The following is a 252920-nucleotide window of genomic DNA, read 5'->3' on the forward strand; positions in this document are numbered from 1 at the left end:
TGTTGGTTTCGTCTCTTTCCATTATTTCATGTACATGTAGCCCGGAACTAATTGGTAGGGGTAGTAAATCCTGTGTACACTAGTGAAGCGAAGAAGAGATTCTAACCAATAAATACGGTTCTATTTTTGGACTATAAATGGCGAAAGATGATTGGATGTTTACATGAATATCCCTTATACGTCATACCAAGTGTAATAATAGAATGGATGAAGGGTTTCCCTGAACGCGTCGTTCGTTGGCAGGTACCATCGGTTTACTCGAGATTTTGTCAATCAAAACAGCTCTGACTACAAGCGAGAAATTATAAAAATACGGTGTTAATAACAAATCAATGGAGATTTCATTACATAAATTGATTCAATACATCTAAGAAAATACATAACCAGTCGTAATAGCTAATGTTTTGTTTTATTTCTGCAACAGCAGCGGAAATCGGAACGAAATGCGTACGAATTATTGAGGATGGCAGGCTTTCAATTCAGAGATGGCGCTTATTTCAGGGGCGATTACTCGCTAAAAAGTCGCCTTTTCGTGATATGATCTTTGTATGCAGAATACTTGGAGGTTGTTATGATGTCCATCTGCGTGACATCATCAGTCTTCGTCCAGGCAATTGGCTAACAAATTGGTAAAAGTAAAATATCGAAGTCTGTGACGAAAAGGCATATTTTAACAGAAGACATTTCGGATCTATTTCGGGTTCGTTTAATATAGTTTCAAATTTGCTAATATTATCTGTTTTCTAGCACTGTGATCGAAGGTATGTAATCGTTTACAATTGTGTCAAAACCTTTGGTTACCAATTTATATATTTCATTTTTTGATTGGGGACGAAATGGCGTCATGTTTTCATAGCTATGTCGCTTATCTCGATCCAAATGCCCAAGAGCGGATAATGTCACTGTAACGGAGAATGAACCGTCTTCTCTTCACCTCCAGTCCGAATTTAAACAACCCAACACGCAAATAGGGCAACGGAGGCAGTATTCGACCACTTAACGTTTCAGTCTCAATAGCTCAACCATTTGTTGAATATCCAGACAAATGACATGATCTATCAAGAGTGTGTATGAATATCGGTCTGTCGTAACGTTTTGAGCTTCGTTTCATGTTGCTGTTAGACGCTGTCCTTATTGAACGAACCGGAAGCGCGTGCTGCAGTTTTCGACCACACGACCCAGTATTCGACCACAAAATGCTTTTTAAAAATTACATTAAAATAACAACTGATGTTGTTTTAAATCATCATACATCACTTTATTAATTGACCTATCGATAATAACCAATGTGTATCGAGAGGATGTTCATTTTCATTCGGTCTGACGGGACTGTCCCGGCAGGCACTTGAGGCGGTTTGTGAATCAAAATTAGTGTGTTCAGAACACTGAAATAAAACCTCGTGTTCCCTATAAGTTTTCATTGATATGTCAATTTTACATTTTCTTTAAGGATTAACTTGAATATATTTTTATGTTAGGTCTTTATAGCTATATAGCTCAATCGGTAGAGTGTATTCGACCTCACACGGGTGTCTTACTCACATCCCTGTATGACTTACACAGAAACTAAAGTTTCGAAATACATGCGTTATTTCAGATGCAGATGAAAAGATAATATGTTAATCTAATAACTTATCAACAGCTGCCCAGTACAAATCTTAACATGTATATGTTCTAGACAGTTGGAAACATTTACATTTTTTACTCCACTTTTTAAAATTTATGTTTGTTAAATTCTTAATGTTACAAATGACATTATCAATCATATGATAGATGCAATTGGAAAATAGAAAGCAGTGGCTGTAATTATATACAAATGTAACATGTACATGATGTACCAGTAATTTTCATTGTACAATGGATAGACCTTCTCAGGAAGGCACTCCACCACTGCTTTCCAGGGCGGTTGTTAGTGAAGGGATTAGGCCTGGGATGAGTAGTGAGAATTGTTTGAACTATGTCCAGTATTTGCTGTTTAGTCATTCCATAACCTATTCGTGACATGTTTTTGCTCCACAAAACTAACTCGCTTTCCTTTGTGGAAGACAATATAGGGTCAGGGCCCTGTGCTGAAACTAGTAGAGTCCTTCACGCTATTTTATCTTTAAGCGTTGTTCTTGGAATACAAAATGTGTCTGCTGCCTTATTTATGGACAGAGATTTAATTCTGACAGCATTCACTGCTTGCTCTAGCGGACTTTGTGTCCATATTCGGTATGGTGGCCTTTTGGTAGTTTTATTGACCTTGAGAAAAATAAGAACTTTGCTATAGGGTTATCATTGTGATACCTATTTTTATAATTTAAAAAAAAAATGATTTGAATATTTAAAATGATTTGAATATTTTTTTGGATGTTTTTTTTTCGTATTATTTTTGTCGAAAAAAACTTAAATAAGTTATATGCATTTCAATTTGTGGACTGCAAAATATTCCTCAGGGAGAAAACAAATACCAATTTCATGCCATATAGTGATACGTAGCCAACCAGGTCCCTGGTTAGTCCTAATACCCTCAACAATATAAATCCACCAACCCCAACCCCTCCTAGCATCCAATACAGACCGATTCATGGACCCACACAATCACTTTATCAGGTTCATAAAACATTGTGTCAAAATATATAGGAAAGTATATTAAATATGAGCTATCCTTTGTCATCAACAATATTTGTAGCATATGATACACCACGAGGCTGGTACTGTTGTAAATTGAAAATTTTGCTAATTATTATTTGTATATGTTAGTAATGTGTAGGTCTAAAATACTGTCTGATTGGCCCTTTAGTTACTATGCTGCAAGCTATGTCAGCAGCATGGCCAATGACCCTTCAGTTGCTATGCTGCAAGCTATGCCAGCAGCATGGCCAATGACCCTTTAGTTACTATGCTGCAAGTTATGCCAGTAGCATGGCCAATGACCCTTTAGTGACCATGCTGCAAGCTATGCCAGCAGCATGGCTTATGATCATATAGTGACCATGGTGCCAGTATACTGCAAACCAAGCCAGCAGCATAGCCAATGGGCCTATAGTGACAATGTTGCAATCCAAGCCAGCCATTATATATGACAATGCTGCCTCTATGCTGCAACCATAGCAGCATCCCAGCAGCATACACCATCATGCTGCTAACATTAGGCTTCAACATAAGGAAAAGATCAAGACAGTCATGTTTTAAAATGAAAAAATAGTTTATTTATACACTCACATAATTATATCCATATCTGTTACATATAATAACATGCTCATTCATGCCATATGCACACATGAAAGAATATCAACATACATAACCGTAATACACATCATTCATCACCAGCATTGCGTAATTAAAATTACATTGAATTTTTTATTATGAAATGTCCCATCAATCTTAACATATATCATTCACATTGCTTCTGTTCTTTTGAGCCATTCTTTCGCCTGAATGTTTTTTTATGAAATGTCCCATCAATCCATATATCATTCACATTGTTTCTGTTCTTTTGAGTCCGTCTTTCGCCGTAGCATTTGTTAGTTTTGAGGCCATCACCTGCCTGATTTGTCCATACGTCGCTGTGGTCGACTGGACACAGAAGCCTGAAACATATGGATTTGTAAGATATACAACTGGTATTGATACATATAGCGACATGAATTTAAAGAGCTTTTTCTTCAGAACTTGCCAAATTTATGTTGACATGATTTCATGAAAACTGTTAGCAGAAATTATTGAAGTTTCACTCAAATTTTAAAAGGTGCTGTTATCTTTTCTGAAAGACTGGCGGACTTTTGATATTGGAAAAAGCTTACATTAAAAAAAAAAAAAAAAATGTTAGAAACAGAATATTTTTAACTACCTTTGATTGCACTGGTAATCCTCTGGTCCAGAGCCCTTTTTCCGGGGGTGTCGGCCAGACTGCTCCCCACAAATTCCTCCCAAGACCAAAACTTATTCATTAATAACTTGGCCATCCGGCAGCCGTGCTGAGGAGTGCCACAGATCACTGTCTTCGCCTTCTTACATTCCTCAATATCTTGGAAGAAGACGAATACACCAGACCCTGGCATAAGCTCCACCATCTTCGAAAATATAAATCAAGAAATTTGAAGCAACTTCTTTGCAAATATATTCTGACAGGTGCATACATCAACCAAATTTTAACCAGATATATACTGTCAATAATAAGTATGGTGTCAATAATAAGTATGGTGAAAATTTAAAAAAAATATAACAGGTTTATATTAGATATTTTGTTCATTTTTTTTTTAATCTATAGAAGAATTACAATATATCACCACAACCGCTCCCACCTGAGTAAATAGGGACGCATCAGTTAGACAATACTACAATAAAAAAAATCCAGTCACAGTTATGTTAATTTTGAAATATACTGCTGCTGAAATATTTAAAAAGTACACGCTGTAACATTCCAATTATATCAGCAATATGTGAGAAAAAATGTGTTTTTATCTGCAATGACTGGGTCTAAAATGCCAGGTTTTGGTAATGCTACATCTGGAAGGTATGAAACAAAATATCTCGACAAGTAAACAGCTTAGTCATATCTGTCTGACATGTATATACATGTATATTTTTGTTGTACAATCATCTCCTGATTTTCTGGTTTTTATAATAGGTAACATTGCTTTCTGATACATGTACTTTTCTAACCAGTGATTATCTTATGTAAAGGCTTTGATATTAATAGACAGATTATCTTCTGATAACAAGAAGTCTTTACATCAGATATAGTGAAAGAAAATGAACGTATCATCTTTTAATATAATTTTACAAGTATTTGAACTGAACAAAGTAGAAAAGATACCAACCATTTCTGCATTCATTTTGAATCCTCGTCTTTAGCTGACTTATGTCTCTGTATGCATCTGATAATCTGTTCAAGACAAATAAATATAAACTTTATTTTTTTACAACAATTGTAAAATAAAAACAAGTTGAATCAACTTATTAATTTATAGTAATCACTCTTGTTGGCCCAGATGGAAGTTTGCGAAGGGTCTTACTGTGGTAGGAAACCGATGTGCTGATATATATGAAACCAATGTTGATGGGCAGATTACCCCAATACCTTTAGATGTCCAATTTAAGTATCAAATTCTGGTTGCCTAGGTATTACCACTGCAATACCGCCCACCCTTCAACAAATAACAATAAATATCAATCCTATATGGAACATCTTGCACAAACTCTTCAGTTTCTATGCATTGTGTTGTCAATGCTAATGAGTCTAGGTCCTGAAGTGAGGAAGTTATGGTCTCGACATTTAAATTAAATGGGCATTGTCAACACCATACCCCATCTGAAGATGAATAGCTTTGCAAATGCCACATACAATCTCTTTATATTCCTACAAGAACATCTACGGTACTCGCTGCATTTCGACAAATAAACTTCTTTGCATTTGTCAGCAAAGCTTTTGTTTGTTTGTTTGTTTGATTTTGTTTAACGTCCTATTAACAGCTAATGTCATTTATGGACGGCTTCCCCTGTGTTCAAGATGCATGCGTGTAGTGTATGTGTGTGTATTTTGGGAGGCTGCGATATGTTCGTGTTTGTCTCCTTGTGATAGCGCGGAACTGATGCCGTTTTTATAGTGCTACCTTACTGAAACATACTGCCGAAGACACCCAGCAGGACACCCCCACCCGGTCACATTATACTGACATCGGGTGAACCAGTATGTTAGATTATCCTTTAGTATATTCCCTGATAAAAATGGGAACTTACATTGTCACGTCGTCCTCATTTTCTTCATTATCGATTGCAGCTGGTGTTTCGTCTCTACAAGGAAAAGATATTTAATCATTAAATGATCCAGGAGATATTCCATGCCAATAGCTTGAACATAACATTTCAATCAATGAAATATGAAATACTTATTTGTACCAAGTTTCAATAAAATCGATCAAGAGAATTAGGAGAATTCCTTTGAAAAACCTAAGTGTATATCAAAATCAGAAAAAATATTTAAATTTCACTAACAATATAAATATAATTAAAGAGATGTAATTTCCATGAACATAGTTGGATAAAAATAAATAATTTACCCAGTTTTAACCAGAAATGCTAGAATCAAATACTACCCATAGCTGTAAAGGCCTTTGGTTGGTTTATAAAATTTGTGTTTTTCATATCTCTCAGGGCCCCCGTTTGCCCCTGAGGAGGGGGTGACATTTAGTATAGTTTATAAATGAAATAGGCCATATCCTCCAATGTTTTGAACTGAATTTGCTCATATTTGACAGAAATACTTGTTAGGGGAGGGATGTCTGCTGGTATAATACTCCCCCCTCACCCCCTATTGGGCTGAGTTAGGGGCCAAAAAGGGGAGCACATAAGACTCAATACAGAAACATATTTATTTGATTGAAGTTGTGTCTCTGTTAAAAACATCATATATGTTTCCATAAACGGTTGTGTAAGGAATTTCCTCTTCTGACAGAAGAAACGCTATCAAATTGAGACAGAGTTAATAGTTGTTCATCTGTCTTTGCTGTTTTGTGGGCAAGATCATAATCATCCCGTCTCAGCTTCACCCCAAACCTGGCCTCACCAAGGAAGACCAAATCTGTAGAAATCTTATATATACAAAAATGGAACAATATTAACTTGTATACTAATCATCAAATTACAATGTTTCTTTTGATGTACACATACTGTAAAAATGAAAATTCTATTTGAAACGTTAAATATATTTAATCGCAATTTTATAATCTTTTGCAAATTTCAAAAACATTATTTTACCATCATCATTAATCTTATTCCCTGCATCTGGCTGTGCTGAAATCACGAAACAAAATTATCAATTATGTACAATATAGAGTTCTGTTTCAAAAAAGTATAAGTAAAGTGATTGTACAGGAACTTCGTCATTCCTCTTGATAGGATCATCCCTTATTTTATTAAGCTTTGTTCTGTTTTCTGCAACATATATATTTTGCTCCTTTCAAGAAAAAAAATTAGGAATGTAAATGATAAAAAAATGTTTAGGTGCGCTGAATGTCCCGACATGTACGTGCTTTATCTACACATGTGGACTGGATTACCACAAGTCTTATTGTTTACATTTGTTTGTTCATTGTTAAGCATGCAATCCCAGTCTGATGCATCATAATGATGGTTCACAAACGATGTATATTCGGCCCTGTACTCTGTACATCTATATATTGATATAATACATGAGTAAATTCTCTGTTTTAAGATCTTTTTGGGGAAATAAAAATAAAACAATGATTTCACGAGGCCTTCAAAACGCATACATAACGATACGGTTGACGCGAACGTTCATTCCCCCACCTCGCACCAATTGTTTTTGTTATCGTTACTGTAAACAGACAGAACGAACACATGTAGTCTGTTACATAATTGTGTCTAGATATGAATAAAATATACTGATCGTGTGATCGTTACTGTATTTTACCACGGAATTATCTAAGTCCGTGATTTTACTTAACATTCAAATCACAGATGACGGCATTGTACACTTTGCCACTGTATCGTGCTTTAATAAAATCACCACATCAGTATTCGCCAGCATCCTTCCGTGGCAATGCAACATGTGTCGATCACAACAGTCCAGAAAATGCCTCATTTGATAAAGAGTTGTGCATAACAAAAAGCATGATCATGATATAGGCACTCTTCTGAGTTTGTCTACAACCTTCATACAAAGGAATGTCCATCTCTTTCTTGCCAGCATCTTTGAAGCCAGTTGTTGCATATTTGTGCTTTCATTCACATCTGAAAAACCTTAATTACACTTGAGCTTGTCGAGTCATCACTTGATTCAAAGTCTACGTCTGATTCATAGGAACTCAGCTGTGAATTACAGTCTGTGGTTGTATCGGTGATTATTGAATTATTGGCTTGAGTTATCGTCACTTAGAATTTTATCATGATTGTTGCTGGTTTTAAATGACCTTAGCTGTTAATAGGACGTTAAACAAAATCAAACAAACAAAAAATTTACTTTTGGTCACGAGTGCTTGGCTTGGAACGAACCTTAAAAATTTCATGATAACTGATCTTGCCGCCAGGATTAGCTGGGAAGCAGAAACGTTACACATGTTTGACCATGATTGGTCTTATATTGGGGCAAACACACACAAAATAGAGTTATTAAAATGAAATAAGTACAATAATTGTCTACACAACATGTATATATATAATTTTGCATAGAAAGCAAAGTTTTCACATTTGAATACCAAATGAAATATATTCAAATCAAATCGAGGATAATATATAGTGTCAATACTCAAGTCCTTGCAGTTGAGTGCATTGGTACCCATGTATTATTAGTTTTATATATAATGAACTTGGCGAGAAACCCTGCTCCTTTCCGGCGTTTGTTTAATTCGGTTATTAACGTCAGAGTAATTCATATTACCAGGGACGTATATCAACAATTTAGCAGCGCGTGTAAATGGAATTTTAAAGATAAATAATGCATGTTTAACTTGCATCTAATCTTACTCACTTAACTTTGCAATGATCCTAGCAGAGACTGGTTGCCGTTGAAAGTTAGCAGTTACAGTATATCCAGCAGCATAGCCGTCAAATTATTTCCTTGTAGAAACGATGTTTTTGTATAATATTATATTGAAAAGATCTTTAAGGATCACTCCTAAGATTTTCAGTGACAATATAGCTGTAAATGTTAGCTGTTGCTTTAATGGTAGAGCAATAAACGATTGTTCTCGGAAAGGTATCCTCACAAAGGGCATCAATCATCCAAACCATAGACATCTCTACAGTATTTGGTACTTTTCTGACTACCAACTAAATGTTCGGCTTGTTTGGAGAAATTCTAATTTCAACCAAGTCATCGTTCATTTGTAGCACTTTGGTCACTCGCCTAGACATTTTCTTGGTGCAAGTAGCACTCGGAGCCAACATTGATGCATCCGGAAACAAATATCTAATTTTTACAGGCTTCAATTATGATAGCCGTTGTGTCTTCCTTCTCTTCCTCTTTTAACCCACGAAATTTTAAGCATTTCTTTCTTGAATACTGTTCCGCATCGTCAACATTGCATTCTTTGTTCATTGGTGTCAGGCAGGCAGCTGGACTGTGCAGGAGTTAATTATGTGCTTTATTTTCAAGATATACATGAACAAGATTGGTTAATGTTTGTTGTGATCTACTGTTATATCCAAAATATTTGTTAGTTCCTGTTAAATTCATTGAATCATGGGTGTTTCAATATGAAGACTCTTCCCATAGAGCTGGAAGAGGTGACCTGCAAAACAATAAAATCAATCAAAATATAATTTGTGCATTTATCTGTTTACTTTATTATTGGGTTTTATTTAAGTATCAGAACAAACTTTTGTAAAAGAAATTAATGAGCATTAATCTCAAAAAAGGTGCAATCTTAATTACTCACAAATTAACAACTGCAAATATGTTGTGTATTGGTCTTTGTAAATATCTCAGAGAAAGAGTTACCCACACTAAAGCTATATTTCCATATGTGACGATAAACACTTACTCCTCAAAGCTCTTCTTTTTGCTGGGGCCATGGCGACTTTCCCCTGAGCCTGTCCATAAATTGACAAATTGGTACATTCTTCTTTGGTGACCAAAAGCTCAAGAATATTGAGTGCCAACTTGTCAATTTTTGAAGAGGCCAACTCAACTTTGGAGCTTCCTTCGGTCAACCTGGACTCCAAACTTGGCATCCCCCAATGCAATAAGCCATATAATATTTAGCATGCATGTATATAGATTGTAGCTTGATTTTGTACATCAGACATTAAGTATGATCTTCTGACAGGATCTTGCTCTCTCACCACTTTCAATTATCTCTTGCACTGTTTGAATGCTATATATGCCATTATAAATTCTGTATGTTGTTGCATTAAATTCCTCACCTGTTCTCTGCATAATTTAATTGCCCTTCCATTGTAAAGTGCTAAACATCATTTTGTTGGGTATTGCCGATATGATTTTTAGCTCACCTGGCACGAAGTGCCAAGTGAGCTTATGCCGTGGCGCGGCGTCCGTCGACAATATTTTACTTTAAAAGACTTATTCTTAATAACCGAAAGGCCTAGGGTGTGGATATTTGGTCAGAAGCAAACTTGGATGAAGGGCTACAAAGTTTGTTCAAATGAATGACCTTCACCCATATTCAAGGTCACAGGGGTCAAATATGTCAAAAACTTTAAACATCTTCTGAATAACCAAAATGCCCAGGGTGATGATATTTAGTCAGTAGCATACTAGGATAAAGGGCTACCTAGTTTGTTTAAATGTATGACCTTGAATCATATTCAAGGTCACAAGGAGCAAATATGTTCAAAATATTTCAACATCTTGTTCTGAATAACCAAAATATTTCAACAACATGTTCTGAATAACCAAAAGGCTCAGGATGTTGATATGTAGTCAGTAGCATATGCTGGGATCAAGGACTACTTTGTTTGTTAAAGTGAATGACTGGGACTTGAATAAAGTGAAAGACTTGGACTTGAATAAGGTCACAGGGGTCAAATTTGTTTAAAATCTTTAAACAACCTTTTCTGAATAACCATGGGTCCCAGGATGTTTATACTTTGCAAGTTGCATCCTGAGATGAAAGGCTATACAATGTGTTCAACATAATGACTTTGTTCGACTTTCTATCACAGGGGTGAAATGTTTAAAAAAAACAATAACGGGGTCTTTTGAATGAATTTTAATCATAAATACTGATATTTTGCCTGTAGCTTTATTTTAGATCACTTTAAATCACTCTGTTTATCTTCGCTACTCACATGTTTGTTAAAAAAAAAAAATTAAAAAAAAAAAAATCACCATGGCCCTAAATGACCACAGCCGTCGATGGGCCGTTAAACATAAACAAACAAACAAACAAACATCACTTTTAAGGTTACAAGTGTGAGTTTTATACCAGGTGAGCGATGCAGGCCCATTGGGCCTATTGTTTCATAAAAATATGCTAAATGATATATGTATATATATATTTACATGTTTAATTAATACCCACAATCAGTATTTTCGATAGCTTCTAATTCTTCAGTTTCTTGCATTGGTGTATCCAATTGAATGTCTGCAAAAAGAATATATATGTTACAAAACAAAGGCTTTATTTTCTCTGTTTGAAATATATAGCCCTCTTTATTAATCCATCTAAATCTTCTATCAAGTTTTAAGTATTACTTTCTGTCCTACAAATTACAGTTGTTTATAATGCGATAATCACAAGAACTTTGAAGTATATCACAACAATAAGTGCTCAATCTGGGAATGTGATATACATTTGTTGATTTATGCGTACCATCTTCCATAGGCTCAACTCTGGTTTCTGCCTCTTCAGAACCAGTCTGGGAGGGTGTCTGCTGTGGTGAACAGACTGGCAAGCATCTTCCGGTTGGTGTGGCCAGCAGTTGTTTTGGGGTCTTTAGTAAAGGAGTTCTGTCCAATGTTGGTTTCAGCTTCTATTTGTTATTAAAAACAAAAAGGAAACATGTAACCCATACATATATAATACTAATAATTACACACCAGCACTTAATCCCCCCACCCTCCAGTATTTACACACTTGATTCCTTTTTTTTATTTAGTTTAAATTATCTTTATATCAGATCTTTATGGAGAGTGAGACACTCCAAATTTCAAGCAGATTGTCAAAAGCACATATAATGGCAGATTAAGATGGAAAGTAGCACAGTTTGAAAAGTCTTGATACTGACCTCAGATTTAGAATGGAAGAACATATCATCCCATTGATGAGTATAATCCCAAAAATAAATTTGCATAATTCAAAGTTAATTGTATTCATGAATATAATCCGGTAATTATTTCGTTTATAAATGAAAAATGTAAAGTTTTGAAATGCGTACTAGATGTACTTAGTGGGTTTTTTCTAGCAATGTGTTTTTCTTTCTTAATCTTGGTTTAAATATTTTAGTCTAATGTGTTTTCTTTCTTCAAAATTAGTTGTTACCTTGTACATTGCCTTCACACACTGCTTACAAGAAGTGATTTCTGCCAACTGCCTTTCTATTTCTGCCTGTTTTTCAAACAGCTGATGCACCATGGCAAGTATGGTATTGGTGTTGTTGACAATGGCAATCAACTACACGCATGCATCTTGCACACAGGGGAGGCCGTCCTTAAATGACCTTAGCTGTTAATAGGACGTTAAACAAAATCAAACAAACAAACAAAAAGCAATCAACTGTTAGAAGAATTAAGTGATTACAATGTAAAATCCAAGCCTGAAGAAAATTGTTACCCTAGGTTAACTAATACCTCCTCTCCACATAGTTACTATTTTTAAATCTGATCCGGATGAGTGTAATTTCATCAAAATCCTCAAAATGATAACAAGAACTGTTGCCATATTGGCAGCCTTAACCTATACACCTGTTTTCCAGAATATTTAAAAGAAAAGGACACAACTCCATAAATGGGAAGGTAACTCTAACTTTGTTGCAGTACTGTCCTGTTTCAGGACTGCTATTTCAGTTGTTTACCTTTTCTGAAACTGATGAAGTATCCACATGCCCATCTCCATCCACCAAGACTGAGGTTACCGTTTGATTAACTTTTTCTCTGGCTTTTTGTGCATCCCTCTTTGTCTTTGCAACGTCTTTCTTTACTTTCAAAGCCTGGAATATCAACTTATTAAATCGATAATACTGCCAAAAGTCGAGCATTAATTGCAGACGGAAGGTTAAAATATCAGCTATTGCATGTCCACATATCCAAAAATTCTAAATAGGGATTGTTACCAATCGATGTCCCCTAAATTACTGCAAAAGATGAAAATCAAATTGGCCTAACTGATATCAACTTATGGATATTACAGCAAAATCCTAAACTTGAAAATCATTTGTTCAACATGAACTAATATATATATACCTTTAATACTGATCACCCCAACAAAGATTAAGAAAGGATAGTTGTAATGTTGGTACACAAAACCTGTCTGCCAATCGCAAAGGAGCAAGACTGATGGTCATATAGCAAATTGTCATTTTTATTAATTTTAACAAAAAAGGAAGAAAATTAATACATGCATCAAATAAAAAAAAGTAAAACGAAGCTTGGATGATGCTGCAACAAAAATTGAAACATCAATCACTACATATATATATATATATATATATATATATATACCCATATATATACCTCTATATCTTGGTTTGTTGTCTGTGTTTTTGTCTTTTTTTTGTTGTTGGTCTGTTTAACAACTGAAGGTCATCATCAGAAGTTATTTCTCCATGTTCAGAACCTTTAAATGAGAAATTCAATAGTCTTTGAATTACCCAATATGAAGAGTGTATGGACGGACATGATTTTAGCTCACCTGGTCCGAAGGACCAAGGTGAGCTTATGGCATACCGCAGCGTCTGGCGTCCGGCGTCCGGCAACTTTACACTACTAGTCATGAACACTAGTATGGAGCATCCTTGGGTAAAAAAGAACCAATTTTGTATAAATGGTGGGTCTGGCCCCCCAGGGGCCTGAGGGGCGGGGCCAAATAGGGGAAATATAGCAAATTATTCTTTAAAATCCTTCTTCTTCTGTAGGAATGAAAGGATTTTGTCCATATTTGGTGTGGAGCATCATTGGGTAGTGGGGAACCAATTTTGTATAAACGGTGGGTGTGGCCCCCCTGGGACCGAAGGGGTGGGGCCCAATGGGGGAAATAGATGTAAATCTTCAAAATACTTGTTCTTCGGTAGGAATGGCAGGATTTGTCCATATTTGGTCTGAAGCATTCTTGGGTGAAGGGGAACCAATTTTGTATAAACGGTGTGTCTGACCCCGCTGTAGGCAGAGAGGTGGGGCCCAATATGGAAAATAGAGGTAAAACCTTTAAAATCCTTATTCTACCATAGGGATTAAGGTATTTTATCCTTATTTAGTGTGGAGCATCCTTGGGTGACGGTGACTCAATTTTGTATAATTGGTGGGTATGACCCCTGATGGGCATAGGGGTGGGGCTCTGTTTGATGTTTGTTCTCTATATCTCGAGTACTGAATTTCCGTTTTCAGTTCCGTGGATTCGAAGGCATTATTTAACTATTTGAAAGACATCGGTCTATTTTATAGACTCTGATGTCTTTTAACCCACCTTATCCTTTTTGACGTTATATATATATCGCATATTCCATATCATCTATTCGTTATCTCTTTTATTATTTTAACCCCCTTTTATTATTTTTAATTATCTACACATACAATGCGAATACTTTTAAAATGAACCATTTTATCTGATTTTATCTTCGCTATTCACATGTTTGTTAAAAAAGTAAAGTGAATAAATAAATCACCATGGCCCTAAATGACCACAGCCGTCGATGGGCCGTTAAACATAAACAAACAAACAAACAAACTGAATGGATCTTTATGAAATTTCATATGTACTAACAGCACCTACCATGGAGTGCTATATCTTTACTTCATATCAATTACTTTAATTACATTCAGGTGAGCGATACAGGCCCTCTTGGCCTCTTGTTTAACTATTTATTTACAACATGATGTTGCTTTTTTAGCTCACCTGTCCTGAAGAACTGGAAGTTATAGAACCTTAATATTCGGCTGGTTATTTCCTGGGAAAGAGCCCAACAAAGTTTGCGAATGAAAGTGATCTTGACCTACTTTCAAGGTCACAGAGGTCAACAACATTTTAATGGATTTGTTCTTAAGAACTAAAAGGAATGGATTCATAAGATTTGGCTGGTAGCTTTTGGAATAGAGCTTACCAATTTGAGAAGGAAAATGACATTGACCTACTTACAAGGTCATAGGGAAAAATATGTCAAGCAACTTCTGAGGAATCAAAAAGCATAGAATCTTTTAATAATATTTTGCTGGTAGTTTCAACAGTTGGAGCCAACAAAGTTTGTGAGGGAAATATTTTTAGTGCAATATAATATTTAATGAGAATATTTTGCTATGACTGCTTAAATATTTAGGTGAGCAATACAGGCCCTCTTGGGCCTCTTGTTTCTTAATGTAGTTAATTATCTGTCACATGTTCTATATGCACAAATTGAACTTTTCTATCACACACACAAGCATCTGCCTGAAAACTTTGGTTGCGCTGAACAAATCAAAATACACACCTTCTTTTTGATCCTGGTAATTCTGATTGGTGCAGCAGTGCCTGTGGTAAGCCCATCATCACTCTTACTGGCAATGGCATCAATGTCCTCTACTAGATATGGCCCCGATTGATTGCAATTATTTGTTCAAATAAATTACCTTCATCTATTTTCAAGGTCACAGGGGTCAAATATGTTAAAAACTTTAAACAATTTCTTCTCAATAACCAAAAATCCCAAGGTGATGATATTTAGCCAGTAGCATGCTGGAATGAAGGGCTACCAAGTTTGTTCAAATAAATGACCTTCACCCATTTTCAAGGTCACAGGGGTTAATTGTCTTAAAAAATCTTAAAACAACTTCTTCTGAATAATTTAGAGGCTTAGGATAATGATATTTAGGCAGTAAAATGCTAGGATAAAAGGCTACTAAGTTTTGTTGAAATGAATGACCTTTAACTATATTCAAGGTCACGGGTCAAATATGTTTAAAACCTTTAAACAACTTCTCCTCAATAACCAAGGGGCCTAGGATGATGCTATTTGACCAGTAGCATGCTGTAATAAGAGGGCTACAGGGTTTGTTATAATCAAGGTCACAGGGGTTAATTGTCTTAAAAAATCTTAAAACAACTTCTTCTGAATAACCAAGAAGCCTAGGATAATGATATTTGGCAAGTAACATGCTGGGGTGAAGGGCTACCAATTTTGTTCAGATAAATTACCTTTACTTATACTCAAGGTCACAGGGGTCAAATATGTTTAAAACCTTTTCAATAACCAATAGGCCTAGGATGATGCTATTTGACCAGTAGCATGCTGTAATAAGAGGGCTACAGGGTTTGTTATAATCAAGGTCACAGGGGTCAAACATGCTGGGATGAAGGGCTACCAAGTCTGTGCAAATAAATTACCTTTACTTATATCCAAGGTCACAGGGGTCAAATATGTTTAAAACCTTCAAACAACTTCTCAATAACCAAGAGGCCTAGGATGATGCTATTTGACCAGTAGCATGCTGTAATAGAGGGCTACAGAGTTTGTTCAAATGAATGACCTTGACTTAATGTCAAGGTCACAGGGGTCAAATATGTTTAAAACCTTTAAACAACTTCTTCTGAATAACCAAGATATTTGGCCAGTAACATGCTGGGATGAAGGGCTACCAAGTCTGTGCAAATAAATAACCTTCGCCCATTTTCAAGGTCACATGAGTCAAATATGTTTAAAACCTTTACACAACTTCTCCTGAATACCAAAGAGGTCTAGAACAATGATATTTGACCAGTATCATGCTGGGATGAAGGGCTACCAAGTTTATTCAAATAAATGACCATCTATTTTCAAGGTCACAGGGGTCAAATATGATTAAAAACTTTAAACAATTTCTTCTCAATAACCAAAAGGCCTGGGATGATGATATTTGGCCATTAACATGCTGGGATGAATGGCTACCAAGTTTGTTCAATTTAATGACCTTTGCTCATATTCAAGGTCACAGGGATCAAATATGTTTAAATCTTTAAATGACTTGTTCTGAATATTCAAAAGGTCCAGGGTAATGATATTTATGCCAGAAATGTGCCGGAACGGAAGGCTATAAACTTTCAAGGTCGCAGGCGTCATATGTTTAAATCATTTAATAGATTCAAATGGATCAAACAGACATTGACCAAATTTGATCTGGAGCATCTGGTCCCTCTTGGGGCAAAGGGGCGGGGCCCAATAGGAGAAAAAGAGGATTTTTTTCTCCTACGATACAAGTGAAGGGATTCAAACAAAATGCGGTCTGAAGTATGCTTAGGGACAAAAGAATAAATTTTGTATAAACTGAGGTGTGTGGGCCCCCCTCTTCTGGGCAGATGGATTGGGGCTCATTAGAGGAAATAAAGGAAACATTAAAGATCGTTTTCCTTCTGAACCGATGGAGGGATTTTAACCAAACTTGTTCCAGAGCATCTTTGGGCAAAGGGAATTTAATATTTTAAATTCTGCCTTAGCCGTTTCTCTTTTCTTTCCCTATTGTGCCGACGCTTCAAAATCAAAGCTTCTTTTTGAGGCTGAGTCAATAAAAAGCATTGTTTTGTCTGTTCGTTTCGTGTTCCAGTCATTAATCTTCTCTGTGCACTTTTCATTGCAGTATCACACACCTTTCTTTTGATATAGTGTTACTATTGTCTTCAACCCATTTCACTGGCTTATCTCTCTTTGCAGTTATAAGGCTCCCAACATTCAGAGGATTGGAGGATGGTGCAATCATAATCTGTCTGGAACTATAACATAATTGATTTTAGAGCATTGTATCTGATATAAAGATCTAGACTTAAGTATTGATTTGTATACTTGTGAATGTTGCATGTATTTATTCTGTATGGATTGTATCAATGACGGTTGCATGACCGGTTTATAAATAAATAAACTACCTATTTGGTGATTTATAATTACCTGTCAAGCATTCCAAAAGTACTTTCGATCACATCGTTGGTCCCATCCCCAATGGTGTTCCCGGCCTCAATGGCTTGTGATGATGGTACTGCATAAACACCACCAGCAAGGTGCTCCTCTGCATGACTTTGGAGTTTCTCTTGTCCAGGGTGCAATATTTCTGCAAATTTTAAAGTTAATTAATTTCAGACAACTTTTGATAACAGTTTATGTATATACATTGTTCCAGTCTACCCAGTTGTAAAAATGGGTACCAGCTTGATGGGAAGTAATCCTTTGAAAGACACGTGTTTTTTACTTTTACTTTAACACTGATATGTGTATATATATAATAATGTTTTCTAATACACTTTTACTCACCTTTGAGCAGAGACTTCAGGAGATCGCTACTGGAGAATCTTACTCTGATATGTTCCATGTATGCATCATACATTGATGGACATTTTGCTCCTTCTCACATGAACTATGTTTCAGCAATCAAACTAGGAGGGTCTCAGCTCCAATTTTCTAGTTTGTTGATAGCACTTTGGTAGAAAAAAAATCATGTCTAATGGAGATTTCGCTGATTTTGCTTGTTGTAGCAAAGGAGAACACACTCCAAAATATAAAATGGCGAATGCTGCCTCTTCAGTCTGTACTGTCTCATTTATGTAGCCAGAATGAACAGACTGCTCAAGTCGATTGAGCCCAGGGTTTTCCTTTGCGTCACGGACATCTTCAAGAAACAGCAACACAGATTCTCTCGCTGCTAAAGTTGGAATCGCATTCTGCATGAAGATGAGATACCTATTTCCGACAATTGGTTTAAACAGATGCGATCCAGTATCTGTTTCATTACACAGAGAATAGGCTTTGAAGTCGTTTCCTAGCCCATATTCTTTCCTTGCATTTTCACAAAGTAATTTGTTGCACTCATAAATATGTTTTTTTGCCCCAAACATGGCACGACCAGCTGGTTGGTGATCAGCATAGAGATATGCAGCNCCGCATTTTCATTCTGCTATATAATATGCATTTTATTTTTATACGCTTTTCAGAATGTTTCAACATGGTATTTTTGTTCAATGTTCGTTTTTTGTTTGTTTATTTGAATTCAATATTAAAATCATGATTATTAGTCAAAGTTGGCTAATCAGCCAATATCGGCTAACTAAGGCCATGGGCCACACTACATCTGTGGAGAGAATGTTAACATGACCGGAGACAGATTCAGAGTTTGGGCTTTTAAGAATATGCACAAATGTTGCCATAACAACTCTTTTCTCAGGATAAGATCGAATGTCATCAGCGGTACATGAGGAGGACGTACCACTAGGAAAAATATGCGTTGTCTTTCTCCTTGTGACGGCAACAAAACCGCCCCCGATACCGTTGTTCTGTGAAACACATTGCATCGGGTTGACCAGAGTGGTACAGGGGTTGAGCACAAAACACAGACTGGCTGTCTGCATGACGAGTTTTGTTTTAGCCTACTTCAACTGCATCACTTTTATCAACAGAGGTTGAGTTGAGGTTGTGGTTCAACGGATGGCTACATTGTAGATGCAGATGATGCGGGAGGGCTATCTGATTTACACGCCTGTGCTCAGGTGGGTTTCGATGAAAGCGGAACAACAGGAGAAAACTTGATGGGATGGATGGTGAGGAACCGGGTGAAGATATAGAAGCCTTTTCTGCAAGGGAAGGCGCTTGAGACGAAGATGAGCGAACTGAGGTTTGAGGCATCGAAGTTAGATAACTCGCATTTTGAAGCAGATATTTCATATCACACAGTTCTTTACCCATTTTCTGGCCATAGCAACGGATAGCAGATTCCGTTTTAAACCAAGTTTCCGCAGAAATATTAACTAGGAATTCTTCATTTTCGCGTATGCGAGAACTTGCAAGGCGTTTGACTGGGGAGATTTGAGACCTGAATTTCTCCAGAGACAAGGTTTTTGAGGACAACAAATGTACCTGATCGGCAAAGGTTTTTGGTGGAGAGCCATGGGAAATCTCACTTGCAAATTGTCTGTCTATGATGTCACAGGAGAGTTGCAATTCTTGCTTAATATCAGCAATGTCTGTTTTGAGTTTGGAGCTATCCTCTTTAATCATTCTTACAGTCTTTTGTTTCATGAATGCTTTTCAAAATATTCCCAATTTCGAGCTCGGGATAGGAAGAGTGAGCGACATTACTTCGTTCAAGCTGACAAAAATTCTTCCCTTTCTATGAAAGCATATCATTGAGACCAACATCCGTATCCCCAGCTAAAAACTGTTTGGTAACAGTCACGAGCATATTTACTCTCCGCGGAATTTCTTGAGGTTGATTTCCTTGAAAAAAGTCTTCCAATAGTACAACTGTCAAGCATGCTTGCCCGATCGTATAATACTGAACGATACTATGTAACTTTGAATCGTAATTGATAGTTATTGACAAAAGTTTAGCCACGTATAAATCCTTGGGAAGAGAATTTAACCCAGAAAAGTCAATTCCGACAGTGCTTGAAGGTTCAGGGACAGGCGAGAGCTCGGTGAATGTCACATACATTGATCCAACAGAGTCACTAGAGAACGAGATCTGCCGAGAGTCCATGAAAGCAAGCGAAACAGGAGAGTGCAGTTGGTATATACGTACTATAAGTCCACCCGTATAGAGCCTCAATACCTCTGGTCAAAACTTGATAGAGCGTGACGCCTGAGCGGCCAGCCCAGGTGAGCCATTCACGGTTCGTGCACATATGTATATATGATATATAGCGTATAGTGATGAAATAAACAAATGTCAATAAGTTCAGAAATTCAGCGTCAAACACGTTTCAGAGAGAATATCATGAGTGTAGGTAATGAGACCTACCTCTATACCAATCGTCATTGTCAGTATAATGTGAACGGGTGGGGCGTCCTGCTGTGTGACTTCGGCAGTATGTTTCAGTGAGGTAGCACTATAAAGTCGGCTTCAGTTCTGCACTTTTACAAGGAGACAAACACGAACATAATGCAGCCTCCCAAAATACACACGCATACACTACACGCATGCATGTTGCACACAGGGGAGGCCGTCCTTAAATGACCTTAGCTGTTAATAGGATGTTAAACCAAACCAAACCAAACCAAACCATTATTATGCCACATGATATCAAGAACAGCTTTAATAGACCTGATCAGACTTCTCGTTTCCAAAATACTGTAACTACATCAAATGAAAAAGTTTTTCTCAAGATGTTCAGATGTTCCTTTAGAAATAGCGAAATTTTGCAACAAATGTTTGAATGTAGTTTCTGATGCTGATGCCGTTTGTAGCAATTACAATGAAAGGCCAAAGTCAGTATCGCAGCTCATTAAATTGTCCATTGCAGGTCAAATTCAGTCATTTTGTGATGATCAGGAATTTAGTGAACTTATTAAACACAGGTTTAAAAGAGAGAAGAAAGTCACAGAAAACCCTGAAGATGCGTATGATGATGCAATATACAAATAACTTTTCACAGATGGTGGGATCTTCAGTGAAGTTTTTTTTTCTTTCCTTGAAAGTAAATACTGATTGTGTTTCTATATTCAAATCTTCAAGCTTCCACCTGTGGCCCGTTTACTTTCAGATTAATGAATAACCTCCTGAGAAGAGGCCTTTGGCCAAGGACAGAATATTGGCAGGACTGTGGTGCCATAAGAGAAAGCCTGGAATGGATGCATTGTTTCGAGGGATTACATCATAACTTAAAACTCTGGAAGGAGATGGTTCCATGTTTTCATTGCCTAATGGTACTTTCATGAAGTCCAAAGTAACAGTTATTTCGGGACATTTTGACACGCCTGCAAAAGATGACTTTCTAAAAAAGATGTTACCGTTGCGTTTCATATGGATATAATGAGAACACTGGTGCTGTTTATAATGAGTTATTTATTCCTCAACAGATTGGTACATATTCACAGGCAGGGCAGGTAGCATAGAAAGCATATAGTAGCATATTGTATATTGTAGACACTCTGAAGTAAACATAAAAGTATAAAGTATTCACTAAACACTGAGTGGAGAGAACAGTGTAAATTACATGCACGTATAATAATCAAGGGACACAACTCACTATTAGGATGAACATCGATAAGTACTGTAGGAGATATCCAATAGGCAAGAGGAGATTTCGATGTAACGTCCTAGGCCGACCCTCACCATACGCAGAAATATCAGGGTTTGGCTGCTCCGTTACAATATATGGTTCCTCTTCCCACTTATTGGATAGCTCATGTTTTCCCGTTATAAGCCACAATTTTCACTAGAACACGATCTCCTCACGAACACGACTATCGTAATGTCTTTTCTGTCTATCATTGGCCTTAGCTGAATGCAATGCAGCAAGTTCATAGGCGTTAATCAAGCGTTGCCTCGTGTCGTCAATGTACTTTATCATGGAACCTCCTTCAGCGTCTGTTTTCAAACCAAAGGCAAGATCTAGTGGCAATCTGGGGTTCCGTACAAACATCAAAAAGTATGGACTCTGGCCTGTACATTATTGTCGAGTTCAGTTGTACGCGTGTACCATACTAGAGACGTGCAATTTCCAGTCCTTCTGTTCTGGTGAAAGAGTTCCGAGCATTCCAAGGAGAGTAAGATTAAGGCACTCACATAAGCCATCCCATGGGATGGTATGGAGATGTGCGTGACTTCTCTTTTCCGGTAATTTTACAGAGCTTCTTCATCAGATGACTTGTAAAGTTTGGTCCCCTGTCCGAATGAATCCTGCGAGGTAATATATAATGGACGACAAATTGGATTAAACATACCTCAGCAGTGGTCCGAGCTGTCATGTTCCTAGTAGGTACAGCAACTGCATATCGGGTAAAATGGTTTGTGATTACCAGTATATTTATAGATTTATAACTTCACCTTTCGAAGTCTCCAATAACAGAAAGTCCATATACAAACTAATTCCATAAGCTGGAAAGTGTTGATGGAAACAAGAGGAGCACAGGTCTTGGCTGGTGTACACAACGTTAGCACGACTTCACCCATTCATTGATGTCCTTGGTCATGCCAATCCAGTAAAAACGATCTCTAACTAAGGGCGTCCTTGATGTCCTAAATCGTTGTGTAACATAGTCAGAACTGTAGGAACCTTGGATCTAGGTAGTAGAATCTGAGTCGTCTTGGTATCTCCATCAGATGTTACAACTCTGCACAGAATTCCATCCACAAGTTTTAATCTGTCAAAGTTCTTTATCATGGCTAAGTCACCAGGTCCTGGTGGCAAGTCATACTTCTTCGGTTTAGCACCAGACTCCACAAGAGGTACCCAGAATCCTAGCAGCGAATCCTTCCGCTGTTCCTCTTGGAGTTTCGGTAAGGACTGGGACACAGAAGATGTAGACTCATCACAAAGAACTTGTGCGGACATGGCGATGGTTTTTATATATGGCGATGCCGGGATTCCTTGACTCATTGCCTTAATGACATCCTCGGAAATGGTGACCATTTCCTCGTCATTCTGCAGACTGGTGGTATGACGAGACATTCCGTCAGCTTCGGCATTGTTGATACCGGGTCGGTACTGGATGCTAAAATCAAAACTGGACAGCGCTGCTACCCAACGCTGAGATGTCGCATCAACCTTGGCTGATGATAGTACATACGCCAGGGGGCTGCTATCTGTTTTAGCAGTAAACGAACATTCCACAAGGTAATTGGCAAATTTATCTGTCACCGCCCACTTCAAAGCAAGGAACTCATGTCGGTACACTGGATACCGTCGTTCTGCTTTGGACAACCCGCGACTGGCATACGCTATAACTCTCTTCACTCTGACCTGTTGTTGGTAGAGAATGGCTCCTAAGCCAAGTCCAGAGGCATCTGTGTGTAAAATGAAAGGCTGTTTAAATCAGGATTGCTGACAATGGGTGGTCCTGACAAACAAGTCTCCAACATCTGGAACGCCTCCTCTTGTTCATGCTCCCATTTCTAAGGCCGTTCGGTATTATCCTTCGTCCTGGCATTCTTTCTCTTCTTTACTGGTTGTGTCATCAAGATAGAAAGCTTGTGATCAGCTTGGCAGGCAGGCGTCTAACTGACCTAACAATGGTATTCCCGCCAAGACTGACCAACAAGGGATTATAAAAATAGCGACCAATAAAAACCAAGACAAGAACATGGACTTTGGACTTAAATCACTGGGCGTAAACTGTTCAACTGAAAATAGCAACACATTACACAAAATACATAGAACACCACACCCTGTAACATGTAACGTCAACAAATGGACAAACACATACACACAACACCCTTAGCACATACAAATGGACATTTGTACACAATTATAACATTTAATATATATGACAATACAATTGACCCTGTTACAAAGATACACCACAATGGCAAATATAGATGTTCTTTTTGTGACGATGAGGGTAAAAGTTCAAAAGCTGGAAAAGATCTAACCCACACCTATCCAAACAACTACCAAACAACTACTGGATTTGGACAAGCACGGAGTCCTACTAGGTTCAAGGAAAATGCTTTGGAAGCAGCAGCTGTTGGAATCCAGTTTACGGGTATCAAAGGTAAGTGTCCTTTTTTGGACCTGCACAATTTCAATATAATTGATAGTATAGCTGTTGATTATATGCATACAATTTGCTTGGGAGTTGCAAAGTGTTTGCTTTCAATTTGGGTAAGTGCAGACAACGAAGCGAAACCATGGTTTATTGATGACAGAATGGAGGAAATTGACAGAAGACTCCTGAGCATATGTCACCCAAACTCTGTCACCAGAACACCACAAAGTATCAAAGACCATCTACAACATTATAAAGCTTCTGGGCTGAAAAGGTGGCTTTTACATTATGACCAGTTTGTTTGAAGGTAATTCTGCCTTTGAATTTCTACAATCACTTTTTGTACCTAAGCAGAGGGATTTATCTTCTCCTGGCTTCATCCATTTCCTGTGATGATCTTGATGAGAGTGAAAGATGTCTTAAAAACATTTTGTATGATGACAAAGGATTTGTATGAGGAAAGGTACCTGACAATAAATATTCACCTCCTCTTACCCACGGTTGAGTTTGTGCGTCAGCTGGGTCCACTGTGGACGTCATCCTGCTTTTCAGTTGAAGATTATAATGGACAATTGGGAGAGTTTTTTCAGGGAACACTGTTTGTGCAACAGTAAATTATGACAGCTGTAATGTTTTACCAAAAGCTACCTTACTATGCACGGAAGTTTCAGGAAAATGAATGTGCATGTGTTTCATTCTAAGTCATACAAGCGTGTCACAAAGCGAAATACATACACCGTGAAATACACTGGTGATCATAGTGGTTACGGATGTGTTGAGTACTATTTCAAAGTTGAAAACGGCACTGAAATGTCAGTATTTGCTGTGCTACAACTTCTCACAGTCATTGATAACCTCAGAAATTATCATATCCAGATGCATATAGCAAAGGTGCAAAGTCAACACGACTTGATAGCTGTGAATGTACAGGAAATATCTTTGAAATGTGTGTTAATAGTTGTAGAAGGGGATGTATATATCAGTTTATACACAACAAAACAAAGAATTAAAGTTCAAAAATTTATTGAGTCTAAATTTAAAGTAACTTGTTCAGGTTATATTAGTTATCTTTTGGCATTCTTAGGGGCTGCTCTCTGTTACTTAAACTAACTACAACATAGTTGGTTACAAACATATCTATTTACAGCAAAAGGAAATTAAAAACAACACACTTAACTTAAAAGAAGAGTGGGGCGATCCCCGGCTTGAGCGATCTCAAGCTGGTGACTAGAATAAGTTGTGGGGTGATCCCCAGGGCTTGAGCGATCCCAAGCTGTGGAGCGAGTAGCTAACAGGCGGCCCTGCAAACAGGCATCGAGCGACCCCGGTGCCTGAGTGTTCAGAGTATAAGTAAGAAACATGGTTTACAGGGCGATCCCCAACAGGCACTTACACAGTTATACTCTGACTAGCTAAGCACGCCCTAAGTCACCTACCCTAAAACTATGTTAGATTATCAAAAAGCAAACCAGGATTAAGAAATGTACGTGACTTAAAGGGGGTGCTCCCCGGCAGGCACACAAACTGGTTATGATTGCAAAAATAAAAATACAACAACAAGCATATAATGAATTGGGGGTATAATTCCCGAATTACATGTCCATTCCCTTACACTAATAAGAGCAGCCCATTTACAATAGAGAATCTGGTAAGTGAAGAAATACAAAGTAAGCTTGAAACTGTGGAACAAAGTGCTGCGAGCCGGCTGCCCCAACCTGATATGTTTCTTTACAGGGAGGTAGGTTTATCCAATGCTCAGACCAGCCGACCAGGTGTTGTCTCACCCTAAATGGCCTTATCTCTTTCCTGAACAAGTTACATCACAAAAAATAAAAAAAATAAAAATAAAATAAAAATAAAACCACAAAAAACAACAACAACAAAATAAACAACAACACAACACCAGCAACAACAAAATAAATATACATGATACAATAAAAATCAGAGATATAAACATACAGTATTAAAGAAATATTATGATGTACCTATATAAAAAATACATAAATAAATAAAACCTGAACAAGCAAGGTGGTGAAGGGGTGGATGGTGGGGACAAAAACAGACAGTGCTGATACTGAGACTGCTTAAAATGGCTGAAGACAATATCAATAGGGCTATCCCTATAGGCTGAATGACCATTGGTCAACCAGGTCACGTGACAAACTGTACACCTTACCAAATATGGTAGCGTAGATGATAGTAAATATTGTGTACAAACAATTATTTAGGTAAACCCAAATAAACATTTTATACACAACAAAACAAAGAATTAAAGTTCAAAAATTTATTGAGTCTAAATTTAAAGTAACTTGTTCAGGTTATATTAGTTATCTTTTGGCATTCTTAGGGGCTGCTCTCTGTTACTTAAACTAACTACAACATAGTTGGTTACAAACATATCTATTTACAGCAACAGGAAATTAAAAACAACACACTTAACTTAAAAGAAGAGTGGGGCGATCCCCGGCTTGAGCGATCTCAAGCTGGTGACTAGAATAAGTTGTGGGGTGATCCCCAGGGCTTGAGCGATCCCAAGCTGTGGAGCGAGTAGCTAACAGGCGGCCCTGCAAACAGGCATCGAGCGACCCCGGTGCCTGAGTGTTCAGAGTATAAGTAAGAAACATGGTTTACAGGGCGATCCCCAACAGGCACTTACACAGTTATACTCTGACTAGCTAAGCACGCCCTAAGTCACCTACCCTAAAACTATGTTAGATTATCAAAAAGCAAACCAGGATTAAGAAATGTACGTGACTTAAAGGGGGTGCTCCCCGGCAGGCACACAAACTGGTTATGATTGCAAAAATAAAAATACAACAACAAGCATATAATGAATTGGGGGTATAATTCCCGAATTACATGTCCATTCCCTTACACTAATAAGAGCAGCCCATTTACAATAGAGAATCTGGTAAGTGAAGAAATACAAAGTAAGCTTGAAACTGTGGAACAAAGTGCTGCGAGCCGGCTGCCCCAACCTGATATGTTTCTTTACAGGGAGGTAGGTTTATCCAATGCTCAGACCAGCCGACCAGGTGTTGTCTCACCCTAAATGGCCTTATCTATTTCCTGAACAAGTTACATCACAAAAAATAAAAAAATAAAAATAAAATAAAAATAAAACCACAAAAAACAACAACAACACAACACCAGCAACAATAAAATAAATATACATGATACAATAAAAATCAGAGATATAAACATACAGTATTAAAGAAATATTATGATGTACCTATATAAAAAATACATAAATAAATAAAACCTGAACAAGCAAGGTGGTGAAGGGGTGGATGGTGGGGACAAAAACAGACAGTGCTGATACTGAGACTGCTTAAAATGGCTGAAGACAATATCAATAGGGCTATCCCTATAGGCTGAATGACCATTGGTCAACCAGGTCACGTGACAAACTGTACACCTTACCAAATATGGTAGCGTAGATGATAGTAAATATTGTGTACAAACAATTATTTAGGTAAACCCAAATAAACATTGAAATGCCAAATGTGTTTGAAAGTGACTAAATAGTTAGGGCCCCACACCTTAGCCGGTGCCCTATAGTAATCAGGTTGTCCGTCTTTCTGTCCTTTTTGTTTTCTTTTGCACAATATTGATGGGAGTAAATGGGGTATGTTTTTAGGTCACCTGAGCTTTAGCTCAAGTGACCTATTGCTATCCGTTTTCGTCCGTCGTCGTCCGTCGTCCGTCGTCCGTCGTCCGTTAACATTTTACATTTCAAACTTAAAGTCAAGTTCTGCTGGGCCGATTGAACTGAAAGTTGGTAGGAATGATCGCCTCATGGTCCTGACAAAGTGTTGTTATTTTTCGGGTCGATCAGAAATCCAATATGGCCGCCACGGCCACCATTTTGAAAACCTATTTCAAACTTAAAGTCAAGTTCTGCTGGACCGATTGAACTGAAAGTTGGTAGGAATGATCGCCTCATGGTCCTGACAAAGTGTTGTTATTTTTTGGGTCGATCAGAAATCCAATATGGCCACCACGGCCGCCATTTTGAAAACCTATTTCAAACTTAAAGTCAAGTTCTGCTGGACCGATTGAACTTAAAGTTTGTAGGAATGATCGACTCATGGTCCTGACAAAGTGTTGTTATTTTTCAGGTCAATCATAAATCCAATATGGCCGCCACGGCCACCATTTTGAAAACATATTTCAAACTTAAAGTCAAGTTCTGCTAGGCCGATTGAACTGAAACTTTGTAGGAATGATTGACTCATGGTCCTGACAAAGTGTTGTTATTTTTCAGGTCGATCAGAAATCCAATATGGCCACCACAGCTGCCATTTTGGAAAACTATTTCAAACTTAAAGTAAAGATCTACTTGGCCGATTGAACTGAAACTTTGTAGGAATGATCGAATCATGGTCCTGACAAAGTGTTGTTATTTTTCGGGTCAATCAGAAATACAATTTGGCTGCCATGGCCGCTATTTTGCTACTAAGTTCTAATAGGCCGATCTCACTTAAAATTGGTCTAGGAATGATCAGCTCATGGTCCTGACAAAGTTAAGTTAACATTATACTATTTTTTACTCAAATTGGTACATATTTCAACAACAAAAATAAATACTGTAGACTCAGGTGACCGTTTAGGCCCATGGGCCTCTTGTTAAATTTTTACATGATAATTTCCCATGCATCCTTGTTCTGCTTGGTAATTTTTCAGGCAGATCGGATTCAAAATGGCTGCTAATCAGTCATCTTGGATTTTCACATTAAAAAATTCAATTTTTTTTGCTCTTAACTGGTAAACATTTTGTTATGACATTATGAAGCAAAGTTAGTCACAATACAACAAGAAGTCAGCTGATCGAAGGTCAAGGTCATCGGATCAAAGACCAAGATCAGATTTTGTTTCTTTTAACTGCTTAACATTTTGTTTTGACATTATACAGCACAGTTGGTCACAATCAAACAAGGTATATCTGTAATAACTGACCAAAGCTGAAGGTCATTGGGTCAAAGTTCAAGGTCAGATTTACATCTCTTAACTGGTTAACGTTTTATTATGACATTATAAATCGAGGTTTGTCAGAATCGAACAAGGTTTCAATTGATCAATGATTAAGGTTATTAGGGCCGCGTATCTCTGATACGGGTGCCCTATAGTAATCGATCTGTCTGTCTGTCCATCTGTCCACAAATTTTGTTCCTGGCTAATAACTTTGGTATTTATTGACCAATTTACATGGAACTTGGTCAAGATGTTAAGTTCACAAAAATACGCAATGAGAAAAAAGTCCAGGTCAACGGTCAAGGTCATTAGGTTCCGAAGTCAAGGTCAAATTTTGCATCTTTTCATTGATGAACATTTTGTTATGACATGATGGAGCAAAGTTGATCAGAATTGAACAAGGAGTCAACTGACCAAAGGTCAAGGTCAAATTTTGTAGCTTTTCACTAATGAGCATTTTATGACATTATGAAGCAAAGTTGGTCGGAATTGAACAAAAAGATACACTGATGTAAAATGTCGATGTCAAAGGTCAAGGTCATCAGGTTCAAAGGTCAAGGTCAAATTTTGCATCTTTTCATTGATGAACATTTTGTTATGACATGATGAAGTAATGTTGATCAGAATTAAATATTGAGTCAACTGACCAAAAGTCAAGGTCATCGGGTCAGAGGTCTATGTCAAATTTTGTTTCTTTTCCCTGATGAACATTTTGACGCGATGTTGTTCGGAATTTAACAAAGAGTCAACTAACTTAAGGTCAAGGTCATGTGGTTAAAGGTCAAGGTCAAATTAAGTATCTTTTCACTGGTGAACATTTCGTTATGACACTTTGAAGTATTCTTGGTTGGAATTAAACAATGAGTCATTTGACCAAAGGTCACTGGTTCAAAAGTCAAGGTCAAATTTTGTATCTTTTTACTGATGAACATTTATTTTTTTATTATGAAGCAAAAGTTGGTCAGAATTGAAGAAAAAGTCATCCGACCAAATATCAGGATCACTGGGTTAAAGGTCAAGTTCATTTGGGTCAAAAGGTCAAAGACAAAGTGGATCTCTGACTTTGACCCTTGCTCTTAGAGGAGGTATTGAAGGTGAAATAAAACAAATCAAAGCTAACAAATGAGTATTGCACCGGTATTTATATTTCTGTTAGCCCAGCAAATATGGAGGTGGAAGGAAACAAGACTTGCATCATAGTACATGTAAAATATATATTTTGCTTCCTTGCGATTCTTTTTGAAGTCCAAATATCACACGACAAGCTCATCTATATGGGCAGATTGCTTCTTGATGATTATGGGGGATATATTCCCACAAGACGGGGCCCTTACCGACCTGTCAGTGTTCGAGTTTGTGAATAAAACATGTATCTTGTATTGATGGATCCTTTTGAAAATCTACAGTTAATTTGTAAGGTCATTATTGCCAGTGTGTAGTAATTATTGCCATTGTACAGTTAGTTAAAATTTTACATTTACAAGTCAATTATGCCAGTGTTTAGTAAGATAGTTTAATACTGACAACACACTGGATACAGTATATATCTCTTGCCCAGTTTGTTGTCAGTGAATTGCCAGATGATTAAGAATCTGTAGTAAATTTATTTTCTAAGTCCATCATTGCCAGTATATAGTCAGATATACTTGAAAACTGACAAAACACTGCATACAATCATGAATGTGTATTTAATGCCCTTCTCAAACCAATTTATTTTCAGTGTATTGTCAATAAGATGGCAATCTGACAATGCACTGGAAACATTGGCAGTGTGTCGTCATAAATAAACTACTTATTGCCCTTCCAAATCCAGTTTGTTGTCCGTATATAGTCAGATAGGGCAGTTCTTACCAGTATGAATCCAGAAGCTGACAGTACACTGGAAACACATTTTTCTCCTTACCATTGTGTTGTCAGTGTGATGTCAGTTATTGCCACTGTGTTGTCGGATACATCGTTTTGTTTTGAAAGAAAATTTCCATATTAAATGAGCATTTGTAATTCTGGCTGGAATATTGTCTTTTGTTTCATCATGTCAATTACTGCTAAGTCAGAGCATGTACATACATTATTTTTTTACACCTATACACCTGTGCGGGACCTCATTGGAAATACCAAAGTCCTAAAATGGTAGTTATCCCCGCCTTAACGTTCAGCATTAAGGGGAATGGCAACTACTGGTTCACCCGTTGTCAGTATAATGTGACAGGTCGGAATGCTGTGCTTGGTGGCTTCGGCACGGTATTTCAGTGAGATGATAGCACTATAAAGTTGGCATCAGATCCGCGCTATCACACCAACATACCCTGCATACCCTGTCCCTGCATACACACATACACTACACACATGGAGGCACGTCCTTAAATGACCTTTGCTGTTATGTTTATTCATGTAGGATATGTTAAACAAAATTAAATCAAACCAAACCAAATCATTGGAAATAGGCCTTCCATGGCTTTTCCTAGGTAATGGCCAAATATGAACCGGAACTGATAACATGTTTGCCTTTATACTCTACATACCAGCTGTTTTGTTTGTGTTATTATAGTTCACTCTACTTCTAACTAGTTGGTATCAGATCCGCGCTGTTGCAAGGATGCAAATACACAAATACACAAAAATGTGCATCCTACTGCACATACATTACACCCACGGAAACGCATCCATTATAAATCCTAGATGTTAACAGGAGGTTACACCCTATAAACCCTGACCAAGTCTTTCTTCGCGGCATTGTTTCCTTAATCACCAGACTTCATATGGCCTTTTCATTTCCGGTCTACCGGGACATGTAGTTAAACTCAAACAAAAATTAACTGAACGTCAAGCTTTTTATTGAATACAAACAATAAAAATAGTAGAACAAGTATCACAGCTATGGCAATATGAAAGACAATGTCATGTTAGAAACAGAAATTTAACAACGTACATTTTTTTCCGAAAAATAATATATATTTCATTTTAAAGCATTATCATATTTGAAAAATGGAAAAAATACTGTAACACATCATTTTTTCCAAGTGCACATCTCTTCATTTTTTTCACATTAATTCATTCAACTGTGTCGGTTAACAGTAAATATATATGAAGAAGAGCTAACATTTTCAATGACTATATGTCACGTAAGAGTTTTGTAGTACTAAAATCTCAAATTGTGAAAGGTTTGGTGCTAAATATTGTGGCCAACCACATTATTCCGTCTTTGCGTATTGCAGAGTTATCTTCTCTTGAGAGCAGGTATTGATTGTTACGTCATTTGTTTGTGAGAGTAACGTCATCAATTTTTGAGAACACGACGTAATTTTCTCACACGAACCAATGACGAAACAATCAATACCTGCTCTCAAGAGAAGATAACTCTGCAATACGCAAAGACGGAATACACGTCACAAAAATTGACACAATACCTCTAACCGCATATTCTACATTATTGACAAAGTAACTGGCATCATATGGATTACAGTTCGTTTTTAAAATCAAAATATAAAAATTATCTGAAATTTTATTTTACTGTCAAGATTTTCGTTACTGTTCTTTTTATTTGTAGACAAATGCTTATGAAGCAGTCATGTTTATTGACATTTTGAACTTGCCTGAAGATTTTCATTTATTGTTTAAAAAGAAAAAATACCAATATCAAATGTCAGAACATATTTATGTTACAATATTGAAGTGCAGAAAGGCCTACATATATTATCTACATAATTGTTCAGTTGCTTGTTTTACAACCCTGAAATAATTATACATTATTTTTCACTGCATGGTCGATAAATTAAATTCCAATTTTAAATGACATACAATTTAATACAATCAACAACACGCTTTATAATATCAGATTATATATCTACATGTACTGGTGTTCTGTATGGATTATGTTTTCTTCGGCTGCACAATACAGCTTCCGTCTTAAAGAAATGGGTAAGTTCATAAAAAATAACTGCAATACATTACATTGCACAACTAATTATGCGGCCAACCGTCATATATAAAACAAGATGACAGAACACCATATCTTGTTTAGTTCAGGTTGAACAGAAATACTATTATGTTAAGTCTATCAGTTCAAACTGCATAAAAATAATTCCGATTCAAATTTCATGTTTTCATTTCCAAATCCTAAACAAATTAGATTCTCAATGCTTTTGACGTAGCGTAAACTTTTTAATAAAATGTCTAAATGATTAAATATGATATAATTTGAATGAGCCAAGTCATCATTTCCACCTGCATACGCAGGCCTGTTTTCGAACTAACCTTCTCATATTTATTTCCCCTGGCAGGAAATATATTATACCATTATCAGTCAAGCGTATACATGATATCATATTATAACATGTCTGGTCAACCGTCATATACATATACAAGATGACCTAATAGTATTATGTTTAGCTCAGGTTGAAAGGTCAATCGCATGTACGACTTTGATAAGCTCATGGTTTAATAAAGTTTATTTCTAGTCTATTCATATTTTGAAATTCACGAATTTGTTTCTCAATTTTGCAGAGAAGCATTTATCAGGTATTTTAAGAAAACATTTTGAATCCAATGTCATTTAATGACACAAATCTTACCTTTCATAAATAATAGGAGGTTCAATAGAACAATACAAAATGTCTTCAACCTGACACACAATTAAAGAAATAAAAGAATACATCTATATATGTCAAGTGTAAATCTACAACTTCGTAAATAAGTAAAAAAAGGTTCATCAAGACCGCTTAAGTTAACAGTAATTAAAAGTAACATAAACATTTTATACTGTAGGTCTCGTTAAACTTTACTGTAACTGTTAAATAATTTATTATAAAATTTCGTTTTTTTATGTCAACTGAAATAACAAATAAATTTGTCATTTTCCAAATTCCAACTGCTACAGTTTTAACGAAAATAAATAGGATATCCGACAAAAATGCTATCAAAAATAAAAATGTTTAAATCATATGAACAAATCCTGATACACGCAAATTTATGAAATATGAGATATATCGGTGCCTTATATTGTTTTGGAAGTACATTTGATGAACATCTCAAAAATCTTAATTATAAGGTCTGTAAAGATTATTTTTCTAAAATGATATAGTTGACCGCCTCCATCATTTGTACAGAGAGTATAATGGTCTTATTACACATATTGGTTGTCATGCTGATGTGGAGGGAACTGCATGTTGAATTCAATTTAAATTTAGTCTAAAAAGAAGAAAATATAAAAAAAACACTGCAAAATAGTATTGTCATTGGTTGTTTAAGTGGAGGTCTAATACATGGGTGTGCTACGGCCGCTGATCTGTGTGCTGAGGCCTGGCATTTGTCGTTCTGGCAAACTTTTCTCGCGGATACTCATGAACGACTGTTCGCGCCACAAGATGTCCTCTGCAGGTGTCATCGTCCCGATGTACCTTATCTCGTCCTCCTTGGATATTTCTGTTAAAATTAACGTAGTTATGTCATATTACTATATGGAATAAAACAAATTTCAAAAAGATATTTGATACATTAATAAACAAATTTTCAAGCTTGTGATTAAGTGTATGAAATGGCATTCAATAGCACAATAAAACATTCAATAGCACTTTATACACGGGAGAAGAGATGACAATCATTATGAAATCCGCACTGATATTGGACAAAATGGGTCATTTGCATGTGTTCAAACTGAGGCTGTAGCTCTTATTCCCAAACAGCTAAAAGAAACGGATCATTTTGATAAAACTTCATAGCCGTTTATTCCAATGAACAATTGTGGTAGTTATAAATCCAGCAAGCCGTATGAGAAGTATCAATACTCTACGCCATATAGATCTGAAGATTTGTAAAAACAAGCAAATTCGTAGAATCCATATCTTCTGCTCTAAGGACATGTTTTAGATGAAGTGTTATTGTTGAGAGTTACTTGAAACATGATTTGCCTTTATGCAAAATTAAGTGCAGACTACTGAATTAAGTGCAGACTACTGAGTTAAGTGCAGACTACTGAATTAAGTGCAGACTACTGAATTAAGTGCAAACATTCAGTCGTTGACTAAATTACAATCAATGAATTAACTTACTGTGTGTCTTTGTCTTAGGAACAATCTTGAGCTTCCAGAAGAGGAAGATGCCTATCAGTGCAAGTACTGACAGTATTCCGATAACAAGGCCAATGATGAGTGCTACCCTTGAACTGTCCGAGTCAGATGTCTCCTGAAATACAAATATTTTTTTTTTAGTTTTATCTCATTCCATCTCAAGTTTCTTAAATTAGTATTGGAAGTATAGGATGATGTTCCTTTGAAACTGCCTATTGAGCTAATATACAATCAACCCTTCTCCAGCACTTTTGAAGCAGTTTCAATAAAATTTCGCAGAAAGTCCCATTGCCAAAGACGAATCAAATTTGTGATTTAAACGAATAACATCCCAATTGGCTAGGCGGTAGAAATTGTGAAATGTCCAAAAAGGTAAGTTCCAGATATACTAGAATCAAGTACTCCTGATGGATGGTAAGATCCTGCATTTCTTAATCAGTATTATATTATGCTCGGGTTGCCGATCTCTTGTTCTTGGCTGAAATCATTATCAATTGACTGCAATGCATTAGTATGAAAATGACGACACTGTCTAACCCCTAGGGCCTGGCCTTAGTGCCTTGACCAAAAAGGATAAAATTGGTTAAACTTGTCAACAATCTTCTCCAGGCCCACATATGCTAAAATTTACAAAATTATTACTTCTTATGGCAAAGGATTGAAAGACCCTTAACTCATTCACCCCTGAAGACACATTTGAACTCCTCCAATTCAAAGGTTGGAATAGGTCATAATGAAATTTCAGGGGTGAATGAGTTAATACAATATCTCAATGAACAAATACTGGTAAGAAAAAAGTGTAACAGATGAGTACACGTGTTAGGGATCAAGGTGCCATTGATGTGTAAATTATGAACCCTTAGTGTAATGCATTTAGCTGAAGTATGTTGTAAAACGTTTGACTGACCTCGCTCTCGCAGCTGACCCCGTAGTACTGTTGACTGTTGACAGTCATTGTGGACGATAAGGAAAACGTGGCACCGTTGTAGGTGAATGTTGATCCTGAGGAAATGTCACTACATATACCGGTCGTAACCTCCGTCACTGTGGTCGTGTTACCAGAGATGGTGACAGTGATTATTACACTTCCTGGAGGAAAAAACATTCATAGGATCAGCCATTTCGTCGTTAATTTAACATGCATATGGCTGGGCCTATTATATTGATCAGATATGCCAATTATAGACAAAAAGTATCATGTGTTGATACAGAAACATCAATCTTGTACATTTCTCGGATTCGACTTAGATTTACATGGCGGGTGTCATCAATTAATCAAATGAGATTTACCCTTCAGGAACACATGGTCTTATTCTCGGATTTTGAGATCGAAATATTGTTTGGTTGAAATTTCGGTATTCTCTTATTTTTGTACAATGAAAAGAACAAAATTTAGAAATATCTATTTTAATGACTTTTAATCATATTTATGAATGTATTATTTTCGTATTATTTACGTTCTTCTTGAGGCTTGGTATGACTGTCGTATCTGCGCTGGTAAGATTATTTTCAATTTAAATGCACTGCATTTTAATCATACACATAATTATATCCTAGGGACGTACTGTTTGGAGGTAAAGTCCAAACCTATAGCTCTCCAATTGTACTATTTGGGGACTATTAATCACAAAATTAACAAACCTTCGGCGACAGAAAGGTCGGAAAATGCAATAAGAGGGAATTTGGCCATCATTTCGTTCATGAATGCTCCAGCGGCAAAATCCAAATTTCCATATACGCTGAAGTCAACGTCATATCTAACAGCTAAGACCTGGGAGACTTCTGGCACCATCGACTGGAGAGCGGAATGCATTACAATCACTTCCTTCGCCATGGTTAGATTGTAGCCTGTTGTTGATGTGACCGTGACTGTCAAAACCTGGATACCGATAGTGTCGAATTGAAGGTCGTTGAAACTCACTTCACTAGTACTAGGGTCGAAGTTTACGGACGTTGTCCCGCTGAAAGCTCCGCCATAGCCACTACTAGCGGAAGTGGTTACCGTGGCCATCCAAACACCACCCTGTGAAAAAGTCAATGTTTGAAAATGAAGCATATTTATATTTAACAAGGTTGAACAAGAATGCTGTTTAATTTTCTCACATGAACAACAACCAAATTGGAATTTTCTATGCTCTACGTTTTTATTAATATTTAAACATGAGGTCCATCGGACCTGTATCGCTCACCTGGTTTTATATATGAGTCATTACAACTTAATGCATTACTACATCTTTATATGAAATTTCTTCAAAACCATACAAGATCTATGTTCTAACCATACTGGGACCACAATATCTGACTTTCAACTAATCAGGGGCCTCCACTAAGTTGCCATGTTAACAGATTTTGAAATAGGTAATAGGTAATATTACAGGGTGTTATTAGACAATACTTTAATTTTCATTCAACTATAAGCTTTTATAAACATAGAAACCAATTTTTCACAATTTATGAAAACTACACCATAGAATGTGATAATCTAGCTGTACCATTTCTTAGGACTGCAGGGGTCAACTCAACCTCATTCAATTAAGAAATGTTTGTTCTGCCTCAATAATGATTTTGACCAAGTTTTGTGCAATCCTCTCAGGCAATTAGCAGGTATTAGCGTCTTGAAGCAAAATATTAGATAATTTTCCTCTTTTGGGCCCGGTCTTCCTAGCCCCAGGGGTCGAACCAGCCTCATTTATTTAGGAAATGATTGCCCTCCCATAATTAAGTTTCAGAGCAAATTTGGTTGAAATCTTCTCCGGCGTTTAAGAGGAGATACGTTTTAAAGCAAATTTAGCTAAGTTTCCATTCCCTGCCCCCCTGGCCTCAGGGATCCAACCAACCTCATTTAATTGAGAAATAATTGCTCTTCCCTTGTGATGCTTCAGACTAAAATTGGTTGAAATCCTCTATGGTGTTTAGGAGGAGATGCGTTTTAAAGCAAATTTAGCTAAGTTCCCCTTCAGGGCCCCGCCCCCCTGGCCTCAGGGGTCGAACCAACCTCATTTATTTGTTACGTTTTAAAGAAAAGGTGGACGACGAAGGACGAAGGACACTGCGCCACGGCATAAGCTCACTGTGGTCCTTCGGACCAGGTGAGCTAAAATTGCAATCGGTTGAACCTTTATCTTCATGGAAAGAGTACAGATGCTGAATCTCACTTTTGGTTTGTTATAAAAGGTGGGAAAGTGGAGCAACTTGTATAATCGTTTGTCTATGTGGGGAAAAAAGCACAATAGAAAAACAATGTATCTGCTGCTTCTATTCCAGAATAGAATAGAAGATCAATACAGTTTATTGCACCTTAAAACATGTGTAATAGATAGTTATATATTTTCTTTTATCACTTCTCTGATCTTTCATTTTGACAATACATGGCTGTTGTGAGGGCGTTAAACCTCATATAACCCAACAAACCTTTCTTATTACCATTAAGGTCATTTGGAGATATCTATTCTGGAGACAGTATGTTAATGTAACTGATACAATCTGATACCCTGAGATGACTTGCATACCCAATTAACAAGCCAAAGGCCTCAAACACATATGTTATGCGAAGTGGAAAGTGATCTAGGTATTTCCAAAACGTTTGCTCACAAGTTGATTAGAAGCCTATATATAAACAGTAAAGGAAAAGTACAACAAACTAAAAACAGACCTTGTGATTTGTCCTTCACGATGCAGGGATTATTGTCCAAATGACAGTAAGAATGCATTTTACGGCACATAATGACTGGTACCTGTACATTTTTGTTTAAATTTTTGCGTTGAATATCCTCTGCAAAGGCTATTTCCACTAATCATTACATTCAGAGCTTATTTTCGTTAATGATTTTTTTCGCAATGTCATAACGGATACACCTTCTATATACATTGTTTAGTAGTTAGAGGAGCCCAGTAACGTCAGCCCTTAAGTGCGTTTCATATCAGGTTATCCTCTACACTCACTTGAAAATCCCCAATTTTCAGTCATACAAATTTACTGCCAGATATTTCTTTTGTTAATTGAAATTCCTGCAATATTATGTCATGAACATATATATAAATAAACCTACTATTGAAATAAGTGTATTTAAATGTTCACACTTACATTCCATACCAAGTTGTCCACCTTTGTGTTGGTAGTGGTATCTACAACCTTGAACCTAAGTTCATGTGGGTTGTTCGTATAGACATTACCGGCAGTGTACGCCAAGTCAACTTTGAAAGGTCGATAGGTCACTTGTAGAGGGGCAGATTCTAAAGTGTAGTTCGACTCCGGGAATATGATATTGAAATCAATGATGAATCCAGATCCACTATGGCTAAGTGAGAGGTCAGAGAAGTTTGCCCAGCCGCCAACAAAATCCACAGTGGTGTTTCCTGTCAAGGACGCCAAGACGTTTGACCCTGTGCCTGACCGCAAAACGGCCTGAACTTGCCACGGTATTGCGGCTACACCCAACGAGGACACATGTGCTCCCTGCAAGGCAAGACAAAATTCCCAGGTCACATATTATGCAGCCAATGTTTATCGCATCATAATCTTAATTAACAATGCTTTAATACTTATTATTGTTCGTTAGTCCGTTAAGTATATAAAACATTTTTACCTACAACTCACATGTTATGTAGAATTGGAAGATATTTGTCAAACAATAACAATAATAATAATGACGGTATGTCTCTTAAGTACCAACTACGGTTAAGTGACAGCATGATGGGTTATTCATACATTATCTTGCTGATTTATTGGGGCGCGAAGACCATGGCCAGCCTCAATGCAAAGCATGTTACGAACCATTAACAGTAAAACACCTGCTGTTAGATTGCCTTGACCTTCTTACATGTCAAAATTCTACCCGTTTGTTGTCATTTCCTTAAGCATGTTTTGTCGGCCTTTTATTGTCCTAATGGCCTCTTCTGTGTTGAGTGGTCATTTAGAATATAATTCAACATAATAATAACAAGCAAATTTGTGGAATTTATATCCCCCGCTTGCAGGACATATTGTAGGTTAACATTATCGAGGTTAGGTATAAACAGGTGAGTATCGTGCTGTTGAGACATAATGTATAGCTTGAAACTTGAAGAAAAAAAAGCCCTATACCTCAATGATTATCCGTAAATATGCACAAATCACATCGGTTGGCAAACTTAGCATGAGTTGGATGTGCATAAGGAATTTGGTTAAAACATCTTAACAATATGTACAGCAATTATCACACAAAAAACAAAGAGTGCCCGAGATGGGTGGAAAGACAGAGGAACACAAACATTGTAATAAGGTTTGGAGAAATTTGGATAATATTTGCTTGAGTTATTAAGCGGAAACTGCAGTAATGACATTTTTCGTTAATCAAGGGGCCATAACTCTGCCAAATGGAGTCCGATTAAAGTGGTTGTCAAACTTGGCCAAGCCCTTAATGCGTTGAACCCTGTTACTAAGTTTGAAGACAATCAGATAATATTTGCGAGAGATAATGAACAGAAACGGGAGATTATGATGTTTGTCGTTATTCAAGAGGCCATAGCTCCGCCAAATGAAGTCCGCTGAGAGTGGTCATCGTACTTGTCCGAGCCCTGAAGGCATTTAACCCTGTGACAAAGTTTGAAGAAAATCGGTTAACATTTGTGTAGTTATTGCATGGAAACGAAGCGTGACAGACAGACAAACCCAAATTAATATCCCGTTTCGGTGAAAGCGGGGGATATCTTGAAGGAACAGAAATGATTATATTTGCTGTTGTATTCGTGTAGGCTGCCATAGCCGCATTAGATATATGTTGATTTCGCCAGGCATTGCGCTTGAGCGAAAATGTTATAGAAAGTGATTCCTAGGACAAAGCTATCACGTCAAATAATTGCTACCATTTTACATGCATTTGTATGTGCCATAAAACACAAGTGAGCGGGAACACAAAGTATGTATTTGACTTTGTGACACTTAAACCTGTCCTTTAACCACCTAAGCGTGGTCAGGTGTAGAAATTTATGTTACCATAATATCTTAATATAAATCAAATCTGATGTCAGGAGGTTTTAAACAAGATTTTATATATAACAACCTGAGTTTGAAATTAACAAATAAATTTCCAGGACTTGCAGTATTGAGTAATGTTAACTAGATGACTGACAATAGAGAAAAGACAATGAACGTACACTTATTTTTCACTGCAATAATGTATGGTTTATGTTGACAACCGGTGATACAATAGTTTACATTTCATAAGCACAGCTCCATCACAATTAAATCATTTTTGTACAAACAACAAATGGTACTCTCGTGATTTGCGCAAAGGAGGTTATATGATTCACCAGGCGGTAGTCTTAGGTCAGGACAAATTAAGCATGTTCAGGTAAACAGTGATGAAGAATATAACCTAATGTTTGTATGAAGTAGAAAGAGAATATGAAATGTGTTAATGCTGAGAATCGGAACAATTGTTCTCTGTTAAATATCACATGAATAATAGTATGTTTTAACTTACGGCAGAATCAGTGAAGTGAAGTTTCGGCTGCTGCGGGAAGACATTGCCCTCGGCCCCTGCTGTAATAGGGCTGTAGAACTCAAAGGTGTCTATAAACTGAACAATGCGTTTGTTGTTTTGTGCTTCCACAAACTCCTGCCAGCTGGGATTGTCAATCGGAGGTACCACTTCCGTGATACTCATGCTGTTGATCGTGACGTTCATGAGTGAGGACAAGATGCCATTCTGATATCAATATAAAATATTTCAATTAAAATATGTTCAAAATTATCTAAGTGTCAATGACACTATAGGATTACCATGTGTGAGTGAGTGTTTCTTTTCTATAGATTTAATCCTGAAAAGGCAGACTTCACAATAGGTTCTGTATTCCATCTTTGCGTATTGCAGAGTTATCTTATCTTGGGAGCAGGTATTGGTTGTTACGTCACTTGTTTGTGAGAGTAACGTCATCAATTTTTGAGAAAACGATGTAATTTTCTCGCACAAACCAATGATGTAACAATCAATACCTGTTCCCAAGAGAAGATAACTCTGCACTACGCAAAGACGGAATACATCTATGAGGAATAAAATAAAGCAAAACCAATCTAGCAGCCGTTACAAAACCAACATTAGGTTTAGCTGAACCTTTTACATTCTGACTGTACGCATTTTAGAACCAAAGCACTAGCATTCATAAACTATAGCATAATACAACGGCAATGTCTCCTATTATTACACGCTAAATATTCTATTCTTTGATCTGACCATGATATGGTTGTATTTGATACTCTATCACTTAACATTAGTTTCGTTATGCTGTAACATCACTTTTTTGGAAACAGTATCCGATAAGCACAGTCAAAGAAAGAAACTTTGGAATACAAATAAATTCACAACTGCTCAAATAAAGGCATATGATCATGTGTTTCGATTTTCGCTCAAGCACTAGGCATATCAAATTACCCAGGGTTCTATACTGCCTTAATTTCGTAATGCGGTATACGTCCATTCCCTGACTTTTGTTGTGCCAGATATATATCTCTGGACTTAGCGTATGTTCGACTTAGTCTGCCATTTGCTAATATGGATATGTGGAGTCTCATCAAGGACCAGAAACTGTCAGAAACTTGTTAATGGGATAACAAAATTAAACCCACACTCAACACCACATAAGTTGCTCCTTACGTATATGGAAAAGAACATATCCTTGATTTCCAGACAATACCAATTTTGGGAAAAAAATCATCTAAAGGAATATGGCCAAGAACCATAAAAGCCAAGAGCAAAAAACCCTGAGGACAAGCCCTTTAGTTTCTTCACCATGTATTTGTGGAATTCGTTCTTTGGTTGTGAAAAACTGGTCATCGCAGTATGACATAGTTTCACCTTTGAGTTTCGGACAAGCTACGATAAAAAACCATCAGTCTGAAGAGTTATGATTTGATGTTCACAAGACAATTACTTGCACGTTTACCGATAATGACTTTCATATAAGCAAGAACTAGCAGGAAATAAGTTCACATAAAGAATGCTTACCATATAAATCGAAATACAACATCTTTATATTTAAAAGTATTCCTTTAACCCCATCAAGCTATGACGCCATCAAAGTGCAGCATCTTTTTCCAATATACATTATTTTATTTCTCTATGAAACATACCTGGTATGCGTTCAAGACATTGCTTGCTATGGTAACCAATTCGTCGTTGGTCAAGGTCAGGGTTTCACCTGTACAGTTGATATTGGAACAAGGACTATCAGCAATTTCAATGTTATACGAAGTCGTTCCAGTTGTTGAGCGCTTCCCTCTACTTGATCCTGCTTTCTGTACATCTAGAATGCGAACTTTCGACTCGGGCACTCCAAGGAAAGTTGCCAAATTACTGACGATTTCTTCTCCAAAAAAGTCGTCAGTAGTAAGAACGGATAAACCAATCATAATAGCATCGCGTGTTTTGATGTCAATCCTTGTCGATCCACAGAGCACTATATATTGCAGCTGCCATTCCGTATCGTAGAAATTAGTACCACAGCCATCAGTAGCCACATCAGGGAGGAATGCACCAGGGGGACTATCGGAGGGATGGCGATAAACGGTTTCTCCGTTTTCTTGGTAAGTATTCTTTGGGTGTATGTGCTGGTCATCTAAGTAAACATCAAGGCTATTAGGGAAAGAGTAATATAATCCTATCTCCATCTTTGTGTTGCTGTCGTCCCATAGCATATGGAGGCGAAGATTTTTGGGTGATGTTGATGCAAAGTGCAATAAGTGGTTCCGACCTGAAAATTAGACGAGACTTTTACGACAAATTGATATTGTTAGTATTATCTATATTAAACATTATTTTGTAGCGACTATGGTACATGTATAGATACAGTAATGTCAGTGATTACATCACATGAGTACAATAATGTGTTTTGATTACAATTCTGACAGTGAAATATTGATTTCTATCAACTTGATTATAGAGATATATTTAATACTATGACAAATCAGAACGGTATTCTATATTCACTTCATACAAAGCTTACATACATTTTACAGTTTAGCATTTTTAATACAATGTTCAGTCTTTAAAGGTATTTGTGATACAGACTTGTCCCCATCACAACAAACCCATTTCACTTCTTTAAATGATGTTAAGATATACATGGTTTTGCCTGATTTTAATTCTGCTCTTTCAAATGGTTGCCCCATCTGAAAATTAACTATTCTGACCATAGTTGTTGATGGGCCGTTAAACACAATTATAGTGACCTTTCGGGGTCACGCTATTATTCGTTTTATGACGTTTTGGGGTCAGTCAGGGTCATTAACGTCACTAACAATTGCCATCCAGGCTTCATATGCAAATGAGAAATGTGCAAACAGTTTACAACTTAACTAGAACAGCAGCTGTTTTTTCGGGTTTTAGGTAATAAGCAAGAAATATAATCCATCCTCGGGACTCCTGCTCAATAGTTCATCCCTTAGGGCTTGAATAACCTTATCCATACATCACATCAGGGATGGATTCTATCAATACAATGCATTTTTGACATATAACCCGTTCTATTTTTGATTAGTGACCTAGTGACATTGCTGCAAACATAGAGAACATCTACATACAATAATCCATCAACGTGTGACATTTTTTAGTTCACTTGGTTTTGTGGTAGACTGTGGAAACAGGTGTTGACGCACATCGCAACTATTACTATAGGTCATCTACATATACATGTTGTGGGGTCGTTACTGTAATCTTGTAAGGTAAGTACACCGACCAACTATAGTTTTATGTAGTGTGGGCATAATGGCTCGTGTAATGCAACCATCTAGTACATACATTCCGTGAAATCGGAACATGAAGCAAAGATATGATCATTAATATGTACCTGCAGTCATTATCAATGGAAAGGTGGACAGGCGTTTTTTGCAGGTATACCCGGAACACCAGCCGTGATCTTGGGGGCCATTAATTAGGTTTATGTAGCCCTTTGCTTGATTGTCATAGCTTTGCAGAGCAACAGGGGACAGCCTTCGAGTTTCTGTATCTGAATCCATACTTTCTAACATCACAAGATGGCGTTCAAATCCGGTGCAGGTCCAACTTCGCCAGACATCATTTTTCACGCACGTATCATCACGTAGGATTCCTGGACCAATAGATAAAAACACATGTATTTGTATGACCGAATATGTTTATTTGTACTTACAATGTAAAATATGTTTTAGAGACAGTTAATCAACCACCTTCATATCAATTTCTTACACGGAATTCCTGTATAGATCATCTGTATATATATGTTTCCTGTCACTCTTAACCCTTTCACCACTGTAGACCATAATTAATGGACTAATCCCCATAAATGCATGGTAGAGTCTACTAAAGTTACCCAGGGGTGAAAGGATTAATGTTGTTCCATACCTATCTACTTGTTCCCACACTGAACCCGTTTAACTATGTGTATATTGCGTTACGAAAGGAAAATTTGAGATGCCTCACTCTCGTCATAAAACATCCATATGATTGTTTTCATTTACGGAAATGACCATGGAAATGGTCTAAAGATATTTAAATTACAATTGAACAATAAGTAGGTTCATGTGCAAACAAGTGAAAAGAAGTTGTCTTGCGATTGTACTTGGGTCATACCCTCATTATGAATAAAGAAAAAAGAATGAAGACAGTCATCTTTTTCGTGCATGCAATGAATTATATTTACAGTCAAATGGTAAAATGCAACAACATTAAATAAAAGAGTGACAAATTTTATAATGTAACAACTACGAAAAGAAAGTCATTGATAGTGTGCCATTATTATATGATGATTTGCATTTAACTGTTATCTACGATGCATTATCTTTGCGTATCTTTTCCATATTATAGTTCAAGTTAGATATGCATTTCTTTTTGTAAATGTTTAATTTAACAGTGTTGTCACTATCTGTATTCCGTCTTTGCGTATTGCAGAGTTATCTTCTCTTGGGAGCAGGTATTGATTGTTACGGCATTGGTTTGAGCGAGAAAATTACGTCGTTTTCTCAAAAATTGATGACGTTACTCTCACAAACAAATGACGTAAAAATAAAAACCTGCTCCCAAGAGAAGATAAATCTGCAATATGCAAAGACGGAATACCTGTTTGCCCGTCATCAATGACGAAAGTTTATGTACACGAATACTTGAGTTCTTTTCTATTTCTAACTGAACCTGCTCTCACTTTACCTTGATACTCGGCTAATGTTGTGTAAGGAATTCGGTCACCGTTAGGATCTGTTAACATCGATTTAGGAATTCTGTAATTGCCAACACCACGCCTTGGGTCACCATCATATTCAAACTCGGCCAGTGCAAAAATGTCCGTTTTGACATTTGTTCCAGAATATGAGCCGTCCATGTCCTTGATGAGCACTGCTTTGTAGCCATCACAGTCCATATCGACACAGTCTGACGGGTTGATTTTGCTGTTAAGGAATATCACAAACTATACTTTATATGGGAGTCATGTCACTTGAATTTACAAAATCAATATTTAACCTTAATCTATATAATTCACCTTTAACAGTGTGTAAATGGAAACGTTTCAAAACTCAATCTTTACATAGTTAATGATAGAGGCATTCTGCTGTTTGGCTCTTGTCTACCTATCTTTTCATACACTTGTTATTCTGCAAAATGGAACTGAGCTTTTTAACAAGCTATAACTCCAGTCAGTTACTTTTAAATTGCTATTTAATTCCTGCTTTTTAACAAGCTATATCTCCAGTCTGTTACTTTTAAATTGCTATTTAATTCCTGCTTTTTAACAAGCTATATCTCCAGTCTGTTACTTTTAAATTGCTATTTAATTCCTGCTTTTTAACAAGCTATATCTCCAGTCTGTTACTTTTAAATTGCTATTTAATTCTTGCTTTTTAACAAGCTATAACTCCAGTCTGTTACTTTTAAATTTCTATTTAATTCCTGCTTTTTAACAAGCTATAACACCAGTCTGATACTTTTAAATTGCTATTTAATTCCTGCTTTTTAACAAGCTATATCTCCAGTCTGTTACTTTTAAATTGCTATTTAATTCCTGCTTTTTAACGAGCTATAACTTCAGTCTGTTACTTTTAAATTGCTATTTAATTCCTGCTTTTTAACGAGCTATAACTTCAGTCTGTTACTTTTAAATTGCTATTTAATTCTTGCTTTTTAACAAGCTATAACTCCAGTCTGTTTCTTTTAAATTGCTATTTAATTCCTGCTTTTTAACGAGCTATAACTTCAGTCTGTTACTTTTAAATTGCTATTTAATTCTTGCTTTTTAACAAGCTATAACTCCAGTCTGTTTCTTTTAAATTGCGATTTAATTCCTGCTTTTTAACAAGCTATAACTCCAGTCTGTTCCTTTTAAATTGCTATTTAATTCCTGCTTTTTAACAAGCTATAACTCCAGTCTGTTACTTTTAAATTGCTATTTAATTCCTTTAATACATGAACTGTCGGGTTGTCAGTCGGAACATCAGTGGCAATTCCTAGATCTTGTCTTCAGATTATTATCGACAATGCCTAGGGTTGTCTGTCGGATTATCAGTGAAAATTCCAAAGGTTGTCCATTGGGCTTGCTTTTCTGGGGTTGTTGGACTTACAGTGACATACTTGCATCGATTACACTCATTGAGGTACGTGTGTCAATGGCCATAGCATTTAATGGGTCGTTTCTCGTTATACTCAATAAGAACAAGAGGCCCAGAGTGCCTGTATCACCTGTTTCTTTTGTTACATTACATATAGGTTACTTCAGACCAAATTTGGTAACTAGAACACAAGGCATTTTAACATCTCTTAAACGGTTCTTAAGATACATTGTATTTTTGTTTGAAATTTTAATTTTAAAGCTTTTAACCAACGTTGACCTTTGACTCAGGCTAGCACTTTAAATTGACCTTTGACCTCATTACTGTTGGTTTTTTTTTACCACAGCTGGTATACATTACATATCCAAGTATTATGACTCTAGTCTAAATGGTTCTAAGGATGTTATTGTTTGAAGTTTTTACCATATTTGATCCCTGTGACCTTGACAGTAGGTCAATGTCATTTTCATTCACAAACTATGTCGGGCTCCATCATAGGATGCTACTGGCCAAATATCATGAATTCAGGCCTTTCAGATCTTAGAAGAAGTTGTTTGAAGGTTTAGACATATTTGACCCCTGTTACACCTTGAAAGTAGGTCAATGTCATTTTCATTCGCAAACTTTGTCGGGCTCCATCATAGGATGCTACTGGCCAAATATCATGACTCTAGGCCTTTTGGATCTTCGCAAGAAGTCGTTTAAACAAAAAGACGAACGGATGCTAGACGCCGCGCCATGGCATAACATGCTAACAAGCTAGCGTTTACAACTTAGTGCAAGCAAAGTGAAATAGACTTTCTAACTCAACTGACCTTAATGTGGGTTCCTTGAAAAAGCCTTTGTTGTTGCTGTGTACGTTGAATAGTCGAGTTGAGCTGATGTGTAAAGGATGAATGTAGTCATCGTTACTAGGGGGCGTGGCGATGGCAACTGGTCTATTTCCTGCACATTTATCCGAATTGTAATTTGCAAAAGTGCATCCTGGAATGATAAATGGTAAGAAATTGTATTCATATATATTATCATATTGCTTCACTGCAGATTTTTCATTTATATTCGGATCTATCAAAAATGTAACAAATATTTTCAACCATTTTTGTGTGTGTTGCATGTGTATTCAGACTTATCTAGAAAAACTTCTGCATATAAATTCAAAATGTAAAATATATATACCCCGGCAGTTTCCAGGTTTATCAGGAAAAGTTACATAACTACATATTTACATCTTATATTTAACGTAAAATAATACTTATATTTATTATAACATATTAACAGTTAATATAAATGTAAAATATGTGTGCTCACATCTATTATAAAATGGTACATGTATATTCTAATCCTTTCTAATGTTTTTACATATACATTCACGTCTATTCACATGTTGCAAGGATTATCATAGCCATTCACACATCAGTATTCTTTGATTTTGATTATTCCGGGTGATAGATGTGTAATATTTGCCAAAGATGGTCCATATAAAAATAAGATTTCCAACCATATCCTTCATGGACGTATTTTATTTTGACATTGCATAAAAAAATGGAAACTGAAACATGTGATGTGTTTAGAAATAGATTGGAATGGATATATATATACCAATGGAAATAAATGTGTTTCTTTAAATCTGATTTTATTTATTTAGAATAGGAGAGAAAACAGTAGCTGGAAGAGTATAGGGACTGATCAAGCCTGCTGACCCACCATCCGGAGAGAGTTCCAGGTTAGGGGTTGAAACCCTCGACAATGGATGGACCTGGCTGATGACGACGACGGTTAAACAGCAACAGCAACAGCTGTATGCTGGTACTTAATTTATCTTTTTTTTCTTTCAAAATTACGTTATCAAATCTCCTTTTTTGAAAATTGATGAAGTAATCTTTCTGTCTTCAGGGGATGTATATCGGCTTACAGCTTTAACTGGGTGGCTTTCAGTTCTAGTTTAGCTTCTTCATCCTATTTGATTTAATTTATTTACTATGATTTACAAGACCTGGATTAACATGATAAATTATACAATTTGTAAATAAACTACACAGTAAGTCAAGTTAGATAAACATGATAACCAACCATCACTGGTTTAGGAACCTCTTTATCCAAAAACGACCCAAAGGAGTTGTTCACAGACAGTATATGTAACTACAAGAAGACAATTTGTTATTGCAACTTCTTAATAAGTACTGGAGGGATCAATCTCAAATTAGATATATGTATATACCTTCCTATTGTGTTTTAGTTGTGTTCAAGTCAATGTTTAGACTAGTCCAATAAACAAAACACCAAAGCCATTCTGGACATTTATATTACTGCCTTATAAAAGGAATCATGTTTAGAAACAAAACCAGTAAAATACTTACCTCTCACTGTTGATTGACAGGCGATTGATTGATAATTCATAATGTAGTTTAAAGGTTTCAGAGGACTGTTGTTTGTACCAGACGTACAAGATGGCAGAGCCATGCCAATGAAGGCATGAGGTCTGTTTTCAACCTTAGTTCCTGGGGCCGTACCCTCAACTGAAATCTTGTAATAAGTTGCCGTAGAGTCGACGACATCTTTGGTACAGTCGTAATCAGCAGAATGACCGACAAAAAGACATTTCTCTATCGTGATGTATTGATCCAAGTCGAACTGGTGCTCCAGGGCTGAGGGTCCAATGAGGAACGGGAGGATACCGATGCCATTATCAATGAATTTATTTTTTGAAATTGTAATACTTGTACGTCTGTAAAAGAAAGAAATTTCTGGTCAGTATAGCCAATGATTGTTGAAAAATCTTAATCCAGGAAGTGAGATGTGTTATTTGTCACAAAACGTATAGTTTAATGTTTTTGAATTTCACTTTCAAATGGAAATTAAATAATCCACATTTCTTCATTTCTATATGTACATGTTACTGTCAACCTGTGATATCTTAAAAGCCTCAAAAACTATATCTGATTCCAGTGTCCTATTCTTTCACCATAATTTACCAACTTAAATTTTTCAAATACAATACCCCAGAGGAACACTGCATGAAAGAACATTTCTGACTGCAGAAACAGCTTTCACTTTTTTTAGGTCAACGTTTTCTTATAAAATATCATCGCTGAAGAGTTCTTATAATGACACTACCTATCTACAGCTACATATAACGAAACGTTTTTGGTTGATTAATATTTCCACTCCATGGTAAAAACTGCTTTCATTAAATGTCCTGACACCTGTAAAGGCCTCAGAATAGTCCCACCTTCTTACAAAATATGGTTAAAATCGGAATCTGTTGTTCAGGAGGAGTAGACTTGTAAGAAGAGTTGATAGATGAATGGATAACGTATGCCCCCCCCCCCCCCCCCCACCCACACACACACATTCCTACAATGATATCACCTTGCTGCCACTACTTCCTTCCTCTGTCGTACTTGACAAATTCTATGAGGTATCCATGGTTTGTAGGTACATACTTCTAAGACTTTTGTAATATTGTTGTTACGATTTTCATAATATAACTACTTCAGTTTGTATGGGCTGTGTTTCATAAGAATCAGTTAACTTAATATTGGAACGTATAACCATATAAACTTATTTTTCCACCAAGGGGCATAACACTTTAATCCGAGACTATGTACTTGCATACCAACTCTAGTTGTATCAGATGAAATAGTATAGAAAATATGCCCTTGACAAACTTTTTCAAAGTTTGAGGTCAACGGTCAGGCATAGCTAGGTCAATTTGACCTACTTTTTTGACTTGACACTCCACCAACACAAATTGAACTTGCCATTATAACAAGTCTTGTTATTCTGGGTGAAATAGTATAGACAATATGGCCTGGAATTTTGTTGTCTAACTTTGGTAAAAAAAATATATCGATTGGTGCATAAATAAAAGAAAATTGTACAAATATGACCACATGCGAAAAGGTACAACATGCATTGTTGCAGAAGGGGGTTTAAAAATTAAGTCTGATAGCATCAATATTGTTAAAACAGGTGAATTTTGTTATAAAGAAGGTACATACTTCAATGTATAGATCATTTTGGAAAAAAAAATACTTACGTGTTGTAATACATCCCATACAGGTAAATTTTATAAAACGTAAAATTGGAGAACTGGAAATCTCCGGCCGGCCATTGTTCAATGCTATCCGGGAAAAGTACAAATCCGAACAATGAAGAGTGACAGATGTTATCGGACCAAGGCTGCATTGAAACCCCAGGAGTTTTAGATTCTGGAAGTCCAACGTAGCAAGCTCTCTCCGAAGAGGATAGTGCATTCCCAGACAGTTCCAAAGATGTAGCCGAGGTGGCACTTATCAAGGCATCTACAAGAGTGTTTGATGCCTCATTTCGGCCATTGAACGATCCAGGGAAAATATATCCTGATATCATATTTCCAATTATTTGTGTGTGCGATGAAAAGGTTACAATTGCTGAAAAACACAAAGTTGTGAGAGAAGTCGATAAGTTAACATGGAAGTAAATTTATCACTTTTGATTGTTTTATAATGATACTTTCATGGGGAGAAATCATTGTTATACTTGATTGAGTTTTAATGGAGAGGAATCATTGTTATACTTGATTGAGTTTTAATGGGGAGGAATCATTGTTATACTTGATTGAGCTTTAATGGGGAGGAATCATTGTTATACTTGATTGAATTTTAATGGGGAGGAATCATTGTTATACTTGATTGAGTGAAGTCTATTTTACTGAAGACCACTCCATTGTTGAGACTGTGCATAATGAGTAATTGCTAAGTTTTACCATCACAGCTTTCTATATAAGAAATAATCACCAAGAAATATTCACATTCTACATGCTTGGACCCTGTACATGTGATGAGAAATATATAACACAGGTGCCTTCATCTCAGTGTGAAGGGAATCTGGACACCAAAAATCAATAGTTCAATAGCTATAATGAGATCTACTTGTTCAAATGCAATTCATCATCTGGTTGTAATTCGATGTTGCCACTGAAGTGGCACTGGACAGGGTCGATTGTCAGTGACCAGGTAGCTCAATTGGTAGAGTGTTTGTCTAGAGTTCGGAGGGTCCTGGGTTGGAACCCTGGTCTGGCCGTGCATTTTTCCTCTCCTGTTACAGTGGTGCCTGTGACTAACCCTTGTCTCGAGCATTTGGTGTATGCTTGGCAAGGGGATACCCAAACCTGGGTTGTAAATAAATGTGTCATCAGGGGCCAAGAGTTAGAAAAAGGAGGGAGGAATGTAGCGGAACTGGACTGGGTAGTTTGTCGGCGACCAGATATCTCAATTTGTAGAGCGTCCGTCTAGAGTTCCGAAGGTCTGGGGTTTGAACGCCGGTCTAGCCGTGCATTATTCCTCTCCTGTTACATCACTACTACTTCATTATGAGAGGCTATATGGGCCTATTGATCACCCATCATTCATTGGTGTTAACAAATACACCATTCATATGTGACTTTTAAAGTAGGTCAAGTTATGATTTGATTTTAAAAAAAGAAAGCCTTTATGCAAAAGGCTAAATACTGTTTACCTTAGTATACTAGCAGTTACTAGCAGTCAAAGATTATTCAAAAGCTTGATTTTGTAGTGGATCAAAGTCTTTTAATTCACAAAAATCTCTAGAAATGAAAGTGGGGACATGCAGACAAAGGAACAGAGCCGTCACCCATATCTGATGCAGGGCCCTAATTAATGACCTTTGACCCTTTGGTTATATTGGATCTCTGTGACATAAAAAATTGACCATTTGATTGAATTTGATGGCCCTTGACCTTCTGTTTGATGGCCCTTGACCTTCTGTGTGATGGACCTTGACCTTCTGTTTGATGGCCCTTGACCTTCTGTGTGATGGACCTTGACCTTCTGTCCAGTATGTTGTAGATGTGCGATCATGATTCTTAACTTCTCAGTTATTCAAAAGAAGTTGATTGAAGAGATTTAAACACATCTGACACCTTTGACCTTGACATTGGGTACAGTTAATAATTTAAACAAACCTGGTAGACATTCACACCCATCATAATACTGGCCAAAGATAAATCTGGGCCTCTTGATTATTCAAAATGATTGTTTTTAATGTTTCAACAAAATTGACCCTCTGACATTAAAAGTGAGTCAAAGTCATTCATTGGAGCCAACATGGTAGCCCTTGATCTCACAATCAGGTTAAAGGTCTTTACTAGCTCAAAGTTACCTGATTAAGTTATTCTTTTTAGCTCACAGTTATAAGGTTATGGCTATTTCTCGCTCATAGTTACCAGGTAATAATTTGTATAATAGTTCAAGGTTAATTAGTCCACATACTTGCCCACTTTCCCTATATTGGAGGGAGACTCCCAATTTTGGACCCTACAATTGAGCAGTTTCAACCAGTGAATTTGTTAAACTATTTCCATTTTCTAAAATCTGATGATTTTATCTGAAAGATGCCATTATAGGTGTTATTATTTTCCCGTGGGTGTACATACATTTCCCTCATGGAAATCTCAGAAAGTTGGCAAGTCTGAATCCAGTCTTTATAAAAACTCACCAGGTCCAACACTCTTGTAAAAGACGTTTCCTTGGATCAGTAAGTTATCGGCACCTACAGCCATCACAGATGAGCCGAGACTATCTTCGAAACTGCAATTTACGACGGCACTTGGCTTGCTGCCAGTCGAAGTATCTCCAACGTCTTTGAACGCGAGTGCATGACGTGGGTCGTATCTACTTGTGAATCCCTCTTGCCCCATGTTTAGGAAATGTACGTTGGAAAGATTCGCATATCCTGCAAGAAAAACATTAAACACATAAATGAGCGTTTATGTTTGTTATAAGCTAAGTACAAAGTCAAGATTATCGCAGTGCAAAATTGTAATGGAAAGGATGAAAGAATTTTCTAAAACAAAAAACTGATGGATTTGGTTATTTTGCTTAATCTGAAGAATTTTGAAATGTTTATCAAAATTTCAATACTGGTAAAAATTTCAATACTCTGCTTCAGACATGAAAACAGAGCATGGACACTGTGACCATCATGTATCCAAAGATAAAATGTCTAATCAGGTTTGAATGATTATATCCTCTTTAAAGTAAACAAAATACTTCAAACATTGTTATATGTATTTCCCTATATGAACCTCATTAAACCTTTACCATTTCTATCAAGGTGGAATGATGTCCAATGGACTGTGGCATACACATCTATGATAAAATCATTTCAGAAATTGATTAAAGTATTCAGAATATATTCTTAACAATTTTTTGCCAATATCCAATATCCATCCCCCTTTGAGCACTGCCTACCTGGGGTAAGGGGTAACATCATTCTTATTACTCTGCCCATATGAGTAAATGTTTTCAAAGGAGACACTTACTCAAACACAAATATTGGCCACTATTGTAGTCTAAGTATTAATCACTGTTAACCCTTTCACCACTGTAGACCATAATGGACTCATCCATATCAATACATGGTAGAGTCTACTAAAGTTACAAAAGGGGTGAAAGGGTTAACATATCTAATATTGGCCACTATTGTAGTCTAAGTATTAGTCACTGTTAACATATCTAAGTAATTCAAGATGGAAGGTATGAAGACATTTTTTTCATTTCATCAGAACTAACACTTTGACTATGCAGAGACAAAAAGGCAGATGATGATCTTTGACCCCACGTCTGGGATATGATTTTACCCTGTAGCAACACATTGTCAAGTCATTCAGTCCCAGTTTAAGATTAAAAAGATGCAGTAATAGTCTATTAACCCCTTTACCACTATAGACCATAATGGACTCATCCATATAAATGTACGATAGAGTCTATTAAAGTTACTTAGGGGTGAAAGGGTTAAGGATCACTGTACCACTGCCAAAAACTGTAACTAAGTGTTGGGAACAGTTTCTTCTGGCATGACCATAGCTTTGATTAATTATTTCTGAAAGAAAACTATATCTTGCGTGACTTTTATGAGAAATAATGAAGATGAAATAAGTAGACAACAGTGTTCTGGGTGTGAAAAAAAACATCTGGGCTAGAGGGAGATTTGAACCCTGGACTTCAGATTGTTATACTGTTTCTCTTTCTGATTGAGCTAGCTGGTAAACAGAAGTGTCCTAGCCCAACTCTGCTACATGTAGCTATATCAAAAGGGAAGTTAAGGGGTGTTACTGTATATAAAAAAACAGTGAAGTGCAGCTTTACAAAATTGTTGTTGTTGCAGCCATCTTGGAAAATTACACCTTGTCAGGATCATCAATTCATTGTCTCAACCATGCCCAGGGTTGTAAGATAGGGAAATTACACTGTTGTTCAATATCCACGGGAGAACCTCTGGTTTTACACAATTTGAAAACCCTTAGGTTGAACCTCCCTACACTACATCCCTGCACATGAAAATGACTTGCAATCTGTCATCCCTGGTCATTTATTACTTACCCACTACAAGGTCATCACCAAACTGAGCTCCGCTGACAATTACACGTCCTCCAAATGCCTCTGTCTGAATGTTGTCATAAAACTCTCCTTCGATTCTGATGTTGCGTGTCAACAGACCCACTTCAGCAGCCATTGTGTAAGATACATCTGTGTCGAGCGTTTCCGATGTGACTGGAAATCAACCATTTTATTGATACAGAAATTTGTATATACTCAACATTTCTGTTAAGCATTGATAAAAACCATTCTAATTCTAGTTATATTACATATAAGATGCCCTTTTAAGTTTTGTTTTTTTACCATATTGGTCATTATGGACTTATTATTAGCAGTCTGTTGATCAGAGCCACCTGGAATGATTTTTTTGTATCGGACACTTTCTACAACAAATCGTTCCAGGCAAGAACTTAACAATAACTCAACCGATCTAAAAGCTAGGGTGGTCATCTTTAATTTTAAATTGCCCAGGAACATCACCAGTTTGTCAGGGACAGAATAAACATTTATCACATTTCACCTTGCAAGTAATTACAGAGGGACAAAAAGCATACAACAAAACCAATGTTCAAACTCAAATTTGACAAAAGTGTCACGTACACAACTATATATTATATATTTTGTTAGTATTTTTCTTATGGTATGTATGAGGTAAGTATCTTTAAAGTGTGGGATGGATGATCGTCATGTGTAGCGATATTTTTGGGAGGCACGGGAGAGACCTTGAACAGTACGGGTGGACATGACATTGTCCGTTACCTGATTATATATATATTTAACCCAAGTGACCATTAATGTAGGAAAAAGTCATTCATAGGACAAGGTCACTCCTTTGAATAAACATGATGGCCCTTCATCCAGTTTGTACTGCAAAATATCATGACCCTTGGTACATTGTTGGAGGACCAGAAAAAAGACAGATGTCACACTTGGTTCAGTATCTAGCTTGGCTCTTTGGGCAAGATGATTTAAAAAATGAGGAAATATTAGTATCGTCATGCCATTTTGATACACTTAATAGAACTACAGGGGTATGGTCTTGGTTCTTTGCTTTATGCCACTTACATTGTGACATCAATACAGCTTTGGGAATTTACTGGGTGTTTTTTCCCAATTGTACATGCAAAACATTTTGACTTTGATTCAAAAAGGATATAATTTGAGTGAACATCACTTTTCTATATGTTGTTAATCTAAAAATGTTTATACAATGATTGGATTGAATTTCGGCTGTGATGATGGGCTGTTGTAATGATCTTAAGCCAAACTAGAACACTGACAGGTCAGTAAGGGCTACGCCACCTCATGTACCTAACCTAACTGTCCACTCCCACAGCTCCGTTCTAATTTTAGTAACAGTAACCTTGACCTTGAACTGAAAAACTTTTTTAAATCCCTATTGCAAATCTACATATCTCAGTGTTTCATCATGTCAAATTTCAAAAAGATTAGACTTTATGATTTCGAAATTAGAACAGTACCCTTAACAGTCTATTTTCAGTGACATCAACCTTGAACTTTACCTTACAAAATATTTAAATGCCTATTTGAATCTACATTTAACAAAGCATCACCGTGTCAAAGTTTTAGAAAGATTAGTATTTCGGTTTCCAAGATAATCTCCTGACGGGAAAGTGTGGATGGATTACAGACAGACGGACGGACGGACGGACGGACACCTTGACTTACTACAGGGTACCTTCGTCTCCAATGCCCTTATAATTACTGCAATACCTACATGTTTCACAGCAATCTTACTACCGTGATGTCAGCCAAAATCCGACCAATTGTTATGTGTTAGGAATTGTTACATATCTATAATGTATAAGCACTTACATATATGATCGTACTGTAATGGCCCACTCAAGGTTAAAACGGTGTGATCTGACTCATGGCGCAATCCTGATATTTCTGCAACTTCAGCTTCCCATGGATTAAACCTCGACGCTGCGACAACAATACGATCGCCTACATTCCAGAAAGCGTGTTTAGCCAAGGTCAAGGTGCTGGTACCGGCATTAGCAGTAGCCGTAATGGTCGTCCAAGTCGTTTCGGGGTCCAGTCCATTCAACATTAACGCTCCAAACACACCTATTGACAACAATCAAGGAAATACTATATAGAATTGGAAGTTTTCACATCTGGAAATGTTTGTGTTATGACTCTTTCCACTAATTAAGTTGTGGCATTTTTTGGGTTGGTAAGTTGGTAATAGTTCTCAAATATATAATGTTCTATGTATCAGCAAAATATATTTTCAAAATAAATGAATATATGCATGTTGATGTTTTTGCACTACTTCACTTGACAAAACAAAGGTGAATATTTCAACAGTGTGAATAATTCCACTTTTTACAGTACCAGGTTTATGCTATCATGCCATAAATTAATTACACTGCAGCATGAATTAAGATGTTTCGTCGCTTCCGGACTTGTCACTGATGCTTGAAGCTTAAAAGCTGCATATTCAAATTGATCTTAAGTACTGTTGACGAAATGCTGTGCTGCACTCTCCAGCATACATACACACATGGTGACACGTACACCAACATACCCTGTCTCCAGCATACATACACACATGGTGACACATACGCCAACATACCCTGTCTCCAGCATACATACACACATGGTGATGGTGGGCTAAAAATAATCCAATTACACTTATTACATTGTGCATATATCTTAGAGACCAACCTATAGCTTTTGACCCCAAATTTGGTCCTGAATGTCCACTAGGGTATTCAAAGACGGGTGTGGAGTGGTTTCCCCTGAGGCTGATGACAGCAGAACCAGTGAATGGATTGTTTATGTTGCAGCCAATGAGAAACTGTCCTTTGAAAACGTAGATGTATGTTGCTGTAATCTTAATCCCTGTAGCTCCCTGTTGGACTTCCAAAGTCCCTTCTATACGTAGTTCATTCAGTACTGGGGGACTGACGTCTAATATCATCCATGTACCTTACGTAAACAAAAATAATAATGAAAACAAGAATGTAAACATTTTCAGGATTGTTGAAACTAAAATTTAACAAATCACTACCGTAAACAAGGAAAGTTTTCATGTAGCAGTTAAACTTAGCCTTTTTGGCCAACTAGCAGTCATCTTCTGAAATAACGTATATCAAGCGTATAGTCAGATGATTTTCTTACAAATGGAGAATTTTTTATATGATTTTTTTTTGCAGAAAAGCCACATATTTCAACATAAAGTTGTATACACTACAATAAAAAAATAGTAATTTGTTCAACAGTTCAAATATATAGTGCTATTTCCATTTATTAAGGGAGATAACTCTTACACAAAATACAGATTTAACATGTCAAGTTGTGCTACTGTTAACATTAAAATAATGGCTTTAAACCTTCTCACATATAATATACATACCAGCGGGAATGAGTAGGTCGTCGCCATCACTGGGTGGTAAACAAGTTGATTGAGTACTGTCCCATGTTAAGCAGTCTTCCTGCGGCACAGCGCTCCAGTCGAAAGTGGACCAAGTCTGACTCTGACCGTTGGTTGGAGAACATTGAGGAGGGAAGCTGTTAGGGTCCGGTGTAATACAGTCATCGTACTCACACTTAAAGGCGTTGATTGTAGTCATTATGTCGGGGCCAGATGCCTTGATTGGTCTGTCACTGTCCTTAGTTCCACTCACTAGAAATACAGAAAATTATTACTATTTTCTTGTTTTTCTTACATTCAATGAATGATACATAGGTACATAGATCCATGGATTTCATTCTGACAAAGTAGCATTTTACAGTCCTTTAATCGTCATTTCTGAAATAAAAAGTATGTATATAAAAACATTTCAAAAAGTTCCAACATTTGAAATTAGATTTTTCTTTAAACCTGTATTTTTGCATTTGGTTTTGCAAGTGTTCATGTAATTTATATTCAGATTGTTTAACAGTGCTTGACTTCACAACATTAGATGTAAGATTGTTCCATAAATCAACAGGTCCAATATTTAATCTCGAATGTGATTTGGAGCGAGAACAGTACCAGGACAAGCCATGGTTAAACCCTTTCACCCCTAGGTAACTTTAGTAGACTCTACCATACATTGATCTGGATGAATCCATTATCAGTACATTCCTGCTGTATAACAAAACATTGTGATACACTCCAGGTGTACAAGACTAAAATATACCACTCTTAAAAAGCACCATCTTTTTCAGGTGTTAGCTATAATTACGTTGTCTTCAAAAAATTGTGTTTAAATTATGTTGTCTTTGAAAAATTGTGTTTAAATATGTTTGTGATGGGTTCTTCTTCCTGGAATGGGACATGCAAGGCTTATGAAATAAGGGTACTCACCCAGATAACAAAATTTCTTTTCACTGTCATTGTAGTACCAGTCCCCGTCAACGTTGACACTGCCATCTAGGGGATTTAGAGACATCGGCCAGACATCGTCCTCACCCATGCCATCATAGTAATAGAACCGGTCTGGCTTTCTCTCAAGTCGGTGGCATACTTTGATGAAATTGCTCCCCTAAAGTATTAGAATGTTTAATAATTAACCTTTTCACAACTGTAGACCGTAATGGACTCTTCCAAATTGATGCATGGTAGAGTTCACTTAAGTTTCATAGGGGTGAAAGGGTTAATTATTATGTCAGAAGAAAACCTGTAGCAGGAAAACTGTGACATATATTTCTAATGTGTGGTGAGTTTCCCTCAACAGATCTGATGTTAGAAATATATATCATGTGTCTATAAACACAGTTAACCCTTTCACCAGTGTAAACCATAATGGACTCATCCATATCAATGCATGGTAGAGTCTACTAAAGTTACATAGGGATGAAAGGGTTAAGTATGTTTACTTACATTTACATACAGTATCATTGCAACACAGCTCCATTACGATAAGTTCTCCATGATGTGCTTCCGCCCATCATGGAATAGGTTTGAAAGGAACTGTCTTGCATCTCACCACCACAAATGTCAAAGAGTTGCATTGAAATTCCTAAATAATGTTCAGAATATAATCTTATTCTCTCAGCTAATTCTGGTACAGAAAATGAAAGACTTTTTGCAGGGCTAGAAATTAATCTTGAACAAGGTTTCTGCAAAATGGTACATAGTACACAATGAATGAGTAGTTGTTTGTATCATTGAAATCTATAAATAGTTGTGATCAATTGATGTTAAAGGAGAAACGATTCAACACACCTGGTAGACGAACGGGTGAAATAAAATAAATACAATAAAACACCATCAAGGTATGAAGCGCACTCTGTTCCAGCAATTGATTAAAGGGGCATAACTCAGTAAATTACAGTCGAACAGTATTGATTATCAACCTTTCCGAGCCTTTATGCTAACTAACTTTCCTATGAAGTTTAACTTATTACATTGAAAATTACCTAACTCATTCACCCCTGAAGACGCATTTAAACTCTTCCAGTTCAAAGGTTGGAATAGTTCATTATGAAATTTCAGGGGTGAATGAGTTAATATCAGTGAATTCATTAATTGTTTCTTTTCTCTTGAAATCTTACAGAAATGTCGAAGAAGGTGGCAGTGTAGCTGATGTTTGTGATCTGCTGGGAACCTTGGAAACTGAAATCGTAGTCGTAGTTCAGTGGTAACAGGCCCATATTGCCTTCGGAATGGGTGACCCTATGGAACTCATACTCAGCTTGCGCAATGCCGTTGCTATTCTCGAAAAATGCAGTTGTTGCGAAAAGAGAATCGGGTGTTATCTTGTTGAAAGCAACATGACCAAACTTCACTGTGTTGGGACAGAAGGATGCAGTCCATACACCAATTTGGAATTCAGCTGGGGCATCGGTGCAGCTGAAAAAAAATAAAGTAATGGAAGCATTAAATCATCAACCCCTGAAGACCCATTTGAACTCTTCCAATTCAAAGGTTGGAATAGTTCATTATGAAATTACAGGGGTGAATAAGTTAATATTGGTGAATAAGCAAAAAATAACAATCATACATTTGTAATAGAACGAGGAAATTCCCTACAGCTGACACTTGTAAGGCAACCTAATTTAAATCCACATCTTTTACACTATTCCCCCCTTTTTTCAAACACCAACCCTGGTCACGGCACCAATTTGTAATAGGACAAAGAATAGTGATAAAGATAGTGCCGTCGCTGGGGCTCGAACCCGCGACCCTTAGCTCTCCAGCCAGATGCTCTACCACTAAGCTTAAAAGGGAAATTACCTACAGCTGAAGCTTGTAAGGCAACCTAATTAATCCACATCTTTAACACATTTACTGGCCTTGGTTTGAGGGAGCAATAAAAAATCTAAAATGACTGCAAAGCAATGCGTGTTTGAGATCATTTAGATACTAACCCTTTCACCCCTATGTAACTTGAGTTAACTCTTCCATGCACTGATTTTGATGAGTCCATTTTGGCCTACAGTGGTGAAAGGGTTAAGTTACAAATGTGGTTTGACTTTTGACCAGCTCTATGTAGACTTACTGCATATAACACTGTGGTTCAGCAGTGCAGGTTCATTTAATAAAATCCACATTTTTTCCCCATCAAATTATGGATGAGAAACACCTTTTTCATATCAACTTTAATCTAATGAAATTTACCATATAAATGCTTTTTTAAAGGATCTTTAAATTTTCTTTGTTATCATTAAATTGCTCAAATAAAACTGGTTTCAATTAACTACAGACATTTTTTTATTAAAATTCTTTTTGAAATATGTCCACTAAATCCTTTCACCACTGTAGACCATAATGGACTTATCCATATCAATGCATGGCAAAGGTTATTAAAGTTACATAGGGGTGAAAGGGTTGATTTTGGATTCTGAACACAAATTATTTATTTCATTTTTATATATGTCAACTCAGAGGTGTCAAAAATTAGGTATTAAAACTCCAATACAGTTATAAACAGTTCAAATCAATACTTTTCACAAGATACATTTACTCTGCAGGTAGGGCGTAAGAATTGTATCTGCTGCCATTGCATGATCGTAAGAGGTGACTAAATTTGGGGATCTTATCTTTTCTCTTCTTCTAAACAACTCTCTTTTTCATAATGTCTCCCTTGACAATGTCTCACTTTTGGCCTTTAGTTGAGTGTTCGCCCTTGTGAGGAAGGCTTTGGGTTCTGTCCCCTGGCCGAGACATACCAGAGTCTGTAAAAATGGTAGTTTCTACTCTTTAGGAGCGGGACGACTGGTTCGCCCAATGTCAGTATAATGTGACCGGGTGGGGGTGTCTTCGACAGTTACATGTTTCAATGAGGTAGCACTATAAAGTCGGCATCAGTTCCGCACTATCACAAGGAGACAAACACGAACATATCTCAGCCTCCAAAAAAACCCAGACATACACTACACGCATGCATCTTGCACACAGGGGAGGCCGTCCTTAAATTACCATAGCTGTTGATAGGATGTCAAACAAATTATACCAAACCAAACCAATCATTGATTTTTGTAAATGCCCTCATTAGACATAAACACCATTTTTTTTCTCTCACACCTTTTAATTATTAGGAATTATTGAATATTGACATTATTGAATATTTTGGCAATTTGAATGAAATCTGTAGGACACAGCTAGTCAAAAATGAGCATCATAAAGTCACTGGCTCTCATAAAGTCTATTTTATGATTATGATACTTAAGGATTAGATCAAAATAACCATGTTCGGAACAAAAGAAAACAGTTTTTCTTTACTTTGTTTATATTTCTACTTAACTGCAGTGTTTTTTCTCCTAAATCTTACAACAGCCTGTTCCCACATGATTCGAATAACTGAGAAAAATATGGCATGATTTTCGATGAAATAGGGACGATTATCTATTTTTTTCTCCGTTTTGGGAAATTAATGCGAGGAAGCTGTCTGTATTTAGCTGTAAAACTAGGCAGGAAATCACTGTTAACTTACTGTTTACAAGAAAGGAGTGAAAAATATGAAAGAATATACCTGGAAGGCAAAGCAGAACTTTTAGGGGCAATTGTGTGGCCTCCTGCGACCCCAGTCAAAGACCCATCCTGGTCAATGAGTACTCCTTGGTTTTCCCAGTCATACACAAGTTTTCTTGTAGAATCAATAAAACTGATGTCATTAAAAATGTAGTTGAAGCCACCACACCTCTCTATACAAGTCCCCTGAACGCGCGTGAATGTAAGTGTTGCATAAGGGGCCTTATTGTAGCGGTAAAATGAGACAGATTGAGTCTCCATCCCACTTCCATAGCTAAGTACGATGCCACTGCCGATCACGTCTCCGCCAGACCACTCGTGATGATCCGCTAGGTATGGAGAGTAGGCGATTATGGCAGTGTTGTTTAACAAGTACTTGCTCCCTACTTGATTGCCAATCGTGAGCTTCACTTCAAATCCAGCTTTTTCATTGTGAGCGAAAACACAGTTGTCTACAACGAAAGATCCCATCCGCACAAATTCAAACCCTTTCTCGCATCCCCATACAGTTGTGTCACTGAAGACTGCAGGGCTTGGAGCTTCAGTGGCGATGCCTTTTACCGTGGGATCATATCTCTCAAACACCCAAACTCCAAACCAGCCGAAAGAGTGGACTACATTTCCCTTGAACGAGCCGAGCGGTATATTATCCGGTGTTAGATTGGGATAGACTGATGCTGATGGCCCCTCAGCATGAGGAAGCAACCTATACCAAAAACCAAAATGGGTTCCTCCGGCGGCATGGTTGTACTCGTACGTGTTGTTAGCATTAGTTGCCCAAAAAGAAGCCGGAGTAATGTCATCATTAAGGAGACTGGAACTGGCCTTCACCTGTATAAGTATAAAGGGTACAGTTGTCAGTTGTCAAGGGATACAAAGTATAAAGGGTACAGTTGTCAGTTGTCAAGAGATACAAACCTGAGGACCGTTGTCAGTTGTCAAGGGATACAAAGTATGTTTGGTAACATAATTATATATAACTCTCCAAACAACGTCCTCCAGCATGATATTTCAAAAATCAAATTAAATATTCGTGACAAAATCTTCAATAAGTTGAAGGTGGTCACTATATGGTAGAAATATATATATATATTTACATAAAGGTACTTTTCAAGCTTTGATTTGTATTTAAACTCCCCCAACTACTGTATTTTTGATACAATCATTCACAGAAAATTAACAGTAAAAAAGAAAGAAATTTTGTCAATACTTACGAATAAGACAAGATTATATTGAAATATATTGCCCATCTCTACTCCATCCTCAAGAAACAAAGCCCCTCCCATAACGTTGTAGACCACAGTATCCTTAACCAAGAGGCCGTTGGTTCCATGAATGTTCACAGCACGATTGAATGTGTCGTGAATGGACAGGCCCTTCACATAAGAACCTTTATTATCACCAATAAGATGGAAGTGGACCGGGTAACGGCCGAGGCGAAATGCTTGGCCTGCCTTCTTCACCTCAACATACTCCAATTGAGCCATTGAATTTGCAGTGTGCATTATTATTTGAACCCCAAATTGGTCGTTTCCAATTTCCTCTCCAAATCGTCCCTGGAAACAGGTCTGGGTTGCGAATTCCCCTGAAACATTGAACATGCACAATAGAAGAACAGGTCTGTTTGATATGATATCTTTAGTCATGAGAATATTTATAACTGCTACAGTAGCAGAAGAGATCTACATAGAGAACCCTCTAAATCCATGATCATGTATGCTAAGCATGGCTTTTCATAAAAACAAGATAGCAATTAAAGGGGCCTTAATGCTTCACTAAAAAATCTTATCAACAGTTTGCACAAATGTCCAATAACTGAGACAGCTTATCGTCACGTGTTGATTGGCTAAGGATTGTGTCTCGTTGTGCATGTATTAAAAGTCCCATCAACGACACAGCTTTCAAGTAGAATATCTAGTGACAATGCCATGCCAATGTAGATATATTAAAATAACACGAGGTAAACAATTGTACACATGCAGGACAAATTGATGATATGTCAAGACCCGATATCAAGACATTTCTGGGAAATTTGTAATAATTAAACTTAAGAGAGATGCTTCATGCCATGATCACTCGTACTTCAGACCAAAGCTTCCTATACAGACACATATTGACCACAGTTAGTTGTCTGTCAAATTTACCTATACACAAGTCATTTCTATAGAGTAGGAGTGTATAGATTAATTATTAACTCAATCGCTCCTGAAATTTCATTATGAACTATTCCAACCTTTAAACTGGAGGAGTTCAAATGTGTCTGCAGGGGTGAATGTACACGAGTCATTTCTATATAGTAGGACTAAGTGTATAGATTAATTATTAACTCAATCACTCCTGAAATTTCATTATAAACTTTTCCAACCTTTAAACTGAAGGAGTTCAAATGTGTCTGCAGGGGTGAATGAGTTAGAATAGAAGTTTACCTGTATCAAAGCCGTCCGGGCATGCCTCAATTGCATCGTTCCATTGTTCACTCATCGCACCCTGTACGACGACGTTCCGGGTCAGTAGACCAACTTCCGCCCTGTAGCTAACCACTCTGTTCCCAAAGGTCTCCTGCTCACCGACGTGTTTGTAAGTCAGGCCACTGTCCAGTGTTAAGGTCAGTCCATTTCCAGACACCCCAGTAATAGTTCTACAAAAATACATCAATATATATACGTACTGTTATTTGGACTGTGGACTGAGAGGTACTATTTTTGATACACCAATGTTAGACAGGGTGGATAACCATGCATACATCATTGTTCGGTTGGCAACAACATTTTGGCAGAAAAAAAACAAAAATAAACATTTTGGCAGGACCATAACTTTCGTGCTATTCCTCCTACATTCATCAAACTTGCTACTAGTAATGAGTTAATGATCAAATAAAATCAAAAATCATCAGTTTGCCCTTTACGATTCCGATTATCGATTACACTATTCAATGCAAATTATGTATTGAAAGTCATTTATTTATATGACTTTTACTATATGATTCATTGTTAAAGAACAAAACCTAGTGTATATATAGTTAACAACTCTGGCTATTGATGCAGTAGCTGACGTTTCCTAACCTTATTTGGATTAGAATTACAAACCTATTATGGACAAACCCACTATATACAGTGTTACGTACAGAAGTCAGGTCGTCTGTCCCACTATATACAGTGTTACGTACAGAAGTCAGGCTGTGTGTCCCACTATATACAGTGTTACGTACAGAAGGCAGGCTGTGTGTCCCACTATATACAGTGTTACGTACAGAAGTCAAGCCGTGTGTCCCACTATATACAGTGTTACGTACAGAAGTCAGGCCGTGTGTCCCACTATATACAGTGTTACGTACAGAAGTCAGGCCGTGTGTCCCACTATATACAGTGTTACGTACAGAAGTCAGGCCGTGTGTCCCACTATATACAGTGTTACGTACAGAAGTCAGGCCGTGTGTCCCACTATATACAGTGTTACGTACAGAAGTCAGGCCGTGTGTCCCACTATATACAGTGTTACGTACAGAAGTCAGGCCGTGTGTCCCACTATATACAGTGTTACGTACAGAAGTCAGGCCGTGTGTCCCACTATATACAGTGTTACGTACAGAAGTCAGGCCGTGTGTCCCACTATATACAGTGTTACGTACAGAAGTCAGGCCGTGTGTCCCACTATATACAGTGTTACGTACAGAAGTCAGGCCGTGTGTCCCACTATATACAGTGTTACGTACAGAAGTCAGGCCGTGTGTCCCACTATATACAGTGTTACGTACAGAAGTCAGGCCGTGTGTCCCACTATATACAGTGTTACGTACAGAAGTCAGGCCGTGTGTCCCACTATATACAGTGTTACGTACAGAAGTCAGGCCGTGTGTCCCACTATATACAGTGTTACGTACAGAAGTCAGGCCGTGTGTCCCACTATATACAGTGTTACGTACAGAAGTCAGGCCGTGTGTCCCACTATATACAGTGTTACGTACAGAAGTCAGGCCGTGTGTCCCACTATATACAGTGTTACGTACAGAAGTCAGGCCGTGTGTCCCACTATATACAGTGTTACGTACAGAAGTCAGGCCGTGTGTCCCACTATATACAGTGTTACGTACAGAAGTCAGGCCGTGTGTCCCACTATATACAGTGTTACGTACAGAAGTCAGGCCGTGTGTCCCACTATATACAGTGTTACGTACAGAAGTCAGGCCGTGTGTCCCACTATATACAGTGTTACGTACAGAAGTCAGGCCGTGTGTCCCACTATATACAGTGTTACGTACAGAAGTCAGGCCGTGTGTCCCACTATATACAGTGTTACGTACAGAAGTCAGGCCGTGTGTCCCACTATATACAGTGTTACGTACAGAAGTCAGGCCGTGTGTCCCACTATATACAGTGTTACGTACAGAAGTCAGGCCGTGTGTCCCACTATATACAGTGTTACGTACAGAAGTCAGGCCGTGTGTCCCACTATATACAGTGTTACGTACAGAAGTCAGGCCGTGTGTCCCACTATATACAGTGTTACGTACAGAAGTCAGGCCGTGTGTCCCACTATATACAGTGTTACGTACAGAAGTCAGGCCGTGTGTCCCACTATATACAGTGTTACGTACAGAAGTCAGGCCGTGTGTCCCACTATATACAGTGTTACGTACAGAAGTCAGGCCGTGTGTCCCACTATATACAGTGTTACGTACAGAAGTCAGGCCGTGTGTCCCACTATATACAGTGTTACGTACAGAAGTCAGGCCGTGTGTCCCACTATATACAGTGTTACGTACAGAAGTCAGGCCGTGTGTCCCACTATATACAGTGTTACGTACAGAAGTCAGGCCGTGTGTCCCACTATATACAGTGTTACGTACAGAAGTCAGGCCGTGTGTCCCACTATATACAGTGTTACGTACAGAAGTCAGGCCGTGTGTCCCACTATATACAGTGTTACGTACAGAAGTCAGGCCGTGTGTCCCACTATATACAGTGTTACGTACAGAAGTCAGGCCGTGTGTCCCACTATATACAGTGTTACGTACAGAAGTCAGGCCGTGTGTCCCACTATATACAGTGTTACGTACAGAAGTCAGGCCGTGTGTCCCACTATATACAGTGTTACGTACAGAAGTCAGGCCGTGTGTCCCACTATATACAGTGTTACGTACAGAAGTCAGGCCGTGTGTCCCACTATATACAGTGTTACGTACAGAAGTCAGGCCGTGTGTCCCACTATATACAGTGTTACGTACAGAAGTCAGGCCGTGTGTCCCACTATATACAGTGTTACGTACAGAAGTCAGGTCGTGTGTCCCACTATATACAGTGTAACGTACAGAAGTCAGGCCGTGTGTCCCACTATATACAGTGTTACGTACTGAAGGCAGGCCGTGTGTCCCACTTTATACAGTGTTACGTACAGAAGTCAGGCCGTGTATCCCACTATATACAGTGTTAGGTACAGAAGTCAGGCCGTGTGTCCCACTATATACAGTGTTACGTACAGAAGTCAGGCCGTGTGTCCCACTATATACATCGTTATGACCGTTTGTGCATATGTTTGATACCAAAGATAATCCGGAGCACAGCTTCCTCACTTATTTTACCCACGTTGTATAAACCTGTTATACGTCTGTATCTTGTTTAAGCAGAGTGCCGCCTGCCTGTACAGAGGTCATGTCTTGTTCTCATTTCAGTGAGGTATTCTAAAGTTGGCATCAGATCCACACCATTACAATGAGACAAATACAACAACATATTGCTTGCAGCATAGACACACACATACACAACACACACACACAACACACATACACAACACACATACACAACACAAACACACACACACACACAAAACACATACACAACACACATACACATACACACATACACATACACAACACACATACACAACACACATATACACATACACACATACTCATACACACATACACAACACACATACACAACACACATACACAACACACATGGAGGCACATCCTTAAACAAGAGGCCCAAATGGCCTGCATCACTCACCTGGTATTAATTGCACACTTGTAACCTTAACAAGAGTACCGTGGGGTGTAACAATATTGTTTTTCTCACTTCACTTCACTTCACTTCTGTTCATTCATTTTTCTCTACATACTCTATCTAAACAATATTTTTGATATGACAATAGCTGTTTTTAGGACGGTTAATCAAAATACAAGTAGATGCATTGGAACCAATTCCTGCATGCATCGACGGTTAATGAAAGAAATAAGAAGAGTACCGCGGAGCGGAACAATATACGCCCGTCGAATGTCATATACATGTAGTGTTATATACTTTCTTACATTGAAATAAGATCTGCATCATTCTAAGAGTGGTTAGCTGACATGCTATAAAAAAAATGTAGGAGAAAATCAAAATACACACGTCTGGATTCCGAGATCTGTATATAAGTCCACCCACATTTCAGATGTGGAGTCCTCATTAAAAGTAGATATACATATCCCCAAATTACAAAACCATCATCAAAACACCGTACACATTAGTCTTATAGAACAAAATGGGATAATGACATTGCAAAAGCATTCTATTCATAATTAAGGCCAAAGCATTCTAATAGGTCAAACTGGTGGTGACCAGTGATCGTCTCTGTGCCCTATATAGCAGTGAGTTTTTTAAACAGTTTGATATGCTGTACAATTAATGTAGCCAATAACCATTAGAGATAGAGAGAACAGAAGGACAGGAATGAGACCAGCTGTCTGCAAATAAATGACCATCAATGAAAACTTTCTCCGAGTCATCATCAACAACAAAATAACAAGCTAATACATACCTGACCTCAGTCTCTGCTTGTGAGTGGCGATGTCCAGTGGTTGCTATGACGATTTCGTCACCTACTGACCAGTCGTTGACCGCCTCCTGAAGAGTCAATACAGTTGCTCCTACATCAGCAGTTTGTGCCAGCTCTGTCCAGGTCCTTACTAACGGTTTGCCTGAAAAGTTTCAATGATCACAGTGTTTTTTTATTTCATTTCTTAACTCATTGGACAAAAAAGAGGCATACAGGGCCTGTATTGCTCATCTGGATATTAAAGCAATGATGGCAAAGATTATAAATAAAAGGAATGTGGCAAATACGATCCTAGGGATAATGCCAGTCTCCTGTTGCAATCCTGGCTGCATATGTGTGTATATATCAAAATCTTCATGCATGCTCAGCAATAGTAAATAGTACATAGGCCTTATATATTGTAATAGGGTGGGGGTCTCAAATGTTTCCATGTATTGACACAGGGGTTAACCCTTTCACCACTGTAGACCATAATGGATTCATCCAGATCAATGCATGGTAGAGTCTACTTAAGTTACATGGGGTTGAAAGGGTTAAAGCAGACACCAGGACTGATTCTGGTAGCATGATTGTATTCATTTCTTTATGCCCATGCATCAATTATATATATATAGTTTTTGGGTGGGGATCACAACTGTGTCATAGCTTTTACCCAGAAACTAAGTCCCTAGGGGTGTGGCCAGACCCCAGGTCAATTCTAATACCATTATTGTATTTGAGCCTTTATGCCAAGTAATTGTATATATGGTTTTGGGGTGTAGATCTCAAAAGTTATTATGCAGTGACTTAGTGTCCATGGGTGGGACCAGACCTAGGGATCATCCTGGAGGAATATGTGTAATTGTCTATTTATTCTCATTAAATAACTCTTTTTGGGCCAACGCCCCACAGCCTTGGGGGCCAGCCCTCCAATGGTAAAATTTGAAGCCCCACTACCTGATAATACCGGCAACCAAGTATGATTGAAATATATTCCTTAGTTGAAGAGAAGAAAACACTTGAAGCAATATGACCCTATTGCCCATGTTGAATTAAATAACATGCGTATTGAATAAAAACAACATGCATGAATTAAAAGTATTTTGCAGATTGATGAAAAATTACCGTGAAGTTGCAGGTTCCCCGATCGTACGGCCAGTACTTTGGAACCGTAGAGTGGCAATTCTGTCGACCGGACATCACCATGTAGTGTTATGGAAGCTTGGTGCTGGAACGGATCCCTTTCTGTCCCCACCTACATAAAACAAGGGGTAATAGTTACAGCTGTGTTTATAACATGTTCGGGTGTGAATGATGTTTATTTCTTCTACACTTCAGTGATATGTTTCTGTTTTGTGCAAGGAAAGAAATTAATACCTCTCCCCTTTTGTTGTATGAAAGAACAATTTCAACCCAAGAAGCAAAAATCTAAGCTTTTTAGTCTTGGCATTGTCTAAAACTAGACATTTAAAAAAAAAAAACGCAAAAGTGGAGATTTTCACCCAAGGTGCGGAATGATTACATGAAATGCAAGGTCATACAGTTGTCAGTTGTCAAGGGATACAAACATGAAAGAAACAGTTGTCAATGGATACAAAGTATGAAGGGTACAGTTGTAAGTTGTCAAGGGAAACAAGTATGAAGTATGAAGTTGTCAGTTGTCAAGGGAAACAAGTATGAAGGATGAAGTTGTCAGTTGTCAATGGATACAAACCTAAAGGGAACAGTTGTCAGTTGTTAAGGGATACAAAGTATAAAGAGTACAGTTGTCAGCTGTCAAGGGAAACAAGTATGAAGGTTGAAGTTGTCAGTTGTCAAGGAAACAAGTATGAAGGGTACAGTTGTCAGCTGTCAAGGGAAACAAGTGTAAAGGGTGAAGTTGTCAGTTGTAAAGGGATACAAGCATGAAGGATACATTTGTCAGTTGTCAAGGGTAACAAAGTATAAGGGTACAGTTGCCAGTTGTCAAGGGATACAAATCTGAGGACCGTTGTCAGTTGTCAAGGGATGCAAGTATGAAGGATGAAGTTGTCAGTTGTCAAGGAATACAAACCTAAATGGTACAGTTGTCAGTTTAAGAGGGATACAAGTATGCAGGGTATAGTTGTCAGTTGTCAAGAGATACAAAGTTTAAAGGGTACAGTTGTCAGTTGTCAAGGGATACAAGCATGAAGGATACAGTTGTCAGTTGTCAAGGGAAACAAGTATGAAGGGTAAAGTTGTCAGTTGTCATGGGATACAAAGTAGAAAGGGTACAGTTGTCAAGGGTTACAAATCTGAGGACTGTTGTCAGTTGTCAAGGGATACAAAGAATAAAGGGTACAGTTGTCAGTTGTCAATGGGTACAAACCTGAGGACAGTTGTCAGTTTTAGAGGGATACAAGAATGCAGGGTATAGTTGTCAGGGGATACAAACATAAAGGGTACAGTTGTCATTTCTAGAGGGATACAAACCTGAGGACTATTATTGTCTGTTTTCACCATATACATACCTGCAGAGTACCATTATCTGTTATCAGAATGTACTCAGCATGAAGCTCTATATCTTTTTCATCAAAAATGACTTTCCCTCCTGAAATAATACAAATATTTATGTTTACAAGATAAAAAGAAGAAAACGAAAATTTGGCATACATTTCATTTTATTTAGTATCAAGTTGTACCATTTCAAACTTCTTTAATGCTGAGGTTTTAATTCCAGTTTTGTACAAAATTAACAGTTTTCTTATGCTACACCTTGACTTATTATGATACAAATAACAGTGCTTTAACTGAAAATAACTTTCTTAGTGATAACATTGCAATTTAAAGCCTTGTTTTTATATAATAAACTTTAAAGCCCACATATTTTGAGCAGATCTTTACACTAGCAATTCTATTTTTTGTAACTTACTTCTACTTTTTGTCTTGATGATTTTATTTTCTCTATCAAAGGTCAATATAGCATTGATTGAAGTGTGCATAATAAAAAATACTTATTTCTAAAAAACAAAAATTCAGTTGCTGAATTTACAAACATAGGATGGTTTTATTTTAAGTCGTAATAATTGTTTTTGAGCTTTTTTGATTAATGGATTTTAATGATTATTTTCCATATAGAAAAAACATCATTGAAATATTACCAAAATAATAAAAAAAAATCATGATTATATTAGACTGCAAACATTACATGTGAACCTACCCTGGATGAGCAGCATTTTGAGGGTAGGTGTGGTGACATCCAATAGAATTGTTTGGTCTGACGGAATGACCACGAAGTCCTCCTCCACTGGTGGCGGGCTACCACCCCATGATAGCGACGAACTCCAGATGTCAAGGTATTCGTAATCTGCACTCGTCTTTAATGAAACATAGGTTAGGATTACACAAATATGTGTTTATCTTTGAAGAAAACACAAATGAAACATTTGACAATGTCTGGGAAAACACAAATGCACCCTCTGGCAACAGATGTAAGAATCAAGTTTAATTCGGTTAACCCTCGGCACATTTCCAAGTAGGTATAAAAAGTGAAATGAGCGTATTCATTAAAATCAAAATCTACCATCACAGGCTCCTTAATAATTGAACAATGAATTAATGATTAATGACTTGATGACGTCACAGTTATTCTTTATTGTTCTAGTCACATGCCCTTTATTGTCATTGTACCATTATTGCAAACATCATGTAACTGTGCTCTGAAGACGGCCTCCCTTTGGCGAAACATGTCAGCTTGTAGGATGTAAATCGAACATTACATTTTGAACCGGATTCAGTGGTGTTGTTGCTCATCATTTCTATTTTCATTTGCTCTGATTTCCCTGATGAGCACTGTTGAATATCATTCAGGTATCCACCCCAGGATCCCTACCGCCACTATGGAACTGACTTCCTTGCAGGGACGTTGGGTCTCTACCCCCCAGTTTAGGAAGTTTAATTACAAGTTAAAATATCCCTCGGCACACCTGGACCGCATTCCTTTATCATATCCAAACCAGTTATCCTTTTTACAACACATAAGCATAGCTGTCAACCCTCCCTCATTAGGAGGGAGACTCCCTCCCATAGCTGTCAGCCCTCTCTCATTAGGAGGGAGACTCCCTCCCATAGCTTTCAACCCTCTCTCATTAGGAGGGAGACTCCCCCCCATAGCTGTCAACCCTCTCTCATTAGGAGGGAGACTCCCTCCCATAGCTGTCAACCCTCTCTCATTAGGAGGGAGACTCCCACATTTTGACCATAATTAACGAATCTCCGTCAAAACTCCCTCATTCAAGTCCAAACTCACACAAACTCAAAATCTACATCCTGTTGTCAAATGATCTTCTAGTTATTGCAGGGTGTGTGTAATGATCATGACGGGTGTGTCTGAATTAAATTAATATTTTTCTGAGTTATTTTGAATACTTAAAAACGAAAAGATAAGTTGAACGACGCCGTTTCAGTAGCATTTCACGCACTTTCTTCCTCAATGGAAATGTGGAATGAGAGAGATCTCCCTCAATGGAAATGTGGAATGAGGGAGATCTCCCTCACTGGAGGTGTGGAATGAGGGAGATCTCCCTCAATGGAGGTGTGGAATGAGGGAGATCTCCCTCAATGGAGGTGTCAGAGGCTGACAGCTATGTATAAGCAAGGCTACACATCTATACCATAGTACCCTTTTTTATTTTGAACTTATATTTTGTATGACATCAGTTGAAGAATATGGCAATAGAAGACATTATAACTACATATCAGAGCAATATATTAGCCTATATCAAATCTATATCAACTTTTCTATGTGCCCCAGCCACTCCCCCTCCACCTCCTACCCCCACAAAAAAAGCTCAGCCCTGATAGAATTAAGCATACGACTAGAGCCGATATTCACCTTAAAGATATCCCACACGAAAATTATACCAATAAACAAAAGCAGTAATCACAACCTGTGTGAAAATTATTCCAATTTCGACAATTTCCATCCACTTATTAAATCTTACACAGTGTACTTCACACCCGGGACTGTGTCATTTTGCATATGTTTTGCTTGTAGAGCATCAACAAATAAAGGCTAAGATTTCACAACGATGTAATCGTGTGTGTATGTGGTTCTATGCACATGAAAAAACGGATGATCAATAACAGATTTATTGGTCTGTTTTCAGTTGGGGGAGGGGGATACACAATTTCCGAGGACGTCAGGCTCAGCTTCCTGCATGGTGTTTCAGATTTTTCATAACATATCCTTATCCTATTTATACACTCTTGTACAGATCAATCTTTACCAACCTGCTTTGCCTTGCCACCGTTCTTTTTTCGAAGGTCCACCATAGATTTGACGGAACCTTGCCTTGCACCAGTGAGACATGTGACCTCTGTCGCTGTCACTGATTGGACGACACATGGCACTCCTTCTATCGATACATCCACATCAGCCTGTACAACTCTGAATAATCACAACAGTGCATAGCATTAGTATCCTGAAACTATTCAACAATATACCTGTTAGCAATTTTAACTCGTTTGTGAATGTCTTAGGGGGTATATGCTACCTAACTGTCATATGACTTATATTAAGGGAATATGATAAGTGTACACTTGCTGAGATATCGTAATGACCAATGAACGTCACCATGGGGGCAAACTAATAGACTTCTACGTGTTAAAGAAGCATATATTTCCTTGACACCAAATTTACCAGAAATACCAAACAATACTCACCCGAAACCGGAGCCTTCAATTGTGACTAAGGTGCCTCCGCCCGTACCTCCATGTCCTGGTCTGACTGATGTAACCTCTGGAGTGAGGTTGGCATCGTACGTGTAACTAGAGGCCAATGTGGCACTTAGAGAGCCAGAGGTAACGACCACATCACAAGAAACTGTGACATCACCTGCAGTTAGTAAAATCATAGTGAGCAGACATGGATATAATGTTACACAAAACACAGTTCAACCTATTCCGTTACATATACTGTATATTGGTGTAATATGGTAATATGAAGGCCATGCATGGTGAAATGAACTGCAGATCGTTTCACCATTATAAATGCATGGTCATATGAACCTCGGTTCATTTAACTATGCTTCACAATACAATGCTACAGCTGGAAATGATCGCTGCAGTATAACCGTCTTCTTTTGCTCCTATATAAATCAGAACTGTAAGCTAAAGGCTTATACTAAGGCAAAGTATTGCAAAGCAATCCATAGTCTCTGACAAGTAATGATTTCCGAATTGACTGAGCTGTACACTTATTAAAGTATACAGGTCACCGACATATATACTTCCTGTACTCCCCTCCCTCTCCATGCCAAAACATACTTACATACCAAACCTGGTTAGCCCAGATGAACCAGTTTTGCTAAAATTGTCCTATTAGTTAAGGAAAAGATGTCTGGACAAAGGTGTTTAACAAAGGGCCTTAACTCCTTAAAAAGGGTTGAAATGGAAAACAAAATCATTGAAATTGGCCCAGTGGTTTATGAGGCAGACAAAGGTTTATTTATCAAAGGGCCATGGCTCCTTTTAAAAGGGTTGGAATGAAAAAGTACTACTTGGATGCACAACTTCAGGTGGTAGTTACCATATCTGTAAACTTTCTTTCGTTGAAATTCATCCATAACTTTCGAAGGAGGGTAAGAATGACAAAAAAATACCTGGATGCACAACTTTGATGTTAGTTATCATGTCTGAAAACTTTTCTTGAAATCGATCCAGAACTTTAGAAGGAGTAAAAAGTTTCAGGGTTTTTCAACAGAGGGCCAAAACTTTGTAAAAAAAAGGGTCAGAATGAAAATATAATGCCTGGATACACAACTTCAGGTGGTAGTTATCATATCTGGAAAGTTTGGTTGAAATCGGTCCATTACTTTAGAAGGAGTTGTCTGGACAAAATTGTTCTACGAACAGACAGATAGTCAGACGGACGAACGGACAGACAAGCTGATTCCAGTATACCCCCCTTACTTTGTTGTGGGGGGGTATAATGACACCAAATTTTAGATAACAAGAGAAGATTGAAGTTAACTCTTGGCAAATATGGATTTTATGGAAAAGGGTAAATATTTGACTGGCCGAAAGTTTGTCGGTTTGTATAACTTCACCGCTCCATCACTTTGCACACAAGATTTTACTTTAAAAGTGATCAGTTGTGATCCAAGTTTGACCAATAACCACCAAAATCTTGTCAGGTATAGATCTTAATTTTACTGAACTGATGGGTACATATCCAACAATTCTGTTGAAGGGTTCACTTAATAACTTGCACACAAGCTTTTTACTTTAAAAGTGGTCAATGGTGACCTTTGACCTGACTGACCGTTAAATGATGCCCATTATACTCCAATCAGGGGTAAAACTTGTTATCAATAGCATATTTAAAACAAAACAAAATATAAAATTGGTTTCACAACAAGATCAAGAGTATAGGGCTGCGGATGATGTAGGGTTGTTATATTTGTGTAGGGTTGCTATACCTGTGTAGGGTGTATAGGGTTGTTAAACCACTGTAGGGTGTAGGGTTGTTATACAACTGTAGGGTGTTGGGTTGCTATACCCCTGCAAGGTGTAGGGTTGTCAAACCTATCTAGGGTGTGGAGTTGTCATACCCCTGCAATGTGTAGGGTTGTCAAACCTATCTAGGTTGTTGGGTTGTTATAGAACTGTAGGGTGTAGGGTTGTTATACAACTGTAGGGTGTTGGGTTGTTATACCTCTGTAGGGTGTAGGGTTGTTATACCTCTGTAGGGTGTTGGGTTGTTGTACCAGTGTAGGGTGTAGGGTTGTTATACAACTGTAGGATATTGGGTTGTTATACAAATGTAGGGTGTAGGGTTGTTATACAACTGTAGGGTGTTGGGTTGTTATACAACTGTAGGGTGTTGGGTTGTTGTACCAGTGTAGGGTGTAGGGTTGTTGTACAACTGTAGGATATTGGATTGTTATACAAATGTAGGGTGTAGGGTTGTTATACAACTGTAGGGTTTTGGGTTTTTATACAACTGTAGGGCGTTGGGCTGTTATACAACTGTAGGGTGTTGGGGTGTTGTACCAGTGTAGGGTGTAGGGTTGTTGTACAACTGTAGGGTGTTGGGTTGTATAACAACCCAACAACTGCTACAGGTGTATAACAACCCAACACCCTACATTTGTATAACAATCCAATCTCCTACAGTTGTACAACAACCCTATACCCTACACTGGTACAACAACCCAACACCATACAGTTGTATAACAACCCAACAGCTGCTACAGTTGTATAACAACCCTACTCCCTACAGTTGTATAACAACCCAACTCCCTACAGTTGTATAACAACCCACCACCCTACAGTTGTATAACAACCCACCACCCTACAGTTGTATAACAACCAAACACCCTCCAGTTGTATAACAACCCAACACCCTACAGTTATATAACAACCCAACACCCTACAGGTGTATAACAACCCAACACCCTACATTTGTATAACAACCCAACATCCTACAGTTGTATAACAACCCTATACCCTACAGTTGTATAACAACCCTCCACCCCACAGTTGTATAACAACCCAACACTGTAGGGTGTAGGGTTGTTATACAACTGTAGGGTGTTGGGTTGTTATACAACTGTAGCAGTTGTTGGGTTGTTATACAACTGTAGGGTGTTGGGTTGTTATACAAATGTAGGGTGTAGGGTTGTTATACAACTGTTGGGTGTTGGGTTTTTATACAACTGTATGGTGTTGGGTTGTTATACAACTCTAGGGTGTTGGGTTGTTATACACCTGTAGCAGTTGTTGGGTTGTTATACATCTGTAGGGTGTTGGGTTGTTATACACCTGTAGCAGTTGTTGGGTTGTTATACAAATGTAGGGTGTAGGGTTGTTATACAACTGTAGGGTGTTGGGTTGTTATACAACTGTAGGGCAGTTTGTGTACTTTGTGGAATATATATCATACCGGTAGATTGAGGTGTCTCTGCCACCAACAAAGATGAAGTTGTTGCCATGGTGTCCACAGTTGCTGTCTGGCCGCATATTGCTACAGATGTAGCAGACTCGAATCCTTGACCACTGATACTGACCGGCTGACCACCAGCTAATCCTCCTGGTAAAGCAAAGGTGAGGATTTAATACATAAAGTATAAACTTCTTTTTTTTTATTTAAAAAATATTTCATTGATTGGAATTTCCCTTTGAGTAATGTATCTTTTCTCTGTTGTTAAAAGCCTAAATAGCTCATCTTTAATATTACATCAAATTGTAAATTTGCCTAATTTCAAAATAATGAATTTCAAAAATGAAATATCATACATAGAAGGTTTCCATTTTGTTTTGTTCTGTTTATCAAATATCAAAAATATTGTTAAAGACAATTGTTCGTGAACAGATAGATAACGTTTATTCTACAATCTGCAGCTGAACCAAAAGTTGATTCTTTGAATACAATAGAGAAGAATGTTCTTATATATATAACAGCTTTATCTCATCAAGAGACTGTATGAGGCTTTATATCATCAAGAGATTGTATGAGGCTTTATATCATCAAGAGATTGTATGAGGCGTTATCGTCATATGTATACGATTTTACAAACTGATCATTTCAGAAATATTTCAATTGTAAATCGTAAAGTTGTAATAAAAAATGTTATTAATTTATCATGATATCAAATGACTATGTACCTGAAGACGGATCAATGGAATTGGTCGTAAGTTCATACGTAAAGTTGATGACACCAACTGATTTACCGTAACCACCATTCCTGATTACGATAACTCGATTACTCCCAGCAGGATGTAATCCTGTGTTGCAGACAATTTGTGTACTAGTTTGTGATATCACAGAGCAGGCAGCTTCACCTACAGTAACTGAGTTTTCTCCGGCGTTTTCGGAAAAGTGTGTTCCTGTGATGGTTATCTGTGTGTTAGACGTAGCAGTGGAAGGGCTCACTCCAGTTACCGTCGGCGTTTTACTGGCATCAAACAAATAATCTAGTTGTGTTGAATATGCTGTACCACGTACAGAGACAACAACAGTCTTAGTGCCACTACCACTGGGGGTCCAACACATTATGGTTGACAATGTTGTCATGGAAACGTCGCATGGGGAACCACCTATTGTTACAGTTGTTTCGCCTTCGACGAACCCATTCCCGTACAATGTGATGCTGGTATTGCCATTTTCACTGCCTCCGGTTGGATTCACGCTGTTAAGCACTGCCATGCCTTCTACTGTAACAGCAGTCGTAGTCCTAGCCAGTCCCTTACCACTAATGGTAACATTGATAGGGTAAACACCAACAGATATATACTGTAGATCACACTTGATCTCACTATCACTTAGTAGTCTTAGATTGCCACAGTTCTCTGACCCAATCTTGACCACCACAGCAGAGACGTCCGAACCGAAACCGTTTCCATCAATAGTCAATGTCTGCATCACTGATCCATCTAACGCCGTTGGGTTGATACCTGAGACCAGCAGTTCTTGGGTGTAGATAAATTGGCAGGGTTGTGAACAACTGACCACTGCATTGGTCCGAGTGATCACATTTATGGGCTTTGACTGTCCGACGGTACCAGAAGGAACAATGCATGTTATTGTTGTGAAGGACTGCTGAGTCACTTGGCAACTGTAGCGATCTATCTGCACAGTAGCATCCTGAAGTCCAACACCGTTGATCGTCATAATTGCACCTCCAGATGAGGATCCCGATGCTGGGGACAGACTGCTCACAAAAGGAGGAACGGTACAGGTGGGGTCCTTTACGTTGATGATGGAGATACCACGACCAGCGATGATCACCAGCACTTTGTGCTTCACATTGGTCTGAAATACAGGAAGACCACTATTAGAATGTTGAACGATCTGATCTTTATACTGTTCAAAAATACTGATACCTTTAGAAAACTATATACTATTACTATAAACTTTATTTACTTTACAGCTATTATGAAATAAGATATAAATCAAAATTAACCACTGTCGTTATCTCCAAGTATCTATCTGTAAATTAAGACTTATAGCAGATAGTTTGAAGAATGAAAGATTATTCTAATCAGAACAGAACATTAGCAGAAATATAATCATGTTTAAGGAGTTGATCTATAAATGTCAATAAAACCTCAAAACAACAGAATTGAAGTATATCTCACTTGCAATTTAAGAGGTTTCTCAATAATCGACAAAACAACAGATAATTCATCCCACTGGTGTTTTAGGAGGCCCAATAAAAATGCATCACAAAATATTTCTGTGGAATTCTATGTATGCCTACCTAAAATACAAATGCCTCAACCTTAACATTAGTAAACAACTGACTAATTTGTGATCCAACACTCAGAAAATAACCTGTTGCTACCCATGTACACTCATATATATGATTCCACCTTATAACAATCAAGAGAGAGAGAAATAGAGAAACAAGAGGCCCATGGGCCTCAACGGTCACCTGAGTCCTACAGTATTTTGTTGTTGCTGTTGTTGAAATAATGATGTCAATAGAGAAAAGTACATTATTTGTCGTACAAAAAATTGTTTTTCACAAGTGCGAGGTCAATCAGTCAATGATCACTACCAAGTTTGAGTAAAACTAGAGAAGTGTGTCACACATGAATGCTCTTTGCCACAGAAAATGTATCTCACTGTTTGACAATTTTCTATAAATAGTAACAGTGACCTTGACCTAGTAAATAGTTTTTCAAAATGACAGCCCTGGTGGCCATATTGGTTTTCTAATCAACTCGAAAAATAGCAACACTTTGTCAGGACCATGATCGAGTCTTTCGTTCCTAAAGGTTTCAGTTAAATCGGCTCATAAGTACTTGACTTAGAGTTTGAATTTTTTTTCAAAATGGCGGCATTGGTGGCCATATTGGATTCTGATCAACCTGAAATTTAACAACACTTTGTCAGGGTCATGAGTCGTTTATTCCTAAAAGATTTCTGTTAAATTGGCCCATTAGAACTTGACTTTGAAAGTTTGAAATAGCCTTTTTCAAAATGGCGGCATTGGTGGTCATATTGGATTTATGATCGACCCGAAAAAAGAAAAAAAACTTGGTCAGGGAGATGTCAGTAATATTCACAGGAAATGTAAATGAAAACCTTCAACAGTATTTCAGCTTAAGTTGAAAATGTAAAATGTTAACAGACGAAGGACGACGGCGGAGACAGATAGCAATAGGTCACTTGAGCTAAAGATCAGGTGACCTAATAAAGGGACAGCCAGACAGGGAGAGACAGAGAGAGATACACACACAGAGACAGGAAGAGAGAGATACACACACACAGACAGGAAGAGAGAGATACACACACACAGACAGGAAGAGAGAGATACACACACACAGACAGGAAGAGAGAGATACACACACACAGACAGGAAGAGAGAGATACACACACACAGACAGGAAGAGAGAGATACACACACACAGACAGGAAGAGAGAGATACACACACACAGACAGGAAGAGAGAGATACACACACACAGACAGGAAGAGAGAGATACACACACACAGACAGGAAGAGAGAAGGAGATAGTGAAAAAATTTTGCAGACAGACAGAGAGAGACATAGGGACAGAGGGACAGACAGACATACAGTGAGACAGACTGCCAGAGAGAGGCAGACTGACAGACAGCTAGAGACAGACAGACAGACAGCTAGAGACAGACAGACAGACAGCTAGAGACATATGGACAGACAGACAGACAGTGAGACAGACTGCCAGAGAGAGGCAGACAGACAGACAGCCAGGGAGAAAGACACTGACCGAGGGAAAAACAGAGAGAGACAGACAGCCAGAGAGAAAGACATACATACAGATAGAGAGCCAGACAGTCAGACAGACAGCCAGAGAGAGAGAAAGATAGAGACAAACAGAGAGACAGAGATAATATAGTTAGCTTATACCTGAATTGTAGATGAAGTGTCAATCTGACAAGTGACTGTGGTTGCTGTAACACTTGTAACAGGACAGGGATGGTCACCAACTATGATAACATTCTGGCATTCTGTGCTGCTCCATCCGGTCCCTTCCAACGTTACCATGTCCTTATCACAAGTCATCTCAGTTACCTCCCCTGATTGACATTCAGTGAATGTAAAATGAAACTTATCAGCACTACCACCAGAGGGAGCTACTGCACTACACCCTGCTATAGGTGACGATGTTGAACCACATCCTCCAGAGGTAGATGGCACTGTAGCACCTGTCAAATAATTATTTTTAAAGTTCAAATTTCAGGTAAATTTAAAGAATAAGGTCTAATGATGATGAAAGTTGATTAATGCTATGGTATATATCTCAGAAAATTGTCATCTTTAGTTAAACAATCTAACTTCACCTTATTGTGCTTTATCTTTAAAACAAGTCCATAAAGGATCCCTGTATCACTGCCAACAAGGGCCCCAGAGGGCCTGTAATGCTTACCTGGATATATATGTTTAAAGTACTTGATATGAAGTAAAGATATAGCACTCCTTGGTAGGTACTCTATATACATATGAAATTTCAGATAGATCCATCCAGTATTTCTGGAGATATAGGGAGAACAAACTTCAAATGTCAAAATCCAATATGGTGGCCTGGTAGCCATCTTGTTTTAATGAATACATCCTAATAGTAACAGGCACTACTAGACAGCTTGATGGAGATAACATTGGGATACAATCTTGAATCCCTATTGTAGGAGAAGGATTTCAAAGGTTTTACCTCTATTTCCCCTATTGGGCCCCAACCCTCTGCCCTGTGGGCCACACCCACCGTTTATACAAAAATGAGTGCCCTTGGCCTAAGGATGCTCCAGGCCAAATTTAGTCAAAATCTACTGGGCCGTTAAGGACTAGTATAGTGTTTTAAAGGAAAAGTTGACAGACGGACAGATAATAATCACAATTAGGCAGTTTTGTGTGTGAAAGTAGGTATCACTATGATGTGAATAAATTTCAACATTCTTTGTTTTTCAACAATTATGAAACAAGTCACTTTAATGTAGAATTTTCAGGCAAGTGTGAAAGTAGGTAGAAAAATCTCAGTAACTCATTCACCCCCGAAGACACATTTTAACTCTTCCAATTCAAAGGTTGGAATACTTCATTATAAAATTTCAGAGATGAATGAGTTAATCAATTATCAATTAAGCCTTTTCAGTCAAACAGTCCTAGCACCTTTACCTGATTGTGTGTTGTAATTAGCCTCGAAGTTGTTGACTTTCATCGTAACATCTGCAACAGACGGGTCCTTAATCTGCGATACTATCTTCCCATAAAAGCACTTTGCCTGCGTGTCATCGCAACTTTTGTACCAAAACTCTCCTGTTTCTGTAACCTGGATACTAAAGGATCCTGTAAACAAAACAATATTGTTGTGACAGCAAAATAGAAATCCTTTAGTGTTATTTATGTATATACTATACAATAAACCTGTAGTTTGTGCTATTTAAGAAAATGCCCAAAATATTTTCATTACATTTCCAGTTAAAATCCTGTAATCTGATTGGTCAAGACAAATTGTTCATTTCACATTGTTACACCTCAAGTGAATTTCTAGCTATTTGATTGGTTGGTAGAAAATTAAACAAAAATCTCTGTCACCCTCTGAAAATACATTTGTTTTAAGGGGCGCAGGTGATATTGCCATGAGACAGTGAAAAATATCACATGCGCGAAAAATGTGCGTGCAATATTCACTGTCACCTGCTAATGAATGTCATATTTATATACTGTCACAAACGCTTTAGCATTGAGTCAATGGAAGGGTGCTTCCCACACCCTAGCAACAGGCGAAAGTGTGGCGTTACAGTGCAAAATAGTGACCACGCAAAGATGCATGTTCGGTTTATTTCAGCAGCCATTTTTTTCCCTTGTGATTTACCGCACCTGTAGGCCCATAGGCATGCATATACTCGCCAGTTTAATACAACTTGTTAACCCTAAAATGAGTGAGATTTTTAAGCGTTTCTTTGATTTGGTAAACTTGTGACAGGCCATCTGCTAGATAAACACAGGCATACTCGGAAATTTTGACACAGCACAGTAAGTCTAACCTATCTTTATTTCTAATGCAGAGGGCCATTGGGTTTTTCGTGGTGATTTGATATGAGAACTCCCCACAGATTATTGACTTTGGGTAAAATAAAATAAATACTACATACATTTGAGTGTGACAGTGCCGAGGGGTAACCCCTCGGATATCACTTTCCATTATATGTGATTTCTTGATTCCTAGCATGTCTCACAGCAAACTTGGTTGAAATATGATCAACAGTTTAAGTATCATGTCTAAATTACCCCCGTTTTGGCCCAGAACTCAGAGGAGCTACAATCTTCATTTACATCATTGATTCCCTGGTCCCAAAGAGCAAGTATGCTTCAATGCAATGGTGAAGATCTATAATGTAAAGTGAAAGGCCCCTGCCCCATCCTAATTTTGTCTACCTTTTTTGTGATTTTCATATTCAGGACATCAAACTGATGCAAACTAAAATAGATTTGGTTTAAAAAGTCAAATAAAAAAATATATATGCTAAAACCCTTCATTTCACCATTATGGTAAAGTGAAGCGCCCCTGCCCCACCTTAAATTTCTCTACCCCATACTTATTTTTTGTCATTTTCAGATAGAAAAAGATGGAAAAAGGTTTGTCAGAATAGAAATCGATGGGACCCTTCATTTCACCATGGGGCGGTCCTTATTAACATTATGGTAATATGAACCGCGGTTCATTTCACCATGCTTCACAATACCATGCTACACCGGAACATCAGATAAATCAGGACATTCTACGGTTCATGCCTAACAGTTATTTCTACTAAGTTCTAGGTTTGGGACTTCAACCCAGAAAATATACACCAGGAGTTTGGCCAAAGAGGCATTGTAGTCTAGTGGTAAGACACCGGGCTTGTGACCGAAGGGTTGCGAGTTTGAGTCCCGTTACGGCACTGTGTTGTATCTTGGAACAAGATACTTTACTCCGCTTGTTCCAGTCTACTCAGCTGTAAATGAGTGTGTGGTTGGGAAGTGCTAGAATTGTTGAATGCAAGTTATGAATGCCGAAATAGCAGCACCGGCTGTATGCTCCCCAGGGAGTTGAGAAAGATATTGGCTGGTTGCAAAGGTCTTATAACCACAGATAATAATTTGTGAACTGCTTTGAGACGACCTACAAACTATGCTGTGATAAAGCGGTATAGAAGAACCTCAATCTCTTATTATTATGGTGAATTCCAATAGCATGACCATGTGTTCATCTCAAACCACGCAAGCAGGTAAAATATTCTAATACATTGTAAATGGATCAAAGTCATTCATTTCAACAAACTTGATCGCCCATGAACAAAGTATATTATTATCTGTTGGATAATCCCAGAATTCTTTCTTATCTAGAAAAAGAAATGTTTGAAGAAAACAGACAATGCACAATATAGAATAACCTTACCTGCCCTCCAAGCTGATGAGCTAAAAATTGAAAATTCACATGTGAAAAACTTCAAACATATGACAACATACCTTCTTTAGTAGCGTCTCCGCTGTTCCAGCCCCCGGATTTAATATCGCCATTGAGACCAACAGTTTCTACCATTTTGATTTTGATATCATCCGTTTTTCCTGACCAATCAAATTTCACGACATCCCCAACCTTAACATCCAAAGTAGCGGGATTCCAGGCAAATCCATCGCCCCATAAACCTGGAAGATACAGACAAGTTAAAGGTTTATATAACGAATGACCTTCATTTTGATGGCTTGTACGATAGTATGAATGCAGTTGGCATAACTTATTATAGAGTATGCTAATTCATACGCAGTGAGAGTTTGCTAAGCTGAAGAAGGGAGAAATGTAATTATATCTTTTTATCGATCATATCAACTATTTCAATAATATCATCACTACGGTAGTATGTCTCCTTAATGTCATAACATTCTCTCCAAGAATAATTTACTTACAAAACTAGATCTTCATTATAACTATTTATATGTCCTCAGCACAACATGCAGGGTTAAAGCAGATTCATGTTATTTCAGTTGAATTTATATATTGGAGAATATATTTTGTACTTTGTTTAACTTGTTAAATTGCCTGTGATATTTGTTTGTCATTTAACTAGTCTTTGTAGATTTACATAGGTTTCAAACTTTTTTTTTAACCCTGTTGCATAAAATGTATGTTAAAAAATGTAATCGTGAAAAAAAAAAGTTTAAATCAGTTGTCTCCCTTGTCATGAATTAGCTAATGATGTGACATTTTGTGTCAGTCATCACCAAAACGCTTGTAATATTAAACTAGAAAACAACTAGGCTACATTCGCGTATCCCGGTTGAAACGGTACATGTGGCGCAGAAATTTTCCACGATAAACGAACACACTTGGAATGTTCTATCAGCAGAGCTAAAAATCCACAGTTTCGGAGAAAAGAAAACAGTGTTTCAAGAATATTATGACCTTCTTTCATCCATCCACTGAATTACATAACGTAACTTAAGAACTACATCTGACTTGACATTGTTTTAGAAAGAAATAACGCAAATTGGCAATAGTCAGCATTTTAGTTTCGGTCAGGCACGTCTGGACCCCTCAATCTAAACGTGCCAAATTTTCCTGAGGTCACCCTTGGTCCAGATCTGTACCTGTCATTTTCTTTACAGGTTCAACCGTTTCAACCGGTAACGCGAATGTACCCCTGATAACAATCACAAATTCAACTTACTTGAATACCCTGTATTCTTCACAACATGTTGGCTGGACGTGTCGTTTATTCGACACTTGAATTGAGTGTCCGTGACACTGAACACAGCGCAAGGGGTAGGACCTACAGATACGTTCAGCAACGAGGCATCTGTGCCGAAACCTTGGCCCACACCGGTAATCTCAGTCCCTCCGTATAATGATCCCTCATCAGGAGAAATGGCATCCAAATTCAGTATGTAGTTTACTTTTGTCCCCGTTGTAGCAGATCTAACAAATAAGGATATTAATTTAATATAATAAAGTGCTAACTATCTTTTTACTTATTAAAGTTAGATAAGTATGAATTATCTAAAAATGAAATACATATTTAAAAAGCAAGTTTAATTTGCCTCCTCTGATTTGCATCTATTTTTGTGAACTATACAACAAACCATTTTGTGAGCGTTGTCATAACAGTCTTTTAAGGATTAAATTTATAGAGATATGTTAAAAGGGTAAAGGTCATGGCCAAATCTTACAGCAATTATATGACCTTTGACCTTTCAGTGAAGACCTCATCATCATACAAAACACAGTTTCTGTGGGTGATGGTGCTTAAGTGTTATGTACAGATATCTTGAAGTTTTTAACCAAACAACCGTAAAAAAGACCCCACTCGCAAATAAGCCCCCTCCCTGCTTTGACAAAAGTCCTTGAATAACCAGTACTTGAAAACTAGCTTTATATTGCTCTGAGATGTAAACAAGTCTTCCTCATAAACAGGAGAGTTCCTGCACACATGTGACCAACGAGACACCATTGGTGGTTTCCCTTTTTATTAATATAAACAGGAATTTTTTTTTCCTTCACCAAAATGTTTGAAAATGTCTTTAAAATTATTTTCGACATACTCGACTGCAGCATATCCATCTGTACCACTTTTAACTTTGATTTGGTAAGATCCGATCCCTTGTGATGGAATTGTGGCTGTAATGACGGTGTCTGTTGCCCCGATGACTGTCGCTTCCTCGTCTCCAATTAGAACGGCCGGTGATGATCCAAAACCAACACCAGTCAGGGTAATTGTACCACCACCTACAGCAAAACATCGAGGCAAAGCAGTGTGAGCAATCTGTATATAGATTGTATATAGCAATCTTTGGAATAAATGAACAAAGGACCGTAACTCTGTTTATCATTGTTACATATTTGCTGAATTTGGTATTTTTATTTGGGGGTTTTCTCCTTAATTTAATGCATTAGTTTTAAAGATTAATTTTCAACCTTTTTCATATAACAGAAATAATAAGCATTATGCTTGATACAAAAGGTTTCAATGCAAATTCTTAGAGAAAAAAAAATCCTGAACATAATTAAAAATGTCTTTCCAGTTGTTTGCACAGTTCCGGGGCCAAATACAACATTTACCATAAATACCCTCCAAATAATGATAATGTTTTATACAAACCTATCACACCGGAGGTCAAAGTATCTGCAGTATTTAGTTCAGGGGTCAATGATTGGTCGTAATTGAACTGTGTTGTAGAGGTGAGAGACTGGCTGTAGCTAGTCACGACCACGTCAACCGCACCGGCTGTATCCTATAATATAGATTTAATAAATATTGAAAAAAAAATATAGCATAAAGCTGAGTTTATTGTTAGTGTATGATAAAAATCAACTATCTACAAATATCACAATCACCATATAAAGTAAAACAGCAACTGATCAACTGGCTTTGTAGGCTAATGTCTTACACTTGCTTAACTCATTCACCCCTGAAATTTCATAATGAAATATTCCAACCTTTGAATAGGAGGAGTTCAAATGTGTCTTCAGGGGTGAATGAGTTAATTGTTTTAACTCTTATACAAGATGGTAAGCGTCTTTATGGCACCTCTCTATTTCATAGGTAGGTATCCAATCCAAATTAAAATCCCCTGTTATTATTTAAAATACCACAAATGTAATGAAAAATGATGAATACAAATGGTCTGAAAAGCTATGTGTTTTTTTGTGATTTCTTAATTAAGACCCCCTCACTTTTTTTTTTTTTTGGGGATGTCCCGACCGACCTTCCCTATTTTTTCCAGTCATGTTACCTGAAACATATTTTTTTTGTGTCTGGATCCAAGCATTACTTTCACTTACCGAAGGAGGTGTGACACAGACAACCTGTCCGGGCAGTGTTGTTCCTGTCACCTGACAAGACTTTCCTCCTACAGTTACTGATGCGTCAGTAGCAAATCCGAAACCGGCGATCGTCAAATCTGTTCCTCCTGTGATAGAAAACACATACACAGGAACGTTATACACCTCTAATTGATTTATCAACAATTTATTGGCCCAAACGACCTCTGTGTATCTTAACTACACTCTTAAAGAATGAACTTGATACAATGTCATGATATCAGTACAACCAAAAATCACTATATATACAGTCATGTTATCAGTCATTACAACCAGAAATCACTAAATACACTGTCATGTTATCAGTCATTACAACCAGAAGTCACTAGATACAATGTCATGTTATCAGTCATTACAACCAGAAATCACTAAATACACTGTCCTGTTATCAGTCATTACAACCAGAAGTCACTAGATACAATGTCATGTTATCAGTCATTACAACCAGAAGGCACTAGATACAATGTCATGTTATCAGTCATTACAACCAGAAATCACTGAATACACTGTCATGTTATCAGTCATTACAAGCAGAAGTCACTAGATACAATGTCATGTTATAAATACAACCAGAAGTCACTAGATACAATGTCATGTTATAAATACAACCAGAAGTCACTAGATACACTGTCATGTGATAAATACAACCAGAAGTCACTAGATACACTGTCATGTGATAAATACAACCAGAAGTCACTAGATACAATGTCATGTTATAAATACAACCAGAAGTCACTAGATACACTGTCATGTTATAAGTACAACCAGAAGTCACTAGATACACTGTCATGTTATAAATACAACCAGAAGTCACTAGATACACTGTCATGTTATAAGTACAACCAGAAGTCACTAGATACAATGTCATGTTATTAGTACAACCAGAAATCACTAAATACACTGTCATGTTATAAGTACAACCAGAAGTCACTAGATACACAGTCATGTTATAAGTACAACCAGAAGTCACTAGATACAATGTCATGTTATTAGTACAACCAGAAATCACTAAATACAATGTCATGTTATTAGTACAACCAGAAATCACTAAATACACTGTCATGTTATAAGTACAACCAGAAATCACTAAATACACTGTCACATTATCAGTCATTACAACCAGAAGTCAATAGATACATTGTCATGTCTTTAGTCACAGATGATTACAATAAGAAGTTATTTATGACTCGAGAGATTATTTTGACTTACCTCCCAAACTGCCCGCTGCAGGTGATAATGTTCCTGCCCCCGCCTGTACGGTGAACTGGTCGGAGGTTGTTGAGGTAGCGTTGCCGACTCCAGCGATGTGTACAGTAACACTACCAGGTCCTGATGGTCCGTTACCAACAGTACACTGGATCTCTGTAGCTGTGAAGGTCGGGTTAACACAAGGGACACTACCGATCAACACCGTGGGCGCAGCCGTGAACCCCGTCCCACTGACCGTGAGAATGGTACTCTGTACCTGTGATCCTGTTAACCATTCATTCATTCAGATCATTCAAACATATTTTATTGACACTGAATAGTCGATGGGATTGGACACAAGTTCCTAAACTTACTTGGCCCTCTCCCAAACCATTTTATCATTAAATAATTACTTTATTATAAAAACACAAGAAATATTGAAGTGCCAACAAAATCATGACTTGAACTCAAAATTTATAAAACAAGGGCGAAATACAAATGAGAGGCCCATGGATCTGTATTGCCTGCCTGGTTTTACACTTAAAGATTTTACTTCTCAAAGGGTAAGTTGGCCTAGGGTAAATTGGCTTATGTTAAAATTTAACCCTTAGGTGTGAATTACTTTTTAAGAAGAATTTTTTTGAAGCTGAATACCCATTAAAGCAGTGTTGAACTTTAACCCCTGGGCATGGCTGTCATTGGCCCCATTTCCTGACCCAGAAGCCTGTTTTTAACTATTTGAAACTTGCGTGCTTTGTAGGACATGATATAAATGAAATATCAAAGCTATCCAACAGCTAGTTTTTATAAGAAGATTTCTGAGGCTGATCACCTTTTACAGCCTCTGTTGAACTTTGACCCTTGGGTGTGGCAACATTTATCAACCTAGGAGCCTAACAAGTTAGGAAGTTCAAATTTACATACTAGGATATGATACAAATGAAATATCAAAGCTATCTAGCTTCTACCTTTTAAAAAGATTTTTTTCACAAATTTTCTTAACCCTTTCACCACTATGTAACTTTAGTAAACTCTACCATGCATTGATCTGGATAATTCCATTATGGTCTACAGTGGTGAAAGGGTTATTTTCCCCTTTTGGGGATGAAAGGGTTTATGGTAAGGGTGAGGTTACCTTGTAGAGGGCTGATCTCAGTGATGACAGGTGTTACCACATTTGAGTAGGTAAATGAACAATCTTGGCCTTCGTCACAGGCTGTTGGGATGTTGTTTATATAAGCCATCACCTAGAAAAACAAAAATATTTTATTGTTTATAATATTTATTGACATAAAAGAAATCTCCCATCTCTCTGCTCGTGCATGTCAGCAACGATAACGGATCGGTGATCCAACTCATTGTGAGGATAGGGTCTGGCAAAAAAATAAAACACTTTAACACAAGGAGGACAAATAAAAGCAATGAAAGTTGAGACTCACATAGACATACCCCTTCCCCTCCTCTTGGTGTTGTGACCTTTGACCTCGATTGTTGACTACCAAAATCTAACAAGGTGTAGAACTCAATTTTATCATACTATGGAGCAAACACAAATTAAGCCTTTCACCCCTATGTAACTTTAGTAGACTCGACCATGCATTGATATGGATAAGTCCATTATGGTTTACAGTGGTGAAAGGGTTAAGTGTGTCAAAGGGTTCATGATATTTCTTGCACACAAGCTTTTTACATCAAAAGTGATCAAGTTTGGTCTTTGACCGTTACCTTTGACCGTTTAACCTTGACCAAAACCATCCAAATCTATTCAGGTGTAGAACTTGATCTTACCATACAATTGTAAAATATGGGGTAAATGTATTCAAGGGTCAAGGGTCAATGAGCTGTCATGTTCACTCATATGCACACACTGACAAAGCAATAACTATACACCAACCCACCCCTTACTTGGGGGTAGGGGTGGGGGTGGGGCTTGGGGTAGGGCTGTGGGGGTATAAAGATCAGGTTTCATAAACACAAAGAAACAATTGCTTTGTCCTATTCTTTATTGTTGTTTTAAGAAAAATAATTAACCTTTATTTGGTCTCTCCAAAGTTTTCATGGAGAAAATCTTTTTTTTTTCTAATTCATCGCTAAACATCACTTTCATCTGGCGTTTTACTGTGCATTTAATTCATTCAACCCTAAAGACATATTTTAACTCTTCCAAATCAAATATTGGAACAGTTCATTAGGAAATTTCAGGGGTGAATGAGTAAAAGCTGTGGGACAATATAAGACCACAGCACACTTATACAGAATGTGCATGCTCAGACAGGTTGAAACATGGTAAGACGCTTTATTTTGTTCCTTCCGGTTTACTTTCTACTTTCAATTTTTTCTTTAACCCTTTCACCCCTAGGTAACTTTAGTGGACTCTACCATGTATTAATTGGGATGAGTCCATTATGTTATACGGTGGAGAAAGGGTTAATAAGTATTATTAGAGAAATATCACTTATTACATACCTGCATATCTTTAAAGACTGTGAATGACATGTCGGCCCCAACTTCAGGATAGTCTGTAGAACCATTCTGTACAGTATCTATTTGAACTTGAACGTTGTTTCCGTCTAGATCTATGGACTCCAACTGGTAATAAAAAAAAATCCAGTTTCTAATTCACAAAATCTTTTAAGTTATAAAAACTATACAAACAATTCTCTACTGTCAGTTTGTTAGCATACTGTTTTCATTACTGGGGAAGAGTAAAGGAGAAGGAGAGACTATCAGAGAGTAAGACCATAATAGGATAAACATAAATAATGAACGAAAAGAGCAATAAAATATAGAGAGAAAAGGATCAAAAGAGAAAACAAGGAAATTGTTGCCTTCAGTAAATATTATGTTGTCATAAGTTAATGTCATGTTGTCATTAGTTGCTGTCATATTGTCAATATTTATTGTCATGTTGTCAATAGTTACTGTCATGTTGTCAATAGTTACTGTCATGTTGTCAAAAGTTACTGTCATGTTGTCAATAGTTATTGTCATGTTGTCAATAGTTACTGCAATGTTGTCTATAGTTACTGCCATGTTGTCAATAGTTACTGCCATGTTGTCATTAGTTACTGTCATGTTGTCATTAGTTACTGCCATGTTATCATTAGTTACTGACATGTTGTCATTAGTTACTGTCATGTTATCATTAGTTACTGTTATGTTATCATTAGTTACTGCCATGTTGTCATTAGCTACTGTCATGTTGTCATTATTTACTGTCATGTTGTCATTAGTTACTGCCATGTTGCCAAGAGCAACATTACACATCGAAATGCCACGTTCACTATAAGCTACTTACAGTCATCGCAGGCAGGTCGCCCAAACGTTTGCTCCAGGTAATATCCCAATGGAAGTCGGAACAGTTGCCAGACTGGATGACTTTCACAAATTCACTCTGATCTTCAAAAGCTTGCTGCACTTCTTGTGATGTAGATCTGGCTTGCACAGCTTTAAAACAATAACATCTCCAGATGAAATAAAAATTCAATACCTTAACAAACTTGACAGTATATTTGGAATACAATATATTTGTACCTAAATCACAACAAGAATGCCTCATTCATTGTATCTTACTAAAGCATTGTCACAAAAGTATTCACGATTTCCCCAAAATTCGAAATTTCATGCAGTTTTGGCTTTAATTTTATAGGTTTAACTACTGATATCATTGGTTATTTCTGTATGGGCCGAGGCCTTCGCTTCAGCCCATCTAGCAGGCCTCGGACCAATGACTACGCCAATACAGAACAAGACGCTCAATAGGCCTGCACTGCTCATCTGATGTTAATCTCTCACTTGTAACCTTAAAGTCTAACAAGGTCATTCAGTTGAATTGAATTCATAGCCCTTCATCTCAGCATATGCAACAAACTTGCCAAACATCACCCCCTTTGATCTCTTGTTTACTGAGTTAAAGGTTTACACACATTTGGCCAAATGTAACCTTGAAACTAAAGTGGGTCAAGATCATCCACAAGAACAAAATTGATTGCTCTTCATCTGAGCAGAATATTCAAAAAAAGTAGTTTGAAGTTTCACATACATTTGACCTCAATGGAATTGAATACAGGTAAATATGGGCCAGGTGAGCTAAAAAAAACACTCAATGATGACTAATTATAAAAAATAGTTGAAATCAACATTTGCATCAAATAAATCCCCCTCGACTGTTTTATGACATTTTTTATGCACGTTATACTCACTGATTCGCTTATTGAATGCTCCAAGCGTGACTGATCCGGTTATAGGCGGGTTAGCAGATGAAGACTTGACTGCTGTCACTGTGCCTCCTGATCTCAGACTGAAGACATCACCACTCTTCGCCTGTAAATATAGGACACATCTACACTAAGAAAAAAAGATTGATTTCAAACCCAGAATTAATAGAATAAGTAAAAAAGTTAAGGGAAACACAGCATGGACACCGGTACCCATCATAAAAGTGACGGAAATAGACAGATGTTCTGGAAGTTTTCTGTACCGAGAGAGGCAGGCTAGGCAACTATGGCAGACAAGGCAACTACAAAAACAAGTCGCCATTGATTCCATAAGATAAGAATTTGTAAACATGTTCCTAGAACAACTATTGTCTCCTTAGCCGTTCAAAGAAATTATTTTTAAAAACAGTCAATCAACATTACCAAATATTTACATTTCTACTACACAGAGCCTAGATGTTTCTACTGGGCCCAATGTATGTTATTTTCGTATAACATACTTGGGCCATTGTGACGTCGCTACGCTTATGACGTCATAACTGTAACGTTGGAGATTACACTGCTCCACTGTCAACTGGTGGCTGTTCTCTGTATGGATTTACCCCGACGTTGAAACATACTCAGACTAATATTATGTCTTTACCTACATATTTAACATGGTGCGCTAGCTTGCACCATTCACTATGTAGGTAAGCCAATGTATGTTACACACCAATGCATGTCAAAAATATGACAACCAATCCTTAAATACATGACGAGATAGTAGACAAAGCTTGGAAATATTCTTCGGAATGAGTATTTTATGGAGGATGAACATTTCATATGACACCAAATTAAACAGCAGGTGTGCCAAGTGATACAAAAGTATCAACCTAATGTACAGAAAAAAACGGTAAGTAGAGATATCAACTGTTGCAACTTAATTGTGCAGCGGACCAACTTTGGACTCTCAAATGACTGTCTCTGGAGAGTAGAACACTGGGAAAAACCACTACAGGTCACCTATAAGTCATCGCATGTGATCATAAAGTGTTACAGGCCAGGTCAATGATTTTACCATAGCCTAAACAAGATATTTTGAGGTGATCATGTGACCACTTTCATAAAGTCGAGGGCTGATATGGAGTAGGATATGGAAATGGTCATACGGCAACCTTTTTATCATAAACTGCTCTACAACATCAAAATTATTAGCAAATAAACACATAAAACTGGCAAAAAAAATGATACTATATCAGCTTTACTATATGACATTCCACCTTAAATGAAACAGCATGAACAGAATTATACAGATGAATATATAGTGAGTTCACTACCAGCTTGAGGTGTGATTTTTCTGAAAAGGGTTTAACCGAAAGTTAAACAGCAGAATGTTGTGTGCCATGGCATATGTTATATGGAGTGTCCCAGGCAGATATGGAATGGTCTGGGACATGTCCTATACACAGCAAACAATATATCAAACATCTAAAACAACAAATATAATTATATTTACCGCTCCGTAAGGCTGGATCAGAGGAAAGTCATATCCGCAGTCATGAGAAATCAGTGTTATTTCAAAATTACTCGCGGCCTTTACCACACTGGCACCAACGACCAGTTGTCCTCCAAGTCTAGGCTGCTTCCGTATCTGGCTCATCATATCATCTAACAAAAAATGAAACATGTTTAATATCATTTTTCAATTTGATGCATAGCTACCTATAGTAGTGATGGGCTGATGATTGTAAAACTTATCTCGTTCACCCTTGAAATTTCATAATGAACTATTCCAACCTTTCAATTGGAAGAATTTAAATGAGTCTTCAGGGGGAATGAGTTAGTTCCCCTGCAAAAATACTTCTGATCCGGACTACCACAAAGTATAAGCCCCACAAAATTAAACAACTAACGGTACTTTGACATGGGAAGCTAAAAAGAACTTTTGCTTCATCAAAAACAGTATTTAATTGGACTCAAGTTTGCAATTCTAACTACAGTTTGCAGTTTCTGAAATATGAACTGTTAAAAAAAGGCGAGAAACGAAAAAATTCACAGAACGAACAGGTTTGACCTACCATTGAATACTGTTTATAAATACACACCTGGTCCATATTTATAGAATGTTGTATCCTCTGTTACCGTGACAGCATCTAGCCAATGGTCACCTTGGTTACCAGTAAATTGAATACTGGCAACTTTGACACATTCTTGTGGAACCAACTCTGACAGCCTCACACAAGTATAATTCCAGCTGTATAGAATAGACACATTCAGCAGTAATAATTAATTATGTCGTGATTATACATATAATTTTCTATAAACTCCTTAAAATGTTTGAAAATTAAAATATAAATCTGGCAAGTCAAACAGCGTATTATTTATTATAGTAATAATTATTTTTCTTTGATAAAAGAACCCTTTTGAATAAAACTATTATTTTGTACTGTTCCCACCTCTCAGATGTGGCCAAGTTTGTTGCAGGCCAGATAGTCCTATTTCCGCCATCAGATTCCAGACAGAGAATCCTGTAATTGTCCGACATGTTCCCTTGGTAGGCGTAACACAGCTGTAACCAAACAAAAAACATGGTATTATGTTGGTCAACAAGCGTATAATATCTCGGTACACAAAGCACATAAACAAAACAAAAGTTTCCTTCAAGTTTTTGTAGTAGTGATAGGGAATCAGTTTGAAACCATAATCGTTAATCGTTTTGTAATCAGAAGTATTACCCCAATTGAAGATCGATTTCACAATCTGTTTATAATTTTATGGGACTGAATACACAAATAAAATGAGAACACTACTGTTACATCAATAGACAGAGTTGTTCACTATACCCTACTGTTACATCAATAGACAGAGTTGTTCACTATACACTACTGTTACATCAATAGACAGAGTTGTTCAATATTCACTAGGTTAGGTTCTTTTATAATGAAAGGATTTCAAGCATCTTTTTGGCAGTTTTGTCATTGTTGTATAGCTTATATCACAGGAACAAATGACTTCCAAATCAAATAATGTATGTATTGTGTATGCTTGTTTAATGAATAGAACAGCCATCCACCAAGGACGGTCATTGGTATCCAACGCAACGCAACAATTATGATGTCATATTACCATGATGATGTCAACAATCGTTCCATGGCATTCATAGGCTATTTGAATGCCAACTGAATTTGGTAGGGTTATATAGTGGCAATGCCATGAGATGGTTAATATAGGATAGTAAATACCTTAAGATCTGCAGAAAACGCTTGTTTGGTTGAACGTGTGAAGATGCAAGCTGGGTTCTTCACAGAGCTTCGTCCACAGAAAGCTTCGACGGTCATGTCTACGTCGCCTCCGCAGGTTAAACTTTGTGACTCAAAGTCCTCTGTGTACTTGGCAGCTTCCTGGTCATAAAAATCTAACGGACAGATTGCACCTATGGCAGTTTTCAGGGCATTTGACATCTGAAAGGAAACACAAAGGGTTTAGAAAATATTACAAATCTGGACTTTTTTTATAAAAAATAATAATAACAGTAATAAAAGATAGTACAACTCATTTAGCAAAAAAATACCCGGTAATAGCTATCTTGTTGCTCAAGGGTTTCACAATTTCAAGGCTATTTGCTCCTTCCAGGCACTGACTGTTTCATATCCCAGTAAATTTCTTCCATAATTGTGCACGTGACTATATTAAAGGTATATTTATGTAAATTAATTAATGTTTTGTTTCTTTGGGTTTTACATCCTATTTACAGCTTTGGTCATTTACGGGTGTGCCAGGTTTTGTTGGTGGAGGAAAACCAGAGTTCCCAGAGAAAATCCACCGACTAGCTGCCAGGACCTGGCCCCTACCCCACATAGGTCTTGAATTGGCATCCTAGCAGTGGAGGGCTAGTGGTAGCAGAATGTCAGACGCTTTAGCCACTCGGCCAACGCGGCCCCCTAATGTAAATTAAACATAACCACAATAGTCATATATAATATATCTGACCAATAGTGTGTGCTACCTTCTCTGCCGTCGTATCGTAGTCGACAGGGGGCACAAGAACGTTCGGCATCAGCTGAAGGGTGAGGTGTTTAAGGCCTGCTACTCCAGGGGTTTTGTCACTGACAGAAATCGACAAGGAACAGTCACTCGGAAGTTTTGCGGTGGTTATTGATGTCAATGGTATATGTCCTGAAAAATAAAAAATAAATGTAGATTTTCTGTACCAGAAATCATCAGTATATCTGATACTTCAAAAACAGTACCTGAGCTGAATGCATATCAACACAGAACAAGAGGCCTAGAGGGCCTGTGTCGCTCACCTGGATATTAAAGCAATCATGGCAAAATATTTAATATTGAATCTGTCTCTCAGCAACACCCTTACATTATTGGGTCCCATCTCTACTTTCGGGCATGTGAGCTAAAAAGTTTTTTTCCCCTCTTTTGGAAATTATTGTTATTACTTTATTGTTAATAAATACAAGGTATTTCATTTTGTCTACGAACAAGTTAAAAACTACCAAAAAAAATAATTAATCGTCATAGGAGTAATTTAATAGAACACTGATTACATTAAATATAGTTAAAATCTCAATTAATGAAGTACCAACTGAATTATGAAATTATGGCCAAAATAATTATGAGCTATGGACTTCATTTACAGACATGGTCTAAATTAATTAGGCAACATTTGAGTTAGAAAAACATGTCTGCAATATTAGAAAAAATCCTTATTTTAAGGATGTGTGACCTAAATTTAGGAAAAAAATACCTAATTCAGATTAAGTGCTAAATGTTCCCAAAATATTAAGTCACCTGTAATTAACAATTAATTTCAATACTAAGCTTTCAATGGATACTACACTTTGAGTTAACCCTTTCACCCCTAGGTAACTTTAGTAGACTCAACCATACATTGATCTGAATGAGTCCATTATGGTCTGCAGTGGTGAAAGGGTTAAATGACTTGAATATAGACATGCCCACTTTGAAATCTCTTCTTTTCTTCAATTATTCTTCAATTTTCACGTGTGTTATACTAAAATGTACAGCATCTTCCCATGTGTTTACTTGGACTATAAACTTCAACAAACATATATGATAGCTGAAGCTGTCAAATGCTATCGACAGTACGTCGCCGGCTTCTTGCAGTTGAGCATGGATTTTGACTAACTTACCCATATCTGTATCAAATGTGATGTCAAATTTGGCATCACTACTTGATGGAGCTACAGATATCACATCTTTCATCATTGGTATTTTCTTCAGGGATCGCTCAATGTCACTGGCTGTCGCCACAGACTTTATCCATTCTGGAAATAGAGAAATTGGATATGATTCCTGTGGCAAGTTCTTATATAATTATACAACATTTTTAATACCAGGTGTTGTATTTGTTTAATTTAAACCTTCAAACATTTGCCTCTGTGGCAGATTTTAATTGTACATAGAATTATGGTCGCCTTCTAGCGTACAGCTATAGGGAATTTCCCCTTAGCTCAGTGGTAGAACGTCCAACTAGGAACCTGGACATCGTGGGTTTGGTCCCCTGCCGATCGAAGCACACTATTCTCTTTCCTGTTACAAATGGTGTATGTGGCCCTCCCTGTGGTGACAGGGAGTTAGAACCTGGGTTGTGGTGTTCGAGGGTGAAAACATTTAAAAGTGGGAGAGTACTTTGGCAGATTTTACTTCAAATCTTTCCAAAACTCTTCCAAATTGAGAAAAATATATAATTTTTAATCTATAATTTGTCTTACCAGAGGCCACACCAAATATGATGACTCTAAAGTAAGCTGTAGTGTCAATGTTGGTGAGTTCTAATGTCTTTACTGTCGCAGTGTAGGCCGTGCTTCCAAACCCACTCAACGACAGAGCCTGACATAAACAAAAAACATTTCAAAATAAAAACCTTTAGTTATATCATAAAAAAATGTCCGCTTTAGAAAAATCTTTCCCATAGAGTCTGAGAATATGTGATTTTTGACCTACAGTTCTATCATGACAAATACAGTAGCTTTACTTTTGAAACATTATATTCAAAAAGAAGATGTTTTATCACGTAGCTTCTTGACTTAATGAATGAGTTCAATGACTCTGACCAAAACTAACATTTTTTATCAATGACTCCAACCAAAACAACTATCTTTGTCAATGACTCCAACCAAAACAACTATCTTTATCAATGACTCCAACCAAAACAAATATCTTTGTCAAAGACTCCAACCAAAACAACTATCTTAGTACCATTTCACTGTCAATGACCTTGACCTACCTGTACTTCATTGGTCCGTTGCGAGGTAATGTGTACTTTAAGTTGTTCTTGCTTCACAGCACCGGTCAAATCTCCTGTTATCCAGGCTTCGTTTCTTTGTACCATCACTTTCACGTAGGACTGATCATTTACGTGTCTGTGTGCAGCCACGATGTAGATACTAGAACAGAAAACCGATTAAATCATGGAAAGTGCACTGAAAAATGAAAACTTATGCAATCACAGTAATTGGGTGGAAAACAAAACCAGTTTATATAGGAGGAAGACTACCTATTCTGAACCCTTAAATTTAGTTTTTCAAACCAGTGAGTTTGCAAATCTTTTCCTACGTCCAAGATCTAATAATTTCATAAGAAAGGACAACTCAAAATTGGTCATTTTTAACGTTGTATGTTCCATAGGGGATGTAATATACACACAATATATTTGAGTTTTTAATTTGAGCTTGTGGATTCTCCTGCATAAAAATTTCAAAAGGCTGGCAAGTATGTTTCCTTGAATATAAATCAATGCAATTTGTTCATTTACCTCAATTTTGACCTCGTGATATTGAAATTGTATCAAGGTAATTCATTTAAACATTTTAAAACTTGATAGTCTAGCTCTTATCACAGCGATCTGGTGGATAATCCATATATCATGCCCTGATATCTAATTCTACTTTAACATTAGTGGCTACTGCCATAAACTATAAATACAGTGTATGCACTGGAAACCAATTATGCTGACATGACTATATTTTTGATAAATCATTTCTGATAAGAAAACCATAATTTAAGCAATTTGTATGAAAAATAATAGAGATGATGGGTGGTCCAGTGGATAAGGCCTTTCACCAAGGCGGCCAGAGTTCGATTCCCCGATCAGACGTGAAAAGGTATGGGGTCACCTGCCCTACCATGTGGGTTTTCTCCGGGTACTCCGGTTTCCTCCCACAGTAAGACCCCCCACACGCTAATATCAGGGCCAACAAGAGTGATTAGTAAGTTGTGAAAACTTGTTTCATAATTGTAAAAGAAATAAAGTTTTAAAAGAAATAGAAAAGATATTCCAAAACTAAATTGAGGTGATCAAGGTTTCTATGCATATAAAAAGAAAACAGAGTGTAGTGGGACAGGGATCCTAAACTATATTATTCAATGGAAAATGTTAACACATACAATTGACATCACAGACTTTCATAGACTTATCACACTACACTGGTTACCAGCCCTAAGTTTTTATGAGCAATTTACCAGCTGCATTTTACTCTTACCTTATCTACCACTTGTTTAAGAATCAGACATATAGTGATCAAAATTATTAGATTTTTTTTTTTTTAAATAATTCAATGTTCTAGTAGCAAAGGTCCAGTTTAGAGACTTACATGTACAGGCACTTTGTGCAAGGGTTGGTTAAACTTAAATTAAGAGAAAATAGCTCGGCAGTACTCACAGTTGTCCCTTGCTGAACTGATAATCTTCAGAGACTTTGTTGTAGCTACTACAGGTATTTACACATGTGGCTACAAATGACCCCTGAGAAAGTTTAAATTGAAAAAAAAAATTACAACATCAGTTAGAAATCACAGTGTCAAGGTCAGATATAAATCACAAGGTCAAATGGAGATCACAATGTCAAGGTCAAATGTAAATCACAATGTCAAGGTCAAATGTAAATCACAATGTCCAGGTCAAATGTAAATCACAATGGCAAGGTCAAATGTAAATCACAATGCCAAGGTCAAATGTAAATCACAATGGCAATGTCAAATGTAGATCACAATGGCAAGGTCAAATGTAAATCACAATGCCAAGGTCAAATGTAAATCACAATATCAAGATCATGTCTCATGTTACTGTGATGTACTAGTATAGACATCAACACGTCAGTGGTGGCTCCATCGTATCCCTGAATGTATGTCGTTCAGACAGACAAAATTAGGACAGATATCAATACCTTAATTTAGACCAGTCCAGATTTCAATAATTAAATGAAGGACTTGAGTCATGAAACAATCACAACGACAAGGTCCAATATCAATAATTTGTAAAAATCAGATGTCAATATACAGTGACGTGCCATAATCTTTCCTACTACATCATTTTCCCATTGGATTCTATGTTGATTAAGGTTACATTTTTATTGTATTTTGTGACTTCATTTGACGTCAATTTTGTTATAAAACTTGACTTGATAGGTATTAGAGAACTACTAAGTGTTTCCTCTAGTGATTATAATTTATATTTTGTGTCGATCTGTTCTGACATTAAACCCATTAGACACAATGTTGAATTTTGCAGTAAAAAGTGTTTTTGCCTAGTAACGCATCACGGTTAGAATTCTATGAAATGGATATTTATAATAATATTGCCAAAAGAGGTGCCACATGATTTACTAATATCAAAATATGCTCACCGGATTAGTTCCCCCTGTTGGGTCAAGATGTACTTGAGCGCCGCCCGAACCCGCCACATATACCCTGTAGGTGCCAGTTTCTGTTACTTTGAAGAGGATTGATAACCTGACCACGTATTGGTTGTTGGTTGTCGTGTCCTTGTAGTACATACGCTCCTGGCGCATTTTCGTGTAGTCACTGGCGGTACTTGTCAGGTTAAGGATATCATCCAGATTGGTCACCTGAGTTGTTGACCATTTTTCCACAGTTACGCCTCGTCCTCCTACAGTAAAATTGTTACAGGATAACTTCTCTTGTATTGCATGTCATGGATGCCCATTAAAAGAAATTGGCATTCTTGAAAAAGCAGTTTCAAATAACTCATTCACCCCTAAAATGTCATAATGAACTATTTCAACCAGCTGACAAAACCATACATTTAATGGTATTACACTGATATTTTTAAAATGACAATTGCTTTCAATTGAAAATATTACAGGAACTATTAATACTACAATGACATAGCTTCGCACTTGTCAATGTCATAAATGCAATGCATTGACAGAAACAATATTGTAAATAGATTATTTTTTAACAGCATCACAATGACTGTACACTGACAATTTGGAAATGGAATTATTTGAGAGACAATATCGTAAATAAAATGGCTTTATACTGATAACATTGTACATGGATTGCGTTATATACGCTGACAATGTCTACATTAGGAATAATTTTTAAAACCTGTAACATAAAAAAACACTTTACAGTGACATTATTGTGATGGAAGAGCTCTAATCTGACATCACCACAAGTTATGTGTAGTCAGAGTAAGGGGAATGTTATGTGAAGATCTATCTAGGCAGGTAATATTAAAGATGGAATCAGATGATATAGATATCTCTACAGGTGATACAAATATCTAGACAGGTGATATGAATATCTCGACAGGTGATAAAAATATCTAGACAGATGATATAAATATCTAGGCAGGTGATATAAAAGATGGAATCAGATGATGTAGTTATCTCGACAGGTGATATAAATATCTTGACAGGTGATATCAATATCTAGACAGGTGATATAAAGTGATACGAAAATTCAGTCAGGTACAGAGATGTCCGCAAATGTTAAATGTTAATTTATCAGGTGATGAAAAATTTGGTTTGGGAATCGGCTGAAATTTTGTGATTTATCATTAATTGCCTACCCTTTACTAACTGATGATTAATAAACTCATTCACCCTTACATTTTCAAGCTTGACAAAGGGATCTGTCGTACAGTATTTGTGTATAGAAAGTAAAACTTTGATATTACAGTATATATTATATATATATTTCAAAACTGATGAATCTTATTAAAGTTCTAAACTATAATATTAAAAGGAATGGGCAGGTTGTATAATTGAATAATTAGTAGTAAAGTGTGTACATTATGATACATGCCACTATACTGAAAATGTCATCCGCTGATACGAAAATGTGGTGAGGTCAAGTATTATAAATAAGTGACTCCCCAACTTTACCTGGGTACACAGCCTTTGTCTGAGCAGGTTTAGCCGGACTTATACATGTCATCGTACTCTGGCTGTGATAGGTTGGGTACAAACATGGCACGCCTGTAAACATTAGAACGAACATTTAAGTCAAGTAAAAATTCTGATGAATCAATTAATGATCATAATGATTCTAAATTTAGAAATTGTATTATACCTACATTCGGCTGAAACAAGATCTTAAAAAGGATCTTGATTTCCTATTAAGCAAAATTATTTGGAAGCAAACATACTAAAAGCTTTGAATATAGTTCTGGCAGTGATCCTATATATTTAGAGTTAAAGTCAATAACAAACGCTGATATAAGCTTTAAGGATCCCCGTCCCAGGCAGAGCAAAACACTTCAGAATTCCACTGTCGCTTTTCAGTGTTAGAGTCACCTGCCCCTGATTACCATTTCCACAATGTTGCTATCTACCCTTGAATAGATTTCGTTTGAATAATGTTTCGACTACAGAGTTGTATCACTTGCATTGAAAATCTCCAATCGCGAAAGTGTGGGATCCTTAAAATGAGCCAGAACAGTATTATTTACTATAATTAGATGTAACTTGTTATTCAATTCTATAATCTACTCATAGTCTTCCCATATTTTATGGCACTTCATTAGATTTACCAGCAAGAGCCCAGTTGTTCAAAAGAAGATTACTAGCTTAACCCTTTCACCCCTATGTAACTTTAGTAGACTCAGCCATGCATTGATATGGATGAGTCCATTATGGTCAACAGTGGTGAAAGGGTTAACCAGTTGTAAGCACAAATTATTGTTTGTTTATTTTAAAAATACAACCATTAACCGACTTAAAAACTTTCCAGAGAGCAAATATTTTAGCCGAAAAAATTACATGTAAAATTACAAATTGTTTCCTTGTATACTATTTGAATTATTAGAGGTTGAAACATTTTGTTGACAGTGACTAAGTAAATAACATTTTGAGGAACTGGGCCCTGAATTAAAGGTATCCTCGATGTATTCTTATTGGGAAGGCTATTCAACTAGAGAGCTGTTTATCATAAACAGGAACGACCAACTGTCAAGAAATTGTATGCTTTGGGCATCAAATCATAACATTTAACAATGAAGTCTACTGACCGGAGCATTCGACTAATTTATCTGTTTTTAGCAAGTACCCCAGGGGCCAAGGGCCCTTTTTGAAGATAGGTGAGCACACCCTAGCTGTCAAAGGATGCCCTCATTTTTTCATAAGAATGGACCTTCTAGAACATATTTCAGATGGCCACCCCTCTAAAGTCATTCATACCTCCGAGATCTATTTTCACATTTGCGTCTGTTTTATCAAAGTTTCGTCCGGTGACGGTGATGTTGGTTCCTCCCGCCACACTCCCTTGGTTTGGATTGACGTTTGTTATGACTGTAAAGAGAAAAACATCACGCTAATACCATGTAATATAGAAGTACTTTAGATTCAAAAATCATAATAATGAACAATTCAAGGTTTTAAATGCATTTAAAAATGATATTTTCCGTGGTTATAGGGCCTTCATGCAACCATCCAATATCTTTTTTAACTCCCTGGGAAGCAAATACAGCAGGTCCTGCCATTTCGGCGCTCACAGCTAGCATTCTACAATTCTAGCACTGCCCAACCACATACTCATTTACAGCTGAGTAGACTGGAACAAGCAGAGCAAATATCTTGTTCAAAGATACAACTCAGTGCCGTGCCATGACTCGAACCCACAATCCTTTGGTCACAAGCCTGGCGTCCTACCACTAGACTTTCGTGCCTACAGTGTTGAAATAGAGGTTGAGATGGTCACAATTTGGGAAAGGTGTCCTTTTAACGACATGCAGGTGTTTTTTTTATTTCATAAGCAAAGAATGTCAAATATAGTTTTAAATGGAGACTATTAATTTAAAGGAAAGGTGCGAATTACATTTTATGTTTTTGTAATGATATGAGATGACCATGAGAAGCTAAAAACTAACAAGCTTAATAGGATAGTTTGAAATACTGTATTTTATATTTGCAGTTCCACTTTTTATATTTAGTTTTCCATCAAATATGATTTCTGCAAGACTAAATTTTTAGACTTATAATGTGAGGCGTGCATAACTAACTGTAACTTTACATCTTTAGTACAATGTTTGGACTTAAGTGTCATTTATTTCAGTGTTAAGGATCCCTGAAATTACAACACTGTGTTTTCTACCTTAACAATACAGTTACCTCCCTTTGACTTCCATTTGGATAGAGCTGTAGCACAGTTTGGCTAGGCCGATTCTGTTAATTGTTTTACAGAGCACAACGTCCTATCAACAGCTAAGGTCATTTAATATATTTTATCTAATTAACATCAATTATCAAACAAGTTATTTCAACTTATATCTATCACTCTTGTTGGCCAGGATGGTAGTGTGCGGGGGTCTTAGTGTAGGAGGAAACCGGAGAACCCGGGGAAAACCCACGTGGTCGGGCAGGTGACCCGCAATACCTTTTCACATCGAATCTAACCCTGGCCGCCTTGGTGAAAGGCAAGTGCGCCATCCACTGCACCACCCATTGGACACTTCCACTGACCAGGTATAGCTCAATCAGTTAGAGTGATTGTATAACAATCTGAAGTTCAGGGTTCGAATCCCGGTCAGTGAATTATTACACTCAAAATACTGTTGTTGTTTCATAGTTTATTTCTTGTTTATCTATCATTTCTCAAAAAGGTCCCGCAAGGTAAGTTTTTTTTCCCAGGAATGATTTATCAAAGCTTTAGTCATGCCGGTGTCCTATAAAATATTCCTCCCCATAAGATTATCCTATCTGGATGAGTATTTTCTGCATTAAATATCCATCTGCATGAGTATTTTTATGCATTAAATATCCATCTGCATGAGTATTTTATGCATTCAATATCCATCTGAATGAGTATTTTATGGGAGATGAAAATTGTATATGACACTGGAAAACAGTTTTCAACCTTTAGTTACAGTTTTGAGCAGTGGTACGGAGATCCTTGCATGTGATAAGCAATGTTTAAGACTTTTATAGTTTAAAATTTATTTAATCCCAATTTATTTGAACAAGGGATTAGGTGATATTGACTGTATTGTATGTGACCTTTGACCTTTACTGCAATATTCATTGTTAACCACATTATTACTTGACACTAACGACCTTTACAACAGTGTTAATTTAGACTTAGTGTTAACTGTTGTAACAGGAGAAAGAGAAATGCAACGGCCAGACTGGGGTTCGAACCCAGGACCCTCCGAGTTACCTGGTCGCCCGAGATCGACCCAGTCTGGTTCCATTATATTTCCTCTCCTTTAACAAAGTCTTCAATCCCCAAGACATACAAGCCCCTGTACTGCCTTCTGTGGGTATATTTTGTTGGGCGCAAACTTTGTAACAGGAGAAAGAGAAATGCAACGGCCAGACCGGGGTTTGAACCTGGCACCCACCAAAACTCTAGACGGATGCTCTACCGATTGAGCTACCAGGTTTGCAACCATTGACCCAGTATGGTTCCGCAACACTGTAGTGCTGATTGTTGCAAGTGAGCGAGCCCAGTTTTGGTTCAAGTTAAATGAAGCTACATTGTATATTTGATTCACGTTATTATTGACGTCATACCTTTATCTACTTACCAGCATATGTCTGTGTCATGTATACCACACTTTCTGCACTCAGAATTTTCGTTGTCAACTTGGGGTCAGTTCTGTTGGAGTGAAATTAGCCATTTAAATATGTAATATATATACAAAACTGAACAGTAACAAAATTTAAATGATCAAACAGGATTCCAAAATACCCAGAGGTGGACATAATACTGTCCTCAGGAAATTTACAAATGAAAGTGTCACAGAAAGAAATAAACATATTGGATGTGTGCCCCCAAATCATCACTAGATGTTTATCTGATCATCAGCTACTGTAATATTGGGTACATCTTATACAGCCCATTAGTTACATTGTTCAATAGGTCAGGTAATATTTATCTATCAATTGTGAATTTAAATGTTGTTATATTGACCTGAGATAAGTGATATTGACCAAGAAGTCGAGGTCAATATCACTTTCTCAGGTCCAATATAACCGTGCATATATTCATATATTGTTCATTTCGCCCCTCACATCAAATAACTGATCACTATATTGTTCATTTTGCCCCTCACATCAAATAACTGTTCCCTATATTGTTCATTTCGCCCCTTACATCAAATAATTGTTCACTATATTGCTCATTTCGCCCCTCACATCAAACAACTGTTCACTATATTGTTCATTTAGCCCCTCACATCAAATAACTGATCACTATATTGTTCATTTTGCCCCTCACATCAAATAACTGTTCACTATATTGTTCATTTCTCCCCTCACATCAAATATCTGTTCACTATATTGTTCATTTCGACCCTCACATCAAATAACTGTTCACTATATTGGTCATTTCGCCCCTCACATCAAACAACTGTTCACTATATTGTTCATTTAGCCCCTCACATCAAATAACTGATCACTATATTGTTCATTTTGCCCCTCACATCAAATAACTGATCACTATATTGTTCATTTTGCCCCTCACATCAAATAACTGTTCACTATATTGCTCATTTCGCCCCTCACATCAAATCCCTGTTCACTATATTGTTCATTTCTCCCCTCACATCAAATATCTGTTCACTATATTGTTCATTTAGCCCCTCACATCAAATAACTGTTCAATATATTGTTCATTTCGCCCCTTACATCAAATAATTGTTCACTATATTGCTCATTTCGCCCCTCACATCAAAGAACTGTTCACTATATTGTTCATTTTTCCCCTCACATCAAATAACTGTTCCCTATATTGTTCATTTCGCCCCTTACATCAAATAATTGTTCACTATATTGTTCATTTCGCCCCTCACATCAAATAACTGTTCAATATGTTGTTCACATATGGTCACTGTAATGATATATACTCCCACATTAGGGTGGGCCGCGAAAAAGATGAAAGTTAAACTCTGGTGAAAATTTCCAGTATATACCATTAATGAAACATCATAAGCTTAAACCACTTGGCATTAATACCAGCAAACTTACATCAACGATACTGTAGGTGTTGATGCCACCGATACTGGTTGTCACTGATGTCAAATAGTCTACTAATGCAACTACATGTAGTGAAAGCACAACTTTCCTGAGCTGGCATTTCATGCCAAAATTAAACTTTGTTTAAGTCTGCATGATTTAGTGTTCCTAAGTTAATTTACTGCTCAACATTTACAACACACATTCTTACCTTCCAAAATCTTCTATGATGATGCTGACATTTATGTTCCCTGAAAAACACAAAAACTTTAAACTGAAATAATGTAGTTTATAACAGTTTTCATTATTATGGAAAAGTGTAACAGTGCCCGATTCATAATTGCGAGAAGAGTTCCAATTAAAACCCCTATTTACGACTTTGAATATTTACTCCATACTTACTAACATATGTGCCCTACAACCCTCTATATAATGTCCTCTACTCCATACTCACCAACATATGTGTCCTACATCCCTCTATATGATGTCCTCTACTCCATACTTACCAATATATGTGTCCTACATCCCTCTATATAATGTCCTCTACTCCATACTTACCAATATATGTGTCCTACAACCCTCTATATAATGTCCTCTACTCCATACTTACCAATATATGTGCCCTATAACCCTCTATATAATGTCCTCTACGCCATACTTACCAATATATGTGTCCTACAACCCTCTATATAATGTCCTCTACGCCATACTTACCAATATATGTGCCCTACAGCCCTCTATATAATGTCCTCTACGCCATACTTACCAATATATGTGCCCTATACCCCTCTATATAATGTCCTCTACTCAATACTTACCAATATATGTGTCTTACAACCCTCTATATAATGTCCTCTCCTCCATTCGTACCAATATATGTGCCCTACAGCCCTCTATATAATGTCCTCTACTGCATACTTACCAACATATGTGCCCTACGACCCTCTATATAATGTCCTCTACTCCATACTTACCAACATATGTGCCCTGCAACCCTTTATATAATGTCCTCTACTCCATACGTACCAATATATGTGCCCTACAACCCTCTATATAATGTCCTCTACTCCATACTTACCAACATATGTGCCCTGCATCCGGCAGAGTAAATAACCATTATCCTTGTATCTTCCATCTTGTCGCTGTTCAAGTTCAATACCGTATCTGTAAAAATATCCAGATTATTTTCATTACTTGAATTTTGTTAACCCAACTTTTTCATTTTCTTAAACAAGAATAAAACAACAAGAGACCAGAGATCTTTAAAGGAATGGAACATGTTTGATAGCTGTCATATTAACTCATTCACCCCTGAAGACACATTTGAATTCCTCCAATTCAAAGGTTGGAATAGTTCATTATGAAATTTCAGGGATGAATGAGTTAAATCTTAGTGAAAAATAACAATACTGTCAATGTCAGAAGACACCCTGGTTTTTGGATTGAACCCAAATAATCTGAACACATGTTTAACGAAAAACTTCCCCTGTAAGACAAGTGCCGATCAGCCATGGGTCCCACATCCCCCCCCCCACCCCCACCCCCCTCATCTCTATTAATCCTCATTCATCATTTAATTTCCGGGTCAGAAGTAAGCTTGATCTAGAGAAGTAGGATTTTATAAAAAAAAATAAGAATGACAAAATTGAAGATTTTTAAAAAAAATCAAGAAGAACTGCCATGTCAGCCTTCCTGGATTTTAGACCAACCGGGACCCAGAAAATAAAACAGGCTTAAGATAGTATGACATATATTTTCAAAAAAGATTGGGCCCCCTGAAATGAAAGCAAATAAATTTGTCAAAAAAATAAGAAAACAAGTGAAGTTTCAAGTTATATTAAGAATACCAATTTCCTTGATTTATCAATCAGACTTAATGCTTCATATATGAACACAAATACATAAAATTAACATTGATTAAGAACAGAAATGAATTTGAATATTGTAGCATTTGTTTACTTACAGTTTTTGTGTGACTGGGTCCTTGAGAGAACATTCACTGCCACCGGAATATACCCTGTTTCAAGAAAGGAAATATTTATATCAATAAAAACAAAACTATTTAAATTTGTGCTAAAAATTCATATGTACTTCTTATAGTTATAGATACAAATGTATGTATAACTATATAATGAGAAATTGTTGATATATATATATTGCAGAAAACGTCAAGTGAAAAAGATATGTGGTACATTGTATATGAGGGACCTCCTGCGTTGGGACATCTTTGCTGTTGTTCGACGGGGTAGGGGGTGGGGGTTGAACCTAAGGACCCTCCTAGCCCCTCAACACTGGAATTTGCTAACATTTCATGCATATTATCATTGCCATGTGTATATAAGCAAAAAAGTAATGGCAATTAACAGTGCAAACAAAATAATTGCAATATTTCAGTGAATCCCAAACAAGAATATATATAAACCTTCATCTTTACAACAGTTACGAAACAAGTTATTTCAACTAATATCAATCATGTAATTAATACATTTTGTAATTAAGAAATAGCATCAATATCATAACTGTGGATAATAATTTTGATATGTTTAATCTATTATCAAAGCAAAACAGGTATAATGATAAGAGTACAGGATCAGTCAACTTGAATGTTCAGATTGAGGACATCGGAAGAAATAAGAGGAAGCTGTAGTGAGTGTTTGGATTGGTATGAACTTTACCTTAAGATTTTCTGCGTTCTGCCATTGGAAGATGAAGCAATGTTGCTTCCATATTTGTCCGTAAAAAATTTGCCCGTAACGTTCAAAATCGACCCTGTAAAACAAAAATCACAGTGGGGTTACACATAATATTCTAGATTCTCTCTTCATACCAACTCTCTTCATATCTTTTAGCATGAGGCGGAACTTGAACGGTGCCCTTCATCAGTGAACAGGTGGCTCAAATGGTAGAGGGTCTGTCTAGAGTTTGGAGGGTCTGGAGTTCAAATTCTGGTCTGGCTTGCATTTTTCTTTCTCTTATTGAAAAATTGGCAAGCTTGCCACCACTTGTTTCAAATACTAGATGAATGCTTGGTAAGGGGATATGCCAAGCTTGGTTGTTAATAGTCGTGTTATCGACGGCAAAGAAGAGAAAAAGTAGGGAGAATTGCATCTGAACTGCAGGACTTAGTCGTTTGCCAGCGACCAGGAAGCTCAATAAGTAGAGCCTTCGTCTAGAGTTTGGAGGGACCTGGGTTCAAATCCTTGCCTTGCTTTGGATATCTTTTTTTACGTAACTATTAAAAGTACAAATCAGAGAGGAGCCCATTTCATAAGATCTCAAAGTGATCTCAAGATAAGCCTATCTCTCCTGTTATATACAAAATAAAACATCATTAATTTGATATTGAAAATCTTGTTTACATATATAGGTTCAGTTCAATTCTTAATTTGCATATCTGTAACTCATAAGAAGGTGTACATAAGTGTCAACATGATTTATTATTGTTTACAGGGAAATTTACACCCAATCAAATCCCCCTCCCCCTTCAACGCTAAAATTCGTTTTCACAAAACACGAAATTCGTCCTTCACATTTAAGTATATTAATAAGAACATTTACCCTCATTATGGAGAGCAAAAAATTTAACTGCAGCGAAAAATTTCCCATATACAGTAGGCTACAGTAAAGACTTTTCAGCCCATTTTCATATGGACATCCAGATAGCTCAGTTGCTTAAGGATGTAAAATTCTAAAGAAACCACACAAAAAAACAAATCCATCATCGTAAAGCGTACCTGGTTCACATGAGTGTGTTATGGTGTCAATGGTTGGAGTATGGGATTGTTTCACCTGAAATGAATAAAATAAAAAACATTAAAACAGGGGTCTTTATTGGTGTAATTAAATAAACGACCTGTGTTACACACTTCTTAAATGTTCTAACACAGAGAAATCAGGGGTGAATCCAGGAAATGGGAAAAGGTGGTCTAAGATTTTAAAACAGTGTCCTTGAGAAGTGTGAAAATCTGTTAGCGATGTCTGGAGACTTGCAATAATTTTATTATACTTCTAGAGAAAAACAGTTTTGCTTCTCTTTGGTTCATTTTTGTGCATTTTGAGGTTATCTTTAAAAGATATTGTACCTTTAAACGATACTTATGAACTCACTTATAATAAACAAATTACAAAAATCTTAAGAATCCCAAGCGGTTTGTCTTTTCAAAAAACATTTGGTGCACAAAATATTTGAGTAGAAGCTTTTTGGGGGATTTTCAGCCTCAAAAAGTACCTGTGCAAATTACATAGGTGCGCAAGTTACATGGGTTTTTACGGTACCTATGTAGTTATATAAAAAAGGACATTCCCGACACCTCCCACAAGCATTTGAACTCCCCCAAACCCACCCCACCCCCCAACACTCCATTCAAAACTTTGTGCTTTTAACAAGAGTTATCTCCCTTTGACAAGGTTCTAAATCTGCCTTAATGACAAAAATCAAAGGAACATGGTTAAAAGTGACACATGTCACAGAAACAAGGCTTATGGTGACACATGTCACAATAATATGGCTTAAGGTGACACATGTCACAGTAATAGGTCTTAAAGTGACACATGTCATAGTAACATGTAAAATTAGGTGACACAAACAAATTGTCAAATTATCATGACTTAGCTGTGGCAGTTACAAGTCTGAAGGTGACACGTGTCACTTTAAAAGTATATTAAGGTGATACATGTCAAATTGATTTAGCTTAAGGAGACTTGCATCATAGTAACATGGTTTAAAATAACTCGTTACATTGCTGATACTATAAATTTGACTAGAGATTTACTGTGATGGTACAATACTTACTGTGAGGGTACCAGACTTACTGTGAGGGTACAAGACTTACTGTGAGGGTACCAGAATAATTGTGTGGGTACAATACTTACTGTGAGGGTACCAGACTTACTGTGAGGGTACAAGACTTACTGTGAGGGTACAAGAATAATTGTGTGGGTACAATACTTACTGTGAGGGTACCAGACTTACTGTGAGGGTACAAGACTTACTGTGAGGGTACAAGACTTACTGTGAGGGTATGAGACTTACTGTGAGGGTACCAGACTAACTGTGAGGGTACAAGACTTACTGTGAGGGTACGAGACTTACTGTGAGGGTACCAGACTAACTGTGAGGGTACAATACTTTCTGTGAGGGTATGAGACTCACTGTGAGGGTACAAGTCTTATTGTGAGGGTACGAGACTTACTGTTAGGGTACCAGACTAACCGTGAGGGTACAATACTTTCTGTGAGGGTATGAGACTTACTGTGAGGTTACCAGATTTACTGTGAGGGTACAAGACTAACTGTGAGGGGACAAGACTTACTGTGAGGGGACCAGACTTACTGTGAGGGTACAAGACTTACCGTGAGGGTACAGTACTTACTGTGAGGGTACATGCGGATATCTCACTGCTGGGGATGTTAACTCCGTCCACCGACACCTTCAACTGGTATTCTCCCTCGGGCATGTGCCTAAAAGTTGACACAAAAAGACTTATAATAGTTCTAAGATACAACAGAATTAATTCAGATTGAAGCACTGACCCAACAGATTTTAAAAAGTTTAAAACACCTTGACACAGCATATTATAACAGATCTAAGACATCATGATTTTGCTATTAACAAAAGTTATTTGAATTTTAAATTTTAGAGCACTTTTTAATGGAGGTTTTGAAAGATATTATTTACGTCCAAGAAACTGCTTTGTTTTCATAATTAACATAATGTAGTGCACTTATTCTTTGACGAATATAAATATTACTTTGAAAATAGCTCATACCATTTAGCCGTCATTAGGTCCAATCTCAAAAGTTTCCCCAGTTCTTTCCCCCGTCACGTTAGGACGATGCAATCGCTACCCAGAGTTGTCCTTCTTTACACTTTCTTGCTATCACTATAGTGACTGTAAAGAACGACAACTCTGGGTAGCTCTAGATATTAAGGGCAACATAGACACTTCTATTTACTACTCTCTGTCCATGTTGTATCTTTTCGACACTCATTGGCACATGCATACAAATCATTGTATATACTAACTTAAATGTTAGCATACCTTAAAATGTCCTAATACATACATGTACGATATATATATAGTGATCAGGTAGCTTCCGTCTAGAGTTCGGAGGGTCCAGGGTTCGAACCCCGGTCTGACCATGCATTTTGTCATCTCCTGTTGCATATAGATTGCAGGCAGGACACAATGTCATTTCATACACTGTAATCCTACCAAATTCAGTACTGGATCATCTATGGCGACTTGGTCGTAGATTGGCAGCAAAGCAATGAGCTATCATTCAAAATCCAAGGGTTCCCCTCTTGACAAACTGTACTTTCTCTACAATATGTCCATCCTCGAAATTACAGGGTAACTCTAACTTACCGTAACAGCACCCATGGAATATATCATGACAAAACGCGCCAACTGTTGTGAACGCATGCATATGTGCAGCGTAAAGGTAAAATGGATGGAATTTGAAGTTAGATTTCGCTCTTTTTGAAATCTTCAGAGTCCAGGTATCAGCCTAGTGATTGGTTAGTTTTTTCTTCAACTAAAAAAACAATCAAATGGCTATCCTTGTGCCTTAACTTTTGTCATGACATATTCCAGGTGCGGGTAACCGCTGGAGTTCAGGGAAGACCGGGCTGTAGCAGACTGCACTGACTTATTTAAAAAGCTCTATGCACGCCTACTTTAGCATGATACAGGAAGACTAGTCTGATAAATTTGATGAAGATCTAAGGAACTGTGTAGTAGCTAAATTACAATTTTGAAGTCCAGGTTTTTGATTGAAATCCGTTGTTAAACATTTTTATTCTCACATGTGACAATACATTGCTGTCTTTATCGTTGCTGGTTTAAGTTGGTTAATACATTATTCTTTGGTTGGTTTATTTTCGGTGGGTTTTTTCAAGGAATGATTGTTTTCAAAACATTTGTATATCGGGAAAACAAGTTGGGTGTATTTCCTTGTAATCTGCAAAGGACTATGTTCGCTAACAGTATGTATATATATATACCAGTAACATTTCGTGGTCTGGCTTTGTCGCTCGCAAAAAATGCTTCGCAACAAAACAGAACAACGAAAAGACGAAGCCAGCCAAAGCGCAATAAGGTCAAAGCTAAAAAACGAAATAACGCGAATGCGTAAAAACTAAAAAGACGTTTTGCTTTGGCAGGTTTTTGTCTGTTCACTTACTTTATGAGTTATAGCTTGGCTTTTTTACCAACGACAAAGCGAAAAGACAAAAGACATATATGAGCCACCATAAAGGATGCGTTTGACTAGCCTAGCAATGTGTCATGAGTTTTGTACCTGAGCGGATCCCTTGGATTTCGAAGATGGTACGATAGTTTGACATAGATATTTATTTACTTGGTATAGCAAACGATCTTCTTGTCTGTGCTGCTTTCCTTCTGCACGTCACACGCGTACTCGCCCGTGTCCGAAAACCAGCTCACAACATTCCCCTTGGAGTCCTCAAACATGTTGAACTGATCAGACGAAAATCCTGCGAATGAAAAATGAAAGTTTCTGTTGGACTGTCCAAACTGTACTGGAACATATTGTGTGTTAATGATATTTTACATAGCATGATAAGAATACTGGAGTATAAATTCAAAAGAAAGAATCGTAAAATATATAAGAATAACCCCTAAATCGCCATTCCAGCGGTTTTGCTCACATGTTCTCTGCATCCCCGAAATCATCCTTAAAATTCAAGGGGTTACACTCAGTTGCGTTCTCAGCGTCCCTAGAATATGTGATAGCAAAATCGAAGTCTCCGTGTTTACCACATTGTGGATGATACGTACATGTAGGCTAGTTTGACCCTTTGATGTACGTCAAATGAACCTCGCGGCAGGGTAACGGTACAATTACACTATACGACTTTGAAATTGGGCGTCGTCCCTCTGTAATCTTCAAATGACAGGTGGTCAGCCTAGCGAAGATTTGTTTTTTCTACCTGAGACCAATCAAATAACTAGCTGCATGCCTACAATTTTGTCATGACATATTTCGGGGTGTAGAGCATACCTGCTAACCCATGAATCTCCCAATGGGAGGTCATACCCCTATTGAGAAATTATGTGAGGGGTGACCAAATTTTCGTGTAAAAATCAATAATTTTGCGTCATCATGGCATAATAAATGTTGTGTCTTCTGGTATGATTGAGGACCTTTTTTTATAAATAAAACAAATATTTTCACACATTTTGTTTAATTACATTCTCTCTTTTCAAAACACTAATTACCCTCCACATACAGGTAGTTTGAGTTAATTGTTTTAGACATTTTGGCATCTCTACTAAAGTGCATAAGTGAGCATAAATTCGCGAGTATAGATATGCCTGGAAGAAATCGATGGCTCTGTACGCCCCACCATTTGGACGATAACAGGTAACTAGTTTGACCATACTATACACGTGCCCTAAGAAGTATAGGGACAAATTGTAGTTCCCAAACTGAAGGATTTTCGGTGCGAATATTGATTAACATTTTCGCCGACAATAAGTCTAGTACAGGCGTGTGTCTACTTACCCTTGCCATGTATGGCGATGAGATGGGCTCCGGCTAAGCCAGTAGAACAGGTGGATAGGCTAGTCACTGACGCCGCCTCAGTTCCTGCTGTTATAATAAAAAGGTAAAATGTTAGACTATGATTAAACATGTCATTCGTCCTCTATGTGACTGCTGCGTTTGTATCCGTTATATGAATATGCATCCTACTGCAGGATACATCGTCTGATCAGGGACATACATACATGGGCCGCTTTCGTTTATCGCAAACCAAACGGTTGGACCGGTTGGACCAGAGTTGTTCGTTTATGAAGTAAGGTCGGACCTAGTAATCTGATGCTGCATTTGAAGGTCTGTCTGAATTTATACCCTGAACTGTTAAATTTAAAAACAGACAAACCGGTTGTTCCGCAAAAATAAACAGGCCGATGTAGTATAATCCTGCCGGAACGAAGTTTGACAAAAGTCTTTATTTTTTTCAATGCCGCCACTAGGAGTCGAACCCGGGACCTGTGGTTTACTAGTCTTACGCTCTATCGATTGAGCTAGAGAGACACAACCGGACGGACTGAGTAGGGAAGGGAGAAAGAAATAAACAGATCCCACGTGTAGCAAGACATCAATGTCAGCAATTCTTTCAAATACAACTCAATGTTAGTACGCATGACTTATGAATATTACTAATAAACCCCAGGTTGTTGGTTGGTTGTGAAGGGTGTAACGTCCTATCAACAGCTAAGGTCATTAAATGACGTGAAACCTATAGGCAACATAAATGTAAATATTCAATACATTCTAAAAGTGTTCTACATTATAATTAAAGTAAAAAAAGGTTTTAAGACGGAAACACTGACGCAGTTCGCGCCAGACGACGATATACAACATGCGTTAGTATTCGTCCGTTTTTATTACGTAATCGGATAGACAGAAAAGTATCAGATGGACGAAAGACAAGATGACAACAAAATGCAGGACCATAATTTTATCACTTCTACTCGACATAAAATGGGTACTTCTTAAAGATTACATGCGACATGTTCAAAATATGAATAAAACGGTTATAAATATAATGAGCAATATATATATTCATAGTAGTCACAATACAAAAAAATGTCGGTCGAGTATGCAGCATGGCTTAATGTCCCCATGACGCTGGAAAAATTATAGGCCACTGTTCAACGAAATAGAGATAAATCGTTTTAATGTCTAATTACGGAGGCGAATATTTAGATATTATGCCATTTATGTCATAAATAGTTTAACCAGTCAATAAAATAGTCACATAGTTCACTATTAAGGAGGATTGTATATCGTAAAGCAACGTTAAAATGAATTAAAATACTTCTTTTATCAAACATAATTGAGAAGATTTTCTTTAATTTGTAATTTATGATTAAAAATGGTCTTTATTTAGCATTACTTTGTCGTCACAGCTATAGGTAAAGCTCCTTCAGTGAAACGTTCTAGGTCCTGCTGGGATTTCTAATTTCGTACTCGTTTTCAGAAAAAAGGTCACAGTTCTCATAAATTGATTTCGTTCCGCCAAAATGTAGAAAAGGATCATCCCGCAATATCTACATACAGTTATTTCAATACCCTATACCTTAGCGATACGCACTAACGTACACAAGCTGAACACGTGTTCACGTGTTGTCGCGAAAAACTGAACCTCGGTCTTCAACAACAATCAATATCAATTAACACTATACTTATCAAAAATGTCCTACAATGTCTTATATGTACAACTTTTTTTACATACATACAATCAATCTCAGAACCCAAGAAAGTTCTATAAAGAGTGACATATTAGACTTGTAAGTGAAATAAAGGACTGTGACACAAAACCCTGTCGTTTCTGATACCGTATATTAAAAGATGAACGAAATCCCCCACCCCCTCACACACCTACACACACACACACACACACACACACATACTCGCATACGGATGATTGTATTTATAACAAGGTACATATGTAATAGATACTGTATGCCAAATAATGAATTGCATTGTACCATGCATCTGTTTCGTCGTCCTTCCGGGACTCTTCGTTCGTGGTACTGGCCGAACAGGTGAGAAACGAGAAAGGAGTAGGAGTGTTGTTGAAACCACTACATCTTAATGAGTTTCGAACCATAAAGGAGACGTTGTTAATTTCTAATTAAAGGATGAGTGAAGTGTGGGTATTAACAAAGATATAATAACCTAATAAATGATCGGTTACAATAACCTATAATTTTACCATTACTCACAGCGATCCGTACTAACAATATGGACTGAAGACATTTAAATCCATTTCAAAAGTTTAAATTGCAGTCTTAAGTCAAATCTATCGTATATTTCAGATCTGGATAATGTAGTTGTTCACAATTTACGAGGTAGTTGTTTATAAAAGAATCCATATACTCAAGAATGGTAGTAAATTATCAGTGTTTAATCTTTCATGTGTTAGTTGTTTATTTACAGTACACATGCTGCTCCATTGTTTTGTAAATATCCAACGGGCTTTGTTGATTCCACGTGTCATGAACAGTTAGACAGAACATTAAGTACACGCTTAAGTGTATGGTTTTACCATTTGTAAAGCCCATTCGGGTATATAATCTCGTTAAACGTACAGTATCAATGTTTTTTCTTGGTGTGTTCCAACATTCATTGTAGAGAAAAATATGTAGAATTTTACAACATAACGCAAGCATTTTGAGTAAAACGTCATGCTATATACACGAAGTATGAAACCACAATTACGATATTTTCTTCTAATCGCAATGTTATAAGTATTATTATATTTGTAATAATGGTTTTTCTTGTTTAATTCTTTCTTTGTTAACTGCTAATGTAACGTTGTAGATAACATGGACCGGTAATTTAAACGAAATGAAGATTAGTGACGATTTAATATGAATTTAATTGGTAAACTATGATAACAAATTCTTGTAACTACGTGGAATGTGAAAGAATTCCAAAAACATCGCCTGAATACAAAACATTAACATTTCGCTCAATGCAAGATAATTTGTAGATCTCAATATATACTCAATAACTTCTACATGGCGTACTGGGAAAGATCTGCATACTCGCTAAGCCGGACTGAGGAAAGATAAAATTTGGATGGTTTACTGAACATTCTATTTTCCGCTTCAGTGGAGCGGAACCTACAGAATAGCTGAGCACGTGCACGTGGTAGGGTCAGGTAATACAAAAGGGATGGTATCGCCAAATAGATTAATGATACCCCCGGATTTGCCCTAAATTCCTTGTCCAGGGATTAAGTATTCTATAGCCTATTTGCATGTCCGAAAACTAAAACACTTCTGCAGACTTAAACTAGATTTATTCGACCCCGGTTTTACCCTGAATTCCTTGTTCAGGGATTAAGTATTCTATAGCCTATTTGCATGTCCGAAAACTAAAACACCCCTGCAGACAAACATTAGATTTAATCGATCCCGGGTTTGCCCTACATTCCCTGTCCAGCGATTAAGTGTTCTATAGCCTTACTGCATGTCCGAAAACTAAAACACTTCTGCAGACTTGCATACCCGACAATTTCCATTACTTCGCCATCAAAATGACTGAGGCTTGAACTGGACTAATTTTTCTCCCTGATTTTGAATTTGAAGAATTCCGTAATCGTCATTCGGGAGTTTTTTATATTTCGTTTCGTTGCGGAAAACAAGTATGGGTTTTAGCCATTTTATCAGGCCTATTCCCTTTCTACGATTTCGTCTCGGGCAATAGCTTGATCCCGGGGAGCCAGAAATTTGCTATATCCCCACTCAATACTTTAAACTAAGTAGTGAAAATTAGCGCGCTTTGTGGAACTTGTCAGGTTCAAGACGGTATTTATATTGACACGAATGCAAAATAAAAGCAGTTCAGTGCTTTAATATGCAGCATGTGCTCCATAAAAACCGTATGTTTAAAACTAATGATAGAACTGTATCATTTCAAACAACTCTGGATCTGGATACCCTTATAACATTACATTCCAGCTCTTTAAGATTAACGCCCTAGGTTGGTTTAGAAGTTTTTGTTTGTTTGACGTCCTATTAACAGCTACGATATTTTAAGGAAGTACCTTCGTGTGTGTTATGCATGCGTGTATGTGTGCTTGTGTGTTTGTGTGTATGTGTGTATGTGTGTATGCGTGTTTGTGTGTATGTGTACTGGAGACAGGCTATGTGGTTGTCCTAGACTTTACAGATAAATGAACATACTTTTGAAATATACAGAATTGAAATTCCTATTTTCTGTCTTGCTGGTCCTGGATACATATGTGACTGTCTCATCTCACGTAACATTAAAGCATGGTAATCAGGTTTCCTACCTTCATTGCAATCTACCCGTACGACGCCCTTCGCGCTGATCATACCAGTAAACGTTTCGTTTTAAACATATTTTATTGCGATCACATTCAGCAAAAGAATTGGGCACAAGTTACATGAAAATTATAATCGCCCTTTCCTTACAATTTAATTAAACATATGTGTACATCATAAGATGGATAAATATCAATATATACATATATAATATGATTATAATTGAGTGATTACATAGAAGAAAGGTAGAGGGAATGCCAAACATCTTAGCATTTAACAGTTTGAAAGAAATATTTACTAATACTTATATATGTTCACCAATATGCTTATACAACCACACACACGCACTCTCGCACCCACTCCTACACGCATAATAGCAGTATACATGTACAACAAGTGTGATTAATACGCCCCAGCACTACAGCACCGACAGCACTAGTGATGTGCTTAGCGGTCATCACATCCAAGTAAAGATGTGGTGTTGTGGGACGTCAAGGAGGCATGTCGCGATGCAATTTGCTAAGTGCAGACGAGCACGTTGTTTTTAGGACAATTTCTATCACTGTAGTTTCAGAAACGTTGCTGACGTATATATTAATAATGAACATGTTTATTTCAATGTGGTTATGCAATAAAGGAAGTAGACATTACCTTTTAAATATTTTTATATTTTGCGTCTACTTTTAATCTATATTTTAATAATATGGTAGGACTATAGAACTATGTGATCATGCTACCGGAAAAACGGAAACATGTTACGACGAAGGAGTTCATAGTGATGTATTGTTTACGTGCAGAAATGTTAAGAACGACTTCCAATAAACATAAATAATTCAAGAACTACTGGTTATACACAACACAGGTAATGTTTCGCAGCTTATTATCGACCACTGATATAATACCACTATTCATCGATTGTAATACTTCTGATCGTCATAGTGCATTATTTAGATATATCTTCTTTGATGATAAATTTAACGGCTGTCACCTTACCTTTAAATTTCGGTTTGGTTTATGTTTAAAGTTGTGGTGAAAATTAGCAAAATATCAACATAATGAGGTGCATTTTTACATCGGTTATGCATATTTCATTTTGTTTGCTATCCATATTAGTCATAATATTTTCCTTTTACACTCACAATTCGCCGGGATGACTATTTGAGTATTATATGCATAGAGTTCATTTGTGTTCGTCTGTACCAGCCCTTTTTTCAACTTGATGCACTTTACCATGGGGCACGTCGGCACTTTCCGTAAAGGAGAAAATACTCGTTTACGGAAAGTGCCGACGGGTCACGATTGGGTACTCGTATGATTCCTGTTATTTCTACGTAAAAATGGTATTTTCATTTAGTATCATTAAGTCTCAGTCATAGACGACAAAATACGTTTGTTTCTTCAATACATTTCGTAATCAATATACAAGTTATGAAAACCAGGTTACTTGTTCACCAAGCCAAACAGTTCATGTCGTCAATTTTCTTTCAAAAAACACATTTATTGCCTTGAAAATTCATATTTACTTCGCTTCACATAGGACCACAATCCTTTGTTTTCCCTCTCATCTACTTTGCGTAATCAGTGATGTCAGAATATTATGACGCGATCAGTTGCTACGCCGCAACTGATAAATTGCAGTTCGACCTTACAGAATGATCATGGGGTTATTTTTCCAAAAACAATTCAAGTATATTGGAATGCTTAGATTTACATTAAACCGCCTCTACATAGTTCCATAACCATTATAGAAATGTTTAAAAAAAAATATGATGGTTAATGGCGAAAGAGTGGAGCCTCCTTAACGTGGCTATTCCAGCCTCTACTGCTGATAGAGTTAACATGTCACACACCACTCGTTACTGCACAGTCTGTTATACTTACTTAAATGATCGGAATGCATTCTGAATGTATTGCCATTAAATTCAAGCCTGTGTGCATTCTACACAGTAGATATAGTGTTTTCATGATCATTATCAAAGTATTCCCCAGTATATAAAACCATCTTAGCTGATTGCTGCAGCTTACTGAAACTACAAACAAAACATATCTCTAACTTGGATATATGAATTATTGTGAGATGACTGACAATTTACCATGTACCGCCTCGAGGCTATAACGGGAGTCATACAGTCCCTTCCTATCCGAAGCAACAATCAACATGCTTACTCCTGAATATGGTATGCACCACAGAGCTCAAAATGAAACTTCAACGTTTTTCATGATTAAAAACCTGATTATTATTTATCCTATCAATGATGGCCTACACACTTTACTTGACACTGAAATTTCTATTTCCTAACCCCCTGTACTTTTCTATATGAGATATCTAGTGTTTGGCTCAGCGCGCACTCCATTTACTCCCTTTTTGCTATTTGAGACTCGTTGACGTAATAGTGTTTTCAGGCCATAAACACTTTGTGAAATTATCATTTTGAATGTTATAACGGGTTCATTTGTGAAATTATCATTTTGAATGTTATAACGGGTTTATTTGTGAAATTATCATTTTGAATATTATAACGGGTTTATTTGTGAAATTATCATTTTGAATGTTATAACGGGTTTATTTGTGAAATTATCATTTTGAATGTTATAACGGGTTTATTGAACTCCTCTCTTTACGTTGGACTTCTACATATGTTTAATATAATTGAAAAAAGAAAGGGTAACATATATTTTCGTATAAGCAAAATTTAATTGCAAAAACCAATATTCTAGAAAAAGACAATTTAAATTTTGACTTTAAATATAACTGATGTATCTTAAATGAACGAAATGACCATAAGGTGCTTTAAAACTGTTTCCTTGGCTTTTTGCATCGTCATACCAAACGTCTAAACATGTTCCTTTTTCGTTGTAGTTCTTAAGGTTATAAATAAAGCAAATGAATACATTTTTAATAATATACATATGTTTTATAGTTATAAAAATTAAACAAAAATATCTCCAAGTAGACCAGATTTCTAACGCGTTCCGGCAGTATTACAAGGACTTACTGGTTTTTGTTAATGCCATAAAAACAAAAACAAAATAAAGACGAGGCATCAGCACCTTCATTTATTTGCTAATATTTCGACAAGAGGACTCCGGACATACATTCCGTATTATCTTCTTCATCAACTCGTGTGTACAGCAAATGCGCAATGTTCGAAGTCTCTTGCACTTGTGTGATACGTGCAATCGAAAGTTTGTCAACTGGCGACGACAAACACCGTAAAATCAACAGGAACTATTGATAATTCGATTTTAGATTGATAGAGAAACCAGTCGGGTTCCAAACGTAGAAATACAATTATTACACTGTTTGCAGATGTTAATTTCTATGTCATAGAAATCATGGTTATAAATGAATATTTTCTTACCTGCAAGCAGCAGCAGCAACACTACGGAACACGCACGATGCATTATTCCATAGATGCTAATCGTTTCGCTGTTGAACTATAGAGGTGGTATACCTCTATTCTTGCCTATCGTTGAGCGCTTGAGTTTAAATACCCGATCAGCGCAGTCATGTGTATCGGTTATACTGTATGTGTGTATTAAAATAGAACCTTATAAAACATAAACGCTGATATGAACACAACATGTGTGGAACAATAGGCGGAAGAACACGTGCCTTATTATGCAAAGTCGTCTCGGAGAAATGTATTGCGGTAACCGATTCATTCGGAACAAATGTTTTGCAGCAAGTACTTGGCCGAGAAGAAGTCTTTTAGGCGTCGAACGAGACAATATTGTAAATATACAAAATGTATGGTGTTTGATCTGAACATTTTTGTACCATTTACGATTTGAATCACGGATGCTCGCTAAATATCTCAAATACATAACACAGGAAAAGATATTCTTTATCAAATCATATTAATCAAAATTATGCATAAAAGAAGATCAATATGTTATATTGAACTTTGTAAAAATGGTCATTTGTGGAGTTGTTGCCAAATTTGACCCCTCCTACCACGAATTGGTCTCCGGGCCAATCTTATATAAAAAAAATATGATGGCACACACGTAAACAAACGTTACATCAATGCTTTCCTTTTTAATATATGTTTTACGTAAAGTATCGTTAAAAAGTTTCCTATAAATTGACAGGACTTTACACGAGTTTTAAACATAATTGCAGTTGGTCATCATATGCAAGTTTACGAGACAATGTTCCATTACCCATGTTTAAATTAATTGGGAACACCTGTCAAACGACAACATTTTCACAAAAACACTTATGTACAATATTGCTTTTTTAACGATGTAATATCTCATTGTTATCGCATGGCACAGTTAAACATACTATAACAGAAATAAATATTTCAGGAACGAGAACATACACTTTTAATTACCTGATCACGTTAATTGGTTTGAACTGTTTGAACATTGATATTACAAAAGGGGTTGATTTCATATAAAACGCGTATTCAAGAAATCAAAATCGTCCAATAGTTTAACTATGGACGGATTGGTCGAGTGGTTAACACTCCGGCCTTTCAGGCGCCTGGTGTTCGATCCCCGAAGTCGTCGTACGCATGGATATTCAGAGAAAGTGTTTTTCTCCTGCCCACACAACTCCAACAACCCAGATGGAGTAAAAATGGTCTGGGGTTGATGTTGCAGTATCTGTACTGTAGCATTCAAGTGAGGTGGCACTATAAATGAGGCCGTTGTAAGCACGGCCCCGCTACAAACAGAACACATTACATCTCCAGCACACACGCATACATATTCACATAGGGAGATATTACCCAGGTAGCTTAGGACTACTAGTTTGTGCCTGATAAGGCAGCTCCTGCGAATTTCTAAAAATTGTATTGATTAATGTATATGTTAATTGTATTAATTATATATCTATGTACTGTAAAACACTTTAGAGTGGCTTATGTTGTAGCTAGATAGGGCGCTATATCAAATGTTGTTTTTACAACTATTATTATCTGTACACCTGTACAACACTAGATTTGTCCGTTAGCCGCGTGTCCATCAAAACGACGTCACTGCTGCCCTTTTCATCACACTAAGTCGTGTTACCATGACGTATTAAAATGACAAGACAAATGCAATTTGATAAAATGGTGTGATGAAGAATAACGCTTAATACGTGTCATGAAATGTATTTGATGCAAACTACATAAACCTAGTTTTAATCATTCCTAATTAGTTGGGATACAGAATGGTGTCGATTTTTACATTACTGACAGGGTCAGAGTTTACAATATGCTCTATATATACAATATAGACCTACTGGGCATTATATCATTTCTTTTTCGCAACAACTATTTTTTCTTCATTGAGTACACAGAACCCTATGACCTCATTGTGTTGATGGACCATTACGGCTCGGTTACGAATTAGTTTCTTGGAAGAATAAGATGTTTCGCTGTCATGTATTTCATAATTCATCTGCACGTGTGCAAATCAATGCATTACGTGACCTGCTTGAAATTCGTGACTGGAAGAATTCCTATACCTACTGAACAAGTGCTTCGTTGACAATTTATCGGTCAAACGTTTGTAGAAGTCAATAATCTGAAATTCATATTGAGTGCTTAGACAGTGCAATAGCATTGTTATAATAAAATGTTTCATTATGAAAAAGACAAAGCGAAATATACCGATACATCAATTCAAATCGGAAACAATAGGAAAATCACGTTTGACCCCAATAATGACTAAAAGCAAGAACACGTGTACCCTATAATTGTGACTGATTGGGAGAAGGCATGGTGCCAGGACAGGGCACGCACTGCTGGGTCCTAATACAATATGACACCATGCGCTGGTAGGTAATGATAATATCATGGTGGGGACAAAAACTGTTTTGTAAATATTTGACAGAGCGTGTGATAAAAGGTAGAGTATATGTATACTAGTTAGCCGTCTCGGTTGATCAATGAACAGATTGTGACGAGGCTATACCTGAATGTATACCTTTTTCATGAATACCCTTATAGACCGGATAAAACACCTACTCATGCATAGTGTACACGCATGTAATGCTGCTCCCGAATTCTTCTATGTAACAGTCACACGATTCATTGCTCAACAATGAGAAACACCATCTGATGACGTTATAAATTCTATTTTAAGAAAACTTTGGTTGCAGAAGAATGGATACAATTGCTAGCTTTACAACATATGTGACATTCAGTCATATCGCGTCAATGTATTTTGATTTCTTGTGATAATGTCACAAATACAATGACTATCGCTAACTCGTATGGCCAGCTGGACCGATCGTGCCATCTCATTCATTATCACTTCGTTCTGACGTCACAGCAGAATCTGCGGTAGAGTCATGTTCTTTCTATTGCACTTGTGTGCTCGAACAAAAACCATATCTTCTGCTAAACATCAGTACGTTATCAATTATCATTTGAAGAGACCAGGTTTCGTCTGACACCCTAACAGTTTCGACACCCGTAGTTCTCATTCGCCTAATTTCTACTTTTTTTGGTATCTGCGTATAAACATGTTCTTCTCCCCGTGCCATAACCCTGTGATAAGTGAAGAATGTCATGTTATTTATCGACGTTGTGACACTCCAGGCACAAAACGTTATTGTAATACTTTAAGTCAAGTAATCGACATATTTTAATGTATTAAAATAACATTATTTGATTTCGTCCGATTTAACCAATACCTCATATTCTAAAACGAGCAAGCAATCCGTTCTTAAACGACATTTTTGTGTTTTCTGACCAGGGTGATAAAGACTATGTGGTTGTCTGTTTGAACTCCATGTATTAGTAAAAGTTTTGTAGCATTATGTGCCGATCTTATTATTTACAATAAATAGCACAGTTGTCATAATATGTGTACGACAGAAATATTGGACATCATTTTTGTTAAGAAGTATGTGCATCCTAACATGATTTGGTGTATTTTGCCCTTTAAAAAAGTATATTTAAGGAATGACCAAGATTTTGTTTTGGTATATATGGTATATACCGAAAAAAAAGGTGTACTTTGCACGTCATCATTTTTTTTCATTTTAGGTATATACGATATATAAAAAAAAATATTATGGGGGAGATAGGCAAAATTAAATTATATTTTTTTAAACACTTTTTAAATACTAAGTTGGGTTTTTGTAACGTCTTCACTTCGATTGAGTGTCTTCTTAGTTTAAGTATTTGTTTAAACTGTTGATTTCGGATTTCTTTTTTTGAGAAAATTGTCAAGTACATCTGTACTACGCGTACGTGTGTATAGCGTGTGTGTGTACACTTATATTTACTAGCCACCTTGAACCACAGGCAGGTCGGGTATAAACATTATTGTAATAAGTGTGGTTAGTGTGTACGACTATAGGGTGGACTATTATCTTCATTGTACCAACGGCAACAGTTATACAATCTAATTTCAATATTATGGTCATACATCATATTTCGTGACGTTTTCTGCAATTATTGAGCTATAATTATGGAGAGGTTTCTATAAATATAAGCCCATATATCATCTGTAACTGGAAACATATTGGAGATGTAATTATTTAATTTAAATGTCACAAATTAGATCTCAATAAACATAATTTAAACACCTCTTTATATATATTTAGTAAATATATCAGACGTCCATTCTATGGTCGAGAATTATGAGGTACTTTACAACAAAACATGGTATTTATTATCAAAATTATTCTTATCTAAATTTTTAAACATACAGAAAAAAATGTTACCAGTGATAGAAAATTGAGGGTAATGATTTAATTGGTAATATTGCGTAAGTTAATAAACAAACAGGCCCCGGTTGCGCAAAAGTTTGTTAGATTTGATCAGTGGTTAGAGGAATATTTGAAATACGAATCCAACGAAGACAAGAACATCTGACATCATTTGCTGTTATAGATTGGTTAAGACAAATTAGGTTGATGCTTTTTTGAGGAATCTTTCTGCTTTGGACGCCATTGCTTCTTATTTACAACATTTAGAAATTGTCACTGACCACTGGTTCAAGTGTACCAATGTTTGAGCAACTATCACCAGGAGACAAAGTAACAATGAAGTGTAAATTGTACATGGAATCACGTCTATCTATGAACTTGAGTCAATGATTGTAATACAACGTCAATCAAAACATAAATGAACTGAAGGCAAGACAGATATATCTAAACGAACACACAATCATCTTGGAACCGGTAAATATAATATCATTGTAGTCCCTGTAACAGTGCCAGAAATTGATAGACATAAGACAGATGGTTGATACTGACATCGGCGTTTTCTCACGCAGGGCCCTAACAGACATTTCCAGACAATTGTGGACAATCATGGAGTCGCGCTTTCATCAAAAATAGGGATGACGGCTTTATGAAAAATACGAGATTTATACGATTAACGATTGGTTTAAAAATACGTTACAACAATATCATAATTAAAACGTTGTGATAGACAATTGTAGTTACCGACAACACAAACAAACAAGGTTATAACAAAACATTATATTTGCACACAGTTGTACCATTTTATGCCACGAAACAGTCAACCCAAACAACTACCAATAGTTGGCGAAACGTTGTAGTGGTATACAATCATCTACACCTCGATTTCAATAATTTGGTAACCAAAACATACAAGCAAAGGTGTAACAGGGCGTTAACCTTTTCACCACTGTAGACCATAATGGACTCATCCAGTTCAATGCTTGGGAGAGTCTACTAAAGTTACATAGGGGTGAAAGGGTTAAATGAAAAGTAATCTGTTGTTACCACATTACGAAGATATGACTAAAGGTGAGCTCATGTGTAAATCGTATTGATGGTGAAGCTTCACTTCGGGAAATAAACCTGGTCTCGTGGAACTAGAAACTTGGTATATCACTAAGGCCCATACGTCAAATTTGCAATATAATGTTAACCTACTACGTGATACTTGTTTGGTCGACTAGCTGTTGATTTTACAGATGAGATAGTAATGGCATAGTAATGTAAATGGCGAATATCTCCCTGATGGATAGAGATTTCTCCCATATTTTCGCTTATCATCAAACCATTTGCATTTAAATAGAATACGATTATGGAACAGATTTTAAAACAGTCAGAATAGTAATAAAATTATCGGTATATTTTACATATATTCCGGCAAAGTTTAAAGGCATATAAGCTTACAAATACAACATTGCTTTGTTAGTAACGTATGTCGTAGTGGTATTCATTAGCCGGTAAACACTATATACACACAGACAATAGTCTAACGGTATTGGCTTACGGCCCATTGTCTTTACAAAGTATCAATATATCTCTGGTTGTCCACTCCAACTGTTAAATGGGAGCAAGCTCTGTGCGTAAGCTTTGTTATCTTAAGGAAATTTAAACATGGAATATTTATGTTATGTGTAGAAATATAATTGAATAAAATATCTACATAATACAAAATAAAAAATGTATCCTGATGACTCTGTATATGATATTATATATATAAAGCATGCTGTAGTAATGATTTCTTTTCAGTACTTTATTTTTTAAATATACAGCTTCCATTACCCCTGATTAAAAATTCTGAAACTCATACCAAGGTTAGATAAACATGATTATTTGAAACAATGGCGGCGAGCATTAACAAACTTAATATAACGAGATGCATATCACTTAGATATGGGGCAAAATAGGGTTTTTGTTATTTTATTTTTTGTTTGGAAAGTAATTACAATTGGTGAAATATTCATATCATTGATAATTGTGAAGTTATGCATTGAAAATAAATTTAGTCACGATTCACTCTGTGAATGGTTTCAATATCTTATCTGTAATTACCCCCTTATGAGTGCCCTCGTTTCAGAAACTTGGTGAAACATATCATCGAAACACAACAAATGTATGTTACGTTAGACCTATGTGATTCTAAAATGGAGTAAAATCGGAGGATTATTTAAGACGATGAAGCAGCTTGTTATGTTAATGGTCGTCGCCATTTTGGGAAGAAATAGCGGTAAGTGATTTTATCATTATTAATTAGATATTTCATAACTTATGTTAATTATAAATGCGTATATATTGGTGGTGAAGACCACTCAGGTCCAACTATATAACACTAAGGTACATAAGGTGAAGTTGTAATTGATATGTCAACGACGGAAAACATTTGTTCGTAATATTTAAGTCATAATGAGTGAACTATGAAAGAATAGTGTTAAATAAATTACTTATTAATCAGGGATAACTATACCAGAATACTCATGAATTGTGAGTAACTCTACTATTCCGTCTTTGCGTATTGCAGAGTTATCTTCTCTTGGGAGCAGGTATTGATTGTTACGTCATTGGTTTGTGTGAGAAAACTACGTCGTTTTCTCAAAAATTGATGACGTTACTCTCACAAACAAGTGACGTAACAATCAATACCTGTTCCCAAGAGAAGATAACTCTGCAATACGCAAAGACGGAATAGATTGTTTGAGTGATTTCGATAATTTCAGCAGACAGTGATTACGTTTTATTGAACCGATCAAAACATTGCTCAGCCTAATTGTGTTAATGCGGCATTATTTAACTGGCTAAACCAACTATTTAACCCATACATAAACATTCTGTAAACTCAGTGTATACATTAAGGTCCGGTTTGAAAAGTTATTCTTTTAAACCACAGGCAGGTAGTATACAGTGTTTAGTATACACAACAGTTTTTAACGAATGTGGTTTATAAAGGCCGATGGTTGTTGTAAACAGTGTTTAGTGTACTGAGCGGTTATCAAAATAAGTGTCTTATAAGTCAAGTGCTTGTTGTGGAAAGTGTTAAGTATACAAAGCGGTTATTAAAATAAGTGTCTTATAAGGTAGATGCTTGTTGTAGACAGTGTTTAGTATACAGAGCGGTTATTATAATAAGTGTCTTATAAGGTAGATGGTTGTTGTAGACAGCGTTTATTATACAGAGCTGTAATTAAAATAAGTGTTGTATAAGGTAGATGGTTGTTGTAGAATGTGTTTAGTATACAGAGCTGTTATTAAAATAAGTGTCTTATAAGGTAGACGTTTGTTGCAGACAGTGTTTAGTATACAGAGCGGTTATCAAAATAAGTGTCTTATAAGTCAAGTGCTTGTCGTGGAAAGTGTTAAGTATACAAAGCGGTTATTAAAATAAGTGTCTTATAAAGTAGATGTTTGTTGTAGACAGTGTTTAGTGTACAGAGCGGTTATTAAAATAAGTGTCTTATAATGTAGATGGTTGTTGTAGACAGTGTTTAGTATACAAAGCGGGTATTAAAATAAGTGTCTTATAAGGTAGATATTTGTTGTAGACAGTGTTTAGTATACAGAGCGGTTATTATAATAAGTGTCTTATAAGGTAGATGGTTGTTGAAGACAGTGTTTAGTATACAAAGCGGTTATTAAAATAAGTGTCTTATAAGGAAGATGGTTGTTGTAGACAGTGTTTAGTATACAGAACGGTTATTAAAATAAGTGTCTTATAAGGAAGATGGTTGTTGTAGACAGTGTTTAGTATACAAAGCGGTTATTAAAATAAGGGTTTTTTAAGGTAGATGGTTGTTGTAGACAGTGTTTATTATACAGAGCTGTAATTAAAATAAGTGTTGTATAAGGTAGATGGTTGTTGTAGAATGTGTTTAGTATACAGAGCTGTTATTAAAATAAGTGTCTTATAAGGTAGATGGTTATTGTAGACAGTGTTTAGTATACAGAGCGGTTATTATAATAAGTGTCTTATAAGGTAGATGGTTGTTGAAGACAGTGTTTAGTATACAAAGCGGTTATTAAAATAAGTGTCTTATAAGGCAGATGGTTGTTGTAGACAGTGTTTAGTATACAGAACGGTTATTAAAATAAGTGTCTTATAAGGTATATGTTTGTTGTAGACAGTGTTTAGTATACAACGCGGTTATTAAAATAAGTGTCTTATAAGGGAGATGGTTGTTGAAGACAGTGTTTAGTATACAAAGCGGTTATTAAAATAAGGGTTTTTTAAGGTAGATGGTTGTTGTAGACAGTGTTTATTATACAGAGCTGTAATTAAAATAAGTGTTGTATAAGGTAGATGGTTGTTGTAGAATGTGTTTAGTATACAGAGCTGTTATTAAAATAAGTGTCTTATAAGGTAGATGGTTGTTGTAGACAGTGTTTAGTATACAAAGCGGTTATTAAAGTAAGTGTCTTATAAGGTAGGTGGTTGTTGTGGACAGTGTTTAGTATAAAAAGCAGTTATCAAAATAAGTGTCTTATAAGGCAAGTGCTTGTTGTAGACAGTTTTTAGTATACAGAGCGGTTATTAAAATAAGTGTCTTATAAGGGAGATGGTTGTTGTAGACAGTGTTTAGTATACAGAGCGGTTATCAAAATAAGTGTCTTTTAAGGTAGATGGTTGTTGTAGACAGTGTTTAGTATACAACGCGGTTATCAAAATAAGTGTCTTATAAGGATTTCAGATTTCAGATTTCAGATTTTATTTCCAACACTCAGACACATGAAAGTGTGTAACATGAGGTACATGTACATGAATTCATATATTTAAATTATGACAAGTGCTTGTTGACGACAGTGTTAAGTATACAGAGCGGTAATTAAAATAAGTGTCTTATAAAGCATCTGGTTGTTGTAGAGAGTGTTATATATGACCAGGTACATGTATAACTATAATAGACTTGATGCTATAGCTATATCCAAGTAGCATAGTCGTGTTTGACTGTTCATGTTGTTAACCTTACGTAGCATTTAGACTGTCGGCACACTTACAAAATACGCGCCTTAAGCTGTGTTGTAGATGATCAAGCCTAAAACCTCAGTATAATTATTATTATCCAATCTGCAAGTTATTATATATTATTGAACTTAAAACTTCCATGTTTAAAAGCAATTTAATCATTTTAACTAGCACAAGTCCAAACGACATATAGGTACATGCCCAAGACCACCTGAGCTGTAAGCTCTTTCGTTTGAGTAATGTCTTTTCCAATTAACAAATATCCGACAAGAATCTGTATACAGTACGTTTTAGATTTATGTGCTACATAATTACAAATCCGGTTTTATCTGGGTTATTAGTCAATGTCTCGTGGAAATAACATGATTTAGGTAATCGCCCAAAATGAATAACTGCTATACAGTTAATATAAATATCCAATCTGATAACAAAATTAATTTCTACCATATAATATAAACGTACCTTCCACATGTCACTGTCATGTTATATTTATATACATTGTAATTTTTCACATATTTGAAGTTATTAATTTTTTGTCATATATTTATACTGATATTATGTGTATACAATCAGTAATACATATCAATATATAAAGTAATTAAGATATCATGTTCTGAACTGTTTGTAACTATTTGTAACTATTTGTAACTATTTGTAATATATTAATTTGTTGACACGACAAGTTACAAGTATGTTTATGTAGTAATGTATTGACCTCCAATGTATCATCATTGTTTGTTTACTGCTCCAATTCATTCCACCTATTAAAGTAGCTAGATACACTTCATATTATTGATTTCACTTGTAACAGTGGAAGTTGCAACCTTTTACTTATTTAAAGCCGTTAACTGACGTCACGAGGCGTCCTGAAACATTCTGTTTAAAGTATAAGAAGCTTATTGATAATTATTTAGATTACGTGAGAACACCTTACGTACATATGATTAAAGAGAGTTTAAGATAAATTTTGCCTGGTCATTCCACATTAAAATCATTTTGGTGGCACATTGGATTCCACGTCTTTCAACTAGACACGGGGATAGATTACCTGATATGTAGTGAGAAAGTATGGGGTCATTTAATAAACAATGCTGGTTTCCTCTGGCACTCAGTATTTCTTCCAACAATAAGATTAGCAGACGGATTAGAATAAGGTGATTTATACATTTTTGCTTAAAATCGTTCGAGGCATTAATTATTAATGTAGTAGTGAACTCGTACTGCTTGGCAGTGGAGTCCGAATATGACTGCGGTCACCTGTCTGACATTGAGGTACTTTTTGGGTATTCTGGCGTCTACTGTAAGACATTTCTCCTCTTCATAACAGTCAAATTTGTATCCATATATGTATGTTTTCATGCACTAGAGATATCATATATGTGAACTTTGTAAGCCTTAGTTATCAAAATGAGGACGTGACATTACTGGATGTGACTTTGGTTTAAAAAAACAGGTTTCGTCGATAAAACAGAATACGAGTATACTTCCGCAACACATTGTCTTATTCCCATTGTACTTTTTCAGTGGTCTCCATGTAATTCTTTCCTTTGTTCATATTTGGCAACGTTATATCGACACTATATTTTCTTGTTGTTACTTTAATATCTACCTTGTAACATCTTTCTTGTTACATTTGCCATGACTCCATATGTTGGTAACGGGATCTGGAAGAAGCTGTAAACAGCTGATTGGATTTGAAGATGTGTGGACATGGTCGACTTGCAATGATTAACGAGCGACATTTTTAATAAAAGATGTCGTGCAGAAATGATACACAGTTCATCACATAGTGTTTGCAGGTTTTGTTATTCCAACAATCTGAACTAGCTCTACGATTGATATAATTTGAGGTGAACACGGAAAACCTAAAACTACCGTTATAATCTGTAAATGTGTTAGAAAAACACATTATTTTATTCTTGATTGTGATTATTGTGGACTACTTTAGCGAATATTTGAATCTAAACCTTAACGAGAATGTTGCAAAAGAGTTTACTTGTGTGTCACGGGTTTATCGTCGTCTTTACAACAGAGGCCATACGTGACGTAGACGGATACCTAGGGACATTTCTACGACATAGAAGAGTAGGAAAGTGCGACAAAAAATGTAGATACCAATTGTTGCAATAAGGACAGCAGACCTAATGGTTTATTCTATGTCCCGTAAGTAGATGATACCAACACGAATAATGTAGAGGATGTCTTACCGTTCTATAGATTCTTCTTGAGCAATTGTTTACTTAAGGTGGGGAAAAGAAACGGTATAGATCCCAAGAGATGCAATGGGGACAGCAAATCAGTTTGATTTCTTCTATGCTAAAAAACCTATGCAAACATAAGAAGATGATTCCTAACCATGCTTCTGATTGTTCGTGAGTATTTTGACTTTAAAACGAGTAGATACTCCCGCTGCAGAACTAAGAGTCAACTGAAACTAGGCATTGTAATTGAGATGTAGTAATTGGACTGTAAATAGCACGAATTACAGGACACACACAATCACACGCATGTAAACTAGGTCGAGATTGCAGACGAACGAGACCGCCAGGGATATTTAAATCTTGACCTAAACATTATTTTAGGGTAATTGTCGGCATACATTGATTTTGTACAATGCCCTCATGGTCTGAAATAGGATTATGTGTACTTAATTCACTGGAACGTGCTCTTACATCCAAATGATAAATATATTGATATATATAATGTATTACTATTGATCTATTAAGTACACCATGTCACATAGAGTTCAATTTACCTTTTGTATTGCTGGTGTTATCTTATTAACAGATTCGTTTTATCTAAATATTATAAAGAAAGATTTATTCTTACAAATCTAGGTTTTTAAAAACAGTTTTCTAACATTAATTGCGCGGTTAATTTTCTACAGCTTGATTCTTGCAATACGATGGTTTCTCCTATGAATTCATGCAATTGCAAATATGTTCACTGGTTACATTTTGTTCACACAGTTCATTAGATCACGGTAATAGTTAAAGATGACTGAAACGAAAAATATAATATTAACGATAATGTGTTCACATGTAGTATCATATATGACGTCAGCCGGGATTCCTGTTATTCTCTCTTTTCATTGGCTAGAAGTCAAGGATACACTTCCGGTTTCCCCACTGGAGGGCTACTTCTGGACTAAAAAAATCAGGGGCAACGTGTAGAAAGGGGAAGCCACTCTGTTTACGCACGCATGTGTTACCATTAAAGAGCTGACGATGGAAACTCGGGAATAGTTATCATCAGAAAAACATTTTTGATTCGGTGACGTTGATATCCAGATTTAATTTTGTTTTTGTGGTTGCCATACGGTACGGACGCTCTGACTTGCATATTTCTTTCTGCTTAACGAAATGCATATGTAAGCCACAGTAGTATATACTGATAAATACACAAATTAACAAAACAACATTCAATACCTGAATGTTTGAGTATACAATACACTGACTTTAGTAACTTCCCAGCACAATAGAACTGTATAGTGTGACTTTACTTTGTATATACACTTGGACAATGACGGATTTTGGACTACATATCATAGAGAGGTGATTCCGTGTGTTGTAGAATTGATACCATATTAAATTTGCCTGTCAGACAAATAGCATTGATTACCTTCGGTAAATGTTGCTAACTTTTACAATAAATGTCAAGTTGTTGATAATAAACCCTACTTCTGTTGTAATAATTTATAAGCAGGATTTACCTTTTGTTAGAATATACATTATACATCCTAATGATACCCAATTATATGTTACAACAAATATCGCGATAATGTAGTGATCTACGTATTGACAGAAACCGAAGACAGCGTATACAGTACTGTATATTTCCGCTTTGTTTAGCGTGTGATAAAATACGAACCACGGTTCTGCTAGTATTTTATAGACAAATGATTGTGACATGACGAGTTTAATCACCTCATTATTAGCCCATTTGGTCCTTTTGAATGACAGGCAGCAGGACAGAAACAGAACATAGGTGTGTGCCGCACGCGGATGGATTGGCACGTGTAGGGTTCAGTGACTTTATCGACTCAGTAACACGAAACGGTTACTTATCATTATGTACCTGTCATCTGCTACACATATCTCTAAAAATGACATTCCAAAACTTCTATCAGCTATGTGCGTGTTTGCTTTCTTGTAATATACAACGACGCCTCACTAGCTCAAAGTGTGGTTTCACCTTTGAAATGAAAGCAAATAAAGTAACTATCTTAACTAGGTACTTTTTGACAGAGGCTGATATGTACCATAAGAGATGTTGAACAATATGTCATAACATTAAACCAATTACTGCGAAATACGGTCCTCTACCTCGTTTTGTACCAATATGCTTTTTAGACTTATAACCATTATTTTAAGATAGTGTGTCAATGATATAAAGAATACTTTATATGTACGTTTTATAGCGGGAGTCTTATTTTAGCGCCTTTCCCGCATGAAAGACTCTGCGATTAATTAAGAATGTTGAAGTTCCTGTATATTGTTCTCTGTTGCATATTTTTTCTGATGTGCCAATTCATGATGGCGTTCATCTATTCAAAATTGACAACTGCGCTTAAAGTTAAGTATACCGAGTATTTTAGTTATATTTTAGCGTTAGCATAGTTAATATACCTGAAACAGGAATGTAATCAAAGACTTTATACCGCTTACATTAAACAATATAATTTGTATGCATAAAGCACACTTATAAAACCGGTTTCTACTTGCGGACAATTTTCTCTAATTAAAACATATTTTTCAGTCATTCACATATATGAATTATACAGCATAGGAAGCGATTTCATAATGAAAATACCATATCATAATTTTGCAACTGTCAAATAAAGATCCGTTTTATTTCATACTCAATTTAACATTTCATACAAAATATAACATTTTCATACAAAATTTATGATTTTTAACATTGATCGAGGCACGCGTACGGTAGTCCAGTGGTAGGACGCCGGGATCGTGACCGAAGGGCTGCGGGTTCGAGCCACGGCACGGCACTGTGTTGTATCTTTGAGCAAGATGCTTTACTCCGCTTGTTCCAGTCTACTCAGCTGTAAATAAGTACGTGGTTGGGTAGTGCTAGAATTGTTGAATGCTAGCTGTGAGCGCCAAAATGGCAGCACCGGCTGTATGCTCCCCATGGAGTTGAGAAAGATGTTGGCTGGTTGCAAAGGCCCTATAACCACGGATAATAATTTGTGAACCGCTTTGAGACGACCTACGAACCAGGTTGTGATAAAGCGGTATATAAGAACCTCCAATTAGTATTAGTATTATTATCGATATGCACTGTTTGATTTATTTTAACTCCTATCAACTAAACCAAACATTTCGTGAAATATATGACGCAGCACTATACTCTGGTTAAAACACTCTATTTACTTATGTATCTGTCTACAGCACAACAAACAACATCTGTAATAAAAAAAAACTCAATCTATTAGTATATTATCAATCAGTTATCAGTTATGCAAAGCCTTATTAATAAAATTTCATCGATACCGCAGAGTGAAGATAATTAAAATTAGGGTGAAGACGTGGTAAAAAGTTTGATAAGGCTTACCTTCCATATGTTGTACTAGATATGTTGTACACCAACTTAAGGAATCGTAAAAACTAAAGTTCAACATTATAATATTGGGAAATGCAAAGTGCTTTACCGATATATTTGTATTTTCCGGTTACAAGGGTTCATTAGAAATCCAACAGGGGTCATATCATTTTAGACTTCATTACTTTTAATAATAATAATAGATGATATATCTGTAAAGCTTAAGCGAACCAGGCTTTGAAGGAGCTGAGCCACCACCCCGTTGATAGCTATAATTACAGGGTTAAGCGCGACTAGACAGCACTTCGGGACCTCGTTCGCATGTGAAAATATGTAAAAACAGTTAATGAATAACTGTGCTTTACATATGATTTAAAACAGATTGTGAATTAAATGGGTTTTAATGTTTTATTGTCATTTCAAGATTCTGTGTTGGACTGTAATTAAATAATTGCCAGGGGTCTTGTTATCTGTGTATGTCATTATATTTAAATGTTTGTGAAACAAGATATTGTGAAGTAAATATATATCATCCGAGCAATAAACTGGTAAAACAGTTTGTTGGATGATTAGACAACTTGTGATTCTATTAAAATATTTTAAATATATTTAAGCCTTTAAAATAACGTTAGTCACATACATAAATATTGTTTATTGAGCAGTTTTACTTCAACATTCGCAAACAGACCTGAGTTATCTATCCGTTGGAGATCAACCAGGCACTGTCAATTATAGGTAGGGAAATACGTATATTGCTAAAATGTTTCAAAAGTGGTTAAAATTGAAAAAGAAGTTTTTGATTTGATCTACGTCTACATCGATCCTCATTCTGCTTTTGTTATATTTCCTTGGAAGTAGAATGAACCTTGGTTGTAGAATTATTACAAACATTACAAGTCACAGTCAGGTTGCCATGACAGCATAGAAAATAAGTGAAGTTTCAATTTGTCCTGCGAAGTTTTATCGAAAACATTTGATGTTCTAGGCATAGAAAACAATAACTCATAGTCCGTTCTCTGTTAGTGTACATTTGTATGGAACTTGACAGTGATTCCGGCTTGAAAGAGTCTAACTGAGAAATACAATGCCGAAGGTATCCAGCACAGCACTCCGCCACGTTATTCTCTCAATGGGTTCAACGCTATTGCCAAACGTGAGGTGTCGCCAAGCGAGATGCTGGTAAGCAAAACAGATGTACGAAAGTAGAGAAAGATAAAAATCCAGAATTGTACAATGCGGACGGTATCACTTCTGTGTCATTCAGTACAGGTTACTTATTCAAATCTGCAATTCTGCAAGGAGTTGTTGCCACATTCGTTGCTTTCTGCACCACGCAGTGGGTAAGAGCAACAGCAACACACTTACAGGGGTGTCGCTACATGATAACTTGTTCTAAAATTAAGAATATTCTTGTTTTGCGTTTTCTGATCATCATTAAACTTTGTTCCATGGTTTTTGTTCACAAACGGCTGAAATGTTACAGTCACGTGTACCCTGACGTGATCTACATACACGATATTTCATTAAGGTATATTAACCAAACGGATAAGGAAACGATTGAAATCTTTCCCTTGGGTCACTATTTTATCAGTTGTTGTTATCTTTCCTTATCGTTCCGACTTTTTTTAAATTTTATATATACGTCGTGGTATTTTTTATACTTAGAACAATAAATAAAGCTTTAAAAATCATTCTATTTTGCAACATTTGATTCATAGCATAGATACATATATTAACACAAGTAGACTTTAAATATTAAATGAAGTACAGATGTACTTTAACGTAACGTTAGGTCAGTCAAAACTTGTTTACTGGTCAAATATATACACTCCAGTATAATATATAAAGTATCGAAATTCATGCAAATCGTTTGAATAATTGAAAGAAGATAAATTATGTTAGTTTGTTCTTGATCTGCTTTTGTGCCAACTATAGACATTGCAATATTTAGTACCTGTATGTTAAATCAAACGGGACCTTGGTAGCTTAATACTTGTGAATTAAAGCAAACGATACCAAGTTTAAGTGTGAGGCGTTTTTCCGAAGAAAAATTGTATGGAGTGACATTTGAAGATGCCACAGTGTTGATGTAAGGCGCATAAGTGATACATTGTATCCGTCGATAGGTTACTTTACTAGTTCTGTAAATACATTAGTATTTTTATATTGACATGGAGACATCGTCCTTCAGAACACATTCAACTGGATATAGATAATTTATTTTAACGACATGAGAGGCAAATCTTATGATTTATCCCTTTACTGAAACCACCAAACCTTCAATGTCGTTGTTATACAGAGAAAAGGTTAATTGATTTATATATGATCATATATCTAAATATTAAGGGGATAGTTTCCCATTTCTTCTCTCCGGGTAGTCTTCCGTCATTCTAACTATGTTATATGCAAAATATCTTAAGCAGTTTTCTTGCCGCTAAAACATACGTGATCTAGTTTTATGTATTTATATTGTGTGCTGGTATGTTCTTTTGCCAATTCATTTTAAATGTTGTGTTGAAGTTGTGTAATGTTAGCTATTAAACCCGTACCATTCTCTTAAAGTAAAACAGCTGTAATTGCTAATGACGAAATACAACTCCATAGTTTGGTATTCAGGCATTTCATGAATGTTCATCTTGATAACAAATTGAAACAAATTAATTATATAGACAGTTAAAAAAATTGTTCTGATAATAAAAACATTAAGGTGTTATGACCTTAGCTTCCATCATTTCTTTTCCTTTTAATGTTTTTTGTTAAGTACATGGCGCTTCAGGTGGACATTGTAAACTCCGTTCTACATCTTAAAAACGGGACTCGTCCGTTATGCAAATACGAATATCGCCTAACCCTCTAGTACTAATACGTTTGTAGCCTATTAGTACGGGATTTAACCAAAAGATATAAGAAGGGACATTGTTCTGTCATTTGTAAACTTTGTTATCTGCCGCAATATTTTTTATGCCTTGCTTACATTACTGTGCTGTTTTGTTGTATATTTGTGAGGAAGTGGACCGTTGTCACGTGCTCTTTACACAAAGCAACACAGACGCTTTATTCTGTATTTTTTATAATCCATTGAAGCAGGTGTTAACTTCACAATTTTAGTGTTCTGTTATAATCAAACTTCAAATATTTAAATAACTATTCAAACAAATGTTTGCATTGTTATATAATAACAGTATCACACATTAACGCTGGCATGTTTGCATACTTTTGTATCGTGCCTCATGATCTGTGTGAATGTAATTGAATGGTCTTATACCCGAGTGGTTAAAACATATAGCAGGACATTGATAGTCGTACTAAAAACAATGTTGATGAATTGTACTGCGTAAATAATTCTCACACTGCAATATGCAACATATTTACATGAAAACAAAACATTGTGATTTCTTTAATAATTATATTGTTATACGGTTAAGCATATAAATTGTGCAAAATTGATTTGACTGGAGTTAAGTAGACAATATTATTTCTTTTGTTTTCTTGTTTAAAAGGACACGGTGGATATATATTATCATTTTTTAATATATTTACCGTCGTAAAATGAATCGTGCCGTGGTTCAGCCTACCTCAATAAAATTCTGTTGAACAAACATCCGATATATATTAAATTTAAGTGGATGGTTGTTAGTAAATATTTACTAAATTTACATTAATAGAAGTAGAATTTTATAATGTGTCAATTAAAATGGAATCTTTTTCAAAATAATTATTTGCAATCATACAAAAACAGAATGTTGGCATATGAACGAATACGTGGGATCGAATTTCACTAAGCAAACATAAGCAAAACAATCATCAGAATTACACAATCTTTCGAGATACAGATTTATCAAATATATATTCAGGTGCCTTTCTTAAAACGTCATTTAACATTTGATCGAAGGTATTTACAAGATTATTATCATAACAAAACATAAATGAATTATACAAAGTATATTTAGGAAGCAGCGTATTAGTTTCTATTAAATTGCACGGATGGTATACGACACAGATAAATGAAGTGATGTATTATACCAGTAACAGTAAAACAGCGAAATCGATAATATCCGCAGTAACTTACTAAACGGCGCCAATGTAGTGTAATTTCATAATGCACATTAACGTTCTATCAGTTTATAGCTACGTCACTGTAGAGATCGATTAACAACCATATATAGGATATATTCATTTCGTTCCTATTCACAAACCATACTTCTTTCTGCAGTTTTACACGAGAGCCTTTTACATGATGACACTTGTAACAGGTGACTTTTAGTCATGCCATAGTCAACATTTAAAGACTTACATTTTTTTCTATTTGGCCTTACCCTTGAACAATTTGACATTTACTAATGTTGTTTTTGTACTTTTCATACTTGTCCGCAGACACTCGAGGTTGATGTATATTGTGTATCTCGTGCGTAAAACGGAAAGTTGAATATATACCTCAGACAAATTCATTAGAATATATAATGGTGTGCGTTTGTGAACCCAGATATAGACAGATGAAGAGATTTTCCTTTTCAACATCGATTTTTCACACCAATCTGTGTTTGTGATTAAAATGTGGCCTTAGAACATCATTATGTTGCCGGGTACAATACATGTACTGGTACAGGGACGCTGATCTACATTTTATGTAGATTAAATTGAAATCACTTTTCATAGTTATAACAGCTGTTTGAGACGCGACAATAACTTGCGTGAAACATCAGTGTTTATGCTAGATAATAGCGTACAAAGGTCAAAGTAGGCGAGGGGTTTCATATGTTAAGTCTATTTCCTTCATTTGGCCCGATTATATGTTCTTGTGTACAAAACATGACTTCCTGCCTAGATGTTTTTTGGTGAATATGTCAAAGTAATTAGCTACTGTACATTTTAATTTATCAATTTACATTAACAAGGTTTCTTATGTGTATAATGAAATTAACCTTTGGCTTTATTTAACAGAATATTGAATATCCAATTTGACTCATGGGCGGATTTTTAATGTGATATTATATTTATTCAACCACAAACCGTTCCAATATTGTCCTGAAATATCAATAAAGATTGTTTGTATAAGAAGGATATTTTAAAACTTCAAATATCACAAGACCTTTTATGTGATCATTATAAATTTAATTTTGATTGTATTAAGTATTTACCTTCAGGGTATTAACAACTTAAACACTTTTCATTTTTCACGTGATGTGTCTTAATACAGAACGTCCTTATTCTTCTCGTACCAACTCCTCAATAGATATTACATCTATTACCTGTAAAAGTAAGGTACGAGAAATGTGTACTCAAGTGTACCTCGCTATTAACAATACATTTTACTATTTGTGTTTTATACGGTATAAGTGCAAGAAAAATACATACAATGTAGATATATAATGATCAACTCTTCTTTTAACCATTTGTATTTTATATGTCAAAAGTGCAAGGTCGGAGAAATGTATAAAGATACAAATGTTTAAGTAAACTTAGCGGTCATCTCCGCATTTTACCCTTTTCATTTTATATGGTATAATTATGACATCCAAATAATACATACAATGTACATTTTTACGTAAACCTGGTTATCAACTAAACATTTAACATCTGTTTTTGATATGTTATAAGTGCAAGGTCCGATAAATGTATAAAATACAGAAATTTAAATAAACTTTGTGATCCACTCGACATTTAACCAATAGTATTTTATATGGTATAAGTGCAAGGTCCGATAAATGTATAAAATACAGATGGTTAAGTAAACCTTGTGATCCACTCGACATTTAACCAATAGAATTTTATATGGTATAAGTGCGAGGTCCGTGGAATGTATAAAATACAGATGTTTAAGTTAACTTTGTGATCAACTCGACATTTAACCAATTGTATTTAAATGGTATACATTGTAAGTGCAAGGTCGGAAAAATACATACAATGTAGATGTTTAAGTTACCCTGGTGATAAACTCCCCATTTTACAAATCCCATAACATAGGTCATCCTAAGGCTCAATAGAATACATGGTCAGGTAATCCAGGTTTACTTGGAGTAGTCTCTGTTTTAGTAGGTTATATTATATCTTCTTTATATCATGTTTCGCATAACTGCCAACGTCAAACCTCAATCACTGTCAGATACAGCTGGTTCCTGATCAATACATGTATATATGACAAAAAATGTCGGAAAATCTGTCATACGTGTGAGATATGTAGTATAAACTACCTTAAACTATGGAATTTTGTTTTTGTATCAGCAATCTTATATTTATATTTGGAAATCAGAAAGTATATACAAAGCCCTTTGAAAGTACAAATTCTGGCTCTTTGTGCATTTTAAATAATGCGCTAAAAAACGACTGCGCTAATTGGAAGTTCTGTGTAATGTTGTCTATTGCATAAACTGTTAGCGCGTCAATAAATCAATGAACTTGCACGAGTAATTAGTAATACACTGAATTTTTAGTGCACTAAATTATAAGAGATAATCACTTATTTCGAAAAAAATATGCTGAGTTTGGTTATTAGTTTTGAGATAGTATATCACGTTTGTATTTTAATGTCACAATTTCCAATATTTCACTGATAAAAACATGACAAAGGCACACTTGAGTTGCCTGTGTTTATTTTTTTCATTTAACGGGCTATAACGGATAAGATATATAAGCACTGTCTTCTTATAACAATACCCATACTTTGGACGAAATTGAATCATTTTTCTACCAAAATCGGTTTTAAAACGAGATTACGTTATGTTATCCGATACAAAAGAAGTTAATAACTGCTGTCAATCATTCATATGCGCATATAAATAGTGCATATTATATAAAGATAATTAAACATTTATGCGTCCAACGATACTTATGGAGGCTAACCGGTGGGCATAACGTAACACAAATTAGCAAAACAAAAAATAAAATAAGATTTTTGAAAATACTGCAAATGTACATATTTGAGAGGTAATTTTATTTTCGTGCTTTTTCGCTTTATAATAATGTGCCAAATCATTGAATTTCCGGTATGTTGCTTTCTATCTCATATACTGTTCATCAGTACTCGTACATAGAGGATGAACGTAAGACACCCATAGGTGATTGTACCTCTACACTTTGGTAATAGAGATGAATTACACTGCATCATACAGATGTCGCCTCCTTCGAGAACTCATCAGTGACGTTAGGGCCCAGAAAGTAAAACTTGATAATATTCGAAAATATGAGGTTACTAAAATTAGCATAATGTTTTTTTTATATATATTAGCATATTTACGGTATATCAACAACTTTTTTTTCTATTATGATCTTTGATACTTTATTACTCGAACAGATTGGAGTTTTAATTATATAGGCCATGAAACTAGTGTCACGTTCTTCTCGTTTTCCCTTTAATTATTGTAGATATTACATAGCCCCATGCAGGATCTTATCAATACTCTCGATATTGATTACTGTTTAAGGGCTGCGACCTAGATGTACTCTACTTTGCACCGTGATCCCGTGTACAAAGGTTGTGAGACATTTGAAGACTCGTGAATACCATCATGTTTTCAGAACAATTTCTCATGACATAATAACCCTTTCTTACCTGAAGATACTTGGGATCATTTTCTCAACAATCCGCTCTAAATAGACATAATTGGAGTTACATGTATCAAAGCTGTTATTTATCTAATTATTAAAAAATCATTTTCGTGATAGGACAAAAACTAGCAATTAAATCGCAGCGATAAAGAGCAAATTACATTTTGTTGAAGAGCTTTTAATGAGCTTACGTTACTTTGTATCACATGCAATCTTTAACTAAGAACTGCTTTGATATCTGGTACAATTCTCAAACTGCACGTTTATTGAGTGTAAAAGTAGAAGGTCTGATTCTGGTTGTGGGGATTTGTGAGTAGATATGTAATTGTTTATTCGCATTAAAATGCAACCATGAAAGAGAACACTAGATGGTAGTCAGGTATACAATTATTTTCCGTGCGACAGTCGCAGAATTTAGATTTTACACAGGTCTATGTAATATTGATCCCCTGCGAACTTTCCTTTTCAGATTTCCATACATCAGACTTTGACAAAAAATACTTAGTTTCATTAAATACTTGATAATAACAGATATAAAGAGACATATAAGAGATATTCAAGAAGGAAGACAAATAATTTTAACTAAAGATTTCAATAGATCTATATATATATTTTTCATGATGATTGTCGATGATTATAAAGTTCAGTTCGAACTGTGGTGAGAAATTAAATATACAATATAGAATGCAACTGTAAGAGTAATGTTCTCAACAGTTAACTTTTATTATCGAGATAGTGTCACGTCATCACTGGGTGTTAATACCAACTTTGAAATTAACAAGTATCTCCCAGATCTGCGTATGCAAGATTATAAGACTATTGCATGCTTAGGGGTGTAGGACAGGGAAATTCCACCCGAGGGAGAATATTTTGGTAAAACCCGAGGTTGTTGACGTGAAGTGTAAGACAGAATATATTTCCCTGTTCGGAAGTGTGAAAATCTCTGTCTAGAAGAAAACTATTCGACGCTGTTTAGATTGAAAGCTTGTTTCGTTTAGATAACACGGTCGCTTATCGTACCACCGCCTTCTATGTCATCACATTTAACTTTCATAAAACATAGATTCATAACGAGCAATATCTTTAGTATTATACAAAACGCTGTTAGGAGCAGTGAAATAATTGCTAAGACCTTCCTTTAAAAGGTCAAATGACACCGCCTCTAAAGATAGGTACGGTGTAATACCCTTGTCTGAGGTCGACGACAAAATATGGACCGAGGTGTAGGAACTGTTCTAACATGCAACTTGACACTAAGGTATATGCTTTAAAACCTACAATAGACACTGTACTACGTGCCACCGGGATGTCCTGTAATGTTGTCCACCCTTTACCGCTAACTTATTCCACTTCCTGCAATTCATTTAATTTTTGTGGAACATGTTTTGCACCACTGTATCCCTTACGCTTCTAATGATACTCATAGCTGAAAATGAGATATAGAAATTGAATTAACAGGGAATTTTGTTAAAACAAACTATCTTCCTGCCTACTGCTGATACCTATTTGCTGGTCGATACCAATTCCCTTGAAATCCATACTGCATACATTTGTATATCATTTTATAGGTCTATAACAGGTTAACACTATAAAATTAACAAAATGTACATATGTTAAAGTCGATACACAATCCACGTCATAATCTGAAGAGACGCGAACTAAAGACACCATATTGCCCATAAAGTGATATACTGGTCAACAGTTCTATAGAAATACAGTAAGATTTCTGATCACGCAATTGTAGGTTCTGAATTGCATACTGTGATAACACAACATGGAGGTGGGGGGAAGTGGGTGTTGTTACTGTTTGTATGAAACATTACGGTAAAACTCCGTAGTGTTTGCCTGCGGTGGATCATGGATTATTAAGCTTCGATCGCGAATTCAAGCACCGCGCGAACAACATATGGAGACAAAATGTGAAACATTAACTTCACAAATAAGTACAGAAACGTGATGTCGCAATATGAAGTTTGCAAATATTATAAATCCAGTTTGCAACTTACAGTAAACTGAACATAAATGTGTCTTATGTTAATACAGTACTGATAAATATCATAATATCAATACTTTACACCAAAAGTAAGATATCAGTAAATACTTGTTCTCGTATCGAATGTTCTCGTTTCGAATGTTCTCGTTTCGAATGTTCTTGTTTCGAATGTTCTCGTTTCGAATTAAGTAATATTCATCCGTTCATTCAATGTTATATGCAAACCTATCTCTGTTAAATTTAGGATTTTCCACCTGAAAATATCCTTTACGTCATCAATATGCAAGATAAATAAAATGCATTATTTTGGTCTCGCACCTTTTAGTTCGAAAAAACTAATCCAATTTTGCTAAAGATTACAATTATACTGTCTGGAGCCTCAACTAAATATGGCCCCTACACGACTAAAGCTACATTTGAATGCTTTCGTGTAAAAATGTAGTCCGTCTTTACAAAGAAGACAACGTATTTCACCACGTTGATTATATCATATTAACATCATCAGATATCTAACTTTATTATGTACATCAAAACAATACATAAAACGATAAAAAAGAAATGAATAATGCAGATTGTCAATTTCGTGTCGTTAACGCGCGGATGAATCCGTCGCTGTGCGAAATGACCTATGATGGTACCAAACAGATCGGACAAGATAGAAAAGTCTAGCATGGGGTATAACGTGGGATATATCTGTCTGAGGTGCGAGAAACTCCTAGTTATCCTTATCTCAAGTGTTAAAAAGAAGATATACGTTTTAGATTTTTCCTGGGTTTTTTTTAATTCCGGAACTCAATCGGGACAATACATGTCTGTTAACTTCAACAAAATCACTTTTCAATCATTCATTGTCTTATAGAACTGGGTGGTTATGTGAGTATTGATGCTTTAGAATGATGAACCATGGAACATGGTAACTTTAAGGACATGAGGAACTAGAAAGTAAAAAATACAATCTCTAACCATTTGTATCATGCTAAAACGAAAGGCGAACATGTTAAAAAAGTCAACATAAATCATTATTTCTTTTACAAAAATTATGAAACAAACAAATAAAATAAATCACTCTTGTTGGCAAGGGCGTCTTTGTGTTAGAAAAACCGGACTCCCGCAAGAAAAAAAAGATATCACGGATTTGGGCAGGTGACCCAATACTGTATCACTTGAGATCGCAGAATCAACAAACCGGACCGAATCGGTAACAGGCGAACGTGTACCCCGCTAAAAATATGTCGATCGCGATGTAATTTCTCCTTTAATATCGTCTGCAGTGTTTTCCTGTGATCGACAATATTCTGATTGGTAAAGAAAGCCTTTGAGATGAACGTATCACACCAACACAAGTGAATGCACGTTTTGAAATGTTGGTTATTCCGTCTTTGCATATTGCAGAGTTATCTTCTCTTGTGAGCAGGTATTGGTTGTTACGTCATTGGTTTGTGTGAGAAAATTACGTCGTTTTCTCAAAAATTGATCACGTTACTCTCACAAACAAATGACGTAACAATCAATACCTGTTCTCAAGAGCAGATAACTTTGCAATACGCAAAGACGGAATAGATACAGAAACCAAAAATGATATACACAGCGCCATGCAGCTGTTCCGTCCGTAAAGGGATTATTGGTGATGCTAAGGGCGTAACGTTAGAATTCCAAATTGGTATAAACTACTGCTGAAACAGAAGGGGATGTGCATAAAACGAATTTTAAAATTTAGAAAAGCACAGATTAATTTCAAATATATAACGAGGAAAGTGTGTATATTATGAACCCTGCCACTACTCAACAGAGACAATTATGGCTTTTAAGGTTACGGCAAACCTCGGGGACGAAACATCCACCAGAATATTTTACAATCATGTATCTTGAATGATAAACATCACTGACACACACTATTGATTGTACCTTTTGGAAATAGATACAGTATACCAAAAATTAGTTCTGACAATTCAGTTCAGTGAAGTCATTTTGGAGAAGTTACAAACATGGGTAATTGCCGAGGGAGTTAGTCTGCGGTGATGTTTTGAGTTTTCGAACTAACACACGGCTATTAGCCAGTAACTCGCTTGCCAATGAAGTCTGGCAGAAACCAAATGTACATATTCAGATTTTGAGTCAACTATCGTAATTATATAACTCCTATGACAGATATCAACACCAATTATGATGTAAAAATAAGACAAGAGACATGAAGTCATCATAATTTAGCGTCTTACGGAAAAGGGCATTAAATGACGACGTTTCTAATGAAGAATTCACAAATAACTAAAATTAGGCTTATTCAATGAATCTCATATGACATTCATTTAGTTTTCTTCATATATACAATTGGTGAAAATAAGGTTATTAAAATAATATAGAAAAAATATTAATTTCTAGAATAAATAAATTAATAAACAATAAAATTAATTAATTGGTAAACATTGATAAACGGTTTAAATCGGCTTACCTTTAAGACTCAGCAGGAACGTAAAAAGGATCAGGAAAATACCACGTTCCCGGACCAGCATTCTGTCTCCAGCCCACGCCATACCCAAGTCACTTACTTGGATAGTTCGGTCGGGATAGATAAATCACCCAGGTGGTGACAGTACTTATAGCACGAGAGACATTTGATTATGAATTAGATATTTAAATTAGCCCGTTGAATATCGATATTGTAAGTATACACATGACTGGAAAGTGTGACGAAAGAAGGTCACGGTCGATTTCAATTCAAACGTCTTACAATGTGGATACACGAGTATAGGGGATAGACACGAGTTATTGTGTTAACTGTTATAATGCGGAAAGTTTTATAACGCTTTAAATATGTACAGAAATATAACTATTGTTTTGCATTGTACGAAGGTAACCAATCTGAAAACTGCTTTTGGCATGTGCTAGCTACTCTCAGCTATAAACTTGTTGAATCATGAGTGTTTCTTTAACGGCTTCATTAAATAATAATCATTCATTCAGTTAAATTTTCAAATAATAACCTTTTTTTAATGTGTAGAAACAGTGATATTTTATTTAAAGTCGGTCGTTTTGAATACTAGAATATGCTGATTCTGCTTTTAGTGTTAATTACTATAAAAATATACCCGGCGTCAAAATCCATTTGAGATTTGCGACGCAAAAGTCCTGCTGAGTTGCCGACTTTTAAACAATGGCACTATTACTGTATCATATAAAACATGTGGTTCATCAGTACACATGTACTGACCGAAAGTTGAGAAAAAACAAAAGGGCTTGTGATCCATCATGATCCCCTCAGCAGATGTTAGTTTTACTTGTGATCCCCCATAATCCCCTCAGCAGATGTTTGTTTTACTTGTGATCCGCCATGATCCCCTCATCAGATGTTTGTTTTACTTGTGATCCGCCATGATCCCCTCAGCAGATGTTTGTTTTACTTGTGATATACCATGATCCCCTCAGCAGGTGTTTGTTTTATTTGTGATCCACCATGATCCCCTCAGCAGATGTTAGTTTTACTTGTGATCAACCATGATCCCCTCATCATATGTTAGTTTTACTTGTGAACCGCCATGATCCCCTCAGCAGATGTTTGTTTTACTCGTGATCCACCATGATCCCCTCAGCAGATGTTTGTTTTACTTGTGATCCACCATGATCCCCTCAGCAGATGTTTGTTTTACTTGTGATCCACCATGATCCCCTCAGCAGATGTTTGTTTTACTTGTGATCCACCATGATCCCCTCAGCAGATGTTTGTTTTACTTGTGATCCACCATGATCCCCTCAGCAGATGTTTGTTTTACTTGTGATCCACCATGATCCCCTCAGCAGATGTTTGTTTTACTTGTGATCCACCATGATCCCCTCATCAGATGTTAGTTTTACTTGTGATTGTTTATAAGGTTATTTAAATCTCAATTTTTCAATTACCAAAAGTGAGCTGGTATACAACTGACCAATGCAATCGTAAAAACCGTCAATGCATCACTGGTTTGACAATCTGACCAAATCCGCTGAGAGTGACACAACACAGATGAGTATTTTATATAAATGCAAGTATTTTACAGAAGTGTTTCCGATGTCGAACTTTATGGGTTCTTAAGATTTTAGTACTATACCAGTTACCAGTGTACCAACTTGTCCACAGGACTTCACTCACTATAGATGATAATGTCAAATTTAGTTCTGTTTGCAATGCTTGTGTAAGAAATAATTGGCAAATATAACATATAAAACAATTGTGTAGAGGTACATCTTTAAATTGCATTTGTTTGTTTTTGTCCTCAATATTACTCAGTACAAGATAACGGAATAACCTTAATGCGTACTCTTATCAGTCAATGATTATGAAAGGCAACGTTTGTCAAGATTTTACAACTTTACTACATGTACGAATTTAACTTACCTGACAATTTAAACAGTAGGAACGCTACCGTACACTAATTATTGATTTTTTTGTTAAATACACGAAAGCATAACAACAGCGCCAGGAGACACAAAGGGTCAAAATATAACATACTATAGCGATCACACAATGGTAAAAAAACCACGTTATAACACTAAGGATCAAAATATAACATGATAAAGAGATAGCACAAAAGGTCAAAATATAACATACAATTGCGAGCACAGAACGGTCAAAATAAAGAGTTATAACACTAAAGATCAAAATATAACATCATAACATGAACACACAATGGGTCAAAATATTACATGTTTTAAATCAACATACAAGGTCGACAAAAAGCATGCATATAATAAACTAGAGTGAGCAAACAATGTCAATGGGCACGACGTCTGTATGGTTGAGTTTATGTAAATTGCTGTGGTGGTTCGACCCCAGTGTCCACCCAAGACCTCTAACGGACCACTATGATACAATGAGTCAAATTACACAATGTAGCACTATAGTAAATATTCTGGTGATAAAGGCCTGAGTAGGGCCTAATCGTTTAAAAGTAATTAACTTAATAATTTTTAAAAGTCGGAACTTTTATCTTTTGCTTATCTTTGAAAGCCATTAACGGAGTTATTTTTTTCCAAAAAGGTCAAAAATATTGAAGTCGAGTATAATTACATGCAACCTTACGAGTTCTTATCTTGTATGTTGACCAAATTGATAGAGGTTGGAACTTGTTATTTAATATTGACTAAGCCAATCACCTTTTGAACAACAGAGCCCGTAGATGCCTAGGAAGTCGCTGCCGGAAGTACAATAATAGAGATAAAAGGGAAAAAAGGAAACCACATGGATACCTGTATGTTATAAAAAAGTTTAAGCAGACCATATTTGTCCTTAATTAGCATCCAAAATAAGTTGTTTCAGTATATGTTTTCGGTGTACCGAAACTATGGGCGTCAGCACATAGCACAAATACCCAAAAACATGAACTAAATTCTAAAATGAAAAAAACAAACTTCCGGTTCTTATGAATAGAAAAGAATCAACGAACAGTTTGAAAAAAATACGAAAAACAGGACAACATTTTAACAGTCCTAAAATGACGATATCGAAATAGACCTCCTGGTACCAGATTATATTGGGGAATTTTATCAACACAAATCTAAAGTGAAAGACATGTATGATTGGGCTGTATGGAACGCCCCACAGTTTGACTTGCGTTTACACCATTGTGTAGTCCTCATAACTAGCGTTCTTCACACAGCAAACTCTTTTGATATGACTATTTCGTATTAGAATTGCCGATATAGATCTAGAACTGTCGTCCATTTAACAGTTTGTTTCATCTAGTTGCTGTTCGTTTCCTCGATTTCTCCGGACACGTCACGCCGAGTGCAACACATGGTATAAGAAACGCTTACACCTTCGAGGTCCTTGGTTTCACCTCCATTTTAGTATTAATTTTGTTCAAGTTGACCTCAAGATACTTTTGTATCGCCACAGATCAGTTCTTTGTTTTACCAACGTTGAACTCTGATGTTGAACATGTGTGCGACATCTCAGGTCAATGGTGAGAATCACGTGTATGCTTCAAATTTTGGTAAATAAAGGTTGGTGCGATTCATATCTGGAACAGAAGACTTATGTATTTATTCAGAAACGCATTGACAACGAACCGATGTCAGAACAAAAATAACATTAGTACATGTGTGATATATCAAGAACCTCTTTAGGAATATAACCCTGGACGTATTGGTAAATGACAAAATTGTGATTTCAATACAATGTATACTAGCGGAATAAAGAATCTGTGCATGCCTAAAATGTGTAATGAAAATAAATGTGTATGACGTAGAACAACAAGGTTTTCAGGGACAATTTATTTGTTATTTATTAACAGTTGCATTCCATTTTCCACGTTATGGAATCAATAAGTTACTCTCAGAAGTGACGTAAACACAGCGGGGGTCAATACTGAGTTCACAAAGTTAATACCTCGTATGTCCACCGTTTGCCTGAATGCAAGCCTGGCAACGTCGGCGCATGGAGCCTATCAGACTGTTCAAGAATGCTTGTGGGATTGCATTCCAGATCTGTACCAACGCTGCAGCCAAATCAGCCAACGTCACCGGTTGATTAGGTAATGCACGTAATCTGCGCTTCATTCATCCCAGACGTGTTCAATGGGCGACAGATCGGGAAATACAGCAGGCCAGGGCAACACGTCAACGTTCTGCTGGGCCAGAAAGTCCATAGCGACACGAGCTGTGTGTGGCCCGGCGTTGTCCTGCTGTAGCGTAATGTGACGTTGCTGCCCTTGCACGAATGGAACGACGTGGGTCCGGAGGATCTCGTCACGGTAACGTAGCGCGTTCAAATTCCCGTTAACAACCACCAGAGGCGTTCTCCCGTTGGCTGTGATGCAGCCCCAAATCATAACCCTGCCTCCGCCGAAAGAACGTCGTTGTACCACACAAGCGTCACGGAAACGTTCTCCAACGCGACGATACACTCTGGAACGACCGGCACTACTATCCAGGTGGACTCGCGACTCGTCCGTAAACAAAATGCCTGCCCGATCCCGTCGAGTAAATCGCAAATGCCTTCTGCACCAGTCCAGACGTGCTACACGATGACGTGGCAAAAAAACTGGGCGGATTGCAGGACGTCGCGGACGGATAGCTCGTTCACGCAATCGGTTCCGTACAGTTCTCGGGCTTATTGGTAGCAACCCAGGGATTGTCCGTGCAGTCAAACTTGCCGTTTGGAAGCGATTTATCAAATGGACAAGCCGAATATGGTTGTCCCGTTGACGTGACGTCACACGTGGACGTCCCGCACGCGGTCGATCGCCGACGTGGCCAATCTGTTGATGTCGTCTCCGCAAATCCCGGATTGTGTTTTGATGGACATGAAAACGTGTAAAGACAACGGCTTGGCCTATACCAGCATGAAGCATACCAATAATCCGGAGGCGGTCATTTTCATTGAGCCTCGGCATAGTATTAATCACAAATTAAAACGATATAATGCTGTTTTTACTGTTCACTGGTCTCAATAGAGTGACATAACAGTTGAAAAATAAACGTTCATTGTCGAATTGGATGTCTGGACGAGAAAAACGTGCAAACTGATCAACGCCTATAGAGAGCAAACTGCACGGGAAAAACTGTCAATGACACGGATAGCGTGTATGTGTCATACTCGGTGATGTGTGTGAATTTTCATGTATACACAGTTGGTAATACATGTTCTATAACAATTCTCCGCATGCACAGTTTCTTTTTTCCGCTAGTATATATAATTATAATAATAATAATAATAATTCGAAGTTCTTATACATGTATACCGCTTTTTCACAACCTAGGTCGTAGGTCGTCTCAAAGCGGTCCACATAGCATTTACCGTGGTTATAGGGCCTTCGCTACAAGCCAATATCTTTCTCAACTCCCTGGGGAGCATACTAACAGTGCTGCCATTTCGGCGCTAACAGCTAGCATTAAGCAATTCTAGCACTGCCCAACCACGTACTCATTTACAGCTGAGTAGACTAGAACAAGCGGAGTAAAGTATCTTGCTCAAAGATACAACACAGTGCCGTGTCGTGACTCGAACCCACAACCCTTCGGTCACGAGCCTGGCGTCCTACCACTAGACTATCGTGCCTCCTATATATATGAGGTTATATCTTACTTTACATCAGCAGAAAAAAACCCACTTTTAAACTGTTCAAAAAGGATTTAACGTTAAAGTAGGGTTTGAGAATACATCGATATATCAAGGGTTGCGCGTTAGAAAAAGAAGATTGTAAAATACAGTTTTGCCGTGTGGAAATATTCGCGTTTTTTGCGTTGAGAAAAATAGCGCTAAAGTACAATATATCCACACGCGAATATTCATTTATAGATGATGCCTGGAGCATATAGATTTTCGAACCACTGCCAACGCAAAAAAAATACTTTTACAGTAAGTGAGCGAAATAAAACTAGTTATTATATCAAGGTTGACTTCGATTGTATATTCATATAACTTTTTTTCCAGTAATAATGATATTGCAGATACTGTTTAAGGAGAATCACAGACACGACCCACTCTTCTATTGTTACGGGTTCGTGTTGACAGGTACATGCTGGTAGTTTACACTGTTACGCTTACTATTTTATTTATTTAGCACTGTGCTTATATTAAAGTTGTCGCTGTTTTTACATACTCGTTCAACTCTGGTCGTATATAGGGTGACATGTACCTCAATATTGACGTTGAATAAATACACAGTTCCGAACCAGCGTTCGTTTCAATTCAATACAAGTGCCGTACTCATAACGATGTTGATGCTAAATATAAAGCTACATATATTGTGTTTATAGTGAACTGGTGTACTGGTCACTCAGTACAGAACAGTATAGTATGTAAGAGGGGTCGCGAAGTGGACATTGGTCAAGATCCCACTAATTATTTATTGCATTGTTTTAATATGCACAATACTTGTTATATTGATGTTTTATTGCTTAAAATTATGAAAACTGACAAGATGCACATATATTAGTAATATTAATGCAATCATGCAAATTTACAAGATGCATTCATACTTGTAAAAATAACGTGTATTGAATCATTTATGAAATATAAAATAAGCATACATACATGTACTTGTAATAATAAAGTTCTGTTGCATATAAATATGAAAATTTTCAAAATGCATACATCCTTTTAATCATTTCGTTTTATTGCATATAATTATTCAAATACAAGATGCGTACATATTTATTTAATGGGTTTTTTGGCAATTATAAAACATGTACATTTGGATATATACTTGTAATTGTAACGCTTTATTGCATACAAGCATGAGATTTTACAAGATGCATACACATTTGTAATTTTAAACAGATACTTTGCATACTTTTACGCAAATTTACAAAATGCGAACATATTGTGAATTATTTAAAAAAAAAATGGCAAGAACTTATGACAACTTACAAGATACATACATACTTGTTATAATAACGTTTTATTGCATACACACGAAGAACAAATAAAAAGATGTATACGTAATTGAAACAATAGCGTTTTATTGCATACAATTAAGAAAATTAAAAAGATGCATACATGCTTGTAGTAATAACGTTTACTGCATACAATTATGAAAATATGCGAGAAAACATATAAGAACAACTACATTACAAACAAATTAGAAATAAGAAGGTATAGCCCCATTATATTTCGTGTCCGACGTGAAGTTACAGGTCACACTGCCAAAGGAAATAAGAAGGTATAGCCCCATGTTATCTCTTGTCAGACGTGAAGTTTCAGGTCACACTGTCAAAGGAAATAAGAAGGTATAGCCACATGTTATCTCTTGTCAGACGTGAAGTTTCAGGTCACACTGCCAAAGGAAGTATTTAGAATTCCTTTTGTTTGTCAGTATGTTATTAAGTAAACCCTGGCGGTTAATAGTTGATCAAGTTGTAATGACACGGTTCATAAATATACACACTTTACTCCTTATTATTAATTTGAAATTACCAGTATTTATTTAGGGGTTATCTACGCACCCACCCCGTTTTCTGTTTTAACACTAGTTTAGATCATTCTGGTAGTTTACGCTATGTCGTACGTACTACCTTACTTTAAAAATTCACGTATTATGTTAATTGAAATACAAATTATAGCTGTTTTGACATACGCGTTGAACTCCGGTCATAGATAGGGTGACATGTATCTAAATATTGACGTTAAATAAATACAATTACGATAGCTGATTCCGAACGTTTTAACGAACAAACGTTAATAATAAAGCTACATATATTGTGTTTATAGTGAAGTGTGTGCTGGTCACTCAGTACAGAACAGTGCTGTCAGAGGGGTCGTACAATGGACATTGGTCAAGGTCCTACTTCTTATGTATGTCACTGTTGTAATATGCATATATGCTTGTAGTATTGATGTTTTCATGCATACGATTTAGCAAATTAAAAAGATGCATACATATTTGTAACATTAACGTGTTTCCATGCAATTATCAAAATGTACAAGATACATACATACTTGTAAAAATAACGTTTATTACGCGAATTGACAAGTTGCATACATACGTGTCATAACGTCTTATTGCATCCAAGCATGAACATTTACGAGTTAGAAAAATACATACTTGTTCTAATCACGTTTTACTGCATAAAATTTTGACCATACACCCCTTTCATTTACTGCATACAATTATAAAGACATACACGCTGCAGAACGTTTAATGATAACGTTTTATTGCATATAATCATGAAAATTGGAAAGAAGCATAATAAGTTGTAATGAAACGTTTATTGCATACCATTATGAAAATATGCGAGAAAACATATATGAAAAAAACACCTTTAAACAAAATCGGAAATACGAAGGTACAACCACAAACAACACTTTGTTACACGTGAAGTATAATCACAGTAGAGCGTATTACTAAATTACAGGTCAAACTGACAACGGAAATATTAGGGATTACCTTAGTTTGTCACTGTGTTATAAATTTATGTCGTAATTTTCCATGCTTGTATGCAAAAACATGTTATTACACGTATGTATGCAACTTGTCAATTGGCGTAATAAACGTTATTTCTACAGGTATGCATGTACATATATCTTATAAATTTTGATAATTGCATGAAAACACAGTTCATAATATATACACTCTTTACTCGTTATTATTAACTTTAAATCACCAGTACTTATTTAGGGGTTCTCTACGCACCCCCTCCACCAATCCCCACCCTCTAATCCTTTTTTGTTCCAACACTAGTTAGTCCACTTGGTAGTTTACGCTATGTTATACGTACTACTTTACTTAAAAACGTCATGTAATATGTTGATTTAAATTAAAATTGTAGCTGTTTTGACATACGCGTTGAACTCCAGTCGTATAGGGAGCGACATGTACCTTACTATTGACGTTAAATAAATACAAAAACGATTCCCGGCTCCAGACCTGAATGTCTTTAAATTCATTACAAGTGCCGGCATCATAACGATGTGAACACGTGTTGATTATAAAACTACAGATATATTGTGTTTAAAGTGAATTATATGCTAGTCACTCAGTACAGTGATGTAACAGGGGTCGTGGAGTTGATATTTGTCAAGATCCGACTACTTATGTACTTCATTGTAAAATATGAAAGTAAGAGAGAAAACATGTACGAAAAAACATATTTAAAGACAAATTGAAAACAATAAGGTATAACCACATGATACGTGAAGTATAATCACAGTAGGGCGTATGACTTAAACACAGGTCACACTGCCGAAGGAAATATTACTAATTCCCTTTGTTTCTCAATATGTTATAAATTTAACCAAGGCAGTAAATAGTAGACCTACATTGTAGTCGTAGTGGCACTGTTCATAATATACAGGCGTTACTCGTTATCATAAAATTAAACTGTAATACTCTAATTCCTTTAAATTTATAGCATTGATCGGTTTTACGCACCTCCCCTTCAGTTACAACACGTGTTAAGAAAGATGTGGATTTCCACCTTGTCGGCCCCCTAGCAACAACAACGTGTCCTAAAATGACGAAACATATGTATGATGCAGTGTTATTCATTTTTGGCAAACTGTATCTATTACCAAATTATTAACCCTTTCACCACTTTAGACCATAATGGACTAATCCATATCAATGCACAGTAGAGTCTACTAAAGTTACATAGGGGTGAAAGGGTTAAAGTACAATCACCGGTGTGTGTCGTATGTTTGCCTTTCTATGTACTTGTTTGGTAGAATAACCAATAATGGTCATTTGTTTACACAAGTAATGGAGATTATCGGGTCAAACCTTTATATACCAATCGGTGGGAATAGCATACATAGATAACGTACTGAGTCAACCGGTACCCTCTCATTTACAAATCGTGTAATTTAGTGAACTTGTCAATCAACTGTTCATACAAATAAAACAGCATCCTCTACATCACATTGTTGATTTAGACACCGAATCGTTAACCGTTGTCAGCGTTTATTCCATATTTACACCTATGTCACTTTCAATCCTTTTTTTTACACTCGAAATCTTCTGGTGATGTCACGTTAATCCCAAAACCATTATCTCATTCGGTTTGAACTCTGAATCCCGTACCATAGTCACATTAACTTCCAAAAACCTTTAATCGTTGTCTGTATAAACATCACATATTTATCCTTTTCAGTTCAATCCTATTTGTTTTGGTGTACCGTCTTAACAGGACGTATCAGTTTATCACCACAAATGGTTACAGTGAAATCATACGAACAGAGGCCTCCGCGAGGAGTCGAACCTGGGACCTCTGGCGGCTTACTAGTGTTACGTTCTATCGGATGAGCTAAATATAAAATCTCCCTAACCGAGTCGGTAGGAAGCGGCTAGTATTTTACCAGGATAACACATACTTGGTACACACAATCTCGTCTCGTCTATTTCAGTTGAACTGGACGGGTTTTACCTTGTAACTTTTTCCCTGAGAACTCAACAGAATGGCCTCGGGTTATCTGTGCTGTTCCCGTTAAAACTAGAGGTCAGGAGTGTGACAATTCCTAAAGGAGCAAAGCCATCTGCTCTTGTCCATGAAATCATCCCACTTTTAAACGGAAAACCTTCACCGTTGTCGGTTCAAAGGCCGAATCCTTTACTAGTGTCGATTTTAATCCTTAAACCTTCCTCGACTGTTGTCTGTTTTAATATAAAACCTTATATCGGTGTTAACTCCCCCCCCCCCCCCCCTCATAACGGTTATAACGCCAAATTATACAGCGATGACACTTTTCGGAATTATTGTCCAGTGTACTGTCTAATCAGGACTTAAGATTATCATCACAAATAGTTACAACGAGGACACATGCTCGTCTCGTATTTGCCCTGGTGAACTTGAATTCTGTCCTATTTCCATTTCCTGTAAGGTCAGAAAAATGACTAAGGGCTATCTTTGCTCTGCCCATCAACGCTGTAGGTCAGGTTTGTTTTTGTCGTGAAGTGTAAATTTGACCATATGTTCCTGTCTATAAAATCAACTGTCGTTGTGCTTCTAGACTTACTTCGTATCTCATCTCGCACTAGCCGTGGAAAATGTTGAAACATATTCTATGTGCACTTGTTTTAACCAATATTATATTTTCAAAATGTAAAGGTACTAGTGTGGAAACTGACATATTTTCTATCAGATATAACGGTGCTCCTGAAAATGCCAACCTTGAAATACTCCATCGTCTGAAAACATTGGAGAACCTCCGCGAAAATGATGCTAAAGAATCTATCGTAATGAAGGAAACAATGGAAAGTTATCATGATATTTTAGGAAAAGCTCTAAATGACATAACAACATTAAAGCAAGAATTCGGAAAACTCCAACAGGACAGTAACCGTCTCCATTCAAAACTCCAACAGGACAATAACCGTCTTCATTCAAGACTAGAAACGGTGATGCTACAAAACGACGCGCTATCTACACAGTGTAAAAAGCGATGTAGCGTTGCAGAAAAACTCGGCCACTCCCGTGAACCTACCAATACTTTTAGTCTGGATAGGGCTCCCGATACTAGGAATATTACTTCCACGCATGATTCCGAACCCGCGGAACCTCGAACACTTACACAGGACACCGTCGATGCCAAATTGACCAATCCACCGAATTCAAAACGAAAAGTAATAATTCGCCGATCGCCGGTGCCATTTCCGAGAACTCAGGAAGTGGCAGAAGGTAGGTATCAATGCTACATGCAGTCCTGTCTATATAAAAACATCTTTCGTTTGTATACATGCATCACTGTGCTATAGCACTTAATTCCATCAAGCTTATTTTGCGATTTCGTCAGGAATTCAATGTTCGCGCAGTGTAGAACTCGCGGAAAAGTAATCACTGGTGATATTCCTACCATAACAAACTATTTTATGTGCTGCAATTAATTATATTATAGGCTAACATATTAAAGTATACTTACTGTGGTGTTTTAAAAAGGTGAAACATATTAATGTGTTCGTAGCAATATTTTAACATCCTGTAAACACCTGTGTTCTTCCATTTATTTATTTATGTATTAGTACTTGTTTTATAACACGAAATGATGGACCTTTTTCTCAGCCAGAATAAAAAACAATGATCACGTGAACATAAATTGGGAATGCGCTCACTAAAGTCTTAAGCTTGTCTTGATAGGATACAACTAAATTAAATATCAACAAATGTTGAGCTATTATTTCAACTTATTGTTTTGAATTTAGGTGGACAAGGATCTGGATTCTTCGCTAGAAGTAGCATCACAGCCTACTCTGTTGCCATTGGCCATACCATCATATTTGACAGCGTTATCACAAATACTCACAACGACTTTAGTGGGTACACGGGGGCTTTCACGTGCAGTACCCCAGGGCTTTATGTGTTTATTTGGACAATACAGATCAACATACATTACTTACAATCACAACTGCTGAAAAACGGAGCACCGGTTGCAGATGGATATGCAGGAGATGACAGATACTACAAGACCACTGGGACAAGCACGGCAGTCCTATCGCTTGCCCAAGGTGACGTTATCGTGGTTCATGTCTCTGGTCGAGCCACTGCGGATCCCGTTCACGTATTACCGCATGTCACGTCCTTCAGTGGATTTTTGGTCTAATGAATAGGTTGTAAATCAATATAGGTCAAAACCTGTGGAACCACTATTTTAGAAACAACTTTCTAATAAAAAATCAAATGGCACCACAATGATGAGCCGTTTGAATAAAAAAAACTGGAACTTGTTTATCAAAAAGTTGTGGGCATCCATCTTCATTCACTGTGTATTGCTAATCACTGATATTGCTTGGTAAGTTGTCAACCATGCATCTTATCAGAATCTGTTCGGATCAATTTGATTAAAGTCACCGACCTCAGCGGTACTGCATGCTAACGTAAAGACATGAACCTTTACACCAGCATATGTTAATTTTCTATCTATAAATACAAAAATAAAGTAAACAGTTAATTCAGATGAGCGATGTTGTTGTGTTTATATTTAACATATACATATATATGACAATACGCCCCGAGGACAGCATGACAATCAAACCGATTACACAACATGACCACCTATCTGGACAGACAGCATGACAATACATCCGGTCCTCAGCATGACAATCCATCTGGACAGACAGCATGACAATCCATCTGGTCACACAGCATGACAATCCATCTGGTCACACAGCATGGCAATCCACCTGATCACACAGCATGACAATCCACCAGGTCACACATCATGACAATTCACCCGGTCACAAAGCATGACAATCCACCCGGTCACACAGCATGACAATCCACCCGATTACACAGCATGACAATCGACCCAGTCACAAAGCATGACAATCCATCTGGTCACACAACATTACAATCCACCAAGTCACAAAGCATGACAATCCATTCGGCCACACAGCATGACAATTCACCTTGTTACACAACATGACAATCCATCCGGTCACACAAATTGACAATCCACCCAGTCACAAAGCGTGACAATCCACCCAGTCGCACAGCATGGCTATCCACCCAGTCACACAGCATAACAATCCACCCGATTACACAGCATGACAATCGACCCAGTCACAAAGCATGACAATCCATCTGGTCACACAACATTACAATCCACCAAGTCACAAAGCATGACAATCCATTCGGCCACACAGCATGACAATTCACCTTGTTACACAACATGACAACTCATCCGGTCACACAACATGACAATCCACCCAGTCACAAAGCGTGTCAATCAACCCAGTCACACAACCTGACAATCCATCCAGTCACAAAGCTTGACAATCAAACCGGCCACACAGCGTGACAATCCACCCAGTAATGAAGCATAAAAATCCACCCAATCACACAGCATGACAATCACCCCAATCACACAGCATGACAATCCATCTGGTCACACAGCATGAAAATTCACCTGGTCACACAGCCTGACAATCACCCCAGTCGCACAGCATGACAATCCATTCGTTCAATCAGCATGACAATCCACCCGGTCACACAGCATGACAATCTACCCAGTCAGACTATACTTAGCTAAACGAGCTGCATATGGTACCAACCTTAACATCACTTACTCTATCTTAAAGCTGAACGTCAGAAAGTGGGTACGGGGAGGGGGCAGAGCGTACAAGCTGACACAACAGTGCTTTGTTTTTTCTTCGGTCTTGGGTTTAATCCCACTACCTTCCTTTCCTGGGGTAACGCTCAAGTGAGGTATTGCTTTTTAATACGTTTTGAAACCAAAGCTTTTAGAAACAAAAAGAAAACAAATTATACCAAACTTTGCAATTCAGTACATGCAGCGGATGTATTTGGATCGCATAACCTAGATGTTAAGAAATAAAGTCCCAGGTTTGCATGAGGTTTCGTCATTATTTACCTTAAACCATGCGGTAGGTACATACGAGTTGTTATTTTCTCAACCCCGACCTGCAGGAGAGACACTCGTCTCGTTATTCTGGTTCTATGAGTCTTATTAACGTATCATAATCAACCACTTGTATTTGTTCCTCAAAATCAATTCCACGTTATTACAGTACAATTAACACAATGTTGCATTTAAAGATTGTCACAATTGTTTAAAAAATCAGTGTAAATAGGTATAACATCTTAATCAATACGGCATCGTCTATTCAGCTTATACATACTTGCCTACTTAAGGGAAGATTGGGGGAGACGATGTCATGTATTTGTTGTTCATAGATCATAATCAATAAAGGGAAAAAAATGTTTCAACAGTTACCATGATTTCTATAATTGTAAAATACATAGACCCCGATTTTCCAACAATGAGTATGATATTCCATACATTTAAAAAATTAATTTTGGTACGCTAAACAAATTACAACTAGAAGTACAGAGACAGACGGACAGAGAGACATACAAGTATGATGTCCACCTGTGTCATTAGTACACGTGTACTTATAAATAAACTGATTATTTCATACGTAGATGGTTGGTTATCATGTTGACCTAACCTACGTTGTTTAATTTTCGAGTTGTATAAAAACACCAGGTTTACGTATTTTTTACTGGTTTGAAAATTGACTAATGAGATTAAGATATGATAAGCAGCCATCATGAATTTGGAAACCTCTTTATACATGTACATGTAAAACATGAATAAGTAGATATTTTTTCTCATAACATTTAGAAATATTGTATATGAAAAACCACATGTTTCCCTTAGAAATACATACTTTCTGTCTCTAATGCGGGAAATTATTGCTAAGAATCATGACACCAAAATAGGGAAGATGACGTCGCAAAGCATTTTTGCGTGACGTCATAATTAAAATATAGACAAGTGAAATTAGCTGTGTGTGTTACCGTCTTATCAACAAAGGGCGGCTTCAAAAAGCTGATATTTCATGTTAATCCACCAAGTCGTAAGTGAGGAAACCTATAATACTTGTCGGAGAAAAACAAGTCCGCATGTGTTATATATAAAGAATGAAGCATGCTGGGTGTATAAATTATGTAAAATTTCAGTATACTAGTGATTTCATTGGCATTAAAGTGTACCCTGAACGTTTTGCTATATCAAGCTATGAAAATACTTCATATTATACAATAAAAGATTAAGAAAGTGCTAACGTCGTAGTTGACTCCGTTTCCGACATATTGCGACTTATCTGAACAACACACCTTTGGCTCAGATTTCAGAACCACTGCCTAGGCAAAAGATGCTATTTTTACAGTATGAGAGAGAAATAAAACCAGTTAGTATATCAAGGTTGACTACAATTGTATATATATATATCACTTCCGTTCTTGTAATAATGATATTGCAGATACTGTGTAAGGAGAATCACAGACTCGACCCAATCTTCTATTGTTACGGGTTCGTGTTGACAGGAACATGATGGTAGTTTACACTATGTTACACTTAATACTTTATTTAGTATTGTGATTATATTAAAGTTGTCGCTGTTTTCACATACTCGTTCAACTCTGGTCGTATAGAGGGTGACATGTACCTTAAAATTGACGGTGAATGAATACACAGTTCCGAACCAGCGTTCGTTTCAATTCATTACAAGTGCCGTACTCATACCGATGTTGATGTTAATTATAAAGCTACATATATTGTGTTTATAGTGAGTCGTGTGCTGGTCACTCAGTACAGAACAGTATAGTATGTAAGAGGGGTCGCAAAGTGGACATTGGTCAAGATCCTACTACTTATGTATTTGATTGTTTTAATATGCACAATACTTGTTATATTGATGTTTTATTGCATAAAATAATGAAAACTGACAAGATGCACATATATAAGTTTATCAATGCAATCATGCAAATTTACAAGATGCATTTATACTTGAAATAGTAACGTTTTATTGCATACACGCATTTGTAATTTTAAACAGATTTTTTGCATACTATTACGCAAATTTACAAAATGCGTACATATTTGGAATTTATCAAAAAACTTACAAGATACCTACATACTTGTAAAAATAACGTTTTATTGCATACACACTAAGGAAAATTAAAAAGAGGTATACGTATTTGAAACAATAGCGTTTTATTGCATACAATTATGAAAAATGAAAAGATGCATACGTGCTTGTAGTAATAACGTTTATTGCATACAATTATGAAAATATGCGAGAAAACATATAAGAACAATTCCATTACAAACAAATTGGAAATAAGAAGGTATAGCCCCATGTTATTTCTTGTCAGACGTGAAGTTACAGGTCACACTGTCAAAGGAAATAAGAATGTATAGCCCCATGTTATCTCTTGTCAGACGTGAAGTTACAGGTCACCCTGTCAAAGGAAATAAGAAGGTATAGCCCCATGATATCTCTTGTCAGACGTGAAGTTTCAGGTCACACAAGAACAATTCCATTACAAACAAATTGGAAATAAGAAGGTATAGCCCCATGTTATTTCTTGTCAGACGTGAAGTTACAGGTCACACTGTCAAGGAAATAAGGAGGTATAGCCCCATGCTATTTCTTGTCAGACGTGAAGTTACAGGTCACACTGACAAAGGAAATAAGAAGGTATAGCCCCATGTTATCTCTTGTCGGACGTGAAGTTACAGGTCACACTGTCAAAGGAAATAAGGAGGTATATCCCCATGCTATCTCTTGTCAGACGTGAAGTTACAGGTCACACTGTCAAAGGAAATAAGAAGGTATAGCCCCATATTATCTCTTGTCAGACGTGAAGTTACAGGTCACACTGTCAAAGAAAATAAGTGGGTATAGTCCCATGTTATCTCTTGTCAGCAGTGAAGTTACAGGTCACACTGTCAAAGAAAATAAGAGGGTATAGTCCCATGTTATCTCTTGTCAACCGTGAAGTTACAGGTCACACTGTCAAAGAAACTAAGTGGGTATAGTCCCATGTTATCTCTTGTCAGCAGTGAAGTTACAGGTCACACTGTCAAAGAAACTAAGTGGGTATAGTCCCATGTTATCTCTTGTCAACCGTGAAGTTACAGGTCACACTGCCAAAGGAAATAAGAAGGTATAGCCCCATGATATCTCTTGTCAGACGTGAAGTTAGAGGTCACACTGTCAAAGGAAATAAAAAGGTATAGCCCCATTATATCTCTTGTCAGACGTGAAGTTTCAGGGCACACTGTCAAAGGAAATAGGGAGGTATAGCCACATGTTATCTCTGTCAAAGGAAATAAGAAGGTAGAGCCCCATGTTATCTCTTGTCAGCCGTGATGTTACAGGTCACACTGTCAAAGGAAAAAAGAAGGTATAGTGAGATGTTATCTCTTGTCAGACGTGAAATTACAGGTCACACTGTCAAAGGAAAAAAGAAGGTATAGTGAGATGTTATCTCTTGTCAGACGTGAATTTACAGGTCACACTGTCAAAGGAAATAGGAAGGTATAGCCACATGCTATCTCTGGTCAGACGTAAAGTTACAGGTCACACTGTCAAAGGAAATAGGAAGGTATAGCCACATGCTATCTCTTGTCAGACGTAAAGTTACAGGTCACACTGTCAAAGAAACTAAGTGGGTATAGTCCCATGTTATCTCTTGTCAGCCGTGATGTTACAGGTCACACTGTCAAAGGAAATAAAAAGGTATAGCCACATCGGATCTCTTGTCAGCCGTGAAGTTACAGGTAACACTGCCAAAGGAAATAAAAAGGAATAGCCACATCGTATCTCTTGTCAGCCGTGAAGTTGCAGGTCACACTGCCAAAGGAAATAAAAAGGAATAGCCACATCGTATCTCTTGTCAGCCGTGAAGTTGCAGGTCACACTGCCAAAGGAAATAAAAAGGTATAGCCCCATTATATCTCGTGTCAGCCGTGAAGTTACAGGTCATACTGTCAAAGGAAATAAGAAGGTAGAGCCCCATGTTATCTCTTGTCAGACGTGAATTTACAGGTCACACTGTCAAAGGAAATAAAAAGGTATAGCCCCATTATATCTCTTGTCGGCCGTGAAGTTACAGGTCACACTGTCAAAGAAAATAAGTGGGTATAGTCCCATGTTATCTCTTGTCAACCGTGAAGTTACAGGTCACACTGTCAAAGAAAATAAGTGGGTATAGTCCCATGTTATCTCTTGTCAGCCGTGATGTTACAGGTCACACTGTCAAAGGAAATAGGAAGGTATAGCCACATGCTATCTCTGGTCAGACGTAAAGTTACAGGTCACACTGTCAAAGAAACTAAGTGGGTATAGTCCCATGTTATCTCTTGTCAGCCGTGATGTTACAGGTCACACTGTCAAAGGAAAAAAGAAGGTATAGTGAGATGTTATCTCTTGTCAGACGTGAAGTTTCAGGTCACACTGTCAAAGGAAATAAGGAGGTATAGCCCCATGTTATCTCTTGTCAGACGTGAATTTACAGGTCACACTGTCAAAGGAAAAAAGAAGGTATAGTGAGATGTTATCTCTTGTCAGACGTGAATTTACAGGTCACACTGTCAAAGGAAATAGGGAGGTATAGCCACATGTTATCTCTGTCAAAGGAAATAAGAAGGTATAGCCACATGTTATCTCTTGTCAAGAAGGTATAGCCCCATATTATCTCTTGTCAGCCGTGAAGTTGCAGGTCACACTGCCAAAGGAAATAAGAAGGTATAGCCCAATTATATCTCTTGTCAGCCGTGAAGTTACAGGTCACACTGCCAAAGGAAATAAAAAGGTATAGCCACATCGTATCTCTTGTCAGCCGTGAAGTTACAGGTCACACTGCCAAAGGAGTAAAAAGGTATAGCCACATGTTATGTCTTGTCAGACGTGAAGTTACAGGTCACACTGTCAAAGGAAATAGGAAGGTATAGCCCCATTGTATCTCTTGTCAGACGTGAAGTTTCAGGTCACGGTGTCAAAGGAAATAGGAAGGTATAGCCACATGTTATCTCTTGTCAGACGTGAAGTTACAGGTCACACTGTCAAAGGAAATAGGAAGGTATAGCCCCATTGTATCTCTCCCCGTTAAAACTAAAGGTCAGGAAAGTGCCAAGGAACAAAGCCATCTGCTCCTGTCCATGAAATCATCCCACTTTAAAACCGAAAACCTTCACCGTTGCCGGTTCAAAGGCCGAATCCTTTACCAGTGTCAATTTTATTCCTTAAACCTTGACTGTTGTCGGTTTTAATATAAAACCTCATATCGGTGTTAACTATACCCCCCCCCCCCGCAAACAAAAACCCAAAAAACAACCAACAATCTCGTCTCGTATTTTCCCTGGTGAACTTGAATTCTGTCCTTTTTCCATTTCCTGTTAGGTCAGAAAAGTGACTAAGGGTTATCTTTGCTGTGGCCATTAACGCTGTAGGTCAAGTTTGTTTTTGTTGTGAAGTGTAAGTTCGACCATATGTTCCTGTCTATAAAATCAACTATCGTTGTGGTTATTTGTTTTGCGGTGTGAACGTGTCTTGATTTACTACGTATCTCCTCTCACGTTAGCCGTGGAAAATGTTGAAAAATATTCTATGTGCACTTGTTTTGACTAATATTATATTTTCAAAATGTAAAGGTACTAATGAGGAAACTGACAAATTGTTTATCGGATATAACGGTGCTCCTGAGGATGCCAACCTAGAAATGCTCCACCGTCTGAAAACATTGCAGAACAACCGCGAAAATGATGCTGTAGAATCGAATTTAATGAAGAAAACAATGGAAAGATTTCATAATGTTTTGGAAAAAGCTCTTGATGAAATCACAACATTAAAGCAAGATTTCAGAAAACTTCAATATGAAAACAACCGTCTCCATTCAAAACTAGAAACGGTGATGCTACAAAACGTCGCGCTATCTACACAGTGTAAAAAGCGATGCAGCGTTGCAGAAAAAACCCAGCCACTTGCATGAACCTACCAATACTTTTAGTAAAGAAAAGACATCAGATAATAGGAACCTAACTAACACGTCTGCTTCCGAACCCGCGGAACCTCAAACAGTTACCCAGGACACCGTCGATGCCGTATTGAACATTCCACTGCATTCAAAACGAAAAGTAATAATTCGCCGATCGCCGGTGCCATTTCCAAGAACTCAGCGAGTGGCAGAAGGTAGGTATAAAATCATCTTTCGTTTTTATGCATGCATCACTGTATTATAGCACTGAATTGCATCAAGCTTATTTTGAGATTTCGCCAGGAACTTAATATTCGCGCAGAGTAGAATACATAATAAAATCAACCGTGATATTTTGAACAAAGAAACGTTTCAACTATTTTATATACCTCTAGTAATTCTGTTATAGTTTAATATATTGACAAATTACTGTGGTATTTTATAAAGGTGAAACTATAAAACGGTCCGTATAAACATTTTAACACCCTGTAAATAACTTTAAATTTCACTATGATACTGTTTGGGGTTTTTCCATTTATTTATTTATTATTTTCTCGGCCTTAATAAATATTAATGGTCACGTGAACATAAATTGAGAACGCGCTCTCTAAAGTAATAACTTGTCTTGACATTATACAACTCAATTTAATATTAACAAGTGTTGAGCTACTATTTTAATGCATCTTTTTTGAATACAGACGGACAAGGATCTGGATTCTTCGCCAGAAGTGGGAGCACAATCCTCTCTGTTGCCGTTGGCCATACCATCGTATTTGATAGCGTTATCACAAATACTCACAACGACTATAGTGGATACACAGGGGCGTTCACGTGCAGTACTCCAGGGCTGTACGCGTTAACTTGGACAATACAAATCAACAGACATTTCTTAAAATCACAACTGCTGAAAAACGGAGCACCGGTTGCAGATGGTTTTGCAGGAGATGACGAGCGCTACTGGACCACTGGGACAAGCACGGCAATCCTATCTCTGGCCCAAGGTGACGTTCTCGTGGTTCATGTCACTGGTCTAGCCAGTGCAGATCCCACTTACGTATTACCGCATGTCACGTCCTTCAGTGGATTTTTGGTCTAATGAATAGGTTGTAAATCAAAATAGGTCAAAACCCGTGGAACCACTATTTTAGAAATAACTTTCTAATAAAAAATCAAATGGCACCACAATGATGTGCCGTTTGAATAAAAAATAAATGAAACTTGTTTATCAAAACGTTGTGGACATCCATCTATGTTCACTGTATGTTGATAATCACTGATATTGTTTGTTAGGTTGTCAACCATGTATCTTATCAGAATCTGTTCGGATCGATTTAATTAAAGTCACCGACGTCAGCGGTACTGCATGCTAACGTAAAGACACGAACTTTACATCATAATTTGTTAATGATTTTATCTATAAACACAATAATACAGAAAAATGTAAAATAAAAAGAGCGACGTTGTTGTGTTTATATTTAACATATACATGTATATGACAATACGCCCCGAGGACAGAATGGCATTCAATCTGGTCACACAGCATGATGATTCACCCGGTCACACAACATGACAATCCACCCGGTCACACAACATGACAATCCATCCGATTATACAACATGACAATCCATCCGATAATACAACAGGACAATCCAACCGAGTTCAGTGACTTTGTTACACGTGAAGTATAATCACAGTAGAGCGTATTACTAAAATACAGGTACACTGTCAACGGAAAAATATGGGATTCCCTTAGTTTGTCATTATGTTATAAATTTATGTCGTAAATGTGCATTATGGTATGCAATAACACGTTATTACACGTACATGTATGTATGCAACTTGCCAATTCGCGTAATAAACTTTTTTTTTACAAGTATGCATGTACATATATCTTATAAATTTTGATAATTGCATGGAAGCACGGTTCATAATATATACACGCTTTACTCGTTATTATTAACTTGAAATCACCAGTACTTATTTAGGGGTTTTCTACGCACCCCCTCCACCAATCCCCACCCTCTAATCCTTTTCTGTTTCAACACTAGTTAGTCCACTTGGTAATTTACGCTATGTTATACGTACTACTTAACTTAAAAACGTCATGTTATATGTCGATTTAAATTAAAATTGTAGCTGTTTTGACATCCGCGTTGAACTCTAGTCGTATAGGGAGCGACATGTACCTTACTATGGACGTTAAATAAATACAAAAACGATTCCCGGCTCCGGACATGAATGACTTAAAATTCATTACAAGTGCCGTCATCATAACGATGTGAACAAGTGTTGATTATAAAACTACAGTTATATTGTGTTTAAAGTGAATTATATGCTAGTCACTCAGTACAGTGATGTAACAGGGGTCGTGAAGTGGATATTTGTCAAGATCCGACTACTTATGTATTTCATTGTAAAATATGAAAGTAAGAGAGAAAACATGTACGAAAAAACATATTTAAAGACAAATTGAAAACAATAAGGTATAACCACATGATACGTGAAGTATATATAATCACAGTAGGGCGTATGACTTAAACACAGGTCACACTGCCGAAGGAAATATTACTAATTCCCTTTGTTTCTCAATGTGTTATAAATTTAACCAAGGCAGTAAATAGTAGACCTACATTGTAGTCGTAGTGGCACTGTTCATAATATACAGGTGTTACTCGTTATCATAAAACTAAACTGTAATACTCTAATTCCTTTAAATTCATAGCATTGATCGGTTTGACGCACCTCCCCTTCAGTTACAACACGTGTTAAGAAAGATGTGGATGTCCACCTTGTCGGCCCCCTAGCAACAACAACGAATCCTAAAATGACAAAACATATGTATGATGCAGTTCTATTCATTTTTTTGCAAACTGTATCTATTACCAAGTTATTAACCCTTTCACCACTTTAGACCATAATGGACTAATCTATATCAATGCACAGTAGAGTCTACTAAAGTTACATAGGGGTGAAAGGGTTAAATTACAATCACCGGTGTGTGTCGTATGTTCGTCTTTCTATGTACAAGTTAGGTAGAATAACCAACAATGGTCATTTGTTTACACAAGTAATGGAGATTAGCAGGTCAAACCTTTATATACCAATCGGTGGGAATAGCATACATAGACAACGTACTGAGTCAACCGGTACCCTCCCATTTACAAATCGTGTAAGTTAGTCAACTTGTCAATCAACTGTTCATACAAATAAAACAGCATCCTCTACATCACATTGTTGATTTAGACACCGAATCGTTAACTTAACCGTTGTCAGCGTTTATTCCATATTTACACCGATGTCGCTTTCAATCCTTTTTTTTGTACACTCGAAATCTTCTGATGATATCACGTTAATCCCCAAACCATTATCCTCATTCGGTTTGAGCTCTGAATCCCATTATATGGTCACATTAACTTTCAAAAACATTAACCTTTGTTAGTTTAGATTCAAAATCATATAATACCGATGTCACGTTAACCTCTCAAATCATTAACCGTTGTCTGTAAAAACATCATATATTTATCTTTTTCAGTTCATTCCTATTTGTTTTGTTGTACCGTCCTAACAGGACGTGTCAGTTTATCACCACAAATGGTTACAGTGAAATCATATGTCACAGAGGCCTCCGCCAGGAGTCGAACCCGGGACCTATTGTTTACTAGTCTTACGTTCTACCGAATGAGCTAAAGAGAAAATCTCCCTAACCGAGTCGGTAGGAAGCGGCTAGTATTTTACTAGTGTCACACATACTTGGTACACACAATCTCGTCTCGTCTATTTCAGTTGAACTGGTCGGGTTTTACCTTGTAGCCATTTCATGAGAACTTAACAGAATGGCCTCGGGTTATCTGTGCTGTCCCTGTTAAAATTGCAGGTCAGGAATGTTTATCTTCAGTGTCTATACCTAAAGAAAAAGGGCCACCTGCTCTATCATACCACTTTAAACCCGAGAACCTTACCCATATTCGGTTACAACCGTCGAAAATGTTGAATAATATTTTATGCGCACTTGTTTTAACCAATATTGTATTTTCAAAATGTAAAGGTACTAGTGAGGAAACTGACAAAATTTCTATCGGATATAACGGTGCTCCTGATGATGCCAACCTTGAAATACTCCACCGTCTGAAAATATTGGAGAACCTCCGCGAAAAGGATGCTGAAGAAACCATTGTGATGAAGAAAACAATGCAAAGTGACCATCATGTTTTGGAAAAAGCTCTTGATGACATAACAACATTAAAGCAAGAATTAGGAAAACTCCAACAGGAAAACAACCGTCTCCATTCAAAACTCCAACAGGAAAACAACCGTCTCCATTCAAAACTCGAAACGGTGATGCTACAAAACGTCGCGCTATCTACACAGTGTAAAAAGCGATGTAGCGTTGCAGAAAAACTCGGCCACTCCCGTGAACCTACCAATACTTTTAGTCTGGATAGGGCTCCCGATAATAGGAATATTACTACCACGTATGATTCCGAACCCGCGGAACCTCGGACAGTTACACAGGACACCGTCGATGCCAAATTGACCAATCCACCGAATTCAAACCGAAAAGTAATAATTCGCCGATCGCCGGTGCCATTTCCGAGAACTAAACGAGTGGCAGAAGGTAGGTATCAATGCTACATGCAGTCTGTCTACATAAAAAACATCTTTCGTTTATGTAAATGCATCACTGTGTTGTAGCACTTAATTCCCTCAAGCTTACTTTGCGATTTCGTCAGGAATTCAATGTTCGCACAGTGTAGAATTCGCGGAAAAGTAATCACTGGTGATATTCCGAAACAAACAAACGTTTTAACAATTTTATGTGCTGCAAGTAATTATGTTATATGCTAACATACTAAAGTATATTTACTGTGGTGTTTCAAAAAGATGAAACATATTAATGTGTTCGTATCAATATTTAAACACCCTGTAAACACCTGTAATTTTCAATTTGATATTGTTCGGGTTTATTTATCATTTCTCGTGGAATTATTGACCTTTTTCTCGGCCAGAAAAAATCACAATGATCATGTGAACATAAATTGAGAATGCGTTCACTAAAGTCATAGCCTTGTCTTGACATTATACAACTAAATTAAATTAAAGCATTGTTTGGAATTCAGATGGACAAGGATCTGGATTCTTCGCCAGAAGTAGTAACACAGCCCACTCTGTTGCCATTGGCCATACCATCATATTTGACAGCGTTATAACAAATACACACAACGACTACAGTGGATTCACGGGGGCGTTCACGTGCAGTACCCAGGGGCTTTACGTGTTTACCTGGACAATACAGATCAACGTACATTACTTAAAATCACAACTGCTGAAAAACGGGGCCGTTGTTGCAGATGGTTTTGCAGGAGATGACGGTACCCATTGGACCACTGGGACAAGCACGGCAGTCCTATCGCTGGCCCAAGGTGACGTTGTCGTGGTTTATGTCTTGGATCGACCAGGTGCCATTGATGTGTTACCGTATGTCACGTCCTTCAGCGGATTTTCTGTCTAATGAAAAGAGTTGCTATCAATACAGGTCAAAACCTGAGGAACCACTATATTATATACATGTATGTTTATATCAGAAATAAATTTCTACACAAATATCAAATGCCACTACAATGACGTATCACTTCAATAAATGAAACTTGTTTATCAAAACGTTGTGGACATCCATCTATATTCACTGATATTGCTTGTTAGGTTGTCAACCATGTATCTTATCAGAATCTGTTCTGATCGATTTGATTAAAGTCACCGACGTCAGCGGTACTGCATGCTAACGCAAAGACATGAACAGTTGCATCATCACTTGTTAATGTTTTTTATCTATAAATGCAAAAAATAAAGTAAACAATTAATTCAGATGAGCGATGTTGTTGTGTCTATATCTTACATATATATGACAAGACACCCCGAGGACAACATGACAGTCCATCAGGTCACACAGTATGGCAATCCATCCGGTCATTCAGTATGACAGTCCATCCGGTCACACAGTATGACAATCCATCAGGTCACACAGTATGACAGTCCATCCGGTCACACAGTATGACAGTCCATCCGGTCACACAGTATGACAATCCATAAGGTCACACAGTATGACAATCCATCCGGTCACACAGTATGACAATCCATCCGGTCACACAGTATGACAATCCATCAGGTCACACATTAGGAAAATCCATCCGGTCTCACAGTATGACAATCCATCCGGTCTCACAGTTTGACAATCCACCTGGTCAAAGTATGACAATCGACACGGTCATACAGCGTGACAATCCACCCGGTCACACAGCATGACAATCCACCCGGTCACAGAGCATGACAATCCACCCGATTACACAGCACGAGAATAACACCAGTTACACAACATGACAATCAATCTGGTAACAGAGCATGTCAATAAGCTGGTCACACAACATGATAATTCACCCGGTCACACAACATGACAATCCACCTGGTCACACAGCATGACAATCCACTCGGTCACACAACATGACAATCCACCCGGTCACACAGCATGACAATCCACCCGGTCACAAAACATGACAATCCACCCGATTACATAGCACGAGAAGAACACCAGTTACACAACATGACAATCAATCTTGTAACAGAGCATGCCAATACATCTGGTCACACAACAAGATAGTGTACCCGGTCACACAACATGATAATCGACTTGGTCACATAATATGACAATCCACCCAGTCACAAAGCATGACAATCCACCCGGTCACACAACATGGCATTCCACCCGGTCACACAACATGAGAATCCACCCAGTCACAAAGTGTGACAATCCACCCAGTCGCACAGCATGGCAATCCACCCAGTCACACAACATGACAATCCACCCGCTCACACAACATGACAATCCACCCGGACACACAACATGACAATCCACCCAGTCACACAACATGGCAATCCACCCGGTCACACAACATGACAATCCACCCGGTCACACAGCATTACAATCCATCTAGTCACACAGCATTACAATCCATCCAATCACACAGCATGACAATCCATCTGGTCACACATCATGACAATCCACCCGGTCACACAGCATAACAATCTACCCAGTCAGACTATACTTAGCTAAACGAGCTGCATATGGTACCAACCTTAACATCACTCACTCTATCTTAAAGCTGAACGTCAGAAAGTGGGTACGGGGATGGGGCAGAACGTACAAGCTTAAACAACAGTGGTTTGTTTTTTCTTCGGTCTTGGGTTTAATCCCACTACCATCCTTTCATGGGGTAACACTCAAGTGAGGTATTGCTTTTTAATACGTTTTGAAACCAAAGTATTTAGAAACAGAGAGAAAACAAATCATGCAGCAGATTTATTTGGATCACTTTATATAAGCTAGTAGATGTTAAGAAATCAAGTCCCAGGTCTGCATGAGGTTTCGTCATTATTTACCTTATACCATGCGGTATGTACATGCTGTACGAGTTGTTCTTTTCTCAACCCCGACCTGCAGGAGAGACACTCGTCTCGTTATTCTGGTTCTATGAGTCTTATTAACGTATCATAATCAACCACTTGTATTTGTTCCTCAAAATCAATTCCACGTTATTACAGTACAATTAACACAATGTTGCATTTAAAGATTGTCACAATTGTTAAAATAAATCAGTGTAAACAGATATAATATCTTAATCAATACGGCATCGTCTATTCAGCTTATACATGCTTGCATACTTAAGGGAAGATTGGGGGCGACGATGTCATGTATTTGTTGTTCATAGATCATAATCAATAAAGTGCGACAAATGTTTCAACAATTAACATAATTTCTATAATTGTAAAATACATAGACCCCGATTTTTCAACAATGATTATAATATTCCATACATTTAAAAATTTAATTTTGGTACGCTAAAAAATTACAGAGAGACATGCAAGTATGATGTCCGCCTGTGGCATTAGTACACGTGTACTTACAAATAAACTGATTATTTCATACGTAGATATACAGAAGATACCAAACGACTAATGGATGGTTATCATGTTGACCTAACCCACGTTGTTTAATTTTCGAGTTGTATAAAAACACCAGGTTTACGTATTTTTTACCAGTTTGAAAATCGACTAATGAGATTTAGATATGATAAGCAGCTATAATGAATTTGGAAACTAAAACATGAATAAATGGATATTTTTTCTCATAACGTTTGTAAATATTGTATATGGAAAACCACATGTTTCCCTTAGACATACATACTTTCTGTCTCTAATGCGGGAGATCATTGCTATGACAACATAGTGAAGATGACGTCGCAAAGCATTTTTGCGTGATGTCATAATTAAAAGATAGGCAATTGAAATTAGCTGTTCGTGTTACCGTCTCATCCACAAAGGGCGGCTGCAAAAAGCTGTTATAACCGTGTTCAAAATCCATTTGTGGTTTCATGTTTACCACCAAGTCGCGAGTGAGGAAACCTATAGTACTTGTGGGAGAAGTAAAAGTCCGCATGTGTTATATATAGCGCATGAAGCACGCTGGGTATGTAGATCATGTAAAATAAAAGTCCACCAATCATTTCTTTTGTTTAGCGTCTATTAACAGCAAATGTTATTTAATTTTAAGGACACGTTTCCATGGGTGTTACAAGTGTATGTATGCATGTATATGTTTAAGTACTACTATAGACATTATGTTGGGGCATTTTCCTCGTTGTGATATCGATATTGCGAGTCTGATGCCGACTTTGGAGTGCTTCCTCATTGAAATACGTGTTCTTTGACGAAGGCACCCAACACAGCATCCCGCTTGGTCACATTTAACTGTCAACGGATATGCTGGTCATGACGACGCAATATATAAAACAATCTCTCGTCGTCAGAAAGCTACGATATCACAGCTATAGGAATAACACAAAGGCTAAAATGGAGATAGTTCTATGGGAGGTGCTAGGAAATAAAAGGAATTATATGAGGTGGAGAAAATATGAAAACCATAAATATTGTAATGGATGCAGGAGATTTATGTTGGTCGTAATAGGTATGTTTTGAAACCATGTATCCCTTAGCATTCTGCCGTTAAGTAAAGAAAAACATACTTTGGCTTAAAGCGAATGTTATCGTCAAACAATGTATTTCATGTATGATTTCGAATGCAAAGAAAAGCATGCCTTCACTGAAAAGTAATTATTACGTATACTTATGTGTGTGTGTGTGTGTGTGTGTGTCTGTCTGTCTGTGTGTGTCTGTCTGTATATTAAAGTATTATTGCTAATGGTGTAAAATATATATCATTAAACTTAGTAATAATTGGTAGATTGACTCAGCATTTTTGTAATCGCAATCAAGATAACATTGCCGCGGAGTTACCTCCCGTCTCTGTCAGTATGTTGTTTGTGTATCGTATACAGACATGCATATGTTACTTTCTGTGTTCTGTATGCATGTCATGAGAGATCACTCTCCAAATATGTATGTAATAGTATGTATTATATTTATGTATGCCTATGGGTCGTAAGGTCCCTGGAATAAACTGGAATTGAATTGATTGTGTCCTTAAGCACAGGCAAGTCGTTGGTAGCAGCAGGTATTTTTCTGTTCTTAATCCACAACCTGCACAGGCGTGAGTTTGTTAGATATGTCATATTAATAGAAATCCATCCTTGATGTGAGGTATGGATAAAGTAATTCAAACACAAGGGATAAAATATTGAGCAGGAGACCCGAGGCTTTACTCAAAATTATATCCGGAGAGTCGGATAGAATTTCCCATCACCGCCAGAAATGCGGATATCTCGGTCTAAACGTCTGCCTGTGTTATAAGTAAATGAAAACAGAAAAAATTTGTTGCAAGAATTCGTGTGAAGGAGATAGTCAATGCGTCCAAAATCATGGGAAAATATTAGCCCTTTTACCACTTTTTTTGTGCGTGCAAACAGTGTGTTGATAATACCAACTAATGAATCTCATTATGTATTGTGTCGTAATGTCTCTCAAGGCCAGCTAGCCAATATCAAGAGGAGATATAGAAAGAAATGACAAATAAACGTTTCCGACGCTAAAGTAATCGACACTTTCATTTACAACATATTACATGTGAACATGCAATCTTCTGCATTGTGTCCTTCGGTATACCGCCCGCAGGGTACTTGATTGTAGAATATTATCCTGGTGCGATTATATGTTTCATTTACGGCAATTGTAATATGAAAAAAAATACAATACATTGTTCCAAACGCGATATTTGAAAGTTAAAAGTGTATGATCATTTTAACTTGTTAGTTTGAATTCACACAGCTTCTTCTTTCAATGATCAACCTTAATATCGCACAATAAATGAAAAATAAAAAAACGAGTGCCGCTGAAGTTATTGTTGCAACACTTCCTATACTTGGCCTAAATCCATACGGATAAGAAATATGAAGGAAAATAAATGGAAACTAATACAAAAGATATCTATCAGATGTTTTTTTCATTCCGTAATATTTAATGTGTTATTTTCAGTTCATTCTTTACAAAACAATAACATTTATAATGCTGCATTTTGACAAAGCCTCGAACCAAAGTCTTCAATAAATACACCTGCGAAACACAATACGTTTTATCGACTTACGATTTCAATTATAAATTTGCTTTAGAAAACAAATATTTTTAAAACTATTTATTTCATTGTCTACATTGGATAAGGTAAATACCATCGACCTGGATTAGATTATTTGCGTACATGACGCGATGAAATGATTTAAAGCAAGGTGGTTCACAGGTCAAACTGTAGGCCAGCCTGATAAGTGCACGTCATTTCATGTGTTAACTTTTCGAAGTCGTGCATATCAGAAGCATGGTAGAAAAATGGTTACACTTTCCCGTTTAATATATTATTTTCAGGAGTATTTGATATCTAAAGGTTTGAACGTGAGTGAACTTTACACATGTTTAGTGTTGGGATAAACAGTGTAAATGCTGGATACTCATATTTATACTACAGTATACGCTAGGTGTTGAGGTTTACCTACCTCCTAGTTTGCGTTTAATTTACAACCACATTGAATCCATATCAGATTTAAACACCTTGCGTCTATTTCAGAAAAGAAAAACGTGTATTCCACCCCAGACAAAAAACATGGTGATTTCTACTCGTGGAAAAACAACTTGAGTCCACGTCAGGCAAAAGCACTTCGACTTGACCCCAGACAAAACACTTTGAGTCAAACTCATGATCAGTCTCAGACATTTTAGGTCTACCTCTGACTGAGGTGGAGTTCCAGTTGCCATCGTGAAATTGTGTTAGAGAATTTAGGGACGGTCGTGAAAACTGTCAACTTGATATCTCAAATTATTTTAAAAGTAAATATTTGTCAATAGGTGACACAGCAAACTCAATGTGTACAAATAAAATTTGAAATGAGATATTGTCATATATTTTTAAACACGAAATGTAAATAATTTCAAGTTCTGTCGAGTGTTTGAGTTTCTAAATGCGCTGGCTTTTTTTCTTTGATCTCGGCGTGAGTTTCTTTGTTAGACAAAATACGTTTTCTACGTAAGTAATTTTATGAATATTCATAATCCACAATTGTGTCTTGTCACAACATTGTGACAGCCGATTAAACAATAAATGGTAACAAGAAGTCGATTAAACTTTGATGAAGATCACGTGACCTGAGTGCGTACTTCTTTAATATACTGTAACAAAGAGTGTGATAAGATCAGATTTTTAAATTGAGCTTTATCAGGCACGTTTTGACAACAACTGTTCGGGTTATAAGCTGCCACATGTCAGTGAACTTGCGAAATTATCATCGATTCAATCTAGTGTAGTATTAACATCAAATCTTTTCAGAACTTTATCTCCGTTAAATCTTGGGTCATTATGATAATGTCAGTCTTTTTAACGGCTCTCGGTTTAAAGTAGCAGTCACAATCCTGTGTGAAAACAGTGTCAGTGGAGCTGGGTGTGTGTGTGTTGGGGAGGGGGGGGGTGGGGTGGGGGGGGGGGGGTGGGGTGGGGGGGGGGGGGGGTGGGGGGGTGGGGGGGTGGGGGGGGGGTGGGGTGGGGGGGGGGGGGTGGGGGGGGGGGGGGGTTTTGCGCCTGATGAGTGGGGATGAGGATTGGGATGGGGTGGGAGTGGGTGTGTGTGTCAATATTTAAAATGTAAACTCTTAAATAGATCTACATAGTATACGCTAAAGTATAACAAAATTTGAAAAAAATAAATAAAATATTCTTTAAGACGTGTTAAGAACTAGTCACAAACCGTTGACAATAGTCTATGATGGGAAAAATTGTGATTCTTAAATCGCAATTTCAGCAAAAGATATTTACATGTGAAAGTCGTAAGTGCGTAGAATATAAAATTGTATTGGAAATAACAATATATTATACATGGCGACTGAAACAAATTATCATTTAATTTTAAAATTGACGATGATTTTGTCATTATTGTGTTACTTTTAAGAAAATGTGTTGACCGGAAAACAGTAAATTTTGTTTGTCAATTGTTATTGGTTGACTGGGGACTTATTGGTGTTCGTACACGCAAACTGTCTTTTAACCGGGACGTAGAGGGTGTCAGCTCAACTACAATGTATGGCCTGAGGTAGATAGGCTATTTATTATTTGTCCTGGTCAACAATACGCAGAGTAGAGAAAACCTTCACTGTAAATAAGTACTACCACAGGCAACCTCCCCTCTCCCCTCTGTGTACTGTGACTACCTCAGGTCGTCTCCCCCTCTATGCACTGTGACTACCCCAGGTCCCCTCTCCCTTCTATGTATTGTGACTACCTTAGGTCACCTCTCCTCTCCCCTCTATGTACTGTGGCTACCTCAGGTGACCTCTCCTCTCTATGTACTGTGACTACCTCAGGTTACCTCTTCACTCCCCTCTATGTACTGTGACTCCCTCAGGTGACCCCTCCTCTCCTCTCCCCTCAATGGACTGTGACTACCTCAGGTGATCTCTCCTCTCCCCTCTATGTACTGTGACTACCACAGGTGACCTCTCCCCTCTATGTAATGTGACTACATCAGGTGACCTCTCCCCTCAATGGACTGTGACTACCTCAGGTGATCTCTCCTCTCCCCTCTATGTACTGTGACTACCTCAGGTGACCTCCCTTCTCCCCTCTATGTAATGTGACTCCATCAGGTGACCTCTCCCTTCAATGGACTGTGACTACCTCATGTGCTCTCTCCTCTCCCCTCTATGCACTGTGACTACCTCAGGACACCTCACCCCTCTATGTACTGTGAGCCACTCAGGTGACCTCTCCCCACAATGGACTGTGACTACCTCAGGTGTCCTCTCCTCTCCCCTCTATGTACTGTGACTACCTCAGGTGACCTCTTCCCTCTATGTACTGTGACTACCTCAGGTCACCTCACCCCTCTATGTACTGTGACTACCTCAGGTGACCTCTCCCCTCTATGAACTGTGACTACCTAAGGTGACCTCTCCTCTCCATGTACTGTGACTACCTCAGGTCATCTCTCCCCTCTATGTACTGTGACTACCTCAGGTCGTCACTCCCCTCTATGTACTGTGACTACCTCAGGTGACCTCTCCTCTTCCCTCTTTGTACTGTGACTACCTCAGGTGACCTCCCTTCTCCCCTCTATGTAATGTGACTATCTCAGGTGTTCTCTCCTCTCCCCTCTATGTACTGTGACTACCTCAGGTGACCTCGCCTCTCCCCTCTATGTACTGTGACTACCTCAGTTGACCTCTCTCCTCTATGTACTGTGACTATCTCAGGTGACCTCTCCTCTTCCCTCTATGTACTGTGACTACCTCAGGTGACCTGTCCTCTCCCCTCTATGTACTGCGACTACCTCAGGTGACCTCTCCTCTCCCCTCCATTCTCCCCTCTATGTACTGTGCCTACCACAACTCTCCTCTTCCCTCTATGTACTGTGACTACCTCAGGTGACCTGTCCTCTCCCCTCTATGTACTGCGACTACCTCAGGTGACCTCTCCTCTCCCCTCTATGTACTGCGACTACCTCAGGTGACCTCTCCTCTCCCCTCCATTCTCCCCTCTATGTACTGTGCCTACCACAACTCTCCTCTTTCCTCTATGTACTGTGACTACCTCAGGTGACCTCCCTTCTCCCCTCTATGTAATGTGACTACCTCAGGTGACCTCTCCTCTCCCCTCCATTCTCCCCTCTATGTACTGTGCCTACCACAACTCTCCTCTTCCCTCTATGTACTGTGACTACCTCAGGTGACCTCGCCTCTCCCCTCTATGTACTGTGACTACCTCATGTGACCTCTCCCCTCTATGTACTGTGACTACCTCAGTTGACCTCTCTCCTCTATGTACTGTGACTATCTCAGGTGACCTCTCCTCTTCCCTCTATGTACTGTGACTACCTCAGGTGACTACTCCTCTCCCCTCTATGTACTGTGACTACCACAGGTGACCTCTCCCCTCTATGTACTGTGACTACCTCAGGTGACCTCTCCTCTCCCTTCTATGTATTGTGACTACCTCAGGTCCCTCTATGTACTGTGACTACTTCAGGTGACCTCTCCCCTCTATGTACTGTGCCTACCACAACTTTCCTCTCCCCTCTATGTACTGTGACTACCTCAGGTGACCTCTCCTCTCCCCTCTATGTACTGTGACTACCTCAGGTGACCTCTCCTCTCCCCTCTATGTACTGTGACTACCTCAGGTGACCTCTCCTCTCCCCTCTATGTACTGTGACTACCTCAGGTGACCTCTCCTCTCCCCTCTATGTACTGTGACTACCTCAGGTGACCTCTCCTCTCCCCTCTATGTACTGTGACTACCTCAGGTGACCTCTCCTCTCCCTCCATGTACTGTGACTACCTCAGGTGACCTCTCCTCTCCCCTCTATGTACTGTGACTACCACAGGTAACCTTTCCTCTCCCCTCTATGTACTGTGACTACCACAGGTGACCTCTCCCCTCTATGTACTGTGATTACCTCAGGTGACCTCTCCCCTCTATGTACTGTGATTACCTCAGGTGACCTCTCCCCTCTATGTACTGTGACTACCTCAGGTGACCTCTCCTCTCCCCTCTATGTACTGTGACTACCTCAGGTGACCTCTCCTCTCCCTCCATGTACTGTGACTACCTCAGGTGACCTCTCCTCTCCCCTCTATGTACTGTGACTACCACAGGTCACCTTTCCTCTCCCCTCTATGTACTGTGACTACCACAGGTGACCTCTCCCCTCTATGTACTGTGACTACCTCAGGTGACCTCTCCTCTCCCTCCATGTACTGTGACTACCTCAGGTGACCTCTCCTCTCCCCTCTATGTACTGTGACTACCACAGGTAACCTTTCCTCTCCCCTCTATGTACTGTGACTACCACAGGTGACCTCTCCCCTCTATGTACTGTGATTACCTCAGGTGACCTCTCCTCTCCCTCCATGTACTGTGACTACCTCAGGTGACCTTTCCTCTCCCCTCTATGTACTGTGACTACCACAGGTAACATCTCCCCTCTATGTACTGTGACTACCACAACTTTCCTCTCCCCTCTATGTACTGTGACTACCACAGGTGACCTCTCCCCTCTATGAACTGTGACTACCTCAGGTGACCTCTCCCCTCTATGGTAACATTTGTTGTCTAAACGTGCCTGATAAAGCTCAATTTAAAAATCTGATCTTGTCACACTCTTTGTTACAGTATATTAAAGAAGTACGCACTCAGGTTACGTGATCTTCATCAAAAAAAAGAGTTAATGACGTCATCCATCACCAGTCTATTTTGATCTTGTTAAATCTTAAATATTCATAAATTCCTTCAAATAGCGAAGCGTGTGGGTTAAGTGGAACTGGGGAGGGTGTGGGTGGGGGTTATATGAACTGGGAGGGTGTTTTGATTTGTTTTTTGTTTTGGGGGGGGGAGGGGGCGGGTGTTATGTGAAAGGGGAGGGTGTGTTTTGCGCCTGATGAGTGGGGATGAGGATTGGGATGGGGATGGGAGTGGGTGTGTGTGTCAATATTTAAAATGTATACTCTTAAATAGATCTACATAGTATACGCTAAAGTATAACAAAAATTAAACAAATGAAATTAAAGATTCTTTAAGACGTGTTAAGAACAAGTCACAAACCGTTGGCAATAGTCTATGATGGGGAAAATTGTGATTCTTAAATCGCAATTTCAGCAAAAGATATTTACATGTGAAACTCGTAAGTGCGTAGAATATAAAACGGTATTGGAAATAACAAAATATTATAAAGTTTGTAATTTAAAATTATATTTATTTGCCCAATTCAAAAGAGAAGTAATTATATTTCTTTAAAAGCGTACATAATCATGTCATTTATATAAATATTTTCGGTAACATGTCACAACTCTTTCGTCTACACGGTGGTCCCGTGTGCATCAAATAGATGAAAGTTTGACGACTGACGTCAAAAGAAAAACAGTGACATGGCGACTGAAACAAATTATCATTTAATTTTAAAATTGACGATGTTTTGTCATTATTGTGTTACTTTTAAGAAAATGTGTTGACCGGAAAACAGTAAATTTTGTTTGTCTATTGTTATTGGTTGACTGGGGACTTATTGGTGTTCGTACACGCAAACTGTCTTTTAACCGGGACGTAGAGGGTGTCAGCTCAACAACAATGTATGACCTGAGGTAGATTGGCTATTTATTAATTTTCCTGGTCAGCAATACGCAGAGTAGAGAAAACATTCACTGTAAATAAGTACTACCACAGGCCACCTCCCCTCTCCCCTCTGTGTACTGTGACTACCTCAGGTCGTCTCCCTCTCTATGTACTGTGACTACCCCAGGTCCCCTCTCCCCTCTATGTACTGTGACTACCTCAGGTCATCTCTCCCGTCTATGTACTGTGACTACCTCAGGTGACCTCTCCCCTCTATGTACTGTGACTACCTCAGGTGTCCTCTCCCTTCTATGTACTGTGACTACCTCAGGTGACTTCTACTCTCCCCTCTATGTACTGTGACTACCTCAGGTCGTCACTCCCCTCTATGTACTGTGACTACCTCAGGTGACCCCTCCTCTCCCCTCTATGTACTGTGACTACCTCAGGTGACCTCTCCTCTCCCCTCTATGTACTGTGACTACCTCAGGTGATCTCTCCTCTTCCCTCTAAGTACTGTGACTACCTCAGGTGACCTCTCCTCTTCCCTCTATGTACTGTAACTATTTCGGGTGACCTCTACCCTCTATGTACTGTGACTACCTCAGGTGACCTCTCCTCTCCCTTCTATGTACTGTGACTACCTCAGGTGACTACTACTCTCCCCTCTATGTACTGTGACTACCTCAGGTGACCTCTCCCCTCTATGTACTGTGAATACCTCAGGTGACCTCTCCTCTCCCCTATATGTACTGTGACTACCTCAGGTCCCTCCATGTACTGTGACTACCTCAGCTGACCTCTCCCCTCTATGTACTGTGAATACCTCAGGTGACCTCTCCTCTCCCTCCATGTACTGTGACTACCTCAGGTCATCTCTCCCCTCTATGTACTGTGACTACCTCAGGTTACTACTACTCTCCCCTCTATGTACTGTGCCTACCTCAGGTGACCTCTCCCCTCTATGTACTGTGAATACCTCAGGTGACCTCTCCTCTCCCTTCTCTGTACTGTGACTACCTCAGGTGTCCTCTCCCCTCTATGTACTGTGACTCCCTCAGGTCCATCCAAGTACTGTGACTACCTCAGGTGACCTGCCCTCTCCCTTCTATGCACTGTGACTACCTCAGGTGACCTCTCCTCTCCCCTTTATGTACTGTGACTACCTCAGGTGACCTGCCCTCTCCCTTCTATGCACTGTGACTACCTCAGGTGACCTCTTCTCTCCCCTCTATGTACTGTGACTACCTCAGGGGACCTCTCCCCTCTATGTACTGTGACCACCTCAGGTCACCTCTCCCCTCTATGTACTGTGACTCCCTCAGGTCCATCCAAGTACTGTGACTACCTCAGGTGACCTATCCTCTCCCCTCTATGTACTGTTACTACCTCAGGTGACCTCTCCTCTCTATGTACTGTGACTACCTCAGGTGGCCTCTCCTCTCCCCTCTATGTACTGTGACTTCCTCAGGTGACCTCTCCTCTCCCTTCTATGTACTGTGACTACCTCAGGTGACCTCTCCTCTCCCCTCTATGTACTGTGACTACCTCAGGTCCATCCATGTACTGTGACTACCTCAGGTGACCTCTCCCCTCTATGTACTGTGACCACCTCAGGTCACCTCTCCCCTCTATGTACTGTGACTACCTCAGCTGACCTCTCCCCTCTATGTACTGTGACTACCTCAGGTCACCTCTCCCCTCTATGTACTGTGACTACCTCGGGTAACCTCTCCCCTCTATGTACTGTGACTACCACAGGGGACCTCTCCCCTCTATGTACTGTGACTACCTCAGGGGACCTCTACCTTTTATGTACTATGACTACCAGAAGTCACCCTCTCCCCTCTATGTACTGTGACTACCACAGGTGACCTCTCCCCTCTATGTACTGTGACTACCTCAGGTGACCTCTACCTTTTATGTACTATGACTACCAGAAGTCACCTCTCCTTTCCCCTCTATGTACCGTGACTATCTCGGGTGACCTATCCCCTCTATGTACTGTGACAACCACAAGTCACCTCCCCTCTATGTATTGTGACTACCTCAGGTGACCTCTACCCTTTATGTACTGTGACAACCACAAGTCACCTCCCCTTTATGTACCGTGACTATCTCGGGTGACCTATCCCCTCTATGTACTGTGACAACCACAAGTCACCTCCCCTCTATGTACTATGACAACCACAAGTCACCTCCCCTCTATCTACTGTGACAACCTCAAGTCACACAGAGATGTGTATACTATATACTGGCTTTATATGTTTCTGGGTCACCCCTTCCCTTTATGTATTGGCCCTATCTCCAGTCATCTCTCTCACAGGGACCTGGAAATTTGTTACAGCTATATCTGGACCTAAACTAAGGTGTTTTTACCGAAAATTGATCTAAACCCCAAACGTGTAAAAGTACTCTAAACACCTTAGTTTAGGTCCAAATATAGCTGTAGCAAATTCTCAGATCCCTGAAGTAGGGAAGTCTCAGCGCATATGGGAGGAAATGTGACCCTTAGTCGCCACATTTTCTTGCTTGTTTGATGAAAATTGTAATTCTGTGTGATATGTGTTGCAGGCGCTGAGATCACGGTTACAAACATCAGCCCATCCAAAGGGGGCACCAATGGGGGCACTAAAATTACCTTAGAGGGAACAGGTAAGTAAGGAGTTCAGCCGATCCAAAGGGGCGCCAATGGGGCATCATCTTGTATTTTAAATATGAAAACCCTTTTCTTTAAATTAAGTTCAATTATGCTCCCATGCCTAATTTATATTGGAAATTTATGACAAAGTGTTATTAGTCCTTTGACTATAACAATATAATAGAGAGAGGCTAAAATGAAAACTTACGATGAAATAAACCACGACTTGCGCATCACAATGCAGCAACTAGAGAGCAGGTGATTGGTTAGGTATCCCCTCTCATATGCATATCTACTCCGGATCCACTCGCCATAACCACAGGGGCCTGATAATTTGTTACAGCTATATTAAGACCTTAACTAAGGTTTTTCAGAGAAATTTTACACGTTTTAGTGGTTTAGACACATTTTTGGTCAAAATGCCACCCTCAATGGTCATATATCAGTGGCGGATCCAGAGGGGTTTTTTGGGCTTCAGGAAACCCCCCCACCCTGATAATTTTCTTTAAAAATCATGTATTTTCACCATTTTCCTCAATTTTCCACCACATGGAAACCCCCCCAGATAGGTCTCTGGATCCGCCACTGTATATATACGTTAAGGTTGAGGGTGGCATTTTGACCAAAAGTTGATCATTAAACTTGTTAAAGTACTCCGAACACCCTAGTTTAGGTCCAAATGAATCTGTCAACAAATTACCATGTCCCTGTGCACGTGACCAACACACTTGCAGATGTTAACAAAGAAATAATTAAAGAAAGTTTTGTCCCCGTCACAAATATAGTTTAAAACATTGTTTAACGAGTTGTAAAACACGTTCCAATATCCGGGTTATTTATCCATCCGCGATGACTTTTGCAGGTTTCTCTGGCAACGCCCCAAACCTCGAACAAGGGCCTCCGAACGAGAACAAGGTCTGGTTTAAGGGAGTGCAGACTTATGTGTGTGACGTCAGTGCTGAGAGGTGTACAAGCACCGTGATCGTTTGTACAACACGGTAAGGAAGGCGGCATGCACGTGTCATTTAAAGTGACGTCATGTAATATAGCACACCCGGTTTTTAGTCTCGTTCAACCAGACTCTTGTTGCCTGCGAAGGCGCTACGCCGAATAGAGAGTCTGGTCAAACGCAGTGCGTTCGTTTTTTGACATCATAACGAGGCTTACCGAGATTCTGGTAAAAAAATTGGTCAAAGGTTGACACACCCTTTTTAACTTTTGAAGTCAGAATTTGAGTGGACCAAAATTACATTAAATATTTTAATTCATTAAAAAATTACCTGTATATGCATTCCTGAAGTATCCATGTTTTCACTATTAACGAGAAAAATGTAAGAAAATGCTTCAAAAAGAATGATTTCATGTAATTTAATTGGATATTTTACAATAATTCATGAAGCTAACAAGGCTATTGATACAAGACAAGCAGACAGACAGACATTCTTTATTTCCTCCTTTAGGAGATTTCATATGTCAAAACAGTTTTACAAAATGTGTCTTAATTTATATATAAACATAGTTTTTAGAAGTAAATGTATTAAATAATGACGTATTTGACATTCATATAACTGCATTATATAATTCATAATACAAAATGTTCACTACAGTACCTATTCCTCATACATCTTTTACATATATACGTATACACTTATATATACATCAATAGGTTAGTTATAGAAAACTCTCCATCTCACATACCATTCCTTTGATATTTCCAGCCATATTTATCATTAGTGTTTCCCACTCTATATCAGTCAAATATACATGTGAATGATCGCCAAGTAAAAAGCTGCACTGGTCTTCAATGCTTAGTTCTGAAAACTGTACATATGACAATACTTCTATAGCATTTACAACACCATCCAACATTTTATCACGGCTTAAGTATAGACCTGGACATTCTAATATAAAATGCAACACAATATTTTTACTTGTTTTCTCACATATCTTACATATAACCAATTCATTCTCACAAGATACTGAGTATTTAAATAACTCTACTAGATCCCATACATGTTGTTGAGAAATTTGTTTAGTGCTTAGTTGCAATATTGGATTTATTCCCGGATCACTATGGATAGCAGCATATCTCTTATGTTCATCACGTGTATTTAGTTTATCTGTCCACCTCATGTAATAAAAATCATATATAAATATATTAATGAAACGTTTCCAGCATAGCATCGGTGGTACGAATACATTTAGAACATAGTCATTGATAAATGACTCTATATTAAATTTAACCATTATGTTATATATATCAGGCAGAAATCCTATTTGAGTAGTTGATGAGCTACCATACATAAACTGACATTACCTGAGTGAGAACTTGGAAGGTGTTTTGAATGGTGTACAGAAAAAAATCTCACTTGCTTTGCATGCTTTTTTCAAACTTCAGTCAGCCTTGCTGGCTTTGTGCTTAGTTATGATTTATTCAATGGAAAAAGATGGCATTATTCTGGAGATTTGACACATCCTCTTACATTGTTCTCGATAAAAGTGAATACACGGGTACTTCAGGAATGCATGTATAGGTAACATTTTTCATTACTTTCATTATTCATTGAAATGTTTAATGGCGCTGACATAACGTCCGGAAACGAAAGTAGAAATACTGCCTTCTGGTGGTGATAATGTTAATGCACATGTGTTTGACCAGACTCTTGCAACACAAGTGATAAAGCGTCTGGTTGACCGAGACTAACCCGGTTTTACGTCCATGTTTACTTTTGTGTCGTAGACCCCCGTCCTTGTACATGACGTCACAGGACACCCATTGGTATAGAGACTATATACCTACATTATGTATGGTGCTACAAGAGATGTGTAATATACATGTACGTCTCTGTTGCTACCAAGATTTTTAAATTTTGACCAATTCAGTTTAATTTACAACTTGTGACCTGTAGATGTTTACCTTGTTTGAACTGAATAGAACACTTGTATTATATAACCTTGCATGACCTTTGCAGTTTAACACTTTCATGGATTGACCTTGACCTTATGTGACATTTTGACCTGTTTGATAATTTGCCTGACTTTTAGCAGAGTGTGATCATGTCACCTCAACCTTGACATTTGTATATATATTATATATATACATGTATATGTATGCTATCTTTATTTTGTCAAACTTTAAATATACGCTGTAGGTGGTACATGACCCGTCCAGCAAGGGCTGCAGGCTGGAGCCAGTTTAAGTTTGACAATTTGTTCTGTGTGACATAATAATTGGTTGAGGCACAGAATTTGCTATCTAGGTCCAGTATACAGGCCTTTTTTATGGCCGAATATGGGCCAGTTACCCTCTCAAGTTTTGGCATTATTTTCCCCTATTTCAGCTTTATTTTCCTCTATTTCAATTAAAAATTCACCCACTTATTAATTAATGTAACTAAAATACTGCCACATGAATATCTGTCTTGGTTCCATTTTTCCTTTTAATAATCATCAATTCCACAACTGAGTGATTTATTTTGTACGTTTCCTCTGTGTTGATGTTAATTGTCACTGCTGATATTTTATAATCTATAATAAACAGCGAGAAACAAAACTAAAGATGTAATCCATGCCCCCCTCTCATACACTCCCACTGGCTCCGGCCTGCAGCCCTTGCTGGACGGGTCATGTACCACCTACAGCGTATATTTTCCCCCTAAAATTTCAGAAAAGGGTACTAACTTTCTTTTCTTGTGTTAATCCCTGTTCAGGCGCAGGGGTTCATTACAAATGTCTGAAATACACATGCTATACTGATATGGGTCATAGCACACACATGAACATGCACACAGGGGTTACCTGATGCACAGGGGCAAGCATCACTTTCTTCTATTCATTTTTTTGTTTTTAAATCTCCTTGATTAAAAATAAAAAGTGACCCTTTTTCAAATAAATAAAGTAATCCATGCATGCCCCTTTGATCTGATGTAATGTTTGTATTGCCTTTTCCATTCTTGTAATTGAAGGGAGACAACTCCAGTGAAATTAACTGAACTCTTATGATACATTTTAATGTATCTGAGGAAACCAATAAACTTGTGAAACTTGCATATCTATATGCGACTCAATATGTGACTCGGAAGAGGATTACTGAATAGTATAATAACTCGGTCATTAGGTATATATATGTTAGACCTAAAGTTAGTGATATTTTCTGATGCTATAATCCACAGAGCTATGAAAGACGGTACCTACACTATAGGTTTGTCAGTAGATGGATTCGTGGCTTCAACTGACAATATCTGTGGTAACAATCCTTGTCCATATCAGGTAAGATTTTTTGTTTTTGTTTTATAAATTTACTTTTCTGATATTTAAACATGATGTGTAAGATTTTCCTTGAAAAAGTAACCAATCTCATAACCATTTAGGTTTTATGTGGAATTACAAACAATACGGAACTGGTTGAAAACGTTATTTTTATACATCGTTTACATGGATATATAACAGTGTTTCTGATTGGATAATACTTATCACATGACAGCTAGGAAAAAGACAATGTAGACTTAACACACTCAAGTTTCCCCAGTCATGTTTTATTATGTCGAAGTACAATGATAGCACATTTGAGTTTAGATAATAGGGTTGACACCCCATTAAATGGTTTTGATCTGATACAGGGCTTTCCCCTTGTGAATCATAATTAATTGAGTAGAAACAAAGAATCATGTTTCCCTGTCACAAAGACAATAAATGTAATAATCAATCGAGGAATTTTATTTGCTATTTCATTTAAAGGAAATCTGTACGCCATACAGAAAACCGTTATACATGATATGCAAATTAAAACTGTATACATGAAAATTGTCTATGCGGTTCCATATTTCAGCTTTTTGCTCTCCTTAATGAGGGCAAATTTATTATTATTAAAAGTGAACAAGTAAATTAACACTGGGCAGAAGTTGATTTCATTGGCGAAGGGCGAAGGTTTGACGAGAGAAAATTTTCCAGTATACAGTTCTGAGTAAACATACAGTGATTTTGAGGTTAATATTGTGGAATGTCACCCTGGGAAAAGGCAAGAATTCAATTTTTTCATGTGTTGATGACTCTTATTTTAATTGAGATGAATGAAATATTATGTGTTAATAAGATGAAATGACCATATTCAAATAATGGGGAACATTTGTTTGTTAACTTTTGTAGGTATAACATTGTATTCTGTTCCACTGTATTGCAACAAGGATTAAAAGACTGGTCAATTAACTATATACACATGTAGTTAATAATATAGGATTATGAGAGAGTTCATTTAAGCAATGAATGATTTAGCAAATGTTGTTATGGTCCTATAACACACATTGCTATTGATGACAAACGTACTACAAACCCAGTAGGGCTTTATGTAAGTTTGTCAGCTTTAGAAATGTGTGTTATAGGACCATATCAATATTTGCTAAGATATTCATGTACATGTATTTGGTTTTACGTTTTGATAGAGACGTTACGCTTTATTTATAGTTATAATATAGTCTCATAACAACATTTGCCATCTCAATGCATTGCAATAGTAGGATGCAGAGCAAATGTAAATATATAGATGTAATTTATTTACTTAAGAAGGATTGATAGGCTAATAGGAGAAGGCCAAGATTATATATGTACAAGTAAATTATTTTCATATTTTCTTACTTTATCCTTGTACAGACCACTGCTTTGAATACACCTCTTTTCACAAGCTTTTCTCCCCGAACTGGACCTCCAGGTAAGAAAGGTTCTGGTTCAGGGTTTGAATGACTGATGTACTCTGAATGCAAAGTGACCAATAATTCACTTTCTATGTAGAACGAATGATAGCTAAAATGGCAAGTGACTTAACCCTTTCAACCCTAGGTAACTTAAGTAGATTCTACCATACATTGATCTGAATGAGTCCATTATGGTCTACAGTGGTGAAAGGGTTTTAAGTAAGAAAATTTTAGCCCTAATGTTCCTCAACATTTCTAAAATTACATTTTCTGTGAATGATTTACTTGTCCTTCACATCTGAAGATACAGTTAGTATTTCTCATAAATAAAAAAGTGGGGAAAAATATCCATTGAATAAAAAGAAAAGGTGAAATTTTTTGAAAATGGCACAATTTACCTTTTTTTTTTCATAGAATTTTAGATTTGGGAGTATATACATATTTGATACATTTTCAAGCATCTGTACCCCTAGGTACTTAGTTAAATAAGGCAATTCTTGAAAACAACCAACTGTTTTGGGGGATTAAAAACCCTCATTTGAGGGTTTCTGGGGATACTGATTCATTTTATGCGAGTCAATTTTAAATATGGGCATGCAAGTTTGAATAACATATAATATTAACTTACATCACTGTTAGGACTGATGTAAACAGTGTAGATCCATTGGCTGAGGAACATGGACTCATATTTGATATTAACATTGTTAATGAGAATTATTTTTTAAATGTTTGTTCAATTTATGAAATGATCTCCCTTTAGCAGTTTCAGTTTTAATTTTGTTCTTACCGTGGCTTTAAATTAAAATTGGCATAAAATCAAATTAATAAATTATTCCATCAAGTAAAGACAAAACATCTTTTTTCTAGTCTGCATTTAGCTAAATGGACTAATTTATATCATAAAAATCTGTAAAAGCTTCAAAACTCATTCACCCCTGAAAGTTCATAATGAACTATTCCAACCATTGAATTGGAAGAGTTCAAATGTGTCTTGAGGGGTGATTGAGTTAACTATCAAAACCCAGGAGTATCACTGCTCTGTTTTCCGCACCATTTATGCATATCTTCTATGTGGTGTTTTGAATACAGCTGTACTTCTATTTTATTCTTTTTTAGACACCCTACTTACATTTAAGGGGAGATTCTTCACCACCCGGTATGGAAGCAACACTGAGCTGGCCACCAACGGACTGCATGTACAGATTTTAAGGTCAGACTTTGTCTTCTCAAAAAATTTCATTTTTCAATAAATTATTTTCTGAGATATCTTTTAAGGAAGGTGATTAAAAAAATGAATACTTTCAGACAGATTTCATTGTTCTTCCTGTCAATAATGTCCTTAAGTTTAAGTCACCCCTGATGTTTCATAATGAAGTATTCCAACCTTTGAATTGGAAGGGTTCAAATGCGATTCAGGGGTGAATGAGTTAAATGACCTTGGTTGTTGATAGGACGTTTAAAACTCTTTAGAAACCAAATTCCTGTCAATAGCTCAAAGTCAGATGAATCATTTGTGGAAGTTAAACTGTAGGTTTTGAAGAGTTATTCCCCTTGAGTATGACTAGTCAACTCTTATAGATTCATAAAACCTGTAACGAAAACAAGAAATTATTTTTAAAATATGTCCTTTTAAAAGTAGATTTGGATGAAAATGAAATCATTTGCTAATTAGGCTATCGATCCAGTGGCTAAACTCCATGTTTCATTCAAGCGAAATTCAAATGGGCTGGAGACAGGAATTGACCTGGATCCTGTCATAACTAAATCAGCATTTTAGCGATATCTCACTAGGATTGTACTAGATTTTCCCAGGATCTTGATAGGTTAATACTGGAAATCCTGTGAACATATTATGTTTAGATCCCTACTTGGATTCCATTGGGATTCCCTTTATACACACATTTTCTCTTTGGGAATAAATCTGTCACCAATGATATATTTATTATTATAAACTTATTTTTAATAATTAACTCTGTTACATACATTCTGCTAAATGTTTTTTTTAGTGATGTAAGATTTTCATTGGTCTGTACACTCTTACACAACACAGTTTCTGTATAAATTTTGTACAACAATTTGTGTTTTGTTGTAGGGTCTTAATCGGGATTGATGAATGTCGAATGAAGGATGACTCAGGTGAACTGTAAGTCTAGAATTTCCTTGTCTGTTTGTTTGTCTTTTGTCCATCTATTCATCCAAATGGTCTGCAGTTGTCAAATGTGTGATCTGTGTAATGATAAGGTTTCCACACAGCCTGGCACTATGCTCTTAGTTTCGATATTATAATACATGTACATTTTCAATTTTCAATTTAGAAAACTAGCTTGAAATTACTATCCCAGGGTGTTGGGCTAAGTGATTTCTACACTCCTGGTTTAATATATGCATATTATGTTGATCTGACTGAAAACATTTATGGTTTACTTTAGTAATCAATTGATGAAATATTAAGTATTTTTTGAAAATGAAAATCAATTAAGATTTGGCAAAAATCACCCACCGTCAAGAATTTTGAGTCCCTTTAAGGGTATTGATGAATTTATCTTCACTAACCTAATGTCGATGTGGGGAACTTATTTGTAGATATGGTCTGAAATTGGACTCTGAGACTGCGTACACAGGAAGCCTCATGTGTAAGGCTGTCAAGGTCAACATCGGTACGTAAAGGACACTGATTCAATGAATTAGAAATTCTTCTACATGTAGGTTAAGTTATTTTTTTTTTACATATGGAGCAATTTCTATCTCATCGAGTTGGAAAGAACATTTCTAAACATAACTAGTGTAAGGCAATCTTATGTCCTTGGAACAGAGGGTATAGGGCCTAAGATGTCAGAATATTTTTCCTTTGAAATCCTACTTTTCCTGAATGGCTACACAGATTATAACAATATAAGAATTAAAACGTCTCCAAAACAAATTGATTGTAAAAAGAAATTACAATTCAGGGTTTATACAGCTTTCAAACTTAGATACAATTAATACACATCAAGAAATGAACGTGTCCACGCTACCAGAATTGACCTGCAGGGTCTCGCCCTTTGGGACTTACAATAATGTACTTCTGAGTCTTAACATGGAGACAGTTCCCACCCTGTAGCCATATATGCACTTGCTTATGACTGAAGAGATGTATACACTTTATCCTATCAGGCAAACTACTGGGTCATTCCAGGCCCTGTGTGGGGACTACATAATTAGATAATAACTTACATGTAGAAACGGTGGAAACATTACTGTATTTTACCAGTTAAAATGCACTGAAATGTACATGTATTTCTTTTTAATTTTTCAGGCAATCTTGGATTTGCCATTACAGTTGATGGTCCTTATGGCAGGTAAAGTCAGTGTAGCATGTAAACACCACCTACAAACCTTATAATTAGAGAATAACAATATTTATATTTTATATTTTATATTTTTATACCCTCGCAACGAAGTTGTCTGTCTGTCTGTCATCCACAATAAGTTGTCCGTGCAACCCCTTCTTAACTAACAAGTAGATTTTATTGAAACTTTGCAGGAATGATTGGTATCTTATGTAGTTGTGTGATGGCATTTTAATTTGGGATTTCGACCCTTTTTGATGGAGTTATGCCCCTTTCTGCAAAATACTTGTCCGTGCAACTCCTCCTTAACTAACAGGTGGATTTCATTGAAACTTCTCATGAATGATCTGTATCTTATGTAGTTGTGCGACGGCATTTTAATTTGGGATTTTGACCCTTTTTGATGGAGTAATGCCCCTTTGTGCGAAATACTTGACGGTGTAACCCCTCCTTAACGAACAGTTTTTCTTTTTATTGAAACTTTGCATGAATGATTGGTATCTTATAAAGTTGTGCACCAGCATTTTAATTCTGGATTTTGACCCTTTTGGGTAGAGTTTTGCCCCTATGTGCGAATGCTTGTTACTGGTTGGAGACTATATTGCTTTGCCTTAGTAAGCCTTTAGTTTGCAGTTCTGGTTTATATAGGAGCGGGGGTATTATTAGCCTTTAGCTTACAGTTCTAAGGTGCAATTTGTTGTAACAGATTAATAAAGTTATAATAATTCAAATATAAAGTTTACTTATTTTACAACAATTGTGAAAAAAAGTTTTCTTACTTTTATTAATCACTTTTGTTGGCCTGGACGGAAGTGTAAAGCAGGTCTTAATGTGGGAGAAAACATTAGAACCCCGAGAAAACCATGTGGTCGGGCAGGTGACCCAATAACTTTTACGTCCGATTAGGGAATTGAACCCCAGTCACATTTGTGAGAGGCGAGTGTAATATTCACTGCACCATCCAACCATTACGTTTAACGTGAGTATTTCTATATTTTGAATACATTAAACTTTCATGCATATTATTGAATCCAGCCTTCTACATGTACATAAATGTCTAGCTTGGCTTTCTGTTTGGCCTAGCTCTCTGATATCTCTTGCTTGACCGAACTGTTATATGTTTACAGATCAAGGATACATCCTGACTTGACCTGGCTGACCTTAAACAACAAGTTAGCTGTGTTCCAAATGCATGCATGTAGGTTTTGTTGATAGAATACATGTTTTTTAATTACACATTTTAATTTGAATTCTTATATATATATACAGCAGAGTGGACAGTCCACTAATTATTGTCACTTATTTTATATGCAGCACTGATATAGAGCCCTATCTAGTTAGAATACATAACCCATTTTTTATTTATTGAAAAGCGAAGACTAGCCTCGATGCATAACATATTACAAACCATTTACAGTAAAACACTTGTTATTAGATTGCATTGACCTTCAGCCAACAAGAGAAAATTTGTATAATAATGTAACAGATCTCAATCACTTTTCAAAACAGACAGTATCTCTACAATTCTAACCTAAAAACTGTTGGCCTATTCAAAACGATATAACTAACCATAGCCACTTATACTTTCCAAGTTGACGTTTGTCTTTTACCTTCTGTCATTCATTTGATGTCAATTCCTTTAACTTGGTTTATCTACTTTTATTGACTCTAGTGACCTCTTTTGTTTCGATTGGCCGTTCAGAATCCAATAATAATAATTCTAGTCAGAATAAACCAATATAAGGCACGCTGCAATAAATAAAGTCAATGTAATTTGAGGATTTCATATTAGCAGTCAAAAAATAATGGTCCTATGCCACCTGGCTAATACTGCCACGTCAGTACAGCCTGTGAGTGTGTACATGAGGCATTCCTATATGTCAGTTATTATAACATCATTTTATGTAACTTTTCACTTGATATCATGTGTTATTGAAACACGGTTTGTCCCCCTCTATATACTGGTAATCTATGTTAATATCATTTATTAAAAAAACATTTTTTGCTAAATCGACCTGTATGAGGAAATAATGATGTGGTACTGCGAGATGAAGGTCTGACTTACAGAGGTTGCCATTTTTTACAGGGTCCAGATTAGAACAGTAACATATTCTAAACTGTTTAATTTGTCAGGTGTGTATATAGTGTTATTGGTATACTTTATACATCCAGTCACACTTTACATTTTGCTATGACATATTTTTATCACGACGATAATATCTATTTTTATGTTGGTAGATATAACGTCCATAAGCCCGACTACAGGGAGTATTAACGGAGGAACCCTTATAACAGTGACGGGGAGAGGCTTCGCAAGTGGTGCAACGTCTGTCCTGGTTGGAGGTAGGTTTGATTACTTTTCAGCAGCAGGGCTGTTAAAGATTGTTTTGGGATTCCTGTCACGTCATGCCACATGTACAGTGCAGACTGAATGCTGGGTTGTTTTCTGATTAGATAATAATAATGTTTCTACAAAATACGAATTTGGTTTAGAAATGAATAGAAGACGGTAAAGCGTTCCTAAACTGAAGTTTGTTCGTATTATTTGGTGTAGATGTACTTCTTAAAAATGATGACAGGCTCATGGTAATATAACAACAGTATCGGGTGTTTACACAAGTAGTGGAACTAGACCGGGTCGATCATCAGCTACTAGGTAGCTCAATTAAGAGCATCTGTCTAGAGCTTGGAGGTCCATGGTTCCAGCGCTGGTCTGGCCGTACATTGTTCCGCTCCTGTTACATTTGGTGCCTGTGACCAACCCTTGTTTCTAGTACTAGGTGAATACTTGACAAGAGGATAACCCAAACCTGGGTTGTAAATACACTGTAGTGATGTCTTCGAGGGTGAATACTTGCCAAGAGGATAACCAGACCTGGGTTGTAAATACGCTGTAGTGATGTCTTCGTGGGTGAATACTTGACAAGAGGATAACCAGACCTGGTTTGTAAATACACTGTAGGGATGTCTTCGAGGGTGAATACTTGACAAGAGGATTACCAGACCTGGGTTGTAAATACACTGTAGTGTTGTCTTTGAGGGTGAAGACTTGACAAGAGGATAACCAGACCTGGGTTGTAAATACACTGTAGGGATGTCTTCGAGGGTGAATACTTGACAAGAGGATAACCAGACCTGGGTTGTAAATACACTCTAGTGATGTCTTCAATGGTGAAGACTTGACAAAAGGATAACCAAACCTGGGTTGTAAATACACTGTAGTGATGTCTTCAATGGTGAAGACTTGACAAGAGGATAACCAGACCTGGGTTGTAAATACACTGTAGTGTTGTCTTTGAGGGTGAAGACTTGACAAGAGGATAACCAGACCTGGGTTGTAAATACACTGTAGTGATGTCTTCGAGGGTGAAGACTTGACAAGAGGATAACCGGACCTGGGTTGTAAATACACTGTAGTGTTGTCTTCGTGGGTGAATACTTGACAAGAGGATACCCAACCCTGGGTTGTAAATACACTGTAGTGTTGTCTTCGAGGGTGAAGAACTGACAAGAGGATAACCAGACCTGGGTTGTAAATACACTGTAGTGTTGTCTTCGAGGGTGAATACTTGACAAGAGGATAACCGGACCTGGGTTGTAAATACACTGTAGTGATGTCTTCGAGGGTGAAGACTTGACAAGAGGATAACCGGACCTGGGTTGTAAATACACTGTAGTGATGTCTTCGAGGGTGAAGACTTGACAAGAGGATAACCGGACCTGGGTTGTAAATACACTGTAGTGATGTCTTCGAGGGTGAAGACTTGACAAGAGGATAACCGGACCTGGGTTGTAAATACACTGTAGTGTTGTCTTCGTGGGTGAATACTTGACAAGAGGATACCCAACCCTGGGTTGTAAATACACTGTAGTGTTGTCTTCGAGGGTGAAGAACTGACAAGAGGATAACCAGACCTGGGTTGTAAATACACTGTAGTGATGTCTTCGAGGGTGAAGACCTGACAAGAGGATAACCGGACCTGGGTTGTAAATACACTGTAGTGTTGTCTTCGTGGGTGAATACTTGACAAGAGGATACCCAACCCTGGGTTGTAAATACACTGTAGTGTTGTCTTCGAGGGTGAAGAACTGACAAGAGGATAACCAGACCTGGGTTGTAAATACACTGTAGTGATGTCTTCGAGGGTGAATACTTGACAAGAGGATAACCGGACCTGGGTTGTAAATACACTGTAGTGTTGTCTTCGAGGGTGAAGACTTGACAAGAGGATAACCGGACCTGGGTTGTAAATACACTGTAGTGATGTCTTCGAGGGTGAAGACTTGACAAGAGGATAACCGGACCTGGGTTGTAAATACACTGTAGTGTTGTCTTCGAGGGTGAAGACTTGACAAGAGGAGAACCGGACCTGGGTTGTAAATACACTGTAGTGATGTCTTCGAGGGTGAAGACTTGACAAGAGGATAACCGGACCTGGGTTGTAAATACACTGTAGTGTTGTCTTCGTGGGTGAATACTTGACAAGAGGATACCCAACCCTGGGTTGTAAATACACTGTAGTGTTGTCTTCGAGGGTGAAGAACTGACAAGAGGATAACCAGACCTGGGTTGTAAATACACTGTAGTGTTGTCTTCGAGGGTGAATACTTGACAAGAGGATAACCAGACCTGGGTTGTAAATACACTGTAGTGTTGTCTTCGAGGGTGAAGACTTGACAAGAGGATAACCAGACCTGGGTTGTAAATACACTGTAGTGATGTCTTCGAGGGTGAAGACTTGACAAGAGGATAACCGGACCTGGGTTGTAAATACACTGTAGTGTTGTCTTCGTGGGTGAATACTTGACAAGAGGATACCCAACCCTGGGTTGTAAATACACTGTAGTGTTGTCTTCGAGGGTGAAGAACTGACAAGAGGATAACCAGACCTGGGTTGTAAATACACTGTAGTGATGTCTTCGAGGGTGAATACTTGACAAGAGGATAACCAAACCTGGGTTGTAAATACACTGAAGTGTTGTCTTCGAGGGTTAAGACTTGACAAGAGGATACCCAAACCTGGGATGTAAATACACTGAAGTGTTGTCTTCGAGGGTTAAGACTTGACAAGAGGATACCCAAACCTGGGTTGTAAATACACTGAAGTGTTGTCTTCGAGGGTTAAGACTTGACAAGAGGATACCCAAACCTGGGATGTAAATACACTGAAGTGTTGTCTTCGAGGGTTAAGACTTGACAAGAGGATACCCAAACCTGGGCTGTAAATACACTGAAGTGTTGTCTTCGAGGGTTAAGACTTGACAAGAGGATACCCAAACCTGGGATGTAAATACACTGAAGTGTTGTCTTCGAGGGTTAAGACTTGACAAGAGGATACCCAAACCTGGGTTGTAAATACACTGAAGTGTTGTCTTCAAGGGTTAAGACTTGACAAGAGGATACCCGAACCTAGGTTGTAAATACACTGTAGTGATGTCTTCGAGGGTGAAGAACTGACAAGAGGATAACCGGACCTGGGTTGTAAATACACTGTAGTGTTGTCTTCGTGGGTGAATACTTGACAAGAGGATACCCAACCCTGGGTTGTAAATACACTGTAGGGTTGTCTTCGAGGGTGAAGAACTGACAAGAGGATAACCGGACCTGGGTTGTAAATACACTGTAGGGTTGTCTTCGAGGGTGAAGACTTGACAAGAGGATACCCAAACCTGAGTTGTAAATACACTGAAGTGTTGTCTTCGAGGGTGAAGAACTGACGAGAGGATAACCAGACCTGGGTTGTAAATACACTGTAGTGTTGTCTTCGAGGGTGAATACTTGACAAGAGGATAACCAGACCTGGGTTGTAAATACACTGTAGTGATGTCTTCGAGGGTGAAGACTTGACAAGAGGATAACCGGACCTGGGTTGTAAATACACTGTAGTGTTGTCTTCGAGGGTGAAGACTTGACAAGAGGAGAACCGGACCTGGGTTGTAAATACACTGTAGTGATGTCTTCGAGGGTGAAGACTTGACAAGAGGATAACCGGACCTGGGTTGTAAATACACTGAAGTGTTGTCTTCGTGGGTGAAGACTTAGGAACAAAAAAGGGAGGAATGTAGTGGAACTGGACTGGGTCGATGACCAGGGCCCAGTTGTTCAAAAGATGATTAGCTTAATCACTGTTTAACGACATTTTTCAACCTTTAATAATTTCATCAATATACAAGGTAAAAACTTGTAATTTTACACGTACATTTACTCTACTAAATACTGGATATCTGGAAAGTCTTAACTCAGTCAATGGTTGTGTTTCAAAGATACACATAAATTGAAATTTGCGGTAATCACTGATTAAGCTAATCGCCCTTTGAACAACTGGGCCCAGGTAGCTAGCTCAATTGGTAGAGAGTTCATCAGTGTATGGAGGGTCCCGGGTTCGAACCCCCCGTTTGACTGTGCATTTTCCCTCTCCCATTTTACATTAATAATGCATTTAAAACATTTGTATCTGAAATAATATTAAATATATATTAAAGATTGACCTCCCATTTAGCGTTCAGCACTGTAAATGCTACGTGCCTATAGCAATGTAACAGGTAAAAAATGTATCTGGATAATTTTTCCTCCAACAAATAAGTATCCCCTGTTTTTTCCCCATTGATCTATCTATGGTTAATGGTTTTGCTGTATACCTGAATTTAACACTGTAAAACTGTAAATTAACAGTGTTTAAGTGCAATACAAATGTACTATGGGGGGATGCCTTTTTGATGGTAGAATATAAATGTGGATGCTTTTTTGATAGGGGAATACAATAATTATATGACAGGGATAGCATCCTTATCATTTACAGTCTTCCTATGACATACTTTCTATAGGTAAATTGCAGTAAAATTTTATTCAGTTAGAAATAAATATTTAATTCCAAGATTTGAGTGTAAATGATGTCAACTTTTATATCATTGGACTTTTTGTTTTTATCCAGGATTGCAGTGTAAGGATGTAAATGTTCAGTCCCCGTCAGAACTTACCTGTGTCACACCCGCAAAACCTAGCCTTGATGTCGGACATATTTATTCAGGTAAATAAAATACATACTTTATGATCAGTGACACTGTTAACAGATATATTTATGGCCATATAAAATATTACCATTTGACAGAATTCTGAATAGAGTCTTTCATGGGCTAGAACAATTTTATGGCAAAATTATACCCTTGAAGATGATCAAAAACCAATGGCGCTGTGATACATTTTTGCACCGTATACTGAGCATTACAAGTTTTTATTATATAATATAAGGCTTCTGCAGTGCAATAAAGGGGTGCAATAAAATTGATATTGAACGTGTGCAATAAAGATGCAAATGAGCGCGCGACACCGTGGGAACTAGGTCGTATTCCTACGCACTACTACTACTATAGTATAGGCCTACTACAACATGGCTGACGTAAACATTGGGGATTCTGTTCGAATATGTGCTGGGGGGACGTTACACTACAAAACCACACTGACGGACATGAATATCTAGAGTTTACGGAAAGACAAACAAAAACCAGGACAGGGGAGAACACCCGTGATGTACGCAAAGTAAAACCAAAATTGTGGGCAAACACTGAAAATCCCGAAAGGTGTCCTGTTCATGTTTACAAATGCTATGCAGATATGAGACCTACGACTTACTGTAAAGGATCAGATCCATTTTATATAGCTACTACAACAAAAAGCTCACCTGGAAGTCATGAGACTTGGTTCAAGCGCCAACCCGTTGGTATCAACAAGCTAAAATCCATGATGCAACGTGCCATAAAGGGAGCAGGAATCCAAACTGACAAACACTTGTCAAATCACAGTGCGAGGAAATATCTTGTCCAGAAATTGAACGATAATAACATCCCCGCTAACCATATAATGCAAATTTCTGGTCACCGAAACATTTCTTCTATTAATAATTATTCACACATCAACACGAATCAACACAAAGAAATCTCCAAAATACTGCACGGAAATCCAACAGCACCTGAGACCGGATGCAACACAACATCACTGACACAACAATCAATGGCGTGTAACCAGTCAACTTCCTCTGTTGTCAGGGTCCAGGGCGGTTTCCAAAGTATCTTTTCAGGTGCTGTCACAGGAGGAAACATACAAGTTCATGTTTACCAAGGACCTCCTCTGAAAAAACGCGCCCGTGTTATAGAAAGTGACAGTGATTCTCAGTAGGCCTAATATCCAACACATGTGTTTTCGGTTTCCGACGACCTTCACAGTGCGCGCGCTCTTACACTGTTCATGACGTCACCGATGAAAAAAAACAGTTTTTTTCCGAAGCGAAAAAAAAGAAGTCATATTTTGTAAACTTTTATTATTTCAATTGTTATCACAATTAAAATGATCGTTAAAAGTAAAACTGTTGGCCATTTATTATTCTGATAAAATTCTGCGGACCACTTTTGTTAGCGGAACATGCTCTCAAACTAGTATATGTGATGCGTCCTTTCTCGTCGTCATTGCATATAGAGACGTGGGGGTTGAAACCACTTATGTAGGTAGGTTTCTCGAATTATATAATAAATAGAATCTAACACTCGTGTTCATGTTATATTGAATTTATTGAACTCGTATATTAATTTCATATGAAACTCGCCAAAGGCTCGTTTCATATGAAATTTATGATCATTACACACACCTTCAATATAACACGAACACTCGTGCTAGATCCTCTATATCAATGTTTGGAAAAATGTTTTTTGTGTTTGAATTGAGTCTAGTATCCTTCCTTGAATTAATAGCCAGAATATTGCTAACCTATTGACTGGTATTTTCTGATAGTACAATGTATATAAACTTGATTTATTTGATATACATGCAATGTGCAATAATATTTAAACACATACATGTATCAATATTAATCACTCTTAGTGGCCTGGATGAAAGCAGGTAATGGGTCTTAACCCTTTCACCACTGTAGACCATATTGGACTCGTCCACATCAATGCATGGTAGAGTCTACTAAAGTTACATAGGGGTGAAAGAGTTAATGTGGGAGGAATCCGAAAACCCCCACATGGTCGGGCAGATGACTCAATTCCTTTTCAGGTCCAATTGCGGAACTGAATCCAGGCTGTCTTGGTGAAAAGCTAGTGCGCTATCCTCAGCGCCACCCGGCCACCCATTTTACTTATTGACTATACCAACAAAGAGATATAACACATGCACTATTGACACACTAGGAAATAGATATTATTAAAGAAGTGTCAATGTGAAATTCTTATTCTGAAAATCATATGAGAAAAGTTTTCAATCTGATCATATTTTTTGTCTTAAAGGTGCTCGAGGAAGTCTGTGTGAGACTTGGGATCTATTCAAGAGCTTCACTGATCTAGCTGCAGTTCGTTCACTGAGTGCCAATGATACAGGACATCAGAAAACTACACTGGAAGATGCTTACTATTCAAGCACTTCCACAGACAGATTTGTTGTTCGTATCAGCGGATTCTTAACTGCACCGTTCACGGCTAGCTTCAGAATGATGTTAAAGGGGTGTGGCGGGGCACGGCTGTTTTACAGGAATCCTCATGACATGGTAGGTCAGACTGGCACGGTTATGACAGGAGCTTGAGGGATTTATGTAATTCACACTTGCCAACTTTTTGAAATTTCCATGGGGGAGATTACATGTGCTCAGAATTAAAAGCATAAGTGAAATGACATAATATTTTTAAATGGCATTTTTTTAGATGTCTTTCAGATGAAATCATCAGATCTTAGAAAATAGGATCAGGTTAGGGAATTTCACTTGTTGAAAATGCTCAATTTTAGGATCCGAAATCGAGTCTCCCTCCAAAGTAGTGAGAGTTTGCAAGTATTCAGCTTAGAATATTGAATTCATGTATTCTTAAAAAGTTTAATTGAATTTTCGTTTAAAAATGTTAAGTATTGGATAACCAATGAATATTACGGTATGTTCCATATCTAAAAATAGGTAAATATAGCGACAAGGGGGACAACTCATAATCTTTGATTCAAATGTTAGGTAGATAACAGAATACAAAATAACTATATAGCTCTCTATCTGTTTAAACTCTGAAATCTCCAATGCGGGATGTTTCCTTCATTCCACATTTCCAATTAGGAAGAAAGTGTATGAAACTGAAACTGTTTTGCTCAATTTAGCTTTCCCTTTTTATGCATCAAAATAACTCCAAAAGCATTCATTTGATTCAGACACACCTGTTATGATCATTACACACACCCTGCAGTAACTAGGAGATCATTTGACCACAGGATGTAGATTTTGAGTTTGTGTGAGTTTGGACTTGAATGAGGTAGTTTCAAGGGAGATTTGAAAATTTTGGTCAAAGTAAGGGAGTCTCTGTCCTAATGAGGGAGAGGTGACAGCTATGGAACCAGTCGGGCTTGAAACATTGCGACCCTTTTAATACGTACATTGTTTGATATTACATATTTCAAAACTGAAGAATCTTATTGCAGATAATAGAATAACATTTAACAGCATTTCTGCTGAACTGTTATAGATTTGAGTGGGCTTGTTACCAAACACGAGCTTATTGTTGAATAAATTAAGTTCTAACTTCTATATTACTGTATACATATTTGTGTTGTTGTAGATGGAGGAGATTGCCAGTAGTCAGGACTACACCACCATGACAGAGTGTGACTCATACTATAACAACAGAGAGGAGGACAAACAGACCTCCAGACTCCTCAAATTACAGGGAGACCAACAGTAAGTAAGATCTCCAGGCTCCTCAAATTACACGGAGACCAACAGTGAGTAAGATCTCCAGACTCCTCAAATTACAGGGAGATCAACAGTAAGTAAGATCTCCAGACTCCTCAAATTACAGGGAGATCAACAGTAAGTAAGATCTCCAGACTCCTCTAGTTACAGGGAGACCAACAGTGAGTTGTGTATTTTGATTTTAATTTTAAAACAAAGTTATTCGTCCAAAAAAAATTGAACAACTAATAATAATAAGAAAATCTGTTTTCTTCTTTTTTCCCCAGATACTATTTTGAAATAGTACATCGCCATGTTGATGATACCTCCTTTGTACAATGGGGAATGTTTACTGAAGACACGCCTCCTTTCTCTGGAATCAGTGACGCAGACACAGGTTCACTGAAAATGGAAGAGCATGAACTCCACTTCTCAAAGACAGTTGTAGAAGAGAAACAGGTAAAGTCAACATCTAAAACAGGTAAAGACAACATCTTAAACAGGTAAAGTCAACATCCTATACAGGTAAAGACAACATCTAAAACAGGTAAAGTCAACATCTAAAACAGGTAAAGTCAACATCTAATACAGGTAAAGTCAACATCCTATACAGGTAAAGTCAACATCTAAAACAGGTAAAGACAACATGTAAAACAGGTAAAGACAACATCTAAAACAGGTAAAGTCAACATCCTATACAGGTAAAGTCAACATGTAAAACAGGTATAAACAACATCTTAAACAGGTAAAGTCAACATCTTAAACAGGTTTAGTCAACATCTTAAACTGGAAAAGTCAACATCTAAAACAGGTAAAGTCAACATCCTATACAGGTAAAGTCAACATCCTATACAGGTAAAGTCAACATCTTAAACAGGTAAAGTCAACATCTAAAACAGGTAAAGTCAACATCCTATACAGGTAAAGTCAACATCTAAAACAGGTAAAGACAACATCTAAAACAGGTAAAGTCAACATCCTATACAGGTAAAGTCAACATCCTATACAGGTAAAGTCAACATCCTATACAGGTAAAGTCAACATCTTAAACAGGTAAAGTCAACATCTAAAACAGGTAAAGTCAACATCCTATACAGGTAAAGTCAACATCTAAAACAGGTAAAGACAACATCTAAAACAGGTAAAGTCAACATCCTATACAGGTAAAGTCAACATCCTATACAGGTAAAGTCAACATCCTATACAGGTAAAGTCAACATCTTAAACAGGTAAAGTCAACATCTAAAACAGGTAAAGTCAACATCCTATACAGGTAAAGTCAACATCTAAAACAGGTAAAGACAACATCTAAAACAGGTAAAGTCAACATCCTATACAGGTAAAGTCAACATCCTATACAGGTAAAGTCAACATCTTAAACAGGTAAAGTCAACATCTAAAACAGGTAAAGTCAACATCCTATACAGGTAAAGTCAACATCTAAAACAGGTAAAGACAACATCTAAAACAGGTAAAGTCAACATCCTATACAGGTAAAGTCAACATTCTATACAGGTAAAGTCAACATCTTAAACAGGTAAAGACAACATGTAAAACAGGTAAAGACAACATCTAAAACAGGTAAAGTCAACATCCTATACAGGTAAAGTCAACATCCTATACAGGTAAAGTCAACATCTTAAACAGGTAAAGTCAACATCTTAAACAGGTAAAGTCAACATCTTAAACAGGAAAAGTCAACATCTTAAACAGAGGAACACTTATTCTCTAATAACATCATGTATAGTAGATATAAACATAACTATAGTAATTTTTTCTACCAAAAATACAACCGTTCTAAACGGTCCCTCAATCTTACGTTTAAGTGGACACTGTTGATGCTGATAAAGCCACCATCACAGTCTCCTACCTCTCACAACTCTTAATTCACCTCAGTTTTTAATCTTTTATCATCTATAAAAAAAAAATTAAAAAAAATGTGTGTTATCTTTTAACCAACGCTTAGTGAAAAATCATCAGCCTTGTGGGCACACTAGTATCTAGAAGAAGTAGAAAAAAAAGAGAATGAGATGTGATAGTGGCAAACTTGCCAAATTTTTGAAATTTCCATTGGGGAGATTAGTGTGTGCTTAGAATTATAAGCTTAAATATGTTTGTATGTACAAGCTAAGGTGGAAATAACTCTTTAAAATGGTGTCTTTTGAGTAGTTCTTTCAATTGAAATCATCAGATCTTAGAAAAATAGAAATATTTTAAGAAATTAACAGGTTAAACATGTTAAGTGTCCAACATCAGGAGTCTCCCTCCTAAATAGGGAGGGTTTGCAATTATGTAGTGTATTAAAAATGATTTTACCAGAAAAGGATTTGGGGAGGATCAAGATAATTATGATATGAAAAGCTTTGTTTTAATTAACATGTGTTATGTGCTTGTAAAGAGAAACTATTTTGTCCTCAGGTGTTGTCTATTGAAAAGCTGTTGGAGTCGGACCATGCCTTCACAGCAGAAGTTCAGGAAATTAAAATTGACAACCCACAAGCTGGCAGAACTTATCGGCTCAAGATGTTCGGAGCTGTCACAGGTATTTAAAGGACAGAGTGTCTTTTTACAATTCATGCCTTTTGTAGAAATGTGACACACATAGATAATTTCTTATTGTTAAAAAGGAATTTCCACAAACTTAAAAAATTAATGCTGATTGAGTCTCTTGGTCATATGTTGATGTGCCTTAAGAAATCGTGGGTAATGTAACAAAGATGCTGATTTTCTGTAGGAGCTGTTCCATAATTAACTGCATGGGAGGGGTGGGAGGCATTTTGTCAGAGACCCTGGCCATCACCAAACTCGGTAATAGCCTGCACTAGCTCAGTCATTATGGAGTGACCTTTTAAGCAGATATTTGTATCGTGATATGATACATATCGTAAGCAACCATATCATATCCTGAGGTAGGCATATCGTTGCAGCCTGACTTATAAGTGATTTAATATCAGGAATGGTAGGCAGATCTGGTTTAAACCACACCACCCATAATGTTTTAATGCAGGTGCGTCCCACCTCCCCCATACACCATATTATTATGGAATAGCCCTAAACAGACTTTCTGATTTTTTTCTCTAGGTGCTATAGATTCCATGGCAACTGCTTACGATGTACAGAAAGCCATCCAGACCATTCCATTATACGAGGAAGGCAATGTTGTGGAAGTGACGGTTACCTTGGTACCGAATTATCCTGCCTACAGAGTGAACTTCAATTCTAAAATCGGTAAATATACTTAGTTGTGAGTTCTCCTGTCTACAGAGTTACTTTCAGTTCTAAAATCAGTAAACACCCTTAGTTCCACCTTCTCCTGTCTACAGAGTTACTTTCAGTTCTAAAATAAGTAAACACACTTAGTTCCAACTTCTCCTGTCTACTGAGTAAACTTCAATTCTTAAATCAGTAAACACACTTAGTTCCAACTTCTCCTGGCTACTGAGTAAACTTCAATTCTTAAATCAGTAAACACGCGTAGTTCTGAATTCTCCTAACTACAGAGTTAGTGACTTTAAATTCTAAAATCAGTAAACACACTTAGTTCCAACTTGTCCTGTCTACAGAGTTACTTTCAGTTCTAAAATAAGTAAACACACTTAGTTCCAACTTCTCCTGTCTACTGAGTAAACTTCAATTCTTAAATCAGTAAACACGCGTAGTTCTGAATTCTCCTAACTACAGAGTTAGTGACTTTCAATTCGAAAATCAGTAAACACACTTAGTTCCAACTTCTCCTGGCTACTGAGTAAACTTCAATTCTTAAATCAGTAAACACACTTAGTTCCAACTTCTCCTGTCTTCAAAGTAAACTTCAGTTCTAAAATCAGTAAACACACTTAGTTCCAACTTCTCCTGTCTACTGAGTAAACTTCAATTCTTAAATCAGTAAACACACGTAGTTCTGAATTCTCCTAACTACAGAGTTAGTGACTTTCAATTCTAAAATCAGTAAACACACTTAGTTCCAACTTCTCCTGTCTACAGAGTAAACTTCAGTTCTTAAATCAGTAAACACACTTAGTTCCAATTTCTACTATCTACAGATCAGAGTAACTGTCAATTCTAGATTCAATAAACACTTAAATTACTCTGGAAAATCTGGTTATGTTTAGAATTATTCCAAGTGTAACCAGGTTTACTTTGAGGCCTTATGTGATACTATAAGGTCTTTGATATTTTCCTTAATCCGTTTTTGTTGTTGGTTCTATTTTTATAACATTCCGGATTTTGCGGCTCTGTTGCGGGTTCCGCAGAATGTATTAAATAGACCGGAAGAAATGCAACATGTGGTTTTGGAGATATGTTCTGCAAAGATTTGGTTAATTTGACAGTAATGCTGTCACCTTGTTCTTAGTAATTAAAACACAAAGATTACTCTGCTTTAGACTTGGTCACACAAGGTTAAACAGTTATGTTTACATTACATTCATTTCCATTAAGGTCCATGCAAGGATTTATTTACAGTAGCGGATGACATTTTCTTGAGAACAGATTGTAATATTTGAAACATCTAATAAAGTTTAATATGATATTGTTTTTATTATATTTTATAGGTCATATTTTTTTCCTGAACTCTTCCGAACATTTGATTAATCCAAATAATTAATTAATTAGTTGCTCATCATTTCTTTTCTCATTTAATCCAAATAATATCACCTAGAAGCAAAATTAACTTGAAGTGAGAGAAAACTGTTTAAAGAATATGAAAAGCTAAACATAGAAATCTGCAGTTAAAATAATGGAGAAATTATGAAAAAAATTAAAGTGATAAACTTGATCATGTGATTAAATTCTTTAATGTAACATTAATGCATGAGAAACAGAGCAATATTGACTTGCTATGTAAATTGTGGAGTCAAAGTAAAATTAATTTTACAGAATATAATCTTGCTTGGAATTCACTAAGACAATCAGTCAATAAGATGGTTTACTTTACTGGTAATCCCAGATGTTAAATCTCAGGAAGGCAAGCAAATTTCTATCTATATGACCAGTCAAATTTAAACGTAGGATATCTTATATTACAGTGCTGTAACATTGACGAGAAGTATACATTTTACATTAACAGGTGATTTACCAAATTTGGAACCTGTAAGTGTGATAGACCCACTAGTTGTCAGGATAACGGAGGTGACCACTGGGCAGCCTGGACGAAACACTCTGGCCTTCATCATTGGAGACAGTATCACCCCAGTTCTGGTCCCTGGGCCCCCTTCAGCAGACGACGTAAGATTCTTAGTTCAAAAGACATGCAGAGATTCATGGTGTCCGTCTGACAATCTTTGTGTCTGTCTGTTCATCTACAGTTTTATTTCCAGAGATTATCTCAGACTCCAAAAGACTAATCGTTTTGAAATTTGACATGGTGATACACTGTAAAATGAAAATGTGCAGTACGGGTTTGAAAAGTTTCTAAGGTCAAGGTCAAGTCATTGATATTACAAATATACCATGGGGTACTGTCCATATCTTGGAATCCAGAAAATCATAATCTTTTTAAAATTTGACATGGTGATATACAGTGACATATGTTGATGTGAAAAGGGGTTTAAAAGGTCAAGGTCACTAAAAATGACCATGAAAGGTGAGTAAGGTCAGGCACATGGAAGGATCCTTGTAGAACTGTTAGTTTTCTTGTTAAAGGTCACCTTATTATGTTACCCTTGTAAATTCCTTCCAGAAGACGGTGCATATAAATATGTTCTTAAAAGTCAGTCAACCATGCGTGAAATTTGGTGAAGTCAGTCTGCAATACTTTCATTCAGAGTTTGTGTAAAATTGGCGAGGAAGCAAAACAAAAAAATATGACAGGGTTACAGAAATGTGGATGCAAAGAAAGAGACTAGATTATTTTGAATAAAATTGTGTAGTTAGCTGTTAACATTTGAACTCTTATTGTATAGATGTTGTCATGACAACTCCTACAGTTTTCAGCCAAACTTTATAAAACTTCACTGATACTTGCAATGGCATTTTTGATCCAATCATTAAATGTTCTCTTTATATCCAAACTTATTTTCAATTAAGATTGCCTGAATAATATGATATATGAACATTTTAAATCAATCATTATCCTTTGGAGACTTTCTATATATGCAGCGTAACCCATTTAATCTCTCCAATAAAAAAATATTCATGTTTATGATTCAATGCTATTCTTCATTTCAGATTAAAGCCAAGCTAGAGAAAGGCATTGGGGCCAGATGTCCGAGCTACTTGAGAAAAAATATCTTTGCATCGTATTCTGAAGACTTTGAGAACAACCCAAGTTTGTTGAGCCTCGGAGGAGAAATAGTTGGAAACATAGAACCGTACTGTGGACGATACTGCCTCAAAAACGCCAAGTTCCTGTACTCCAAGTCGGCCTCTCGTGCCAGGCCACTGGGGGACAATAAGGTAACTTGTTTAAGTGTAAAGGATTTCTGATTTAGCATTTGATTAAAGCCCTGGTCACTAAAAAAACCAAAAACACTTTTTTCGTACTGTGCCCAGTGACGATGTGCAGTGCACTGGTATCAGCTCATTTTGACCTTGACCCCAAGGTCAAAGGTCAAATATGTGCAAACTTTTCAGGAACATCTTGTCCGGGCTGTAACTTTTATGCCATTAAAGATATCTTGATGAAACTTACGTGTTGTGACATTGCCCCTATGGTTCGTACCAGTCACACTGGAGATTCCACCGAGTATACCTACCCCAACTGGGGTGTATCAGTATTCTAGTAAAGATGCCAATATAAACAGATAAGTTAATCTAGCTCTGCGACATTGCCTATGTCAGAGCGATTACTGCTTGCAATCATGTACGTCTTGTTCTAGTAACAATATTCAGGGAATATATACAAAGAAGTATCAAGGTAACAGTAAATGCAAAATAACTACCCGGGTATGTAAAGAACAATAAAACACCTTATATTAATCTAACAGATCTACTACTACTGATCGCTGAGAACTGATGTATATATACACACGCGGCCGATCACTTGCTGATCTATCACTGTCCCACGACAGCAACACACACACAGGTCTTGACCAAACTACCTGTACTGGCGATAGCTCACTGCTGGCTACGGATAGCTGAGTACAACCAATGTATCACTATGACCATTGGCACTGTGATAGCTCTTTACATTGATCACTCAGCACCACTACCTGTACCTATACTGTACAATCTGTTGACCTCCACTAGAGTTATCCTGACCACTCGAGGATCCCTATAACTCCCTATAGCAATCTATTGAGCTCTCACAGTGCTGTTTTGGTTTATCTATGTAGCAGACCTGAAACACACCCTATAGCTCACCTTTGTAAGGTACGATACTTTCGGTTGAGCGATCGTAATGGGTAACAGTCTTATACAGACATACTCCATCATTGAAAGCAGTTGCTCTCTAGTATACTTACAACTAACAAGTAATGGTCTGCTCTTGTGTAGCTTATGACATAGACTGGTCGAGTGGCCATGCACACCCATTTTGGCCAGCTTATATACCCATATATCCCCCCATCCCCCCTACCTGTCAATCACCCAGAGGCCAGCCCTACTCAAGCATGTACATAACATGGAGAATGCTAAGGATAAGGAACACAGAGATTTACAAATACAAACGGCTAGCTCAGCACTTTTTCACCTACAGATGTGCAATGCTGTGTCATTAGGTCACTGTGGCCTTCACCTCAAGGTCAGACGTAAAAAAAGTCTGATTGTTTCAAACATTTAAAGGTGTACCCCAAGGTGTACCCCAAGGTGATGCCAACGGTCCCTCACTGTGTCTAATTTTGCTTAAACTTAGTATGCAAGTATATGATGGCATTGTAAACTCTTTCCAAGCACCATTTGCGACTATGGGGTCAGTTTTGAGGACATCTGTGATGGTCACCTTTACAATTAGAACTTGTCAATATTTGCATTTTATAATTTAGCAGTAGGCAGTTCCTCTAATAATAAGTTGAAATAAGTGCTAAGTTAAATATATTCTGACAAAACTTGAAGTATATCTGCATTACCCTCAGACGATGTACAGTGCACTATTGATAGGTCACTATGATCTTGATCTTGAGGTCAAAGTTCAAATAAGCACAAAGATTTCAGGAATATCTAGTCCGGACCATAACATTTAAACTGTAAAAGGGGAGACATAAATCTCTTGTTAGTTTATAATATTTAATAACAATTATGATGATGATGATGTCATAATGAAGATGATAAAGATTGTTTGGATGATGATGACGATGATGATGATTAATAGCGAGATGATTCATGTGCTATATCATATATCCTAGAAAATGTTTGAAAAATAAGAAATTACTGTAACAGGAAAGAGAATAGTGTGCTTCCACTGGGGATCAAACCCACGTTCTCCAGGTTCCTAGTCAGACGCTCTACCACTGAGTTAAAGGGAAATTCCCACTAGCTCAAAGCTAGAAGGTGACCTTGATCCTATATGTACAATTGAAATCTGCCACATTACAAAAAACAAAAAAACAAAAATAATATTTGTATCAAAAACGAAAATTTACGGTTACCGTAACAACTGATGACAGTATTCTGTCAATTGCCAACAGGACATTTAAATGACTGCCATTGTGAGATTCTGGGTATGGCGGTACGTGAGAAAATGTGTCATATTTACTGTTCACTTTACTATGTCTCTGATGTATGTATAACATGTGGTCTCTTCTGCAGCTTTGTCTGGCCTACCAAGGAGATGTGGGAAATCAACTGTCCTTACGATGTGTAGACGGTAACACTGACGTCACTGAGAGGGTCGACATTGACTTCACGACGACCAAAGATAAACAGTAAGTGTGGAAATTAGATCAGTGTAATGTACAATACTGAGTGGAATACAAGTGGAATTAAGTGTAAAGTGTGGTCAGTTATAGTCCATGATGTATAGGTGTCAACACCTGAAACCTCAAATGGCGGAGATCTCCTACTTCGACATTTCCAATGAGGGAGAAAGTGCATGAATCCCGACTGAAACTGCTTTGCTCAATTTATCTTTCCCATCTGTTATGATCATTACACACGCCCTGCATAACTATAGGAGATCATTTGTCCATATTTATAACAAGTTGACGCAGCAGTAAGCCAAGTACAAGTGTGTACAATGCACAGTGTTTCTGTTTGTTGGGGTTTTTTTTGTGTGTGTGTGTGTGGGGGGGGGGGGGGGGGGGGGGGGGGGAGGACCCTGTGATGAAATTGGAAAAGAAATCATTGACAGTAGCCATTTTGGGAAATTTAAATATCATTATAATAAATCTGAGTACATAAAATTAGATTGTTTTACTTTTATTTAAGCCTGTCTTTATGACAACATGATCATTTCTACATAATGCTTCATTTTCAGAACTCAGTCAATTGGTAGGAATTTATTCAAATATGTGCATATATTTGTTTAGAATTCCATATTGTGAATTTGATAGGGGCAAACTGGGAAAAATTACACACTTTTTCAATTGGGAATGGGTCCTTTAAACATACCTAAAAAGTACCCTGATAGACCCCAGTATGTGTTATGTGTGGTCAGTTTGTCCTCTACAATGTCCTTTTTAATGACAGCTGGACATACCGCTGTGTCCAGTTGAAGGACCTTCTGGGTGAGACCAGTGTCTGTAGACGGTCAAGTGCTGGTCTGATGTCCATCAGATTTACAAGTCCAGTCCATGACTACTACATTGATGTCGTCAACCTGGGGTCAAAGTTCACCACCACTGATACGCCAGGTGAGAGTTCAGGGTATTTTAACTCATTCACCCCTGAAATTTCATAATGAGCTATTCCAACCTTTGAATTGGAAAAGTTCAAATGTGTTTTTAGAGGTGAATGAGTTAAATTATGATAGCATTAAGAAATACAGGAAAAACCAGCTTCCACTTTATGTACAGAAAATAAGTTAAAAAATATGTAAAAGCGGATTTCAATATTATAATCCAAACTTGGATTGACTTTGAATACATAATTATTTAGATCACTGATTACCATTATTCAAATGCAATCAACTTAGTTTGTTTATTGAAAATATTCATATTGCAAAATATGTGTGGTTTACACAATATGATAGAATGTATGATGTAAAATGTTGATCAATCACAGAGTATTTGTACTACTATCTGCCTTGAAAATGAACTGTAACAGTACTAATGTCGGTGTACTAGAAAGCCTAACAATATAATGTCAGACTAGAAGGAGATTCTGTTTCTCTCAGACATACATAATGTATGTGTCCTTCTGTTTCTCTCAGACATAGAGAATGTATGTGTCCTTCTGTTTCTCTCAGACATAGAGAATGTATGTGTCCTTCTGTTTCTTGTCAATAGGATATTGTGAATTCTACTTTTTTTTATGGAATCCAAGACTAATGTTATTCCATTCCTCTTGGACAAAAGTACATTATTCTATTTCTCTTTAAAAGAAAACATGGAATTCTGTCTCTATCTGACAGAAAATATGATATTGTATTTATTTTGAGCAGATATGATATGGGAACAGAGGACTAGCCCTACCATGCCTGCAGGAGAAATGATTTCGTCCATTAATGTAAAATCACTCTCCAACAAAAACCCAGGAATGTTCTCTTTTGAGGTTTCCATGGTGATGTACAACTGTGGACACACCGTTCCTCAGATAAAACCTTACGGGGGACGACAAGTAAGAAACACATCGACCAGGAAATCATAGCGTGTAGCTTTTACACAATCTAAATAGAACTAATTAAAAAGTTATCATAATTAACCTTTAGAAAATGTTGATTAAAATGTGATTTCAGACAGTTGATCAAGCTAATTATGAGAGGAAAGCAATTTAAAGGATTTTTTTATCATTTTAACTAAAAATGCTGCCAGCATTTTGGATGTAACCACATTTTTTTGTGGGCAAAAATCAACTCTCATGAAAAGTAAATATACATTAATGAGACATTAAGACACAGTTCAAATAAATATGATGTGTGTCTATCAGAAAGTTCCCACAGGGTACATAACAAAATAAATAGCAACGATCACTCGAGATCTATGTCCAAGATTTCGGGCATTTTTTTTTCAGATTTCAAAGAACGTTTTTGAAGTGACATCAAAGTCAGGAAACAATGTAAGGGTGACAGTGAAAAGATTCCAAGCGGCGACTCACCCCATTGGTGGAACAACCACCTTGAAAGCAAATGGTAAAAAGAAAAGTGAGTATGAAGTGTCAGTGGCTCCTACCAACTGTACAACAGGACATTTTTGCCCAGTCAAACTTTTGCCGTTCGCCCATGAAATACATTTTCGCCCAGTGTTAATTTCGTCCTTTACATTCACTTACTATGTTTATCATGCTGTTTACTTATATTAGCTGTAATGATAGCTTCGGTCTCATTATGAAGGGTAAAAAGGCGAAAATTGATGTTGTAGGTCAATTATATCTTTGTTTGTATTGTCATGTATTCAGTCATGTTTATTTATGTGTGTTACTGGTTACAGGGAGTGGCGAAGCTCCTGCCCTAATAAATAGATAGAATGAAGCACGTATGATTTCCTATACCCATGTACAGACATGTTTTATACATGGTCCATGAAATATAAAAGACATTGTCAACAGACACACAAACACTTGTACTCCAAGTTGATATGGTGACAATACTAAAATTTGGGCTTCAGAGTAGACATCATAATAAATTAATAATGAACTCCCATAAAATACTATAAAAAGTCAATACCAGGAACATTTACGATTTCATGAATATTTCATTGATAAAAAGTATTGGATTGCTAACAGATTCCACATATCACCCAGCATGATGTCACTCATCCAATGCAAGATTATATGTGAGTTACCAAGAATTTCAGATACAGTGAACACATCTTTTATCCTATGTAGTTAGTCCTCTTCCTGCTGGGTTGCACACATAAGTCCATCACCAGAGATTTCCACTTATGTCTGTCTTGGGATCACCGGTGTATTTGTCCCCATGTCCAGTCTTTCTGTTTTAGTTCTTTGTCAACAGACCGTCTCCAGGTTTCCTTTGGTCTTCCTCTCTTCCTTTTTCCTGGTGGTGTCCATCTCCTTGCTACCCTAGGGATGGAATCTGGGTGTGCTCTGGAGACATGTCCGATCAACCTCCATCTCATTGCTACCCTAGAGATGGAATCTGGGTGTGCTCTGGAGACAGGTCCGATCTACCTCCATCTCATTGATACCCTAGGGATGGAATCTGGGTGTGCTCCGGAGACAGGTCCGATCTACCTCCATCTCATTGCTACCCTAGGGATGGAATCTGGGTGTGCTCCGGAGACAGGTCCGATCTACCTCCATCTCATTGCTACCCTAGGGATGGAGTCTGGGTGTGCTCCGGAGACAGGTTCAATCTACCTCCATCTCATTGCTACCCTAGGGATGGAGTCTGGGTGTCCTCTGGAGATGTCCAATCTACCTCCATCTCATTGCTACCCTAGGGAGGGAGTCTGGGTGTGCTCTGGAGACATGTCCAATCTACCTCCATCTCATTGCTACCCTAGGGAGGGAGTCTGGGTGTGCTCTGGAGACATGTCCAATCTACCTCCATCTCATTGCTACCCTAGGGATGGAGTCTGGGTGTGCTCTGGAGACAGGTCCGATCTACCTCCATCTCCTTCTCTTGACTTCTTGTGAAAGTGGACCACGGAATGTGAATTTGGACCAAATTCAAACTATTCCAAAAATCAACACATGTGTGTGGCCATAGTCTGGCCCTCAGTGGCTTGGGGGAAAGATTGAAACTGGGGTATAGGGGTGAAGGTCTAGTGGGGAGTCCTAGGGCAAAACCCCAAAGAAGCTGTAGAATTATAAGCATGTCAGGGCCAAAAAAGGTCAGTTAGGCTACAGAGAGTGTGGGGGGGGGGGGGGGGGGGGGCCNTGCCAACATTTGGTATCTCCCATTGTATTTTCATTCACATGACTTTGTGTGACAGATGTAAATGTATGATGTGACTTAAGTTGTGAAAAAAGTACATTATGTTGTGACTGTAAGTGACGGAGGTTTTGTATGTTGTGGTTTTTGTGACAGAGGTGCTGTATAATGTACCTAGTTTTTGTGACAGTATGTTTTTTGTTCGTTACAGAGGTGCCTGTAAGCTGGGATATGGATGAGTACAGAGTGACGGAACACCTGGAGAACATTGACCTGGAGGCCATGGGTTTACTGGAGGTGGTCAAACACGGACACTGTGCTGACTTCACCTGGACTTATAAATTTGTCACAAAGCTGGGAAAACAGGAACTGTTAGAGGTAAGAGAAAACTATAGATATATATGTTTCTCAACCTCTGTGTTGACAAGGTGTTCTCATTATATATAGGGGCATGTGAGTACATGTGAAGTAGAAATAGACAACTTTTATGTACATAGATATGGGAGATGTATGTATACATAATTTTGGCTCGCATCTTTTTTTTAATTTTTTTTTACATGTTTTTTATTTTCTTTCGCATCTTTACAAGTCTTACTTATGACACAGAAATTTTACACCAAGGGTAAATTTTCCTATATAGGTCCTATATGCTTGATGAAGACTATCAGTCAGATCTGGTCTCTGTCTGAGTCTCTCTTCGTGAAGCAGCTCAGTGATGTTAGAGTGTTTGTCTAGATATTAATCAAGTTTGAGCTTTGGTAGGTTATTGTTTAATGATGCCGATAACACCAGGTCACTCCGACCTTCATCCTTTCACACAAACTAAGTGACCTAGTTGATTTCAGAATTTGAATGTGAAAATTGACCAATCATAGACCAGAATTCTAGATGGACCAAAGTTTATTAATCATCAGTTTTCCATATTTTTCTGCATCTTTCTCGGCATCAGAAAAATCTGTATTTTGATTTTGTGAATTTGGCTTATTTAAAAGTCCAAATTCTCCATATTAAATATCTTCAAAGTCAGTTTTTCTGCTTTTTCTCCATGTTTTCTCCACGACCGTCAAATTTGACGGTAGTATTATGGTATGGCGTTGTCCGTCCGTCCGGCGTAAACTTTGTTTGTCCGGTAATCTCCTCCGACATTTTTCGACTGATCTATTTGAAACTTAGTATACATTATAATCATGATATGAAGTTGTGTCTCCCTTAAAAGGATTTTGATTCAACAATTTTTCCAAAAGTTATTGCCCTTTGTTCATTTCAGTATTCAAATTTTGTCCGGCAATCTCCTCCTACATTTTTCGACCGATATCTATGAAACTTGGTATACATGATAATCATGATATGAAGGTGTGTCTCCCTTAAAAGAATTTGATTCGACAATTTTTCCAAAAGTTATTGCCCTTTGTTCATTTCAGTATTCAAATTTTGTCCGGCAATCTCCTCCTACATTTTTCGACCGATATCTATGAAACTTGGTATACATGATAATCATGATATGAAGGTGTGTCTCCCTTAAAAGAATTTGATTCGACAATTTTTCCAAAAGTTATTGCCCTTTGTTCATTTCAGTATTTGATTTTTGTCCGGCAATCATCTCCTACATTTTTTGACCGATCTCTTTGAAACTTGGTATACATTATAATCATGATATGAAGTTGTGTCTCCCTTAAAAGAATTTTGATTCGACGATTTTTGCAAATTTTATTGCCTTTGTTCATTTCAGTATTTGATTTTTTGTCTGAAGATTTTCTCCTACATTTTTATAGCATATCAGCTAACCACTCTTAGAATGATGCAGATCTCATTTCAATGTAAGAAAGTATATAACACTTTATGGCATTCGATGGGCGTATTTTGTTCCGCCCCGCGGTACTCTTGTTTCCATATATATTCTCTGTATCAAAAAGAAGGCAGAATCATTTTCCACATGGAAAAAATATGGGAAAATGTGGAGTTCTGCATAAAATATGGAGATTTGAAGTAGGGGTAGTGCTACAACTTCAATCAGCAGGATTTGTGATAGTCACTGCAGGGTTAGCTTTGGGGACCTTGTAATGGCTCGTTTACAATCAGCACTTGTTTCTAGTTTCTTTTAGTTTTTATTGGTTCCTTCTGTATAGGTGGTGGAGACGGATCCAATCGGGGGACCATTTGAGTCGGAAGTGAAACGGCAACGTACCGGGAGGACGGAATATGATCCTTGTACTCCGGATCAAATAAGGACGCCTCATACCAAACCACAGGTAACACACCGCACACAAACTAGAGTTTAGTCGTAGAATCTAAATTTCATTTGTAAACAAACCTTTAGTGTATCATAAATGTAAACATTTAAAGTGCTTTTAGTTATTAATTAAGATGTGCTACAGCTAGTATTTGAGGAATTTTATTGTGTGTACATTTTCCCTCTACTTTGCGACTATGAATGACCCACTCCCTGTTTGAGACAGTTTATGTTTTGCATCAAGGTATTTTCAATGATAAATTTTCCCTTCTCTAACCAGACAAGCAACCGCTAAATAATGGCATTGAGTGTAAAAGGTACTGTAATTTCCCTTTCTCAAGCAACCACATTTTCCGTTAGTCATAACATGTATGGGTTCTTTAATAAGATTCATCAGTATGGAAATATGAACCTTGGTAATATATGATGCATGTGTATACCCTCCCTAATGATGTGTGAAATGTCCCGGGTCGAGTGAAATAAAAAAAATACACAATTTCATCACATCGCTGTGCAGGTAAAATACAAATCGCTCACTCAGTCGTGGCCTGACAAAGAGACCAGTTGGTCTTTAAAAGGTGCGACATGTTTAATGCGTACATTGTTTGTGCAAAAAGGTAAAACTTTGATATTGATGAATGAGATTACGTGGTGACAATGTCATCGCCATTAATGTGCTTTGTCGTTGATGACCGTAAAGCAATAAAATCTACGATTAAGAGTGAGTCAGCCTCCACCCCAGTCAGCAAGAAACAAAACGTTTTAGATTTAAAATTAAAAGAATGAGAGTTGAAGGCTGAATGAATGTAACTTTTGTGCCAGAACATGCTGACATATAAAGCATATTTGATACTGTGTACCAGGAAATTGTTTCTGCAGTTTAATTTCCGACTTTTTCGCCGTCCGTATACAGTAGTTGTTGATATTTGTGTGTTGTAGGTGTCTGTGACGGTGAACTCCATACCCTCAGCCTGTAGTGGACACTGTCAGTTTGAGTGGACAGACATTGACACCCCAACCATCACCTCATTTTCTCCTTTACAAGGTTTGATCCTGTTTTACAATGTTAAAATAATCCTAAAAGGCGGCAATATTATAGATAATCCAAAGAAGTCTCACACAACGAATATGTAGTCTTAAACAGTTGAATCCTTCTTTTACAATTCAAACTAGCACACCTGGAGTTTTTACGAAAGTTATGAAAGCTGTCACTGAAAAGGTTCATTTAGTAGGAATATTAGGTATATATGTAAGTTTCATCAAGTCACTGCTATGTAAGAATGATGTTCTCACCCAGACGCTTCATTGTGGTGAACAAGCTTAAGGGGAAGTAACTCCCAAGCTGGCTGAATGTCAGCGAAACTGTCTGGGTGCAAGAACATCATTTTTAAATAGCAGTGACTTGATGAAACTAACATATAATATGAAAGCTATGTCAAGGTTTTGTTTTCAAAGCTGGTATTTAGAAAGGCTGTAAAAAATATTCATAGATCATCCATAAAGTTCTCAGGAAGGATCTGAAAATACTCACAAAACATGGTATTTCAGGTAGTGTTGGTGATCAGCTGACCATCACAGGCTCCCTCTTCAGTGGGAACATGGAAGACAACAGAGTGACTGTTGGGGATCTGGACTGTCCACTGGACTGTACAGCACCATCGTCCTGCGACGAGACACAGCTTGTCTGTTCCCTTGGTAACGGGCCGACTGGGTCAGTCAATGTGACTGTTAGAGTACCCAGTAAAGGCGAGACCACAACAACCACAGCCTCAAAGTTCATGTACACGTCAGGTGTGGACAGTTATACACCAGTAAAGGGCAGTATAGCAGGTAAGTAAAAATTACCACGGCCTCACAGTTCACGTACACGTCAGGTGTGGACAGTTATACGCCAGTAAAGGGCAGTATAGCAGGTATTAGTAAAACAATTAAACTCTATTTCCCTTATTGTCCCCACCCTTTTCCCCAAGAGAGTGGGGGGGGGGGGGGCACATCCTCCATTTAGTTGTCTTTGCCTGCAGGTTCTCTTGATAAGGATTGGCTAAAATCTTTCCATTTGTGTCGAAGAAAAAACGATTTTAAAATAGTTCCCTCTATTTACAATATTGGGCCCTGCACCCTTCATTTATACAAAATTTAGTCACCATTGCCTACATTTGATCTACAACAAATTTGGAGATAATTCCTTTATTCACTCAGAAGCTTTTAAAAGATTCATCTCTATTTCGCCTAATGGGCCCTGCCCCGCTGCCCCCAAGATTCATGGCCACATACTCTGTTTATAAAAACTTGAATCCTCTTCACCCAAAGATGCTCTAGAACAAGTTAGGTTCAAATCCTTTCATCAGTACAAAAGGAGAAGATTTTTGAATATTTTCCTTTATTTCCCCGTGTCTGTCTGCCCCCAGTGGGGCCACATTTTCCATTTATACAAAATTGAATCCCCTTTTCCCAAAGATTCTCTAAAACAAGTTTGGATCAAATTGCTTCATTGGTAAAAAAGGAGAAAGATTTTTAATTTTTTCCTCTATTTTCCCTATTGGGCTCCACTGATGTGCCCCAAAGCATCAGGTTATACAAAATTGAATCTTTTTTACCCTAAGGACGTTCCAGACCACATTTGGTTTAAATCCCTACAATTATAAATAAGGAGAAACATTTTCCACTATTTCGGAGGGGGGGGGGGGGCGGATGTCCTCAGTTTATACAAATTGAGAAGCATTTGGCCAATGATACTTCACACCAAATTTGGTGAAAAGTTCAGGGAAGACGGACGCTGTAGGTAGGTATCTGTCGTCAAAAGGGAAGATCAACGGGTAAGTTTAAAATGGCTTTAGATAGAATTTTATATATCTAGATGATTCTTTCACATTTTGAAGGTAGGTGAGTAGAGGGTAGCATTTTCTTTATCTACATGATATTCTATAGTACAGTCAATCTAGTATTATAGACACATTATTTGGGAATTCCATAGACTGGTCTGTTATTGCAAAGTGGTCTCTTAATTAATACAGGTCATAACATTAAAAAAAATATGAGGGGGAAATTAAATTTTGAGATGGTCTCATAACACAGGTAATCTCTTATATAATAGAGGAATGTTTAGCTCAGAATATAGGGTGTTTAACCTATTTCCCTGTTTCCATACATGCACATACTTGCCAATTTTTAAATTTCCATAGGGGAGATTATGCAGGCTCAGAATTAAAAACTTAAAAAATAAAAGGGGAGATAATGCAGGCTCAGAATTAAAAACTTAAAAAATAAAAGTTGTGTATATAACCCCTAGGGGAAATATAAGTCTTTTAAATGGCATCTTTTGAGCTGTTCTTTCAGATGAAATCATCAGATCTTAGAAAATAGAAATAGTTTAGCAAACTGGTTGAAAATGATCAGTTTTAGGGTCCAAAATTGGTATTCTCCCTCCAAAATAGGGAGAGTTGGCTTGTATGCCTTTTGCTGTTTCAAGGACATAAAACCCCAAACAATCAAAAGTGAGCAGGTTTTACTATACAATGTTTGACTCTGTTCGAGTGTATTATTGAAAATTAAGATCAACATGACATGTTTTTCCAGGTGGGACACTCCTGACCTTTACGGGACATGGTATTCCCTCGGATGTGTCCGTTAGGATTGGATCCCAAAGCTGTACAGTAGTACTACCTGTTGCTACTTCTCGGTTCTCCTGTCAGACGCCTGCTCAGGTTAGTGTCAGCATCCATAATCTCTATGTCAGATTTTTATTTTAAATCCATTTCATTAGTAAAGGATCCCTGCACCCCTGCTGAAATCTGGAACTATTTACTGGAATCTGAGACTGTAGCTTTGATAAATCATCATAAAGAAACCATACCTTGTGGGACTTTTATGAATTTTTTTAAAGAAATAAACTTAATCAACAACAGTACTCCGAGTGTAAAAATACGTACTGCATGGCTAGACTGGGATTCGAACAATGCCCTTCAGATTGATATACTATCGCTCTAACCGATTGAGCTACAATGTACCCGGTCGACAGAAGTGTCCTGGCCCAACTGTCATCGTGTGCTACAGTTATATCAAAGTGAAAGATCAGGGGAGATTACTGTATATAGGAAAAAACCCACAGTCCAATTGGACAGGAATCCTTAAAAGGTCTATTATATCATTCTTTAATCTCACTATGCTGCTATCCAGTAAACATGGGCTCTTTATATGGATTCTGACTAAAATATTGAGTGAAACAAATTATTTAGGAAGAAAATTGAAAAATAAACTTAAGATTTTATATATACATTTTCCTAGCTTGTGATGCTATAACTAAGATCGTGACAATTCTTTTTGTTGAAAACAGATTGCTGGTGACAAGTTTGTCTCTGTTACGATTGGTGGGAGAATATTTGATAACTTTCCAAAGTTTACCTACGACTCAAGTACAACAGTGACACCAGTTGTCAGGGCCAGAACGATGTCATCTCCAAATCCGTCCATTTTAGGTTAGTTATAGTGACGTGTTTTCTTTGTGTGTTGCAGATAGAAATATCAGGAATGAAGGAAACAGTAATACTATGATTTAAAAATGAGAACATATCATTCGTGGCATTTCATGTGGCATTGATGTATATTGACTTCCTAATGAAGGCAATAACATGACTTCATGGTTTACATTACAAATAATTTGTCATGTGTTTCAGTAAAAGCAGGAATCTGTCAGATAAAAAAAATTGTGCCCCCCCTCCTCCCCCCCTTAAAAAAAAGAAACGAGGGGGATGGGGCATAACGTGTTACCAATTTGTTGATCCCATCCTTTCACCTCACATCATATCACATTGTATCACAATACATTGTCACTGCTCTACTAAGTTCATTTATTTATAGATATCTATCAGATTTTGTATACAAAAATCAATATGAGAATATCTCAAATGCATTAGGTTTTTTTAGGGTCCCAAGGTCAATGTCAAGGTCACTGTTGCTATTTATAGATCAACCACTGTTATTTTATCAACAGGTTCATTGTCATCAGTTTACCAACTTCGGGGGCAGGGGAGCATTCCTGTTTTCTTGATTTCTGAATGCTGGTTATGAGATAGACTACTTTTTCACACCTGTACATGTGTATGTGAAAGATTTACAGTTAAGTAACAGAAGTTTATCATGTTTTGATTTGTAGGGGGAGAAACTGTCAGTTTTACTGGAAGTGGATTTGAGAATGCTTGCACAAAGCTGCTTCTGGTCAAGCCAGGTACCCATGGTGAAACTGACACTATGGTATCAGCTGATGTTGACGTGGTCAGTGACACAGAAGCTACAGCCGTGCTACCTAGCACTCGGCCAGGTGTTTACAACATCCGGATCCAATGTCAACATGGTTATGCCTTGAACGAGTAAGTACTGTATGATAATAATAATATACAACATTCATACTGTATACCGGGAAACTTCTGCTCTTTACCGGTAAAATCTATTATTTTTTGTCTTTCATCAGTATAATTTAATCTGTTATTTTTCGCCCTTCACTGGTAAAATCTGTTATTTTCGCCCTTCAACGGTATAATCTGTTAATTTCGCTCTTCACCAGTAAAATCTGTTATTTTCACCCTTCACTGGTAAAAAAAAATTGTTTGCACTTTACATATTATTACTATTTCATAAGTTGTGTGCATATATTCACCGTGGCGAAAATTTTTCCTAAATTGAGGCAAAAGTTAAACTGCGTCGAAAATTTCTTTGTATACAGATTATTTTGTTTTAATTCTGATAACGTGAATTGAAATCTTTGGCTACTCTAATATATATCCTTCCATCATGAATGAATTGTATCCATTTCAAAATGCTTTGGTTTAATCAAGCCTTTTGTGTCTTTTGTGTGTAGCAACAGCTACATGTAAGGTATAATTATATATGAATACTGAATCTATGGTATTTTGTCTTTCATGTCTGGTAATATTTTCTTTCTTTAGGGCATACATTCTTAAAGTAAAATAGAGAAATTTATTCCAATTTAGACACATCTTAGTATGAGCATGATGGTGACTGTCTCAGAGAATAGCAAAATTAAATCCCCTGTTAAAAAAATAACAACTAAACAGTATTAAGGACTTTGTGGTGGTTTTTTTTATGAATTTGTGGTTTTTGATATTATGATGATTTTATAATTTTGTTTTCATTTTCATTATTGTTTTTTTTATCTTCAACAGGAATAATCTTCAGATTGAATACCAGTTTGCTATTAAAGCAGTGCATCCACTCATGGGGTCCGCTTACGGGGGCACCAGGGTGACTTTTAAAGGAGTAGGGTTTGGAGACGACCACTCTAAGCTCACCACAACAGTTGGTAGCCATGTCTGTGTGATTGACCCTGTGACCTTTAGTTCCACAGAGTTTGTGTGCCAGGTGGCCAGAACAGGGAAGATACACACCATCAGCAACAACGGCACCAGTGCCAGTGAGTAATACACAGTCGTAGTAGTTAACAATTAAAACAATCAATGTCAACTGCAAAAACACTAGTGCTACTGATGACAAAGAGTCGAACCACCCACAAAACGTCACCAACAAAAACACTAGTGCTACTGATGACAAAGAGTAAAACCACCCACAAAATGTCACCAACAAAAACACCAGTGCTACTGATGACAAAGAGTAAAACCACCCACAAAACGTCACCAACAAAAACACCAGTGCTACTGATGACAAAAAGTCGAACCACCCACAAAACGTCACCAACAAAAACACTAGTGCTATTGATGACAAAAAGTCAAACCACCCACAAAACGTCACCAACAAAATCATTACTGCTATTGATGACATAAAGTCAAGCCACCCACAAAACGTTACCAACAAAAACACTAGTGCTATTGATGACAAAAAGTCAAAACACCCACAAAACGTCACCAACAAAAACACCAGTGCTACTGACACAAAGAGTGATATTCTATGGCATTTGTTGAAAATTATATTCCCTTTGGAGACTGTTCGTTTCGACAAATTTAATTGACATATAGACTGTACAGTCAAATAGCTGTGTTCATAGCTAAATGTGAGTGATATGGAGGTTTTACTGTATGGTGAATGATTATGTGTTTCAGGGTTAGGTACGGGGTATAACTGGCACCCTCGGAATGGACAGTACGAGGTCGGCGATACAATCCAGTGGTCGTTCAAAGCTCCTCAGGATGAATTTAAGATGGGTGTTTACGAGCTGATAAATGCCACTGGAACGGAGGAACTGATAAACGGAATTAACAGTGGTGATCCTGTTCATATAGGTACTCAGCTAGTTAATGATAGCAGGATCGTTATATCTGTTATGTAGGTACTCAGCTAGTTAATGATAGCAGGGTCGTTATATCTGTTATTGTAATTATTAACATAGAATGCCATGCACACACTTATGTTTCTATAAAAATGATATTTCTTAAAACACAATGAGTTAGTTAATCAAAACAGAAAGAGGTCTGAGATATCAGGAAAACACTTTTTCCTACTTGGGAAAATAAAGTGTTTATGAGCTTAAAACATTTTATATTTAGTTCCAAATTTGGTCAGCGTCATTTTGAAGCTTCTCCTTCCGCCTTGAATAGTTATGAGACAACCATTAGAAGCAAACATTTTGGTGATGTCAGGCTGTTCCAGGAATCTTGTTTGCACTGACGACACAGACACTTTAATATTAAAAATATAAGGGAATATCTGTATTTAGGTCAATTATACCTGAACATTATAAGAGAATGTAAATATGAGGATTGAACAGCCTTGTTTCAGTGTTCATGCCGATACAACTTCATGGTTAATATATATGTAATTGATTCGCATTCATATCGGCAGGAAAATTGAAAAACTGCTTTTCAATCCTTAATTATGAGCAATTACATACCATGAAACACTTAAGGAAGCTACATTCATTGTATCGTGAGGTGTAACTATTAATCTATTAGGGCAAAAAAGTAATGCATGCCATTATATAGACCATCATATCCAGCGATTGTCCCATATTATAAATACATCGTAGCAACGATTCCCATTTACATTAATTGTTTGTTTGTCACAGGGTCACACAGAAAAGACCTAAGTGAGGCAAAAGTACACTACTTCTGGAGCCGTTTCCTTGATCAAGGGAAAGCTGATCCCGCAAGAATTTTATTTCGAGCGCAATACACGGTGACGGAGAAGACAAAGAGAAGTGAAGCTATTAGTGTAACTATTGGAGACACTGTTAAACACACGGCATTGCACGTCGTGGATTCAGGTAAAACCAGGAGTAAATGAGGTAAATTTAGGTAAATTTAAAAATTTACCAGCTGATATAGACAAGCTTGGGTGAAAACATTGTAAAACAGTTCCTCTCAGGATTATTGAAGAATATATGATTTATTTAGACACTAACATGCATATACAGTTCAATAAGAAAATTCAGGTCCATGTTAATCCTATTTATATATATAGGTGTGCAAAAATCGTATTGTAAGTATAGAAACTTACAGACTCATTTCCAAGAAATATTTATATTTTATCTACATTTGAAATGAAGTCTTTGACAATTTGAAATCTGAGACTGTTTGAAGTATCACGGAGACTGATTTATGGTAAAACTAATTTGAACATTGAACACCTCACATACCAATCAATGATATTGTACATTCAGATGAAATAAATTGAATTTTCTATTTAAATATTAAAACACGAGGCTGTTATGCTGGGGTTTTTCCTTCCGCAAAATTGACTGTTACAGGGGACATCAAGTTCGTAACTTTTAATTGTGTGTGTCTCGCGAAACAACTTCAATATTTCGTAAACAAAAAAATCTTGTCTAAAGCTGTATGAGATAATAATATATTTAGATTACATATTGACCGATGGCTGTGTTTGTTTTGTCGTACAGGTTTGACGATTGATCCCGGAGATTGTGAGTTATCTGTCCCTGATTGTACTGCCCCCGATCCTCCGTCAACAGACTTGTTCTACTTCTCTTTCCTCCCATGTCTTGGAGCTGTCGTAACCTCAATCTCACCCACCGTGGCAACCGACAAAGATGACATCACTATCAAGACTTTGTTGCCTGGCAACCAGATATGTCACACTGAAATCTCCATGGGACCGAAGATGTGCAGGGTTCACAGTTTAATCAATGATGGGGTTATTTGTCGGATTGACCCAGGAACTGATATGGTGGTGATTATATTTTATCTTACAAATTAATAAGATTGCTTCCATTGTTTGTATTATACTCTCACATCAAAATTGCAGAGGAAATATTATTGAGGGTTATTGAAGGATTTTTTTTAAAAATTTGTCAGGATATAAGGAGATAGCTTAAGTTGAGTAGAAGTTTATCATATATGCCTTGATACCCCATCTGTTCAATTTAACAATGCCCAGGTGGATTTATCACCTCATAACCTGATGAAAATGAAATTAAAAAAAAAATCTGTATATTTACAGTAAATATTTTTGTGAATATTTGCTAATACTTTTATACATCAGTCTGATCAGTAGAAACAGATTAAAATTTTCAAAAACTATTAATGTGTTGAATCTTGGACTATAAATTTACTACCCTATCATATAACATGGACTGAATATTCACATATAGGTGCCACTGTAGGATGAAAAGTGGTCCTAAAGTTGAACCTACATGTATAGGTGTCAGCTCTTACAATTTGTTCTTTTTTGTAGGTTGGCCAGAGCGTTCCTATAACTGTAAGAACAACAGAACTTGGATATGGTATCCTGGTAATGCCAAACCCATACTTCAGCTTCCGATCTCGAGTTATTGGTTCCAGTCCTGAGCAAGGCTCTGCTGCTGGAGGAACCACACTTGTGATCACTGGCATGGGGCTAAATGGGGGCACCCCCATTGTTGGAGGGGCAGAATGTGAGGTTTTGGAAGAATCTTTCACGGAAGTGAAATGTAAAACGCCTCGAATGTCAGTGTCAACAAACAGTAAAGGAGATACTCGTCGTGTCATACAGTTTTTCCACCCCAACAGTCCAGGTGGAGTTCTCTCCCCACAGTTAGCTTTTCGATACTTGCTAGTGGTGAAATTAACATCTGTTTCCCCTAGAGAGGTATTCGGTTTAACAACAATATACTTAGGTGGTTACGGATTTGGTACGGAAATTGAGAAGGTTAGTGTAACTATTGGACAGGAGAAGTGTGTTGTAAAATCAGTAAAGGACAATTTGGTTACCTGTGAGATTGCGTGTCTATCCGCGGAACTTCATCTCGTCGAGGTAAACATTGAATCTGTTGGATCTGCCCAGAGTGATACCCCGTTCCAAATCCAAGGTCGACCAGCAGTTGGAGCCGTGTCACCGCCATCAGGTAGTATCTATGGAGGAGTTAAACTCACTATCACTGGCAATGCGTTCTATGAAGATGCAACGACGGTAACCGTGGGTGGCGAAGACTGCCCAGTGCCTGGAACCGTGTCCACCTGTCAACTCATTTGTGAATTACCGCCAGCAGAGGGTGCTGGTGTACAACCCATAGAGGTCACACTGGGGTCAACACCTGTGACAGGGTCCACAGTTCACTTTGATTATTCTGCAGAAAAAACTGCTGTTGTGAGTGGTGTGGTTCCAGCCGAGGGCACCACAGGGACGGAGATGAGTATAGACGGACAGTTCTTTGATGTGGCGTCTCGACATGTCTATGTCGGTGGCTCCCTCTGTACAGTTCAGACAGAAACTTCGGAGCTGATCACGTGCAAGCTTGGGGACCGTGCTGCTGGAGTAACTGATGTGGTTGTCATGGTACCAGGATATGGAAGATCAGCACCTGAGGGGGATGAAAACAAGTTTACGTATCAGTTGAATGTTCACACACCCCTCGATCCAAAAACTGGTGAGTAGAAATTAAGCAGATTCTGTTTATTGATTACACATTATATTAATATTTTATTATATATCCATCTACCAGTCAATGAATGTATTCAAATAATACACCACATCACACAACCACCAGCACAAGCTGATTTCAAACAGAAATACATTCTATCAATTGTCTGCTTTCTGGGTGTGTATGCCCCTCAGAACTGGTATTTTGTGATATATTTGATCAAAACATGTATTCAGAGTTTTACTTTTTAGCCAAATTAGTTTATACCTAATTGGCACACAGAAATATTGCCAAGATGAATTATAGGTCTGGAATAATTAAAATGTTTCTCAAAAAGAATTATAATACAGAAGAATAGCAGGAAATCAGAAGAGAAAGCACTTTGGTCCTGAAAGAAAACGTTTTGTAACATTGCACATTAGTAATATTAATTAATTATGTTTCCTCTTCGAATGAACTTGAGGTATGCATGCATCACCCACAGAAGGTGTGCAGTTCACTGAAATTAAGTCACTGTGACCTTCACCTCAAGGTCAAAGGTCAAATAAGTGCATAATTTTCAGTAAATTCTTGTCCAGCCTGTGAATTTTGAACTGTTAAAGATATCTTGATCAAATTTGAAGTAAACCTGCATCACCCACAGATAGTGTACAGTGCATGTTCACTAGAACTAGGTCTCGTGACCCACTCTATACAGTTATTGTCCTTTGTTTATTTTTAATACCAAAGTTTGTCTGGAGCTTAAGTTCCATGTTATTTCATCCACGTTGACCAAACTTACCATATTGATGTATCTTGGGAAGGTGGAATCTCTTGCACTGAAATCGGGTCTCGTGCCCCACTATATATAGAGTTATGGCCCTTTATTTTATTTTTGATACCGAAGTTTGTCCACGGCATAACTTCCATGTTTTATCACCCTCGTTGACCAAACTTGCTAAAGTTTTAACGTATCTTGGGAAGTAGGAGTGTTGCATTATTAATTCGGGTCTCGTGCCCCACTATATAAAGAGATACAGCCCTTTGTTATTTTTTATACCGAAGTTTGTCTTTTGGCTTATAAGGGGAGACATAATGTTTTGTTCACAAAAACAAGTTTCTAGTTATAATTGCTATTTTCTTATTGGTTATACTGTATTGGTAAAAATATTTTTATTGTAATTTTTTATCCACAGGACCAACTTACGGTGGTCAGCATGTCACTATAACGGGAACTGGATTTGACCCTGATGCCACGTCTGTCACGCTTGCTGACTCTGAGTGTGATGTCCTCTCCGGGTTATCCTCCTTAACAAAACTGGTGTTCTCAACTCCGTCTGGTTCAGGTACAAACAATTACACAATTTTAACAAAACTTTCATATTTTGTATCATTTTATCTTTTGATTAATAGCAAAGTTCTGAAAATTTATGCTGAAAATGGGAAATATCTTTATAAAAACCTTGTGGTTTTCATGTTTGCACAAACAACTTAACAGAAAGAAAGAAATAAAAAAAATTCCATCAAAACTATGACACTCATAGACTTTCCATGCTGATTGTTCAATGGGAGATAACTCAAAAGATTGGATAGCATGTGCTTGTATTACACCTTTTTTTCATGGTTTCAATAGCGATTGTATGTATAATATCACCTACTCAAAGTAATGAGAGAGGAAAGTATAAGATGTTGTTATTTTTAAGTTACCTAGAGATCAAAAAGTTGTATTGAGAGATGTCATTCATAAGATATATGTTATATATGATGGTTTGATGCAAAATGAGAGGTGTAATCACGACGCAAGTAATGTTGCCAATCACCGTTTTGAGATATGTGTATCAAACGGATTGTTCGTATGTAAAAGCAAACTTATATTTTGAAGAAACTGTTTCGAAAAAAACAGCCTATAACATTAAGTCTGTACTGTGTAAGTCAAATGACACAATATATTTCCAGGACGATCTTAAAAGGCTCTTCCATAAAAAAAAAGTGGACACGTTATATTAAATATTTCAGGAACTGTAGATGTGGAAGTTTCCCAGGGTTCCTTGCAACAAGTCATTACTAACGGCTACAAATATGAAGGTTCTGTGTCTGACCCAGCTGTCATTGAAAGTATCACCCCACAGACTGGCGGCACAGTAGGGGGAACCCGTGTCACCTTCATCGGCTCAAACTTCGGGTGAGTCTTCATTGGATAATCAAATTAAAGTTTAAGTATCTCTTTAATTAAGGGATTGGCAAGTTAACTAGAATATCAGTATGACAATTATGTGCCAAACATTATGCAGGACTTAAGCAGATTATCAAATCTTTCTCTAAGTTGTCTCTGCAGTGAATAAATATATTATATAATGTACAAAAGAAAAGTGTTGTATTATCTATTATTCTGCTTTGCGTATTGCAGAGTAATCTTCTCTTGTGAGCAGGTATTGATCGTTAGGTAATTGGTTTGTGTGAGAAAATTACGTTGTTTTCTCAAAAATTGGTGACGTTACACTCACAAACAAATGATGTAACAATCAATACCTGCTCACAAGAGAAGATAACTCTGCAATATTCAAAGACGGAATAAAAATATTACATAAACTGTGTATAAAAATATAATATAATCATAAAATCATTAAAAACATTGTAGTTTATTACATGATTGTGTTTATCTCCTTGTTATCACAAACAGCCAATCTGATGACAGAGATATGATTTTTACTATCAACATCAGACACTATTTCCTCTGTTTCTTTTGCCCAACAAAAGTAATTTGATGAGATGCATATAATGGTATGGAGAGTGTCCGTCCGTCTATCATCTGTCCATCTATACTTTGGTTTCTGCTAGATAACTTACTTATATATCATTCAATTTAGATGAACTATACATGTACATTATATGAAGTCTGAGAATGAGTTTGAACATGAGCAAAATCTGTGCTTAATTTATTAGCTTATTGTGCTCTGATTGGTCAATTTCTTAACTTGGTTTCCGCAAGGAGATTTGCATGGGAGGGGCGTATTATATTTCTGCCCTGCGGTACACTTATTACTTTTCTTTTAGCCGGTGTCATGTGGTCCCTGTTATATTACGTGTCTCACCATTTCTCCATGACATTTTCCTTTCCAAGGGCAGTTCAGACATTATGGGGTTCAAGTGAAGGGTTGAAAATAACTCTGCAAGTTCAAAGTTCAGATCATACAAGGAATAGAAAAAATATGTTTGTTGTAAAAAATGTTTTTTGTTTCTTTTAGATATTTTTAATGTACATTATAATTTAGTTACTGTTTTGACATCTGTATACATGACTTTGACATTAATGTTATTTTTGTGTTGCCAGTGGCGATGCAGACAAGGTAAAAGTTGAAATTGCTGGAGTTGCGTGTGTTGTCCAGTCTCCGATTGAAGACACGTCTGTGGTTTGTGTCACAAGTTCGTCTGGTGGGGCAAGAACAGGAACAGCCTCTATGTCAATCCACAGTAAACCTACACAGCTGTCCCCTGATTCACAGGATGTAAGTTTACATATAGCATGTTAAATAAATCAAGTGAGTTTTCATTACATATGAGATTTAATGAAACGAGTCTTAACAGGAGGTATTATTTTTGCGAGCCTTGGCAAGCAAAAATTCAAACTTCAAGACGAGTTTCATAAAAGCTCATATGAAATGAAAACAAATTTAAGATTCTTTTTATCACATAACTCAGTAAACTTACATTTTGACAGGTTTTAAAGCCAAAATGTAGAGGGCTTCATCCAATGGAGACAGCCATTTTGTTGCGCCATTCACAATTTATGACGTATTACGTCACGTCATTGTCCATATTATGATGTCACAATTGATTTCTGACTGGCACAGCCAATGAAAAACGCTCCAGGTTTAATATATTACACTTTTATATAGTGACATATGTATAAATATTACACGGGCGAATTCACTGGATAACAGGCCGATTATGTGATAAATATCTATATTTTCTGCTGACTCAGCATCAATAATTAATGCTTCAACATTGGATGAAGCAAGTTGATCTCATGTTCCAGATTAAGACATTATTATACAACCTGCAGCAAAGTTAAGATGATATACCAAAATCATCTCATCCATATGCCTGTAAATGAAAATGAAACTTTCTGGGAGTAATACATTAGAGATTGTTGCAGATAATAATTATACATAGGATTACAGTCGCCTTCTAGCTTCACACTACAGGGAATTTCCCTTTATAAATTAGCTCAATGGTAGCTAGAGTGTCCAGCTAGTAAGTTTGGGATTGTGGGTTTGATCCCAAATTTTTCCTGTTAAAATGGTGTCTGTGGCTCTCCCTGTGGTGACAGGGAGTTAGAACCTGGATTCAAGGGTGAAAACATTTAAAAGGGGGAGTAGTGTGGCAGGGTTTAATTGTACATAGGATTACAGTCGTCTTTTAGCTTCACGCTAGGGGGGATTTCCCTTTAGCTCAGTGGTAGAGCTTCTGACTAGGAAGTCTGGGATCGCAGGTTTGATCCATTGGTAGAAGCACACTATATTTTCCTTTCCTGATACAGAGATTTACTTAACGTCAAAAGGATAACTTTTAGTTTCGGATTCAAGATGGCTACTATATAAGCTGAGATTCGCTAAAGCAATGACAGTTATGATTTAAGTTATTTCGGTCCAACTTAGTTGATGAATTTGTGGCAGTGATACATGTTTATGATTTTGGATTCAAGATGGCTGCAATGGCCTCTGATTGGCTGTGACATTAAATACTTTGTCTGTGGCTTACAATTCAAGTTACATTGTACCTTGATGTCGTCCTAATTGTAATTTAAGGACCAAAAACTTACTCCCTGAAAATAGCTGCTTCTTTATGCTTTATCTGCATTTCATCATCCTTTGCAAATATTGTTTTGTCGCCAGTTAATCAAAGAAATGCGAAAAAACTTTTTGTATTTTTTTTTTTAGATATTTGACTAATTTGGTGTGGAAATCTTTTATTAAGGAGATTCATGTCCCAGTATAAGGATGCATCTTTAAGTGTGTTTCACTGTGTTGATAAGGATGTTTCCAAAACATATTGAAATGTTCTCTTTCAGGATGCCCTAGAATTCCAGTTTGTTGACAAATATTCCTCCGAGTTCACCTGGGGAGGGTCTCCACCTCCTGTAGCGGGCGACATTGTTGTGGTCTCAATGGAAATGACACTGATGATTGATGTTGTGGAAGTACCTGTCCTCACCATGCTTTTAATTGATGGTAATCTTTAGATTATGACTGCTTTAGTTTTTGTTTCATTTTTTATTTATTTTTAGGGGGGGGGGGGAGGAGTTATCTGCTGTCTATTCACTTTTCTATTAAATGATAATCAAGAAAATAAATAGCATTTGGGATAGGATATAAAAATGTTTTACAGAAGCTTTAATTTGATTGGTTAATATTAAAGAACATAACAGCAACTCTGATTGATTGTAAAGAAAACCTAACATTACTTTTGATTGGCTGGTGTATAGAATATTAGATTATAACAGTTGTTTTGATTGGTTGTTTATAGATTATAACAGTTGTTTTGATTGGTTGTATCTTATAGGTGGCACAGTGATCTTTGATGAAACCAAGAGCAACATTCTTCTTCAGGCACACAACATTCTCATCACCAACCAGGGGAAACTGCAGGTATTGTCTGGTCAGAAAAATCTCCGATTGAACATGATATGTTTTTGCCGTACAGGAAAGTTCTAAACCCAGTCTGAGGACCATTACCCCCCAATGCCTGGCCAGTGAGCCAAATGGAACTGCGAAAATTTAATCACATGTTGTACCAGATTCATTTTGTTGGCTATATATATTTCAGAATGAATTGTATAGCTACTACATTTAAATTTGAGAAGGATCACACTGGTTGAATATCTCTAAACCAAGTAGAAAAGGTTCTGTTCCACTAGCTGCAATTTTAATCTGTACATAATTTAATCTTTCACAGTGACCCACCAAACAACCCATCTTTCAAGGGACCCAGTAGAAACACGTTTCCTTGATATTTCTTTCAATTTTCTGGACTTGCTTGAAAATGTTTGACAATGTTTGGAAAGGCTGAATCCTGAAGTATAGTTTAACAAAATTCAGCAGAATTTGACGTTTAAATGAGTTATCCATTCCAGTTATTTAGTATGTAGTAATGTGGTGAAAACAGTTATGTTAGTCTTATTCCTAGGTTGTAAATCTTTAACGATAAGAATTATTGTTTATTTTTTACAGAGGGTAGCTATTTTAATGACAAATCTCCAATTTTCCCCCTTGATACCTTCTTTAAATTTCTCATTGATCTTAGAGCCGTGGTATATTAGATTGTATGTAAAGGAAATTGTGTCATGTACTCGATCTGAAAACGAGCTTTTGTATTGAACCTGGTGAGTGCGAGATTTGTCGACAGAATAACCTGCATGTGTTTACATTCTTCTATTGACAACAGGTCGGTACAGAGGAGAAGCCCTATATAAGTGACGTTACAATCCTGTTACACGGCCATTACCTCGCCCAGGAACTGTTACCCATATATGGCTCCAAGGTCCTAGCTGTGAGAGAGGGAACGCTGAATCTCCATGGTAACCATTTTTTTTGTTTTCAAAGTGAATTTAGTCATTAAACATAGAAAAAAAACATATAAAACCCCATAGTTTGGTTTCTGAGCTAATCCTTGTGATTAAGATGAGAGAATAAACTGTTCCATTTGTGTGTGTAGGATAGAGAAATTTCACCCTAGGGCTTTCTAAAGTGGGGAAACCATTCAATTGGCAAAGCCTCAGATTTTCCCCAATATTGAAACTCATTGGGACATACATACTTGGAAAACTCCAGGGGAAGGAATTTCCCTTTCCTGCACACAGGCATGTGATAAACTCTTTATTTTACCCCAAGAAAAAAAACAGGCAAGTTTGCCAACCATTAATATAAGTGCTTGCATTGATTAGTTGCTTAAAGATTGCACCACTGGGAGGCATTTAATTCACACTGGACCCAATTGTAAATAAGATGGAATAAAATATTATGTGATGTACATGCATGTACTATGAATTGTGGTTGCAAAACCTCTCAACAATCCTTATTTCGGCATTTCTATGGTCTGTTAAATAGGCAGTGTCATTGTGCTAACCAATCAGATGGTCCGTTACATAGAAATTAACATTATCCTTACCATTGATATGAGATGACACATCAGCCAATGAAAACTGTTCTTAAAATTTAAATGTACACACAGGTATACCTAGATCGTCTTGGACAAAACTAGCAGCAACAGCAGTAGAGGGGGCCACAGATATTGTCCTCAATGATCCTGTCAACTGGAGATTAGGTGACCTGATCGTCATAGCAACCACTGGCAACAAAGCCTCCCAGGGTCAGACAGAAACCAGGTGAGCTAAATCTGGAGATGTTATAGGGAGGGGAACATACAAAATATATCAAACCTTAATATAATTCTTCTTGTTCCACTTACTGCCGACTTATTTCAAGGTAACTATTTTTGTAAGAATTTCTACATTCCCATAATTTATTGCCAACCCCTTTATGATGCGAAAATATTATAAGTAAATGATGGCAGTTTTACTGTACCTCAATTTATTTGCAGTATATTTAATCATTACTTGACATGTTAGATATATACAACTGTGATGTGGAACCTATACAGGGTACTCATATAGAATTGTTGTCAAATTCCTTTACAATGCCAAACATTATGTGGACAAATAATGACAGTATCAAGAAGTTTTACTGTACCGAAATTCATATGGCAGAATATTCGGTCATTACTTGACATGTCAGAAATACGACTGAAATTTGTGTTGTAGGGCCAACAATGGACCCATCTACCGGTAGAGTTGTTGACAAACTCCTTTATAATGCCAAAATTACTCCGAGCAATGGTGGCAGTATAGCAACATTTATACTGTACAGACATGCCATTCCTGTGTACACATACCATGACAACTTTTCCTGTCTACTCTTCTGTCTGTCTACTCTTCTGTCTTCTATGAAGGGGACATGGAAGAGAACAAAATTGATATGGTGCCCCCATTGCAACACTTGGGATCTTTTTTTTCCTTTCTTTCCTGTATTCTTTCTTTTCCATCTACTTTCGGTTTCAGACAGTGACAACTCTGAATGTAAGCTGCATTATATTTTCCTGTTAACTTTCTTCCTTATCTACTTTTTCTCTTTGGGGATGTCTCCCCAGGCACCTGTCCTCATATTACCCTAGCTGTTGCAGGGAGAAACCATGACATCTATAGATCTCATTATAATTATCTGTGACAACTCTGAATCTTAGCTGCATTATATTTTCCTGTTAACTTTCTTCCTTATCTACTTTTTCTCTTTGGGGATGTCTCCCCAGGCACCTGTCCTCATATTACCCTAACTGTTGCAAGGAGAAACCATGACATCTATAGATCTCATTATAAGTAACTGTGACAACACAGTATATTAGCTGCATAACGTTTTTCAAACTGAGCAAAGGTAAACTAACTCCTGCTCAACTTAAGTATGTCTCTCACAAATACGGACATTAGTTACCTTCAGTAAACTGTTATTACTTTTGCAAGAAGCTTCATTTTTTATTAAATCTTCCTAGAAAAATTCAAGAGGTTTCTGAGGATGGGCGAACTCTGACCTTGACCCAGCCACTGGAGCATGAACACTTGGGAGAGACGTTAACACACGGAGGTCACGACTTTGAGGTTCGAGCAGAAGTCGGCCTGTTGAGTCATAATGTCAAGGTCATAGGTAGTAACAACGACCGATTAACAGAAAAAGTGGAGGAATGTGAGAAGGGGTCAGATACAGGTAAGATTATACACACAATGAAGTACATATCTTTTCATTCTGATTCACATTTCAGCATCATCACATACCCCAAAAATCTTAACACCACAAAATGTTTTAGGATCAGAATTTCTACACTACAAAAATGGTTTAGGAGTCAAAATTTCTTCACAAAAATCTGTTCGTTATCAACTTTTTGTCTCAAATGATTTCATATGACAAATGGTTTTATATGAAAAATTGATTTCATGTGTCATAAATGATTATATCATATCAACGATTTTATTTGAGACAAATTATCTTTTTTTAAATAAATGATTATATTATATAGATCATTTGATAAAATGAACGATTATTTTGGGACATAAATGTTTTTATGTTATGTATGACATGAATTATTCTCTATGACAGATGTTTTACAATTATGACATAAAGAACTATTATCTTTTTCTATAGTGGAGTTTGAATCCCAGACCTGTTTCAGTAGAAGATTTGGAGCTGAGATTTCTTCTGATCAATTCGGAGCACAGATTTTGGTCCATGCTCCAGAGCCTGACAAAGATCACGTGATTATTCAGATTAGCAACACTGAGATCACAAACGCTGGACAGGCGTTCCATCACGGACGACATCCAATCCACTTCCATCTAAACGGGGACATGTCCAAGTCATACGTCAGAGGCACGGCAATTCACGATACCTTTAATCGGGCTTTAAACATCCATGCTACCAACAACTTATTAGTGGAAAACAATGTTGTGTATAACGTAATGGGCGGGGCGATCTTCCTTGAGGACGGCATAGAGACTGGAAATACAATACAAAATAATCTGGTAGTGTTTACCAAGGCTTCAGCTAGTCTGCAAACTGATGACATTGCTCCAGCTGCGTTTTGGATCACGAATCCAAAAAATACGATACAGAACAACATCGCAGCAGGGGGAACTCACTCAGGATTCTCGTACCGTTTTGGTAAACAAACAGAGGGGTCATCACGTAGCCTGACTGTACCTCCTAATACCCCGTTAAAGAAATTCTACGCAAATACTGCCCACTCTATGGGATTGTACGGGTTGTGGGTTTTCCAGGAGGAGAACTATGCATATGAGAAAATTAATCGTGAAGGGGCTCCTATGGTGACAATCTTTGAGGATTTCACAGCATATCAATGTGAAAAGGCTGCTGAATTTGTTAATATTGATGATTTTTGTTTAGAAAACCTTTATTCACTTCATAATGAATTCACTGCAGTTGAAGTAAAATTTCAGTTAAACAACCGTGGATCTGTATTTGAGGACAAAACCTGTATCAAAGGAGGGGTATATGTAGCTTACGATCCTACGCTTCCTTTACATCCAAAGTGGGACGCGGGAGATGGCTCTGCTGCCGTAACAACCTATGGAGTTGTCTTTCCACACGGGAAAGGTGGCAAGGTGAACGGAGTTACGTTTGTTAACTACCACACTTTAGGGTCCAGCGCGATCACTTTTTCAAAAAGTTTTGATAACTGCAGCACTAACTGTGGTAGTTATAATTATAAGGTGATGCAGGTCGATTTCATAAACACAGTGCAGCGGGTCCTGTTTCCATGGGAACATACAGGTGTCATTGAAGACGACGGAACACTTACTGATAGCGATGGAGCTGCCAAGGTCGTCGTTTGTAGTCCACCGTTCCTCAGGTAAGGATTCAGGTTAGAACGTGTTGTAGTGATCAAGTGCCGTTTTTAGTCCGAAGCTAAGGGTTTGGGTTATAACAATGAGTATACAGCCCTTGGTCAACATTTTAGTAATGAAGAAATGCCAAAATGATTGTGTAGGAGAACCCTTGGTGGGGAGTCAAAGAACCTGGGTTGGTGTTTGAAAAAAAGGGGGGAATAGTGTAAAAGATGTGGATTGATTAAGTTGCCTTACAAGCGTCAACTGTAGGGAATTTCCCTTTAAGCTCAGTGGTAGATTATCAGGCTGGAGAGCCAAGGGTCGAGGGTTCGAGCCCCAGCAACGACACTATCTTTATAACTGTTCCTCGTCTTACTACAATACATCAAGCTCATATGTATATTCAAACATTGTTTCAGTGTCTGCTCCAAAGAATTTCCTACGGAGGACCAGTTCAACTACGGTGATATAGAGGTCTGCCTCTGTCCAGCAGAAACAAGATTTCATAGGCTTGTAGTGGAGGGTATGAACCACACTACCAATCAGGGGAAACGCCTTGTCGCAACCTACCTGGGAGGATCTTCTGTCAGTGCCTATGCTACTAAACACACCACACACAAACCAAGTTGGGCCATGATACTACTGGAAAGTTCGGCTGAAGTTCTTTTGGAGTTTGAGGACACGGAGCCTGCAGATCACCTGAGTTATTCTGGAATGGTTTATGACTTCAATCAGGTTCGTGGTCATTTTTGTGTCGACTGAACGCGAGGTGACATCTAGGTATTACTTTGTTGGCGTCGTCGTCGGTTGTGTCATCCGAAACCAGGTTTCCGTGCGATAACTTGAGTTCCCTTGGGTTGATTAAACTCAAACTTCATGCAGTGCTTCCTTGCTAAAACTGCTTGCTTGGGATTGCTTTTCAGGTCAGAAGGTGAAGGTCAGGGTCATCGTTACTATAAATAGAGAATCTGTTTCCGTGCGATAACTTCAGTTTCTTTAGGTACATTATACAGTGCTTCCTTACCAATAGTGCTTGCTTAGGATTACTCCTCAGGTCTGAAGGTCAAAGGTCAAGGTCACCACCACTACAAATAGAAAAACTGTTTCCGTGCGATAACTTTTGTTGTACTTGACGGATTTGAAAAAGACTGTCTTGATTTTTGTGTCGCCTGCAATCCAAGGCGACATATAGGTATTACTGCGTCCATATTGGTTGTGTCGTCCAAAACGAGGTTTCCGTGCAATAACTTGACCTCCCTTTGGTTGACTGAAGTTACTGACAGTATAAATAGATCCCGTCTTCATTATCTCATTAGAGTTGCCTGCGCATGCAGCGACACATCCACTCCTGTGGAATTCTTGTTCTCACATTATTCACAGAACAATGTGATTTTCATGAGGAATGTTTTAAACAGTTTGTCAGAATGTTCTGAAAGAAGGAGGGATACGTCACGATATCATCAGCTATTTGACTTCCATTGGTGAATAACTATTAACCATTTCTTTTTGCCAGATATGAGGGATAAAGTATCAAAGTACCTTTCCTTCCTCATCACTTGTTTAGTTAGAAATTTAGTGACACTGGCACTGCTTATCTTTTGGGTGGGGATCCCAGAATGGTCATGTACACCATCCTTACCTTAATTAGGTATGTCAGTATCACTCTATTTAAAGGAGTTCATGCAGTTTTGCAGTGGCCCTTTTCAAGCAGGTGATATATTTTAGGAGCATACATATAGATGTGATACCATAGGGTGGATATTTAAAAGATTTAAATAATATGTTGACATGTTATAGATTTCAATTGTTCCTTAAGATTCTTGCTTATAGAAAAACTGACATTCATTTTTACTGTATTATTAAATGTTTGGCATGTTGTTCTGTGTTTAGGCATTTCATTTATGCATGACATTTATACATGACATTTATACATGACATTAGTACATCAGTAATAAGCAAACAACATGTGAGTTAACATTGACAATGTCTCCGAAAATTTGTATTGATTAAAAAGGACATTATACAGTGTATATAGATATGTGTGTAAAAAAATGCTCTTACCCTTAAGCCAATATAAACACAGTGTCACACTGTTGTCCAAACCTGAAAATGCATGAATAATCCTGGAGGGGGCCACGGGGCCATTGACCCCTCAATCCAAATAATACGATACAAAACAACATCACAGCAGGGGGAACCCACTCAGGATTCTGGTACCGTTTTGGTAAACAAACAGAGGGGTCATCACGTAGCCTGACTGTACCTCCTAATACCCCGTTAAAGAAATTCTACGCAAATACTGCCCACTCTATGGGATTGTACGGATTGTGGGTTTTCCAGGAGAACTATGCATATGAGAAAATTAATCGTGAAGGGGCTCCTATGGTGACAATCTTTGAGGATTTCACAGCATATCAATGTGAAAAGGCTGCTGAATTTGTAAATATTGATGATTTTTGTTTAGAAAACCTGTATTCACTTCATAATGAATTCACAGCAGTTGAAGTAAAATTTCAGTTAAACAACCGTGGATCTGTATTTGAGGACAAAACTGAAATTGACCCCTCAATGTTCCAATTTTCTTTCAATTTTACATAGAATGGCCCTCTTAATTTTGATATTGACTGAAAATTGCTGAAATGGCCCACTGCTTTCAAAATCCGGGATTTTTTCTGAAATGTCTTGCCGCATTGTTTAATGAATGTATTTTACATTTACACCCCCTGCCTTTATAAACTTTCAGGGTCCAGCTGATGATATAAACTACCTAATCCTATGCCACAACATGGAGACAAGGCCAGACAAGTTCTTCTACAATGGAGAAACAGAAAGGGAGGAATCCCCATCAGCATTGTCATCAGCAGACAAAGATGGTACCTGGTACTTCTACAAGGACTCCAAGAGGCTGTGTTACCTAGGTATAGATATATACACCATTATATAGGTACCTAGGGGTAGATATATACACCGTTATATAGTTACCTAGGTATAGATATATACACTATTATATAGGTACCTAGGTATCGATATATACACCATTATATAGGTACGTAGGTATAGATATATACACCATAATATAGGAACCTAGGAATAGATATATACACCATTATATATGAACCTAAGTATAGATATATACACCATTAGGTTCTGTAATATATGGATAGTTTTTATGCTCTCGATAAAAAAATGTGATTAATTTTTTCTTTCACTT

At 37.2% G+C, this 252920-nt stretch overlaps 6 protein-coding genes across 7 annotated transcripts in view; 4 read left to right on the forward strand and 2 right to left on the reverse strand.

Moving 5' to 3' along the window:
• Window positions 1–10923: 10923 nt before the first annotated feature.
• Window positions 10924–12044, reverse strand: LOC110451292. Its single transcript, XM_021499224.1, has 3 exons — window positions 11952–12044; window positions 11283–11442; window positions 10924–11054 (listed from the first exon to the last, which is right to left on the reverse strand). The coding sequence occupies exons 1-3, from the start codon at window positions 12042–12044 to the stop codon at window positions 10981–10983; spliced, it is 327 nt and encodes a 108-aa protein (XP_021354899.1). The 3' UTR covers window positions 10924–10980.
• A 21295-nt stretch (window positions 12045–33339) lies between these two features.
• Window positions 33340–154283, reverse strand: LOC110451279 (fibrocystin-L-like). 2 transcript variants are annotated; one of them, XM_021499197.1, is made up of 64 exons: window positions 154182–154283; window positions 119688–119774; window positions 118521–118656; window positions 116531–116618; window positions 114893–114947; window positions 113834–113927; window positions 113122–113175; window positions 112237–112322; window positions 111370–111409; window positions 109730–109800; window positions 107385–107495; window positions 106092–106184; window positions 104586–104848; window positions 103623–103705; window positions 102189–102348; window positions 101674–101791; window positions 101092–101226; window positions 99933–100102; window positions 99169–99387; window positions 98383–98495; window positions 98032–98180; window positions 97443–97594; window positions 95933–96053; window positions 95029–95177; window positions 94197–94319; window positions 92866–92977; window positions 91752–92015; window positions 90504–90631; window positions 89821–89953; window positions 89264–89447; window positions 88393–88640; window positions 87194–87373; window positions 84860–85030; window positions 83597–83895; window positions 80368–81514; window positions 79646–79792; window positions 76423–76594; window positions 75991–76147; window positions 73919–74075; window positions 73230–73309; window positions 71863–71992; window positions 70741–70900; window positions 66369–66580; window positions 65157–65527; window positions 63944–64773; window positions 61524–61821; window positions 60334–60511; window positions 59398–59667; window positions 58707–58970; window positions 57849–58103; window positions 56016–56186; window positions 54130–54366; window positions 51671–52043; window positions 49989–50356; window positions 48447–48615; window positions 46238–46476; window positions 44904–45164; window positions 43189–43808; window positions 41543–41767; window positions 39163–39534; window positions 36720–37101; window positions 35986–36167; window positions 35061–35193; window positions 33340–34434 (listed from the first exon to the last, which is right to left on the reverse strand). In XM_021499197.1, the coding sequence occupies exons 1-64, from the start codon at window positions 154261–154263 to the stop codon at window positions 34268–34270; spliced, it is 13398 nt and encodes a 4465-aa protein (XP_021354872.1). In that variant the 5' UTR covers window positions 154264–154283; the 3' UTR covers window positions 33340–34267. The 2 variants fall into 2 exon arrangements, with proteins under 2 accessions (XP_021354872.1, XP_021354873.1); XM_021499198.1 differs by lacking the exon at window positions 154182–154283 and adding an exon at window positions 127351–127434.
• Window positions 154284–165124: 10841 nt separating this feature from the next.
• Window positions 165125–167091, forward strand: LOC110451295. The gene is made up of 2 exons (XM_021499227.1): window positions 165125–165820; window positions 166342–167091. Exons 1-2 carry the CDS (start codon window positions 165190–165192, stop codon window positions 166737–166739), a joined length of 1029 nt encoding a protein of 342 aa, XP_021354902.1. The 5' UTR covers window positions 165125–165189; the 3' UTR covers window positions 166740–167091.
• A 7271-nt stretch (window positions 167092–174362) lies between these two features.
• Window positions 174363–175520, forward strand: LOC110451270 (collagen alpha-1(X) chain-like; the record flags this gene model as incomplete). The annotated part of the gene is made up of 2 exons (XM_021499188.1): window positions 174363–174639; window positions 175123–175520. Coding segments are annotated over 2 exons (675 nt in total), but the record flags the coding sequence as incomplete, so codon positions are not given.
• A 2816-nt stretch (window positions 175521–178336) lies between these two features.
• LOC110451293 lies at window positions 178337–180280 on the forward strand. Its single transcript, XM_021499225.1, has 2 exons — window positions 178337–179039; window positions 179542–180280. Exons 1-2 carry the CDS (start codon window positions 178409–178411, stop codon window positions 179931–179933), a joined length of 1023 nt encoding a protein of 340 aa, XP_021354900.1. The 5' UTR covers window positions 178337–178408; the 3' UTR covers window positions 179934–180280.
• A 38778-nt stretch (window positions 180281–219058) lies between these two features.
• Window positions 219059–252920, forward strand: part of LOC110451271 (fibrocystin-L-like) — a 56530-nt gene continuing 22668 nt past the window's right edge. Inside the window, exons 1-29 of the mRNA XM_021499189.1 lie at window positions 219059–219070; window positions 219529–219756; window positions 222046–222161; window positions 222925–223088; window positions 223838–224013; window positions 224407–224536; window positions 226440–226606; window positions 228355–228477; window positions 229398–229503; window positions 230007–230288; window positions 232035–232162; window positions 232792–232933; window positions 233611–233824; window positions 234638–234885; window positions 235529–235708; window positions 236491–236688; window positions 237322–237611; window positions 238116–239286; window positions 240456–240605; window positions 241276–241441; window positions 242591–242765; window positions 244331–244490; window positions 244822–244907; window positions 245704–245836; window positions 246490–246643; window positions 247861–248072; window positions 248508–249732; window positions 250129–250444; window positions 252453–252627. Coding sequence (XP_021354864.1) covers window positions 219059–219070; window positions 219529–219756; window positions 222046–222161; window positions 222925–223088; window positions 223838–224013; window positions 224407–224536; window positions 226440–226606; window positions 228355–228477; window positions 229398–229503; window positions 230007–230288; window positions 232035–232162; window positions 232792–232933; window positions 233611–233824; window positions 234638–234885; window positions 235529–235708; window positions 236491–236688; window positions 237322–237611; window positions 238116–239286; window positions 240456–240605; window positions 241276–241441; window positions 242591–242765; window positions 244331–244490; window positions 244822–244907; window positions 245704–245836; window positions 246490–246643; window positions 247861–248072; window positions 248508–249732; window positions 250129–250444; window positions 252453–252627 — 7027 coding nt within the window. The remainder of the gene's footprint in view (window positions 219071–219528; window positions 219757–222045; window positions 222162–222924; window positions 223089–223837; window positions 224014–224406; window positions 224537–226439; window positions 226607–228354; window positions 228478–229397; window positions 229504–230006; window positions 230289–232034; window positions 232163–232791; window positions 232934–233610; window positions 233825–234637; window positions 234886–235528; window positions 235709–236490; window positions 236689–237321; window positions 237612–238115; window positions 239287–240455; window positions 240606–241275; window positions 241442–242590; window positions 242766–244330; window positions 244491–244821; window positions 244908–245703; window positions 245837–246489; window positions 246644–247860; window positions 248073–248507; window positions 249733–250128; window positions 250445–252452; window positions 252628–252920) is intronic.

This window comes from Mizuhopecten yessoensis, unplaced genomic scaffold (assembly GCF_002113885.1).
Source record: "Mizuhopecten yessoensis strain PY_sf001 unplaced genomic scaffold, ASM211388v2 scaffold5913, whole genome shotgun sequence".
NCBI classification, from domain to species: domain Eukaryota; kingdom Metazoa; phylum Mollusca; class Bivalvia; order Pectinida; family Pectinidae; genus Mizuhopecten; species Mizuhopecten yessoensis.

Excerpts from the sequence above, each read along its gene's own strand:
- LOC110451292 (XM_021499224.1), bottom strand. The coding sequence starts at position 12,044 with ATGGTGCATCAGCTGTTTGAAAAACAGGCAGAAATAGAAAGGCAGTTG. Across the intron at positions 11,443-11,951 it reads GTGTGAAGGCAATGTACAAG|AAGCTGAAACCAACATTGGA; the intron begins GTAACAACTAAT and ends AATAACAAATAG. Across the intron at positions 11,055-11,282 it reads AGTTGAGCCTATGGAAGATG|ACATTCAATTGGATACACCA; the intron begins GTACGCATAAAT and ends TTCTTTTTGCAG.
- LOC110451295 (XM_021499227.1), top strand. The coding sequence starts at position 165,190 with ATGTTGAAACATATTCTATGTGCACTTGTTTTAACCAATATTATATTT. Across the intron at positions 165,821-166,341 it reads AACTCAGGAAGTGGCAGAAG|GTGGACAAGGATCTGGATTC; the intron begins GTAGGTATCAAT and ends TTTTGAATTTAG.
- LOC110451293 (XM_021499225.1), top strand. The coding sequence starts at position 178,409 with ATGTTGAATAATATTTTATGCGCACTTGTTTTAACCAATATTGTATTT. Across the intron at positions 179,040-179,541 it reads AACTAAACGAGTGGCAGAAG|ATGGACAAGGATCTGGATTC; the intron begins GTAGGTATCAAT and ends TTTGGAATTCAG.
- LOC110451279 (XM_021499197.1), bottom strand. The coding sequence starts at position 154,263 with ATGGCGTGGGCTGGAGACAGAATGCTGGTCCGGGAACGTGGTATTTTC. Across the intron at positions 76,595-79,645 it reads AGAGACACCTCAATCTACCG|GTGATGTCACAGTTTCTTGT; the intron begins GTATGATATATA and ends TACTAACTGCAG. Across the intron at positions 65,528-66,368 it reads CCCGGACGGCTTTGATACAG|GGGAATTCGCAACCCAGACC; the intron begins GTAAACTTCTAT and ends TCAATGTTTCAG.